Source organism: Zootoca vivipara, chromosome 4 (genome assembly GCF_965207765.1).
Source record: "Zootoca vivipara chromosome 4, rZooViv2.hap1.1, whole genome shotgun sequence".
Lineage (NCBI taxonomy): Eukaryota > Metazoa > Chordata > Lepidosauria > Squamata > Lacertidae > Zootoca > Zootoca vivipara.
In genome coordinates this window covers 70,159,463-70,418,059 of record NC_142587.1, presented here as the reverse complement: position 1 = coordinate 70,418,059, position 258,597 = coordinate 70,159,463, and the positions used below count along the sequence as shown (strand labels likewise).

Genomic DNA, 258,597 nt, shown 5'->3' with positions numbered 1-258,597 from the left:
TGGCAAGTTCACCCGACTGCCCCCCTGGCATGGGCCTGACAGACACACATACAGTGCACAAACAGGTAATAAAGATGCAAAAAAACAAAACAAAAATATCCAGGAAATTCATGTAAGGGTAGCTCAGTGCAGAAAAAAATGAAAATGAATTTACAGGAAGTAGGAAGGAACCTTTAGGGAGGGAGGGAGGGAGTATGGTTTGTGTGTGCATTTGTGGTGAGGGGCACTACAGCTGTGAACCGTGAGGTACAAATATACAAGCATAACTAGCTTTCTTCAAAGAAATACAGTATTGATGTGTATGCATTGTACTGGTTCTAACTGAACCATTTCAGTTTAGATACAATCTGCATACAATACTATTTACTCTGATGTGTGCTTTCACTGTTGATGTTGGAAGCAGAGTACACATGGTGCTAGCCACTGATAAAGGGCTCCCTGTTTCCTTCTACATCACCACAATCCATAGCCATCCCATAGTTTTTCAAGAAATACAACTTTTTGATATGTTTCCCCTCAAAGTGGCTTCAGTCCAATTTGAATACACAAGCTGTGGTTATGTATACATTTTAGAGAGCCTTTGCATGTGCACAGTTGACAGCGCATGTGCAGATCACAGCTTCATTTAATAGGAGTTCAGGCGGTGTGGGGATTGCAGGCATGGGGAAACAGATCAGGTAATGTGCAACTTGTAAAGCTATCCCCACCCTTTCTCTGGTGTGTACACAGGGCCGGCTCACCCATTGACTCCAGTGGTGCGGGGCGCCAGGGCGCCTGGGTGCTCAGGGGGGCGCTGAGGGGCGCTGGGGGCACTGAGGGGCACCCCAGCAAGTGGAGGAGCTGCGTGGCGGCCTCCCTTTTCCCTCCGCCAGCCGCTCCGCTCAGGATCTCCGCTCAGGGAGGTAAGCGAGCGGAGCAGGGGCACAAGGACCCTGTTCCGCTCTGCAGCGCCAGGGTCATCCCTCACCCCGCGCTGCATTTCATTGGCGTTCCTGTTGGTGGGAAGGCTCGGATGCCTTCCCACAGTCTAGGACTCTCCCCGCTGCCCGCTGGCTCCATGGTGCCCATCTGGCCTCCGCTGCCAGCGGGAGGGCTCCGGACTGCAGGAGTGGGCTCTCCCTGCTGGCTCTGCGGGGCCGGGACGCCAGGCCTCTCTGCAGGCCACACTCTCCCTTCCTGGCCCTGTGGCTCTCGGCTCAGCCGAGGCGTCGCCCCGAGGCCTTCCGGCTCGGGGGAGATGGCGCACTCCTCCAGGGAAGGTAAGAGCTTTCCTTTTTTAAAAAAATGGAGGGGAAGAGCTGGAGGTGCAGAGCTTTTTTTTTAAAAAAAGAGTGGGGGTTGGGGGCGCTCGAGGGATCCCTGCACCAGGGCGCCCGATGTGCTAAAGACGGCCCTGTGTGTACAGCCATGTGAAAATGTGACTCTAAACACTTCAAGGAAATAGTTACAGGTAGGTAGCCGTGTTGGTCTGTTGTAGTCGAAACAAAATAAAAAAATTCCTTCCAGTAGCACCTTAGAGACCAACAGTGTTTGTCCTTGTTAGGAGCTTTCATGTGCATGCTATCTGTGCATGGTATTTGAAGAAGTGTGCATGCACGTGAAAGCTCATACCAATGACTAATGCTACTGGAAGGATTTTTTTTATTTTGTTCCCACTTCAAGGAAAAACGACCTTGCTCTGTCCCAGGCTGCTAGTATGTACATAGCCACAGATTCTAGTTTAGATTTCAACTGGGATGCTACAACAGCAAAGATATTTTGAAAGCAGAATGATAATTTTTACTTTGGATTTGGAGTGGGTCACTCACATTGTAAAAATGTTGAAATACACCATCTTGCTAAACCCTAGGAACACCAGTTGAAATGGGGATTTGAGGTCTGGTGGTAAGCCCATAAACTGGACGTCACAAAATGACAAAGACTGACATTTGAGATAAAGACTTTGACATAAAGAAGCAGGTGTGATTGGGACAGGCCAGAATGAACATACCTTTGAATGTCAGAAAATGCTTTATCGGGTATGGACATCAGCTATCTCATGGGAACCTATGCAAGCAAGTATTTGTCCACAGGGCTAGCGAAATACGTGGCATAGCATGTTATCAGAAAAACAATAAAAGGCTACAGTTGTGAGACAATGCTGTTTAGGCATGCCTAGAGCACATCCCAAGCTTTCTGTGCAGTGAGCTGCTCTTGGCATTGTGAATCAAGGTGGCCGCAGCCAACTTGGCAGTGCTAATGAACAGGACAAGACATGATTTGGAATCTGGCATTTCTCTTGGCGATGTTAGATGGTTAGAATTTACCCTTGAAAGAGATGTTGCGTCAATTTAATGAAATTTGGGCAAGTTGTCCTGTTTGTTTATTGACACAACTTGCCTGTTGCATTTTTGGTTGTTGCAGTGAACAAATTAAAACTAGCACCACTACCAATAAACAGAAATAATACTATACTATACTATACTATACTATACTATACTATACTATACTATACTATACTATACTATACTATACTATACTATACTATACTATATAGGGACCCAGGTGGCGCTGTGGTTAAACCACTGAGCCTAGGGCTTGCTGATCAGAAGGTCGGCGGTTCGAATCCCTGTGACGGGGTGAGCTCCCATTGCTTGGTCCCAGCTCCTGCCAACCTAGCAGTTCGAAAGCACATCAAAATGCAAGTAGATAAATAGGTACCGCTCCGGCGGGAAGGTAAACGGCGTTTCCATGTGCTGCTCTGGTTTGCCAGAAGCGGCTTTGTCATGCTGGCCACATGACCTGGAAGCTATACGCCGGCTCCCTCGGCCAATAATGCGAGATGAACGCGCAACCCCAGAGTTGGTCACGACTGGACCTAATGGTCAGGGGTCCCTTTACCTTTATACTATACTATACTATACTATACTATACTATACTATACTATACTATAATAGCAATCTAGTAACCAGCCCTTTCTCTATGCAGAGCATTCTTGGAGTTGCAATATATACACTTACTGTGGAGTAAATCCCAGTGAACTCAGTAGGACTTAGTAGACCAGGATTGTGCTTTAAATGATGTGTCTACTTGAACATCTGCTATTTTAAATCTACCCTCTAACACTGAATATGGATGGTCTCTCGCGGACTGCTCTATAATTAGGGGACCATTCCCCAAGCATCACCCCCTGGATCTTTGCTGTTACTGGTACCCACCTTGTGGGTGATTTTATTGCAGAAAGGTGGATTGTATAAATAAATGAAACATTGGAGTATCTCAACAATCTATCTGCTATTCTTGACAAGTAGGCTGGTAGGCACAGCCCCAATCAGAGAGTGACTGAGGCTGCTGCTGCTGCTGCTGGTTAATGGCTTGCCAAAGGCAACTTAGTGAGTTCATGGTTGAGCTTATGGACTTCTGGTTTGCAGTTGTTCATAGAGTTTAAATTGCCTTTGTGCCTCGCTTTCACTAGGCAATCACTGTTAAAGCAGAGGATGAAATGGAACAGGGTACGTGTGCATAGCAGTGGCATACCATTGGGGGGCACAGGGGTGGTTGCCCTGGGCACAAAACTGTTAAGGGTGCAAAATTTCAACACCCAGTGCTTCCTCAATGTAGCTGCGTGCTTCCATTGGTGGGCTCTGTTGATAATGCCTTCTCCATGCAAACCCGGAAGTGACCTCTCCAGACAACGGAATGACTCTTCTTTTCTAATCTCTGCAGCTGCGAACTCCTGGGTGATGTGGATGCCATTAGGCAGTTGAATGCACATGTGTACTCTGTCCATTTCCCCTCCCTCCCACCCACCTACCCATCCGCACGGCCCCGGTGCTGACAAACCAAGCTATGCCACCGGTGCATAGGCTTGTAGACTAAAGGTTGGAATCTATGATACAGTCCTGATTATTCCCCTCCCCTCCCCATAGTGGGGAATGGTAATGACGATTGTGCCGTACCTTTCCATCCAACCGATGCACCTGTCCTACCTCTGATAACACTGGCCATTCATATAGGGGTGTATAGCAATGGAAATTTGTAGCACTGTAACTTTCAGGACTACCTGTGGAGGGTCCTCAGACCCACTGCAAAAGAGCTAAACTGTCCACAGGTGTATTGATTTTTTAAAAAACTGAAATGTAGCCCAAGGGGGTCGCTAATTTGTCTAGAGCAGCTGGAGGTGGGGAAACATTTGCACTATTTGCCCCTTGGGGAGAAAGTACAGTTAACTATTTTAACACATTCCCCTGTGCTGTTCCCCTGCAGTCAGAATTGGCCCCCAAGCTGTTATTTTATACTGATTACAGGTATCTTTTTTCATGTTTTGTTTCCACCCCTACTTCAGATCAGGGTGGGGGTGGGAACATATTTCCACAACAAACGAAACTTCTCCTTGCTTCTGACTTTTCTTGGAAGAGATTAGTGTTGTTCATACCTTCCAACACATGCTTTCAGTGTAGTGGTCATCACAGACAGTTCCTGGTAGACTGTTTACATATAGCTGATTTAAATCCTCTTAAGCCTAGCTAGATAACATTAATGACATGGCAGTGGTGATTCAGCAACCTTGATCAAGCTGTTTTTTAAAAAATGTATGAACTTAAGAACTGCTTTGCTGGAACAAGCCGAAAAGTACATCTAGTGCAGCACTCGGTCTTCAACAGGAACAGTTCAGGCATACCAGGAAAACAGGAAGAACAAAGGTGGTCTGGTTATTCACAGTAATTTTCTCTTCATGCTTAAGGTGGCCACTTATTCATTTCACATCTATGCTTTCTATATCCTGTGAAATACAGTGGTTTTTATGCATCCCCCCCAAACCGACTTCACTGTGAATTGAGAACAAGAATGACTTGTCTACATTTTGAACCCGGGATGTGTATGCAGCTATAGTAAAGTCAGCATGTAAGCTTTGAGAAATCAAACAAATGCTGAATAAACAGGTTGTTGGAAAGAGCCCTGAGATTCAAAGGCCCACTCAGCCATGAAGTTCAGACCCGCACTCGGCAATATGCAGTAAAATGAAGCCTGAGCCTCAATCAATCATTTTATTTACCATACTTTTCCATGCCTAAGTCTAGTTTTTTAGAACTAAAAAAAATAATGTTAAAAGGTGGGGTAGTCTTATACACGGGGGCAATCTCCCCCTCCCCCGTTTTCTTAATTTTGAGTCCCCCAAAATAGGGGGCGTCTTATACAAGGAGGCATGTTATACATGGAAAAATACAGTATATGCCACCTGTCCAAAGTGAAAACTATGCTCAAGGCAGCTTACAACATATAAAAAATTACATAACTACAAATATAGCAAAAGTGGTAATAAACAATAAACAAAACACCAAAAAGTATACAACCAAATGGAACAAATTTCACCTAAGCACATAAGCAGAAGGATGGATCAATTTTATTTCCCCATTCAGAATGAAGAGAGGGATTCTCTTTATTGGGTTCTTCTGTGCTCTGTTGGTTGCTGAACTGGGTCAACTTTCGCGTTTCCTTGAGAAGAATGTGACTTCGACATTACACGTAAAGATATGTCGAAATATTGACTCTAAAGCTGGCTATGACTCTTGCAAAGTTATGCTGAAAACGCAGCAGACACAAGGGCGTTCTGCAGGGCTAGATCAAAATTGCAGATAAAGAGCGAGAGAGATGGCGGTTTGCCTTTTGCAAAAACAAGAAGTGGGAACCTTTAACCTTGAGAGCATCAGTGTAAGATCAGCTTCTGTCAGCTTTTTTGTCTGTTCCGTGTTACGCTGCAATAGTCAAGCCCAGTGCTTTTTTTTGGGGGGGGGGAAACGCAGATTTTGTGAATCTAAGTTTGGCCTCATTGAGGGGCAGTATTTCAATATGTGTAGGAAAATGAGAGTACCCCTTTTTTAAAAGAAAAAAAGCACTGGTCAAGCCATATCGGCTTATTTTCTCCAGGGCTATTCTAATGACCATTGTGATTCTTTCTCATTCCTTTTGAAAATGTGTGATTCTGTGTGATCCTCTTTCTTGCCTGATTGAGGAGTGGTGTGTGTGTGTTGAAATAAGCCTACTGTAGAACGGTAAAATAAAATAAAATAATGAAGAAATGAAAGCCCACCAGATCTCCCCAAGAGAGGCGTCTCGCAGCTGTGACATTACTACCAAAATAACCCTGTCTCCACCACATCTCCACTGTATATCTAGCGGAAAGTCGTATCTCTTGAGACCAGTGTTTATTGACTAAAAGTCCAACGCCGAATAGTCCAGCGCCAGTCTATTCCTGTGCTGGAGTGGTAGAACAGGGGAGCACGCCAACCTCTAAAGGTGTTAAACCTAAAAATAAGTGTGAGCTCAGTGGGCAGGAGTTATGTTGCTCATATTTAGTCACCACGACACTTGCAATGTCACATTCCATGCAGCGCCAATGGAAGTGTGTGCTGGAAGAAAATAAGCATGTTCCCCCACTGGAAAAGATTGTGATTTGCATGCTGGGGAAACGCTGTATCTCTGCAACAGAAGTTCTACCTAGAGAGAGCGAGAGAGCATGCCGGGGTCTTGTGCAACAGAAATGAGTCATGGTACATTTATTGTATGAAGAAAACGCTTTGTGGAAAAGCCCTTAAAAACACTGGAGGAAGAAAAAAAATACTGAAGAGAAGTTCAGATGAAGATGCTCATTTCACATGAGGAAATGGTCACCAGATTTGTAGTAACATTTATTCTAAAGCTAGTGTAATTGTGGTGTTCTGCCTGGCTGATTAACATGTCTCAGTGAGCTATTATTACAGTTGGGGAAGACCATCTTTTTTTTCACCCTGCTTGGGATAGATTAGCTGCTGGGTGTTGGAAGTTCCTGATCTTTAGGCAGTGGTAGGGTTGGTTGCGAGAGAAATCTCTTGAGTTTAGCCTGAGTCATTACATAGATTTCCCTGACAGCACAAGAGAGAGTCCCTTACACATCATTTGTGGGGTTTCAGCGAGTTGCTCACTATGTTAACTGTGTGGCAGTGGCATATTAAGATGGGGGCGGTGGGGGCGTGTCGCCCCAGGCGGCAGGCTGGGTGGGGGGCAGCAGGCTGGATGGGGCTGGAAAGGGCTGACCACCGCCGCGCGACACAGTCTGCGTCAGGACCAGAGGCAAGATGGTGGTGTAGAAGCAGGAACAGGTGCAGGGCTGAGGGTCCAGCAGCAGGCAGTCGCAGGGTCAAGGAGCAAGGCAGAGGCAAAGGTCTGGGAGTCAAGGAGCAAAGCGTCGGCAAGGCAAAGGTCCAAGAGTCGAGGAGCAAAGCGTCGGCAAGGCAAAGGTCCAAGAGTCGAGGATCAAGGCGTCGGCAAGGTGAGGGTCCAAGGAACAAGGCGTCGGCAAGGCAAGGGTCCAAGGGTTGAGGATCAAGGCATCAACAAGGCGAGGGTACAAGGAACAAGGCGCCGGCAAGGCAAGGGTCCAAGGAGCAAGAGGCCAGAGGCAACCAGGCAGGGATAGTGTTGCTGTGGCAAAGAGCTGAAGGGAAATGCTGACCTTTTATCCCTCCCAGCTCCTGCCACCAGGTGCAGTGAGGTATCAAGTGGCCTCACCTGAGTAACCACTCCTTGCCTCTCCAGCACAAGCTGAGGTCTTCACCTGTGTGGCCACTCCTTGCTTCTCCAGCACAAGCTGAGGCAGGCCCCAGTCCTGCAAAGCACTACAGGCCCCAGAGCCTGACTCCTGCCCACACTCCTGACACAGTCGCCGCCATCGAGGTCAAGCCCCGATGTGAGCGAGACTGCCTCATCCCGCGGCTTGCATGTGCATGTGCTGTACTTTGCGATGTGTGCGTTGCGCATCATGTGTCATGACACACAACGCATGCACACAATGGACACCCCACTTCGGGTTTGCCGCCCCAGGCAGCCAGAAGCCCAGCGACGCTGCTGCTGTGTGGGCCTCAGGTACACCACACCCTCCAAGTGCCCCTATTTTCCAGGGACATCCCTGATTTAGAGAAGCCATCCCAGTTTCTGGTTTGATCCCAGAATGTCCCACTTTCCCTTAGGATGTCCCTATTTTCATTGGAGAAATGTTGGAGGGTATGGAGTTATCCAACTCCCGAGTCATCTGAAGGCAATCCTGTACTGTATAGGGAAGTGTTTTTTTTAAAAAAAATGTTTAATGTCTTATTATATTTTTATATATGTTGGAAGCTGTCCAGAGTGGCAGGGGCAACCCAGTAAGATGTGTGGGGCATAAATAGAAAAATTATCATTATGGAATGGGAAATCCATATTTTCATTGGAGAAATGTTGAATGGTATGAGGTACACTACTGCCAGAGTTACAAAAGTATGAGAAGCATTGACTTGAGTATGTCCATGAATGCTAAACAACTCCATTTTAGCGGTGGCATTATTAATTTAATTCTGATATTTGCACACTGCCCAACAGTAAAACAGTTCAGTAACTGTCAATCAACAATCGTTAAAACAATAAAAGCAAAATTACTGCTGAAATTGCCTGGGCTACTGAGAGGAATGATATCACGCTTCAGAGTCTAGTCATACAGGAAAGAAACATGGTACAGTCCTGACAAATCTGTACCACTTGGGAATGTTAGTGGGAGGTTGCAACTTGGAACACTCCCCCCCACCACGTGAAAAAGCTTCTGCATGTGGAGAGCTATCATTATTTCATTTATCACGTACATTTTTATCTCACTGTCCTTCCATGTAGGAGCTCCATCACAGAACTCTGTGGAGCTTTCAAGTAGTCTCTCGCCCAGGCAGCAGCAGCAGCAGCAGCAGCAGCAGCAGCAGCAGCAGCAGCAGCAGCAGCAGCAGCAGCAGCAGCAGCAGCACTGCATGAAGGATTGGGGGGGGCAGAATGGCAGTGTTGGGCTCATCAGGATAAGTTGTGGGAGAGCATCAACACACACTGAGTGGATTTGTATCCAGTTTTAGTACAGTACTTGTACCCAAGTAAAAAAATGTCAAGTGGGAAGTTACCCTCAGATGAACAAAGGATTGTGGAGCAGCCATTAATGCAGCCTCATTAGGAATTCAATCAGGATTAATTGTTGTTGTTGTTTGGTCATTTAGTCGTGTCCGACTCTTCATGACCCCATGGACCAGAGCACACCAGGCACTCCTGTCTTCCACTGCCTCCCACAGTTTAGTCAAACTCATGTTCGTAGCTTCGAGAACACTGTCCGACCATCTCGTCCTCTGTCATCCCCTTCTCCTAGTGCCCTCCATCTTTCCCAGCATCAGGGTCTTTTCCAGGGAGTCTTCTCTTCTCATGATGTGGCCAAAGTATTGGAGCCTCAGCTTCACGATCTGTCCTTCCAGTGAGCACTCAGGGCTGACTTCCTTCAGAATGGATAGGTTTGATCTTCTTGCAGTCCATGGGGCTCTCAAGAGTCTCCTCCAGCACCATAATTCAAAAGAATTACATTAAGCAATTACTTCCATCCCCAGAAGTTTTGTTGTGCCAGACCACCATCCTGTTAAAACACACAGGTCTCGCACACTCCATACATTTACACCCCCCTTCCAATATTCTTGGGATGTGTTTGTGCTTCAAATGAGTCTGCTCAGATTAGACAGTGGAGCAATTTACAAATGGCAGATGCCATGTCACTGGCAGTTTTAAATTGTTAAGCTTTTGTGTATTGCTTTAGGTGATTTCACATTGGTGTAAGACTGGAGCCTTGATAAGCTCTGTTCTTGGAAGGTTTTCATGCATATAAATGCATGGGGCTCACAACCACCGGATCTGACCCACAAACATGCATTAATTCATCTCCACACATTATATGCACATAGGCTTTCTCCAGGTTTACATGCGGAGGCTGGGGGCAAAACCAGTGGCCCAATCCTGTTCTCTCTTTCACATATTTGTACCCATGGCTTTTCCCCCCACCTGGAACTCACCAGAACTCAGGTGGGCCCCTCTCAGGTGGGCGTCACTGCCATTATAAGGGAACAAGGGAAGCATCCATGGTGAATTCTGGCACCTCTTTTTCTAGAAACAAGCAATCTTTGTATTCATGATTCAAACAAAACTGTACTGCCCTGTATTCTTTTCCAGTCGCAACATTATTTGGAATTTTTGTGGACTTGTAGATTCTTAAGGAGGTCTATGACTCATGAAGTTAATGCTGGTGGCTTGCACAAGCTTGTCTTAATACCAACCCTCTTCTACAGGTAAAGTTTGGCTTGGAGTTACTGTATATCTTACATGCCAGAAGGTCTTGTGGCAGAACTGTAGCTTTTAGCTAAAAAGCCTCTTTCATAGCAGAAAGTAAATTTACTCTTTGTAGATGGGTCCATTCTATTTTTCTTTTTTTAAATATAGGCACTGTCTAAACAAAAACAAAGGCTGCAGAAGAAACTCTACTGAGGAAGTGAAAGGGGCTAAGAAGAAGCTTGTAAAAAACAGAATAAATAGGTCAGCATTTATGGGCATCTAAAGTTACTTTCCAAACTGCTGACAACACTTAATGTAATATTAGAAAGGGGATACATTCTGTTAGCATCATAATACAAAATGGAAAGGCGTGTTCAAAGGAGGCTATTTTTACTGTAAACCACCAACAGAGGAATTTCTTAGGAGAAGTGGTATATTTAAAATAGAGAAATGTTTAATCTTGCTTCTATGACTAAATGCCTTCTTAACAAAATTTCAGAAACATGTCACTGAGGCTTATTCCACATGAATATATTGCAAAAACCACACCAATGACTGTGATGAATTTTGAGGGCATTCCGCATACTGTGGACACAATTTCTATTTCCTGTTTCCCCTGGGTTAGATGCCATCTATCTCCTCTTTGGGACCCAGGTGGCGCTGTGGGTTAAACCACAGAGCCTAGGGCTTGCTGATCAGAAGGTCGGCGGTTCGAATCCCTGTGACGGGGTGAGCTCCTGTTGCTCGGTCCCAGCTCCTGCCAACCTAGCAGTTCGAAAGCACGTCAAAATGCAAGTAGATAAATAGGAACCGCTACAGCGGGAAGGTAAACGGCGTTTCCATGTGCTGCTCTGGTTTGCCAGAAGTGGCTTTGTCATGCTGGCCACATGACCTGGAAGCTGTATGCTGGCTCCCTCGGCCAATAACGCGAGACGAGCGCCACAACCCCAGAGTCGGTCACGACTGGACCTAATGGTCAGGGGTCCCTTTACCTTTTATCTCCTCTTTAAACTAGAAGTCCAGTCTGCACTTAATTGCACTGGATTCCTGTTTCGAAAACACAAGAATTGCCATAATGGATTATACAAAAGTCCATCTTTCTTAGCATTCCTTTCTGACAGAGTCCAGCAAGATACCTTTGGAAAGTTCACAATGATGTTAGTTTTTTTGCCCAGCATCTGATAAATATACAAGCTTCCCCTGAACACAGAGTTCCTATTTAACTAAAATTCCTAAGTTCAGAAGTGAGTGTAGATCCTTATGTAGCCAAAATTGCAGCATCCATGCACAAGAGGGAGGTATCAGGTGTGTGTGTGGGGTGTAACCAAAAGCTTTCCAGAAGTACACACAACACATATAGCTTTAGGAAGAAAACTCCTGAGAGTGGACCTCAAAAAAGCCAAGTGAGGCCTGAATGTGCTCAGTGGCTGATTCCTTGTTGGGTTGGGAGGGGGTTGAAAACCAAGTCGGAGGAAGAATGGAATGGAGTATCCTAACAGGGGGCATGGCTGACGGAATGGAAATGTGAACTCTGCACTGCAATGGTTTGCTGCAGAGCCCACTTGTCATAGGAAATCTTCATTAATCATGTTTACCTCCAATGAATTATTTCTAGCAACTGACTGACTGATATTCTAGAATACATTCTGTATTTTACTGAATGTTATTTCACTGTTGATTGATGATGTTCACAGACATTGTATTTTTCTGGATGTTGGCAAAATATATATTTTGCAGATTAAAAAAAATGTGGACGAAGAAGATGAGGAAGATATTTTGAAGTGCCCTTCCCTTTCAGAGTATTTGAAAAAAAAGTGGTTTGTCCTACCAAATGTTGAAACAGGAACTGAAATGAAAAGCTCTGAGCTTAAAAGTATGCAGAGAACACCTGGAATCTACTTTTCACTCAAGATGTCAGAAATGCCCTGGGCAATTTTATGTTTTGAATGGTTAAAATGATATAACATGGGGCATAAAGTGGAAAACACCAGGCATCAAATAGTAAAAAAAATAAACAAATACAATACATGGTAGTAATGTGGAGCATGAGACAGGCAAAAATGTGTACTGGGTGTGCCATTTCAGATTCCTTGTGTGTGCATGTGTGCTTGTGTGGGATGATTTTTAGTAAGGCCCAACAGCTTACTCTTGAATATGTTTGATACTGGTAGAGCAAAGTATTTTATTTCAAGAGCAATATATACATTCATCCTCCATCCTACCTTTACAAAGTTACTAATGTAGGTCAATGTTAGCCTTACTTTTTAAGTAAAGAGAGTTATACTGTTGTCATTCATGCATGAGGATTAGATGAGGAGAAAGCAGCACTAGTTGTAGCTCAAATTATGCATTCAATGCAGCCTGAGGCATGTTGGGATTGGGCAGAAAAGGGGCAATCAAGTTAACCCCTCCCATTATTGTTCAGCTCAAAAGCACCTTCCTTAAGCTGCTTTTTCACCTGAAAGAGTGGGGGAGAATGATATATTGGGTCCTCCCTTAAAGAGGGCACGTATTGCGGTGAGACCTCGAATCCGACACCCTGTGTTGTGGGTGGGTTCTATTGGATAGCCACAACACCCGATTGGAGGTCCCTCATAGCTGGGTGTAATCTGGTCAATGGGATGCAGTCTAAACAGCTTGAGGGACCTATTTATTCCCACGCATGTGATCTAGAGCTTCCTCTATTGGCGCGTGCATTCGGAACACCCGCCCACCTCTCCTTACTTTTAGGGCTTTGTTGTGCTTGACCTTGCTATGCCGTCGTCTGTCGTCTGTCGTTGGGACAGGGGCATGGCAGGAATTTTCCCCACTTGGCTGATTGGCTGTTGCTATTTGGGTTTTGCCTGCCGCTTAGCAAATCGTCACAACTTGTAAAGTTGCGGATAGGTGATAGGGATGGGAGATCGCTCTTGCCTTCCGTATGTGAAGGGTATTCCATTAAAGGAATCCAGGGACTCGATGGTTTGGTCAACCCCTGGGAGGGGGTTGTGCCTGTGCCTGAGCCCAGGGGGACATTTGGGTGGCAGACATAGTCCATCCCCAACTTTCCGCTTATCCAGGTGTTCATCCTTGGCTGTCCTATGGTGGAGCCCAGGGTCAGCTCTACCTGCAGAGCAGGGAGGTAGTCTAACCAGAGCCTATGCAACCATTCACCTTCTGTAATCAATAAAGTTGTAGCCTAAATTCTGGCAAAAACCAAACCAAAATTTGAGTCAAGGGTGAATTTATTTAGGGGGGAGGTTTCTGGGTCTGCACACGCAACTTGGCATCTTTCCCCTCTTCCGCAAGTCAAGAAGCAGTTCTGAGCTGAACAGAGCCAGTGTGCTATTGCGCAAGGGAAATCAAACCCACGCAAGTGCTGCTTCTGGAACATCTCATTGGTTTGGAAATGAAGAGCATGCAAAACGACACATCGCGTTTTAAAAGATGTAAGCTCAGTAAGATGATGCATGAGCATAAAGTGTCAATACGACAAACACAATTGCATACTTGTTTAATCTCACAGAACACTTGTTAGAGAGCCATAGCTGCCAAGTTTTCCCTTTTCTCGCGAGGAAGCCTATTCAGCATAAGGGAAAATCCCTTAAAAAAAGGGATAACTTGGCAGCTATGTAGAGAGCTGGGATTGGCTGAAGCTCCAGGAATTTAGAGGCCTCAGGAGGATGCAGGCCCACAACACAAAATTGCATAAAAATACAGAGAGCCCCTGGGCAAATCGGGATGGTGGGTGGCTTGAGTCTCATTGGCACTGCACTTTGCAGCATGCCCACCCTTTGTGCAAGCAAAGTCTTTATTGTTTGTTTCAGTTTAGTAAAGAGGAGGAAGGGCAAAAGATCTGGAACCAGGCACAACAGCTCCAGGGCCTAATAACCCTTGATGTAGACTGTATAGTTGTTGTTGTTTTTTGCTGTGGCAGCAGTTTGTTTGGCTGCATATACACACCTTGGCTCAATGTCATGCCCTCCCCTCGGCTGTTCTTGAAGTCGATACAGGAAGATTGCTTACTTGGAGAGACAATGCCCCTGTGGCTCTGGACAAATAGAAACAACAGAGCCATAGCTGTCAAGTTCTCCCCCTTTTTAAGGAATAGGCTGAATAGGCTTCCTCGTGAGGAAAGGGAAAACTTGACAGCTATGAACAGAGCATGTGCTTCTCCAGTATCTTTATTATAGAGACATTCGTACTAGGCTCATCTTACCATGGCTGCATAAGTACCCAGGGTGCACAGGATAATTCTATACCCACCTGCTGCTTTCAGATACCAATTCTGCTACAACATACATACAACATACATACAGCACTCAAAATTCCTCGGATGATGACCTGTGCCACAAACTAAATATAATGAGCACTCGCATTAGAGTGTTCTGTAGACTGGTAGCTATAGTCTTATATATACTAACCTTTTATGTGTTTTTTTTACTCTTGTCTAATGTTCCTAACCCCTTTTTAAGACTCTCTTAGCTTCTTTGGGATTCTTATAGACTTATATATATACTTTCTCTTAGAATCATAGAATCATAGAGTTGGAAGAGACCACAAGGGCCATCCAGTCCAACCCCCTGCTGAGCAGGAAACACCATCAAAGCATTCTTGAAATATGCCTGTCAAGCCTCTGCTTAAAGACCTCCAAAGAAGGAGACTCACCACACTCCTTGGTAGCAAATTCCACTGCCGAACAGCTCTTACTGTCAGGAAGTTCTTCCTAATGTTTAGGTGGAATCTTCTTTCTTGTAGTTTGAATCCATTGCTCCGTGTCCACTTCTCTGGAGCAGCAGAAAACAACCTTTCTCCCTCCTCTATATGACATCCTTTTATATATTTGAACATGGCTATCATATCACCCCTTAACCTTCTCTTCTCCAGGCTAAACATACCCAGCTCCCTAAGGCGTTCCTCATAAGGCATCGTTTCCAGGCCTTTGACCATTTTGGTTGCCCTCCTCTGGACATGTTCCAGCTTGTCAGTATCCTTCTTGAACTGTGGTGCCCAGAACTGGACACAGTACTCCAGGTGAGGTCTGACCAGAGCAGAACACAGTGGTACTATTACTTCCCAATATTGAAGAAGGGTTGGCATATGCTGTATGGCTTGTCACACCAGAAATGCTGATTTTGGACAGAATTTTCCTGTTTGTACTGCTCATTTACAACAGTATAGTGCAGGGGTCAGCAAACTTTTTCAGCAGGGGGCCAGTCCACTGTCCCTCAGACCTTGTGGGGGGGCCGGACTATATTTTGGAAAAAAAATGAACGAATTCGTATGCCCCACAAATAACCCAGAGATGCATTTTAAATAAAAGGACACATTCTACTCATGTAAAAACACCAGGCAGGCCCCACAAATAACCCAGAGATGCATTTTAAATAAAAGGACACATTCTACTCATGTAAAAACATGCTGATTCCCGGACCGTCTGCGGGCCGGATTTAGAAGGTGATTGGGCTGCATCCGGCCCCCGGTCCTTAGTTTGGGGACCCCTGGTATAGTGGTTCTGCAGAATGCCATGATTGCTTGGGAGTTTGTCAAGGGTCCTTGGGTAAGATTAAGTAACAGTAGATAAGTCACTCGTCCATCATGATGGATCTTTCCTTGCAATGAGCAATCACAAGATGTGATGTCAGAGTCCACCTTCTCCCAAAATCAACTGCAGAATCCAGAGGTTTCCAGAGGCATACAGGAATTCCAGAGCAGACTAGCTGAAGTGGAAATGTGGAAAAGGTTACCTGAAGGTGGACAGAAGGCAAACCAGCACTGCCATAATATATGAAGTCATCAGATAATTCATTTATATTCTATTTTTGTTCTTATGTGTTTGCCACCCTTTCCCCTCCCCACAGAGACTTAAATTTGCACACAGTCGACAAATAATCAGTCTTTGCAATTTGCACAAGGATGGCTGCGTCATTCTGCGTTAGCGAAAAAGAAACACAAAAGGCTAACAAAGTGGCATAGGCTTTCGCGGGACAAGTCCAATCCAACAGCTGATGAAATGATCTCTGGCACATGAAGCTTGTGCCACAATATATCTATTAGTCTTTAAGGTGCCACAAGAGTCTTGTTTTTTTATTTAAAAATGCTATGATTTCTAATAGCAAAAATGTAAAAATCGCATTCTTTTGGACCCTTTGAAAGATTTAAATTTCAAATCTCTTCCTTGCCGTACACTCGAAACAATTAATTGCACTTATCCACTTGCAATTCAGTGCTCTGCTTGTGCTAATGTCACTCACCACCGGGGCAAAGCCTCTTGTGGCACTTTAGTATTTAATATATTTCTTGTGGGCATAAGCCACAACCAATCTGTTAGTTTTTAAGATGCCACAAGATGCCTTTCTGTTCTTTTTTCACTGGCAAAAAGTTTGTCTATCATTAAAAAGGTCACACCGGAAGTGTAGCAGAGAGCCCTGTGGCGCCAGTTCCTTCACCCTGGCCGCAAGTTCCTTGTTCCTCTTTCTCTCAGCTTCCTGAGGTGTGATTTCATTTCCTAATAGGGGTTGAAAGGTTGTGAGTGATGGCTGCAATGAGAACATATTGTTCTATGGGTTTCCCCCCCTTTCAACAATGGCGATCTCATGGTTTGAAGTTGTGAAAGTCTCTTTGAAGGCAATGTGAAAGATTCAGAAAGAGACCCAGATGGTTGCGTATAGAAAACCTGTGTGAGATGGTCATTTCACTACCACCTTCGAACATAGCTGCCAAGTTCTCCCTTTTTTAAAGGGAAATTCCCTTATGCTGAATAGGCTTCCTCGCGAGAAAAGGGAAAACTTGGCAGCTATGCCTTCGAATACTTCCAGAATAGAGAACTTTCATGGTGTTGTAAGTTGTCAATTCATGCTCTACTCCCTGGATCTGGACCACACAAACTTCTTATAAAGGAAAGAGATCAAAAGTTCAAAACAGGAGTTAACTCTCGATTGACCTGGCAAGGAATTATTAACACAACATAGGGTGAGTTCAGAATGTGCACACATACAGTACCTTTTATTTAAACATTTTTATACTCCTTTTCTGCCATTATTATTATTATTTATGTAATGTAGCTTAGAAGCATAAAATCAATTACAGTATACAAGCATTAAAATATATTCTTCCATAATTACAATTCATAATTAAAGTGCACAAAAATTCAATTCCATTAAAAATTCCAAAAATATATAAACATCTGCAATTAAAATGTGCCTTAAAACATTCCCATTAAAAACAGCAGATTAATTAAAAGGTCAATGCATCAAAATAATGCCTGAGTTAACAGATGCATCTGCCAATATAGTGGAATGCCAAATTTATTCAGTGGCTCCAGTGAAAAGGCCCACCTTTACATCCCCACAAGCCAATAACCATTAGAACGTGACAAGATTAGCCAGGTTCCATTTGTTGATCTTAATTCTTTTCCCAGGCAATAGAAAGGAACTCATTCTCACAGCTGAAAACAAATGAATGCGGTACTACCATAATGCAGAAATTATGAGTTGTCACCATTGTGATAGACTGCTTCTGTTCTTTCACAGTGTTTGTCAGTTCAGAAACTGTTGAACCAATTCAATCAGTCCAATCAGAGTTTAATTACTCCAATTTATCCTCTCTCCCAGCAGTGCTGTAAGTGCTGTACAGGCTGGGCCATGCATAAGGCAAGGTTAGGTGACTGCCTCAGGTGGCAAGATCATACCCTCCAACATTTCTCCAATGAAAATAGAGATGCGTCCCATTCCATAACAATCTTTTTTTACTATTTATACCCCACACATCTGACTGGGTTGCCCCAGTCACTCTGGGCAGCTTCCAACATATATAAAAACATAATAAGACATTAAACAAACTTTGCTATACAGGATTGCCTTCAGACAGCTCAGGAGTCAAATAACTCCATACCCTCCAACATTTCTCCAATGTAAATAGGGATGTCCTAAGGAAAAGCGGAACAAATCAGAAACCAGGACAGCTTCTCTAAATCAGGGATGTCCCTGGTAAATAGGGACACTTGGAGAGTCTGCAAGATCCACAGGGGCAGTAAATTCCGAGGTAGATCTTTATTCCTTCTTTGTTCCTGATATAGATCTTTTCTGACCCTTTCTTTTGTGGTGAGGAGAGGGGCACCGTTTTCTGGTTCACCTCAGGTGCCAAAATGTCTTGGGCTGGCACTGTTATTAGGCCAGAGTCGCACAGCAATTAGAGGCTGCACGAGTGTCACTCTTCCTGGCCTACTTCCAATGCTGAATCTCTGAACAAGCTGAAACTTGGCTTTACATCTAACACCATGAGAACTTGTCCAAGTACTTCTGAACTTCTAAAGAAAAACATTGCGTCATTTAATATTAGTTTGTTATGTTGATACATTGCACAATGTTTTGTCCTTTTTTGCACCCCTGCCCAGGTTGCACATGGAATTCTGTATTGCCCTACTCTAATTACGCTATTGAACTCTCATTACCCTAGGGCCCATCCGCACTATACTTTCAAAAGCAGGATCAACACCACTTTTTTTAAACACTTATGACTTCCTCCAAAGAATCCTGAGAACTGTAGTTGTTGCAGGTGCCGAGAGTTCTTAGGAGACCCCTATGCCCCTCGCAGAGCTACATTGTGAGATTTCGGCAAGATCTCACCAGAAGAAGCTGCTGCGGCGGCGGCTGCAGCTGCTTCTCCAATGGTGTCAGAGACAGCTAGGCAGGCTGGGAACCCACAGTGGAAGGGCCAAGTAGGAACCTGGCATTACTGTAAATTGCTGTGTATCCCATGCCACTTATTTGTCAAATAAACCATAGAGCCACTTAACCTGGCTAGAATTACCACTTTCTATTATGTTGTTGCTGATGAGCACTTCATTGTAAAGGAATTCAAGAAGAAATGCTGAATGGAGATATTGGGATGGACTCCAAATCTGAGAACTTTGCAGAAATAATGCTAAAATTTTCATTCGTCTCCCTTTTTAATTCTTCTATCTTCCCCCCATTATATTAGGCAATGCTGCTATTGGGGTTTCCTGAAGCTGAACTCAGGCTGAGCTTGATAGCTACTCGCAATTTTAAAAAATGAGACTGCAGTTAGCACATTATCGGCAGAATCATGTTGAAGTTAAAACACCCACAACTGCGATGTGTTTTGACCAGAATATGAGATATGGAATCGTTGTTGATTGCATGCAATCATATCTTCAAAAAAGGAAGATTTGAAAAGTCCGACAAATGTGGTTACGAGCCTGTAATTTCCACTGGTCTGGCATCGTCAAAGTTTGAGTACTTTAAATTTAAACACAATTTAACCAACCACATTTTCATCAGCAATGTTATCTTTTTTTTTATTTAAATATTTTTATTAATTTTCCAATTAAAACCAATTATATCACATTCAATATTTCAAATTATACACATATATATATCAATCAAACCGAATGTTATGCCAAATCATCTAAAGAATTTTTTATTTGGGTTCCCATGCTTCGAGAAATTGGGAATTCCTCGCAACTGTCCACTGCCGTCTTTTTTCTAAAGTTCAAATCGTCCTCCAAGTTCATAATAATCCAGATCTTCCCCTTACAGTCACATAGATGTTTTCCACTTTCATCCGATTGTTTCCCAGCTGCTGAGATAAATATCAAACAAAGTTTCACAGATGTTCTTTCTCCTGTGTGAGTTAATCAGTCCAGCCTCCCCATAAATCTTCTTAATGGAGCTGTTGCGTCGAAGCAGCTCGAAGTAGCGCCATCTTAAAAAGCTCAAATCGCTTTCGTTTTCTCTCATAGCCATGAAGATTTACGATCATTATAGAATTTACAGCTTTTTCAGGCAGGAGACCCAAACATCAAACCATAAACTCTTGGTAAATTAATGGATCTCCTTGCCCTATAGCTGAACTTAGCTTCAGGTCGCTGCTCCAATTTAAAGTGCGTCACAGCTCATAAATCCTCCGAACGCGTCCAGAACTCCTTCCGTCCGACTAGGGGGGGGGCTTTTCTCATCGGCAACTCCACATCTTTAAAAAATATGCTCAGTAACAACAGTTATAAAGTTCAACTCACACAGTCTTTTGCTTCTCTTTCACTCCAAACAAGCCAGGACATCGCGTCCGGGAAGGTACGAGGCAACAATATGAAGAAAAAAAAATAAAAACTCACTTCCCTTATCGCTCCGTCCCCATCAATCCTTCTTCCAGATGCAGTACAATCTTTGACTCCTCTTCATCAGCAGCATAAATTTCTCAGCAGTAAACAGCGCTTCTTCCCCTCCTTCTGAAGTATGTCCATAGATTTAAGCCTAATTATCTTCTTTAACCATGGAAATCCCCGCCATGCAGATTAGCGTCCGGGAGTCCTGGCCCTCGTAAGTGCTCAGCCCAAGCTCCCCCCACTCCAAAAACAGTCGGAGTGGGTCTGGGGGCATCGCGGGCCAGCGGCCCCTCTCCGTAACCCCCGGAGAGGGTAGGGGGTTGCCATTTACTCCCCTAGCAACCGCCAAATTCCTTACGAAGGTCAGAGAGATGGAAAACAGGTCCGCCATTCCTGCAGGCGGAAACCGGAACCTCCATCAGCAATGTTATCTAATGACTCTACTGGCAAACGCTACAGGACTTCCTCTTGAAAATTCTAATACGAAGGTACGAAGGTTATATTTTTCTGAAGAATGGATGTGTGAAGAGACTGCATATTTTTCTTTTTTGCCTTGATTCTCGAAGAGGAATAGAGATTACAGAAATTCTACACAAATAAAATCATTTGTGGATATTTTATAGAGGGGAGCTCTTGCAATAGTGAGAAATAACAGTCTAATGAAGAAAAACATGTGTACCTGACGGACTGGAAATAGGCGGAGGCACCTGTTCTTCATTCTACAATGGTTGCTTCCAATGCACACAGTTGATGTTGTGATTGTTGAGTGATGAGCAGACATATTAGAATGACACATATTTGCTCAGCCACCTTGGGCACTTAGAGTTCTCAAGTGAATCAAAGGAATCAAAACAAACAAACAATTTTCATAAGCTGACTTATGAAGTCTGAGCGAGTTTCAATCAGCAGTCATGTCTTTATAAGAAAGAAACTTATATCCTCTCCAAATGGCATCATTACTAAATAAAAGTGTGATGAAATGCTATGACAAGGCAAAACCTCAGCTATGCAATCATACTTGTCCCCATGCTATGCTTCCCGTTTTACTTGAAGTTTAGCATGTAACTTCCTTTTAATTTCCTTGGATTGTTTTTCATATCTCAGTGGAAGTTAACCACACAGGCAAAGACCTTAACTATTGTAATGAGTTGTAGGGTAGGGGAAGGGGGAGGCGGCATGTCTGGGTTCCTTCTAGAGGTACCAGGTTGCCCCTAAGATTGAGGGGGCCTAGGGCATGTTGCATCGTCTGGAGGAGGCCGAGCACACTGAAGGAGTCGGTCGCTGAAGCTGTGGTGTGTGCATGTGACGTCACTCATGTTTGATGCGTGCCTGCTCCCCTCAACATTGAGGGGGCTGGCCCCTTTCCAAAAAATATTGATGGGGCCTGGATCCAACAAGGATTCAAGTGCTGGAATAGCCAGGCAAGTTTATTGGTAATGGACTAAGTATGGGTTGTTAAAGTAACATAACAAAACAAAGGAAGTGACTCTGTGCCAGAGAGCAAATGAAAACGAGTGGGTCCTCCTTGTTCAACTGTCTGGGAGTCAGAAAGACAAAATGCAGAATTGAAGAGCATGAGCTAAAAGAAGAAGAAGAAGCAGGCAGCAGGCTGGGCAGCTGAGAGACAGAGCCATGCCTGATTTCTGCTCGAATTCAAGGTTGTGGCTATGGGAGAAGCAAGACATCCCTGGGATGTTAATAGTGTGAGCCCCTCCATCGTAGACTCAAGTTGCAGATACAGTCATACCTCGGGTTGCGAACGTGATCCGTGTGGGAGGCACGTTTGCAACCTGTAGTGTTCAGAACCCGCAGTGCCGCATCTGCGCACGTGCATGACGTCATTTTGCACTTCTGCACATGTGTGAGTGCCGAAACGCGGAAGTAACCCATTCGGGTACTTCCGGGTTTGGCGCGGCCCACAACCCAAAAATGTGCAGCCCGCAGCGTTCGTAACCCGAGGTATGACTGTATGTGTAAATAAACCTTATATCATAAAGACACCACAGTCTCTACTGTCCCTCATTCTGAGGACATCACACAATCCATTCTAGAGGTGGGAATAAGCCGACACAACCCTTAAACACACAGTGAGAGGCACAGGGAGACTTATTTTTTGAGAAAGGGCTTGCAGCTGCACTTGGCAGAGATTGCTGCTCCAGGAAACTTTTCACTTGTCCTCCTAGAGGCATTGGCAAGAGCTCTACCCAACCTGCTGCTTTTCATCATCATCATCATTAAAAACACACAACACAGGGAAAATGTTATATTAATCTGAGTGCAATATCTATAGTGGCCATGGACTATTCTCAAATGTGTTCATATCTGAGGCCTTTCTTAGTGTGTCCTCTCCACAGGGGTTTGGAGGATGGCAACATGAGACAGGGCCTTTTCAGCCCCCCTCCTTGTAGAATGTTCTCCCCATGGAGGGATTCCGGGTGCCATATTTGGCAATTTTAGGGACCAGGCAAAGACCTTTCTCTTTGCTCAGGCTTTTGTCCCTTAATCTGAAGGGTGGCATTGTGGCCTCTCTTTGTGGGGTGGGATTAGGGAGCCCTGGTCTGTTTAGCTGTGTTTATAGTTTTTTATTTTTATTGGATGTTCTTAACCAGTTTTAATGTAAGTTGCTTTGGGTCCCTGTGTGCAAAAAACGGCTAGCAAATATATTAAGTAAATAAATGAAGAATAAAATTGAGGATTAAGGCTTCTTTGCACATTGCATTTTTAAAGCTCAAGTGCACAGTTATAAAATGTAAAAATAAATAAAGAATTGACTGTGAGACACAGGTTTTTGGAAATGATCACAATACAGCTGCATTAACCAAGGAGCTGGGATTAGCTGCCTGGCGTACACTCATTGGCAAACATGAATTGAGAGCGGTCCTTTCTTACTACTTCCAACATGACTCTTTTATGCATGCGTGCAAAAAAACAGACTCAATATTTCCGCAAAGATGCACGGCTGCATGTGGCTTTGTAGTAAGGCAAACTGATATGCAGCCCTTCTTAAGAGGCACATAGATTTCAGTTTTAGATGTGGTTGAAACAGCATGGGAATGAAGGCCTCTTAAGACCCGCATCGCCTTTTGATGTAGGGCACTTGTGATAGTGGCTGCTGACTGGGTGACTTTTCAGGTAGCTGTGATGATTAATGTGGCTTGAAACCACAAACTTAGGAAATGAGAAAAGAGTAGCATCAGGAAGCTGCCGAGAGATTGCTTGTGTCTGATGGTTTCAAAAAGTCACAGTACCCATCAGCCAAGCCAGATTTTCCGTGAGATCACTACTTTGTGTCCTAAATCTTGTAAAAGATACAGACCAGAACAGGGATATAAGAAGGCATTGTTTTCCACTCCACTCTGTATTCATCACATGCAGCGCTATTTCCATTCCGGAGCTGTTCGTCTTGCTCCAAAACCCAGGTCATACGTCTCACTGTCTGGTGCAGTGAAATTACATAACTTACATAATTTATGTATTGAAATGTAAATTACGGCGCCATTCCATTATCCCACTCCATTCATTTCAGTGCAAAGGAAACAAAATACAAATGAAGAAAAAAAATGTAATCAATTACATATTGTGTGTGAATTGAAAGATATAACAGCATAGAATCATAGAACAGAACCATAGAATTGTAGAGCTGGATGGGACCGCTAGGGTCATTTACTCCAACCCAATGCAATGCAGGAATCTTTCTGCCCAACGTGGGACTTGAACCCACAACTCTAAGACTAAGCGTCTCATGCTCTACTGACTGAACTATGATGTCACATTGTTCCCCAAACCATGGGGAACAGGGGAGAGATGCTTGCATTGGTGTGAGTGCTATTTAAAAAAATAGCAAAAAGGAACATTCTTAGCCACCTCATAGGAGTAAAATAAGTATAGTATACTATTATTTGCTACAAATAGTCGTACCGGTATTTGCAGGATTGATTTCTGTTGTGGACATGGGACATATAAGAACACACAGACAATTTCCATTCCTGTTTCCGTTTCTGTTAGAATTCTCTGAGATCCAAAGCTAGTCAGAGGTGAAATACTTTTGAAAAAGCTATGCTTTTTCATGTAATCCAGGTCTAGTTTCACGGACATGGACGGCTGTCATGCAATGATTCAAGTACGTTTAATTGAAGCCATAATGGTTCTGCCATAGTTCATCTGATGATTTCTTCTCCTCCCCCCCTACATCTTCTTTTTCCTGACTGACAGCATAACCAGGAAACTTTTCACATATTGCTCAATTGCAACCTCATTAAACTCCTCCAAGCTATGATTTTAGCTCAAAACCCTTTGAAGAAACTCTGGGTTCCCTAGTATGCAAATTGGAAAATGCATGAATTTCTATCACAGAATTATTTTGGCTTGCAATTGTTGTGTTCGGCCAGATCAGTGAATCCAAACAAATCTCGAGTGGTACAATAAAACCAAAGTGAAGCTCTTTAAAATTCCATCGATTCCAATAGGAGAGATTTTAAGCACTGGACTCTCCCATTGAAATTTATTGACTGGATTGGGCTCAAAGGGTTTTAAGTGATTAAATAACACTCATTTGAACTGGTGAGAACCGAAAGTCAGGGACTTCTCATGCACAACTTTAAAACAAGCTTGTATTTATTTAAAAGCAATGTAAGTAGTGACATCTGTTTTATAAGAAAGGACGCTGGCATTGATAAACTGTTAGCTTTATGAAATAAAAAAACAAAAAACAAAAAACTGTCCAGTAGTACCTTAGAGACCAACTAACACGAAAGCTTATACCCAGAAGAAACTTAGTTGGTCTCTAAGGTGCTACTGGACAATTTTTATTATTTAATTTGTCTGCGCCAGACCAACACGGCTATCTATGTTAGCTTTATATTGTTGTTGCTACTGTTGTTGCTATTTGTTCAAGCTGCCCTTTGTATTTTAATTGAATGGCTCAAGATACCTTTTCCATGTTGCAATTCTCAAAGCAAAATGAAAATAGTCCAACAGAGCAACTGTATATATGTGTGCTCAGAAGTGAATTACATTAGGTTCGATGGGGCTCACTTCCAGTTAAGTGCATCTAAAATTGCAGCCTTAATGGTTTGGCCTGGAAAAGACCCTGATGTTGGGAAAGATGGAGGGCACAAGGAGAAGGGGACGACAGAGGACGAGATGGTTGGACAGTATTCTCGAAGCTACCAACAGTGTTCTCGAAGCTGACCAAACTGCGGGAGGCAGTGGAAGACAGGAGTGCCTGGCGTGCTCTGGTCTATGGGGTCACAAAGAGTCGGATACGACTAAACAACAACAACAATGGTTTGGCACATTTCTTTCCCCTTTACACTCAACAGGATTCAGAATTAGAGTGTGATTCATTTAGCCTAAGTTAAGTACTTTCAAGGGCCATTGATTTTAGTGGCAATGTTAAGTATACACTTCAACCTCTTATACTGGAATGAATGGAATGTCTTAGTTTCAATCTCATGTACATTTATTTAAGAATAAACCCCATTGAACGGGGGGGGGGGAGGGGGAGGGGTTGCCTTCAAGTCAAGATTCATAGCCTTGGGGTGTAAAACTGCTAAACATTTCCTAATTCATGCTCTTACAATTTCCCCACTCTGTTTTTCCACTGTCTTTGTCATGCACCCACCCACGTTGTTAGAGGTGATGGAAATGAATATTGGTTGAAAAGAAAAACAAAAAAAGCCAGACTATATACAACTAAGTTGAGATTTCTATCTTGCTTTCTTTCAAGTAGGGACTTTTCAGAACCTTTTAGAAATGCCCCTGCTGTCTCAACAAGAAAAACACACACAGATAAGCTACATTTCAAAACAAATGGAACACCTACAAGGGTCTTGTTGTGTAACACATTCTTTCCCGTTTGTTCCTGCAGCTTCCATGCTGAGTCAGGTGGGACCGCAGCATGCCATTCTATGCCACAGCATTTTGCCTAGAAAGAGCAACGAGCAGAAACTGATATGCACCTTCAACCTTTCAAAGGGCATTTCCCTGGGGAAATCAATTTGGGAAGAGGTTATAAAATGACTTCAGTGCCAAGTGCCTATCGACACCAGAACAATAAACCAAAACATTCGGGATAAGAGAGGGACATTCAGTGGCCCAGCAATCCTGGCTGGGTGGATTGTGTGGGGAAGATAGGTAAGATGTCCTGGTAAGTGAAGGAGGAAGAGGAGAGGGTTATTAGAAATGGAAGGAAAGAAGGAACGCTGGGAGGGTTGTGGGAGGGAGGGAAGCACTGAAGCCAAGGTGGAGTCAGCTCGAATGCTTGTACTGCTTTTCTTTGAAATACTAATGAGAATGTCTTGCTGCTGTTGTAAAATTAAATGTTCAAATGGGGAGCAGAGAGATCCTGGACTCATTGTCTTTTGCAACAGCGATCTTAGTTGTAGTTTTTAGAAGGTTAGGTTGCATGATTTGGCCAAAGTTGGGGTGGGTCAGGGAATGGGGCTAAATGATTTCTTCAAGAGTCCTTGTATCTTTCCTCTTATAAATCAAGTAGTGATAAAATTTGTCAGTCAGTGAAGATCAGTCGGGTAAGCTGAAGTCATAAGTATGTTCACACAATGATCCCAATTTTAGAAACATATTTTAAGTTCACAAGATCCTCCATTGCTCACATGAAGACTCAGATTGGCTGTTGGAGACATGGTTGCCACCAAAAAGTGACTCCCTCTGGAGTCAGAGTCCATTTTTTAAATGGTCATCTAGAATCATAGAATCATAGAGTTGGAAGAGACCACAAGGGCCATCCAGTCCAACCCCCTGCCAAGCAGGAAACACCATCGAAGCATTCTTGACATATGGCTGTCAAGCCTCTAGAAAAACGTTGATCATCTGTGTCACCCAGATGGCATAGGAATGCATTCTATGTGAGGCTGCCTCTGAAGGTAGTTCAGAAACTTCAGCTGGTGCAGAATTCAGTGGTCAGGCTGCTCACTGGGGCAAGATGGTCTGAGTATATTACACAGATCCTGGCCCAACTGCACTGGCTGCCCATTAGTTTCCGTATGCAATTCAAAGTGCTGGTTTGGAGTTGGAGCTTCAAAAGTGTTTATGAAGTCATGGAGAGAAAGGATAAGCCTCACCAACTACCTGAGTGATTGAACAGAAGCAGCTAACTGTAGGTGGTTTAGCTTGCTGTACAGGCAATTTCATTCTTTTGTTTAGGAGAGGGCATATTCCTTGCTGGAGTAATGGAGCAGCCCCTTTTAAGATAGACCACTCTGGCTCAGTTGATAGAACAAATGCAATCTGCTCTTTTATGGGTGGATTATGAAGTATATGTTGAACCAACTGTGTTGTGTACAGCTGATTAAACAACCCTGGAAAGTTGACGCTCGTAGCCAAGGAAAAGGACCTTGATGGTTGGACAGTCAGCTGAGTAGAACCACCTTTAACTGAAATTGAATGTTGTTTTTCCAGAATGACCTTGGAGTGAAGAGGACCAGGTGAACCAGTTACACAGGCATGGTGCAATGCTTGCAGCCTGTGCTATAAAGGTATCATGTGCTGTTTATTATCCACCTGACAGAATAAAAATACTTGGGCACTTGTGCCACTGCAGCTGAAGTGGCACATACATTTTCAGGACCCACCCTATTTTTTATGGCATATTTTAATAGTCAGTTTAAAAACACCTGAGTAAAACTCACTAAGGCTCATCACTGAGACCTTTCTAAGAACAGTAAAGTGTGCTGTGTTGTGTTTTCAATTTCTCTTGCATAAAGATCCAATTTTGAAATGTTCGTTCACTGTGAGCAATGAACTCTTGGTACCAACAGATTTCACACAAGAATGCATGCATGCTTTTCAGCTGGCGTCTCATTTATAAAGGTTGGCATGCAAGGTTATTACTTTAGGGCATACTTCCTTGCAATGCTTATGCTTGGGTAACCAGCAATTATGCAATGGTATACTTCATAAAGGTCATATTGAAGCACTATCATAAGTGCATCTTTTCTTCCATACTGCTGCTGGGATAAAGCATTTCAGATAGACTGTATATTTTCTGAAATATTTAGAACTTTTTATATATGTCCTCTCTGTAATAGTCACATGAACTTTTGGAAAGCCAAAGCAATACTCATGCAAATGGCCTACTAGTTAACCCCCAGTCAATGGGACTATACCCCTGAGGCAATGGCACACTGCAAAAACTAGTGTCAGACAAGGTAAATGAATGAGAGGGGAATTGTGAATGAGTGAGAGGCCATTCTTCTGCTCCTTTCATTGAGCAAGATCTTAATATTTTAGATCACAGGGAAGCTGCCTCCTGCCAAATCAGACCATTGGTCCAACTAGCTCAGTGTTGCCTACACAGCACTGTCAGCAACTCTCCAGGGTTCCAGGCAGGGGGCATTCTCAGCCCTACACAAGACAGAAGTACTGTTTGTGGGAGACAGGAGGCAGGCTGGTGTGGAGGACTCCCTGGTCCTGAATGGGGTAATTGTGCCCCTGAAGGACCAGGTGCGCAGCCTGGGAGTCATTCTGGACTCACAGCTGTCCATTGAGGCACAGGTCAATTCTGTGTTCAGGGCAGCTGTTTATCAGCTCCATTTGGTACGCAGGCTGAGACCCTACCTGCCCACGGACTGTCTCACCAGAGTGGTGCATGCTCTAGTTATTTCTTGCTTGGACTACTGCAATGCGCTATATGTGGGGCTACCTTTGAAGGTGACCCGAAAACTACAACTAATCCAGAATGCGGCAGCTAGACTGGTGACTGGGAGTGGCTGCCGAGACCATATAACACCGGTCCTGAAAGACCTATATTGGCTCCCAGTAAGTTTCCGAGCACAATTCAAAGTGTTGGTGCTGATCTTTAAAGCCCTAAATGGCCTCGGTCCAGTATACCTGAAGGAGCGTCTCCACCCCCATCGTTCTGCCCGGACACTGAGGTCCAGCGCCGAGGGCCTTCTAGCCGTTCCCTCGCTACGAGAAGCCAAGTTACAGGGAACCAGGAAGAGGGCCTTCTCGGTAGTGGCACCCACCCTGTGGAATGCCCTCCCACCAGAGGTCAAAGAGAACAACAATTGCCAGACCTTTAGAAGGCATCTCAAGGCAGCCCTGTTTAGGGAAGCTTTTAATGTTTGATGGATTTCTGTATTTTAATATTTTGTTGGAAGCCGCCCAGAGTGGCTGGGGAAACCCAGCCAGATGGGCAGGGTATAAATAATAAAGTATTATTATTATTATTATTATTATTATTATTATTATTATTCCTGGAGATGCCAGGGATTGGACCTGCCAACTTGCAAAAGCGTGTGTCCTGCCCTTCGCTAAATTTCTTAGCCACCCTTTTACTATATTATTTTATTTATTGCATTATGGTGCCAACCTTCTCCCACAGAACTTAAGGAGGGGTAGGAGATATATGGCCCAAAGCCTCATGATAGCTGTGTGATGGTGGCTGTCCCAAGAGACTCAGTTAACTTCATGGCTAGGTAAAATTTGAACTTGGGTCTTCACAGTCTTAAGCAGGGCTTCTGTCCCCCTTTTCACTTGGTAACTCTAATGGTGAGCAGCAAGACTAAGACTGGGTTGGGAACCAAAGATGTAATCCTACTTCTAGCCAGGAAAGGCTTCAGTTTTTTGCCTTGTTACCACTAAAATCAGATCACAGGCACTAGGGACACAAAGTGGTATGTTTTTATTTATCCCTTTAGTTATAGTAGGTCACAATTGCCTGCATAATTACCTGGCAGGAAGTTCCACTGAACTTAAGTAGGACTTCTGCATAGATGTGCTTTGGATTGTGTTACAGGTTTAATATTTTGGGCTGTATCCATTGTTAGTTTTACCCAGAGCAGACCCACTGAAATTAATAGACATGACTTAGTGTAGACCCACTGAAATTAATAAAACTAAGTAAAACTTATTTAAATACAACCTTTTGTGACCAACATTTTGAGGCACATGGTTTTATATCTGTGGCCTTTTCTCATTTTTCAATTTTTATTTTAACCAACATCCAAATAAATAATAATAATAATTTATTATTTATACCCCGCCCATCTGGCTGGGTTTCCCCAGCCACTCTGGGCGGCTTACAACAGAAAAATGAAATAAAATAATCTATTAAACATTAAAAGCCTCCCTAAACAGGGCTGCCTTCAGATGTCTTCTAAAAATCTGGTAGCTGTTTTTTTCTTTGACATCTGATGGGAGGGCGTTCCACAGGGCGGGCGCCACCACCGAGAAGGCCCTCTGCCTGGTTCCCTGCAACTTGGCTTCTCGCAACGAGGGAACCACCAGAAGGCCCTCGGTACTGGACCTCAGTGTCCGGGCAGAACGATGGGGGTGGAGACGCTCCTTCAGTTATACTGGACCGAGGCCATTTAGGGCTTTAAAGGTCAGCACCAACACTTTGAACTGTGCTCAGAAACGTACTGGGAGCCAATGTAGATCTTTCAAGACCAGTGTTATGTGGTCTCGGCGGCCGCTCCCAGTCACCAGTCTAGCTGCTGCTTCCTTACTAGTATGAAAGCTGCTGCTATTTTAGCAGCTTTGAGCTGTGGCTCAACAAAGACAGAGCAGGCAACACCAACTATCAATTAAAGTAAAATACACTCTTAGATAAAAACCAAGCCATTTGTTTCACTGAATGGCGGTTCTGCTAGCTCTGGTTAAAACTTGTTCAGACTAAGTGGCTATGAGAGACTTGAAACAGTTTAAAAATGTGTGTTTCACAATTACTATTTTGAAAGTGAAGCAAGCTGAACTCCTCACTCAGGTAAATAATGGTCAGATAGGTCAAGCATAAATCAAAGCCTTTCCCATAGCCCTCATATCTTTAAAACATCTATGCCACCAGTTTTATTATCTCCTGACAGCAATGTTTATATGAATACATGCTATGGGAGACAGCATAATCAGACATGGTTATGGGGATGGAAGATACAAATTGTGACGAGCAGTTGTTCATGTACCCCTCTCTGTCTCTGTCTTTCACTTGTTACATGCTACTTAAAGTGAAGCATTACACTTAAAAGCTGAGCTGAAACTAGTGTGCTAGTTTATAGCCTTGTCCGCAAGGTCTGAAGTTGCACTGGGAGGGTGGAACTGGGAACAAAGACCATTACCCCATTACCATGCTGTCTGTGTTGGGGAGCTCAGTGTGAGAAGCAGTAGCGTAGGAAGATAGCGGTGGTGGGGGTGCGGTGCCCCAGGCAGCACGATCCCAGGGGCGCCATCGCGGCTGCCCCGCCCCCAAAATGCATGCCCCACCCCTGCACATGGTGCGCCCCACCCCCAAAATGCACGCCGCGCCCTGCCCCCAGAACCTGTGCCACGTCTCTGGGGGCAGTGCGCCTGCTCTCCGCCCCCAATGGCGGAGCATGAAGCTCCGCCATTGGTGAGAAGACAAGAAAGTGTTCCCACAAGTGTTTCTTGCACTGTAGAAATGTGGGCAGACAGCTGTACAACTCTCCTAATCTTCCAGGGATGAGCTGCAAAATGCCGATGACAGTCACAGCTGCAAACCACCACAGAATAAATAAATCTGAGGGCAAATAGGAGAGAGGGGACTTTGCACGCAACAACCATGCATTTTCTGCTAGGATTGCCATATGTCCTATTTCTCCAGGATACATCTTCTTTTTCAAGTCTGGTTGCCATATATGTCCTCTTTTCCCTGGACATGTCCTCAATTTCAGGATTAAAATTTCTGTTCGGGAGGATTTTTAAAATTTGGCAATATGTCTGGGGTTTTCTGTTTGGTATTTTTGTTTGTTGTTGTTGTTGTTGTTGTTTAGTCGTTTAGTCGTGTCCGACTCTTCGTGACCCCATGGACCATAGCACACCAGGCACTCCTGTCTTCCACTGCCTCCCGCAGTTTGGTCAAACTCATATTCGTAGCTTCAAGAACACTGTCCAACCATCTCGTCCTCTGTCGTCCCCTTCTCCTATTGCCCTCAATCTTTCCCAACATCAGGGTCTTTTCCAAGGATTCTTCTCTTCTCATGAGGTGGCCAAAGTATTGGAGCCTCAGCTACTGTATTTTTGTTTACAGTAACCCAATAATTTTTTTCTAGTGCATTAGACTCAGATCTTAGGCACCTGGCTAAGTTGGTCTGCAGCAGAGAATCACAACAGAGCAGCATCTCAAACTAGCTACATACTGTATAAATACCTTCTCTTGTGGCTGAACTAAAAGGACGCTGGCTCAGCTACAAGGAGTCTGGGAAGGCAAGAGTAAACATCCCCCTGCTCTTAAGGAGAGTCCATATGTACATGTTAAACAGTTTAATAAATTGTTCTGTGCACACTTACGTTCACAAAGATGTGAACATGAGCCCAAGTTTCATGTGGAAAGTGATGTGTTATTATGTGTTATTATTTTGTTGTTGAAAGTTAAGGACATTGCTCCTAGCAATATATCACAGCCTCTATAGCCTACATATAGTGGGGTTACTTTAAATGAGAATCACTATAGCGACCTGTAGTTAAAAGTTGTTGTTGTTTAGTCGTTTAGTCGTGTCCGACTCTTTGTGACCCCATGGACCAGAGCACGCCAGGCACTCCTGTCTTGCACTGCCTCCCGCAGTTTGGTCAAACTCATGTTCGTAGCTTCGAGAACACTGTCCAACCATCTCATCCTCTGTTGTCCCCTTCTCCTAGTGCCCTCAATCTTTCCCAGCATCAGTGTCTTTTCCAGGGAGTCTTCTCTTCTCATGAGGTGGCCAAAGTATTGGAGCCTCAGCTTCACGATCTGTCCTTCCAGTGAGTTAAAAGTAGAAGTGGGCAAATGTGTCCTCTTTTTTCTTTTCAAAATACAGCAATCCTATTTATTTATTTATTTGCTGAATTGTATCTTGTCTTAGTCTAGCAAAGACATCGCTTCCCCTTCATGTTCTTCCCAATTTCAGCAGTGGCCTACCTTAATTCCCTCACTTCCCATGCTTGTTTGCCTCCCACCCATTCCTTACCTTAATGAAACCTCCACAGCCCCACCTAATCTGCATAGCTGCCAAGTTTTCGCTTTTCTCGCGAGGAAGCCTATTCAGCATAAGGGAAAATCCCTGTAAAAAAGGGATAACTTGGCAGCTATGCTAATCTGGGGTTAAACTGGATGTTGACTTCTTAAGAAATGTTTTGAAAAAGAAAGGGAAGTGCATGCCTCAGATAATCAGCCCAGTCCTTTATAGGACACTGTCAACATGATCCATTTCTGTATTGTATTTCCTCAACCAAACATTGGCTCCATTGTTCAGGTATGCTGGGCCTTAGACACCTTGCCCTAGTTACCTTTATTTGAACAGCTCATAGGCTTGCGTGTTTTTCTATCATGGCTACGAGTTTGAGACGGGAAGGTTTTCCTTCCATTTTTAATGAGCTGTAGTTTATTTGTTTATGATTTTTATACCACTTAATATAATTTTAAAAATCTCCAAGCAGTTTACACGAAAACAAGAAAAATACAAGCTTCATTAACATTTCCTAAAAACTAGAGGAAAAACAAAACAGAAACTATATACTGCAAATTAAAGTGAACGGGGTTGAAAATATAGATTCATAGTTGCACCTGAAATTCTCCAGCTTGCTCACAGGTGGAAAAGCTGGGTGGTGGTGGGGAGAGGAGCATTTTGCCAAATATTGTCCAAAGTCCCCCGGAACTCTCCATTTAGAGGAAGCTTGAGAAAATAAAATTCTTATAACAATTCTCAGAAAAATTATCAGCGTCACCTTCTACCCACACCTTCTGAGAGTGGGTCTTTTGATCAAAACCCATTAAAAATATAACATTATAGAGCGATGATCCAAAGTCTGGTGACTCTTAATGTTTACTTCTAAACATTGATAATCCCAGAAGGTGTGAATGCCACAAAACTCAGAGATCCTTCACTGAATTGTTTACCTAAATTTTACATTTACCTAAAATTTACATTTATCTAAATGCAATTGTCAGCATCCGATATGAATGTTGACATCCATCACATTTTGGACATTCAGTGTAACTCTTGGAAATAGCTCTTGGCTTCATACTACACAATTATGTTCTGGATTTGTTATTCTGGAGTGAGCTATCACTCCCAATTCTGCATATTTATTTATTCACATAGATTAGAATTCACTATCCACATATAACCACACATGGAAAGTTTGCAAAATGCCACCCTTTTACTTTCCCTCCTCCGTTCTTATTAGCATAGAAATGTACAATGGGTGAACTGGTTGATGTTAATTTATATTGAATAGGATCAACACAGACCGGGTAATATGATACCCGGATCTTACTGAAATACAAAACTAAGTGTGCTGGAAATTTCCAAAGGCTTGTTGGCCGCTCCTGCTGTTCTGAAATCCAAGCACACTTTTACATTTAGCTATAAACAAATTAAACGGATCTCTTTATTACAGGTGAGGGCAGCTGAGTCATTCATTGCGTAAAACTGTGGGTGGGTGAGAACAGCTTCTCCTTTGGACCCTTGAGGCAGGGAAGGGAGAACATTTCGAAGTAATCCATGTAGCTTTGATACTGTAGCTACATGTTGCAAACAAGGAGCTATAAATCTATTCCTTGATGACTCTCATTATTAATGCGATTCTTATAAACTATCCAGGTGTTGTCGAGTCTGGCATGAAAATTAATGGCTTGGAAGCTAATATTGCTCCTGCGGTTTTGTATGTCAGTTCTGGACTGGAGAAATTAGCCGTTATCAAAGCCAGCATCCTTTCTTATAAAACTGATGTCACTAATTAGCCGTTATTCAGATAGGCTGATGTTAATAATCCCCCCAAATGGTTTTCCATTTGCATATGCCATGGCTTTCTGGACATGCCCTATGGACATGACCAAGTTACACTGATGGACCATTAGGGCCCATGAGCTCCCCTTGGTGTGCAAAAGTGGCCCTGCCTGGTTTGTCCAGGTTTCAGAGCTCATTTTCTGCTGCAGTCAGGACAGAGATATTGGTGCCTCCTCTCTCTTTTTGTAGTCCCACAACTTCTCTGTTGTTCCCTGGAGACACTTGAGAAGATTGGTGAGGTGCGAACTCGGAAGCCATTCTTAAGTGCAATTGGTAAAGGGTGGGAGGCCCTTTTTCAGTGCAAAACAAGCAAACAATCCCAGTGGTCAGGCTAAAGAGAAAGCAAGAGCCTAGCAGCGTTTAGATATTGCATGGAAGGGGAAAGTCCACAGGTGCCTCCATCTTTCCTAGAAGTGAGACTACTTTTATAGTTGAAATACTGCTATCGTTCTAGTAAATGGCAAGGGATATTTATATAACGAAGGTAAGAGGGTTTTTTAAACTGCAATTTCACAAATATTAGTCTAGACAGGTTTCTTTTCTTTTATGTCTGCTTGCGCAGTTGAAATGAGGCCAAAGCATGTGGTGAGAGGCCTTAGATAGGCTGCCTCCCCACAAATCATGCCTAATTCTGTTCATATGATAACTTGGAAATTGCAGCCTTTGCCTGCTCTCAGTTTAGTTACAGCCAGGAACCCCAACCTTCGCGAGACTTCACCTTCTCTGGCTGTCACAACCTTCGCCTCCTTTTCCGCAGGCTTCCATGGGGGCGTATAACTACCTTACTGGATCTGTGACAGTTTAGGCTGAACTCTTACTTCTGAAAGCAGTAATTATTGAACTCATGAATTGTTTGAATGCACACCGCCCTTCTTGTGCATTTCCTGCCACTGGCAAATTAAAACATGCTTTGTTAAAAGCTGAGCTCTGATATGCTATATTGAATATCCATGACCCTCCAGATGTTTTGAGATGCCAACTCCCAGTTGGCATGGCCAATGATCAGGGATAATGAGAGCTGCAGCCCACCTTCCTCTGGGTGGGAGACACAAATTCTCTATTCCTGCTTTACCGGCAGGGCAGGGGAATGGAAGGAGCAGCTCAGTGCTTTTTTTCTAGAAAAATAGGTGCCGGTACTCACCACGAAGTTGTTACTTTTTAACCACAAAAAAGAGGTGCCAGTACTGCGTACCCTTGAGTGTCCCCCTGGGGGGGGGGAAGCACTGGTGTCCAGGTAATCGCTGTTTGGCCATGTAAGCTGTTGTATTGTTCTGTCCTCTCTTATTCCAATTGGCTGGTAGCAGTGGAGATATAGATTGCAGCTTCCCAATGATGTAGCAACAAATGGATGAGATAAGCCATGTGACATACTTGCATGTCTGTCCACCTGCAGCATTGGGAAGACCAGCAATGGGCAGTTAGCAGCACTTGTCCAGGCATTTATTTAGGGCAGCTTTCTGAGCAAGCAGCAGTCAGGGTGGTGGTGGTGGTGGAGGCATGTGTGTGTGTGTGTGTGTGTGTGTGTGTGTGTGTGTGTGCTGTGTAGCATTACTGTGACCGGCTACAGTAAGGCTAAAAGAAGTAGCTTGCCTAGTGTGGACCCTCTGTAAAGTAGAGGTGACAGTGGAAACAGTGCCACTACTACTGTTGCATTTCTTATAATTTATATGAGCAATAAATTGAGGATGTGTCTATACTGTCCTCGGCTGATAGAAATGGACAAAGGCAAAGATGAATGCATCAAGAGACTTGACAACTGTGAGAGTCAGCATCCAGAAATGCTGTGGCCCGCAAAGATTGAATGCTAACCCACTTAAAAATAAAATATTAAAAAAATCACAGAAAAAGAGAGATTGTGCGAACCTGGAAGGTGCCATACAAAGCAACGATGTTGTGTTGCTTCATCATACACCCAGCTCTGAATATGGCAACTACAGTACATCAAGTGATAAGGGCTACTTCAGAAGGTAGTGACCTCTCCTTCACTGGAGGTTTTTAAATAGAGATTGGATTGCCATCCATCAGGGATTCTTTAGTGATGATTCCAGCATTGTAGGGGAGTGGACCAGATGACACTTTGGACCCCTTCCAACTGTAACAAAATGTTGGCATGCAGATATTTCCTGTTCAGAGTTCCCACTGGTCTTCTGTCACCCCACCCCCTTTTTTGGTGTCTTCTGCCCCAACCAACACTTAGCGTTCTGTGTCAATCCTCATTGGGTTGTTTTATGGCTCCCTTTCTTAAACCATTTTTGGGCGGAATCCCACCAAGCTTGGAGTCCCCATTCCCCAAGCCTGTTGGTTCCTCTCTCTTGTGCATGGCTATTGCCATTTCAGCTGTATAAACAACATGACTCAAACCCTCAACCCTGGAAACAGGGGGAATGATGTGGATGACAGACTGTGTGAAGCAGAAAGTGCTCACGGAATTGACAGGCAAGAGTATGGCCTGCAGCCAAGAAAATCCCCAAATTGCACAATGTGTGTTTGTTTTTTCTGCATGGCAGTCTTAACTCCAGCCAGCATTTATCCAGCACTGGTTCCAAGGCTTACCGCTATTTCCCGACTCATACTGGCAGGGATGCCTTCAGAATATGTTTTCTCCTCCATGGATAAATTAAGAACCTGGGGAAAAAACTGCAGCAGCACAGCAGCATTTTGTCACTTCAGCACAACTTGTTAACCAATCTTCTCATTTTGTAAATCATGCATGGAAACCACGGTGAAGGTCAGAAATAAGGATGTTGAGTCTACATTTTGCAGTGTAGAGCAGAGTTGAGAGAACTTTCTCAGCCTGAGGGTCACATTTCCTTCTACGCGACCTTCTCAGAGTGGGCAGGGCCTGGGGCAAAAGTGCCCAGAGCCATTAATACGAATTTTACCTTTGCACGGTAGGCTAGTTTCTCTCTCTCTATTCAAGTAAGCAAGCAGCATTATAAGAGTTCAAGGACACATTCTACCCAGGGAAAACACTTGTGAGCGGATTGGTTCTGGGGAAAGTCCTTTTGGTTTTTAAATGTTGATTTTTATTGATACTTATTTTTTAAAAAAGTTATACAAAAGTTCATGCTCGATGCAAAGTATCTTTTTATAATGCCCCAGAATAAAAGAAATACTTTTTAATATTGAAGCAAAAAAGGAACAGGAGAAAAAAGGAAAGAAAGGCTGGCAGTAGCAGCCATGGAGATGCAACAGGCTGCTTCTCTGCAGCCATTGCCACTGTCCTTGGAAAATCGGAACACTTGGAGGGTTTGTATCTCACTCTCACAATGACCGTTCCCCACATAAAAGGGGAGGTGCATTTTGCGCGGTCGTGCGCAGCCCCCTGAGATTCCTGGGGCAGCCCTGGAAGTTCGGAGCCTGGCGCTGCCTTCCCGGGCTGGATACTGGTGGTCTCTGCCCACGCAGTTACCTGTCCAATCCAGCTCGGGGAGGCGTTGCCGGGGGGATTGCCCAGGTAGGAGGAGGTAACCTTATCTTGCACACTGCTGAAGCAGAGTCATTCCTGGGAAGCAGTCGACGGCTCCAGAGCTTTCCCACCCTCCACTTCCCCCCCCCCCAAAATTACAGGTTATTTTGCATTACAGGTTATTTTGTTCCACAGGCGTACACGCACGCAGGTGCTGCTACGACAAGGCTGCTGTTGGCAGGTTTCGCCTTTCCCATAGCAATTCATCACAACTTTGGCAGATGCAGGCCTTGGGCAGAATCCTTTAGTCATCTACATAAATGGGGGGGCCTTGGGGAGGTGACCCCCCGCCCACATTGCAGCGGCGATAACAGGGTTCCTGTAAATGGGGCTAAGGGGGAGGCATTGACCATACGCAATAGGCTGCCATTGCCCTCCCCCTCCAGCGGCTGCGATCAAGGGGGGGGCGCGGGCTATCTGCTTGAACATATATATTCTCCAGAGCTAGCCCAACCCCCACACATGCTGGATAACCCTGAAATTACCCAGATCCCCGGCTGGGGGCTGGGAACGATATACGCCCAATGCCTGAGCCAAGGTCTCCCTACATCTGAATTCTTAATAAAGCTGTGGCCAATTTTAATCCCATAGAACGTGGTCTTGTGTCATCATTCTGCTCGGGGGCTGCCTGGGGCTTTGGGGGACTCCACCTGACCACGCAAAGGATGTTAAGGAATGTGGGATCCTTCCTCAAATCGAGCCAATTTGCTACGGTTAAACTTTAAGCAGAGTTTTCCACAGCAAAATGACAGCAGCACAGCTCCTCTACAGGGCCACCTTGTTACCGATGCCTTTGCTCTGAAGATGTGACCCAGAAGCACACTGGAGATCCCTGTAAGGGTCTGCTGACAGACCTGCTGCAGCGGCAAGATGGCAGCAGTGCTTGCAGAACAGGATATGGCGGTGGGCAGGCGGCCAGACCAAGGCACCCTTTTCTGGCCCACAACCTGCAACAAAGGCCTCAGTGTGGCAAACCAGGAGGCCAGCCCCAAGAGCGTGGGAATCAGCTTGCTCTGCTTGAAAATAATACAGATGGCACAGAATTCCTCAGCATCCCTTCCGATATGGCAATGCTGATTTATCAGCAGCGAGCAATTCAGTAGAAGCCAGGTGGAACGAGCTGGAAAGCATGCCTTCAGTTCTTATCAGCTAATAGTAGTATGTGGATGGAGACTTCCTTTGTTTCATCATGCTTAAACAAATGAATAAACTACAATAGTCCTAGCAAGGCTGATTCTGTTGAACAAATATTTGGCCACTGGGAAGTACAGGTACTAGATTTTCTAGCCAACCTGCTGTTTGTGCTGCTAGAAAGTAGAGTTGAAAAAAACACACAATGCAAAGATGCAAAGGAGAACAAAATCTGACCCAGGGCGGTCACTCTGAGGCTGCAAATGGTGGCTTGTTTGCCAGAAGTAATGTATTTAGTGTCAACTGTGGAAGTGTATACAGTCGTACCTTGGATCCCAAACGCCGAACGCCTTGCGACTCGAAAGTTTTGGCTCCCGAACGCCACAAACCCGGAAGTGACTGTTCTGGTTTGCGAACATTCTTTGGAACCTGAACGTCCAACAGGAGCTTCCTGCAGCCAATCAGAAGCCACACTTTGGTTTCCAAATGTTTTGGAAGTTGAATGGACTTCCATTTGACTTCGAAGGTATGACTATACTCGATTCTGACCAAACTAAGCCTTCTAGAGCAGAATATACATCAGGAGGCTTAGTTTGGTGAGAATTGAGTATACACTTCCAGAGTGGAGATATCCACTGACCTTGAAGCCTGGAGGCGTCTGCATGAAGAGAGAGATGACTAAACAACCGCACAGCACTGCTGATAATAGGAGAGGAATTGGGAAACGTACCAGAGATACCAGAGATATAGAGGACATAGAGGAACTGGGGTGCCTGCCTCTTGCCAAGCAAACGAAAATTAGTGAACTTTCCTTTGAAAGGACAAAGGATACTTTTAATATTCCGGTTTCGAACACTTTCGCACTGCTAGCAGAGATGACTGATGAGGAAGTCACCCTGAAAGAACCTTTGATAACCTGGATGCTAATCCCTCAAGCAATAATAACATCAAATTAAGAAGATCTACAATCACTGATATCCACTCGAAAGACTGTATTAGAGATCAAGAAAGCTGCCTCGCTGATGCATTATCTGAACATTCGACCACTTTAGACCTTGTTGCAAAAACGGTGGACTGTATCTTTAAATATATAAGAGACATCCAAGGATCCTTAGAGAAGATTATTTCACTTGTATCGCTAAAAGGTAAAGACAGTCCTCAGGAGGCATTACCAGAGACTAGAACTATACAAATGCCCAGAGCACCTGTTTTACCTTACACACCTCGCATAACGCCCCAGGCTGCTTGCAACCATGAAAATGAACAAAATAAGGAAGAACAACATTCCATACCTTCCCACAAATTGTTGCTGCAAGCTACCAAAATCTGCCTAACAGTTTGCCCCTTCAGAGGCCAGGTGATTAACTGGTATTACAAGAGTGAGATAAGGAGGCATCTAGCTGGACTTTTGGGGGTAAATCCTTACTTTATTGATTTGATCCATATCGATCACATTAGCAGCAGGCCTCAGATGCAGAGAATGCTGCTCTCATTTGAATCCAAAAAGTTCCCTGCACTTATTATGTCCCTAAGAAGATCTTTAATCAATTTTGGAATTTTTGCTACAAGAGTTTTCGCTAATACCAAGATTTGCCCTCTTTTACCTAACTGCTTGCTCAAAAAGAAAGCAGTTAAGCCCGAGGGCCTACCAGTTACCACGACTCCAACTCCCTTGGTTGCAGACCTAATCAGCTAGATCGATGTACCCCTTCCACCACTGACGAAGGCTACTCATTTGGAGAATTCCATAGAGCATGAATTACTTCTATCCTTTTCCCACCTGCCAAAATCTGAACGAACAGAGATAACAGACAGATTGGACGAGTTGTTGCTTTGGCTCCGTAACTCAGAAGACCATGCCCATATAAATAAGATGAATCCCCTCCCCCCCACATTTTAGACCAACCTACTCAAGCCCAAGTGGAGCCTGCTTTAATAACCCCCAATCTTCAATCTGGCGGTACATTCCATGGGGATGCTAAGCCTGTGCAGGATACAGTGGGAGATTCGGCAGCCCTTTGGTCAAACTCGGAAGCTGTGGCACGGCTGAACGCCCTTTTGGAGGCAAACCGAAAAGGATGCCTTCCACCTGCCTTACATTGCATGTTTCCTGTTTGTATTGAGAGATGTTTTTTTCTTTCTGACTATCGGTCGAATAAAGTATATTGAATTGAACTTCCAGAGTTAACGCTAAATACATTACTTCTGGTAAACGAGCCACCATAGCTGCTAGAGGGCTGTTAACATTGTGTCCTGGGCTCAGTGGCGAAGCTGCATGCTCCAGCACCAGGGGTGGAGAGCAGGCAGGGGCGTGACTGGCGCACGTCCTGGGGGCAAGGCAAGCCAGCCACGGGGGCGTGGTGCGCGTCCCAGGGGCGTGGCACTCTGCCCGTGGGGGCATGGCGCCCGGAGTGGTGGTGGGGTGCGTGGCGCATGTCCAGGGGGTAGCCACGATGGTATCACCTCCCCGATGGTGCCTGGGATTTTTAGACTTGTTTACCCTTGTACTATCTAAAACCAAAGGGGTGCATTGGATGCCAGATGTGAAATGTATTGACATTATTTTCAGTTCCCTTACTCCAGGCATCCCCAAACTACGGCCCTCCAGATGTTTTGGCCTACAACTCCCATGATCCCTAGCTAACAGGACCAGTGGTCGGGGAAGATGGGAATTGTAGTCCAAAACATCTGGAGGGCCGAAGTTTGGGGATGCCTGCCTTACTCCATGCGACACCATTTGGATTTAATGTTTCAGACACCAAAATGCCTTGGGCCATCTCCGATCTGGCCAACCTAATGCCTCTTTTATTACCAAATGCATGGCTTTTTCTTTGCATTCCTCAGTACCATTTTAAATCAACCCTGTAGTAAGGGATTCCTTAAAAATTAAGATGTATTCAATAGCATGTAAGGGCCAGATAAAATGTGGTGTTAAATGCACACTTTCATTCAACATGAAAGTTTTTAAAAATAAAAAGGGAAAACAATAGCATCAGCTGGGGCGGGGGCTGATAGGAAGCAATGTAGACACTTGCCTTATTCCAAGTCCTACCATTGTTCCAGCCAGTTTATTAATACAGTGGTACCTCGGGGTTACAGATGCTTCAGGTTACAGATGCTTCAGGTTACAAACTCCGCTAACCCAGAAATAGTACCTTGGGTTAAGAACTTTGCTTCAGGATGAGAACAGAAATCGTGTTCCAGCGGCGCGGCGGCCCCATTAGCTAAAGTGGTGCTTCAGGTTAAGAACAGTTTCAGGTTAAGAACGGACCTCCGGAACGAATTAAGTTCTTAACCCAAGGTACCACTGTATAGTGACTGACAGGGTTTCTGGCAGGAGTCTCTCCCAGTCCTATCTGGAGATGCCAGGAATAATGGTGATGATTATTTATTAATTATATGGACCACTTACATGTCAAAATGGCTTCTAAGTGGTTAACTTATAAAATCTGTACATAATTAAAATAATAAATCAATTCCACCAAAGAATTATACCTAGAACATTCTGCATGCAAAACATATGCTCTGCCATTGAACAGGATTTGTGGCAGTTTGTGAAAATGTTACCCTTCCCACATTGCTGTGATCTGAAGGAGAGCCCTTCCCTTGAAGGCAGGTTCCCCTGGAGCACTTATGCCAATGGGTTTTCCCTCTGCATGCAAATTCCAATTACAGATCTTCTTCAGGGCTGAAGCAGGGGAGAAAAGGGTAAAATCCCACCTCTGCTACTGCTTCCATCACAATAATTATCACTATCCCTCAGCTGAAGCTATTTTCCCTTTAAAAATATACAAGCCGTACCTTAAATTCAAAAACCACATTTAACACCACGTCTAGTCTGACCCTCTAAAAGCCTTGGTCACGTAGCAAGTATGGTTGTTGGGTATGTTGCTGGTATGAAATTCCCCAGCAAACACTAACTTAGCATAACCTTCCCCAAGATGGGGCCTTGCAAATGCTTTGGACTTCAGCTCCCATCGCTTCAGGCCAGCAGGGGAGTTGTAGTCCAAAACATCTTGAGGCACCGAGCTGAGAAGGCAGGCTTGCCCAGTCACATTTGTGGCTCGAAGAAATTGGCTGTAGTTAAAGGAGAAATAAGAGCAGCTTCTTGTTCTACCACACAGAAACTGTTAGCTTGTAAACCGTAATGTTGGATTTCTCTCCTTCCGCAGCTCAGCAGTATTTATCCCATTCCAAGGAAAAGCTTTGTAATGAACACTACCCCAGATGAGAGATTCTATCAATAAATTTGGCTCAAGGCTGATAACAGTACGTACTAACTTTTATATCATACTTTCACAGAAGCTGCTCAGTTTGTTTAGCAGCCCATCAACCAGCTGGAAATAGGCCTGGCATTCTATATTATGTTCATTTGCGTTCCGGTGTCTGGGTTGTATTGCCAACTCTGCCTTGATTCTGGTTTTCCTATTTGCCATGTCTGAGGCAAACAATACATGATGGACAGTTCCACAATTCTTCCTATTGACTTTTTAAAAGCAGCAGCCAAGAGAGGATGAAATTTTGAGCCAAAGGTCAGCTGGGGGTGAGGGGAGGGCTTGCTTAAAGCCTTTACTGTATTTTCTGCATTTGCTCAAATTCTTCTCTTCTGCCTGAAACGCCACAACTTTTCTCTTGCAGGGAGGAATGCAGCTGGTGGTTGGCAGCTGTGGTGATTTGGAGAGGAGAAATCATGGGCCACAGCTTTGCTGGTCACCCCCTCAGCCTCCTGCAGCTAGTGTGTGTGTGTGTGCGCGCATATATATATATATATATATATATATATATATATATATATATATGCTAGGAGCAGGGTTGGCCCTATCATCAGGCAATCACTTCAAGGAGCAGCTACATAGGAGCAGCAGGCCCTGACTATTCATCCTAAACCTCGACCCATTTCCAGGCTGTCTCTATTTTGCAGGTCAAATTTAGGTTGCCCCACTAAAGTGGATCCTGTCCTCTTGCAAAACAGGCCCCCTTCCAAAGGAAAGGGGAGAGGGACTTTTTGTGGTAAGAAAAGTGATGGCAAAATGCAGTGAAAAGAGTGGGATGACAGTGACATTGGACAATATCATATAACCCCCGCACAAACAAATCAGCATGTGTGCTCATTGAACAACACTGCATAACCTCCGTGCAAACTCTGTGCAAATAAATCAGTGAGCACTCTGCTCAATGAACACCCAATAAACAGCAACACTGTATATCCTCCAGGACAACTATGCACAAACTAATCAAGATGAGGGCTCAATAAATGGGCCTTGAGAATCTTGGTATGTCCACTCTGGAGGGGGAAAATAGATGGCTTGGACACTGGCTACAGTTAAAGAGTTTTTAATTTGTGATTGCTCACTTACAATATCTTAGGGCAGGGGTGGGGAACTTGTTGTCCTCCACATGTAACCAGACTATAACTCCCACCATGGCGCATGCTGGCAGAGGACTGATGGGAGATGGAATCCCAAACATCTGGAGGTTCCCCATTTCTGTCTTATTATGGCATGTTCCTCCAGCCTTCAACTGCAATGGTAGCACTGAAGGCAAAAAGCACAACAGGAAAAGGATGTACTTCCTATTCTGGGAGCCCAGAAAGGATGATTCTATTTTGGCACGATAGTAGCTTATCATTGCCCATTCTGCTAGTCCTTCTGGCCTGCTGTAGAAATTGGAATTTTTGGTGAAGTAAAACAGTAAGTGAAATAAACAGTAAATTGCAAGAACTCGGGCCAGGAGCAAGATGAATTTCAAGTAAGTCTTCAAAAGGTTTTATTTATGTAATGATAAGATGAATTCAAATAGGAATCAATTCCAGTATGATAGTGAGGCAAATAAAAATAAATTCCAGTGAAAAAATCTCAGGACAAGGCCCTGTTTCGCCAATTCTTCATCAGCTGGAATGTTGAAAAATTGAACATTAGAAATAAATCTTACGTAGAGTAATTATCCTTATAACAAAAATACGTTCTGATTTCTAAACACAAAGTTTTATCACTTGTAAAAGACAGAGATAACTATGTTTTAAATGAACATTGAAGGTATATCTAAGAATAACTATCCTTACACCAAAATTACATTCTGTTTTCTAAATACAAAGTTAAATCGCTTATAATAGACAGAAGTAGCTTGTCTATGTTTTAAATGATAAAACATCTTAAAGTAATTGTCCTTACACCAAAAATACATGTTGTTTTCTAAATACAAAGTTATATCGCTTATAATAGACAGAGGTAGCTTACCAATGTTTTAATGGTCAGTGTACCAAGTATGTTTGCCTTGCTAGCTGAGACTGTTTGCAGCATTTAAATAAAACATAAGGTGTGGTTTGCTTCTGGACTGGCAACAACTGACATAGGAAACAGCACTCTGAACCTGAGGACGGTGGGGAGCAGTACAGGGGGAGCAGTTCTCTGGTCCCATAGTGCTTGCAGAGATTTGCCTTCAGTACTTTTTGTCCCTCATGGTTACACTGAAAATCTGTATTTACACAAGGTCTCTGTGGTATCCAAAACACTTATTTACAGAGGCTTGAAGGACAGGCTGAACAGGTACCACTGCAATGCCACAAATATCCTGCTCACTCTGGTTCCTAGCTCACTGCCAAGCTGGATTTGCTCAGCTGAAGTTCAGTACTGTTTGGCTGAAGCTTGCCTGAAGTGTTGCAACCAAGTGCTATAAATAAAGCATGTGGAATTTCCAACAGAATGTAGGGAGAGACGGCTCTGCAGTTTCAAGATATGCATATTAACAGACCATTTGGAGGATGGTAGACGTGATTGGCGCTGTGGGTTAAACCACAGAGCCTAGGGCTTGCCGATCAGAAGGTCGGCGGTTCAAATCCCCGCGACGGGGTGAGCTCCCATTGCTTGGTCCCAGCTCCTGCCAATCTAGCAGTTCGAAAGCACGTCAAAGTGCAAGTAGATAAATAGGTAGCGCTCCGGCAGGAAGGTAAGCAGCATTTCCGTGCGCTGCTCTGGTTCGCCAGAAGCGGCTTAGTCATGCTGGCCACATGACCCGGAAGCTGTACGCCAGCTCCCTCGGCCAGTAAAGCGAGATGAACGCCACAACCCCAGAGTCATCTGTGACTGGACCTAATGGTCAGGGGTCCCTTTACCTTTACCTAGATCCTTTCCTACCATCTTAGCAAGAAAACAAGAGCAACCTAAAAAAGAAAAAGGAAAAAGAGACGGAATAATTTTTGAGAACGATAGTCTATTGCAACTTACAATTTTCTGATTCAAGTCCTCTTCTGCTTGCAGTATAACTCTAAAGTAGCACAGGAATCTTTAACAGGGGCAATGTGTGTTCTGAAGTGTGGATTTATTGACCAGGCATGTTCCAAAATATATGAAAACAAAGATGGAAAGCATAAAACTGATAAGAACAAAGTTCGTGAAACTTGTAACCTGCAGCGTTATTCATTTACCATGAGGAGCAGAACCTGGTGCACATATGTTTTCAGCCAACACAAACATGTCTGCTGGAAATCGGTTGCAAAATGTTAGCTAGCCAGAGAAATTGTGAATAAGACACCAAAACACAGCTAAGTTTATTCTCAGCGGCTTTCCTCGTATATCATCTGTAGTGTCTGCAGTGATGCTGCCCATCTGTTGTCTCTCAATGTTTGTTTCCTTTCTATAGACCCGCTGACTGGATGAAAGCTATGGTCACACAATAATCTTATATATAACAGCCAGTTCCTCAGTTTTGCAGTCATGTTTTCACACTGTGCTATCAGTCATAACTCTGAAAAGGGGGAGTCCAGCATGAGCTACAGCCATGTTGGGGGGGGGGGAAGAGCAGTTTGATCCTTGGGGGGCTCACCTTAAGTACTATGGGGTGAATACATTATCTCTATTGACATTAGGTAGGCACCCTATACTGTTTTAGAGGCCTGTTGGAAACGTCTTTGTTTCATCAGATACATAATTTAGTTACCATATCTGTTAAAAGTTTTACTAACTTTATCGTTGTTTTTAATAACGACAGTTCTATGCGCATTGGCCTTTATTTATATTTGTTTTCAGTGGTGATAGTTTCATGCATAGTTGGTTGTTTTTTAATTGGACTGGGGCTCATACACTGCTTGGAGAGCTTTTTGTTGCTTGAGTGTTTTATATGACTTCCAAATAAATAAATAAATAAGACAGGCTGGCTAGGAGCAAAACCTCCCCACCCTTGCGAAAAACACCAGGCTACCAGGAGCAGATTCAGCCACCGCCCACTTGGTATCTCAAAGCACATCCCATAACATCCTCATAAGAAGAGAAGAGCAGCTCCCAGGCGGGTGTGTTTTCCAGCACTACCTGGAAATGCCGCAGATTGAACTTCGAAGTGCTCTGCCTTCGAGCTCCAGCCCTACGGAGTGTAGATTTGTACTAGCAAACTCCATCATTGTGTCAGGCAGACACTGGGTGGAGAGAGACTCCCCGAGGACAATGCCCGTCGACCGGAGAACTACCTCTTGCAATTCACTTATATGGGTGAAGTCGTGGTGGCTGTTTAATCTCCTCCCTTCCCCCTAGGATTAAAGGCACTGTGCTTCTACATACCAGCTGCTGGGGATCATGACTAAGAGACAGCTCTGGCGTTCATGCCACACTTGTGGCTTTCCCACAGGTGTCTGGCTTGCCAGTGGGGTGGGGAAATAATAGTAGCAGTAGTGATAATATATTTATTTATATCCTGCCTTTCTCCTGGAGCAGGAATCAAGGCTGCTTACAAAAATTAAAACCAGAAAAGCTAAAAGCAATATAAAAACAATATAAAAAACAAATCTATTAAAAAACAAATCTATTAAAATACAGATTACAGAATCATAGAACTGTAGAGTTGCAATGCAGGACTCCCAGCTAAAGCATCCATGACATATGGCCATCCAACCTCTGCTTTAAAATCCCCAAGGAAGGAGAGTCTACAACCTCCGTTTTTGTGACTGGGATCCCAAACACTCTCTTCAAATGTAAGATGTGTTGATAACAACGCTGACTCAGATCACAAAGAATTTATAATCCACCTATTGTCAGCAACCAGAAACATCATAGCCAGACACTGGAGGGACCTGTCAGGAGTAAGCATGGACCAATGGTACCAAGTTGTATGGGAAACAGCCCTACTAGAAAAACTAACCAGTAAGCTGAAACTGACATGGGGACAAACAGAAGAAGACACCTTCACCCCAGTATGGTTCCCCTTCATCACTTATACAGCCCAACAAGACAATGACAAAAACCGTCAGCATACAAATCAATATGGCTAACCTAATCAAAACACCCTCCCTCCCCACTCCCACAAGAAACTAAGGATCATCACAGACAACCACAAATGAACAATCACATCCTAAGACAAATCCCGACCTCTCTCACCAACAAAGAAGCACGAACAAACAACAGAGAACCTGCATAAACGACGCTGACGCCGAACCCCTACACATATCAAGAAAAACAGAAACATCGGCAATCCACCACACCCAACTCCCCATCCCCCCACCTCTTCCCCCCCTACCTCATAATGTCTCAACAAGTAAAATTGATGTGTAAAAATGATACATGGGAGAAAAAATATATATGAGACATTGCACTACCTTTGTAACCCAAGAAAATCCTTAATAAAAATAATTATAAGATGTGTCTCCTGGTGCAAAAAAGGTTGACAATTCCTGCTCTGTAAACCTATCTTTGGGTGGAGTCAACTGAAAAAAGATTGTGGGAATGAATGAAATGAATACTACCAATCCCGGGGACCTGTGACACCACATTGCCAAAGTAAAAAACAAACAAACAAAAAACATTCCCCTCTTGCATAATGGAAAACCAAAGTTGAAGGTGGTTTAGCAAATGACTTAGTCATAATGAATAGGCTGTTTCACTGAGTCACATAAATCTACACCCTATCTAGCCCAATCCCCTGCCCGTAAGATAGAATCACTGGCACCCAACTCCATCTTCTCAGTCTAGACCTCAGTGTGGCACATCCACAGAATGGGCACATCAGAAAAAGAGGCATTCACAGATAATAGCTCTAGAAATCTATCACCTGGTAGGTGTACTGAATACATGTTTAATATATTTCTCAGCAGGGGCGTATCCAGGATCAAAACTAGGGGGGGGGGCAAGGCAAGCCATGGTCATTCAGGGGCGGGGCCAAGGCACGGGAGGGGAGGGGCCATGGCGTGGGAATGTGGCTGGGGCTACAGGGCCAGCGGGCCCGCAGCGGCCACCTTGTGCTTCTTGAGGAGCCTGGCAGCTGCAGACATCAAAGTCAGGGGCCCCACGGCCCCCCACCATTAAACCCTGGCTGCTCCGCCCAAGCCCCGACCTCTCCCCTCCCCAAATTGCCCCCTCCATAAGGAAACACCCCACAACTTAAACCCTTCCTTCCTAGTGCACGGTGCCCCCCTCCAAAGTCCAAGCACCCCTGCTGCCCCCTGGGGGGAACCCTCCCCAATTAACCCCTTCCTCCCCACTCCCAAGTCCTGACCCCCTCAAGGAGACCCTCAACCAACTGACCCCCTCTAGACACTCGCGCCCCTTACCGAGCCGGGGATGGGGTGGGGTGTCTGCCACCCGGCAAATGCAGTCCCTCCTGTGACTGCCTTCGCCCGCCCGTCCCCTTCAGCGAGCCCGGCCGGGAGGAGGAGGAGGAGCTGCCTGCGTTTTACCTTCACGGTGCAGGGGCTCTGGCTTGCCTTCAGCCACCGCACGACAGCGCTGGCTGCCACCTCATCCTGCAGCAACAGCTCCAAAACAGCCGCCATGCCCACCTCTCTCCTCCTCTAGAACTACCATGCCTGTAGAGGGCGTGCGTGCAAGGAGTGTGGGTCCACCCCTCGCCACTGTCCGAAAAGCCGCCAAAAAGCCCTTTAAAAAAGAATAGAAGCAAACAAACAAACAAACAAAAAACAAACAAAACAAAACCCACCCACGGGGGACGTGTTCTATTTCCCTTCTTACTCCAGGTTAGAGCGCAGCACGTGGAGGATGGGTGGGGAAAGAGAGAGGAGGCAGGTGGGTGGGCAGTGGCACTGATAGAACGCCAGGCGTGGGGGCCGTGAGTGAGAGCCAGTGCGCGCCCCTCCCAGGGAAGGCGGGATTAGTGCAACCACCCAGGCAGCAAGAAGCGCGCGTGCGCACCCGCCCTGCCCTGGGTCCCTCAGAACCGCCAGTCTCTGGGAAAGTGGGCGTGGCTTTAGAACTCTTAGGCAGTATAGGTTGCCGCCCGGCAGGGCTTCCCATTGGGAGGCGCCAAGGCTTTAGTGGGTGGGGTTTGGCACAAATGTAGGCAGGGCGGGCTGAGAGGAGAAGCCGCCGCCGAGGAGCCGAGGCACCAGCAGCGTTTCCTCCCCCCTTCCGTGTCAACAAGCAGGGCACCTGCGCCGGGGGTTTGCACGTCTTTTCCTGCGCGATATTTGCTTCCTGAGTCGGGCCTGTGGTTTGGCCTTCTAGGGGGGGGCAGCTGCCCCCTTCTGCCCCCCTGACTACGCCCATGTTTCTCAGTGTTGTTTAGATTTGCTTTGATCTGCTAGCCATCATCCAATACAGGTCTGATGAACTCCCCAGAAGCATCGGTCTCTCCCTTTGATGGCATACCTGCACATATTGGCAGTCTACCTCCTACATGGCAGTTCGTCAACCTACATGGAAGTATCACACAAACAGACTTTCCTGTAACAACCCACACCAGCACATGAAAATGCTGTTTTGCAAATCCACCCAGAATTGTTGTTCTGCATACTTGGTCGGCTAATGACTGCATTGTTATGGTTAACTGGCGAAGCTTTGTATAGTTTTAGACCTTTTAATACTCCAGATTAATTGAGGTGCTTAATTAAAACCAAGCAAAGGAGTATGTCTCTTCAATCCCTTGCTTAGCTGGAAGCAGAGCATATCTTGGAACAAGCCCAACAGGTGAAGCAAGTGGCATAGATTATATAATTGCTTTGTAGGTGGGTATTCCGGTAAGAGTTGCCCATACTTGCTGCCAGCACATTTACAAAAAGAACTAATCAGATTACATGCTCTGAATGCCAAGGTATGTGTACCAAGAAGGTATTTACCTATCACACATTGTACCTACGGAAGTGCTCCACTGTGTATGATTTACTAATCCAAAGCAATAATACTTGAAGGGTATGAATGGTCTAATTGAACATACTATAAAGGTCGATGGGGTGGGGCGTTTTGGAAAATGGCATAAACAAAGTCCTGCTCTGGAAGCAAACGTTTCTTTTGCTTTTGTAGAGAAGAGGGCAAAAGGCTCCTGACAGATAATAATATAACGGGAAGCAACCCTGTGTGTAATTAGCAAAGCAGATCAGGCAAAACTATGAGGAATGTTGAATGCTGTTTTGCTTTGGAAGTGAGTGACAAAGGTCAATGGACAAAAGGTCAATTTCAGGGGTGTAGCGGAAAAGGGATTCGGGGAAGTGGAGCTCTGGTACTTTCTTCAAAGCAGGAGCTACGTCGTCTGCAGGAGTGGTATTTGCCAGTGGTGTTGCAGGGCAGGTCTTGCCTAGGCTGGCATATGATCCTTTTGGAAGGAAGGCTAGGCTAGCCTTCAGCAGAGATTAGGGATAGGGGGCGGGGAATCAGCTCTGTTCACTTTTAAACCTATGCAATCCACACATCCAGAAACAGCAGGGGAACCAAAATACAGCTACCTGTCAAAGTTCACACTTATCTGGATTTTCTGATGCAGTTCTCCAGCTAAGTAATGTGTAAATTGCATGTGCTGCGGTGAAGCTTGCATAGACATTTGAGAAGGGCTGAGGCTCAGAGTCCCTCCAAGTAACATATTCATTGAGCATTTCTCGAGCCTTTGTTTTAGGGTGGTTTATATAACAATAACAATAATTGTAATATAATATAATAATAGTTGGCTCCTGCCAACCTAGCAGTTTGAAAGCACAACAAAGTGCAAGTAGATAAATAGGTACCACTCCGGCAGGAAGGTAAATGGCATTTCCATGCGCTGCTCTGGTTCGCCAGAAGCGGCTTAGTCATGCTGACCACATGACCCAGAAGCTGTACGCCGGCTCCCTCGGCCAGTAAAGCGAGATGAGCACTGCAACCCCAGAGTCATTTGCAACTGGACCTAACGGTCAGTGGTCCTTTTACCTTTATATTACAATAAACATTCATCCTGCATCTATCCCGATTTGCTTGCAGGGTGTTTAAATGTCTTCCTATTCACCCCACACTTTGCATTTCCCAATTACTTTACAAACTGCAAAAAGTCTTTATATATATATATATATATATATATATATATATATATATATATATGGATATTTGTGTGGGCTAGGGTGACAGAGCACTTTAATCCCACTTCAAATACACAAACCTAAAGTTCTGATGTGTGCTTGAATCCCTCCTGCAAAATACTGATATTATAGAGGCGGCTTCAGAGTAGAGCAGATATTTATTTGCTTGCAAAAAGTGCCACATTTAACCCCTGCCATCTCCACACATGGAGGGTCAGATCCTGTCTGAAACTCGAATGGTTGCCAATCAGTGTAGACAATACTGAGCTTGATGAACCAATGCTGAGCTTAAAGGCTGAATAATAAAATGTAATATTACTTACATACCCCCCACTTGGAGGCCTGAAACAACAAAACGCAAGTGAAGCTTTGGCAGTCAGAAAACCATTCCTTTCTAGAAACAGAAAAATGAACCCAGCAATAGTGCCTCCACATTAATGTAAGCTTAGAAATGCATGGTTGTTTTCCTATTATAATTACAAAGATGGAACTGTTGCAAGAGCTTTTGGAAATAGCGGGGGTAGCTAGTTTTTTTACTCTCCTCATTGATCTAATAAAGGCAGGTGGAGTTTGCACACCCTCTGGTGGATGGCTGAGAGCAAGGAAGACAGAGCAGTGCATATTAGGAGGAGGAGGAGAGGCTGGAGGCCTGGATATAGTACTTGAAATAGCATTAGCCACCCTGACTGATGAGCTTTATTGTGAAAAAGATGGAGGGAGTGTGACCGTATTGATTCGCCTTGATTTCTCAGCTGTGTTTGATGCCATTGAGTGCAGTATCCTCCTGGAGAGGCACTGTGGATTAGGAGCAGGAGACACTATACTGCAGTGGTTCTGCTCTGACCTACACAGCTGCTACCGGAGAGTTAGTGCCGCAGGGTCTTCAAGTTCCAGAAATCTAGCAGAATGTAGTGGAAGTTCAGCCCTCATTTCTGCGCTAATCCCTTCCAGGAAAAGACCCCCTGGCAATCCCATTCGCTCAGAAAATCATGGGGGTAAAGTGGCACAATTTGGGGTGGTATATGCGGTTCTTTCCTGCCGTTTGCAAGGGTAAATCATGGGGGAACAGAAGCACACCTGGGTGGAAAGGGTGAGAGTGTAGTGATGCGAAGCAAAGGCCTCCTGACACAAAACACTTTTGAGCAGGTGTCTGAAACACAGTCGGGATGGTGCCTGTCTTAACTTCTTGTGGAGGCAGTTCTCAGTGTTGGTCCCACAGCACTGATAGCATGACTCCTTGGTGGCATGAGCCATGCTTCCGGCACATAGCAAAACACTAATAATGTGCCCTCGATGAGTTTGGGTGTACAGGGCAAAAGTGTCCTTAAGGTATCCTGGGCCAAAGGCACTTAGGGCTTTGTACAATAACCTTGAACCTGCCCCAATAGCAGATAGGTAGCCAGTGCAGGTCTTTTAACACCGATGTCACAGATTGGTAGCAGTCCGTTTCCATCACCCGTCCGTCACCCGTCCCATCCTTCTGCATGAGCTGAAGCTTCCAGACCAGAGATAAGGACGGTCCCACACAGAGCACATTGGAACAACCAGTCTTGAGGTTACCAATGCATGAACTACCATCAGGGCTGGATTAAGACCTTTAGAGGCCCTGAGGACTTAAAGGTTTTGGTGCTCCAATATATATCTAACTCAAAATATAAATAATAATAAACTAAAATAAAATTTTATTTTTCCAAAATGAAACAAAACCTACAGTAAGAGGGGAAATAATGTTTATTTTTTCTATATTTGTATCAATACTGTTTACTTTTGCTCAGCTGCACCATATGGCCGATGGTAAACCAGGCAATGGAAAAATTCTGTGGTCCCCCCCCCCCCCCTTCCCTAGACGCCCTAAGCAAGCACATGCTTATTTTGCTTAATGGTTAATCCAGCCCTGACTACAGTGGTCAGGTTATCCCTATCTGGGAATCTGCCCAATCTGACATACCAGTTGAAGCTGATAAAAGGCACTCCTAGCCACAGATGCCACATGAGGCTCAAGTGACAACAGGAATAACCCCAAACTACCTATCTGCTCCCTCAGAGGGAGTGCAACTGCATCAGAAGTCAGGCAACTTATCTCTCAGATACAAAATGCGCCCACCCACAAGGCCTCTGTCTTTCTAGGTTTCCAATTTGGCCCTCATTCAATCCATTTTTGTATGTTATTTCACCAACATATGCCTATATTACCCTAGTACATGTATTTTTGCACACATTGCCTGGCTGGAGGACTACACTGCAGAATCTGGAGAAGAGTGAATTTGAGACATGATTGGGTTTCAGTTTGCATATTGTTTTGGAAAGTGTGATTTAGGCCGGTTCACCTTGAAATGAGAACTGAATTCCCCACTTGGTTCACCAGCCATGACAATTCCTGGACTGGGATGAGGGATTAGAGATGAGTTTGTTTATACTTGAATGAGAAAGTACCTAAGTCAAGGGAACAGTATCAGGAACTGAAAGAAATTATTCAGAATGGGATTGATAATGAAAAATCAATTCCTGATGACAAAATGCAAGAACACATAGAAGAGGAAGAAGGAAATGCCCAACAAGGAGAAAAGAATGACCAGGACTTTCATGATAGTTCTGATCTTTTTAAACTGGAAGAACAAGAACCGGAACTGATTTTATGGGAAATGTGGGAAAATGTGAATAGGCAAGGGAAAGAGTTTAGGGAGATTGGGGGGGGGGCGGAAATAGGGGAGGTCAAAAATATGGGTGGCGAAATGGGAGAGAATGGGAGTGGGATGAGGAAAAGCTGAATTTTATGCAAAAAAAAAATGGATATGGAATCTGGACTGGAATCTGGACTGTATTATGGAATTGCTGTATCAAATGGGGGAAGGAATCTAGGGGAGAGGAGGAGATATGGAGTAATTAAAGATAGAAGAAAATATATGGGAATAGAGAAAGGATTAATTATATGAAATTTTTCTTGGGGGAAAGATCAGGCTGGGGAAGAGAAAATATGATATTCATTAGGGAAAAATGTTTATATGAAGTTTGAAAAAATAGACAGAGGTGTAGCTAAATGGAAAATTTAGGTAGAAGATGAGTTGAAATTGGGTCATATGAAACTGCTAAGAAAATATAATTTGGTTAAAAATGAAAATCAGTTGGGAGGTTTCTGGGGAAGTCATCAAAACAATGTTAAGCAGATTTTGAATTTGAAAATGAGATATGTGTGTTTCTTGTTGTTGTGTTTTTTGCGTTTTATTCAATAAGCTTTGTTTAGATAGATAGTTGGGTGGACACTCGCCTGCATCTCTCCCTGCCATACTAGAGCCTCTTGGTGGCAGGGAGGGTTTCGGGGGGGAGGGTGAGGTGGGGACAAACCCAATTATAAAATGGACCACCTCTGACTGTCCACTTTTCATGGGACTCTCTCGTGACAGGAGGGGGCTTGTGGAGGGGGGGTTAAAAGAAGGGGGATAAGATGTTTTGTATGTTTTCTTTTTTCTCTATTATGTAAAATCAATAAAAGATTATATATACAGTGGAACCTCGGTTTATGAACACCTCGGTTTACGAATTTTCGGTTTACGAACGCCGCGGACCCATCTGGAACGGATTAATTCACTTTCCATTACTTTCAATGGGAAAGTCCGCTTCAGTTTATTAACACTTCAGTTTAAGTACTCCACGGACTGTCTGGAACAGATTAATCCACTTTCCATTACTTTCAATGGGAAAGTCTGCTTCAGTTTATGAACACTTCAGTTTAAGTACTCCGCGGACCATCTGGAACGGATTAATCCACTTTCCATTACTTTCAATGGGAAAGTTCGCTTCAGTTTATGAACGCTTCAGTTTATGAACAGACTTCCGGAACCAATTGTGTTCATAAACCGAAGTACCACTGTATATATGAAAGAGAAAGTACCTAAGTCACACTAAGTTAGTAGAGAGCCCTCCACCCAACACACCTCAAGGCGCTGGACATTATCTAAAGTGCTTACTCACACTCTTCTTCTTCTTTGGTGATCACTCGTAGCCGAGTAAGATTGTCTTCCATAAACACGATTTTAACAATGGGTCCGTAAGTGACTGTGGATGCCAATTCTGGATCCACACGTCCTTCCACAGTGGGGACATTGGTTTCCAGGCAGGAGTTGATCATGGTGTGTATTTGCCAAGCATGCCTTCCTCTTAGCACATTTCTCCCTTGCGTTCTGAGTTTGAGTGTCTTCAAAGTCCATGACACCTTTGGTAAAGGCTATTCTCCAACTGGAGCGTTCGCAGGCCAGTGTTTCCCTATTGTTGGTATTTATACTACTTTTTAAAGATTTGCCTTGAGACAGTCTTTAAACCTCTTAGCAGGGTGGAATCTACACACATATAAAAAAAGCTGTGAAAATGCTTTAAAAAACATTTTGAAAAATACATAGAATTTGCCATAGCAACAACCAGTTGTTGGTGTTCATACTACATTTTTTAAAGATTTGCCTCGATAAACCTTTTCTGTTGACCACCAGCATTATGCTTTCCATTTTTAAGTTCGGAATAGAGTAGTTGCTTTGGAAGACAATAATCATCCGCACAACATGACCAGTCCAATGAAGTTGATGCTGAATAATCATTGCTTCGACATTGGTGATCTTTGCTTCTTCCAGTACACTGGTATTAGTTCGTCTTTCTTCCCAGGTGATGTATAAAATTTTTCGAAGACACCGTTGATGGACTCTTTTGAGGAGTTGGAGATGGCGTTTATAAGTGCTCCACGTTTCACAAACATACAGTAAGGTTGGTAGTACAATAGCTTTGTAAACAAGCATTTTGGTTTTCCTTACTCACACTGCCAATTAAACCTAACAGCCAAATTAAGCCTTGCCCAATCAAATTCGGAGCAGAACATCAGAGTGCACTTAAACAATTCCTACTCAGTCCCATCTGGCAATTGGGTGGGAGGGTAAGGTGCCACCACAAAGCAGAAAAGAAAGTCTCAGGAGAAGAGCATTATGTGCAATATATTATTATTCTAGCTTCCTCCACTAAGGCTATTGACCCCAAACAGGCCACATATGAGAGGAGGAGATGACCCCTTCCCTCAGAAGAAAGCCAGTGAGACACTTATCCTCATAAGAGTGGGGCAAACCCAACCTCAGCTGAAGGTCGGAAGAGAACTGATGTGGATTTTATTCTTATCATTAGTTGTTAGGCAACCTGGGCACCTACAGGAGGAAGGGGGAGATACAAAACTAAACAAACAATATTCTAATTTACAATTCTATATAGCACCCTCCCGCCAGTTCTCACTTAAGGTAAACAATAATTAAGAAAAATAGCATTAAGATTCATATTTATAAGAGGAAATGGAATGGCAGGCATGAAATGCATGAAAAGGAAACAAACAGCAGATCCATAAAATATCCCTTTCAAGATAAGGAAGGATGCACAGATGCTAATATCTGGAGTGGGTGGCTTCCTCTTTTAATTACTTTAGGTGTGATGTCAGCATCTGCGATCAGGAGCTGATGCCCGAGTACAGGTAAGTGAAAACATAAGGAGGATGTCAGTTGTGCCAGTTTGTAATTCGGACCAAGGCAGAACGTGTAATTTCCAAACAATAATTCAACATAGAGACCAAAGGAATAAGGTTCTGGTCATCATTGTCAAGTCTGTTGAGAAATACAGTTGATGAGATGAAGCCCACGACTTCATAGCTGAGAAGAAGAAAAGCTGGGTCAAAAGATCACGTAGTGTGAAAATCGGAAATGTCTGCAGTGAAATATGAACCTGCTAACAGGCTGAAGAGAAACTGGCAGCAGTCCTGTCCTTCTGAGAGTTATATACCACAGTTGCACATGCTTTTAAGAGAGGTGCCGTTTCTTATAGTTGTGACAGCGCACATTTGTTAACTCAGCCATCTTACCTGGCAAATTCTGGGTTTGATTCATTGAATCATTGCTCCTGCTCATGGCCAAATGACCTCCTTATCTGCTCGGAGAGACAAGATCTGGTCCCTACTCAATATCTTCTGCCAGTAATTTCCCTCCTTCGTCAAGATAACAGTGAGCAGCAAATGCAAGACGACATCAAAACTGCTCAGAATCAGCTGTGTGTGTTCTTAGCTACAGACCACAGAAGCAATTCATGGGATTTACACTATGTAGCCCTTTGCTAGCAGTTTCAGAGGACACAGAGAAGGGAGTCTTTCACTATTGTGATTTTATCAGCTTGGTATCGTGGCAGACACCTGGGGCTTCAGACAAATACGTTGGTTGAGAGCAATGCAATTAAAAATGGGAGGGTGCATTCTTGTGTGAGTAATATACCAGCAGTTCTTCATATTAGCTTTAAGAACTCTGATTTTATAATGGCTTGGAAGCACAACAGCAACAATAGTTATTTTCCCAATGGCACCTATAACCAAGATCACATCAGTACCATAACTTTAGAGCACATGGCTTCCCCAAAGAAATCTTTGGAACTATGGTTTGCTAAGGATGCTGGGATGTGTAGTTCTGTGTGGGGCAAGCTACAGTTCCCAGGATTCTTTGTGGGAAGCCACGACCTCTAAAATGATATAAATGAGCTTTAAAAACGGGTGATGAGTAGTTTATCTACCTGCAATTGATGCAATTGAGACGTTGACCACTGGATGGCAGCAGAACAGCATCAAATAATGCTGGAATCCTGAACCACGCTGAAAAAACAAGATTCCAAGTTAGTACCGTAAGTATTTAGTGTTTTGGATGCAACATCTCTAGTTAGAGAGCTAATTACATCACGATTGGTTTTAGCATTTCACATTGCACAGAAGCAATTCCAGAAAGATGCTGCTTACTTTTTAAAAAAATAGATTCCTGCATGCAGGGGTTCAAGACCCCTTATATTGCTTCCATACATAACATGTGTTGTTGTATATCTGAGGTTGCATTTACCTAATTTTAAGACCTGCTAAGGAACAGATGATAGTTATTATGCCGAGATATGTAAAACCACAGAATTCAAAGAGGGTGTACTTTCTTTTCCCCATGAAACACTGTATATAAGAAACCTTTTAACTGCACCATCCCTCTGACTCCATTGTGGCAATGTTCTCCCCCCTCTCCACTGGTTTTAGTGGGTGACAATTTACTTAATTGTCTGCTCTGATTGGTTCAAAGTTGTGCTGTTGCCATGGGTAAGAACAGTGGCACTGATATGCCAGCATACACTTATATCCAGTCCTTATTTTCTGGGGAGACGTAGGGGGACATATACCCCAAAGTCTTTGTACTTTTGTCCATTTGTGTCTATTTCGTCCATTTGTGAATCTTTGTACTTTTGTCCATTTGCTGTATTTTATTTTCCCTGATTTGAACTATAAAATGGTGGTTTTTAAAGTCAAAATGAGAGCACCCTAAACATTTTTAAAGAAAAAAAAAGCACTGATTATATCTGTGCAGTGTTTCTTCTGTGGTGGAGGCAGAACTCAAGTTTTACAGTCATCGTGAACCTTCTATAGTGTCCTCCATAACAGGTGTAACTTGAGCAAAGGATTGCACTCTTAATCAACAAGTGAGTTTTGAAAGGCTTGCCTGGTACTGCTTTATATGAATCACACAATGCAGCTTGACCAGAGACTTGCTCCTACAATGAATTCAGATAGCAGCGATTCTACGAAGCTATAGGGAGAGGAGAAATTGCACACAATAAATGACTAGGGCACTTGCTGTATTTAGGGCAACCACTTAAGCATAATCAAAAAAGCAGAAATTGCTTCAAAAGAGCTGAAAAGTGGACATGGATTCACATAAAATTTCCATGCGGATTTAGAAATAATCTCTATAAATTAAATAGAAACATATTTCATCGCACATAGTGGGGAAGACTGTGATCAGATGGACCTGCTGCCATCCATCAATGAGCAACTTTGAGGCCCTTGTTATGGTTGTTTCTACTGAAAGGGATTTTGACCAGGAAACCTTCAGATAGAGGACTGTCCTCTGAATTGCCCTTCTCCTGAAAGCAGGGCACATGGCCATCCTGTCTAGATATTAGTAACTGTTTGTGTGTGGGTGATAGATTGAGCAATAGATTGAGAAAGCTCCTGTAGATCAAAATAAACCTACTTGTGTAAGAGAGATACCATCCTCGCAAAGCAACTGTTCTTCAGCAGGATTTAAAAAAATTAATCCTTTCTCATATACATGCAGGTGGGAGTCCGTAACCTCTTGAAGGATGGGCAATTGAACATAGCAAGTGGGCAGAATCTTAAGAAAAGGCTCCACTTCATTCTGTTTGGGGGTGAGACCAATGATTCTGCTTATACTTTCAGCAATTGCCGTGACAAGTAAGTGGAAAGGCAGCCTCCTGCTTTATTAGGCACACTGAAACAGATCTGAAGATTTGTGTGCAGCAAGGCATTCCCCTGAACTGGGGATCTGATTCTTTGCAATCAAGGCCATCTTGGCAATTTGGCCCCCTTTTGTGCCATTTAGTTCTGTTAGTTCTGTATTTTTGCTTTGCAAGAGAATTTGTTTTATTATGGTAATGCCTTCCTCTCATATGTTGTGTGCTAATTAAAGCCTTTTAATTAAGACACAGCAGTGAAGGTCCAGTATATTTCGCCGGATTCATATCCTGGCTCTTAAGCCTTCAAATTTAATCATGCAATAGAGATTTTTAGGTTGAATCCAATGTTGCTGATACTCAGAGTAGACTCATTGAAATTAATGGACTTTGCCAACTGACATCTGGAAATTTAATTGTGCTACTGTGGGAGCTGGATACAGTCCATTATCTTTGGGGATGGGGGAAATGTGTGATTTTGTTGTTAAACAAGAGTGCATCCCCCCTAAAATCTAAATTCATGTGCAAATAAGAAGGGAAAAGATGTTTAAGGAGACCTCCATACATTATGATTAACAGTGCTACAGCCATGTTTTCTGTAGTAAACACAGAATGCGTAGTTCCCATACTTTTACTTACACACATCTTTAAAACTCAGTACAACCTGAATGGGCCAAGGTGCCTACATGTTTATACAGAGGTATTTAAGGATGCATGCAGTGGCGTAGCTAGCTGCCTAGCCGCCCAGGGCAGCAAACCCGAAGGCACTCCACCGGGGGGCGGGGTGTCCATTGCGCACATGCATCGCACGTCACGACACATGACGCATGTGCGCACAGGAGGGATACGATGCAGCACTGCGGCAACACAGCAGGCAGCGGCGGGTGGCGTCTGGCAGGCCTCCCCCTCTCCCTCTGGCCCTCCCTCCGCCCGTCCTTACCGCGCTCGAGGCGGTTCTCCTCACCTGGCTTTCTTCAGGGCCACCGTGGAGGAGCCGGGCTCGAAAGCCACCAGAGCTCTTTCCGCAGTGCACCCTGGCCTCGCCTCCACGTGGGCAGCGAGGGGTGCTCACTGCGGCAGCACCGTTCGTCGGAGGTGGTCACCCCCATCCATACTGCTGCCCCCCGCCTAGCCTGCCGCCCGGGACGGCACACCCCCCAGCCCCCCATTACTATGCCACTGGATGCATGTACATGCAAGTATGGTGTCCACATATTCTATGTTTTCTGCAGCGATAATGTGGAGCTATACTTTGACAAAAGCGACATTGACCATAACTCCCTCTATTGCCCTGAGAGCAGCACTTATCCCAGAGGAAACTGCTTTACAGATTATTAGTCCATGTACCATATTATTTCCTACTGCAGTGGGCAGCAGCTGTTCAAGGGAATATACAGCAATGCTTGGTGCCGTACGGACAGTGCAGACAGGCTGTTTTTGTAGTTTGTGTTCATTTCCAACAGGTGGCAGTCCCTCCCCACAAAAGCAGAGGGCTGGCCCATCAACTTTTCTTTGCAAAATGCTGTCAAAACTCATTTGTGACTCATTCAAAGAAATGGCAAACTTTTCTAGATGTGTTCAGTAGATAAATAATGGTATTTTCACCACTTGATTTGACAGCGAATTGATGCCTGGACAGCTATGCTTCTGTGGGTAGTTTTAAACACACAGGATCTGCTGAAACATGGTTTAAAAGGGAAAAAGTTAGAGCATATGACATCTATCTAGAATTTGGGATTCTGCAGCATGACATGTCACATTTCCATGTTGTGCGGCATTTTGAAATGCAGCAGTCCAATACGTATGTTGCTATGGATCATGGTTTATTAATAATGGCTAACAATGCATTCCTATGCATGTCTACTCTGAGGTGAGAACCAGGGCTGTGCTTGCCCCCCTATGATTCAGAGTCCAATCTGGTGCTAGGGAACTGGTCCAGTCTGACCTGGGACGATTCCAGGCCAACCCAAGCAGTCAGAGTGGTGGCTGAGCCCAGCAAGTATGTATATGATTGCAGCCTGAAACCATTAGCCTTCTTTTTCATTATTATCACATTTACAGTCATACCTCGGTTTAAGTACGCCTCGGTTTGAGTATTTTCAGTTTAAGTACTCCGCGGACCCATCTGGAACGGATTAATCCACTTTCCATTACTTTCAATGGGAAAGTTTGCTTCAGGTTAAGTACGCTTCAGTTTAAGTACAGACTTCCGGAACCAATTGTGTTTGTAAACCGAGGTACCACTGTATTTAGCATCTATGTAGTAGTTGAGAACATAAAAAGAACCCTGACAGATTAGGCCATCTAGTCTTGAAAGCTGTTTCACCGAAGCTTCCTGGAAGCTCCCCCCCCCCAGAAGACATGAAGGCAACAGCTCCACCACACTGTTCTCATGCAGCATCTGCTATTCAGTGGTATATTGCTTCTGCATGTTGAAAGTGATTCGGATACACTCTCAGTAATCCCTACAACAACTACCCCCAAGTTATAGAGTGTACCTGAAATTCAGATTCAGAGAAAGAAACTTGGTTAAGGCCACTTAATGAGTTGATAACTAGCTGCATGAAGGGGACCAGCTCCAGGGGGCCGAGCCCTTTTGGCCACCCCTATATTTTAGGGGTTGGGACCACTCTCCCAATGTTCCAAAAGCACAGAGGTGAAGCAGGGAGCCGGTCGGAGGAGGTGGAGGAGGAGCCACTGGCCATTGAAGCCATGCAGCCACTCCGCCCTAGCTCCTCCAAATGTCCTGACATCATGCACATAATGTTGGGATGCTACATGTGTAGCGCAATATCATACACACAACATTGCCCCCCACCACAATCAGCCTTGTAAGCTGGCACCTCTGATCTGCAAGTGGGATAAACCACAAAATATTGGCGTATATCTTCCCTTTTTAACAGAGTGATCAAATATATAAAAGGATGTCATATAGAGGAGGGAGAAAGGTTGTTTTCTGCTGCTCCAGAGAAGCGGACATGGAGCAATGGATTCAAACTACAAGAAAGAAGAAAGAAGATTCCACCTAAACATTAGGAAGAACTTCCTGACAGTAAGAGCTGTTCGGCAGTGGAATTTGCTGCCAAGGAGTGTGGTGGAGTCTCCTTCTTTGGAGGTTTTTAAGCGAAGGCTTGACAGCCATATGTAGGAATGCTTTAATGGTGTTTCCTGCTTGGCAGGTGGTTGGACTGGATGGCCCTTGTGGTCTGTTCCAACTCTGTCATTCTTCAGAGTTCCACCCAGTTATTTGCCCCAAGCAGGGTGCTCAACTCCCATGCCCTGCCCCACTCAAATTCAATGGCTTTTAGCATGCCCAGTCCTCACTGGGCATTCACCTTTCCTTATTTTTTTGTAAGCATGCAAATCTCAGGGTTCTCTTGAACATGCTGACACCTCCATTGTGTTTCAATGGTCCCATTTTGTTTCTGTCAGTGCTCACTGCCTGAGTTTGCTTTTAGAGGGAGTGATCATGTGAAATGCTTTTAGAGCTTTTGTGCCGGTGATAATCACAATTTACTATAAATATAATCCTGGGTTGTCTAGCTGCTTGTGAGGAGGTGGGTTGGTTGGAGGGAATGCAGCTCAGGGGGAAAGGGTTTAAAAAACTCTTTCCCTCACATGCTGTGGTCTAGATTATACTCCTCCCTGTAGCTGTCATTTAAGGAATTAAAATTGTGCACATTAAACACTTACTTGCATTTAGCATCACATATAGAGTGTAGGGCTTTTAAATGATTTGTAACTTGCTCTGGTGCATCCAGATTCTACCCCCCCCCCAAAAAAAACACCAGGTAGTAGGAAGTTGTTTCCTTTTTGTTTTGTATGAAAAGCTCAGGCATAAATGACAATGCTATTACCCACAGTCAGATATTTTTGTCACCTCTGTCCCCTGGCATTCTGGAAATGGAGAGAAACGTTTTGCCATTAATGCATTTCCAACTACATTTAGCATGAATAATAATGATCTCATTAAGGTTTGACAAATCTCTTTTTTTACATGGGGTGCCTTGCATTTCCATAGATAAATTGAATGTTAGCCTTTGAGTAAGTACAAATTTGTAGATAATTAAAACCGCGATTAGCCAAAAAGGAGGTGAAAAATTAGGGTCAGAAGCAAACCATTCGGAGTCACACACCTTTGCCCTTGTGTTTCTGCTGGTCAAAATAAAGTCCTAGCTGGTTTAATGTGTTGGACTAACAGTTTGAGATGCACAGGGGATCTTTCAGAGCAGAAGCAAGGGAAGGAAAGCAGTGATAAGAGGAAGGTTAAGAAATTACTGCCAGCTGCAACCTCAAATTACAAAATGTGTTTGTGAAGGAGTATACCTCAGACCTCTGCTTATGCTACCCCTCTCCCTGTGCCAACACCTGACGGTCTCAAGTGCAGGAAGGAGAATATTTAACAAGAATACACAGACATTATAAGCAGTGCTATTTTTCTAGAAAAAGAGGTGCCAGAACTTACCTCCCTCGTTTTCTTAGAATGGCAACGGAGCCTGCCTGAGTGGTGCCGGAACTGAGTTCTGCCTGAAAAAAAAAGCCTTGGTGATAAGACTGCATAGCCTTAAATAAACCTACATACTGTTATGAGCATGGGTGGGTGTGTCAGTCTGAATGGGACTCTGGGTTCCTTCCAGTTTTTGGGATCCTGTATCTGTGGGGGCAGGACGTTGGAGAGCAAGCTTGTCATACCAGTTCCTTTGTCAAGTTAATGGTTTTGGCTGGCTAGCTAAGTACCATGCTTGTTGTTGTTTAGTCGTTTAGTTGTTAGTCATGTCTGACTCTTTGTGACCCCATGGACCAGAGCACGCCACGCACTCCTGTCTTCCACTGCCTCCCGCAGTTTGGTCAGACTCATGTTCGTAGCTTCGAGAACACTGTCCAAGCATCTCGTCCTCTGTTGTCCCCTTCTCCTTGTGCCCTTGAAGTACCATGCTTAAGCCTAAGCAAAGACGTTGTCGCAGAACAAATGAGTGGTGCTTCCCCTTACCTAGCTGCTATGTGGGAGAACAATAGCTAGAGGTGTGGAAGGTATGTGTGTGTTGAAAAGCTGAATGCTTGAAGCTGCAGACAGAGAGACATGTTTCTGATCTGCACTGGGTCCAAAGTTGTGACTTAGGAGAAACAAGATCTTTTGGGGTGTTCACGTTGTGTAAAGAAAACCATATAGCCTAACAACACCACAGTCGCTGCTGAACTTCATTCCAAGGACGCCAAACCCTGAGTAAATGCTGAACTCCTTGAGTCTCTCACTGCTCAGAAATTAGAGTGGATTGGAAACAATATTATGCTTTCAAACAACTACATCTCTACAGCTCTCCATGAAAGGAAAGACAAATGTTACAGAAGTAACTCAATTCATTCTTACAAATCAACAAAAAGAGAGGTCAACATCTTCCAGAAGATTCTTAAATTGCATCAAATACCTTAATTAGTTACTCTGAGTTCTAGACCTTCAAATTAAAAAACAAACAAACAACAACAAATGGACCCACTTCTCAATAAATATTTTCCCTAATATATGCAATTTTGTGCACATTGCTTGGTTGGAGAACTACATTGCAAAATTTGGATAAGGGTGTATTACGGAAGATGGCTGTGATGAGTTTCTCCTGTTTTGAAGAGAGCAAATTAGACAGATTCATCTTGAAATGTGAACTGAAATGTCGAACTTCTCCCCAGCCCTAGCTAGGACAGTAGCCTGAGTCACATAACCACACCGATCTCTTCACTCTCTGCATTAGCTGCCGCATATCTAAGCAGGCTGATCTGATCTATGTGATTTGCTAGAGGCTCTCTGCAGTTATCAGCAGTTTAGGTGTAGATGGAATTATGCTTTGACATAAAAACAGTAAGGCGAGACACTTACTTTTCATGACTTGTCTGGAGTTCTAAAACATTGTAGTGTTTACGACAATGCATGTTTATGACTTATGAGGAGGTGATAGTTAGGAACGAAAGACATTTCCTGGAGGTGATAAGAGTTTGCAATAATTCTACCACAGTCAGAGTTCCCTTCAGATAAAGTTCAGTTCTGTGAATTTACTTTTTTTATTATTTGAAAATTGCTGTTGCAATTGATATAAATGCTTGGAGAGCAAGAGGGGGATGTTATTAGAAACTTGTCCCTGGAGGCGTATCTTATAACACAGCGACAGGAAAAGGGAGGAACTCAGGATAGAACAATGGAAGAAAGCAATACTGTACAAACCATATATTGTAGGGCAGAAAAATGATTTTTGTTTTTAACCTGGAAAATCTAGCGTATGTTTAATGCTAGAAAATGAAATGAACTATCAGAGCTCAGCTGGTGCGCAGATTTTGGTCGCAATCCCAAAGAAAGCTAGGGCACAGCCATAGATTACTTGCCAAATGTAAGGTCCCCCAATCTGTTTACTGAGATATTGTGTGCATGAGGTCAAGGGGTTAGGGTAATCAGTATTTGGGAGGGTTTACCAGTCACATGCTGACGGCTCTTTTTGCAGCAAATGCCCCCAAGGGATTTCCAGCTGGAGGGCATTTGCAGGGTACCGTCAGGGTACGTATGAGCAAAACAAGCTATAGCTAAGGGTCCCACTCTCTTGCCTCCTCCCAAAAAATTAAAGGAAAACAAAAACTGGATGTACATTTCCAAACTATAAGATAAAAAACAAATAAAATAAAACCTACATACAGCAACAGTGTTTTGTGTTGTGTAGGCTCCTACAATGCTAGCCTGCTCCCTAAAATATCACTGGTTTGCTCATTTCTATATATAGGGTGCCTACATTCTGCATGGACCAGTTGCATAGCAACATGTGCAAATGGCTTTAGATACCTATTAGGTCCATAAATTACCATATACCATATATTCAACACAAAAAAACAGCGACAATTTGTTGTTGACAAGGGACAGCTGGACACATAAAGGGCCCCATTACCTTCAGTAGCTTAGGGCCTCATCCAACCTAAATCCGGCCCTGGGTACAGTCAGTCAGCTAGGCAGGAGTCAGCAACCATTCGGTGCAATTCTATACATTTCTACTCAAAAGCAAGTCTCAGTGTTTTAAATGGAGCTTACCCCTAGGTAATCATGTGTGTAGGATTGCAACTTGATTCTGTCCTGCAGATGCCACCTCCCAGTTATTCATAATATGTGCTACTGCTCTTAGGCCACATAAATTTTACAAGTCAGATTGATTTAGGCCACCAAGACTCAGTCTCAGTCTCTCTCTCTCTCCATAAAAATATGGATAAGAGTTTTGGTCTTAATTGTAAATTTGTTCACAAGGGACAAATTATGTCTTTCTACCAATTAAATAATTTATAATTGTTTACTCATTTTTGTTGTTGATCTTTTTGGTTTACTGGCTACAATCCAAACAGTCAACAGAACTGTAGAGTGGGAAGGGACCACAAGGGTCATCTAGTCCAACTCCCTACAATGCAGGGGTTTTTTTTTGCCCGACGTGGGGCTTGAATCCACAACACTGAGATTAAGAGTCTCATGCTTTTACCGACTGAGCTATCCTGCCTTACTTCTGAGTAGACGTGTATAGGATTGCATTGCAGATGTAAATAAATGTGCACACCCCAAAAAGCAAATGGGTGTCTTTCTGAGATACTGAAGGAAGAGTGAGAAAACATGCAATTTAATGAATAAAAGTTACTGCACATACCGGTAGTTAGGAAAGTTTAGTACTTTTTCATTCCCTATTGCAATAGCACAGGAAGACCAAAATAGTCTCAAAAATAAAAAGTGTGACCTCAATTTTCAGTTCCACTGATTAAATTTTTCCTTCACTAATCAAGTGTATGAGGCCGTTAACACCACTTAGCAGTTTTTGCAGGCCACCTGAAATCAGCCCAATTACATCAGTCACTTGATACAGAATTATTGGGACAGACAGATGTTTCTCTTTTATAAAAAGCAAAAGCTACTCTGAACTCGAACAATTTATTACTTGCTATGCACTCGCAACACACCTCAGGTTTGCAGTTTCTGGACATAACTAGATATATGGTGCCCTAGCTATATGGTGTCCTGGACAGAGTCTATCTTTAAGCTTCATCTGCAGCTCATTTACATTGCCAATTACCCCGGCATTATACCTCACTTATATGGCTATGCTTATATGGTCAAGAGGTGAGAGAGGGGTCAAAATGAGTTCATGGTTTTCATATTTCACACAACAATTTGGGGCTTTTTGAGACAGATATATAGCAGAATCTGTACCAAATTTCCCAGCAACCAGTGAATCTATTGAAAGTGGCTTGCTGCCATTACTTGCTTCAGCAGTCAGCAGCACACCCATTTTAGCAGACAATCCAAGTGTCCCAATTTCCAGGGATGTCCCTGATTTAGAGAAACCATCCCAGTTTCTGATTTGATCCCAGAATGCCCCACCACTTCCTATTTTCATTGGAGAAATGTTGGAGGGTGTGGAGAGTTATCCGACCCCCGAGTCGTCTGAAGGCAATCCTGTGTAGGGAAGTTTTTTAAATGTTTTATTATGTTTTCTATATATGTTGGAAGCTGCCCAGAGTGACTGGGGCAACCCAGTAAGATGTGTGGGGTATAAATAGTAAAATTATCATTATGGAATGGGATGTCCCTATTTTCATTGGAGAAATGTTTTAGGTTGCTCTCATCAGGGCCTAACCGCACATGACTTGCAAATGATGTGTAGTGGGGGTTTAGTGGCCACCTTTGAACCCAGAAAAGCAGCTTTACAAACAAATTTACTGTAAACTATATAACGATACTTACCTAATAACAGTATATGGTATGATAGCGTAGACCAGAGACAAAAACACAGCATAGTAATACTTTTAATACTTGGTCCTCATGGCTTACCCTAACAGATTCTGCCTGAGTCAGCTCTCAGGCATTGCGCTTTTTATTTCAGTTTTGCATCGCAAGCAATGGCTTGCTGTGTGTTCCCCCACCCCTCTATAAAGCACATAAGAGCATAAGATGAGCCTGCTGGATCAGGCCAATGGCCCATCCAGTCCAGCATCCAACATTTTTTATTTTTTTGTTATGCGTCTTCTGTGTGGCCTCTTTTTTATGTCGTCTTTCACAGAATATTTAAAAAGTCTAGAGCCCTTCAGACCGTGATCCTAAACACATCAACCCTAACCACAGCCAACATATGTTACCAGGGATGCCACCTTGTTAAACTCATCTGAATTCAATTTTCTTCCAAGCACAGATCTTACCTTCCAAGTCCCGGACTGCAGAATCCGGGACCGGCAGCCGTGTGACACCGGAAGTTGCGTCGACGTAACTTCCAGTGTCGCTTTGCCCTTCTATGGGCACCAAAAATGGCCGCCGCCGACTTCGATAGTCACTTGTACGCATGTCAGGAAGTGCGTCAATGCAACTTCCGGTGTCGCTCCGCCCATCTATGGGCACAAAAAATGGCCGCCGCTGACACCGGAAGTTGCGTCTATGCACTTCCAGACATGCATACAAGTGACTATCGAAGCCGGCGGCGGCCATTTTTGGTGCCCATAGAAGGGCAAATCAGAAAAAAATGGCCGCCGGCAGGAGAAAATAACGGAGAAAAACGGGAGACGAAGTGATACGGGGGACCACCGGGAAAAGGTAAGTAAAAACGGGGGTTTCCCGGGGAAAACGGGGTACTTGGCAGCTATGGCACCGATGCATTCTCAAATATCTTAGCAGGAAAGATGATGTGTCCAGCTCTCTGGAACTTGCTTCCAGGTAAGCATGCTTAAAGCTGGGATGTAAGTTTCATTTTGCTCACTGGTTACGTAATGTATCCATAGATGGGGGCCAGTGATTCATGCACTTGTTGCAAAGTGCACTTTTATAAATATTTCAGCAACTGTCTTTCCTGCTTTGATCAGATCTATAAATTCTACCTAAGCACAGCTGGATTATGAAAGAGGAGCTTGAAAGCTGCAGATATTCTTAGTACTGCAATATTTCTAGTCCCCTCACCTTCCGCACAGCTTCCCACGGATTGCTTTGCAACAGCAGCAGCTGCGCCATCTGCCACCAATATTATTTTGGTCCTCTTTATTTTGCGGATAAATTTTGTAAAGTGTATTGCTTATACACACACTTAATTGAACAAATGTGAAACCTATCCAGCAAAAAAGGGAAGGAAAAGCTTTTCAAAGTGACAAGCAGTGTTCAATTTCCATTCAAATGGGTACTCTGGGGCTTTAAAATATGTGTGAATTCATCAAACACAGGCAGATAGACTATCTGTAGCAGATGGTGTATTTCTGCAAAAGAAGAAAAAAGTTAAGTGGCTTTTACTATCAATCTCTCCCCCACCCCATTTTTTTGGCAAAGGGCTGAAATAACAAAGATGCGTGCATTACAGACATGCTCTTTAATAATTCTCCCCCCTTATGTTTTCCCTCAAGAATATGGTTAACCGAGTAGGAAAGTCTGTTCAGAAGGTTTGTTTTTAAAAAAATGTTTAACCATAACAAGCAGTTCTGAAAATCGGTGACAATCTGCTTCAAAAACCATCCTCACTTTGTAGGAAAGAATTTTTTTCCTGTTCATGAGATTCTACTATATGTTGCAACTAGTTAATAATAATGATAACAACAACAACAACAACAACAACACTCCCTTCACTGAATGGTCCCAGGAGGATTACAAAAATTAAAACCACAGAACCAGCAAGTAACAAAATGAGAAGTGGGATCCTGCAAAGGCATTAGAGATGGAGAGGAAAATTGATTTGACTCGCATTTAAAGGTCAACTCACCAAATCTGCATTTCACGAAACAATATGCGAACCGAAACCTAGCCATTGTTTGAAATTTGCCACTTCCAATTTTGCAACATAGTGTAGATTTGTCAAAACTCCACACAGAAACGTAATTACCTACTAGGAGAAATTCACACTAAAAGGCTAGCAGATTTTCTTCAGGATTATTATTAATTTTTGCTGCAGAAATGCAGAGAACTGAATTTACAATTGGAGAAGAGATGCCACATTTAGTGTGCTTTTCCCACTTACAGTTCTATTATCTGGTGGGAATCTAAAAGGCTTATCTTTATTTTTGAAAATGTGTCATTATAAAATGGTATCTGCCCCACTCCAAACCATTGCTTCTTTGAAGATTTAGAAAGCCCCCCCCCTTACACACACAGTAAAAACCGTAAAGTTAACATTAACAGAACTATAGCAGAATCCACAGGCTTTTCTCCATTAATCTAATTCATGCTCAGTACTTCTTACTCTAAAAGTAATAAGCAGATATTGACTGCCATTGAACTCAGCATCACGATTTATCGACTGGAGAGATTGGCTAAATAAATGTCAGGGTCAACACATGTCTCTAAGGTAAAAAGTAAAGGTAAAGGGAGCCCTGACCATTAGGTCCAGTCGTGAATGACTCTGGGGTTGCGGCGTTCATCTCACTTTACTGGCCGAGGGAGCTGGCCTACAGCTTCCGGGCCATGTGGCCAGCATGATTAAGCCGCTTCTTGCGAACCAGAGCAGCGCACGGAAACACCGTTTACCTTCCCGCCGGAGTGGTACCTATTTATCTACTTGCACTTTGACGTGCTTTCGAACTGCTAGGTTGGTAGGAGCTGGGACCGAGCAACGGGAGCTCACCCCATCGCAGGGATTCGAACCGCCAACCTTCTGATCGGCAAGCCCTAGGCTCTAAATAGCTCAATAGCATTACATATTTCTATTATTTTAAAAGGTTCTAGCTGTATGGCTTTGCAATGAGGCATCGTGTTCTTGAAGCCCATGGAACGTCTTCCTGTAAGTGTAGGTGCTGATTGGGTGAAATTAGGAAAATTAGGAAAAGTTCACATTGCTTGATTCACCAAGTTGCAATGTAGCACATTCAATATAATAATAATAATAATAATAATAATAATAATAATAATAATAATAAATTCACACCCTACCCATCTGGCTGGGTTCCCCAAGCCAATCTGGGAAGCTCCCAACAGAACATTAAAAACACGAAAAACCATCAAACATTAAAAACCTCCGTAAGCCTTCAGATGTCTTCTAAAAGTCAGACAGTTGTTTATTTCCTTGACATCTGGTGGGAGGGTATTCCACAGGGCAGGTACCACTACCGAGAAGGCCCTCTGCCTGGTTCCCTGTAACTTCGCTTCTTGCAGTGAGGGAACCGCCAGAAGGCCTTCAGAGCTGGACCTCAGTGTCCGGGCTGAACAATGGGGGAGGGGAAGCTCCTTCAGTTACACTGGGCCGAGGCCATTTAGGACTTTAAAGGTCAGCACCAACACTTTGAATTGTGCTCGGAAACATACTGGGAGCATGTAGGTCTTTCTGCCATTGTTCAGTGGGATTCAGAAATCCGGTGCATTTGATCCTGGATATAGTAGAGTCATCAAGACTGTTGCTGGTATCTGTCTGTGTCTGATTAATAGCCTTATCATATGTTAATTTGTCTAATTTCCATTTAAAGCCATCATCACATTTTGTGGTAGGAAGTTTCATAGGTTAATTGTTGTTGTGGAAGTTATACAATTAGTTTATTAATTGCCTTCTAAACCACTGTCTTAAGGCAATATACACATAAATTTATTTAAAACATTTAAAACCGCAAATACAACAAATACATTTAAAACAAGGCTAAAACCCTAACAAGTGGACACTCATGGTGAAGGCCCATTTATCCAGCTGGGAAAGCCCGTTGGGTCAAAAATATCTTCAACTGTTTCCAGAAAGTGCAGATAGCGGAAGCATGCTGTATCTCAATGGGAATACAATTCTATAGAACAAGGCAAGCATACAGACCTCAGCAATTTACTGAATGTTTCAGGGATAAGCTGATATGGAAATGTGCATGGATTATATGTTAGCACCAACACCTTGATAGTAAATTGGCACCCAATGTGAACCCTGAAAGCTAGGAGATATATTCTGGTGGTAGTTCAGCCCCACAAGCAACCTAGCTGCCATGTTCTGTACCAACTGCAGCCTCCAGACCAATCCCATGGCAATAATTGAAGAACATGTCATGTGAAAAGTCATTCTTTTTTGTTTGTCCTGAAGTGCCCACTATTCAGATTTGGTGGATGGCCCTGGTTTATCAAGACCATAGCGTGCCATAAAGAAAATGCTGATACACCTAGACAGCTTCCTGAACACTAAACTGTTCTGTGAGATTTGGGCAAACAAGTCAAGGCACATGTTACAAGGCAGGAGTTAAGCAGCCCCTGAAACCACTGAGTAGCTCTAAAGGGAAAAAGCTCATTGAGGGGCAAAATGCTATGTTTTCAGCTCCAGCTTTTAGACTACATTTTAAAAATTAATCTCCTAAACTGTCACAAAAAAATAATCACATTTTTATGGAATTCCACAGCATCCAATACATTCATGTACATTTACCTTTCCCTGTCAAAACATTATCACAAAGCTTATGATTCTTTTCCTTTTAGAGTACAATGATAACACAACGTATGTAGTCCACTGTGAGCAAGCCAAAGTGTTTCTAAGAGCTCAATATTTCAGCGTAAAGTGTCCATTTGTCTCTGGAGCTCCTTGTTAGAAATTTGTTTTTGCTCTTAGCACTAAATGAATGTTCAATTTCCAGGCACATAGTGATGGTGCTAAAAACATTACAACCAGGATGAGTGTAAATCTTCCTGCCATGTAGTGGACTAACAAATCTCCACAGTGCTCCACATAAATCGACTTCTAGCCTGTGGCACCTATGAATTTCATTTTAGAGATGTGCATTTCAGGCTGGAGTGGGGGCTCCTCTAGATGGGGATGGAACTATTTTGGGGAGGGGGCAACTTTGCAAATCGTAGTAGTAGTAGTAGTAGTAGTAGTAGTAGTAGTAGGTCTATAATGAGTCAAGGCACTTTCTGGATTTGGGTGTCTGCATGGCTTCACTCTGGTGAATGAATTAGAGAAGTAGGAAAGCCGGATAGAAAAGGTAGAGATGAACCTGCAACTCTGTGTCCATATACCAGAGAGTCTTCTTCTTCTTCTTTGGCAATCACTTGTAGCCGAGTAAGATTGTCTTCCATAAACACAATTTTAACAATGGGTCCGTAAGTGACTGTGGATGCCAATTCTGGATCCACACGTCCTTCCACAGTGGGGACATTGGTTTCCAGGCAGGAGTTGATCATGATGTGGATTTGCCAAGCATGCCTTCCTCTTAGCACGTTTCTCCCTTGCATCCTGAGATCGAGTTTCTTCAAAGCCCATGACACCTTTGGTAAAGGCTGTTCTCCAACTGGAGCGCTCGCAGGCCAGTGTTTCCCAGTTGTCAGTGTTTATACTACATTTTTTAAGATGTGCCTTGAGACAGTCTTTAAACCTCTTTTGTTGATCACCAGCATTACGCTTTACTGAACTCATTGGAATTCACTTTTGGGTAGACACGCCTAGAACTGCACTGGAAACGGCACAATGAGAATATATAAGTAGGAACCAAGGTCTTATCATGTGTCCTTCTCAATAGATGTACAGGTATGCACGTGTACCCAGGCAACACATTTATTGTCAGGCCTTGAGCTAGAAGAAAACCATGTAGAGAAAACTTAAGTGTGCATGCCATTAGGGTTCGAGTTTCCTGCCATGAATGAATGCAAACAGAGTACCACATGCAGATATCTGCTTAATCTTAAATTATACTACAGGGTGCTAACATGCCTAACCACGCTTGCACTGCTTTTAGGCATGCAGCTTCCTCCTTTGGGGCACTAAAAGGTCTGAATGAGGAAGCAGCTGGGATGACTTAATTAGTTTAGAGGTTAGGTGGATGGAGAAAGTTATTTGCATGTTCTGGAGCTTCCGTGCTGGGACACATACCTGTTGTGAGTAACTCACTGTGGTCAGCAAATGCAGACTAGAGGTTTCTTGCTCTTTGTGCTTAATACAGGAAATACTGTGTGGCATGGGGGCGGGGGAGAGGTTGTTGGACAAGCATGAATCAGCACAGGGGACCTATATTATGACTGTGTATATTCTGGGAAGAGTGTTTGTGACTGAAGCCTGATGTATGCCTATCAACCTTGTACAAGTTGTGACCTGCCAAGCCGATTAGAATCCTTCTTCCATGAATGGCAGCCCACCAAGAGAGTTGTCAACTTCTCAACTGACCATAAAATATAGATGGAAGATTGCATTTGGTTTGGTGGGTCACATCAGCATAGCCAGTGGTCAAGAATTATGGAAATTATGGGAATCCAAAACAGCAGGAGGGCTTCAGGTTGGGGAAGTCTCGTCTTCAGCTTGAATAAAAGGGTTAGTTTCTGTAGGAGGCTAAGATCATTTCTGAGTCGGGCACAAAAGGCTACTGAGCAACCCATGACAAAAGACCCCAAAGAAATATAGATGGAAGGCAGATGTTGGCCTCTGCTCCTATACAAACAAGGAAGTCTCATGACACAAGATACACTTGATGCTCCATTTGCACGAAAGCGAAAGCTTGCCTTTTCATTTTCATCTAGGAATTTCTTTATTATTCCAGCTTTCTCATAGACTTTGTTTTATTCCTTTGCCTTCCCTCCCATTTCCCCCCTCAATTGAACGCAAGTACAATACCGTATGCTTCAGTAACTGGGATGATACCAAACTCCAGCAAGACTGTCTGATCCATAAATAAAACTCACACATGTCTAAATACCAGCTTGCATCTTCTTTCAGGGACAATAATTGACACGACTAAGCAGTCTGTGACTGCGTTTGCTGGCTATGATTTTTTGACAGAGGAAGCCTTGTTTGCGTAAATCCTTTGGATACAGATGGGAGTGTGATTACAGCCCTGACAAAAGGAGAGGCTGAATACAAATTTGGGAGGGATAGAAAGTGTTTAATATATTTTTATTGTTTTCATCAGAATTCCAAATCTCTTTCAGACAGATGGCTCTGATCTTTATATCCATGTACAAAAGGAATAGAAGAAGGGATGCAAAAAGGACCCTTTGACTGAGGAACTGATTTTGTTATCACATTACAAGTGACGGTCCATTTGGAATTCTATTCAGTCATGATGACCAGACCTGGGTTTTTGTTAGAGGCCTTGCGTGGTTGGAATAGAACTGCTCTCTCTCTCTCTCTCTCTCTCTCTCTCTCTCTCTCTCTCTCTCTCTCTCTCTCTCTCTCTCTACATGAGCATCATCTAATGCTGCGGCAGGGATAGCATGTGAAAATGAAATCAAAAGTTAAGGCAAGGTGGGAATTTGCGAGAATAACCGTGCCTTTGAATGAATGTGAGCCTGATATTTTTGTAAGCTTAAAATACTTACAGCGCTATTTTTCAGTGTCGGGCTTTGCTCATGAAACAATCTGACAATCAGCCACCAGCCCAGTGACCAAATGGTGAATAAAAGGGTGTTTATTTTGCAGCAAAACCACTCATCAAGATGGGTCTTAGTATTGAGTTTCTCGTTGAGATCAAGAATAAATTGAAAGAACTGCTTATTACCATTCAAGTAAGTGAGTGAACAAAGCATGGCAAATCCACACTCAGGTGTGGAAGCACCCCTGGCCCAAGCTTTTCTCTCTGGCACATGTCTGTATGGTCTAGCAGGGGTTGCTGCCTTCTTAAATCTTCCATTTAATATCTTTTATTGTTTTAATCAGAATTTCAAAACTCTTAAATTGTTGGACCTTAGCACAAATTATTAGTGGGTTTGTTTAATTTTATTGTATGCTCAATAATAAATACAGTGGTAACTCGGTTTTCAAACGTAATCCATTCAGGAAGACTGTTTGAGTTCTGAAATGTTCGAAAACCAAAAATTCAATATGGAAGCCTCAATAGGGAAAACTCAATACGGAAAACTCAGCACAGAAGCCATGTGGCATGCTCGACTTCCAAGGCAAAACTTGGAAGTTTTGACTTCCAAGGCAAAACTGGAAGTATTTACTTCCAGGTTTACCGTGTTCAAAAACCGAAATATTCGTCAATGGAGATGTTCGAAAACTGAGGTACCACTGTATGTCAATTGCTATTAATTGAAACGTTTTGTGATTGCTAGTGAAAATGTCATCAGCCCAAAGAGACAAGGGTATCCACTGCCCCCTAAAAATGCCAAGGCATTCTGGATGTGAGGAATGCCTGTGCCACAGCCGCAGCTTGCCATGGCAGAGAAAGGCTTTCAAACACAGGGAATAAAGAAATAGATTTATTCCCTATGCCCAGAATACTTTGCTATGAGGAAGGCCCCCTTGGCTCTACCTTCCTCAGAGAGAAGCACTGAAGCAGCGAGGAGCAGGCAGAGAGGGCTGGTTGGTCAAGTGCCAGCATTACTGTCCCTGCGGTGGAGGCAGCAAAACCAGAATAGGAAGAAAGGAGGAACAGACAGACCTTCACACAGAAGGTGTCTTAAAGTGCAGGACTATCTTCTTTAAAGTAGGACACATGGCCACCCTATCTCATAAAAGTAAACAGCTTGAACTTTGCAGCTTAATAGCCTTCTTTGGGAACCTATCCCCATGGCTGAGTGCTCAAATTTGCAGTTCGTAGCTCTGAATAGTGTTTGGCTCCTATAACAGCATCTTGCCAAAAGTGGTATTGGGACAGTGTTGCCTCAAGCCACTTTGGCCCAGTTAAAAACTGAGCAATTCCTTCTAATTCTGAAATGGCTGACATTGTTTGAAGCAGGAGGATGGCAAATCAAGGTATGGATGCTGTGCTGACACAAAGGAAACCTACCCATCCTTACTCATTTGTTACAACTGGCAGAAAGGTAGCAAGGTGCCAACATCAGGGAAAATAAGCATTTGGGTATGCTCCAAATATGCAATTTGGAATGCACAGATTTTTGCCCACAGAACATTCTTCATGACCTTTCCCAAAAATTCAGATATCCATCTTTCTTAATACTAGCATAGGAAGGCGAATTGTCATTAAACTGCATTGTAAAGAAAATCCGCTCTAAATTGTATTGTCAGTTTATGTTTCTGTCAATATTTAATGCATCTGAAGTGGGTGCTTTAGTTTAGGTCATCAGTTTCAACGGTCTGAAAGAAATTGCTGTAAGTCTGCGTTTCCCATCAATAATATAGAGTTTGTAGGAAAATCTCTTACTGTCACATGGGGAACGAGTTTTCCATCCTGAAAGGAGACACGCTATCTCAGGCAAGTGACTCAGTAACTGAAATACTATGTATAAGACCCCTTCAAATGGGATCATTTTGCTGTGCTCAATCAATCTATATAGAGTAGCTTTCCCTTCTTTGTGTTTGCAGTAAATAGGGTTCGTGGTAATTTATTGTATATTTACTATTTTGTTGTTTTATACTATTACGGTAAGCCATTTTGAGGCTAGTTACAGTGTAAGGTAGTAAGTGTGTATGTGTAATCATTTGATTGTGGTAATGTTGAGTGGCTAATTTGTATAATAACCACAATGGCTGGTTTATCAATTGTGAACATTTCTGAGTCAATATAATAATCTTCATTGGGGAATGTTCATATCTTATTGCTTTTTGTTCATTCTCCAGGCATTCTCCACATTCTCCAGTATGTCTTGGGGAATGCACACAATGACATTTTGGACATTTTCCAGGAAGTATTCACATTTTCTAGTAAAGATGTCTACTGTCCAACAAACATGCCCTTTGTTTCTGACTCTTCTTAAGAGCTGGACAAGCCGTTGGCCACTGAATACATGCAGCCCACTGCCTAATTGTCTGTGGTTTAGGGTGTTCCCTCCTGATGATCCAGCAGCGAGGAAAAAAGGGTGTGGCTGCTCACCTGTTCCCTTTTGAAACAGCTGATCAGCATTGTTTCTTTGTAGTTGTGGCTTACTTGCCCAACACCTGATGTAATATGGAGAGGGGCAAGGATCCATGACTTGGGGAAAATGCCCTCACAGGCCTCCTATGAGTCAAAGGTTTCCCAAGCCTTACATATACCATTCATTCATTCATTCATTCATCCATTCACACACTACACACGCTTTGTGTATTCACAGTGTGTGTGGTTTTTGTGTGTTTGAATGGATTCTTCAGGTATCTGAAGAAGTGTGCATGCACACGAAAGCTCATACCAATGACAAACTTAGTTGGTCTCTAAGGTGCTGCTAGAAGGAATTTTTTTATTTTGTTTCGATTACGTCAGACCAACATGGCTACCTACCTGTAACTAGAACTGAATGGATACAATCACTCCATACTTTTTTTCAGCCCACATCCCTTTCCATCAACCACACACATGCTGTTTGGGTATGTATGTATGTATGTATGTATGTATGTATGTATGTATGTATGTATGTATGTATGCATGTATGCATGTATGCATGTATGTATGCATGGGTGGTATTTATGAATTGAGCTCCACTGTGAATGAAGACTTAACTTGATATGCAGCTCTTCCACTTTCAAGGTTCAACCTTCTCTCATGTTGTTGATCTTCTGGGAACAGCTGAACAATGCAGGAAAGGAGCCTGATGCCACATGCTCTTAACTGTGATGTGCAGTTGCTCAGCAGGAGGGGAAACAAAATGACATAAAATTAGACGATGGGTGACCTGCAGGCAATGGGCTGCCTACCACCTCTGAACTAGACACTAGATAGAAATAAAGGGCATAACAGTTCTAAATAAATAAATACATTGGTGTATAAAGATGACTGAGCTCTGGACTTTTTAAATAAAAAAAATGGCCTTGCTTTCCAAATCTTGTTTGGGAAACATGTTGCATATGGAGTCAAAGAAAAGCCCTATAAAACTATTAAGCTGTTTTATATTTGTTATGGCTGGGAGGAAGAGAAGAGAGGAGGGTCATTTGCTGCTTGGTGTATTGTGTTATATGGTAGAATTTATCTTGCCAGTCGTAACCTGCAAAGCATCCCAGTGGCAGAGTGAGTTGTTTTTCTACCTCAGCACTTTTTATTGCTCCAATTGCCAGTCTAGCTACCTAAGGAAGCAAGCAAAAGACTGGGGGAGAGGGAAGAGCTCTTTATACTACGAGCATAGCTCATTTGTATTGTTATGCATCCCAGATTTTAAAAACCTAGAGAAAAAGCTACGTCATTGCTGGTTGGCTGCCCGACTCACAACAAACCTGTCATCTCTCTGTTTGATAGTCTAAGCAATCTCATTTATCTCAGAAGCGCTGCCTTCTGTGTCCTGGCTGGAGGAAAGGTGCCATAACAATAACAATAAAAATGTGTGTTAGAGGAGGTTGGTGGAACTTCCCACTGTGAAGGCACTGGAAGCATACTGATGGATTGAAATGGAATTCAGCCCATTTGGAACTTTGTTTCCTTGTGATGCATTTTGGATCACAGTGTAGGGAGCATAATTTTTCTTGCGGTCTGGGCAATTGTTTCTTGTCTCATTTATAGCTGTGGCTGTAATTACTAAATAGGAGCGGAAGGTAAAAACGCACTTCTTATGAAACATGAAGAGGTCTGTTGTTGCAGAAACACTTATATTAAAAGGTCATAGGGAAAATCGAGACGTATCTATGGAGCCGTTGGGATGCTCAGGGAGGTTGCGATGACTTTGGCCACCAGCTTTTCCAGCCTCCCAAGGAAGTCTGTGCATTTGATGGACTGTCCATCCTTGTGGAGCAGATCTGGAAGTAAGGAGACAGGGGAAGCAAGAACCTCTGCACAGGTCAAGCCTTGGGGACTTGTTATTTTTCCATTCAGGAAGAGCTGCAGGCACCTCTCCAGCAACATTGCATGGTGCTTAAAGATAGGCATGATGGGAGATTTAAAAAAATACTTGACTTATTGCTCCTTTAAAGTATAAAGTTAAGCTGTTCCCTCATTCCAAAGCTAAAGGTCCATCTAGTCCACTATGCTGTTCTCACAGTAGCCAACCAGATTCCCATGAGATGTCCCAAAGCAACTGAGTGCAACAGCACTGTTCCCACTTGTGATTCCCAGCAACTGGCATTCAGAGGCACGACAGTGGAGATAGAGCATAACCCTTGTGGCCAGTGACCAGTGACCATCAATAGCTTAATCCTCCATTACTTTGTCTCATCTTCTCATAAAGCCATCCAAGTTGGTGGCTGTTATTAGATAGATAGATAAATCTTTATTCCGCTATAAGCCCACACTACAAAAATAAATCAGATGTAAAAAACAGAGATACAAATTTCCAACATATAAATAGAGTAGATCTGTGGGATTACACTACAGCATTCGGGGGGAAGAACCTTGGATGAACCTTGGGTGAATCTTTTTGTATTTACATAAGACATATAGGAAGCTATATTAGGGTATCAATAATCATGGAGCATTCCGGCTCGTTTTTTGTACACGAGGACTGAGACCAAAAACCTTGCAACCAATAGGGTCCTGTACGGATCATTGTCTTGTAACGCACATACTAGGTGAGACTCGGATGGTTTATCGGCGATCTCCAGGATTAACGGCTTCAGAATATTGGACCGGGCTGCAATGTACAGGGGGCAATTAAACATTATATGATAAAGAGATTCTGTTGATCTGTTGTCGCAAGCACATAGAACAGAAATTTGGCCTTTGGAAAATCTATGGTTCAGTACATTTGATGGAAAAACATTAAACCTTGCTTTGATGAACGCAAATCTATGAGACGCCGCGGAGAGGGCGGATAGATATGATGGAACCTGGTACATTGGGGTTATACCATGATTCAAGGGAGAACAAGCCCTACCACCAGTCATAAGATTGTGCTGTAACTCATTGTCATCTAGTCTTTGTTTAATGAGTCTTTTGGCTGAGGCGAGGTCTAGCTTTAATACGTCTGACGGAGAAATTCCATAAGACAGGAGTTTGGCATGGATTTTACTTGACCATGGACTGTCAAACTCATCTCGCCATAGGCACTGCACCAGATAATGACAAGATAGTCTATGCCAGAGGGTCAGCCAATAATTTAAGACTCGCCTCCATAAGGAAGATTCTAAGGAAGGGATCTTAAGTTCTAGGCGTATGGAGGAGTTACTAACACATGGAGGTAACTTTAAGAGCCACCTGAAAACTGATTTTGCAGCGTCACCAAGGGAATAAGGTTAACCAAGGCGGCCCATAACGGAGCAGCGTAAGCCATGGTAGCAACCACTTTTGCACTGAATACCTTCAAGGCCGAAGGTACATGCAGGGCCCTCTCAGAGAAAAAGAATTGCAACAGGGCATGTGAGAGGGCTTTTGCCTTATTTTGTATGTAATCAATTTCTGCTTTCCATCTCATATTGTATTGAAAGTAAATTCCTAAGTATTGGAATTTAAGGACTTGTTCAATTGCTATCCTGCCCAGTTTCCACTTATAAAGTTTACGACTTCTGGAAAAAATCAGCACCTTCGATTTAGAATGATTTATCGTAAGCAAATTAATTTGACAGTATAAAGCAAAAGCCTTGAGAGCCCTCCTTAAGCCAATTCTTGAATATGCTGTTATTACATCTTAAGGGAGCTAATTCCATAGGTTAATGAAGCACTGTGTGAAATAGTAGTTTCTTTTGTCTGTCCTCAATCTTCCTACAATCAGCGTCATTGGGTGACCTCAGGTGCTAGTATTATGAGAAGGGAACAGCATCTCTGTATTCACTTTTTCCACACTGGCACTGACTTCTAAAGAAAACAAAAAGTACAGAATAGAAAATGCCACTGAAACGAAATGAACAAACTATCTTTTATTGTGTGGACAAGCAGAGACACCCCCCCCCCAACCCCAGGCGACTCCTTAGTGGAATAATGACTCATGACAACGTGTTATGGGATTAAAATTGGCCACAACTTTATTAAAGATTCAGATGTAGGCAGACCTTGGCTTAGGCATTGGGCGTTTATCCCTCCCAGTCCCCAACCGGGGATCTGGGGAACATCAGGGCTATCCAAAATGTGTGGGAATTGGGCTGACTCTGGAAAATGTATGTTTAAGCAGAGAGCCTGCTGCAACGCAGGGAAGACCACTGACAACCTATCGGTGTATGGCCAATGACTCCCCTCAAAGCAACCCCTTTAATGGGGAACCCTGGGATCGCCGTCGCAGGGGGGGGGCGTGGGTCACTGCTTCACGCCCCCCCCCATTTAGGGAAGATAGACTAAAGGATTCTGCCCAAGGCCTGAAACCACCAAAGTTGTGACATTTTGCTACGGGGAAGGCAAAACCTGCTAATGCAGAGAAATTACTTCCCGGTCCTTTAACAGCAACCAATGACGTAGCAGTGCCTGGATACCTGTGGAGAAGAGGTTAACCTGCAAAAGAAGGCATAACTGAGGGAGGGCAGCCTGGGAGAAGCTCTGGAGCCGACTGAGGACTCCCAGGTAAGTTCCACCCCCTATGGTGTGGGCAGGGCGGTCCCACCCTACCTGGCCGACTCCCCTGGCAACGCCCCTCCCCAACGGGATTGGTTAACTGTCCGAGGTTAGGAAGGAAACTTCAGGTATCCAGTGTGGGAGGGGGCAAAGCTAGGTTGTATTTTAGGGAGTCATGTAGAATGGGGCTGGGGGCTGGGAATGACCATGCAAAAATTTGATTTGGGGAGCGGTCATTTAGCCTTTACTATGACTTCACCAAGGCCTGAGAAGAGCAGCTCTTTGGTAATGAAGTAGTGTCTTACGCTGAAAACAACAACAGGACTTGAGTACACAATGACACAGTTTATTAGACTGAGATTAACATCTTGCCTGCACACTTCCCTCTCCTCTCTTGTATCCTGTAATGCGAAACCTCTGGGGTTTGTAAAGCCACTGTTTCCCATTACATCTGAATTGGGAAATAGCTGCTTAATCTCTGTCTACAAACCAGGATCAAACTGTGGTTTGATATCCTAGTTCAGGCTTCCTGAAACTCAGCCCTCCAGATGTTTTTGGCCCACAACTCCCATGATCCCTAGCTAGCAGGACCAGTGGTCAGGGATGACGGTAATTGTAGCCTCAAAACATCTGGAGGGCCGAGTTTGAGGAAGCCTGTCCTAGTTTGTAGTAGGAGATCAAGATTTTTCTGTTGAGATGTAACACTAAATTGTGGTTTAACAAATCCCAGAGGTTTTCCAGCATGGCTCTCAAGAGAAGTGTGGCAAGAGTTTCACATCTCAACTGGGCCAATGAAGCACTAATGCAACTGCTTCAATATAGTAGCCATACTTCTCTCTCTTTTTCTCACCCCCACGTTGCCTTTACACTGGGATGGTGTGAATTGGCCTTGTAATTTCCTCAACTGCTTCATGGCTTTATGATTCTCCCCCACTTCCATGTATCCTTTTTCTTACTTATGCATCTGTTTTACTTACTGCCAGAAAAGTGACATCTCTTTTGGTGTACCTTATTCATCCTTGTTTTCCTCTCAAATCTCTCCAATGAAATTTCATGAAACAGAGTGCTGCCCATGCATGGAATAAATGTTCATGTGTTGAAATTGCCGCATGCAAATTTTCCCCTGACTGGGCTGCACTTACATAATTTGCATAATTATTTTAATAGTGTGAGTACACTTAATCACATATTTATAACTATTTTCTAATTAGAAGTCATTAAGAAAAATGCAAAATTGTTATCAGATACAATCATTTGCAATTGAAAAGACAGAACCCAAGCTAGCTTTACATTGCAGCAGCTGTTAAATGAGAATATAAGTAAAATGGTAGAAGCACAAAGCTTTCTAAACTTGGCTCAGCTTTTCAAATGTCCTTTTAAGCAAAATAACAGTGCACGCTACTGCTATGCCAGAAAATGAAGGCTGTCACCCAATTATATTTCTTTTAGTTGACTAATTGTATGACTTTTAATTCATTACTTGATTAAGGCTGCACTCCTAAACCCAGGACTCGGCTATACAGCTACAAATAAAACATTTTGTGTTGTAAAGTGCAATATACAAATGTGACACTAGATGGTGAAAGTGAGCTATGGCAAATTCATTTTTTTTTTAAAAAAAAGCATTTTCACAGCGTTTTTAAAATATGTGTGTAGATTCCACCCCACTCTCCTGAAAGTATATCCTAATAACTAAATTGTCTGGAAGCATATTATAAAACATAGCAGTACTACTACATGCTGCTTTCTTTGAGAAATTCTTGCCTAATGTGTTTCTAGGAGATTAAAAAATTGACCAGCTCTCTCCATATACCACAGTTACTTCAGTGCATTGGAGATCCTGAAGGAGAGTAGGAAACAGGACCTTGGGTCTGAGAGATAAGTAAAAGGAGAACCTAGGAAGAATCCCATTGTCTTGGACGTAGGAGACATTTAGCAGTGCACAGCATATCTTTCCTAAGAGTTGATACCCCTAGGAAGCACATAAACAGCCCATTACAACTGCTTATTCCCAGAATCTGGGGGCAAGGTGTGCTGCCTCTGAACACAGAGTTTCCAATTAGCTACTTAGGTTGGTTCCAGATCGTGGTGTTAAGAGACTTTGATTGTTTCCCATTGGATTTGTACTGTGGGGCTCCATGGTTCTCCATCTTGTCTCTTGGTCAGCTGAAAGTTTACAGTTTGTTGTCAGCAACTCACAAGTACTTTTTCCGTCTCCCTTGGCATCAGGTGCGGTTAGAATTCCGTGAATGGCTGCCTGAGATCAATAATGAGATGAATGAAGGTAGATAAAGTGAAATGTAATCCATACAATATGGAGAGACTTTTGGGTGACTGGCTCTAGATTATCACTGAGGGACAACCATGTCACACTGTCACTTAAGAGAGCAGGCTCACATTTGGGAATGCTCCTGGATCGGACTTTTTAGATCAGGGCAAATTCAAGACATGTTGCTGCCCCCACAGAAGCCAAAGGAATTGGCGGTTGAATCTTCTGTCAGCACTGGTGAGGGGACAACATCCTTCACCTGGGACAGGTCATGTGGCAAACACAGATCTAACCTCTTTCTTGTGCCACACGCCATCTGCAGTCTCGTGTGACTGCCTCACTGCCTAATGGTAGGAACCAGCCCTGCCTAGCTTGGCAAGGCCTACACATTCTTTCAACTTTGGATGATTCTCCAGCTGAGTTCCTTTCTAAAGTCTTGGCTACTGCTGATTTCCACCCCCTTTTTTTCTTTTGGATGGATAACTTTTTCAACTTGAGTATGTCAGTTTACATTTCTTGGTGCAGAAAGTGTTGATCTGATGTGTGGAGATATTTCCTATTCTGATTAATACTAGAGGATTCTAGAAGCTACTAGAAACTTCCCTGCGTGAGAGAAGCAGGCAGAAGGGTTAATGATTGTTTGGGTTATACCTTCTGGGAAGCTGGTTTGAACTGGTTCTCTTATCTTTCCCAATTAAGGTCATGCTGACTATAAATATAGGCCAGAAGGAGCCTACCGTAGGTTTTACTTTCTCTTTCTCTCTCTTCCTTCTGGTGTGGTGTTCTGTACATAGTGTTAAGCTAAGTGTTAAAGTTTAGTCTTATTATGAGTTAAGTTTATAAGTGCAACTGGATTTTTTTATGGACTGTGCCAATCCTGAATGTACTATATTATCGAACATTATGCTCATTTGCCTTCAGCACAAGTAAAAGCTCTGCTGGATGAAACATTGCCTCTGGTCTATTTTTGCAAACTCTGCTGCATCGTGTTTAAGTTTTTCCTCCACATGTATGGTAGAGTATTGTAATGTTCTATGCACCTACCAATATGATGGTAGATAACAAAATTCTTTGTGGAGATACTTATGAATGGGAAAGTAAGGTAAACACGGGCTCAGGGCTCAGCACCCCACACTTTCTTTTGTAAATATTAGACCTGTCACTCCTGCTTTATTTGTGAAAAAGCCAGACATACAAATAAACAAATATGGCTTTCTGGCCTTCGTTGAACAGAAGCTGTCTTTCCTGTGGCTCACTATCCACTTAATGACAACGGATTAAAGACATTGCTGGAACTCAATTGCAAAATAATGACAAATGAATGAACGCCTTAAAATTAAGCTACCCAGTCTTTCAAAATCAAAATACTGCTGTAATTAATTATTTCATTGTTGTTGTTGTTTCAAAATACTAATAACTAGAGAAATACAGCGTTATTTCCCATTGAACAAGAATCTGTCTTACGTATATTTCTCCAGAGAGGAGGAAGCAATTTTGTACTTGGGAGCCAGCCAGAGTCTGTTTTATTCTCAGTCAGCAGGGAGTTTTGCTCATAAATCTTTCACGCACCAGCAACAGATCACGAACTACAGGGCTATGTGGAGAACTCCCCTCAGTCCTTACACCCTTTTCATTGTTCTTAATGAGTCAGGACAGACTCTTGGCAGCTCCTTCCACGCCTCTGATAGGGAGTGAGGTCTGCGCATAACTTTCAGGTCCTTAAGAAATTGAATGCGCCTTTCCCACTTGGTGCAGGAGTCTTAAGGGACCTTTCTTTTCCCTCCTCACCCCTTTACCTCTTCTTTCCATGGAGCACCAGCTGTCGTGCCCATGGACCCTCTCTGTGTTTGGTTTTCACTGCCACATTTCAATACGGATGGTACCAAACTGGAAACTAACAGTCCAATAAAAGGTTTGGAAGACAAGCCATATAGAGGAACTGGATTTAAACCAAAGAAGGCTAGGTTGATCTCTGTCAACAGTTTTATTAATTTGAGATAAATGCACAGATTGCCATACCTTGAAGACCCAGAGGGCATATAAGCATAGATCAAAATGATATAAAATCAATCCCATTATGACACTATCTCTTCTTTGCTTATGTTGCTCTGTAAAGAACCCTGGACACTGATAAATTAAAATTTATTTATAAAGAAATATATTTCCTTTCCAGTGAACCACATCTGCTTGGATTTTCCTTGCTCGTGTAACCAGATGATGAGAAAGGTCAACTGAAAGAGAATAGAGATCTCTCACAAAATCTCCACAAATTGTTTGTCAGTTTTCACTGCAGAATATGTTGGGCAGATACCAGCACCTGAATTGGGAGAACCAAAGGGCTACCAGTGCAATCCTATTCCAGATTTATCCTGATCGGTGAGGTATAGATTTGGAGGAGTCCCATACGGTCAGAGAAGGTGCCATTGTGCCTTGGGTGAGGTAGAATCCACAGAACACATTCTACTGAGTTGTCCCTTTTATAATTATTTAAGGCAATATCTTATAGACCCGTATTTATCTCAGTTTAGTTCCCGACCAAGAGAACGGCAGGCAGCATATTTGCTCAACAAGCCCACTGGGAAAATAACCTTCCCAGTGGCTAAATTCCTCTTCCTGGCGCTCAAGTGTCGGAAACTGTTTTGTTTTTTGTTTCTGACTATCGGTCGAATAAAGTATTGAGATTGAGATACCAACTACTGTACATCCTCTTGGGCTAGTACAGACTGAAGATACAAGGAAGCATAAAATCATGGGCATCTACAGGAATCTTTCCAGTGCAAAGTAAACAAGCAAGAACAGTTTCTCACAAAAAATCAAGAAGAAGAATGTCTGTACATTTTGCTCCTTATCTTAGATTCTAAAAATTATATATATATATATATGTGTGTGTGTGTGTGTGTGTGTGTGTGTGTGTGCTGGGAATATGGGGATTATGGTTCATTGGGGGGGAGTACAACTGCTCTCCTTATTCCCCCATATACACTCACATATAACAAGTGTCAGGCTGTGGGAAGAAGAGGAAGAGGAGGAGGAGGAGGAGTCTGCATTTGATATCCCGCTTTATCACTACCCCAAGGAGTCTCAAAGTGGCTAACAATCTCCTTTCCCTTCCTCCCCCACAACAAATACTCTGTGAGGTGAGTGAGGCTGAGAGACTTCAGAGAAGTGTGACTAGCCCAAGGTCACCCAGCAGCTGCATGTGGAGGGGCAGGGAAGTGAACCCGGTTCACCAGATTAAAAGTCCACTGCTCTTAACCACTACACCATGCTGGCGTGAGTGGTGTGTTGGTTGTAAATAAGAGCAAAGAATACTTGGGGTTGTATCTGTCAATGTCATCCCAATAGCTCAGGGATTTCTGCCTGCACAACCTGTCTCCTTCTTCCTCCCCTCTGCTTGTGTTCCCCTGCTGCCCCAAATATGCTCTGGAGGGCTGGGGGAATCCCTAGAGCATATGTCCATGTCTCTTTGTTGGTGCATGGCATGGGGAGAGAAGAGGGAAAGGAGGTTGTGCAGAGAAAGGTCCTTGCCGCTAATGGGACAATTTTGGTGGCTACAGTCCTGTATCTCCATCACTGAATTTTTAAAGTAACCACATGCTCCAGAAAACAGAAAGTTATGTTGAAAAGATTGGATTATATTCTCCAGTTTATAGGAAATGATAAAACGTGTTGCTGCTTTTCCTTATTACATCTGCCACTTGAAGAGTGCATTTCTCGCTGCAGTTTTCATTCCTCTCCTGTCAACACAAATTTTAACAGCAATTATTAAATGCAATCATTTGCTTCTCTGAAATAGTTGTTTATCCTATAGGTACCAACTGCTTGTAAGGAGGGAAGGTGTGTATCTGTCTTTATTATCTGCACCCTGATCAACTTTAAAGCTCACATTGCAGTGTCTGTTCCGAACCTGAGCATAATTGCATAGAAATGTTGCATTGATGGGGAGAGTTCCCCAGAGCTGATTTCTGTCAGCTGATGAAATCAAACCATCTCAGAGGTAATGCTAAATCAGCGCCTGCCAGAAATGACTTTATCTCAAGGCTCATAACAATTCCCTTCGGCAATGCAAAATTTATTTACCTCTGGGGAAGATTAGATTGCTGCAGACAACTCAGTAGGTGTCAAAGAATCTACCAAGGTCAGAATGCCCTGGGACCCATTTTTAGTGAGGGTTTTTTCTTGCCCACTTCCCAACTTCCAGTGGCATATGCTGCACAATGTGCACGGCCTGTTGTGTCTTCTGTTTGGAATAAAAACGAGATGTAAGCAATCTGAGGAATCTGGATCCTGATTGAATCACAGACGGAGACATTCACAGGCAGACTTGAGTTTGCTGTAATGCTTCCTTAATTAGTAAAGCCTATTCTCTGCTGTTTTCAGCAAGATCCTTCCTGCTGAGATGTTGCTGCAGCAGGTCTCTGCTGAAGAATCAGGCTCTTATTTCAGTTATTGATCATTTACTAGAATTATATAGCCTTTAAAATGCCTTGTGCCAGAAAAAAAACATGCACCAAATTTTAGACTGGGCTTGTGCTGATTGAGGGGAAATACATGCAACTGCAATGACTGCATCAAGTCAGGGTGAGGAAATTTCTGGCAGGGAACAGCAGTAAGTTTAGTCTCTTCACTGTTTAGACCAGAGAACCAAGTTTGACTGAGAAGTTCCGACAAAAGATGGGGGACATCAATTCCTTTGTTTTACTGCCGGGAAGGCTCTGGCTGGTCTGGCTTGCAACAGTAACCCATGCAACTGCCAGAATATTTAAAGGCTTGTATTCATTGTACCTGCCTGCACATATGTAGCACATACATGCCAGCTATGAATGGCTTAAGTTGTGGTTGGGCCCAGAACAGCACACCCTTTCAAATGAAATGTCAGGTTCAAAAATGCTGTGTCACATTTTGAACTCCCTGTTGGAAGCGTAATCTTCTGTGGTCATCATTCTTGCAGGTGCTTGAGGACTCCGGTAGCTGTTCAGCCATGAACTGCTTATTTAACATCACTTTACTATGCTCCTTTGTGAGGGTAGAGCACCAAGCAGTGAGAGCGAGATCTTACTGAATTATGGATTGCTGCTCTTTTTATTGGTCACAGGCCATTGACTTCATTGCATGCCTAAGGCTAGGACACAGACATGGAAAAGCAATTTGTGTGTAAGGGGAGAAAACTGTGTTGTCGGTTTGTTTTTTTTACAGAACATAAGTAATTTTGTTTAAACCTTTCTGCTCTTGTTTACATGGGAACTTCTGGATGAACATATCCCTTCTTCAGCTTGGATGCTCAGACCAGGTAGAAACCAATTGCTGCTGGAGGGAGCAGGTGGGTGTTGGCAGCATTGAAAGATGGTTGGAGATGGACTTTCCACAGGTGGCTGTAGCAGCTGCTGAAACAGATAGATGCCACAATCACTTGGCAATTTTTCAGATAAGCCTTGTTCCTAGTGGAGCTCAGTCAGAAGTCTTTTATATGTCCATATAAAACTTCTATATTTCTTTACAGTGGTACCTCGGTTTAAGTCCACAATTAGTTCTGGAAGTCTGTACTTAGCCTGAAGCGTACTTCACCTGAAGTGAACTTTCCCATTGAAAGTAATGGAAAGTGGATTAATCCATTCCAGATGGTCCGTGGAGTACTTAAACTGAAGCATACTTAACCTGAAGTGAACTTTCCCATTGAAAGTAAGGGAAAGTGGATTAATCTGTTCCAGACAGGTCTGCAGAGTACTCAACCTGAAGCGTACTTAACCCAAGTATGAGTGTAACTGGTTCTGGAAGTCTGTACTTAACCTGAAGCATACTTAACCTAAAGCGAACTTTCCCATTGAAAATAATGGAAAGTGGATTGATCCATTCCAGATGGGTCCGCAGAGTACTTAAACTGAAAATACTCAAACCGAGGCGTACTTAAACCAAGGTATGACTGTATTTCCTTTCAAACCATTCAGAAAACATAAAGTTTCAGAATGGTAAGATATCAAAGAAACAAGAAAGCTTCCCCCTGGGCATATTTCCAGACAAATTAAAAGCAAACAAACTAGGAACATGGGAAGCTGTCTTATGTTGAGTCAGGTCATTGGTCCAACTAATTCACTAATAGCTATAGCAAATGGCAATGGTTCTCTCTGGTTTCAGGCAGTGTCCTCTTTCAGGCTGACTTGGACATGCCAGGATTAAACCTGGACCTTTTGGTATGCAAGTCAAATTCTCTCACACCGTGTAAGACTAATTTATGTTCCAGACAGCCTACCCTTCAACCAGCCAGATTTGAGAGCATAGAATTCTTTCCCCTTATCAGACCAATTTTTCTATGCAACAAGTTACTGAGAATGTCTATCTAGCAAACCAATCAGAAGTGCAATCTCACAATCCTCTAACTCAATATAAAAAATCCATTGCTTTTACCAGACCAGGGTTATGTAACTAAGTAATAACCAACTGCCAGCCAACACTGGACACACTGTATTTAAACTTAACCCTTTGCACACACACCCAATGAACTTGTGTACATTTTTTATGGCACCTCAGCAACATTTCTATGGACCACCTGAATGGTCCACCTTTCAGACCACCAGTGGTCTATGGGCCACCATTTAAGAACCTCTGATTTACACCACATTTACAGAAGTGGCTCACCAGGTGAGGTTAGAGATGAGAAGGCCTGGAAAAAACCCAGAAAAATTGGGAAAAACCCCAGAGTTTTCCCCCCTGTTTTTTTCCCAAAGCCATTTTTTTCCAAAGGGAAAAAACTGGGAAAAACATGCCCCCCCCCAATTTCCCACCCCCCCAGGCCTTCCCATCTCTAGATGAGGGCAGCAAAGCCACCATGGTAGCTTCCCAGCAGGTGGGTCACTGTTGCTTATCAGGAGGAAGAGGGGGAGGGGGATGTTGCAGAAAGGTTGGTGTCATGCAAACCCACTGGCATAGCCAGTCCAGTGCTCCTACTGGTCCATTTGCACCACGCTGACCTCCCTGCAACCCAATGCAAAAACCCATTGCTCATTTTGTCGCAGATAAGATGAGAGATTTAAAAATAGGGGAGCTCAGAAAGACAAGCATTTCACACAGGATTTGAATGACGTATCTTTGAAGTGAGCAACTGAGATTTTTGAAATTTTAAAAAGCATCCTTTTCAAACTGCACCCAAGCTACAAAGGAGAAAAGAAGACTAAGATCCAAGTTTAATTTGGAAGGATCACTTGAAGAACTAGAGGATTTCTGTTGTCAGATGTTTGGGCTTAAAACACACAGAAGATAACATGAAATGATTTGCAAATATGTAAGATGATCCAACAGCAAAATTCTACAGAAAAGAAGCTGGTACATTCAAAGCATAGGCATTTCCGATATAGAGGCATATATCTTCAATGGACCAGATATCCTGCCTTTGGGAAAGAGTCACAAGTATAAAGAATAATTTACTAAAAGAAGAGGACAGGGAAAGACTGATGGAGTCATCTCAGAGACTTCACTGAGAAGCAGAGAACCATATTTTCAATGAAGAACACATCAAATTAATGCTGGGGACGGTGACAATATTTGCCTCATTTCTACAACTTGTAGTTCCTTGTCAACTTCACATAACACCTCATATACAGTCGCCCCCCCCCCAAAAAAATCCATATTAATTTGGGGTGGGGGTGGGGACTGGCATTTTGATGACAATGACATCATATGGATGCTGTTAGAAAACAAAAGCAGAGCAAAACACAAGTGTGCATGAGGAGCACCAACCTTAAAATAAACACTGTCTGGAGGCATCCTCAGTCTTTGAGAAGCATCAGGCTTTGATAAGGTGCCCAAACAATGGTTTGTGTCATTGCCCACTTGTTTACAGCCCTGCGAAATTCATATCAACAGTGATGGGAATAGCTTAGCGCTGGAAGCTTAAGAATCGCAGTCTAAGTAATTATAAGACCATGTTTCACTTTGATATGAAAATCATTGTGATTTACTTCTGCAGCATCAGGCCTCGACTGTCGCAAATGAAATGCGACTTTTAAGGACCTTTTTTTAAATTAAAGCTGTTGAAGAAATAAATAATATAGTAAGCTTAAGAGCTATGGGGGTGCAGAGAGAGAAATTTGATTGTGAGGATGTTCAAACACAGATACTCTAATCACATTGGCTTATAATGATCTCATTCTGCATAACAGCATTTTGCCTATATCATTACACTTAGCAAGCTCTCATGCTATCTCCCCATAATCTGTTATATAAGACAATAAAAACAGTAGGCATTTCCCCCTTTTTCCTCCTCCATGCATCTCATTCGTAATCCATCCTACAAATATTTAAGAATTAATTGTGCTACTGTTGTCCTCTGTTCCACAAAAATACATTTAAAAAATAAAAAAAAACGGCTTTCATTGGGCCTTTGATAATTTCCATTGATTCAGTAATTATGGTAATTACAAGTTCATAGCTAAGATATGTCATCAACAAAATCATTACAGTATTGTTACATCTCAAGCTTTTTAAATTATGTAGAATATTGGGAGATTTAATAATACTTCTGTGAAATGATAATTCAATGCCTCTCAGAATAAGACTAAAGGATGAAGGCTATCTTCTCACTAGCATAGGATTTTATTTTTTGCTTATTTTAGACAATCAAAAGGAGCCAGGAAAAACAGGTAAAGCCAATTCTTTGGGCAACTTCAGGCATACTGCTCTGTAATGGCCTCAGCCCAGTATACCTGAAGGAGCGTCTCCTCCCCCATCATTCTGCGCGGACACTGAGGTACAGCGCCGAGGGCCTTCTGGCAGTTCCCTCATTGCAAGAAGCAAAGCTACAGGGAACCAGGCAGAGGGCCTTCTCAGTAGTGGCGCCCGCCGTGTGGAATGCCTTCCCATCAGATGTCACAATCAAAAACAACCAAGTGGGCGGGGTACAAATAATAAATTATTATTATTATTATTATTATTATTATTATTATTGGATACTCCATGGAACTCCACATTTGAATGCACCTTGAAGGAGCTATAGTGCAATGGAATTGAGACAAAAATTAACTGGAACATATGTGGTATAAAATGTGAAGAGGATGTTGGTGGGGCCCTTAGAACTGAAATGCACCAAGTGATTTATGATCCAACCAATGACATCTGATGAAAAAATCTATAGTCTTCTAGGATGCCCCTCTTTGCTTTTACTAGTGATAGAGGATTCTATCAATTCTATCATTTTTGGTTTCTTTCAGTTTCTCATTTCCCCCGCAATCTTAAGTTCAGTTTACCAGATTTCCACATCAGTCTGTGATTTTTTAAAAAAGAAATAATGACAATTTTGCATGCATTTCTCCCAATACACAGATTTTTATATGCAGTTTTGCCTATGACATTACTGCAAACCAATTCATATAATGAATTTTGGACATTATTTTCCCTAACCTATGCGGTTTTGCTTTACCGTAATATAAGCATTTTTTAAAAACATACTTTTGATTTGGGAGAACTGCATCACAAAATTTGGAGAAGTGTGAATTTTGAAATATAGAATTTGTAATTGACATATTGTTGTTGTTGTTGTTTCGTCGTTTAGTCATATCCGACTCTTCGTGACCCTATGGACCATAGCATGCCAGGCACTCCTGTCTTCCACTGCCTCCCGCAGTTTGGTCAAACTCATGTTCGTAGCTTCGAGAACACTGTCCAACCACCTCGTCCTCTGTCGTCCCCTTCTCCTGGTGCCCTCCATCTTTCCCAACATCAGGGTCTTTTCCAGGGAAGTTGACATATTAGGCTACTCAAATGTAACACGTCAGGTTGTGGATATTTGAAAGAATTGACATACTTTGGGAAAAACATGATTTGTGAAGTCATTATCTCTTTGTAGAACTCATTTTGCAGCCTTCTAATTAAACTTATGATAACAGAGAGTAGAAGGCAAATTAAAAACCCTTTCAATTTTCAGTCCAATGCTAAAAGAAATGCCGAGCGCTCAGGACAATTTATAGTATTCCTTTATCCTGATGACATATTGATCTAATTCCTTATGCCTCTCTAGCAAAATAATGTATTGATGCCAAAAACAAAGCTTACAAAAGAAAATAGAGTATTTGATTCAGCTCTCCCATCTTCCCCTCACTATACCTTTCGATACTTATTATTATTAATTCATTTCTTTTATGAATCATTTCCCAACAAGTATCTCAAAGCAATTTCACAATACTAGAATATATAGCAACAGTTTAAAACTAGTTAAAACAATTGTACAGCAGACCCACAACTTATGCACATTTATCTTGTGTGCATTCAGCTTTATGCATTTGGCAATTAAAAAATAACCCGGGGGCGGAAAGGGGGGTAGGCGCCTGGGAAAAACAACTTTTGCAACCCCACCCGCCATGGCATGCTTGACTCCAAGCCGACTTTGGCTTTATGTGCTATCCCCATAATGTAACCCCCCCCCCCACATAAGTCCTGCATCTGCTCTATATACAAAATGAAACATGAAAAATAAATAAAAAATAAATGTTGACTCCAATACAGATGCCAATTGGGATAGAAATATCCACTTACAAGATTTGTAGAAAGAAAGAGAACCTTCAATAGATACTACAGTGACAAAGAGGCAAGTGTTTTCATGGTGGCTGTAGAAGAAAGGGCTTCTCTCTTAAGTGGCTAGGATGAAAAGGCAGTCTGCTAGCCTCTTAGGTGGCTGGTAAGAATGTCCAGCAAGTTTGGAAAACTCAGCAATGGCCAGAGGATTGGAGAAGATCAGTCTACATCCCAATTCCAAAGAAGGGCAGTGCCAAAGAATGCTCCAACTACCGCACTATTGCGCTCATTTCACACGCTAGCAAGGTTATGCTTAAAATTCTACAAGGCAGGCTTAGGCAGTATGTGGACCGAGAACTCCCAGAAGTGCAAGCTGGATTTCGAAAGGGCAGAGGAACCAGAGACCAAATAGCAAACATGCGCTGGATTATGGAGAAAGCTAGAGAGTTCCAGAAAAACATCTACTTCTGCTTCATTGACTATGCAAAAGCCTTTGACTGTGTCGACCACAGCAAACTATGGCAAGTTCTTAAAGAAATGGGAGTGCCTGATCACCTCATCTGTCTCCTGAGAAATCTCTATGTGGGACAAGAAGCTACAGTTAGAACTGGATATGGAACAACTGAGTGGTTCAAAATTGGGAAAGGAGTACGACAAGGTTGTATATTGTCTCCCTGCTTATTTAACTTATATGCAGAATTCATCATGCGAAAGGCTGGACTAGATGAATCCCAAGCCGGAATTAAGATTGCCGGAAGAAATATCAACAACCTCAGATATGCAGATGACACAACCTTGATGGCAGAAAGCGAGGAGGAATTAAAGAACCTTTTAATGAGGGTGAAAGAGGAGAGCGCAAAATATGGTCTGAAGCTCAACATCAAAAAAACCAAGATCATGGCCACTGGTCCCATCACCTCCTGGCAAATAGAAGGGGAAGAAATGGAGGCAGTGAGAGATTTTACTTTCTTGGGCTCCTTGATTACTGCAGATGGTGACAGCAGTCACGAAATTAAAAGACGACTGCTTCTTGGGAGAAAAGCAATGACAAACCTAGACAGCATCTTAAAAAGCAGAGACATCACCTTGCCGACAAAGGTCCGTATAGTTAAAGCTATGGTTTTCCCAGTAGTGATGTATGGAAGTGAGAGCTGGACCATAAAGAAGGCTGATCGCCGAAGAATTGATGCTTTTGAATTATGGTGCTGGAGGAGACTCTTGAGAGTCCCATGGACTGCTAGAAGATCAAACCTATCCATTCTTAAGGAAATCAGCCCTGAGTGCTCCCTGGAAGGACAGATTGTGAAGCTGAGGCTCCAATACTTTGGCCACCTCATGAGAAGAGAAGAATCCTTGGAAAAGACCCTGATGTTGGGAAAGATGGAGGGCACTAGGAGAAGGGGACGTCAGAGGACAAGATGGTTGGACAGTGTTCTCGAAGCTACGAACATGAGTTTGACCAAACTGCGGGAGGCAGTGCAAGACAGGAGTGCCTGGCGTGCTATGGTCCATGGGGTCACGAAGAGTCGGACACGACTAAACGACTAAACAATACAATACAAACAAGAATGTCCACAGAGAAGCGTTGTTGAAAGAGGAAAGCTTTCAACAGGTGCTGAAAAAACAACAGAGGTGGCACATGTCTGATATGTAAGGGGACGGCGTTCCAAAGGGAAGGTGCCACCATATGAAATACCTGATTCCAACATCACCATCATAAATCAAGAGGTATAAAGAAAGGAATTTGTTTTGGATCACATTTTTGCCGTAGAATTGTAGAGTTGGAAGGGACCCTGCATTTTAACACAAGCCTACTTAATTCAAACTTCCTGAAATCGTTCGTGATCTGAAATGCAGCTATTTTCACTTCTCTAATTTTCGCACTGCAGTTCTCCAATCAACAGTGTGTACAGAAATGCATATATTTGAGGAAAGGGTGCATAAAATACATCTATTGGTTAGGCTAACGTACAAAATGCATTATATTAGGGGGAAAGGTCTGAAAATTGCATTTGGAGAAATATGCACTAAAATCCTGACAAATCTTCATGAGGATTTTTTTTAAAAAAAATATTGTAAACTGAACCGGAAGACAACTGAAGTTAAAACTGGAAAAACAAGAAACTGAGAGAATCTGTGAATGGACAGATTTGTCTATCCCTAGAGATGGCAGCATCTGAATATACTGTGGACTTGATTAACCTGGACTGCAAGGCTGCACAATGTGTGAACCCTCAAGCTGAGCTCAGCTTCCATCAAGCATCTCAAAAGTCTAAAATAATAATCATACTGTACTGTTTTTGCTGTCTACTTAAGGCCAGCACCACTGGCAGTCCACAAGACATGTCTCCTGGGTTGCGTTTACATGTGAGGACAGATTGTGCAGCCCTCCTCCCTAGGGCAACTAACACTTGCTTTTGAGCAAGTGGATTGCTGCAGTGCCTTAATTTTATTTTCTACTTAACCTGGCCTCATTTAACATGCTGCTTGGCCACCGCTGACATCATCCTTGGTGGTAGCTCCAGCTGTCGCTCAGACTTCTTTCTCAGTGTTCTTCAATACCTAAGTGAAAGCCCCTGCTGTTTCAAATGTATTTTTATTAGGACTGCAATGTCTAATAGATTAAACAGCTAGATTAATCAATTTGGGTGTTTTTTTATTATAAAAAAGGAACCATTAAAAAGGTGCCCTCAATTAACTGGGTAGCGGAGTTTAATTTCGTTTTACAATAAAAGTGCTTCTGAAATCTTCAGAAGACCAACACCATCTTCAGATGTTATCTTAAAAGTAAAATAAAAAATACGTTCTTCCTTCAAAATTTTTTATTTCATGTACATGCAGATTTATGCACATTTGGATGAATTTGCTGGCTGTCCTGAAAACAGAAAGACTGAGGAGCAGGGAATAATTTTTAGCAGCAACAAAATATATTTTAACACTCCCCCCTCCCCCAAATTACCTACCTACTCATCATATTTCTAGACTGCCTTTCAGGGCAGTGTACAGATTGTGTTAAAATGCAAAAGAAAACATTATTATTATTTTTTTTAAAACGCCTTAGTGTAATGTTGTAGTTGTGCATACAAAAAACAAATTTGCTTTGTGACTCACTTCAGTGCTTAAGGGTTTGCTTTGGTCCAAATTGGACAAGACCCACTTCATTTCAGTTCTGAGCCAGTGACTTGCTTCAGTTTGTTTTTCAAACCTTTGTAATAAGGAAACTATAATGGCTATAAAGTTGGGGTTCTTTTGGAGCAGAATCACATGCTTTTTTCAAGCATAGTATGGTGTCGTCAAAGTATGGTGAATGTCAAAGTTTCGGCAAATAGCTTCAGAGTTTTTTCTTTGTGTACCAGGTGGCTTTAAATTGTATTGAATTACCTCACCACCTCTGCCTTTCCTCCTAGATATTACCCTGTGGGCATCATAAATTTTGTTATGCTTCTCCAGCATCCTTGGCCCTATCTGAGCTATAGATTTAAAGCAGTATCCTACAACGTTCAGGGCTTCCTCCAAAGAATCCTGGGAACGGTACTTTGTAAAGGCTGCTGAGAGTTGTTCCCTACAATTCTCAAGTCAGAGGGGACTTGGGTTCTCTGAAGAACTCCCAGCTCCCTAATAAACTACAGTTCCCAGGATTCTTTGGAGGAAGCAATGGCAGTTTAAAGTGGTATAGAGCTGCTTTAAATGTCTAGGGCAGATGGGGCCCTTGATGGAGCAGAAAATAATTTGAAAGTAGACACTATTGTAGTGTTTATGCACAATCACATACAGAAAGACACAAAGAACACAGACACGGATATGATACGATTAGGCAGGCAGGAAGATACATATTGACACTGGACTTAAATAAATCAAAATACATTTTTATATAGCCACCTTATAATATATGTATATGTGGATGGCTGGGCTGGTAAATATAATTAAACTCATCTGCTAGAGTGGATTATACCATGAACACGAAACTCTACTTGGAATCAAGGACATTATTATTATTGTAAGGTCCAACATGCTCCAATCTTGAGGCTATTCAGGCTTAATTTTTCCTCTATATTTACTCAGCGTTAAAACCCTGCTAATATCCTTTGGAGATGGTTGAATTAGTGGGTAAAGAAAGAATGGAAGGCTAATGTCTATACAGTGGATGCTCGGGTTGCAAACGTGATCTGTGCGGGAGGCACGTTTGCAACCCACAGCGCTGTGTCTGCGCACGTGCGGGTTGCGATTTGGCATTTCTGTGCATGCGCGAGCACCATTCCAGAACGTCCGGGTTCAGCGTGGTGCGCAACCCAAAAACGCACAACCTGAAGCGCCTGTAACCCGAGGTATGACTGTACTCTAGAGCTCTCATTAGCAATGATGAAAATGTGAATGGCAAAGTCCCTTTGCTGCTCTCCTGCTCATTCCAGCACTTATACCGGTGCTCTTTATGGTAGCTTTTGAGACCACTCATGTATGCAACTGTTCAAGAATGAGAGAAAAGCTTATGACAAAGGCCCCTGGATGTGACCACAATATAACATAAAAATGTAGGCATCACTCTTTGAGGTAGAATCTAAACTGCTCATTATTTTCATCCCAATAATTATTGCTTCACTCATCCTACATTCGAATGCCGAACTGGTTCCCAATCATATGAATGAAGTAGTCTTTCAGCAACTTAACACTATACTCCAGAAAATGTGAAACCAGGAAACCACTTAGAGAATAATATCCTCTCTGTGCTGGCTTTTTCTCAGAAACACAAGAGATGCTGTTCAGCACCTGCAAGTGTGTTGGGAACCATCTGAATGGAGGAATCTGTCCACGCCTCTAAGTTTTTAATGGGCTGCTTGTTACCCCAGCCAAAAGAAGGGGCTGTGATGGTTGACTTTAAGTGAAAGAGGATGAAGGGCACAGCTGTTAGACAAGAGAGATTAGTTTAGTGTGACATTTCAAAATCAAAATGCTCTCTTTATCCTAAGGCTTGAAATGCTCCCCCCGCCAAACCTTATGTGAGGATGAAAATATCCACCCTTTAAAACGGTTTAAAGCATTTAGACACACAACCCTGCAAAGAACTGAAAATAGTGCTAAGTGATAGCGCCAATTTTTTAATAACTAGGGGCAACCAGATATAGGGCTGACCCAAGACATTTTGCTAGCTGAAGCAGAGCAGCAACTGGCGCTTCCTTCCTGAGTCAAAGTGTACCTAAGCCTGGCCAAGTTACTTTGGCACAGGATGTAACAAAACAAAACAAAACAAAAAACAAAACAAGAAATGCCTCAACATCCTACCTGGATATAGTTGTGGGGCTGTCCTAATTAAAAGTGCATAATGACACCCCTCAAAGCTTGAACAGACTATAGGAAGACCCTAACTTGCCAGTGTTCATAACCATGAAGCAGCTTTAAGTCCCATTAATTCCAGTGGATGAGATTTACAGTGGAATCTTATATATATCCAGAGTATATATATATGTGCTGAGGAATAAGCCTCAATGAGTTCAGTGGGACTCACTTTTATGCAAGTGTATAGGAATGCAGCTTGAAGCACACTAACCCTTCCTCTAAAGTCAACAGGACGTTTAAAGTATTGACATTTGACCAGGATCATTTAACAGTGCAATCCTATTTGTTTGTTTGTTTGTGTTTCATAAAACTTATATATTGCTTAATTGTAAAAAACAAACAAACAAACAAATGTCAAAGTGGAGTATGTCTACTCAGTGGTAAGATAAATTGTGTTCATTGGAACTGACTCCCAAATAAGTGGGCATATAATTGCAAGTTAAGAATGTTGAAACCACATACATACATACATACATACATACATACATACCAGTAATTTTATTTGTATGTCATCTTTTCACAGTCCAAACCATGCTTGAGGTTGCTTACAACATGAAAAAATACATAACTACAACATAACGAAAAAAGTCATAAACAATAGCTAAAACCAGTGCTTTTTTCCTTAAAAAAAATGTTTAGTGGTACTCTCATTTTCCTACTCATATTCCTACTCATATTGAAATACTGCCCCTCAATGAGGCCAAACTTAGATTCACAAAATGTTTACAGGTATGCGTACCCCCAGAAAAAAAGCAGTGACTAAAACATTCAAAATGCACATCCAAACTGAACAATTCACCCATAAACCACAAGATTGACAATAAAGGATATAAAGGCAATAAGAACAACAATGGCTCAAGAGTCTGTTCAGTGGCCTCAGCTTTTGTAGCTGGAGTCAGTCTGAGCCATGCCTTCCGAGGCCAGGAGGAAAAAGGCCTGCAAGGCAGGAAACAGGTCTTCCAGGACTCACTGCTAAGATGGTCTCATCTCTTTTGAGGAATGTATCCTGGTTTGGGGAAATGTATTTTATAAATCAGATGTTGTTGTTTTAATCAATAGATTAACATTTTATTTGCATATATAATTTTTATGAATACATTATTTCTTTCTAATTTCAGAAGCCTTTAATCAGTTAAATGGCAGTACCTTTTCAGCATTAGTAAACAAACCAGACATTATTAATATTTTTACTCTCATCAGTAATGTAGTTTTGCCTTCCTTTCTACCTACTCCAGCAAAATGTTCTGTTGGTCTGCTTTGAAAATTACACACAACACAGCAACCTATGCATTATATAGTAGGTGAAGCAGTGAATACTAACAAATGGCATTCTAAACTGCCAAAGAGGAACACTTTTTAAAAATAGTGTCTTAAATATTTGTTTTACTCATCTTCTGTAAAGTTTTCTGGAACAGTACTTTCCAACATCAGAATTTATGGTATCTATTTGATATAAAGTGCAGTCATAAGCATTCAAATAACAGGCTGGGTACGTGAAATGTTGAAAAATGCATATGTCTGTAAGAGTGAAGTGTCACTTGTGGACAATGAGGAATCGTGTCAAGTCTGGTTTTTCTTTTTGCTTTCCATTTCTGTGGTACATGAGGTATTTCACAGTTACATGTGTTCTGCCTTGAATAACTGGTTGCAATTGTCCTGAACAGGTCTAAAGACTCCCCATCAACCCTGTTGAATATTTTACATAGCAAAATCCTTCCTCTGCTAATAAATAGAGTTAGAAGGAAAAGGCAAGTGGCTAACAAGCTTACACAGTCGGGGGGCAGAAGATATGAGATTGTTTCACATGAATCGAAGAGAGCAAAGGGATACAGGCTCATTACCTTCGCAGAGATTCCCATACCTTTGAAAACCTAATCCCTCTGACTGCGCTCATGAATAAAGATAATTCTCTTCCATTAAATATACATAGCAAATACTCAGGGCATTGCAACAAATGGACCACTTTGCATTCACAAATTGAATTTGGGTATTTGTGTGCCTCAGCAAAGGCATAAATTCAAATGTGTGACCCTTGAGAGGGTGTCTGAATTTTAAAATCAACGGGACTCAAGTCCGATTGTTTTCAGTGGCTCTATTCTAATGAAGCATGACAAAAGCCTGGTTTGCACAGTACTTCAAACCACAGTTAAGCTTAACTGTAGTTCAAAAACTGCATTTAAAATGTTTGTTTACACTCCTCATGTATAATTTTTCCTGGAACAGCACTTTAATGGCGAACATGTCGTGTGCTTCTACTGATTTTACCATGAGTTTGTCTCTCTCCAGACCACAAGCTGTATCTAATGCTCGTTCTTGACTCACTCCTTAAGATTTGCTTGATGGGAATAAAACATGAGCCCAAGTTTAGATGTAATCCTAAATCAAACCATGGCTTACAACCTGACAGGGCTGCGCAACAGGAATGAGGGGGCGTGAAGCAACTGTGATTTTAACCCTGTGGTACATTGTATGCTCACCTTTAAACCATGGTTTCAGTTATTTTCTCTTATTTTATTTTTTATGTGGTTTTTATTGCATAGTTTTATGTGTGATTGTTGTAAACTGCTTTGACTTTTTAAAACTGAATAGTGATATGTGATAGATAGATAGATAGATAGATAGATAGATAGTAAGCACTGGGGCACACCAACCCATTGTTTGGATCCAACCCATTTTTATCATGAGTGATTGCCTATTATAGCAAGTTATCTGCCCCGTCCACTGTACAGCAGTCAGAAATTATTCTGTGCTGACTAGTTCCCATTAAGTTGTTATGGGTTTTCCCCTCCTTTTAGGGCCTACTTGTAAAATCTTCTCAGTTCCCCCAAGCTTCCCTCTTCTGTTTTGGCTGCATGAGAGAATTACACTCAGGGAGAAATTGTTGTTGTTTAGTTGCTTAGTCGTGTCCGACTCTTCGTGACCCCAGGGAGAAATAGGGATAGATGAATTGGTCAGTTTTGGTTTCTCTCTGTTTCTCATTTTACCTTTCTTAGGATCAGCTCTCTACATTTCCACATCTCTCTCTCTCTCTCTCAAGAAAATTCCTCATGGAAAATCTGTGGGGGTTTATCCTAATATACACATTTGTGTACGAAATGTCACCTAACATACAGCTTTTTGCCATGTTACCAATATAAAGCATTTATATTTTCATTAATATATACATTTTATGCATACTTTACACTAGTATAGCCATTTTTGTAAACATCATTTGGAGGAAAAACTGCATTGCAAAATTCAGAGAGGTGTGAATGTTGACGGATAGCTGTGCTTACATTCACATATTGTTTCAGAAAGTATTGATTAGGTAGATTCACCTTTTAATGAGAACTGTGTCCCTAGAGAAAAAGCTATTATATGTATACATCCTATGATATTAACTCCAAGGTACAAAATTCAAGGTTATTTGAAAGTTCAAATTTCACAGTTAAACAAATTTTCTTTTCTGACAACACACTGACCAGCATCCTACATTTTTGAAGGCATGGTGTGATAACTGCATGCATATGTTTTTAGTGCACCAGGAAGGGCTATGGAGATGCATAGATTGCAATGTAGATTTTGTGCTGGTGGTTTTATGGAAGACCGAAGTAATCTTGAAGAATGGACCCGGGGTTATGCTGTGCTCCTGCCGGAGGAAAAGCTTTCCAAATGCCATTGGGGATCTTCATGGGGTGGCACATTTCATGTCACTGTTAATGGAAAGATACAGTGACTGAGGTTGTAAAATGATTTTATGTTTTTAATAACCTCCGCTAAAGACCAAAAGGCGAGAAAAATTTTATACTAATGACACCATAAAATCAGAAGATTCACATACTGTAAATCTACCCAAGTATAAAAAGGTGCCCTAAGTACACTTGTTTATGATGCTTAAGCAGTATTCTATTGCTGATTCCTTTCAAGCAGAGAGTGATCCTGCCTTGGCTTTAATTGAGATCTTAAAAATGTGAATAATTCTTCAGCATCCCAGCTTCTACCACTTTCTATCGCTTGACAGTATCTCTGCTGAGTGAAATCACTGTAACCACTGATTGCGTGAGGTAGTACAGTGGAACCTCGGTTTATGAACACCTGGGTTTACGAATTTCTGGTTTACGCACGCCACAGACCCATCTGGAATGGATTAATTCACTTTCCATTACTTTCAATGGTAAAGTTTGCTTCAGTTTATGAACACTTCAGTTTATGAACAGACTTCCGGAACCAATTACACCCATGCTTTGGGTTAAGTATGCTTCAGGTTGAGTACTCCACGGACCCATCTGGAATGGATTAATCCACTTTCCATTACTTTCAATGGGAAAGTTCACTTCAGTTTAAGAACGCTTCAGTTTAAGTACCCCGTGGACCGTCTGGAACAGATTAATCAACTTTCCATTACTTTCAATGGGAAAGTTCACTTCAGTTTATGAACGCTTCAGTTTATGAACAGACTTCCGGAACCAATTGTGTACATAAACCGAGGTACCACTGTAGTTAGGTTTTACTCAGTCTTTTACTTATACAAACTTCAACAGATGCTAATGGGAATTTCTTCAGGTAAATTCAGTGTTTGGCACACCCATAATTTACCATGCTATGGCTCTCTTGTGGTGTCAAAATGGCACAGTGACATGAGAATTGTTCTTTTCTAGAAATGGGGGTGGGGGTGGGGAGCAATACCACTATGGTAGAGCACAGGCTTTGCATGCAAATGGTTCCAGTTCAATCCCTGGCAACTCCAGGTTGGCCTGGGAAAGATTCCTGCTTGAAACTCTGGGACCTTGAAGCCCTGACTCAGTATATACTAGCTTTCTAAGTGGAATACTTGGACTACTGCAATGCGTTCTATGTGGGGCTACATTTGAAAGTGACTCAGAAACTGCAATTAATCCAGAATGCAGCAGCTAGACTGGTGACTGGGAGTGGCCGCCGGGACCACATAACACTGGTCCTGAGAGATCTGCATTGGCTCCCAATATGTTTCCGAGAACAATCCAAAGTGTTGGTGCTGACCTTTAAAGCCCTAAACGGCCTCAGTCCTGTATACCTGAAGGAGTGTCTCCACTCCCATCATTCAGCCCAGACACTGAGGTCCAGCGCCGAGGGCCTTCTGGTGGTTCCCTCACTGTGAGAAGTAAGGTTACAGGGAACTGGGCAGAGGGCCTTCTCAGCATAATTGCCAAGTCCCAGTTAGAAAAATACGGGATCAGCAGCGCCAGCACCAGAATTCGCTTCTATGCATGTCCAGACATGCGTAGAAGCAACTTCCGGTGCCGGCGCTACCCTATTTCCGGTGCCAAGACATGGGCAGAGCGGCACCGGAAGAAATCCGGGGGAATTACGGGATATTTCGCCATTCGGGATGACAGCAGAAAACGGCTTTAAAAACGGGAGTTTCCCGGGGAAAACGGGAGAGTTGGCAGCTATGCTTCTCAGTAGTGGCGCCTGCCCTGTGGAACGGGCTCCCATCAGATGTCAAGGCAATAAGCAACTATCTTACTTTTAAAAGAGATCTGAAGGCAGCCCTGTTTAGGGAAGTTTTTTTAAAAAAATAATTTTTATTAAATTTTCCAAATAAACAAAACAAAGCAAATTACATTTCATTTTACATTCACCCTTCTCAGTCTTTCCGCTCTGCCGAGCTTATGACTTCCCTCCCTCCCGCCATTCGGCTTTGTTTCTCACTCTCATCTGGTAGTTCCTTTTTGTAAAGATAAACAAGTTCACATCGTAGGATTTATTTCAGTCCTGCAAGTGCCTTTAATTCTGTATTGTGTTTTTAATATTCGGTTGGGAGCCGCCCAGAGTGGCTGGGGAAACCCAGCCAGATGGGCGGGGTATAAATAATAAATTGTTGTTGTTGTTGTTGTTGTCTCCTCTGATCTAGTGTGGTGAGGTTCCTCCTGCCCACCATGAGTTGCTGCACCAGCATATAAATGTGTGGGGTGGTGCATACACCAACTGAGCCCAATGAATCATGGTGTTTTGCTATCTCTGCAGGGATTGCTGTGCTGCTATAGATTTCATTTTCAGAAGCTGCATCCTTAACTCCCATTACTGCAATGTATTATATGTGGGCTGCCTCTGAAAATTGTTCAGAAATTTCAGCTGGTGCAGAATTTGGTGGCCAGGTTGCTCATCAATCCTGGCCCAACTGCACTGGCTGCCAATTACTTTCAGGTTCCAATTCAATGTGCTGGTTTTGACCTATAAAGCCTTAAACAGCTCAGAACCGCATTACCTCAAGGACTGCCTCACCACATGTTAACCAACCCAGACTATGTGATCATCTGAGGCCCTTCTTCATATTCCCTCTTCCACAAGAGGTCCAGAGCATGGCAACATGAGAATGGGCTTTTTCTGCAGTGGTTCCTCATTTGTGGAATGCTCTCCCCAGGGTGGCTTCACTATATATTTTTAGACGCCAGGCAAACATTTTCCTCTAAATCCAGGCATTTGGCCTTTAACTACAGTATCTGTGGCCTTTTAGAAGTGGGTGGGATGTTTTTGAATGTAGCTATGTGAGGTTTTTTCTTTGTATGTTTGATTGGTTGCTTATTGGTTGTAAGTTGCTTTGGGCAAGATAAAGCAAGTAACAAATTTAATAAATAATGATGATAATAACAATTAACATTTAAAGAGCAAGGTATTTGTCAGTAGACCTCTTCAAAAGTAATTAGCCACTAGTAGATGTATATCATTTTGATTATACATTATTTTGATTATTATGTATTATAATTATTCAAAATTTGATATTTCTGGGTCATTTGCAAGCAAAAGCTAAAATCATAAACGACAAAAATGTATCATGAAAATAAAGTTTAAAACAGGAAAAAATGCTTAAAATGACATAATTACAACAGAATTAAAAGGGTTAAAACATTTTGTAAATGAAAAGGTCTCCTGGCACCATAATGATGGCCATGTTGGGGCCATCCATGGGGAGGCCATTTCATAACAGGGGCACCAACATTGAAAAAGACCTTGTAGTAGCTGCCCACTGGACCTCATTTGGCAGAGCTACTGCGAGAAGGGCTCAGAAGTCAATCTCTTGGTTCTGGTAGGTATAAACTGGTGGAGGCAACCCATAGCTGCCAAGTTCTCCCTTTTTTAAAGGGAAATTCCCTTATGCTGAATAGGCTTCCTCGCAAGAAAAGGGAAAACTTGGCAGCTATGGAGGCAACCCTTCAGGTAACTTGACCTCAATCTAAAGGTTAATACCAGAACTTTGAGTCGGACCCAGATATGGAATGGAAACTAGTGCACATAACAAAGCGCTGCCCTATAATAACCATATCGACCAATCCCTGCTTCATTATTTTGGACCTGCTATAGTTTCTGGATAAAGCAGCCTCATGTATAAACAGTTCCCCTGAAATCTCTTCTTTTACCAAGTATTTTAACTCAGAAATTTAAATAACAGTTGTTTTGTTTGTTTGTTCCATTTTTCTTTTCTTTTCAAAGAGCAGGCGGGGACAAATTCTTTTAAAAAGTATGTGCATGAAATATGTACACACGTCTTTTCAGATTGCGTCTCAAGACTGTAATCCCGCATAAGTACCGTTGACTTCAGTGAAGTGGATGTACTTCTTGGGTGCGATCAAAACCCACAGGAAATAACTAAACAAGAAAATGCTGTGATCATTATTTTGGACCTTCTTCCGTTAGTTAAATGTTGTTAAATAGTGATAATGCCTCTTGCTTGCCTGGTTGCTGGTTGGAGGTTGGAGAGATAGGTGGGGTGGGGAGAGAGCAGAAACCTTTGGAACATAGCCTACTGTTCAACAGTAAGAGGCTTATCTCTTGCTCCACCTGCTTTTGCCTCTGACCACTCCCATTTCTGCCTCTAGCTCCACCCACCAGTGACATGCATCCTCCAGGAAGTTGTGTATGAGCAATGTGGCCCTTGTGCTGATAAAGGTTCTACACCCCTTAAGTCTGGCATACACCCAACCCTTTGTTACTTAAATCTGTTTTGTTTCTTTCCTGCTGTTGGTATGAAAGGTGTTCCATTTGTCATCTGCTCACAATTGTTTCTTTGTAGTCATTTATATGGAATATTCCAAAATAAAATAAAAACCCAACAGAATGATTTTTTTTAAAGATACAGTAAAGCTGCAGGAGGATGACCCACATATTAATTCAGAAGATTTATTTTTAAAAAACCAAAATCAGTAAGTAAATCAACAAATCAATAAATACATTAATGATAAGTAAAAATCACCACAGCACTAAAATATTATTTGCAGCATAGTAAAATGAGCCATTGAAACCTTTCAAGTTTCAGTGCATTATGAAAACACTCCAGTTTCCTATAAGCTGTTGCCCTTCCTCATTCTAATGAAGTTTGTTAATTTGACTACATACATTATCCAATTTTTAATGACCATTCTGTTATTGATGCAGCCCCCCCCCCCAGATTTTACTGGTGGCCTCTTTGGCTGCAGTGAGAAGATTTATCATCATTTCCTTTTCTCATTCTAAAATTTATGATCAAACATGCCAAAGGAATAAGATCAAGAGACTTAGTGGGATAATATAACAAGCACACCCTGCATGTTGGTCAACACTAGCTTCTGGTATCCCAGTTTCTAGCTGCTTGGTCTATTCCATTATGCTCAGCTGGTTTTGTATGTATATAGATACCATGCTGTTGAATTGTATTCTGATGACAACTGCATTCACAGCAACATCACATATCACATTTTATCTCAACAAGAAATGTGTTGCCCCCTGTTTCTTGCTTTCTGGTTTTGAGTATGATCACAATTGAAAAAGGGTTAGAAATTTCTCACAAAGCACAACAGAACACTGATAACTGGCTGATGCTATCTCCAGGCTTTCTCTTCTCTTCTCTCTCTCTCTCTCTCTCTTGAGCAGACAAGATTTTCCCTCAATGAGCTGATGACAGAATAATATCTCCAGATTGATTGCTCACCCCCTACAGACCTCTTGAAATATTTCTACCCTGGAAAGTTGAAGATCAAAAGCATAGTTGTTGTTTTTTTGGTTTTTTTTTAAAGGGCAAAGAACTGAAAAAGCCATCATAAAGAAACTACTCCGATTTCAGTCTGGTGATGAACAGGCTTGTTAAGCATTTTGAGAATTGGCAGCCTTTCCCATCTAATATCCAGACATACTTTTAAAAAGAATTTCCATAATGAGTGTCTCTTTCCCCATCAGAGGAGTTGGAGTATTTTCTGAAAAAAGTTCTGCTAGGCAGTGATGTTAAACACCTGATTACATGCAGCAGCACAGGATACATGGAGTACAGCTGACTCAACAGCTACAGGGGATTGGGGTAAGTGCCCTTCATGTAAGCCACTTAAAAATGGTCCAAGATCTTTTCGGTTAATCTCAATGGATGTGTACATTTTCCCCAAGTTTCCTTTGTATCATTTGTCAGGCATTAAGGGTTCGTGGGTAACTCCTGTTGAGTTGTTGGATGTTGAATATGGGCATGGAGATGCAAAGTTCTGTCAAAGTCCCAGTGTGAGAGGAAGTGTTCAATTTTTTTAAAAAAATCCTGGTTTGTAGTTGTTGAAATCCAGCTGCACATTGTTCTTTTGATCTGAGAAGTGCACTAGGACAGGAAATTGTTTTAGGATGGTGAAGTAGATCTAACACAAAACTTTGCAATTGGTTCCATCAAGTGGAACAGACAATCTTACCCAGCTAACGGTGTCAGTCTAGCAAGTTCGCACAATCAACTCAGTAAGAGTTACAAATGGGGAAGTTAGATAAGGGAGATTTCTTATCAGGATTCCATTGCAATTGAAGGGATTAATTCAATGACTGGAAGAGTAATCTCAAATTGTTGACGTGAAGACGGGACATTATTTTTGTTTCTATAAAATGGCTATGCATTTCTGAGTGAGAAATAAGTTGGCTTTGAAATAAAATCCTTTTTTGGTTATCAACGTAGTTCAGAACAGCATGCGGACATTAATAGTTAAATGTATTCTGAGAAGGTTTTCATCATCCTCTGAAGATAACCAAAGTGGGCATACAATCCCATTTACTATTACTCTCAATCTAAGGATATATTATAGTGAATGGCACATATTTCCCCTTTTTCCTCTCAACTAGATGATTCCCAAAATTGTTTCCAGTATGACTTATTTGAGTGAGAGTCAAAGTACATAAAGGAATCAGTTTTCAATTTCATCATAAAATTTACCTCCCCGCACAGAGTTTTTAAATAAAAAAAAACTGTGGGAATTGTGAATTTAAAGGCTTAGGACTCTACTGGCATTTTGTGTGCTTACTTAATGAAATATCAGAAACCTTATATACCCAAAGGTTTATATATAACTTTTCAGGATTAGATAAGGTTGTATTATACTGCAACCAAATAGCACATTTCTTACAGACAATTTCTTTTTCTGAAGAAATGAAATCAGGAATGATTCTAACTGATAAAGGGATACCACCTTTATTTTAAAGTTGGAAGTGAGAAGCTGGCATATGATCTAATTGCTAATACCTTCAATCATATGTGAACAAATTATATGTTCACTTATTTGTTTTATCCCTCCGTCATGGGAGGTAAGTCTGGTGTCAACTCAACATACAACCATTTCTGTTCTGCCATCTGCCCCATGGAATGCATTGCAGAGTGAACCCCAGTAGGCCCCATCAATATACCTATTTTAGGTGGTTGGTGAAAACCTTGGTTAACTTCGTAATTTTTAACTGGATATTTGTATGCTGGAGGAATTTGCTAAATTGGTTGTTTATTGTTTTGTGTTTGATTTGTTGTGTTTTAATGTCATTATTACCTCTTGTTAGTCACCTTCAGTCTCTTTGGAGAATACAACAGGATAGAAAATTTTATAATTGAATAAAATATTTATTTATTATTTCCTATTGATGGTTTCCTCATAACAAAAGTTATCTAGTCCACCCTCCACAAGCGTATACAGGTTCATTAAACCCAAATGATATTTACTTTGATCTGCGTTCACATCCTGGATGACCCTGGAATATGGGAATATCCTATAACATGAAGCTGCCTTCTACTGAGACAGATCATTGATCTATCTAGTCCACAGACGGACTTCTCTGAAAGAAACTGAGCATCCCTTCTGACAGTGGGGAGAAGATCTTGCTCTGCAGAGATCATGAGCATTATACTGGGACCATCTGTATCATTAAGCAACATGCTCACCAACATGTTAAAGGTCCTTCTCTCAGAACTCACAAGTGACACAAGATTCAAAGGCAACTTTCTTTTCAGAATGGAGTTAGAAGACAAAATTGCAGTGCAACAACTCTGTTTTCTCACAGCTGGAAATAAGCTGCGCATTGCAAGATTGAATAAAATTTGTTTCATTAGCATGAGTCACAGATGCATAGCTTTAAAAAAATAAAAATAAAAATCACTGCTGTTATGAAAATTGTGTCATTTGCTCTTTGAAGAGTAGATGCGTGCAACCAAACAAGCCACTTATTAGCAGTTAATTTATAAAAATAAACATATCACATGCAGTGTTGGAAAAGGGTCAAAGTAGGCAATCAAGGCTGCAATCCTAACTACACTTAAGTGGGACTAAGTGTTATTGAACCCAGTGAAACTTATTCTGAATAAATATACCAAGCATCTTGCTATTATTTATTCTTTCAGAAACTCTGCTGAAAGCTCTTTGTCCTTGTAAAATTCTTAAATAATGTTTGTGTGTTGATCATTATTTAAAGAATAATGATTCTCTCTATTATTAAATATCCCAAAGGAGCATAACTCAGCAGGTTATAAAACGATGAACAGCTCGATAGTTTCTGGTTGTCTTGCATGCATTTGGTGTCTGTTAATACTTGAAGGAGTGTAGTGGACTTCTATCCTGGTTATTGAAATTTGTGGCAAGGCTTCTGTCTCATTCCACTAGGAAAGGATTTATATTCTCTCCTTCAAATAGATATTTCAAAGAATCTACTTGCATCTCTCATTCTTGAAATTGAAATGAACTGCACTAAAATTGAAATATTTTCATACTAGATAGTTACACTGAAACCTCACAATTAGATACCTCAGGTTATATGTATTTTTGAGCATTTATAAGCAGCCTTCTTTCTGAATGAGTCTTGATATGATTCCCAAACAGGCTATGTAGCCAACTGGTTATAATGCTATTATCACATTGTAATATATGCTTTTTGGAATAATCATTGAACACAACTGAATAAACTGTAGAGTCTTTAGTGAAGGGAAAGCAATAGGTGCTGGCATAAATGTCCCAAATGTCGTACTTCATATTTGATCAGTGGCTCAGCGCCACTTTCCAGATTGTTAAAAACTGTATGAACGATTGCTTTGACCACTAAGCCTCGCCGCAGATTTGTTCCAATATTATTTTGATACCCAAGTATACAGCATCACAGAACCGAAGAGCTTGCTGATAATGAACATGAGCATTTATCCCATTGGTACAGCAGACAAAAATATATAGGAAGACAAGTGATAGCCACAGTTTCACATCTTGTAGCTGGAGAAGCCTGAATTTTTGTGGAAAGAAAAACAAATGTAACAAAAGCAAGAGGTCCCTTTTGAATCTGAATGATTTTAATGTGAGCAAAAAGGAACTGCAGAATATAATCTGTAGCTATGATACTCAAATACTGGCAAGTAAAACATGCTTACATTTTGACATGTAAGTGGTATGTAAATTAAACAACAGCAGCAACCACCACCACTGCCTATAGGAGGAAGGGATGTAGCTCAGTAGTACAGCATCTCCAGGGAGAGACCCCTAACCCAAAAATCTGGAGAGCCACTTACAGTCACTGTAGATGGTACTGAGCTACATGGGCCAATGATCTGGTTCGGGCAGCTTCCAATGTTCCTATGCTTTGCACACAGAAGGTCCCAGCAGAGCAGAGGTTTTGCATGCATAAGCTCCCAGGTTCATTCCCTGGAATTTGCCTGGTCTGGGAAACAGTGCTGTCTGAAAACATGGTAACCTGCTGCCAGTTAGTGTAGGCAATTCTCATCTGAGCAGACCAGACTCAATTTAATGCATCTTCCTATGCTGTCTTACTAGAAGAAGCTATTAATGCCAATAATCTATTTTGGGTGGCACGAGGAGACCCCTGTCTGGATACTGTGCACACAATGTGACACAGAAGCAAGCACATTTACAGAGCAATCCTATACATGTGTAATAAGTCCTCTTACTGTGTTCAGTCAGGCTTGCTCCCTTGCCTAGGTTCACAGCCTGAAACCCAACTGGGAAAACAGTATGGGGCTCTGTGATGTATAGTTTAAGCACAAAAACCCAGCGGAGAACCTTGGAAGAAAAGGAGTTCAAAGCTGTGCCAGAGCACAAAGAACGCAATGAACTGAATACAAGAGGCACGAAAATAATGCCCTCTCATTTAGGTACAGGGATGTAAGTACCAGCAGAGACATTCTATGCTATGAGGTGGGTTTCCTCCTGGCGAGCCTTTGTTGATCAGCCATTCTTTTATCCATAGACCTGTTGCTTTAAAATCAGGCAAGATGGTTAACTTCACAGCGGATCCCTGTTATTTCAGACCTGATCCAATGATCACGAAACAATCACAATAAGTATCTCTGGTGCAGTAAATGGGGACACAGAATAATTGCCTCATGTTTCCCTTAGGTTTTACAATGGAACGAGTATGGTTGCCGCTTCTGCTGACTGCAAAGTTTCTCACAGTGACCGCGCAGTTCAATGGATACAACTGTGACGCCAACCTCCACAGCAGGTTTCCTGGTAAGTGTTAATTGAAACATATTAATTATAAGTCCTTTGTTAGCTTGTTTGTAGAGACTACAAAGCTTTAAAGTAAATGAAGCATTCGGAACAAACTCCTCATTAACCAACTAATGGTGAGTGAAATTCCTCTGAAATAGCACAGAGCTTGCTACCCATGGGCGCAGCTACACATAATAAAAACAGGGTTTCATCCTCTTTCGTGAAGACTGAGTTTTGTGCATTAATTGACTATGCAGAGAATACTTGCACAGATTGCTGTTGACAATATTTAAAATGGATTTTCTTTCTTTCTAGAAGTATAGGAAGCTATTTCCTTAGGCCCAAACAAGATATGGCACCATTCAAGCAAGGTTTATATTTTATAGAGTAAATACCTAATGTGCCACCTCTCTGATATGGACTGGGATTGTAGCAGAGGAATGTGTGTCCCAAAATGTAACCATGCCCTATCAGGATTTTAACCTGAATTTGAATCCCCATGGCTATTTAATCCTAAAACCCAAAAATCCTCAACCCACCTGTTCACGCTGACTATAGTTAGCAAACTACAGTTTCCATGGTTTTTGGGCTGGGGGTGGGTAGGCCAAACTGGTATGATACTGCTTTATATGCATAGTGCAGATGGAGGTCCTTGTCACTGTTCAAGGACACATTCTAACCAGACAAAAGCACTCAAGAAGGACACAGAGCAGGACAAGTGAAAATTGTGGTTTGGGGAGAGATTAGAGCATTGAACAGATTAGAACCTTGCTAGAGATTTCCTTCCTTTGCTTTAGTGCAAGTAATAGATCTTATCGAGGCTTTTTTCAGCCGTAACTGACTGGAACTCAGTTCCAGCACCTCTCAGGTGGGCATCATTGCCATTATAAGAGAACAAGGGAGGTGTTCATGGTGAGTTCTGGCACCTCTTTTTCTAGAAAAATAGGACTGGATCTTACCAAGAAGTACAACACAGGTAGTTGCCCTTAGTAAATTAGTATGTATGAAACAGATGTGTTTCCGATTCTTATATTACGTTATGTAAATAGGAATAGTTTCTTCTTCTTCTTCTTCTTCTTCTTCTTCTTCTTCTTCTTCTTCTTCTTCTTCTTCTTCTTCTTCTCCTCCTCCTCCTCCTCCTCCTCCTCCTCCTCCTCCTCCATCATAGCAGCCAGTCCCTAATGCTTTCCCCCCATATCCAACTAAGAATGAAAATGGAGTCCAGATTATGCAGATCCTGGTCTCTGTAGACAGGATCATGTTTGATTGTCATTGATGCCCACTGAGCTCTATGCACAATAGTAGGCAGAAGTGTACCAGTAGTATTCTTGTCTGGATGAGGCTGGATCAGGAAGATGCTCTTAGAGCAGTGTTTCCCAACCTTGTGCCTCAAGATGTTTTGAGACTACAATTCCCATCATCCCTAGCTAGCAAGACCAGTGGTCAGGAATGATGGGAATTGTAGTCCAAAAACAGCTGGAGGCACGAGGTTGGGAAACACTGTCTTAGAGTAATGCACTGCACATGGGGTTGACTCTGAAAAGTGTTCAGAAATGTAAACCACTCCAGAATACAGTGACAAGGTTGTTAACAGAAAATACTAAATTCAGCACATATTAAAAGACCTGCGTAGGTTACACTGGGGATCAATTCCCCCCCCCCAATTTTCTGTTGCATGAGATTTTTCAACTGTTCTTATATGTTTTTTCAATGCCGATTTCATATCTGAAGTCGGTTTTGTTCTGTAAGCTCTAGTTTTTTTTGCAATTCATGTTTTTCACTTTTCACCTGAATATTCGTTTTTCACAATGCAAGAATTAAATATTTTATTAAACACTTAGCCAAAGTAGTACAATATAATTATAAATGTAAGTGACTTATATAGCATTGAACATGACATGTATAAAATTGAAAATGACATGTATCTCTAAGTACAGTTGGAGGTATGCAAAAAAAAAAGTATTCCCTTGGGATACAGCATATACAAAAATGAAATTAGGTTAGAACAACTGCAGGTGTCAATGCATTCCCCAGTGAATTGTCAATATGTTTCTAAGTTTACCTTTGAAGGGATTAGGATATGAATATTTGAAGGACCATTCATCCAGGTCTTCACTGCAGGCCTTGCTTTGGGTGCCCCCTACATTGTGGTTATGTTGATAGGGCATTTTCAATGGAAGACCCTCCCTTGAAAGGTCTGATTAGCATCTGATTTTTTAAAAAAGAATTTTCTATAACTTTATAATTATTTGTGATAGAATTGGTTGAAATTTCCACCTACGTTTGCACCCTTTGAGACCATGAATCCTGCTACAGTTCAGAAAGAGTTCTTTTCTTGTAAGCGCATCAATTGCAGTTTTAGGGTGGGTTAAAAAGGAACCACTTAATATCCCGTGGTGTTTTGTGGGCAATTAGTCTGAAAATCATAGGCACAAGACAGGTGCCTCTGAGTATGAAAGCTGCCAAATTGCGGACATATAGGCCAAGGGACATTTCTGCTAGGCACCATTTTCACCTCTGGCAAGCCCAAAATCATCCAAAGTGCTCCCTTTACCTTGGGATTTAGGATTTGTTTGAATCTGATGCACATCTCTAACATTTGCAGCTTATTTTACTAACATTTAGGACTTGTACTGCACCTCTTCCTTTCCTTCAAAGGTTAACATGTTATGCACTAACTCCCTCTCGAGGGGTAATAAATATTGTGTGTTCAACATAAGGAGATTGTTCTGATGGTGCAAGTATTTCTGCTTTCCTGATGGAATGATCCCCCATCTTCTACCTCTGCATGCTGTTCTGAAGGCTCACCTGATCCTCTAGAGAAGATGGGGAGAAATGGGGTGTTTGTGGAGGGAGGAGAGGGTGAATTAAGCTTCATTGCATGGGCAGGAGTTCTTCCGCTAGCTTCCAACCAGGACTGGCTGATTGAATCTGGCCCATTATTGATTTGTTTTCGCCAGAAGTGGTACCGTAGCAACACAAGAGTATCCCTGTGAGTCACTCTTGAAGTATGATTGGAGATATGGCATTCTTCAACTGCTTTTTCACCCATATGATGAGACTTCTGCCTGAGTGGTAGCAGCTCCATATTTTGTTTGGTATGTAATGAGGATCTCACTAAAGATATAGAAAGGAGTTGGATAAAGTTTGTTTTTCAATACCAGATGTTCATGCTCTGTTCAAAAATATGCACATTTACTTAAATAAATAAAATGGGGTTACTTGTGAATGTTATGCTCAACTTTGCATTTCATAATTAAGCCCCTTAATAGATGCACTGGTGGACCTGGCACTGATTTATAACCAATGAGGTGCCCTGTAGATATTGTGAACTACAACTCCCATAATCTATCATCATTGGCTATTCTAGCTGGACTGATGATAGCTGTAGTCCAAAATACCTGGAGAGTACCACATTGGCTACCCTGGCCATAGACACTAGTTATCCTGGAACCAACTCTACGATTACAAATGGGAAACTGGAACAAACATTGTGCAATAACATTATGAAAATGAAAGGGCCCTTTTTCTACTTCAAAACACGACACTGTGAATTATTTCCTTATGTTTTCAGAAGTGCACACCTATTTCTTCATGCTTATTTTGTTAGTGGTAGCCAGCTTTTAGGAAGGTGTCTGCCAAAACAGGCATTTATTGCCTATAGATAATTCCAGATCTCTATTTTGAACAAGTGCTCACAGTTACTGCCAAGCCCACAAAGGGATCAGAAGCTAATTTGCCACCATGGGTTGCATTTGAAAAGTATGCCCTGAAGACTGTAAAAATAAAGCTGATTCTAGACTTCACCTAACGTTTCTGCTGGTGATTTAATGCATCACAAAAAATATAGTTCAATCATGCTTCCACAACTTTATTGATTCAATTAAAGGTACAATAATACTGGTGATTAATTTTTATCATCAAATTAGCAATAGTGATACATAGTGTATGCTTGGGGATTCCAAACACTTAAGGACTTTTCATCATGCTGTAACCTTTGAATTATCATGAACATAGGAAGCTACCTCATATCTAGTCGTCAATGCAGGGTATTGGTCAATGCAGCTCAGTAATATCTACACTGAATTGCAGCAGTTTTCTGGCCTGGCAGTAGCCGATGGACAGTCAGGGTGGGCATTGCGGCATTGCTTACCCGGCTTCAAAACACCATGTGTCTCTGCTGGTTACTGAGAGGGAGATAGGCAAGGCAGCAGAAAGCTCAGTGTAGTGCAGTAACAGTGGTGGACCCAATCTGTTGTTGCTGCTGCCGCTGCCGTACTTACACCACACTGAGCTCCCTGCTGTCTTTCTCCGCTCCCTCTCCCTCTCAGTAATGGACAGCAATATGTAGAATTGGAAAAACAGATGAGAAACCCCACACCACCCTGCTGGCCGCTACTGAGATGGAAACCCGGAGTGGGTGGCACATGAAAGCTGGCCTGTGAGCACAGTTCTGATACTTACTCATTCACTATCATATATACAGAGATCAAATATCTGATGCATTTCAATTTATCCTGCATTTCAATTTATTGTTGGTGATGTTTTAGTCCATTGCACTGTGTAGTGCAATATATTGTTGCATGCCACCCCAATCTCCATGAGCAGGGTGAGATTCCAGGAGTTTCAGGTGCTTAGCCATGGTTTGTGTTTCCTTCAGAAATTAGGCATAGCAGAGACTGTAGTGTCTTCATGATATATGGTTTTATTTGCACACATATACAACCTGCACCTAGATGGAGGAATTGCAGAGCACGCACATCCTATGAGGGTCTGGTTACCCCTTTAAGGGTAGAATTGGTTTCAAATGACAGTAAAAAGCCATTCTCTGTGACTCTTAGTTCCAGCTCACATAGAGTTGTGCCCATCCTTCTCCTTCTCGCTGCTAACTCCATGGACCTCCCCAAAGCCACAATATTCAAAGTTGAAACCCTAAACCAGGCATCCCCAAACTGAGGCCCTCCAGATGTTTTGGCCTACAGCTCCCATAATCCCTAGCTAACAGGACCAATGGTCGAGGAAGATGGGAATTGTAGTTCAAAACATCTGGAGGGCCAAAGTTTGGGTATGCCTGCCCTAAACCGTGCCTTTGCCTCTGCCCACTAGCACCCAGCAAAGAAAGAGCCCAACTCCCCTTTGCCTGGAAATCTTGCCCTCTGATGGCTTCCTTAATGGGTTATCACTGGCCTTTGTCTGCTGAACTGGCTTGACTCATTAGCCAGCGTATTTCCATCTTTGGCAAAGTTTAATGAAACCTTGATTATTTCTAACTATTTACTAAACCCAGGAATTAGGAGGAGGATATGACACCCAGGAATTGAGCACAATCTGCCCCCCAAACCCTATAACAGTGTGATGCTGAGCCAGACCAATCAGTAATGTCTACTCTGACTGGCAGCACTCTCCAGGGTCTTAGGCACAGGTCTCCTTAGCCTTATCTACAGTAATTCTTTTAACTGCAGGTGCCAGGGAATGAACCTGGCAGCTCTTGCATTAAAAATATGTGCTGTGCCACTGAGTTATTGCTCCTCCCTTTAGGGTATTGTAAGAATGGATTCTTGGATTGATGCTACCTCCCACAGAAACCCATTATGAAGCTGATCTAGAGACAATTGCCATTTCATGCGATATGTAGAAGGAGCAGTACATTTACTTTAGACATTCAAGTCTCCTTATGTTGTCAAAAATGTAGCACGGCAATTCATCCTGGCAGTCCTAGTGCTAATAACTAACAGTTTTCCGGCACTTTAAGAGTGCTAAATCATTAAGAAGATCTAATAACTTCCCCTTTATTTAAATTAATGATCCATGCAGTGGAGCACAAAGAATAATTACAAGGTGTAAAGAATTAACAAAGGCTCTGGTCTGTTCAACAATATTTACCCCATCTTATGGGCACTGAACATTGCTCTAACACTACAGTGGCTGGCTCTTGATTATGATGTATTATGTTTGCAACTGGAGTCATAAATATAACCAGGATTTCAATACATTTGAACATATTTTCAGTCATCTTACTCTTCAGCAGCACTTCTACTGTTTACTTAAGACAATACTTCACTGAAAATACACATTTAAGGTTCAAACTCTTAGTATCCTTTGAGCATGTGCAAACTGTATTGGCAACCCAGAAGACTTGCACAGCTTTGACTTTCCCCTGCTTAATAGAAGCCATCTGCATAACAAGCTGCTCTGACACGCAAGGGAGATCCAAACACAATCTGCAGTGCAACATTATAGCACTCATTCGGCCAATCAAAGTCAATAGCCTTGATATGCATGTGAAGCACAGTATATGTGAGAACTGGTTGAACATTTTATTTTGTGCACAACCAATAGAACATTTGGGCTGGATCTATACTGATCTGTAAGAACCCTATAGAAAAACCGTAATATAGCTCTCAATGCAATTTTGCATTGATGATGGATTGCTACTCTATAGCACCGTCTGCTGTAAATTTTTATAATGCATTTTTAACATAACTGACCAGTGTAGATTAGTTTCTGGAATGCTTTGGACAATCTCGGCATAATCCTTTGCTCTTAAACAAGTCAAAAGTATGAGAGTACGAGACTCCAGCCATCTTGTAAGGAGCAGTTCCTATGGATGAGCCCTCATGACATTTGCTCCCATACCTGGAATAAGAGACAGGACATATACAGTGTTCGAAACTCCCATTGTTCTAGGCGCATCTTGTGACAGGGAATTTCATTAGCGCAAGCAGTTTCTGAGCTCTGGGTGCAGAACTGTGCCTAAGATTTCAGTGGAAGGAGGACCTTTTTCTACTTCCAGCTACTCTCTGAAGACTGTACAAGAGACCCTCTTAGGAATATTAGGGGGGTGGGCAGGAGAAGGACTAATCCATGTGAAAAATGAACATAATATTTTAGCTGCAGTTCATTTTCAGCTTTGTTTTCTTGTTATAAAAAAGTGTGCCTAGACATTCCATTGTTGTGCCCATAACCTAGGTTTAAGGTGCCATTTAGCTCCTAGCTTTCATATCTCAGTTTCTAACACTGAAAATATACCATTTGACTGAACTGGAGCAACAAAACTGAACTGCAGAGCAGACAAGTCATTGGATGCTGGCAGGTGCCACCTAACACAGCTCAGCCCCAGCTATGGACAAGCTTAACCATGCTGCCTTGCTCCTCCTTCCAAGCTATGGGTAAGCAGAGTCTTGCTGCCTATCCCTGCTTCTCAGTATCTGTCACCTGAGGCAGCCACTTCACTCAGCCTAATGGTAGAGCTGGCATTGCTTGGAGAAGCATGACGTTCAGCTAAGGATGTATATTCAAATGCGCATCTGCATCAGGACCACAGGGGAGAAATAAAGGTGTTTATATGAATGTTTTCTCTCCGAATAAGGCTGCAATGCTGAGTGCTATTCTGAGAATTACAGCTGTAATGACTAGTGGGCACTGCTCTCAAGTGAAGCTGATAAGGATTAAGGCATTAATATAGAGGGACCATGGATTGCTATAATATTTTCATAGCATTTGCTGATTTATTTTCTTTTAGCTTTTCTAACAGTTCCTAATAATGTGCTTATTGTTTTGTTGTTTTACCAAGAGTTTTCTATCACCTACCTATTCCACTGTGCTGACTGGAATTCTAAATTGCTATTAATAGCTGCTGTGTACATTTCTGGAGCCAAATGAATTGGGTGCTCAGAATACTTGCTCATCTGCATCCTACATTAAATGAGAATATCAGCGAGCAAAATGTGAGAAGAAATATTGTTTCCAAGGGCTAATTTTTGCGTAAAGGCTGCATAATGGTTCCTCGCAAGATTTAAAAAGTGCATATACTACATCATTTCGGGTGGCTTGAAAGCTTTGAATGCCCCATTTAATGAGGCTGGCTTTTTCATTATGATTCTTCTATGCCTAACCTTTTGTTCATGTAATGCTGCATTAAATGTCTGCTGTTTTGCATGGACCTTGGAATGGAATATGATATGCAAAATATGAGTGGTATCAATTTATTGCCACATTAAAGTTTTTTGGGGTGCATTTGCATGTTCACCATGCTCATCCCCGAGGGAAAAGGGGCACTGAATGTTTCTGAGAAGGGAGAGTCTCTTGTTCCTTTCCACAAATGAAGGGTGTACAAAAATGGTAAAGCAAAGTCACAAGGCAGGCTAGGTATCGTGTGTGCGTGTGTGTATTCTAGTTGCTACCCTATCATGCATGCAGTACCATGTGATGCTCCTAAGGTATTAAGATAAACCAATGGGTCTTTGCTTTTACAGTGTTGTAGTTAGTTGGGGTATAAGAGAGCGGTGTACTGGACAGAGAACACAGGGAAGGGTAGCTTCAGGACTCCCCCCCCCCCAGAGAAGGTACAATGATGTAATCAGCTGGGGCAACAGGGTAATCGGTGGACCATCCTTGTGCTTGCCAGTGAATGTGATGATAAGGAGGCTTTCACGATGTCCAGCTCTTTGTGACAGATTAGCATAGAGGAAGCCAGAGAACAAGGAAAATTATCAGGCCTTTCCTTTGGTATGGTTCCTACATCAAAGCAGTGGCTTGAATGGTAATCCTTTCCTTGCAAGATTGTTTGCATTTATAAAATCCAGTTTCAGCAGGCTGAAGATTTTTTGTTAAAGCTCAGGGTGTTCTACCTGCTTATTCTCTAAATATCTATTGCATGACTGTCAGCTGATCCTAATAAATTGTCTGCTATGTATTGCTGGTTTTGGGTGTGATGTGCACCAGGGCTGGCCCAAGACATTTTGACACCAGAAGGGATGAAGGAAGATCTATATGAGGAACAAGGGAGAAAGAAAGATGGACATCGGGAGCTGCTATCCTGGTGAATCCTGACACCCAAGGCAGTCAAATTAACTTGCCTACATCACTGGTGCAGAGCATAAACTCTTTAGTAGTGGTACCCACCCTTAATGGGAACTCTTTGTCAAAGGAGGTCCATTTGTTTCCATGTGAATTGCTTTGTTTTTAAGATCACAAAATATAAATACATATAAATATATTTCAAGAACTTCAATGTGTTTCCCCCCTCTTCACTTTTCATTTCAGCGGAACGAGATATCAGTGTCTACTGTGGAGTACAGGCAATTACTATGAAGATTAATTTTTGCACTGTCCTTTTTTCTGGTTATTCTGAAACGGATCTGGCATTAAATGGGAAACACGGGGATTCCCACTGTAGGGGATTTATAAACAACAACACATTTCCAGCGGTGGTCATTTTCATAATCAATCTCAGCACTTTGGAGGCCTGTGGGAATGCTTTAATGGTAAGATGCAATTCTTTTGAGGCTACGCAGTGAGATGGAGAAGAATTTCAGTTCAGTTTGCATTTTAGTTTGAATGTAACTAACTCCCAGCTCCCCAAACAATATGCAAACATTGCTATTCTTTGAAAGTCACACTTCTCTGAATTTCGTGAATTAGTAAAAACACCAGACAAAAATGTATTCTGTTTGCAAAAATGTGTGTATTAGGCAAAATTGCATTAAAGGTGTGTATATTAGAAGAAGTTTGCAGTGAAATGCTGATAATTGTTAATGAGAAATTTTATTTTATTTTTAATTTCAAACTGATGCATTGAGATTGGAAAAATAAGAAACGGGAGGAAACAAAAACTGGCATGTGTGTGTGTGTGTGTGTGTGTGTGTGTGTGTGTATGTGTGTAAAATGCCTAAAAAGGGACGCAGGTGGCACTGTGGGTTAGACCACAGAGCCTAGGGCTTGCTGATCAGAAGGTCGGCGGTTCGAATCCCTGTGACGGGGTGAGCTCCCGTTGCTCGGTCCCAGCTCCTGCCCACCTAGCAGTTCGAAAGCACGTCAAAGTGCAAGTAGATAAATAGGTACCGCTCCAGCGGGAAGGTAAATGGCATTTCCGTGTGCTGCTCTGGTTCGCCAGAAGCGGCTTTGTCATGCTGGCCACATGACCTGGAAGCTGTACGCCGACTCCCTCGGCCAATAACGCGGGATGAGCGCCGCAACCCCAGAGTCGGTCACAACTGACCTAATGGTCAGGGGTCCCTTTACCCTTTATGTAAAATGCCTAGTATTCTGGAAATATTCTGGGAGCATGGGAGATTAGAAGAGGGATTATGTGCATGTCTGAGCTATGTGAACCTGGTCATTGTGCTGAAATCTTGCCTGCATCTAATGATGGTTATCACGGTTTGACACCGTGCTTTTCTATCTGCTATGTCTCTCCTCTGAGATGAGCTCACAAACTGACAGCTGGATAGATAGGATCCAAGTCAATGAGTTCTTCATTCCTTAGCTGGCCATTCAAATAATTCTAGCAATCCCAGTGTTTTTCTTGCAATAATGATAATGATACAGCATCAAGTGAAACAGTACAAGGTCAAATGCTTTGTGAGCTGGAGTTCACTGCGGAAGATGTATAACTGAGAGGGGACAATTAAATGGTTTATAAGAAAGCTAATTGAAATGAAAATTCTATTATTTGCATATGCAAATATTCTGACACTTGGGTGTCATGGCAAAGGGCTGGTGTTAGTGTGCAAGACTAAGGGCTGGGTCATGCCATCCATTTTCTTCCATTTACAGGTAGGTAGCCGTGCTGGTCTGCCCTAGTCAAAACAAAATAAAAAAATTCCTTCCCGTAGCACCTTTGAGATCAACTAAGTTTGTCGTTGGTATGAGCTTTCGTGTGCATGCACACTTCTTCAGATACACTGAAACAGAAGTCACCAGACCCTTATATATAGTGAGAGGGTGGGGAGGGGTATTACTCAGAAGGGTGGTGGGAATGGGTGAAAGGTGTGGTAAACCTGCACAACTTTGAGCGCATCCAAAGGGGAAATTTGCAGACCATCATACCTAACTCCTCATAATACAATGGTCTTCCAGATATGTTCCAATACACCTTGCTACCAGTACATTATTAATGAAAGTTCTAGATGGGTACGGTTATTCAATAGATGGTAGCCCTATTTATGTGTTCATAGAATGTTTAGGGGGAGTGACCATGCATGTACTGGTTCTGACCCAAATATCCCTGCCTCTATTGGTACCCGATGGGAATGACAGGGCAGGAAGCAGAAGGACCAACAGTAGGGGGAGCCAGAGTCATTGGCAGGCAGAACCAACTAATTCTAATTTGGTTGCCATCCACCTTCTTGCTGAATTCAATGCAGGCAACACTGAGGTGAAAGAGGAGGGGAGGAAGCTGAATTTTGGAGTGTTGGTGGTCTTATCTTTCACTGTGAGTTGGATGAGGGCTCCATTATTTATTATTATATTATTATTTCATTAGCTCTAAGAGGGTTTTCTCCCTCTCCTTCTTATCCTCAGCACAATCCTCTGAGGTAAGTTGGGGTGAGAGTTGGTGACTGGTCTAAGGCTTCCCAGTGAGCTTTATGGATGAGTAGGGATTTGAACTCCCAGTTCCTAGTCTACCATACTGACACTGGTTTTCTCTCTCTTTCTCTGTATTTTTACCAAAAGAATTGAAAGTCTGGCACTGCCTCAAGTAGCAGTTTGATTGCTTGGAGCAGTTTAGTCACGCTCCTGTGACAGAATACCTCTGGCATCATGATGCCGTGTCATTTTTAGGAGCATTTATTCTTAGGAAGGGGGAGATCTCTGCCCCCATTGTTGCTATTGATAAAAAGGAAGAAAATATCTCAGTTGTTATCACATTTAAAGGTAACACCATTTCCTTCAAATGCCTGCCCCTGAAAGTTGCTGAATATTGCCCCCACTTTTCTGGGGGATAGATACATGGTTCTGTGAAAGTATTGTGGGGGATTATTTCAGAGCAGACTAATAGATTGGACTAAGGTTGCGCAACAAATCACTTTTATATATTATAGAAATGGTAGATAGCTATTGCTCCCATTTGTATATGTCATCGCATCAGTGGGATAGCAGAATGGGAGGGTGGTTATACCTTTACTGTATGCCTCTGAACACCAGGTGCTGGGAGTCACAAGTGTTGAGAGCAACATTGCCCTCAGGTACTGCTTGTGGTCTTCCTGTGGTTCTTCACTGTGAGAATAGGATGCTGGACTATGTGGGCCTTTTGCAAGATCAAGCATGGCGCTTCTTATGTCCTGGTGTAGAGGTTGTGGTGCATCAAATAATTTACAAGGATGGTTTCTTAACCTTTAACAGTCATATCGTCACTATTTTAAAAATTCTATTTTCTTATAAGATTGCCTTCCCATAATTCTGTTTTCTGACCTTATCCAACTAGGTAACCTCAGTTCCAGGAATCAATGCCTATGGCAATGTATCAACAGTCCAGATAGGCAATGTTTCGGGATACATAGACACCCCAGATCCACCCACAATCATCAGCTATTTACCAGGACTTCTGTATAAATTTAGTTGCAGCTATCCCTTGGAATATCTGGTCAATAATACACAACTTGCTTCGTAAGTATGAGTATGATATTGCAAGAAGTGATGGTTCTGTGTGTCAGGAAGCCATTGCACTGTATTTATTATCATTTAGGAGTTGGCTGGAGCTTTGCATGGTGGATATGCCCTGTGAACATATCAGATTTCTGATGAAATGCATGGATTCTGGTCATTTCCCCCTCCATAACTAGAAGCGACATCCAATTTGAGAAGGAAGAGGATATAGAGAAGGAAAATAATGGCAAGAAGGAAAGTATTCCAGGGATTTGGTTTGCTATAGAATTAGCACAGCACTGAAGTCTCTGTGTTTCAGTGTTAGCTTTCATGATGAAAGTTCTTCTGCAATTCCTCTTAAAGATAGAGTGGTACTTGTACATAAGCAAAGAAATATTTACTTTCCATTCTTTTTGCACAGCAATATATTAGTATATGTATCACAAGCAAATGTTATTTCTATGTACCGTATATCACAAGAAGTTATTTTCCCCTATCAATTTGCTTCTTAGCTAATTATTTGCCTGATCCATTGTTTCAGCAATGCCCATTGTTTCAAAGCTCTGACAGAGCTTCCACTATAAATTCCGATTTGTAGCAATTTATAAACACAAGAGGGGGGGGGGAGGGAAATACTCTTGGTGGTGAATTCCAAAACCTGATTTTATAGTGAAATATGGAATTGCAAAAATAAAAAAATAGATGATTCCATCAACAATTTTTTGCTTTCTAAATCTGTTCTAGATCATCAGCTGCTATATCTGTAAGAGAGAATAATGGCACATTTATTAGCACTTTGAATTTGCTCCTCTACAATGTAAGTATTAAAAAGTAGACGTTTCTTAAATAAAGCAATGGCTGCTCACCTGCCAGCTGGAGGGGAGTGGTGGCTGTGGCAGTGGAGCAATCTTCTAGGGGTGGACATCACTTCCTCCTCTGCTGGTGGCGCTGACTGCTGGGACTTGCCCACAGTTGCAGCCAATTGTGGGCAAGCTTGGGAGTGCTGTTTAGCGAGTGGACCAGAGGGAAAACTTCTTCCGTTTGGTCTGCTCTCTGGCTGTAAAAGCCAGCTACACCCTCTGCTAATGCACCTCCAGTTACTGGCTTATAGAATGCTATAAGTGGGACCAGCCCCCTCTATTTCATTCTCTCTCCCTCTGCATTTCCAGCCCATCCAAAAGAGTTGGCCAGAATGCCCACTAAGCATGTTCAATTCTCCTGTGGCTCTTTGGAGTTTTTCTCAGCTTAGAATCCTCCCCCTGCACTTCTCGAAATCTTGGGGTTCTCCCACAACTGCCCAGCCTTCCACTTGGGTATGGGTGGTACCATTTTGGCTATTTATACAATGGCGCTCACAGCCTTAGATTGGAAATATCGGAAATCGTGCGTTAGATCCAGCCTAAGATAATTGCATTTGGGTCCCTTTGAAATGGAGGCTTAATTACCATGGATCTTTGTGGGAACTAAATTCAGCTCATCTAGTTTGACTGCATCCCTGGCTTGCAAGAGCAAATCTAGCAGTGAAAATTGTAACTTTAAAAGTTAATTATAATTTTTAATTATGATTTTATTAGTTACATAGCATCATCAGTGTACGTGGCACCTTATATCATAATCCTGTGCATGTTTACTCCCACTGAGTGCTCCCACTGAGTGCAAAGAGGCTTGATGCCTGAAAAGTCTGCAAGGGACTGCAGCCTCAGAGAGTTACACAGCAAAATTGGCAAGTCCCTGCTCTGAACGAGCCTACAATTCTAAATAGACAATGGGAAACAACAGGGGGAGGGAGGACCCTTTGTTAGACAATTGCCTTTAACAAATATTCACACGTGCTCTAACAGGAATAGTTCAACTGGTACCTTGTGCCAGGAGTGGAACCAAACTGGTCCACACACACACCTGTACTGGTACCTTCCACTTCACAAGGAAGGACTTATTCTGGTCACCCTAACCATGTCTAGGTCATTGGTATGGTGTAAAATATAACCAGCAACTACTGTTGTGGAAGATGTAAGCATATTCAATAGACTGATGCCAATGCTCTTTCTTTGTGGTTTTTTTGGACAGTGGGCTAAAATTTTAAGTACCTCCTCATGACTGCTGATTTTCTCTCTCTTCCTATTAGCATGGTAATCAGATTTGAATATATGTAATTGTGTAAACTTGTATTGCATAAACAGGGACATTGGAAAGGAAATTTAAAAGACTTTTACTGGCTTTTATTTATAACAGCAACACTAATCTTCCAACTGTTATTTTTGTGTTGATTAAAAATTTTATTCATCCATTCAAATGTCTGATTTAAAAATCAGCTTTCCGTTTCTCAGGCAGCATTTTAGTAAATTACAAATACATTTTTTTGGATTATTATTAATGTCATCATGGACCTGGGTTATAATTCATGCAGATGATTTAAAAGTCTGTGCTTTCAACTTGGGGTGTAATGAATGTGCTATAAATATCATAGCAGAATTTTTCCAATTGCGTTTAAATGAATTTCCTGTTTGCAAGTAAGTTTTGCTGTCTGACAGTTCAGAGATATGTTAGACTGGAGATGATATTACTTCCACTTTTAAAAATACTGTGGGTTTTTTGTAAGAAAGTAGAAAGTTTCTTAAAACTTTAGGAACAAAAAACCTTGTATTTATGGTATAGGGGATTTTGCTTCAGAAAAGTTGTTAAAATGTTCTTCTTAGAACACATGAGAATACGTCATATGGGGCCAATCAACATTCCAATCTTGCCCAATAAACACTCCAGTTTACAATTTTGCTTTCGTAAGTCATCCTGTAAATAATATCTTGGAGTGATTTCTAAAAGCAGTTTAAGAATAGTCATAGGAGCATCTTCATCTATGGCAGGCATCCCCAAACCGCGGCCCTCCAGATATTTTGGCAGGCGTCGGCAACCTTTTCTTCCCGTGGGCCGGAGGATTCCCACGGACTATTGTCCGTGGGCCGCACATGGGCCGCACAGGCGCAGAACCCATTTCCGGTGGCGCTGCGGACATGGGCAGCGCAGCATCGAAATCGCTTCTGCGCATGTCCGCGGCTGCACAACAGCGATTTCCGGTGCTGGCTGCCCATTTCCAAAATGTCTGCAGCACCAGAAATAGCTTCTGCGGCTGTGCAGAAGCGATTTCCGGCGCTGCTCAGTGAGTCCCCGCACTGCGCCGGTTTACCGCAGCGTGTGTGGGACTTGCCGAGCGGGTGGCTCGGTTCACAGGTGGCCCGTGGGCCGGATAAACAGGCGGCCCATGGGCCGGAGGTTGCCGATGCCTGGTTTAAGACAACAGTAGCCCTGTGCAGTTGTTCTAATCTCCCACATGATTAGAATCACATTTGGTGGGATAACTTCTATAACAAGCAGCTTTCTTTACTCATGTTGGTTCCTGCTAGGGTTGCCAGACTCAATAGTGGACAGGACTTCTGTGCCTTTAATTGCCCTGCTCTCTTTTGAGTCTGGAAACCTTAAAGAGAAACCAGCAGACCCTTTGCTTGGAAATTAAACAAAGGGTCTGCTGGTTTCTCTTTAAGGTTTCCAGACTCAAAAGAGAGCAGGGTAATTAAAGGCACATAAGTCCTGTCCACTATTGAGTCTGGCAACCCTAGTTCCTGCACGATTTTGAATCTTGAAGGAGCCAGCAATGGGAAATGGAGCTTACGAATAACTCTACTTACGAATGTTTCTACTTACGAATGGAGCTCCGTCCGCCATCTTGGATGCGGTTTAGATAGGATTTTTTCTACTTACGAATTTTTAGATAGGGTTGCTTTGACTTACAATTTTTTTCTCCCAATGCATTCCTATGGGATTCAAGTTACATTTTTTTTTTTGACTTACGAATGTGCGTTCGGAACGCATTAAATTCGTAAGTAGAGGTACCACTGTATTGAAATAAGATTCAACTTCCAGTTTAGTTGGCTTTTGCATGTGGAAAAGAGAGGGAACCATCTTGTTGTTTGCATCAGGTAGCAGAAGGTCTTGAACTGGTCCTGCATTATGAATTAGGATGCACGAAATGGGGTGTGTGTGTGTGTGTGTGTGTGTGTGTGTGTGTGTGTGTGTGTGTTGTCCAAGCTTAAAGGTCCAGCTCTGGATGAGTGGATGAATTGATTTCCTTCCTGCTGGGATTTCCACTGAATTCATACATCTGCATTAAGTCTGCCATTGGCTTTATTGAGATTTCTTGGTGAGCAAGATATGCTCATGAGTAAGGCTTTTGTTGGGGTCAAGACCTTGCTCTGTGAGGACAGCGGTTAATTAAGCATGAATATGAAGCATATTCATTTCCATACATTTAAAATTTAATATACTCAAGTCAAACTGTGCTGTGTGTGCATAATGAATTGAGGTACAATTCTTCACCATTACCAGAGGGTGACTTAAATACTTCTAGAGAAGAGCGCAGTCTGAGGAAGAAATGCTAAAACTGTTGTTTAATTCACTTCATTATCCACAACTTTCTTTTTGCTAACAAATCATTAGTGGTGTAAATTAATAATGCAAGCGTCATTATTATATATGTACTTTAATTAACATTTGACCATTTTTATACAACAGAATGTGATCAAAATCTGAATCAAACATACAGAAAATAAAGCCGAGGCAGAAAAACTCTACTAGGAGGAAATAATAAGGTGATATTTTGGCCCATGGAGGCAGAAGGAAACTGTAGGCAGTGAAATTAAGGTTCACATCAAAGGTTTGACTAAAGGGCTATATTCAGTTTTTAGTAGAGTACAAAGGATGCCATGCAAAACCAAGACCTCATTGTTGCCTCAGCTTAGGCCATGACTGAGGAACTTGTGTCTGACCCTATAGATGCTGTTGGACTCCAACTCCCTTCAGCCTGAGTCAGATGGCTTATGACAAGGGATGATGGGAACAGGATCCCAAAGCATCTGAAGAACCACAGGTTCCCCACCATTGGTGTCTAGGATTGCAATCTTGAGTTGCAATTTCTAGGCACATTAACATACAGACTCAGTGAGACTGGTTCTCAGGTACTTGTGATAGGACTGCATTGATAGTTCCATTGGATTCTGGTAGGTAGCCGTGTTGGTCTGACGCAGTTGAAATGAATCAAAAAACTAAAAAATGGTCCAGTAGCACCTTAGAGACCAACTAAGTTTGTTCTGGGTATAAGCTTTCGTGTGCATGCACATTGGAGTCGTTTGTGAGTGAGCTTGTTTTCCAACCAACTTCATTTCTTAAGGTACACAAACCATGAGCATTAGTGATGTTGGGTGGGGATTGATGGGAGTTGATTTCCAACAACATCTGGAGGGTTACAGGCTGCCCACCATCGCTATGCTCCTTTACTTGGTAATATATATCTTTGGACTTAGCGGGTATTACTTCTGTGTTTAGGGTGTCACTATAAGTTTAATAACTGTGTGCTTCTCAATGGGATTGTAGTATCTAATTATTTTAGGCTTCCTCTTGAATCCTAACTAATGGCAATGGCAGTGGGTTCTGGGGAAATTATTTTGGATAGCTGCAAAAGAGGGAATAATAGGATTAAATTTACTACTACCAGCCAAAAGACTGTAGGGTCATCTTTCTAATATTAACTAGAACTCTTTGGCAGATTTTATTTTTTACAAAATGCTGCTAAATTGGATAGAGGGATTATTTCCATGTTAATGTGTTCCACCACTTGGTTTATAGATTCTATATGACACATTTAATGATTTTGTTTTTCTATTCACATATCATGGCTAGTATTTGATTTAGTTTCTTTGCAAATTGTCTGGCACGGCTTGCTGTTGCCACATATCTTTCCACTATATATGATCTCGATATATACTGACATCCTTTGCCTCCCGTAATCTACAGCATTATTAAACACAGTTCACTCTAAGTGCATTTGGTCATGTTGAATTATGTCTGAGTGCTGATCCACTTTTATGTGGTTCCCGATACATAAAGTGAAGCAGTGAAAAGTGAAGCCATTCTCATGCACAAGTCCCACTCATTATTTAAATGATCCCAAGGAAGGAGATCGTTTCTGATGTATCAGGTCTAAACTAAGCAATCAGTGGCAAGCTTAGCAAATCTAGGTTAGCACTTCTCTACTGCAAAGGGGGCAGAAGAGATGTGGAAAGGCAGGGTTGTTCAGCTCCCCCCTGCCTACTGTTCCACTCTGTCACCCAGTACACCTCCTTGAGACACATTGTTTCCAGATCTGTGTTTGCTTTCTTAAGTGGGGAAAAGAAAGGAAAAGTAGAGAAAAGAGTTTTGGGGAGGAAAGTCATAGAAGGGAAGGATAGATCAAGTACTCCCCTCCCCCCTATTCCTGTGACTGTAACCTGCTTTAACTGATCTAAATTCCAAATCTTAAACTGTTGTAACCTGCCCTAGGGCCTGCTGGTAAAGGGCAGGAAGTAAATTCACTACTAGTACCTCTATTACTACTGTCTTCTTGTTAATTGGTCCCATTCTCATGACTATGGAAGTGAAAAGTGGTAGCTTGGGTCACCAGACCTGCGTTTGCTACCAATATCCAATAAATAATGCAATGAGGATTTAAGGATATCTGCCTTGAAGCAATGCTTTCCAAGATTGCAAACTGTTTCACTGTTACCTGATCCTTTCAGTGAGAAATGTTCTACACACATACCCGAGACTAAATATTGAGTCTGGTAGCCTCACCAGCTGACTGCAAGCACTTCTATGTTATATAGGATCATACTGTTGGTGTGTGATAAGAACTGTTTGCTTTTCCAGGACTCCACCTACAGAGAGCAGCTGATTATCCCCAGTACAGGGTTACCGTTGAAAACAAAAGTTTTTGCAGCTGTTAGAGCAACAAACCTTGATGGCAGGTATGGTAAATGACATGTCTCTCCCACTCCCACCCCCCACAACAAAATCTGTGGTCCTAGAAACACAAGCTCCTTGGCAGAAGTGACTCTTCATGTGGGGTGAAGCCAATACATCAGCTTCCTGGCAGGTGAGTCACTGTTGCTTAGGAGAGGTAAAAGGTTAAAAAAAGAGAGAAAAGGTAAAGGACCCCTGGACCGTTAAGTCCAGTCAAAGGTGACTATGGGGTATGGCGCTCATCTCGCTGTTCAGGCTGAGGGAGCTGACATTTGTCCACAAACAGCTTTCCAGGTCATGTGGCCAGCATGACTAAACCGCTTTTGGCACACGGAAGACCGTGATGGAAGCCAGAGCGCATGGAAACACCATTTATCTTCTGGCCGCAGTGGTACCTATTTATTTACTTGCACTGATGTGCGTTTGAACTGCTAGGTTGCCAGAAGCTGGGACAGAACAACGGGAGCTCACCCTGCCATGGGGATTCGAACCACCGACCTTCTGATCAGCAAGCCCAAGAGGCTCAGTGGTTTAGACCACAGTGCCACCCGCCCCCTTACACCTTTATCTTAGGAGAGGGAAAGCAGTGGAGAGGGTGGTGCAGTGCAAAAGCACTGGTGGAGCCAATCTGGCATGCCTGGCAGTGTGCTTGTACCGAGCCAGCCTCCTTGCCACCTCGCCCTCCTCCTCCTCTCCCACAAAACAAGCAACAGCAAGCTACTTCTGGGAAGCTAGCCTAGCAGCTCTGCCCTAGCTTGCAAGCTGCTTCTGCTCCCTGGGATACAAGGAGGCATGGATATATGGAGCTGTCTTACAGTAGGCTAGACCATCTCTCTTGGTGTTGTCTATTCTATCTGGCAGCAGCACCCCAGGGTTTCAGATAAAGATGGACTTATCTGTCCATTTTGGTTCCTCTCGTTTTCTCATTTTTCCAAACTTAAATCCACCTCTCCTCATTTCCACAGAAATTTGTTGTTTTTCAAAAAATCACCATGAAAATTCACCAACATTTAGATACACATTTCTCCTAAAAATACGGTACAATTTTGTTTACAGTTTTAACAAATATATACATTCTGCAAACAATTTCTCCAAATATAATTCCTAGAGACAACAACAACAACAACTTATTTATACCCTGCCCATCTGGCTGGGTTCCCCCAGTGACTCTGGGAGGCTCCCAACAGAATATTAAAAACACGATAAAACATCAAACATCTAAAACTTCCCTAAACAGGGCTGCCTTCAGATGTCTTCTAAAAGTCAGATAGTTTGTTTATTTCTTTGACATCTGATGAGAGGGCATTCTACAGGGCAGGTGCCACTACCGAGAAGGCCCTCTGCCTGGTTCCCTGCAGGTAGGGATTGCTGAATACTCCAGCTAAATTGCAGAATGTCAATGGTAGTTACACCTCAGTGAAACAAGTTCTTTTCTCTTTCGTTGAGCACAAGATGTAGCAGCCTCAATGTATAAAAGAGGCAAATGTGGTTTCTGGCTAAATGATCTCATGAAGTCTGAAGTAGCCAATGAAATGATAGCAAATCAGTAGCACTTCATAACTTCATGACTATAATAGCTGTACCATTTCCTAGGTGAGCCTATAGCTTCACATTAGCTATGTTGTACTCATTGTTCAGTGATTTGTTGCAGTTAAGGCACCAGGATATTGCTCATCTTTTGAATCATAGTGGAAGATGGTGGCACATTATCAGCCAGCACTTTAAATGCATGTATGTATCTGCTGAATCTCAATAAATGCTTAGCGGTTAATTATCTTTCATTGCACAGGTGGAATGTTTTGATGGACTACTGCTATACTACTCCATCTGGAAATCCAAATGATGATCTGCGATATGATCTCTTCTTTAGGTAGATTTTCTTCTTCTTCTTCTTCTTCTTCTTCTTCTTCTTCTTCTTCTTCTTCTTCTTCTTCTTCATATAGTGTTTGTCAACCACACTGTTAAAACGGATTAATATAAAATATATTAATTATTTTCTTTTAATAATTAATTAAGTGTGTATATATATATATATATATATATATATATATATATGATCATGCGTAACGTTACTAAAGTGGTGAAATAAATATTGGCTCACGTCATAAGAAACCCTATAAGAAGAACTGAACCCTAAGAAATAACTGCATAAATATTCATGTAAATAATGGCTATCATTAGCAGGCATCAACTGTGCCTATTCTACCCAACATTCTTGTTTCAATATATACACACTAAATATATAGCCCTAAGTGTGTTTACAGGAGCCTACACAAATGACCAAAATGCCCTGGAGTAGCCTGGTGATCAGTAGGGTGATACTGTTCACCAAGCTACAGCAGGGTGCCTCACATGTCATCAGCAATGTGATAGTTTCAAAAAGAGCATTTACCGTGATGCTGATCTGCTTGGCAGGGAATGATATATAACTCGCATTCCTATGTTGGGCTGTTTCATCCAACTCTGTGAAACTATAGAGGAATATAGCACAAGTTTGGCCCTCATTTCCACACTACAGTATTTGCAAACAGTTATATCCTGGAAGCAAATAACAAGGAAATGAGCAGTAAGCTTGCACTATATTCCACTAATGTGAAAGCTCAAAAATAATATGGAACTTAACATTAGGGACAAGACATGAAAATGGAATAAACTGCCATGGGAATGCAGCCTGGCACTCCAACTTTACACCATGCTTTGCATGTAAACATGGCTAGCAGGAGCTAATGAAAAGATGAGGATGACTAGTTGAACAGATCTTCTTTTGAGCTAAGTATGAGCTGCAGTGCCAAAGCAAATGGTCTAATATGACAAGGATAAAGCATGTGTCAACTGTACATTACAATCAAGAAATGGGCTGCAAATGTAATTTAAAAAAATACGGTTTTCAAAAGTTGAGCCAATGTATTTAATTTATGTTTAGTTCATTAATGTTTTTCTTCCATCACAAAGCTCAAGGAGTTGTACATGGGTTCCAGGTGATCTATGCAAGGACTGGCCAGAAACAGACTTTTTCTGGTGGATGCACATCATGGGCCCTTAGACCAGGCACCTCCAAACGTTGGCCCTCCAGATGTTTTGGACTACAATTCCCATCTTCCCCGACCACTGGTCCTGTTAGCTAGAGATCATGGGATTTGTAGGCCAAAACATCGGGAGGGCCGCAGTTTGGGGATGCCTGCCTTAGACCATAGCTATCAAGTTGTCCCCCTTTTAAAGGGAAATTCCCTTATGCTGAATAGGCTTCCTTGTGAGAAAAGGGAAAACTTGACAGCTATGCCTTAGACCATGTCATGGGTTGGAGCTCCAAAGGTTTCTAGCACCATCCCCCCCCCCATTTAGTAGTAGTCAGGATGCTTGAGTGTTTTTCTTTGAGACTCCAACCTCCTGGGAACCAGAAAACATCACTCCCGTTTCAATTTTTTCCTCCAGCTGCGACAAGGACCCTCAGACAACTATCATTGAAAATGGCAGGAGTCAAATGGGCCGGTTTTCTTTCGAGGTGTTCCGCTTCGTGAAGCACAAGAACCAGAAAATGTCCACAGTTTTTCTCCATTGTGTGACAAAGCTGTGCAGAGCGGATGATTGCCCCTTTCTTGCTCCTGTAGGTTTTGGAGTCTTTTGGTAATGCTGCAATTGGAACAAAACTCGGAATGTTTTGCACAGTGTAAAGACAAGTGATTAAAACAAAACAAGCCATTGACTGTCATCCGTAACATATTAAAGCAATTGTCTCTTAGAGGTGTGTTTTAAATATGGAGGCTGGGATATAATCAGCTCAAGCAGTAGTTAACTTACCATGCTAAGGCAATCCCCCCACCCCACTGCCAATGTATGGCAGAAAGGGCAGATTTGTTATGAATGATCAGGTTCACATTGTCAAGCAATCATGTAACAGCTGAAATTATAATGCAGGGAATATGTAGAGGGAATCGTAGTAAAGGACAAGTTCACTTTCCCACCAAGCTTGTAATGAGCAGAGCTTTTATCTAGAACAAGATCTACTGATGAGGGGGATGCAGAAATTACATACAAGAACCTGATGAATCACATCAAATGTCATACCCATTTATTTTACTTATGTCCTTGTATTTATTTCCCACCTCCGCCCACCCCCCAAGCAGCTCAAGGTGATATACTGTACAAGAGTTCCCTGCTCTACATTTAATCCCCACAGCAACCCCGTGAGCTAAGCTAGACTGAGAGGCAGTGACTGGCTCTACGACCACCCAGTGAGCTTCATGGCTGAGTGGGGATTTGAATCCCCGCCTCCCAGATCTTAGTCTGACATTCTAACCATTACAACACACTGAGTTTATCCAGAGATCAGTAAGTGGAACTGATTGATTGATTCCCATTTGTCCCCTGTGCCATTCTGACACCCTCTGAAAACCTCCTGTGGTTTGGGGAACACAAAAGCATTGAAGCTGGCACAGGAGTCTTCAGGGAGAACGGGTTCAAAGCACCTGTGTTTGCAGAAGGGCACTGCTGGAGCCAAGCCATAGTATTCTAGATATTATATTTCCACCGTTGGAGATGGTAACTTTTTGCATACCAGTTGCTGGAAACCACAGGAAAGGTGAGTGCTACTGTGCTTAAGTTCTGCTTCTGGGCTTCATGTAAGCCACTGTAAGAGCAGGACACCCATCTAGATGGGCCACTGGCCTGATCTAGCAGATTCTTCTTATGTTCTCATATCAAATAAATCCAGTCCTGAATATATAAGGAAACAAAGAGGCATGGACAAGACTGCACTCTCTTTCAGAAGTTGTAACAAAAGATTGCACGCAACAAAGTTAAGAAGTTCATAGTTTCTTTTCCAATACAGTCGTAACATGGCTCCCGAATGCCCTGGAAGTCGAACATTTTGGCTCCCAAATGCCGCAAACCCGGAAGTGAGTGTTCCGGTTTGCAAATGTTCTTTGGAACCCAAATGTCCAACGGGGCTTCTGCAGCTTCCGATTGGCTGCAGGAGCTTCCTGCAGCCAATCAGAAGCTGTGCTTTGGTTTCTGAACATTTTGGAAGTCAAAAGGACTTCTGGAACAGATTCTGTTCAACTTGCAAGTATGACTGTAGAACCAAAAAGAGCTTTTTTAAAAAATATTCGATACAGGAGGAATGTAGTTCTTTGTCCACTGAAATCATGATTGTTTTCATTGCCCCTCCAGATCTGCAGTAACAGGAAAAAAAGAGATGCAGCAAAGCGAACCACTTGGAGCCCTCAGAGTACTTCTGGAAGCGCTGTAATCTCTGCTGGCCCCATCATTACTAGAACTGGTAGGAGTGATCATATCATTGCATGATTTCAAAAACACAACCATTTTCCTGTTTAAGGATAATTTTCAGTGAGTGACATCTAATTAAGTCCTACTCATGATTTTGGTCTTGCTACTGAATCTTGACAGTTTTCCTAGTTCTGCTCAAAATGCAAAGAATTCTCGTTTATTTATATGCATCATTATACATATAATATTGCACACTTGAAGTAACTAGCATGCATGCAGATGCTTGCAACAATGCATATACTGTAACTGCATAAAAATATGTGGGTATTCCATTCAGTGCCTCTGATTCAGAGCCCCCCAATAAGGTCAGCTTGCTCTGGATCAACTTGGAATCCACCTGCCCTATCCTGGATCCAGTGCCAAATTAGTTTTGGGAAGGGGCTAATGTTTAATTAGTTTTTAAAAACCCAACTAATTAAACCGACCAAGAGGGTCTGTTTTGCAGGACGCTCCTTCCTAAGTGGCTTCTCTATGGGGAAGGCATATTTGTGAGCACCCTGCGCCATGCATGGAGGCACCAATCCTATACGGTGCTACTTCACAAGCAGCTTTCCTGCAGGGCTTTCTTGCATCCCGCAACATCATTGTCTCTGCTCAGCACTGATCCTGTGGGGTGAGGTGTTAAGCAGGAAGGAGAATCAGTTGGCATTGGGCTTCTACCTTTGATTGGGAATATACAGCCAGCAGTCACATAGACTTCTACCTTTCTTGTGGGTTTTCCTGCCCGATGTCTGAACCTCCTTCCTGCCTGATCCCCAACAGCCCCAGATTCCTCGGAGCCATCCAACCCAACCTGTGGCTATTTCATCCCCACTTGACTGATCTTGCCCTGGATCCCTTCATATGGCCTCAATTTGGCTTGGGCCTCAGCCAAATCTGATGCGCAGCCCAAGTGTTCATGCCCTTATGCAATTATGCTGCAGAAATAAAGTACAACATGAGCCTGACTCTTTTACATGTATTATGGGTATGATATCTATAATTTTGCAATATTAATTTACATATAATTAGGCCTTTAAAAACAACAACTGTGCATGAATGGCTCAGACATAGCAAGCACTCAGTGCAAGAGGCTGTCTGGTGTAAGCAAAGTTTGTTTGAGTTATAACTGTCCAATTCTGTTTATATGTTTGGAACACATGTACTCTCTACCCCAAATGTGAATAACTGTTTATAATCTCTTAGCAATCCTTAAAGTATGCAGCACAGCACTGATAATATGTCCTAGTGAATTCAATGGGACTTACTTCCAGGTAAATGTATGAGCAGAAAGATGTTGTTCACATAATATATTTAAATTTACAACTTATCTATTTTCATATTTTTGTACAGATGAGACCCCAACTAACAATTCACAGCTTGGTAAGTTGTACCAATAAGAGTAAACAACCTTTATTGTTATTGTTATTATTTTAAAGGAGCATTTGAATGTTACACTAACGACTAGTGTCTGATATGTTGTGGTATTTTCATTGTTTAAAGACAGGACTGAATGGTAATTGTTAATTTCTTAGGACCAGTTTCTAAAAGCTTAACAAATTCTACCCTTAAAAAAAAGTTTGGCATTTAAAAAAAACTAGCTGTAATTCTTCTTACACTACTGCAGTGAGATATAGGTCCATATACTGTATATCACTGCCTGTCTTCCATAGGAGATTTTGAGACAAATAATTACTTGAGAGTGTGGTTATACTACAGTGCTTAGATAGAAGGTGTTTAATAATCTGTCCAAAATTATGCATTTTATTTCCTGCTGATTACACTTCTGTGTATACACTATACCAGAAAGCACATTCAAATGATGTTCTTTCACTTAAATAATCCTGGGCAATGTAGTTTAGCCCTTCATACTTAAATTCCCAGAAACGCTCAAGAAACTACAGTGTCCAGAATTCTTTGAGGGGTGAATGTGTTTTGAATGTGCTTTAAAGTTATAGTATGTATGCAAGCTGCATCCCCATTCACACTTTCCTAGGTGTTGTAAGCACCATTGAAATCAGTGGAGCTTACTTTTGAGTGGGTATGTGGACTCACACTTATCTCTCACACTGGAATCAATGGGACTTAAGTGTGAATAAATGGGAATTTAAGTCTCTTTGGTTGGATCAATTTCAGTGCTTGTAAAGTGATTCCCTAACACCTCCCTTTTCATTTCTTACTCCTTTGTAGGTAGTCCAAATGGATCTGCTTTCCAGCTGAATTCAGTCACCAGTGCTTTGATTTCAGGAGTAGTAATTTTAGGAATTATGAGCACAATTTTTTTCATATTCTCCCTCACCCTCCTCCACAGAAAGTGGTCCAGCAGTAGCCTAGTTCTGAATGGTGCACGAAACCCAGTTTTCAACTAGAAGGAACAAATCATTTGGATTTTCTCTGTGGGCTTGCCATGAAATGTGTTCCCTTTTAAGTGTCACCAAGGCAGCATTCTGCTGCTTTCAAGTTCCAGCTATTCTTACTTATAGCCTTATAAATGCTATTGTATAGATAATAAGCAGTAAAGATAATGATTGTTCTTTTTTTCCATTCGTGTATGTGCGTGACAAAGCTATTTGACATTTTGCCAATGGGATTATTGATAACCCAAACGTTTTTAAACCTCCAAGTGGGATCGTAAAGTTTAAAAATTGCTCAAGGCAGAAACCTTTCCCAAATGCATTCAAATTATACAAACACGAGTGCTATGAAACATGCATAGTTAATGAGCTCCTTTGAAAAGGACAACCTTTATTTTTCCTCTCTCTTCAGTTTTTCTACAACATTATACATTTTATGCCAAACTTTTCTGTACAAAATCTGGCACTTGAAATATAGTTTTCATTACTGACTGGGCTACAAAAAGGAGTTGCAAACCATTTAAAATTGTAAGTAGTTAAATTGCTTTGAAAATGCGATCAAATACCGCAGTGAGGTGAATTCTGCTCTGTTTCAGGGTACCTCCCCATTGAACAAAGAAACGGCCACAATGGGCACATGGTTGACTTGTGTCTAATTATATTTTGCCTAAGCCAAAATGTGTTATATTGCAAATATACAACTGAATTGAAACTGCTAATTGTTTTGTGGGATGTTTTTGGCAGTGTTGAAAAGCACCCTACTGTTTTGGTGTTTTGTTCCCTGGGGTTGGGGGTTTTCAATTGCTTTGAAAACGTTCATCTATTTATTTCCATTACACTCTGTTGCTCTCTCTTCAATGCATTGAATTTGTTTGCCTTTAATGATGTCACCTCATAGCCAAGTCCATCTCATAGTGGCTACATCACATCATGATGTCATCATGTTCATTACATGATTCCTGACTGGCTAATATCACCTTTGCGAATTATCCAGGATGCATTGGCCTCACTCTGAATCGATACTGTTGTCCCTCAGTGACATCAGCAACAAGCCAGAACTGATTGGACTCTATAGAGTCATAGCACCATCATGTTCATCACATGACAACTGATTGTTGGAACCACCTGATCCAAGAGGGAGAAAGTAGCAGTAACAAGAGGAAAAGAATGATACTGAAGCAGCAGCAGTGATTTAGAGAAACAACGACACTGTGCTGAAAATATACTTGCAATGAAAGCATTGCTCAATAAATATTTCTGTCCCCTGCATATTTTTCACATGGAAATCTAAATCGCAGAACAATAATTGCATTTCTATGCAAACGCAAATTCTTGTTTCAAAATGTTTTTGATTTTTCATTGTTAACTAATCCAGTCCTAGTGTGAATTACTGTATCAGAATTCAATTCTGGTCCACAAAAGATGTAAACATCTTTACAAAAGGTGTTTCTAACTCTTAAAATAATTTTAAAAATCAGGCTTAGGAACCCTAAGGAAATAAAGAACTACCTGCCTTAAAAAATTATGATGATGACGACGACAACAACAACAACAACAATTAAAAGAATGCTTTAGACAGGAAGGTACCCAATTATTGAATGCTTAATGGACCTTACCTAGATTCAATAAATAGCCCCCCCCTTAATTCTAATTCTCTGTCTGGGATGAAGAGGACCTTCTATCTAGGACTTCAGTAACCTCTTTTAGGAATGGAATATATAGGAAGGGTTGTCCTGAACTTACCACCACTAAAGGAAAAGAAAGCAGATAATACCAAGTGCCTTCAAAAGTTTTTGAGACTTCAGGGACAGTTCCATTCTGATCCTAACTATGATTATATAAAAGTGATTTTACATTTTGTATGCATGGAAAACATAAGAGGCTGCAATCCTAACCGTACTTAGGAAAAAGTACATTTTGGATTGCCGTCTCTGCATGGTTTTTACTCCACAATTTCTTTGTATACAAGATCATTTTTTACAGTCTGTAGAGGATTTGTTCCTTAGGAAAAGTGGAACAAATCCATAGAGTCTAGAAAACTGTGAACTTTGAAGTCTGTTTATTGCCTTGGGAAAATTACCGATTTAGCTAGCCCGAATGACTCTTATTAATGTATGGCCTCTTTCTTGAAGATCCCAGAACTCCACAGTGATGGCAGACATTCAAATGGTCTTTCACAGAAGGACTACTATCTTTATGATAGTGGTGACAGTTTAGGGTAGCCTTCCCCAATGGGGGACACACACTCTCTCTATTTTCCTCTTACAGCTTTCATCACCCCTGCCTTGACCATTGACCATGCTGGCATAAAGCATCTGGAGAACCCAGGCTTGGTCTAGGGCTACTTCTGTCTTCATTAAGTGGCACCCTACTGTCTCCTTAAAATTACCACTGAAAAAGTATTCCTGGCGGCGATTGGGCTTCTGCTAGCTCCCCAGTTAGGTCATCTGTTTCCTTCTACACCTGCTGCAGAAATCAGAACTGTGGATATGATGCACGTCAGTTGAGAAGGGAACTAGAAATAAAGACAAAGCTCATTTGTCTCATCTCTTGAGTCAGAGGCAGCTGTCAGCAGGGCCAGATCCAGGTATGATGGGTCGTTTGGCAATTGGCAACCTGTGGGCCACCTCTGATATTGGTGCCCTTCCCAGCTGTGGTAGGTGACTATGAGCTGCCATTTTACATTTTCCACAATGCTCTGGGCGGTTTGGGAAATTTAAGGTAATAGTTCATAGTGCTGAGGGCCAAGAGCAGGTGCCAGTACTAATAGGCCTTGCTATTACCAACAGCTGTGTGAGGTGTCAGGTCCTGACACCAGGCCTGGATATCAAGCTACTGGAGAATCTCTGGGTTGTGAACTAACATGTCTAGCTGCAACTGCAAACACGTGTGAATGTTAGTGCAGTGGGCCACTTGTATGAAGTGGATTCTGCCTCAGGTCAACCATTTGAAGGATTCCTTTCTCTTTTCATTTCCTCTCAGCAACATTATATAATTGTCCTTGAGATAACTACTGCTTGGAAAAGAAAGCCTTTTTAAGAAGAGGCGGCTATGCCATCTTATCAACATACATTGCCTCCTCACACCTCTAGCTCATCTAGTAAACTTCGGATGAGCGGAACCCAAGTGACTTTGTTTCTATAACCAGGTATTTAGGAGTAGCACCGTAGAGATTTCTGTGCAGCTCACCAAAATATGTAAGGGGTAGGCTACTGATCATAAGTGAGGCTACATAATGGCAGACTGTATAGTGGGATGTAGTTCGAATGCTAATTTTATCTTTCAAAAGCTAGCAGTCTGAGCAAGTCCAATGGTTGCGTATTGTACCTTTTGGGTATTGTCAAGTTTCCTGTGTTAATTTTGTCTGTCTTTTTGTGTGTGAACTTAACACAAGTGGTTAATTATCAGGGCTATTTGAATATCATGACTAAATACAGTAAACAACAACAACCTGTCATATCAGTTCATTCTGGACCTCCAAAATGGCCTATAAAGTTCATAAGATATCCAACCTGCCAAAGAGTTGGGTCTTCTTCCATAACAGCGTTGTGCATGGTTTCCTCCAGTCTTAATACCTCAGAAACATGTTTTTGCACTTCAGGGTTTAGATCTAATGACATGTAAAACATGATTGTTTAATAAAATAATTTGGGGAAAAAGTCAGAACAATGCTTGTACGAGTCCTTTGTTGAGCATAATAATAATAATAATAATAATAATAATAATAATAATAATAATAATAATGCGCTGCCACTCTGGATCCAATAAAAGTTGGATTTTGCTACAGATCATGTTTCATCAGCAGGTCTTCACAGAGCATAAGGTAAATGCATTTGTGTAGGGCTAAATTTTAGTGACAGAGCACCTGCTTTTTATGCAGAATGTCCTGGCTTCACACCTCAGCATCCCCAGATATGGCTGGGAGAGACACGCTGCCTGAAACCCTACAGCACCACTGCCAGACAGTACTGGCAATGTTGAGCTAGATAGAGCAATGATGTGGCTTTGTATAAGGCAGATGGTGGATAAATTCATTCAGTTCCCATTTAAAAACAAATTTACTGAATTTGTACTTTTAGAATCAATATGCAAACTGAAGCGCAGCCATCCTTCTAAATTTGCACTTTTCTGAATTTTGCAATGCAGTCCCCCAGTCAAGTGATGTGCAGAAAGTTGCGCGTGCTAAAGTGTCAACAGAACTCTATATATTCGTGGCACTAACCTACAAAACCACATTATTTCAGGTGAAATTGCTTTGCAAAAAATGTGAATATTAGGGAAAGTCGCATATAACAATGTGCATATTAAGAAAAATGTGCAGTAAAATGCTGACAAAATTTCACGAGGGCTTTCCTCTGCCCCCCCAAGGCCAACTGCTGTGGAAACATGGAGAGCTGAATTTGAGGTTGGGAAAAAATGAGAGACTGAGAAAAGATGAGAGTGACAGATTTGCCCATTTCTGCCATGGCTTTTAAAAAATGCTGTTGTGGTTTGTGAGGCATGGGGCCTAAGGAAGTACTCAACCCACAAACGCTGTGGAGCACCTCCTCCTTCCCTGAATGAGATGTGAGGTGGCAGGTAAGGAAGGGGCGTGGCTCTGTCACTGTCGTGCAGGGATATAGTTGCCACCATCCTTGGGTGCAGCTGTGAGAGTGGGCCTTGCAGGGCATAGCTGGCCAGTCACCATCTGCCACCCCTGTGTGGTGCTAACAGAGCTGCCCCCTGGCTCAGTCACCACCCCACTTCTTCCTCAGGTGCTGCCCCTTCCCCTCCTACTATCATTTGGCACCCGAGTATTTATTGCTTCAGGCCTCACACATCACAAGTTATGTTAGCAGCTTTGAGCTTCGTAGGTGTCCTTATAGGGGGAGAAAAAAACCCATCTCTGGGCTACCAATCTGGCACCCCTGCTTGCCGTTCAGTTCTATACAGATTCTTTGTTAAAGTTTCCTGATTTTGTTCTTGTTTTTAATTGTCCTATTTGTTCAGCTGCTCAGAATCCCTCTTGTTCCGATTGCTTTATGTGCGCAGAGCTCGGCAAGGACTCATTAGTGAGATATTCAGCGCCTAGCGTGTTGTTCTTGTGGCTTTGATTGACTTTGTTAATTCTGCTTACAGGTGTATCTCAGACAGGCAATAATCTCTCTTTACGATGGTATGCAAATTGTTTGCTTTTTACTGCCTTCCACTAGGAACACAACTGCGCTGCCTCCTCCCCCTGGCTGTTTGTAATAGATGCCCTTCCCTATTTCTCCATGTGAGGGGGGAATATGCCTTTTCACGATGGTATGCATGCAATCAACTTAAGCATCTACACATTTGTTGATCTGATGTCATAGGGGGAAAAAACCATGCAGTGTGAGTGGCTCATAAATGTGTGAATTGTAAGTGGGAGGCAAAACATTACAATGCATATATATATCTTGAGGTTTTAAGCCATATTGGATTAACCATTATGAACCAAGCCACACTGGGTTAACTTTACTTTGCAAGGTGTCATCCCCTTGTATACCTGCTCTGCTCCACCATTACGTGACAGGAAAGCAATGATCAGGTTTACTGCAACAGACCTACTTCTGGACTGGGACAGTAACTTCAGTGGTCATACAACACATTACATTGAGCGTGCATCTTTAAATGTTTGCTGGTCTCTCCCTCACCCCCCAAAAAAATTTGGCCTGTGAGCCCCTCACTTGGATTGGAACCATGGTGTACATTGAGGAGGAGTTTACCTCTTTCGTCCCCATACCACCCCCCTTCTTTGATTTCTCCCAGAGCTGGGAGCACTTTCAGATTAAAAAAGCAGCCAGCAATGGACTCTCTCTCTCTCTCTCTCCCTCTCCCCTGCTTCCTACCTTCCCTCCTCTCTCTGCACCCTATCAAATCCTGAGAACCAGACACACTGGCTGGCCCCTGCAATTGAGGTGGCGGTGCAATGTGCTCAGGTTACCTGTGCACACTGTGCAAATGTCACTGCAGGAAATTGAGGGGGCCCGACACCCTCCTTGAAATTTTTTTGGGGGGCCCAAGGCCCCTTGCCCCACCCTCAGCTGGTTCCCTTGATAAGAACTAAAATTAACATTTTGCCCCAATGGCAAAAGCTTAAGCTGTATGATTTCCCCTATGGGCAAACAACTACTTCATGGTGGGGTGAGGGGAAATAGGAATTTCAACTGAGAAAATGTGTGTGAAGGTCCCAGGTTCAACCCCTGCCATATCCACAAAGGGCAGGGAAAGATTTATGCTGGAAACCCCAGAGAGCTGCAGCCAGTCTGTGTAGACCAGGCATCCCCAAACTGCGGCCCTCCAGATGTTTTGGCCTACAACTCCCATGATCCCTAGCTAACAGGACCAGTGGTCGGGAAAGATGGGAATTGTAGTCCAAAACATTTGGAGGACCGAAGTTTGGGGATGCCTGGTGTAGACAATACTGAGCTTAGAAGGGTTGAAGACCCCAGATTACGTATGGTACCTTCCTATGTTCCTATGACAGCCATTTTGTTTATTTATATTTACCGTATTGGCCTGAATATAACCTGCATCCGCAAATAAGTCGCAGCTTTAAAATTCGGTGGCTTAGGGGAGACTTGGGAGCCGTGGATGGGATGGGCGCCACTGCCCTGCACTCCTGGGCTGCTTCTGGGGAGATAGGGAGCTGTGCTGCTTTGCTGGCTGTGTAAGGTCACGAATATAAGCCACACTTTAACTTTTCACAATTTGGTGGTGGTGGTGGGGGGAGAAGTGCAGCTTATATTCAGGCCAATACGGTACTTAAGTTTGTGGGGACAGACTAGCTCAGTGGTTGAGCATTTACTTTGCACACAAAAGGTCCCAGTTTCTATCGCTGGCAACTTCAGGTAGCACTGGCAATACTGAAGTAGAAGAAACCAATGGTATAATGAACCTTATACTTGTTATAAGGCAACTTTCTGTGTTCCTGTGTTCTATTTTCCTGTTGAAGGGGAGGATTAAAATCCACGCCCCCCAGTGCCACAGTCTCAATCCTCTTTAGGAAGCATGCTACCACAGAAAACCAGAAAATATGTTTAAATAAATATTTGGAAGAAGAATTGTGTTTTAGCTAATGCTTTAAACTAGGCAAAGGCTTCTCACTTCATTTCTCACATATCCAGCAGTGACGTTGATGGCATTTATCACCTGATTCTCCCTGGTTGGTCTCATGGGCTTGCTAGAATTAGGGCCATAGATAACAAGACTCTTGCATTTTATTTGGTAGCAAACAGAGAATAAAATAGAGCATCACTAAACTATCAAATCTTTGTGACTGATACAGAGCCACAATCGGTTTGTTAACAGTCAAGCTATTTTGTTCCCGAAGCAGTATGCTTTCAAATCAATATAAGTCTGCGTGAGGGAATGCTTTTTGCCACTATTGTAAGTCTAATGCCAGCAAATTTACTGAGGCATCATATAACTGGAGTCATTAAGGTTAGTCTACATAATATCGTCGTGTCAGCGGTGCGGATGTAAGCTCACAAGCTGCTCCAAATTAGCATTGCTTATAGTGTTGTTTATGGCAGACTATGGCTCATAATTGTGGTGTTTGAGAAAATACTTCCTTGGCAGTTGTCACACTTCACATCCAGCTGTCAGGAAAAGAAATATAATAGCATTAAAGATCAGCATTAAAAATACAATGAAAGTGTCAGGAATTCATGTACCTATAGGTAAATAAATAGTCTGAAAATTCTTGCCTTTATTCTCATAGCTGTTTGAAGGCATGAGTTTAGTGGGTTTGGGATTTCTAAAGAGTAGTCAAACTGCATTCTTTTAGGGTGAAGGAGTCATTGCAACTTCTAGATTCTAAAACTTGTTGTTTTTCCATTTACCAAAAACTCCAGCACTTGAGTGGAAAAAGAACAATGAGACCTCTTCAATTTTCATCCTCTTTGGATGCACAGACATACATGGATCACGGCTTGCTGGCCATTATATGTGCACATCTCCTGACATCCCCATGACCTCAAACAATTACTGTGTATGGAATAGAACTCAATGGAGAACCGGAATGCTGAGAACTCCTGACTGTTACAGGGCATGATCATAATGCTGGCTTTCCTATGCAATGACCAGATTCAGAAGCAGTTTGCTGGGTTGGGTAGCAGCTGGCTCATTGTTGCTTATGGGGAGGGAAATGGGGAGGGGCAAGGTGAGGGAGCAGGGAGGTTAGTGCAGTGCAAAAGCACTGGCAGGAACATCAGATTGCCTCCAACCACATGTTTGCACTTTGCCAACCTCCTTCCTGCCTCACACCTCCTCTCCTCCTGGTAAGCAACAGTGACACAACTGCCTAGAACTTAGTGTAGTGGCTCTGCATCATCCAGTGAATCCCTTCTGACAGGAATGCTGCAATATAGTTTAGGTATATAGGCATATAATATATACCCACTACTGCTACTACAATTATTGCACCACCCCCACCCACCCATCCCTATAGAAGAGGTATCCAAACTAGTGCCTCCTTTTCAGAAAAATAAATACCCAGTGTCCCCCTGGAAATCTACCTTCTTTAAGCGAACAAACAGAAAGATGCAGTGACAAATGTGCATTCTCTTATGTGCCATCTTGTGTGTTTATTTGGAAAATAAAGTAATCACTACAACTTTAACTCTAAGTTACATCAGCAAGCATCATTATACAACAGATGGAACATGTACAAATGATTTTCCAAATCTTTCTTCTTTTCTTGCTTTATGCTTCCATTGCCCCATATTTTTATTTGACACCCCCAATTGCACCTGGGACTTCTACCGCCCCTGTGGATTGTTTCAGCAACCCCCCCCCAGGGGGCAGTATCGTCCACTTTGGGAAGCACTGCTCTATAGTTTTAGGTGGTTTGTTAAGATACATATTTTTCTGTTTAGAGGAGAAGCAAGATTACTGTTATTAGTAATTGTTATTCGGTTGTTTGTTTCTTTTAATAAAAAAAAGCATTGCGTTATTTTTACAGATGCTATGTGTTTATATCTGTTTGCTTTGCTGCAAACTGTCTTGTGGATTATGCAAAGAGTGGCATATAAAATCGTGTAAATGAATACATTATGCCCCATGGCAATTGTTTCCACAGGTACGGTAGCGCCCTTAGGATGACTGGATATTGTTTTGCATTATTAGGTTATTTACTTAAAATATTTCTAGTTCATGGGGGGGGGATGGAGGCCTACCACTAATAACAAAATGTAGCTTGATTACTTGAAAAACAAACTAAGAAATGATATCAATCAATAGCCTGTACTACAATTCTTAAATCAAAGGTACACTGTATTTGTTGGAATATGCATACATTGGAAGGTATATCATATGCCTTGTCTTCCTTCTCCATACCTTTCCATTCTGTATGGATATCATTCTATGTTTCAAATGTCTTGAGCCTCAAAGTAATGTTTGACTGTTCTGTAAGGTCAGAAAAAGGCTTGGCAACAAATTGGTTTGGAATTATTGAGCTAGTTTTTACCCTTTAGGCTGGGATCTTTATGAATGAAACCACAGTGAATGAAAGGGTGGAAAACCCTCAAAACAATCTATATCTCTGTAGAATACCATAAAAGCAAATGTTGCTGTAGGGAGGAAAACCCATAAAAATCACATCAGGAGTTTCTCAGTTGTGAAATTCAATTACAGAAGGGTTTGGCTCCTGTCTACAGTGCCAATCATTTCCATAGCCTCTTCTCATAAAAAAGGCTGGAAAGTGGAATCATTAGTAGCTTTTTCATTGCATTATGGTGTGTTAGCAAACTGTAGCAGAGACTAACCATACAATTCAAGGCCATCTATAGAACTGGTTTGCAGAATTTCTAAGCAGCCCCCTAAAATAAGTGAGAGCATCACATACAGACTACTTCGGTTGTCTAATAGAAGGCATATATATTTTTGTGTCAAGGACAGGGAGTTGAGGTAAAGCAAATGATCAGTAGTAGTAGTAGTAGTAGTAATAATAATAATAATAATAATAATAATAATAATTTATTTATACCCCGCCCATCTGGCTGGGTTTCCCCAGCCACTCTGGGCGGCTTCCAACAGAAAAATGAAATAAAATAATCTATTAAACATTAAAAGCCTCCCTAAACAGGGCTGCCTTCAGATGTCTTCTAAAAATATACTGTTATGGGCCACCCAATCTCTGCTGAGTGGTAGCAAGATTCCAGGGGTCTTGGCAAATAGAAGAAGAAGAAGAAGAAGAAGAAGAAGAAGAAGAAGAAGAGAGTTTGGATTTGATATCCCGCTTTATCACTACCCTAAGGAGTCTCAAAGCAGCTAACAATATCCTTTCCCTTCCTCCCCCACAACAGACATCCTGTGAGGTGGGTGGGGCTGAGAGACTTCAGAGAAGTGTGACTAGCCCAAGGTCACCCAGCAGCTGCATGTGGAGGAGCGGAGACGCGAACCCGGTTCCCCAGATTAGGAGTCTTCCGCTCCTAACCACTACACCACACTGGAAGTAGCACACTGTTTGTACAAATCTGAGGGTTTTATATACAGTGGTCCCTCGGCTTACAAATTTAATCCGTTCCGAATGCACATTCGTAGGTCAAAAAATTTGTAAGTCGAAAAAAGTGGTTTCCCATAGGAATGCATTGGAAACGGAAAAAATCGTAAGTCGAGTAAACTGCATCTAAAATTCGTAAGTCAAGAAAACCCCATCTAAACCACAATGGTTTTCTTTTCAGATGTCGAAAAAAATGTAAGCGTGCGGCCATTTTTTTCATTCGTAACTCGAAATTTCGTAAGTCGAGTACTTCGTAAGTCGAGGGACCACTGTATATTAAAAGGAATTGTGTACTTTGTTTCTTCAAAATTGAGCTTGTGCCATGTGCTACCTTCCTGAGAGGCCGCCAGTTGGCCCATGCAACTAAACTTTAGGCAAGATCTGTAGCGATTGCTCTTTGACTGAAACCAGTGGCAATGTTTAATAGCATGAGCTGTGTTTGTGTGCTTAATGACAATCTCTCACCCAGCTCAAGGTACTATGTGAGTGTCAAGAAATAGTTCTGCTATTTAAAATAAAAATTCCCAAACCTGAGAGAAGCTTCTATTTCACTGTTGTTGACACATTGTGAGACTTTTGAATGACTGTAATGGGAAGTGTCCCCGAGGGTGGTTAAGATGTCTGGGGACTGATTCCACCTGAGAGAAACTTAGGGCTGGCCACAATGATCAGATGTGAAAAGCTAGAGCTGGGCTCATCCTGCGGTGGAACACCAACACCACACAGTGGAGTTGGTGCATTTTGTTTTGAGTGCAAATTTGGATTAAGGGGAAGTGGTGGCTGCGGTGTCATAGTTTGTTTTTGGACTGTTCAGGACAAAGAGGTTTATACCTGGAGAGGTGTTTTGTTCTGTGCATTTCACATACCCTTAAACATTCCTCAGATGAAAATATGGACTGTGCCTCCCACACTGTGCCTCCTCCTCCTCAGAGGCTGGGGCAGGGACGCAGATGCAAAACAAAGCAAACCGGAGCCAGGCAACCATAATGGCTTCTCTTCAGCATCCACAAATGTTCAGTGCCCTAGCAGCCATGGCAACAGCCTCACGGACAGGCCATGCCCCAACCACTCTGCCACCCCCCCACACACTTTCTTTATGGGAGACTTTATGAGAGTGCAATCCTAAACATGTCAGCCCACTGAGCTCAATATTTCTAGGTTAGAGTAACAAAAAATAAACAAAATTCCTTCCAGTAGCACCTTAGAGACCAACTAAGTTTGGTTTGCAGCAACACTTTTCAAATGTTCACGGCCTAAAAAGCATGGAAATGCAAACATATAAACAAACTGAGTGGGGAAGGGGATTTCCTCAGCCTAAAAGCTGTGGTGTGGGAACTTCTGTGCCCCATATGCATTTTGTTAGAGAGGAAACATGGATTGCCATTTTTTTCCTCCATGAAAAAGAACTGCAAAGTGTTTCATAGCACAAATGTTTCCCCTATAGTTTTGGTTATTTTTTTTTAGAAATCCACTCTGTATGTTATTTTGATGTTTAGGTTAAGTAAATCCAGGTCAAAATATCAGGTATCGTGTAAGTAAATCAAAAGTTTTATTTGAAGAGAGATACCTTCGAGGTGACACTCCTGTTGTTTCTTATAACAATAAACTATTGCTAGATAATTGAGAGTCAATATTGTTTTCATGAAAAGCCATTGATGTTTTCTGGAAATAGCTTCTCTTCATTCTCTCCCCTCCTCCCCGCTGGGTCTGGAGAGTTGCCTTTTATTATCAGAGACCTGTTGATGATTGATTCTTGGAACTCAAAAGTGACATTTGAATAGTCTCAGCTTCTCTGACCTATTTCCCATAATTGCCTGATAAGGTATACCGCAATGGTTTCTGCTTCGGAACAACTATATCTGAAAAAGGTGGGTGTTTTTTTTGTTTTTGTCAAGGGGACTTTAATCTCGCCTCTGCCGGTTGGCAGCTGTGTTTTACTTAAAAGCTGAAAGGGAAAAGTTACTTCATTGCAAGCCAATCCTGACATTATTCAGGAGTAAGTACTACTGATTTGAATGAGACTTGCTTCAAAGTAAATACCTTTTGTCTCCATTAATCAAAATATATCACGGTTGCAAGGGTAGCCATTCTTTGCTTGGGCATTATTATAATAATATGTTCACATATTATATGTGTGTGTGTGTGTGTGTGTGTGTGTGTGGTGTAGGTTATGGCAGTTAGGCCTTGGGTTGAATAGCAGTGGATCTACACACATGAAAAAATGCTATAAATAAGTCGCAAATTAATTAATTATAACCAAAGGGGAAAAAACCCTATGTAAAATCTCATAGAAAAGTTTTGTGCTCTACAGCACCATCTGGTGTTGCATGTTTATAACACGTTTGAAATGCTGTTTTTTGACTAATGCAGCTGAGTCCTAGGAATTGTTTGGGTGAACTCTGGTTGGGCTTTGGGTGCTTCTCATCTGGTTGTCGTTTTTCACCTGCTCTTAATTGGATTGGCTTTTGGCAACTTTAGGCTTTTCAATTTGGCTTCCTGTTCTTGTCATTTATGACTGACAGAATTTCTTCTTCACCCTATTAAGAAATACAACCTTTCCATCAATTCCAATTTTCTCTTCAGTCCATGTATGGGGCAGTTCATTTCAGAATTCACAAAAATTAAATTCTTCAAGCACCCTTACATGAAGCATGTGATATCATGTTGCATGGTCTGATTTTCTAACATGACTACTTCATGTAGTCATGAAGTCATGGCAGGGGGTTGGACTAGATGGCCCTGGTGGTCTCTTCCAACTCTATGATTCTATGATTCTAGGATAATTAGAACAATAATGTGAGACTAATGAGTAATCTTTGCCAGACACAAACTTTGTACAATGTTCCAACTTGCCATAGCTGATGAACATGGGCTCTTTCCATTGCCCAACCTCGTGTTTTGGTATGTGTTCTTTCTTAAAAGTGTGCAGATCCATCCAATATGGGACTTACTTGACTCTTTTTGTATCAGATGCTGGTTACGTATTCTCTGAAAAATGCCATTTTGCAGAAGTTTTGCACTATAAGTCTATATCTATTCAACAACATCTCATCAATTACGGGTAGCTGTGCTTTAAATTGAAAATATGGGACAGGCATCCAGTGCACTAGCCTTTGGTAATATATTTGATTGCTTGCTGTAGAATGATGTCATTTGTTTTGACTTCTGACACATTTTCTCCAAATACTGGGCAGCTTTTCTTTATCAAAGTTGACATGGGTAATATCAAATTCCTCATCATTTTCTCTGACAGTACTGTCAAGTGCCCTGGATAATGCGTCTCTCAGATCTTTTCCTGGCCTGTACTCAACAGTTAAGCCATATAACCGAAGTTGGAAAATGAATTTGTGGATCCTAGGGGACGACATCTGCCAGCCCTATCATTGCAAGAGATAACAGAAGCTTATCAGTTTCTGCAACATCTGCCCTTGCATAGATGAGCACATGACAATTTTTGCACAGATATGCCAAGGCCAAAGCTTCCTTTTCTATCACTTGTGTTGTCAGCATTTTGTGAGAGCTCTAGAAGCCCATGCAACCAGTCTCCAAAAATTGTTGTTATTTTTGCAACAGTTTTGTTAAAATTCCCTCTTTTGAGGAAGAGGTGGCAATTTGGTTTATCTTTTACTATCAAAATAAATTTAGTATAGTGATTGTTTTGATTGGTTGATCTATTTGTGGCCCATTTTCAGGAAGCCTTTTCCCTAGGTAGAGAAGTGACAGTTGTGGCCTGGCATGGTCACAGGCAAACTGGGGGGCGGGGTGGTGGGGGCGGTCTGTGTGATTTTACACTGGCCCATCATGGCCATGCTTGGGAGTGGTGTGTTGGTGGCGGACCTGAGACCTGGCTTCACTCAGGTGCATCTCCTGGGCATCAAAACTGGCTGTGCTGTCCCTTAAGGAGAACGGGTTGTAACACCCCATACCATGGCGTTGCACTTGGCAGCCATCACTGTCATTAGGAAATGCCTACAATCACTTTCACATGTGCAAGCTCTCCCAGACAGTAGAAAACCAATGAATCATAGAGTTGGAAGAGACCACAAGGGCCATCCAGTCCAACCCCCTGCCGAGCAATGTGTCTGATACATCTGATATCCCCAGGGACAAGAGGCTGTTAGGCACCATTTTTAGAGGCTGTTAGGCACCATTTTTTTGGTCTGAGACAAGGCTATTCTGAGTGGCATATCCACCCGCAATTTTCGGTGTTCTGCAGGTAAGGGAGCACACAGCTGGACAACCTGAAGCACCAGCAACCCAGGGGCTTGTGCTTGGAGACATGTGTCTCTCCTGTTCTTCCTTGAGGGGGCATACCTCACAGACCCACCAGTTAGGAAGAGGCACCATGCGGCTTCAGTGGCTTCCTCCTCCTCCTCCTCCTCCTCCTCCTCCTCTCTCTCTCTCTCTCTCTCTCGCAATTTTTCTTTTATTAAATGTATCTCACTCATTTACACATATTATCCTTCAATTACACTTATTCAGTTATTTACAATATATTCTGAATTTTCATTAAAACAGTCTTCTGTATATAAGTAAATACCTCTATGTATAATGTGTATTTTCTTTATCACTATCCTTATGACTCCCCCCCCCACAACTCATCATCTTTTTATTATTATTCTTGTTGTATTATGTTAAATAATTTGATTACTTAATCCATCTTTACTTATATTAACATTTGCTTTACAAAATTCAGTCAATGCACATCAATAAATTTATTTTGGAACAATGTTTTTGTCATATATTCTTCCACATGTTCCCATTCTTTCTGTAATTTCTGATTTGAGTGAAGTCTAATAGCTGCTGTCATTTTTGCCAGTTCTATGAAATCACAAAGTTTGCTTTGCCACTCCACTTTGCTCCTCCTCATCCTGCCATGAAAGAAGGCTGAGCGACAGAGAGGAGCTGCCGCCAGCCACTGTGTTTGGCTCTGCCCCGGCTCTTCCCCAAGTGTGACACAACATTGCGTGTCATGCATGTGACATCATAAGCATTATGTCAGCTCCCTCAATCTCCTGCACAAGTTGGCACCCCTGTTGGGACATGTGGCCCCAATAGAAACTCTAATCTTCAGACTATTAGGTCCCATCTGCACCGTACATTAAAAGCAGTATCAGACCACTTCAAAACAGCTGTGGTTTTCCCCAAAGAATCCTGAGAAGTGTAGTTTGTTAAGGGCTTTGAGAGTTTTCAGGAGACCCCTATTCCCCCTTACAGAATTGCAATTCCCAGAGTTTGCTGGGAAGAGGGATTGATTGTTAAACCACTCTTTCTACCATTATATGAATTTTGGGGCACATTTTGTAGTTGGAGAACTTCACTGCAAATATCAGAGAAGTACACATTTTTAATGCAAGCTGTGTTTCAGTTCACATATTCTTTCAGAAAGTATGAACTGGGTAGACTCCATACTGAATCTCCCCCAACTCAAATACATAGTCATAGTTTGTGCAACATTTTGCATTGTTTGATCCTCCTGGCTTGCTTTCATCACTTCCTTTTTGCTATAACTGTTGTGGGATTGTGTGCCAGAGTAATTCCTCCTCTCAGTTTCAAAACCAGTGGCATGGAGCACTATTGTTTTGAAACACACACAAATGTACAGTCATACCTCGGTTTAAGTACGCTTCAGTTTGAGTATTTTCAGTTTAAGTACTCTGTGGACCCATCTGGAACAGATTAATCCACTTTCCATTACTTTCAATGGGAAAGTTCGCTTCAGGTTAAGTACGCTTCAGGTTAAGTATGGACTTCCGGAACCAATTACACTCATACCTCGGGTTTAGTACGCTTCAGGTTGAGTACTCCACGGACCCGTCTGGAACAGATTAATCCACTCTCCATTACTTTCAATGGGAAAGTTCGCTTCAGGTTAAGTACAGTATGCTTCAGGTTAAGTACAGACTTCCAGAACCAATTGTGTTTGTAAACCGAGGTACCACTGTACTCACAAAACACATTTAAATCTCCATTGGGTTCACCTGTTTATTCTCACCATGATTTGAATCCAGCTGCCAGCTCTTATTCTTCTGTTCTCAATAGAAAAATGATTCTGCTTTACCTTTTGGGAATCACTTTGATGATGATGATGGTGATGATAAACAATCTGTATTTATATCCCACCCTCCCTGGCCGACAGTTGTCAATGAAGCTTCCCTTTTGAGCCAAATATTGCTAAGTAGCTCTGATAAAAGTTTGGGCAAAGTTTTCCTAAGTTTTCTTCCAGCAAAATGTTCATTTGCCTGTTATCAAGGAGGAATAAATGAGGCATTACCATAATAATTTTTTCTCATTGGAATAAAGGTTGATCTCATTAAGGTATGTTTCCATAGAAATAAGTTAGGCACTAGCAATGATCTATTTCCCCCTCAAAACAAAACAAAACAGCCTCTTTAAAATATACATTCACATTTGCACTCAAATATTTTAAGAAGCAAAAATCAATGTAGTTTAAAGCGTTTTTGTTTGCAAATTAAACTCCCATAGAATCAGGTTAATTGAAAAATGTTTATTTACCAAGAGGTTGTAAAATTAAAGTAGAAAAGTGATCAATGTTCAGAAATGGCACCTCATTTTTACTGAGTCTGCCAGTAAAATCAAATAAGGAGTTTGCACCCAAGACACACCCAAAGTGACTTTAGTCTAGAAGTGTCTGCCTAAAGCCAATATAATGACTTGTGAATCCATTAAAGGTTTAACTCCTGTTCATTCATTCAAAAGGATGCTGTGGTGTCAAGTGTGTTCTGGGAAAATAGGGGCACACATACGAGTTTCACTCCCAACATTCTCCTCTGCCACATGCTTCTCTGGGTATTGAAAGCGTGGGTCAGTTTAGCATACTGGTTAGAGTGTCAGACTAGGACCTGGGAGAGCAGGGTTCAAATCCCCACCGGGCCACAGAACTCACTGGGTGAGATGTTGTTTGCAGATTACATAGCCTTGAAGCACGCTTTAGGGAAGCTCTACAAAGAGTCATCAACCATTTTGCCTAAACCAGCATGGAGTTTGGCTTGACCACCAGCCCAACAGAGGCCAACATCCTGGGTCAGGATATCATCAGCACTCCACATATCAGCATTGGTGACCACAAGTTTGAGGTGGTAGACGATTTTGTCTGCTTGGCTCCACCATAACCAGCAACCTTTCTATTGATGCTGAGCTGGATAAACACATAGGTAAGGCAGCTACAGTAAAGGATGGCCTCTCCAAAAGGGTGTGGGAGAATAGTGCTAACTACCAATAGCAATATGAAGGTCTACCCGGCTGCTTTATGTGAGTCATGGGCAACTTACACCTGCCGGGAGCAACACCTCAGTGTCTTCCATATGCACTGTGTCAGGAAGTTTTGGGCATCGCATGGCAGGACAGAGTCTCAAACAAAGATGTGCTCTTCCAAGCCCACATTCCCAGCATGTTTGCACTTCTGTGTCAGCTACATCTCTACTGGCTTGGTCATGTAAACAAGAATGGAAGATAGTAGGATCGGGGAATTTTTAATGTCTAATGTTTTACAATTTTTATGTGCTGTAAGCCACCCAGAGTGGTTGGGGAAACCCACCCAGATGGGCGGGGTATAAATAATAAAACTATTAATAATTATTACTATTTAGGATCCTTAAGGGTGTGCTCTAGTGGAAGCTAGCTTCAGGCACCAAGCCCATTAGCAGACCAACCCTGGCTCTGTAGGGAAACATGATATGAAGGCTGGCAACATTAACTCCACTCAATGGGAATCCCTTGCAAACGACCACTGTGCCTGGAGACAGGTAGTCAGGTCATGTATCCACAGCAGTGACCAGAGGAGAAATGATTGCTGGGAGGAGTGCAGAGAGAAGAAACGCCATGGTGCCTCTGAAGCAGTGAATCTGGACACCTTCATCTGCCCCAGCTGCCACAAAACATGTCTCTCCTGTATTAGTCTCTACAGCCACAGCAGGCACTGTAACTCTCCAATGGTTCGACTTTAACCCCAAAGGCACATTCATTGTTTTTTGATACAGACAGATGCCAACAACTAGATGGTAGGAAGGGAGCTGCCTTATACCATGTCAGATCTTTGATCCATCTAGCTTAGTATTGTCTACACAGACTGGCAGCAGCTCTCTGGGATTTCAGACAGAAGCCTCTCCCAACCCTACCTTGAGATGATGAGGATTGAAGCTGGGACCTTCTGCTTGCAAGGCAGATGCTCTACTATATAATTATTATTATTATTATTATTATTATTATTATTATTATTATTATTTATACCCCGCCCATCTGGCTGGGTTTCCCCAGCCACTCTGGGCAGCTTCCAACCAAATATTAAAAACAATACAGCATCAAACATTAAAAACTTCCCTAAAGAGGGCCTCCGTCAGTTGTCTTTAAAAGTAAAATAATTGCTTATTGCCTTGACATCTGCTGGGAGGGCGTTCCACAGGGCAGGCGCCACTACCGTGAAGGCCTTTCCATGTTACTGCAGCAGTATATGTAATCTTTTTCATATGCATTCTTCCACAAAATGTTTTTAGCATTTAGAAGCTGACTTCTGTATGGGCAGAACTGATTTTATGAGTCCTTATCATGCATTTGTCAGCCTTCCAGTATTTGGGGTGAGTATCAGGTAATAATGTGCACAATTTGCCCAATCCACATGGCATAGAGCATTTTAACTTGGCAGCAGTGCTATGTGATGCACCTGAAAATAAGCAGCTGCCGTTTCAATTTCTGTAATGCCAAAAGGGCACCTTCTGCCACCTGGAACAATTTGGAATCAAGTTTGGAATCAAATATACCTTCTATTCAATGCCACTTTTCATTTAATTTACAGATGCAGATGCAGGAAATGCAGAAACAGTTGTAAACATCTCTCGTGAAAATAGTGTCAAACAACACAAAATCATACTAAATGCTGAACTGCCGTGAACCTATTAAATGCATTGCTTCAGAGTGTTTTGATAGCTGCTTGGATGAATAGCTTTCCAAAGTGATTTCATCTGTCAGTGGAACGCAAGCAGCTAGCTGATAACAAGGAAGGCAGCTTACCTGTTTAAAAAATAGTATGCTGTTCAATAAAATACCCTTGGGATACAGAACGAAGGAGAGACCTAATCATTCTCTGAGGTTTGTGGAGGTATCTGCTGGTCTCCATGAATGCTGAACTATAATAATAAAAATAATAATAATTTATTATTTATACCCCGCCCATCTGGCTGAGTCTCCCCAGCCACTCTGGGCGGCTCCCAATTGAATATTAAAACAATACAGCATTAAATATTAAAAGCTTCCCTAAACAGGGCTGCCTTCAGATGTCTTTTAAAATTAGGATAGCTGCTTATTTCTTTGACATCTGATGGAAGGGCATTCCACTACAGTGAAGTGCAGCGATTTTTTATTTTAAAAGCTCCCACCTCAGATTTTGCTTGAATTAGGAATTGTGGTTTTGTTTCAGCTTTACATGAATCCAGGGCCACAATCTGAACACAAATATTTGTGTTCATTCATTTGTTTAAGCTTTATTAATAACCCCATTAAAATAATGCTGGACATGAGGAGCAGGCAGGAGCCACAATTTCCCATTTCTGCCTTGACAAGCATCATGGGCCAGCCACCAGTGTAAGCTCCCTGCAGCTTGGCCAGCTGTGGAAATCGGCAGACTGGAAGACGTGCACTGTCTATCCATTGTAGGGGGGTGTTCTGCAAACATCACACCAGCTTAACGTCAGGTGGGAGGAACAGGGCCTGGACCTCAAAGCAGGACCGATGAAAGAGATGAGCACAAGTATGGGTGTGTAAGAGAGGCAAAATTGGACAAAACGGATAGGGGAGAGAGACGTCCTGAGGCCGGCAAGAAGCCTCGATGCAAGAGGGAAGGCATGCAGGAATCCCTCTCAAACCCTGGGAATTGCAATTTTCACCTCACAGAGCACTCATTCTCAGCACTCTTGTCAAACTACAGTTCCCAGGGTTCTTTGGGGAAGTCACATGCTGTAAATGTAGGTTGGGTATGTTTTTAAAGGTATGGTGTGGATGTGCCCATAATAAGCAAACCAGCACAATATTTGATCACTTTAGATGGTACAAGGTAATGAGGAAAGGAAAGCTAACAAAGGAGAAAAAGACTGAAATGTTTATCCTTGGAATTTTTTTTAAAAAAAATAAAGTTAGTCAGTCAACGCACAAAGAAGCAAATGGTGATACAGAGTTGCATATACAATAAAACCAAAATATTAGCCCTTTTGCAATTTTGTAAGACTCTATTGTGGGATACAGCTGCCAGGAATGGGTTCATAAGAGCCATCAGCAATGTGTACTCTTCAGGGCCGTCTCAAGCAAGTCAGGCGCCCTGGCGCCGTGGCATGGAAATTGCTCTGGCGCCCCCGCCATGGTGGGCGGGCGCAGCGCGTAGCGCCCCCTGCCGGCCCAGCGCCCCGGCACCCCACGCCACCGAGACTACCCCTAGAGTACCCCTGGTACTCTTATCCTTCTATGTCAGGCATCCCCAAACTTTGGCCCTACAGATGTTTTGGACTACAATTCCCATCATCCCTGACCACTGGTCCTGTTAGCTAGGGATCATGGGAATTGTAGGCCAAAACATCTGGAGGGCTGCAGTTTAGGGGTGCCTGTTCTATGTGGGTTTTTTTTAATGGTTTGGGATGCGAGTGGATGACATCTGAATGGTGCTTCGGACACTCCTGTAATGCGATTGTTACTTCAGTCTGGGCTGATGTGAATGTCAGTGCAGGGCTGTAGGCCATGATATTGCATTGGCACAAGACTACCAAATTTTCCCACCTTGCAATTTGGGGCTGGGCGCACAGCAAGTTGTTGGAATAAACTGTAAAACAAACAATAAATACCAGAACTTGGCAGCTAGATATTAAAGTATCTCACAGAGTCTATAAGGACGTCCACTTTTTTAACACAGACAACAATGTCTGGATGATAATCAAGCCCTAAAATGTGAATGTTAGGATAAAGTCAAGGTTACGGAATATTGCATTTTAGCAGTGCTCTTTTTCTAGAAAAAGAGGAGGGGGAACTCACCATGAAGGCCTCCCTGGTTCTTTTATAATGGCAATGGCGCCCACCTGAGAGGTGCCAGAACTGAGTTCTGGAGAGTACGAGTTGAAAAAAAGACCTGAATTTTAGAATGTACAAGAAAATAAACAGCAGGAGTGAAGAGAAGTGCAAGGAATGAATACAGAAACATAAAGAAAAGTTCATTTCTAAGGATATACTGCCACCTTGCAACTTTTATATTAAGTACAACAACTCAAGATCATTTTTGTAGGTGAGCTACCCATCAAAGAAAACATGAAGACAAGAAGAACAATGGTGTATGTATATATAATATTAAACAGCTTCCTTGGCTACCCAGACTTTCCTTTTATCAGAAACTTGATTCTCCTTTGCTCTGCACTATACTGATAAATGTCTTAAATTAACTGTAAACTACTGCTCATACATTATGTTTTGGGTGTGAATATCTCTTTCTGGCAATCAAATTAACTTTCTGGAGAATATCTGCGTTCTTCTAGTATCATACTTTGGAAAATCCCGAAGGCAATGCAATTCAAAGCAGCCTCATCATACAAAGGTTCGTAGCTGGACTCTTTATAAGTACTATGCACTTACAAGTTTGATGGATGAATCGTGGATGAAGGTTTGCTTAACACGGCCATCCTGTCTTCTTTCTCCTTATTGCTATGATATGTGCCCAGTTCTTTCATTTCACAAGACACAGTAGTGCCCATTTCACATAAAATTAAAATCTAACCCTAGACTTCAGGTTGCAATAGCCAATATTATAAGTACTTAATCTTTCTTCAGAATTTTTTTCTATTTCATATTAGGCAGGCTTGGAAGTTTCAAAGTTTTTAGCTTTGTTTACAAAATTCAAGTAAAGAAGCTAAATTAAAGCACCCCAATTATTTTTTTTAATGCAAATTACCCAAATTTGCATAAATATAATTTTTTTCCCTAGAAAACCCACATCACTGGGTGGAGCACATATGTAGCATGCAGGAATCCTGGATTCCGTCTCTAGTATCTCCTGGTAGGCCTGGAAAAGACTACTCTCTGAAACTCTGCCAATCAATGAAGACAATACTGAGCTAGATGGTCCAATCGTCTGACTCAATATAAAACACAGTAGTGCCTAATCTCAGGGGCATGGGTTTAGTCCCACATTGGGCAAAAAGATTGCTGCATTGCATGGTGTTGGACTAGATGATCCTTGCGGTCCCTTCCACCTCTACAATTCTTGAAGCAGTGTTCGGTTTGCAAACTTTAAGAGAGTTCTCTGATCCTGTAGAACCGTATATCCCCCGTCAGAAACACATAGGTTCACTTTTCATTAATCTGTTCCATGCTGTGACCTTCCAAGTATGGATGTCCATCATAATATATATAATATGGCTTTTTAAAGTTTGGCCTTTGGTTTCTCCCACCTTCCAACCCTGCAAAAAAAAAAAAGTTGGCTTCTTGAATGTGCTCTTGTACTGAACACTGCACTAAGAAAGGGAGACTTCCATACTGATGGCATGCATTATTCTGGGCCAGTGAAGTTGAGTCTCAATAACCCTGATTTCCATGCCAGCAAGTTAAGACCTTTTCAAAACATCTGTCCTAGAAATTCTGTCTTGCCATTTCATGTTACAAATGGACTGTAGGCAGCAGCGACTGTCATCACACAAAGTAAGGGAAAATAAACTGTGAGTTTATGGTACCATCCTTTTAAATCCCTTTCAAAAGTTAAAAAGGTTAAAGGCTTTACTCCCTTTTAAAGGTTAGGTAAACTTGTACGATCGTATTTCCTTCCAAGCCAGACAAGTGGTTATGAAAAGTTTATGAGCTTTATGTTGGGTAATCATCCTCATTGTTTGCTTCAGCTGCATCCCATGTAAAATGAATTCAGCGGAATGGGCTTTTATGAGAGTCTTTTGTAGATATGTTTTCCTTTGGAATCCTCCCACCAGCTTCCTAGTGGTTTTTAAATTACAAAAGTCTCAAAATGATCATTCGGTACCCTTCCTGCTTTCCTAAACATAAAGATGAAAAGGAAACCTCGTTCTCATGTAAATGCCCTCTGAGACTAATTACACTGATTTCACTTGACTAGCACTCAGATCTGAATTATAGTCATGAATAAGTTAGATCTTAATTAAAGTCATGTATGGGGTGCAAAAGGCAATGTTAGACATGCAAAGAAGCTGCTTTGTAATAAGTAGAAATTAGTATTATTAATAATAATGTGTATATGAGATTTGGCTTCCAATTTGTCTTGTGTGTTGTATTATCAATTCACTCCTCTCTCTTTTTGCCCCGTATGCCTGGAGATTTTGTGCACCATAGCAAACCACCGTCACTATCAGACCACAGATAAAGTACTGTATTATTTATTGAAAAGAAAAGAAAAAGCAGTAAACAAAGCAAATCCATTTCTGGAACACTGGTGCTTAAAAGAAGAATGGAAAAATATGTGGCCTTCCAGATATTGCCGAGCTGCAACTCCCATCATATTTAACCACTGGACATGTTGGCTTTGGCTGATGGGGGATATAATCCAACAACATCTGAAGAGCCATAGCTTCCTCTTCCCTGGTTTAAAGCATTACTTCAAGTATTCCTGGCTATCCTCTGCGGCTGTCCTTTCTGGAATCTCAGCATGGCCACATTCTCATTGTCTAGGATGGTTTTTCTGATTTTGTCTAGGATGGTTTTTCCAATTCACCGCAGCTCCCTGGATTAGGTAAAGGTAAAGGTAAAGGGACCCCTGACGATTAGGTCCAGTTGTGACCGACTCTGGGGTTGCAGCGCTCATCTCACATTATTGGCCGAAGGAGCCGGCGTACAGCTTCCAGGTCATGTGGCCAGCATTAAAAAGCCACTTCTGGCAAAACCAGAGCAGCACATGGAAACACTGTTTACCTTCCCGCTTGGAGCGGTACCTATTTATCTACTTGTACTTTGAGGTGTTTTCGAACTGCTAGGTAGGCAGGAGCTGGGACCGAGCAACGGGAGCTCACCCTGTCACGGGGATTCGAACCGCTGACCTTCTGATCATCAAGCCCTAGGAGCACACATATAGCTAAGGATATAGATCCCCTGCTTCAATTACAGGATCCATTTATACAATAGAATTCCTGCATTGTAAATCTTTTTATAGTGTCTTTGTTAAGAAAATTCTTCACATTTTTCACGAGTGTTTAATAGACACACAGAGAGACTCTGTAAGGCTTGGTTAGTTTCAATCAAAGTGATTTATTGCAGAGGAAAAAGCAACAACTGAATAATTTTCCATATTTTTGCATCACATTATATGTTATATACTTGCCAGCTTAAATTACATACATGAGATCAGAGGAAGCAATCAATCCACTCCAAGAACAATGATAATCAATATTTTTGCTTAACATGTTTCTGGGTGAAAACTGTACACATCCAAACCAACTTTAAATTAAAACATGGTTCAAAAGTTAAGAAGAATATTTCCTAATGATTCTGATTAATCTGGCAGCAGGAATCTTTAAAGTTCAGTGTACTTCAAGTGAATATCAAAAAGCTTTGACTGAAAAGGCAGTAAGTTCTTATCTACTTGATGCAGCCCCAACAACTAGCATCCCATAAACCTTTCTAAAAAGTCTGCTAACTATTAGGTCAGATTCAAGACATGCAAATGAGGAGATCACAGAACTCAATATGAACACTATATGAACATATAGCAAAAGAATACAAATATTGATTCAGGAATGTCTCCGACAGCAGAATCCTATACAACTTTTTTTAAAAGTCCTGTTAAGTTCAACAGGGCTTAACCCAAGAAAGTACCGTAGATAAAAGACTAAAATGTGAGTTTTCCTGCACTTTAGGGGAAATATCCTGCTAGTTTCCTTTAAAAAACAACAAACAAACCATAGTATGTACCATTAATATTTTGACAGTTGCCATGAATCAATAATTTTTTTTACGAATATGTTTAGTTCTAATGAATGCACGGAGCTCCTGCTGGCAGCAATAGCTTCCTTCAGCATTCTGCCCAATAGAGTTATCGCAAATTGCATGCAAATTAATATATACATATGGATTTACTCCAGGTATTGGACTGAATGTAGCACCCTTTGTGTTAGGAGATACATGTGCAGATTTGAGAGCCCACGGATACTTGGATTTGAAAAGTTTTTATCTCACTGTTTCCCCAAGAGAGAGTCGAAAGCTGCTTACAATCATAAAATGTGTGTGTGTCCCCATGTGAAGTTGGGTTATTACTTTTTGTGGCATGCCTCTTGTGTGGGCTGAAATGTTTGAGGACACTTCTTGATGAGAGGAAGCCGTACCAGGGGCTGGTGGGTCTATAGTCTTGGATGCGGGCTATCAACCTGGTTGAGAGCCAGATTGCTATCTTGGACACTAGCATATATGTGCGAATGATAAGTGGGAATTATATATGAGTGGTTTAATTGCATCCTGATGTTTTTGCCGTACATTTTACAAACAGTGGAAGGAGAAGCTGGTGATCAAGGGGATGATGTTGGAGTGAGTAGGAGATAATGGAGTGCCTAGATACTTATAGACGCTTGTAATGTGTGCAAGTGGAATGGAATGAATAGGGGATATTGTAGGATATGTGTAGATGACAGAATTTGAGAGTGAAGTGTTAGTGAGGTTATAGTTGTGTACCAAAAGCCAGGCTGTTGCTCGGTAAGTGGGAACGTGAAAGAGGGCAGGAATCATTGACTCCTAAGATGTTTTCTAAATACGCTGTTGTGTTTTTGCTTTTTATTATTTTAAATTGCATTGTTGTTATAGCTTTACATTACATTGCACTGCAGTTGTTTTTACATATATAGTACAAGCATGATCTGAGATAATGTTAATCACTTAGTTTTTAGTCGTAAGCTGCATATAAGTGTACAAAACAGATAATACAAGATCCTGATTTGGCAGTTTGGGAAGCACCCTTCTGTCGATCTGAAGTGCTTCTTAGGCTTCCACACTTAGCTTGGCATCTGTCTTTGCTTAATTTCCTTCCACTCCCATTTCACTATTGGGAAATCAACACATTTTGCTGCTAAGGGTGGTTGTAATGGAATGGTCAAGGGATGGCATGCCCGTGAGAGAGTGGCTGAATATATTGCTCTCTTTTGTCAAAAAGGACTCCAAAACCTAATACTGTTGTTGTGAACTGTCTGTCTTGGGAGACTATGGGTGAGTGTGCCTTCAGAGGTAAAGTCAAATCATTAGAGAGTTAAACAACTGCTGTGGCTGTAGAGATTGATATGGGAGAAACATGTTTTATTGCAGCTGAGGCAGATGAAAGTGTCCAATTTTGCTGCTACAGGTGCACCATGGCATTTCTTTTCTCTGTGCTCCTCCCAGCAGTCATTCCTCCTCTGGTCACTGCTATGGATACACGGCCAGACTTATTGTCTCCAGGCACTGCGGTCATTCTGCAAGGGAGTCCCACACAGTGGGCTTAATGTTGCCAGCCTTCATGTGTCACATTTGCAGAACAGGTCTGTGAAGGTGATGTACGAGTGGCATCTCTGCCCTCGGCATTTCTCCTGCAGCTGGCACAGTGACGGAAATCATGTCAACCTCTGAGCTCTAAAGCCTCATATACCAAGGACCAAACTAGGTATTTATAGGTATTGGCATCCGTCTGTCTCAAGACTCAATGGAGTGCACCTCCAGGGGTGAAATCAAACTACTGCATTAGCAGCACCAAAGCGATCTTCTACCACCATGCTGCAATTAGCTTTCAAAAAGAAAAGCTGCCATTGGCACTGATGGGAGCTCTTTTCCAAGTAATTATAGTGTCTGAGAGAGAGATTTTTGTCAGGATCGTGGCTGGGAGGGAAAGGTTAAACCTCCCCTCCCTTTGTGTTGTAGTCCCAATGAAATCACCCCCATGATCTTTAAATTGCTAAGTGCACCATTGGCGTAACAGCTAGTTTGACCAAGGAGCAGCTGCCTACATATATCTCTATGACATGTGAAGTTGTCCACAGGGTTTAGTGCTCCCAATAGTTATTTTCACATCCAGCCTGAGATTATTACCCCCCTTTTAGTTTTGATGTTCTTGCTTCACAGTTTGAAGCATCCTTATGAATGAGGTGGAGGGGGAACCTGCATAGCGTTAGATAAGATGCATTCAGGCATAGTGGCAGCTGGAATTCCATAAATGACTGCCTGTCATATTGATGGATAGACTATGATAGGTTGTAGTCAGTAAAGCCCCATGATCTGCCTATAGCCACTCACAATGAATTATTGTTCCTAAATCCAAAGCCACTTAAAGGATTAGGAATATTATATGCAACAAACAGGTGCTGCTGCGTGTTTAAAAAAACAATGTGAAAAGATTTTGAATTCATCAGGAGGGAGAATATGTTAAGTATATCTAGTAATCCTTTGTGTACGGTGGAAGTGGAGCCAAACAAAACAAAGGTCTTGCTTAAGAAAGCAGTGCTATCATATAAAACCTGAAACATGGGTTACTGTGGGGGTTTCTAACTGAGACTGTGTGCCCCCCTCATTGCATTGCAAATGACATTTGCATGTCGCTTTACATATCGGTGGGTTTGGATGGGTTTCCAAGTTGTCTGCTGTCTGTCCACGCTAGTGCGCATGGCTGTATTCATGTGACTTATTTTTTTTCAAATCAGTTCAAAGCACGTTTTCTGTGAAAGTGCATCAAAGAAACTACAGGACAGGTGTGGGTTGTGGCTGATGCCAAGGTGCACAGCTTCACAAACCAGTGCTGGGAATTCAGAGTGGGTGCAGAGTAAATGAGATGTGTGTACCAGCCAGAGTTTAATTAAACATACTAAGCATATGACAGAGCAGGGCTGCAGACAAATTGGTGCCCTTGATGTAAAGGTAAAGGGATCCCTGACCATTAGGTCCAGTTGCGGATGACTCTGGGGTTGCGGTGCTCATAATACTGCAGGATTGTTTTGAAGTTTGAGGTTTTTGGTCACAATGGACAGCACATGATTATGCTTGCGCTGTTCTCTGCTGAGCTGCTTGAAAATTGCCTAGACCTGGGAACATGCAAATAGTTCTTCTCTTAACACACAAGCAGGAGACATTTGCTTGTCTTCCATAAATGGGATTTTAAAAACATTAGCAGCCCTCTAAGCAGGCAATGGAAAAAGATAATGCTCTCTGCAGACAGCAAGTTTGGATTAACAGTTCCTGCCTGCTGATAACTTTTTCCATTCTTCTCAGCCTATACCCCACCCCATTTCCTCATATAAAGTGTGTTGCATGAACAGAGATAATCTACCTGGTTTTTTTTTTAATGAACACAATTGGAAATGATAGGAGATTAAGGCATATATAATAGAGAGCTTTGAAGTTCTGATACATTTTAGCAGATATGAGTAGCAAGGAAAAAGACTGTGCGTTTAGACGTTTAACTGGATGAGGCTTGTGTGAGCTACATCATGGGGCTTTATCTAGACATTGAATCTGATAAAGGCAGGCTTTATCTAGACATTGAATCTGGTGTTACTAACCTGCAACCAGGCCAGTCTAGACTAACCTTTTCTCTTAATGACTAGGCAGGAAGTATATCAAGCTGCTTTCCCACCCACAGAGGCTACTCAAGCTGAGGTCCAATGCAAGCTGTGCTAGGCAACCATTTGCACATGCCAGTCAGCTAATTGTAATGCACAATTAGCACCAGTTTTGCATCCGGCAAGCATGACACGCTCTGCATTGTGTGTCACACTTTGGCCCATTCAGCTAAAGCACCAGCTCTTGCCACTGGACTCAGCGAGCTCAACCGCTGGAGGGAGATCACAAACTGTGCCAGTTCACACTGAATTGCTGCCAGCACATATTAAAAGGCTCCGAGAGAAACAGTTTATTCCATAGCCACAGGGGCATTTCACACACCACAGAGGCAAAACTAGGTTTGCCATCAAAGCTGCCTTCACAATGGACACTTATTGTGGAATAGCAAGGTTTGGTTCACTCACTTTCAACAGGGCATATGCATGACATGATCAAAACTAGGGATGTCAGAGATTGGCAACAAAAATGGAAAAGGAAGCAGAAATTGCTGCATTTTGCATGTTTGTCATAGAATCATAGAATCATAGAATCATAGAGTTGGAAGAGACCACAAGGGCCATCCAGTCCAACCCCCTGCCAAGCAGGAAACACCATCAAAGCATTCCTGACAGATGGCTGTCAAGCCTCTGCTTAAAGACCTCCAAAGAAGGAGACTCCACCACACTCCTTGGCAGCAAATTCCACTGCCGAACAGCTCTTACTGTCAGGAAGTTCTTCCTAATGTTTAGGTGGAATTTTCTTTCTTGTAGTTTGAATCCGTTGCTCCGTGTCCGCTTCTCTGGAGCAGCAGAAAACAACCTTTCTCCCTCCTCTATATGACATCCTTTTATATATTTGAACATGGTTATCATATCACCCCTTAACCTTCTCTTCTCCAGGCTAAACATACCCAGCTCCCTAAGCCGTTCCTCATAAGGCATCGTTTCCAGGCCTTTGACCATTTTGGTTGCCCTCTTCTGGACACGTTCCAGCTCATCAGTATCCTTCTTGAACTGTGGTGCCCAGAACTGGACACAATACTCCAGGTGAGGTCTGACCAGAGCAGAATACAGTGGTACTATTACTTCCCTTGATCTAGATGCTATACTCCTATTGATGCAGCCCAGAATTGCATTGGCTTTTTTAGCTGCTGCATCACACTGCTGACTCATGTCAAGTTTGTGGTCAACCAAAACTCCTAGATCCTTTTCACATGTACTGCTCTCAAGCCAGGTGTCTCCCATCCTGTATTTGTGCCTTTCATTTTTTTTGCCCAAGTGTAGTACTTTACATTTCTCCTTGTTAAAATTCATCTTGTTTGCTTTGGCCCAGTTGTCTAATCTGTTAAGGTCATTCTGAAGTGTGATCCTGTCCTCTGGGGTGTTAGCCACCCCTCCCAATTTGGTGTCATCTGCAAACTTGCTCAGGATTCCCTCAAGCCCATCATCCAAGTCATTGATAAAGATGTTGAACAAGACTGGGCCCAAGACAGAACCCTGTGGCACCCCACTAGTCACTACTCTCCAGGATGAGGAGGAGCCATTGATGAGCACCCTTTGGGTTCGGTCAGTAAGCCAGCTACAAATCCACTGAATGGTAGCATTGTCTAGCCCACATTTTAACAGCTTCTTTACAAGAATATCATGGGGCACCTTGTCAAAGGCCTTGCTGAAATCAAGATAGGCTACATCCACAGCGTTCCCTTCATCTACCAGGCTTGTAATTCTGTCAAAAAATGAGATCAGATTAGTCTGACATGACTTATTTTTCAGGAACCCATGCTGACTTTTAGTGATCACAGAGTTTCTTTCTAGGTGCTCACAGACTGTTTGCTTAATGATCTGCTCTAGAATCTTTCCTGGTATTGATGTCAGGCTGACTGGGCGGTAATTGTTTGGGTCCTCTCTTTTCCCCTTTTTGAAAATAGGGACAACATTTGCCCTCCTCCAGTCTGCTGGAACTTCGCCTGTTCTCCAGGAATTTTCAAAGATTATTGCCAGTGGTTCTGAAATCACCTCTGCCAGTTCTTTTAATACTCTTGGATGTAGTTCATCTGGCCCTGGAGACTTGAATACATCTAAACTAGCCAAGTATTCTTGTACTACCTCCTTACTTATCCTGGGCTGTGTTTCCCCTGCTGAATCATCTGCTCCATATTCTTCAGGTCGGGCGTTTTTTTCTTTCTTGGAGAAGACTGAGGCAAAGAAGGCATTGAGGAGTTCTGCCCTTTCTCTGTCCCCTGTTTGCATTTCACCATCTTCTCCTCTGAGTGACCCCACTGTTTCCTTGTTTTTCCTTTTGCTACGGACATACCCATAAAAGCCCTTTTTGTTGCTTTTAACCTCTCTGGCGAGCCTGAGTTCATTCTGTGCTTTAGCTTTTCTGACTTTGTCTCTACACGTGCTGGCTATATGTTTGAATTCCTCTCTGGAGATTTCCCCCCTTTTCCATTTTTTGTACATATCCCTTTTAAATCTTAACTCAGTCAAAAGTTCTTTAGATAGCCAGCCTGGCTTCTTTTGTCTGTGATGAGGAACAGAAATGCACCAAGTGAATGTGATTAGAATGTGATCATTGTCATTGTTGTTTTTAAGTCCATAAGAGTATCAATAATTACTTTTAAAAGAGTAATTTTCATGTAAAGGAAATGTCAAAACCATGTGAGTTACGTGAATAGTTACATAATGTATGTAACTTACATTAATTAGCAGACAGAGAGATGAAGAACATAGTATTTGGTGGAAACCAAACTGTAGTGGAACAGAAACAGCACCGATTGTAATCCCTATGGTCTTCCTAGGTTTCCCCCATTCACTTCCCCCTAAACTGTTGTAGGGGTAGGCGCTTGTGGTTAAGAGTGCAGTGATGGGGAGGGAACATTTTACATTTTCCCCACAGACAACGTTTCAAATGAAAATCACAGCACCAAGATTTGGGACTGGAGAAAGGATGTATAGTCCTTTAATTTACAGAGTGTTATTTGGATTCCAGAAGTCTGGAAATAGACTTGCTGTTCCACTTTTCCAACTTAAAACAAAACATCAATGTTTGGGTGCTGCTAAATTGTCAAGTGTATACTTAACAGGGAATTGCTGCTAATAATGGATTAGTATACCCATATGATGCAAACTTGCCTGCATTCATACTTAACGTTTTCAAGTAGGGAATTTTCACACATCTGAATTTCAAGGCAGTAGGAACCTGACTATACTCCTCCTCCTCAACTCTGTTCAGTCTACAGATTTCACAAGGCCATACCCATAGCTGCCAAGATTTTCCTTTTCTCGCGAGGAAGCCTATTCAGCATAAGGGAATTTCCCTTTAAAAAAGGGAGAACTTGGCAGCTATGGGCCATATCAGACTTGAGTACAATACATCTTCAGTTCTACAGATTAGAATTTCTTGCAACATTACATAGGCCACTAACTCCTTAGAAAACTCATGCTATCATAAAGTTATATAGGTTCACATTTCCTGCTATGCAGCCCTCAAGGTATCCTATATGTTAGCTGAATATAAGATGTAATGATAGCCCCCTGCATTTTCTAGTATATTAAATAAGTGATTCCTGCCAAAACCACACTTTAAAATTCAGTACCAAGCACAATAAATTCATTGTGGAACATGCATTAGATCTGGTGATCATATTCTGTGTCATTCATTCAGTACAGTTCATTGCTGTGTGTTTCTTGGGGCATGGTTTGTCTGCTATTATTTTTTAACTGGATGGGTTGGGGTTCCTCGAGTAATTCTATCATAGCCACAGCCGTGTGCCCCATGGCCTGTGGGCTATACTGAGCCCTTAGCCTTCCTCCTTGTGGGTCTCCAGTACCTCCATGCTACTGCCAAATGACAAAGAAGAGCCAACAGGAAGGGATGAACCAGCCACAAACTGTGGCACCTACAGCATATTTCCTATGCAACTTTAGGTGCCTACATTCTGTGGTTGGGTCACAAACAGCTAGGCATACCCATTCGACCCAACTTCAGAGCATGACACATAGAGCAGTGTTTTGGGAGGGCACTTTTATGCTCAGCATCAAACAATGACCAGTTAAATAGGAAAGTCTATTTGACAGAAGGTATCAGTTTGACATCTCTGCCAGTGTGGTTTGTAGTTGCCAGTGTGTCCTCTCAACTCTCAGTTGCTTTCACTGAAAAATAGTAGTTGAGGAAATCTCAAAGCTGTCTTCAAGAGAGGGCCATGTCCCTTTTAGTCATCACAATTGTAAAGGGTGGGCACACACACACACAAACCTTTTCAGAATCTACGCTTTTGCAGATGTCTTAAACTGAATGTTTGCATAGGCTTCCTTGTTATTAAAAGGTTGCAGGGATAATCATGTTAAATAAGGCACAGCTTGGGCTTAAGTTGGTCCATCTGTCAGGGATTCTTCAGCTATGATTCTTGAATGATAGGGGGTCACCCTAGATGACCCTTGAATCCTATCCTATACTATGATTCTGTTAGTGTAAAACAACACAAAAACAACATTTCCAATTTAACTAAATAGCTAGGTAAAGACAAATGCAAAACATTGAAACCAGGGCTGTCTTAAGCATATCCGGTGCCCTGGCGCCGTGGTGCGAAGATCCCTCCGGTGCCCCCCCCGCCCCGTTTCCCAGCCTTGCCGTAGGGCCAGCCCTGATTGAAACAAATCAAACCGCCAATGGTTTTAGCAACATTTCCCAGGCATTTTTTCACTTATGTTACCTCACTCATTCCTTTGCTGTCTCTTACACAAAGAGCTCCCCACTTTGTGCCAAAAGACTCTCAGGGCTTGTCCACACTCCCACTTGTGCCATGCCTAGGAAGCACAGGAAAATCCAAATTGCTGTTTGCTCCAATTGATCACTCTCCGATTAAAGAGTGGTTTTCCCCGGGGTAAAGCAGTGGGACAAGAGGAAGTGTGGATAAGCCTCACTCATTGGCTTTTGAGTAACATAATTCCTTTTAGCCTCACTCTCTAGCACATCCAGGCTCAGCTATATTTTCAATAAGCTATAGCTGGTGTTTCTTTCCCCTTTCCAGTCCTGAGGAAACTCCAGGTTTCAAAATCAGTAAGGCTACTGGGTATAGACATGCAGATGGATCTGCTAATTAGAAGTATGCAGGGCCAATAAATCAATATGGCCCGTGTCATTTCAAGGGTTTGGCCCCCAATTATTTTTTTTATTACTATTACAATTCTATCCCACCTTTCCTTCAAGTAACTCAAGGTGGTGTACAAGGTTCTTCCTCTCCCCATTCTATCTTCATATTTTCCTCATACATTCTTTGAACTTGTATTTTGCAGTGTGTATATTCAATAATGATAGTCATATCCTTGAACATTCCATGACATCACACCAGCTCAGCCAATGGGTGAGGTGGGGTAAGAAGCAAGGAAAGTAGTTAGCATATAATGTGTTTAGGAAAAACAACAGAAACAAAACCTGCACCATTATAGCATTTTATTTCATGAGTCATCTTTAGGCATATAGCAGAAATGGCATGCAGCTAATCTGTTCCTGCTCTTGATTTTTTTTTTTAAAAAACCTTAATGTTATTAGTTTCATTTCCTGTGGAGCTTAGTGCCAACAAAATGCCTATTAATAAATAAGCTGTCTATTAATGCTGGATTATCTCTGGCTTTTGGCTTGTAGTAATTAACTAGTCTCAATCCTGCGAAATTGTTTGACTTCAGTAGGAGCTACACATGTACAGAGATTGCAGACTGGGGTTTACATTAACTCTGTTTCCTTGGACAGAAGATTCCAATTTGCAGTAGACTTCTTGAAAACAATGCCAGAGGAAATGAAACGCTCTTCCAAGTTCACTGGGGGAAGGGACTTAGTTGCAGCAGTCTAATTAAGATGGTTATCTCTTAGTAAACAAAGAATGCAGCACAGAAGGTAAAGGGTTTTACAAAAGAAGAAATTGCTGTCAGCTGGAAGAGGTGTTCAGTGATCCTAGATACACAAACACATGCAGTGCCGCCAAGCATAGCTGGAAAAGTCTGGCTTTTGGAGAATATGAAGTTTTACAGGCATATTATTGATGGCATTTCAGAAAATTCATCAATGGCAACACCATAGACTATACATATTTAGATTGGATAGTGTTGGCTCCATGTTGAATATATACACCCTGGCATGGAGCCATTTGTTGCAGCCCTTGCATTTAAAGGGATGATCCAGCTGATAATTTATGTATCCAAAGAATCTAGACTTCTTAGTTCTGTTTTAACAGCACACTCTTGCCCAAAACATGCATTGCGATTTATAAGTGGACCTTGTGCCACCCCCAACCTCACCCCAGACCTTTTCATAATTCAGGAATGATACTGTCCCAACACAGTGATGGGTGCTATACTTTTAGCTGCTCCGCATCAACTGGATTGCTCTACTGTTGTTTGGCAAAATCCTATGCATGCTTATGCAGAAGTAAATCTCATGACGTTCTATATATGTCTATTCAAAAGTAAATTCCATTGATTTCAATGGGGCTGATTCCCACATTTGATTGAGGCATGGTTAGTCAGTTTTCTCGCTCTCCCCAGCCCTTTCTCACCTTCTTTTTCAGCAGTGTGCCTTTGCATTATCACACAGCAACTAGCAACATCCATTAGTTTGCAGTAGCGAAATAAACTTTGGGTTTCCTTTCCTTGACTAATGATTGAAAATTGCTCCCTGCTGGGCTAAGCTACCAGATGAGTTCACCTGGTATATTCTGGAGCTTCAGCATTTGCTAGGACCTCAGTCTTTCCTAGCCAGAAAGAAATTTAGAGCTGGTTCATACCTTACTTAAATGCAAGAAAAGCAGAAGGGTAAGAGAAACTTACACCTCTTTCTCTGTTTCTGCTGTGATGTGCAAAAGGAGACTTGTGCATCTCATCAATAGTCTGATCCATGAATTTAGGCTATCTCTGGGTGAGATATGCGAGTCCCAAGTCACACATTTCTGAGTTTAAGGCTTGAGAGGCATGCTGACAGGGCTGTAAGGAAATACTGAGAAGCCCTTTGCTTTTAACAGAGCATTCCTGATGTTCTGTGTCAAGATTTACAAGTGGCTGTTCCTCCCCTGAGGTTGAATCACGACTTTCCTCACTGGTACTGGAAGCATCACACTCTGTCCTTGATTGATTGAGCATCTCATTAAATGTCTCAAAGGTTACCCTTGGATTATGGAAGACGCGTTTTAACAGCCTAACTCCATTCTGCGCCGTTCCAGAGCTTGTTAGACATCAAGGACACGAGGAGATGGCTCTGTGATTGAATATGTCTGTTTCTGTGTGTGTTTGCAGATAGGAAATGCTGAAAAGAAATAACTAATTATTTAAATAAATATGAGCCGGTGCAATGAGGGTTGAACAAAAATGCTTCTTCTGATTCCCTGTTCACTTTGCAGGTGATGGAATTTCAGCCATTATTTGGGGAAGGTAAAAAAATAAATAAATGTCTGCAGGCACAGATTATGGTGTACCGAGGAGAACCTTCTTTCCATTTTGTGTTTTGCTGCTGCCACAAATTTCCCTTATTTCCTCTGGGATTATGCTACCATTCCATGAGGGCACTATGGGGGGGGGGGAGCATGAGGTGTGTGTGAGAGGGGAGATGGGTATCTTGGGTCCTGGCAGTCAGTTGCTGAAATGAGCTCTGCTGCTGATAAACTGCAAACATGCAAATAATTCCAGACCCCTAAATCTCCCTCTTCCCTGAGTTTTCAGATCCTTGAATTTCATCTTTCCCCAGCCCCACAATTATGACCTGAAAGCTCTCAATAGAAAGTTAGCTTTCTCTTACTGAAAATCCTACCCTTAGGCAAGAACAAAAATCCCATTCCGTGTCACATTCATAGTTGTGCTCCCAGAATTCTCCTCTATTGAAATGATATATTTTTTAAAAAAGAAAGAGCAGATTTATAAAATGAAATAAAGAAATGTGTGAGTTGGTGACAAAAAGAGCAACTCACACATTTCTTTATTTCCTTTTTGGAGGTCCACTCAGCATACATGGTATTATGAGGTTGGGATGTTAAATTAGGTGCCAAACCCCTCTAATCTCTGGATCTAGGTAAGGTAGTGTTAGAATTTAATCAAGGCTTCTAATTCTTGAGATAGCCTGGTTGATGAGCTGTTAAGAGGGATTAAGCGGCTCAGTGTGAGACAGCAAATGGGTGGGGGCTCCTCCCTCAATAGAAGTTTGGAGTTGAATGTAGTAGTCATGTGACCTAGAAGCAAAGCAGCAACCTGGAGAGAGAGCCAGGGCTATGTTGGAGAGCAATGTTTGATTTCTGTTTTGAATCAAAGTCTGTATGAGAGAAACAAGACCTTTTGGGGGTCTTAATACTGTGAACCCCTTCATCATAGGCTCAGATTGTATATTTGTGTAAATAAATGAAAAATCATAAAGACACCACAGTCTCCGTTGTGTCTCAATCCCAAAGGAAACATAAACCCGGGGTAAGTGCCTGGAATCACTGGAATCTTGCACGGCTCAGAGATTGGGGTGGCATGCAACAACATTTCCCTATAGATTGCTGCAAGTTAGGGCTATCAGCTACCCTGAGGCAATGCCTGACCAGCATCTTAGAAATGATAAAAGTGTGTTGATATCTTGTGATGTTCTAAGTCAGGGGTCCCCAGACTTACTGCGCGGCGGGCCGGTGCCCGCCGCGCCGACCGCGCGGTGGGCCGGAGGGCGGGGGAGTGCGCGCCCGTGCGCATGCGCACACGCACACGGCCGGGAAAAAAATCACCAAAAATCGCTTGTGCGCATGCGTATGGGCCTCCCCCGACCCGGAAGTGCACCAGAAATGACCTCTTCCGGGTCGGGAGAGGCCCATACGCATGCGCACAAAGGATTTTCGGCGATTTTTTGCCGATTTTTTAGATCGTCGCTGCGCCGCGCGCCGTGAGAGCGGGCGGCGGCAGCGGGCGGCGGGAGTCGTCGCGGGCCGGATTGGAAGGCCGATTGGGCCGCATCCGGCCCGGGGGCCGTAGTTTGGGGACCCCTGTTCTAAGTGATGCATCTTGACAGGGAGCTAAGAAGGCTAGGTAATGATTAGAAGAGATGGCCTCTGCTTCCCCACCAGGGGGAAGGAACAATCCATGAGAGTATGTGAAAATGAACAATAGACTGCAATCTGAGCCGAAGGCAGACAGAGACAGGCATTTGTCTTTCATTTGTGTCCTTCACAGGCACAAATTTAACTATTCCTACTCAGTACGTCAACTTGCAGTGCAGAAGGCAATTCTCATTAGCACCTGGATCCCTCCTGGATTCTTCTTCATAGACAAAGGTTATGGCTTTCTCTCTATTCTGAGGCACACATTTTGATCCTTTTCAAACCTCCTATTCCTACCACAGTGTTTAGCCATATATTGTGCATGCTGAGGAGGACCACACCGTTAATGCCCAGTGCTGGAGGGCCCAGAAGAAGCTAGAGAGAGCACCTGGTCCCAGTTTGCCTGATGGAACTTTCAGTGGAGATGAAAATGTTGCCTTTGCAAGGCAAGTACCACCTTATGGGTATCTGGAATATTAGCAGATGAAAAGAGGAGGCAAGCAGGATTGCACCTAGAAATACCCCTCTGCAGAGCAACAGTCTAACCACATAGCCACAGAAACAGACAGGTAAGGAACCCATTATGGGATATGTCAAGAACCTTCCCCTTCTCATGTCATCGCAACATGATGACTCCAGCCATATAGCTATAAGTTTCCCTATGTGTAGATGTAGCTCATGCTCAATATGCCAGAGGCTCTAGGTTCAATCTTCTCCTGGGAGGAAGGGAAAGCTGTGTTGGGGTTTCTGTTGATATCAGTGGCTACATAGTTACTTGCAACAGATCCATTTTTTCTTAACATTGTACAGCTGGGAAGAGAAAGAACAGGATCTGATCTAAGCTAGCCACTCTACCAATTCCTAGCACACCGCATCAGCAAAGTCACCCATTCCCTCTGCTTTATGCCGGTTTTTAGCTCTGGTGGCATAGGCCTTACACTGACTTAAGTTATAGCATAAGTAATGTCATTGTAATTACATTACAACATTCCTACATTGTCATAGAGTGGGAGGTGTGTAGGTGTAAGGTATTTAGGAGCAATCATATCCATCTGGCATAAATTGAAGACAGAATTGGGCTGTTAATCTAGCAGTTTAGCTCATAATGGAAGTTTGGACAAATGCCAATTAATGATGATTGAACAATGACCAATTGCCTGAAATTACAACAACTAATCTATATTGGAAATGATTTTAAGAAGCTTGGAACTATCAATTTATACAATATAGCCTGTTCAACTACAGAATAGAATGTAAATGAAAAATAAAGAGCAGATCTGTACTACATATCCATTAAAAAGTCAGAACGAGAAACATCTCTCCAACAAAAGCATGGTAAATTTAATAAAATGCTGGATTAAAAAAAAATACTTACAAAATGAAGTTGCCTAGCAATGCTTGCCTTAAGCTATGTCTCTGTTACATCCTTCTGAAAGTGATGTCATGACTCAAATGTACCGTACTTGTGGAAGCACAAACGATGGTGGTAGCACAAGGAACTATACATGCACAAGGTCTCAAGGTCACAGTCATTAGCACCTCCAAATAAAATGATGGAAGAATGACTGGAAGACCCATTGCCCAAGGGCACATATAATACTTGGTCAGAAGGACCAATGGCTTGGCAGCCTAAGGCAGCTTTATGTGTTTACAAATCTGCATTCATAACACAAGTGAGCTTGTATTCTTGTATAAACAGCATGCTTGAAGGCTGTTCCTCCCCTTCCCCCAAACTAGGATGTTAGGAGAAAATGTTTGGTAGGAGTTTTGTTAACTTTTCACAACATGGAGAAGCAAATTGCAGTCATGCAGATTTGAATCTGAATGCTGAAGTGCCACAATCCCAGGGTAGCTGTATTGCATCCTTCTTTTGAATTTGTAGACCAGCCCTCAATAAATGTATTTGGTCATAGCCAACATTTTCTTATACATTGAACAAGGAACACCTATGACAGAGCAGACACTCTGTCTTGACTAAATGCTTACCATTTCAAGGGTCTCTAGAAATGCATAAAGCATCTTGGAAGACCTGGTGTGCCTCAGCATCTGTCCCTGTGTTTTTAACAGAAAATTGGTATGGAGATAAAAAAAAAAACTTTGCCTGGTTAATTTATTTGTGTCAGAACACTATTAAAGACACAGAAACAGGGCTATGCAACATGCCAGTTCTACATAGAAATGATACCTGGTCTGAACATTTCTACTACTACTACTACTACTACTACTACTACTACTACTACTACAACTAAATTTATTCCCTGCATTTAGCCTTCTCCATTCATTAGTTTTAACATCGGACCCAAACAATTTCATATGCTTCTGCTCAAAATCCATTTAAATTCCCTTATAAAAAAATCAATACAAATCAGTTGCGGATATAATTGTGTTTTTCAAAGTTTCCCAAAGTTATCATGGTCGCAAGAATTCATTAGCAGTGGGTTACTTCTAAACTCCCAAATGCATATGATGTGAAAAGCATAAATAAAGTGATGGATGAGCAAGCCTAAAGTTTGTTTTGTAAGGTAATGTGAAGGCTATTTTCAGAGATTGCAAATGAGAATATAAAAACAGCCTTGCTGGAGAATACCAAAGGTCCATCTAGTTCACCATCTTCTTTTGCTATAATGACCAGCCACATGTCTCTTGGAAAGCCCATAACTAAGGCTTGATGGCAAGAGCTCTTTCTCTGTAGCTCTCAGCAGCTGGTATTCAATGGCACATGATGGCTCTTCTATGTAGCGCTAATGGAATGTTATCAAGTGCAGTGCTATACTACTGTAGAGACACTTCTTCCATTATTGCCATAATAACAACAACACTCTATTTCCTTCCCAGTTTCATCCCATATGTAAAATACTATAAAGGTCAAATGCATGACTTTTCCTGGAGCGAGCAAACCTGTGACCCTGTAGATGTTGAAATCCAACATCTACTAGCTCATGCCCGCCTGGGCTATGGTCAGGGGAGATGGGCTGACCATCTAGAGGCCCACAGGTTCCCCAATCCCTGCTTTAGCCAAATAACTTGTCTGGGAATAGACTTCAAGTTATTATGTGAGTGGTGTGTGCGCGTGCGTGCATACACACACACACACACACACACACACACACACACACACACACACATCACAGGATAATGCAGAAATGGCACAGAATTATGGGTACAGAAATCCATGCCAAAATGAGATGGATTGGAAAAACAGAGAGAATCCCCCATCACTTCTTTATCCACACAAGTGGATGCAACTGTTAGAAACCAATATAGAGTGGTACTTCGGTTTGCGCCCACGATCCGTTCTGCGGAGCCGGTCGCTCCCCGAATTGGTCGCTCCCTGATGCATGCTTCTGTGCATGTGCGAAGTGCCAATAGAGCGCTTCTGCGCACGCGCACACTGCGCAGATCGCTTCTGCGCATCCGAGCGCCGTGGAACCCGGATGTAAACACTTCCGGCTCCACGGTGGTCGGAAACCAAAGCGGTCGCAAACGAAGGTTTGACCGTAAATGCAATGATGTTGTGAAACAATGACAACAAAAAGACAGCACAGTCCCATTTGGATCTACCCAGAGCAGGTCTAAGTCCTATTGAATTCAGTTGGGGCTTTCTCCTAGGTGAGTGGGCTAGGACTGCAGCCCTAGTTATCCCCACCCTCCTTTGGCCATGACATCTCCTTAAGAAATTAGCTCTCTCATAGCACTCCTGGCTCTTCTGTTCTCCTGCTGCTCTTTCTGGCAGTGCCGGCCACGCTCCACAAAGTGTCAGGAACGGTTCCTAATCAGCTTGAAGCTCTGGCAGCTGCGCTTTCTTCCAGAGGGCCAGATCAGATCAGCCTGACACCACACATGGTTGGCACCTCTACACTCTCACATGAGAGCTGTTTAATAGCGATTGGCAAATGGCTTCCAGTGCCTAAGTACCATTTCTTATATTACTTAAATACCAGAATGAGCAACCTACTTTCTCTTGAGGGCCTCATTCCCTCAGGAGAGTCTTGCATAGGAGGAAAGTGCCAGCTGGGGGTGGAACCAGGGCCAGTGAAGGGCTGAGCCAGAGGCTAGTTCTGAATTAACTAATCTGGACTGAATAGAACCCTGTTCCATTTTTCACTATGGCTGCCTCAGACTGGAATTTCAAATCCTGTGTAGGTTTACTAAAAAGTACACCCTGCTGGGTTTGACGGAGTTACTCTCAAGTAAGTAAGTGGAGGAAGGGACCCGGATAGCGCTGTGGGTTAAACCACAGAGCCTAGGGCTTGCCAATCAGAAGGTCGGTGGTTCGAATCCCCACGGTGGGGTGAGCTCCCGTTGCTCGGTCTCAGCTCCTGAGTTTGAAAGCACGTCAAAGTGCAAGTAGATAAATAGGGACCGCTCCAAGCAGTAAGGTAAACGGCGTTTCTGTGCACTGCTCTGGTTCGCCAGAATTGCCTTTGTCATGTTGGTCACATGACCTGGAAGATGTACGCCAGCTCCCTCGGCCAATAGAGCGAGATGAGCACCGCAACCCCAGAGTCGGCCACGGTTGGACCTAATGGCCAGGGGTTCCTTTACCTTTTTAAGTAAGTGGAGGATATTGTTTTAGTACAATAGATAAATACAGCTACTGTTCTGGAAAACATGAAATTAATATTTTTTCTGATTTTCAACTACACACAGAGCAGAAACCTACCAGTTTGTTATCAGAAGGCTGGGGGAGGGGCACATGTCTTTGCTCCAAGTTATTTTTTTTTTTATAAAAAAAATCAGTTAATTTTTCTCAAATAAAATGCTGACGCTTCCAGGTGCTCTGGAACTACCTTGAAAGAGGGAGAAATCACTCCTTCAAAAGAGGGAAAGAAGTCAAATGAAATGGAAGAATGGGGTAGCTTCAGGAGCTGCATAGAATGAGATATGGAGATGCACATAGCTGCTCCAAAGAATTCTGGGAGTTGTAGTTTACCCCACACAGAGCTACAGTGCCTCAAACCCTTAACCAACAACCCTTACCAGCAGTGCTTTTTTTCAGGGGGCGCTCAAAGGAACGCAGTACCAGCAGTTATTTTGTTATTGTTGTTAAAAAGTGTGGCATTACTGTAACAACTTCATGGTGAGTACCGACACCTATTTTTCTAGAAGAAAAGCACTGCTTTCCAGGATTCTTGTGGGGAGGGGAAAGCCATGTACTTTTACTGTATCACACAGATGTGTGAAACAGCCTCCTGCCAATGGCACCAGACTTCTCGGGTAGCATAAAAACCATACCTGAGACTGGCCCTGGGTGTCAAGTCCTATGCAGTGAGGAGGAAATGGAACTTAAATGAAAGTTGTTCCACCTCCCTGAAATTATAGATAGCAGCTTTACTAAAGCTTTACTTTGTTAACCACATTAAAGAGCACACAATATAGAATCATAGAATTGTAGCATTGGAAGGGACATCTAGTCCGTGTTTTGTGTGTGTGTTTGTGTGTGTGTGTGTGTGTGTGTTTTAATCCTCATTCTTGGAATGGAAGGTCAGAAACCAGGCTCAAAATACAGACCTTTGATAAGCAAAGCTCTCAAAAACAAAGGATCTTCATTTTCCCCCTGTAGCTGAAATAAACAAACAGCTGCTGCAGATGGAAGTGTGGTGATAACACCCCCACCCATAAAACTGTGAAAGAAAACACACCTGTGCTCTGGAGACCAAAGAGAATAAACTATATAGTTTACCATGATTTCTCTTCTTTTTGAAAAGTCATATAACTCCAAACCACCTAAAACATACTGAAAGTAAAGGCCTGTACCCTTTTTGATTGCTTGCATTCTGAAAATAACGCTGCAATAATTCCTTCAGGGCTGTGCTTTATTTTATCCTACATTGCTTTTACCACACAACCTTGTATCTATTCCATTGGGAGGGACAGTGTGTCACAATGTCTTCCTATATGGCATCTCTGTTTAGCAGACGATTCTGCCTCCCCTTCGTCCTAAGCAACCAGATAGACTTATGAACACATGAAAACTATCCTGGGCAAGATGGATGGGTAGGATAGCTTTCATGTGTTCATAAGTCTATCTCACCTTTCTGAGCAGCTTTTCAATTTCTTAAGACCCAAATCTTTCCCAGTCTTGCTACATGAGATCTTTTAACTGTCTGGAAAAGCTCCCAGGTCCAAACCCTGGCATCTCCAGTTAGAGCTAGGAATGTCTCCTGCCTGGAGAACAGCCGAGAGCCTCCAGATGTTCTTGGACTTCAACTCCCGTCAGTTTTGTGATGGGAGCATGCCCAATAGTCAGGGATCATGGGTGATGTAGCCTAATTTTCTTCTATTTCTGAAGTGGAGGGAAGCTTTTCTGGAGCTAGCAGTAAGTGAGAGGCTCAGCTATGTGTTTATGTGTAAAAAGGTAAAAGAAAAAAGGGAAAAAAGTAAAGAACCCCTGGATGGTTAAGTCCAGTCAAAGGTGACTCTGGGGTTGCAGCACTCATCTCGCTTTCAGGCTGACGGAGCCGGCGTTTGTCCACAGACAAATTTACAGGTTATGTGATGGAAACCAGAGCGCACAGAAATGCCATTTACCTTCCCACCACAGTGGTACCTATTTATCTACTTGCACTGGCAAGCTTTCAAACTGCTAGGTTGGCAGGAGCTGGGACAGAGCAACGGACGCTCACCCCGTCAAGGGGATTCGAACCATCGTCATTCTGATCGGCAAGCCCAAGAGGCTCAGTGGTTTAGACCACAGCGCCACCTGCGTGTGCAGAAAAAGACCAGTTCTGTGATAAGGCAGAGTGAAGCAGTCGTTTCAGGCAGGAGATGCCATGCCCACTAAATTAGCTTGTTTTCCCCAGCCGCAGTGTTGAAGGGAGATTCATCTGCCAATTTTGTTGGTTTCTGTACATGGAAATGGGAAGGATAGCCTGTTCTTTGCCTCAGGCAGCAAAATGTCTCCAGCAAGTTTGTTTGTGTAAGACTTCATTGTGCTAAGATTTCATTAATAATCAAAGACTGAGGTATGCATAAAGATTAAGACACTAGATGGAAATGAAATGTTAAAAGCAGCTGACATGACATCATCTTATGGCCTGTAACTTTATTATGCGGCTAACATCAATGATTGAGTTCACTGGGCTATTGGACACCGTAGCTCAGATCTGGCTTTGCAATTTAAGATTAGACAGTTGTCAGTATGCCACTTAAATTTTCTGCTAGCAGCTGTCTAAACCCCCAGACTGTTTTCTTCTTCTATCTTACCTATTCTGGTTTCATCTCATTGCGGTCCCTACTTTCTTCTTCTTCTTCTTCTTCTTCTTCTTCTTCTTCTTCTTCTTCTTCTTCTTCTTCTTCTTCTTCTTCTTCTTCTTCTTCTTCTTCTTCTTCCATCTCTTACAGTGCTCTTTGTTTTCTTTCTCTTAATCAGTAGCAATGACTTAACTATCCCCTCGCTCACCCAGAATACCGGATCTAAACAATCTGCTAGCAGATCTGTGACTTTTACCTTGACATAATATGAAAAACAGAGTTCAGTCAGCCAGCTATTGGAGATTCCTACCAAACCCCCAACACAGTCCTGAAGTGTTTTGTGGGTGAAGGTGGCCAGCTGCTGTAACACGGCAGACAACATGACTTCTGTGCATTGGCGTAGCAAGGGGGGTGATGGGGGCGGTCCACCCTGGGTGCTATCCTGGAGGGACACTTGGCGCGCCCCTGCACCCCCCAAGCTGAGTGGTGCCGCTTCAGTGCCATGCGGATGGTGCTGGGATCTTCTGCTTGTGGGTGGAGGGCCATGGCGCCATCCCTGCGTGGCGCTGGAGCGGTTTGCCAGCGCCGCTGCTGCGTAGTGTGCATGTGTCATGCTTGGTGACGCCCTGCCCCCTGGGAGCACGCCCCTGGGTGCCGCTCTGGGTGCCGGAGCGACTTCTTCCGCCCCTGCTTCTGTGCCTTTATTTATTTATTTGAACTGTTTATATGCTCCCTTTGAGAGAAACCTCTCTCAAGTGGCTTCCATAAAAGCAGTATTTACAATGCAATGCCATAACAAATATTTAAAAATTTGTAACAAAAGTTACAATTTAAATTACTATTAAATTAAATTAATAGTGGAGCATGGGAAATATGGAGGGCACAAGGAGCATGGGAAAGAGCATGTGAAAGATAGAGGGCACAAGGAGAAGGGGACGACAGAGGACGAGATGGTTGGACAGTGTTCTTGAAGCCACCAACATGAGTCTGACCAAACTGCGGGAGGCAGTGGAAGACAGGAGTGCTTGGCGTGCTCTGGTCCATGGGGTCACGAAGAGTCAGACACGACTAAACGACTAAACAACAACAATAGTGGAGAAGGCTATGTTCTGCCTCCTTGGAGCCAGTCTACTTCTGAATACCAGTTGCTGAGGATCACAAGTCAGGTAAGTGCTGTTGCGCTCAGATGCAGCTTGATGGGCTTCCCATAGGCATCTGAGAAGAGGATGCTGGGCTGGATGAGGCTTTGATGTGATCCAGAAGGGCTATTCTTATTATGAATAAAGCCAAAATCAGCAATAGGGGTGCCATTCAAGGAATAGCCAATGGGAACATGCAGGTTTTCATATCTTTCCCAAAGGCCTGAGGTGCTGTGTCTGATGTAGTCAAATTGAGCTGTAGGCCTGCTGCTACAGAAGAAAGACAATTTATTAGATGTATTATTTTTTTCCTAATCCAGGAAGAGCCAACATTATACCCTTCGGCTCCAGCCATCACTGCAAATTGTCAGGGATGGTAAGAGATGTAGATCAACATTATCTGGAAGCTACCACATTGCCCACCCCTGCTTTTTCTGAGCCTTATAGCACAGTAACCAGAAAAGCTGCTCCTAGTCTTCAGCATAGCTGCCAAGTTTTCCCTTTTCTCGCGAGGAAGCCTATTCAGCATAAGGGAAAATCCCTTAAAAAAAGGGATAACTTGGCAGCTATGGTCTTCAGTGCAGTTATTAAAGACACAGGAAGCCTTTGACTTACCTGGTCGCTATTGATACTGAGCCCATTGGACTGAACCAGGATTGGGCAAGATCTGTGTAGGAACAGAATGTTATTTATTTATCTGAGCTCCATTCTTCATTCAAAAGCCCCAGGGTAGCAAACAAAAGCATTACAGTATCAATTAACAATAAAAAAATACAAAAATTAAAATCTGCTGCTTCTGTTCAGCAGAAGCAAACATAAAATATTTGTAGTATCTCTATGACTTGCTGATGATCACATTTTTTTTTTACTTCTGCACAACAGTTAACACTGTGGTCCCATCTGCACTATACATTTAAAACAATAGCATGGTGCTTTTAACTGTCGCGGCTTCTCCCAAAGAATCGTGGGAAGTGTAGTTTCTTTCTTTCTTTCTTTCTTTCTTTCTTTCTTTCTTTCTTTCTTTCTTTCTTTCTTTCTTTCTTTCTTGGCTTCATAGGTTTCGATTAATAAAACATAACTTTTCAAGAGTTCTCATCTGCACTTTGGCTCAGCAACCTTGGCATGCAGCAATTTCATCAGAATGGGTATGGCTAATTGGTTAATTAAAATTGCTTAATCAACTTCCTAGCTAAAGGGACACTGGATGCACTCAATCACACTGTGTCAGATTGGAGAGAGCAATTATCACCAGAACCTGGTCTTTGGCAGTGACCCATTTTATAAATAGCTTGTTGTTCATTTTGAGTTCACAGGCAAACACCCTCAGAGAGTGCACATGCCAATATCTAGTCCATTATATGCTGGCAGCTTGAGCAGTGATGGGTTTCACACCTCAAAACCAGAGGGAAATGCACCTCTCCAGTTTTGGAAATGGAAATTTCAGGTAGCATCCTAAAGCCTGTCATCATTTGCTATATAGCTGATTAAGCTGGGGAACAAGGGCTTCTGGTGTTTCCTATAGGTGGCACTAACTTATTAATTCACGTAGAGGCCATTTCGCAAAGGTGCCTCACAGCTACGTCCTCTCCATCTGACCACCATAATTTCACCTAGAGCGAGATTGAAAACAGTTTTAAGATTATGAAATATCTGAATTATTCTGAGTGAACTCTCAATAAATTTTGCAAACGCAAATGGTGTGTGAAGGTATTGTTGCCTAGATGCTGCCTCAATGTAATTACTTTGTAGCTTACTGTTTTTTTCCTGGTAATGAACCACACTTTTGAGTACTTCTTGGTGTGAAGTTCTTTATTGGGAAGAAGGGTAAAAAGTATTCATGCATTTAAACATGCATGCTTTTCTCTCTGTGTCATTTGTCTCAAAGTAGGCACCTGTTGAGGCCATATGTGAACTGGGTATGCATGTGGTTTCAGACATGCACATGTAACATAATCAAATCTCTAGCAGGGGTAGACAGAGGGTTGGAGGGGCTCCATGTTCCACAGGATTGCACATAAACAGTACTGTATTTCCCACCCTACCTTGCTAGGAAGGCACTGGATTTCAATTACATTATGCCAATAAACCAGCATTAGTGATGCAGCAGGACCATCTAGATGTCTAGGTGGGTCAAACTAAACCTATGCTAGGCCATGATTGCTTAGCTTCATTGCGTGTTGTGGCCCTTGCTTCTTTTCTTTGCTTGTTTCTTATCTTTTCCTCTTATATATTAGCAGCACTTTCCTGAGCATTATATGATTCACCAAAATGTGTCAAGTTTTGTCTTCACTAGTCATTTTGTAATTGTCTTTAAAAACAAAAATAGAGATGCTAACCTTATCAACTGATTTAGCGCACGACTGCCTTAGTGCTGCAAATTCTGGGGCTGTTTTCTTCTCTCTTACCCACTTCCTTTTTTAAACAAAAGTGCTTCATCTATGCAGTACTTCATCTATGCCTATGTGAAAAGTATTTCCAATTAGACTGACTAAATGGAAAAAAATGAGTTATGTTTTCAAAGGCTGTGCATACAGCAACAAGACTGTTAGCTAGGATTAGCAGGGTGATTTTCCTGATGCTTTGCAGCAAACTGCCACTGATGATGCCCCATCATTGGACGGCTGCAGAGGCCCACCACACCTTAGTAAGGCCCACCACTGCCTGCCTGTTTCTGTGCTCTCCCTCCCCAAGATGATTGGGCCTTCACAGGTGGAACTCACATACACACCCAACCCTTTGGATCACGTGGCAGCAACCCCTGTCTCTCCCCACCCTCTCTCATGAGCTGGCTGTGTGAGTGAATACATGGCAGCAGAAACAGCTGCCACCAATCATGTTCCCTCCCCAGAGAGGCAGTGGTGGCTCTTTCTCTTGCCACCAAACACTCCTGAATCCAGCAGAGTTAGGAAAAGAGAAGCTAGGGTATCCAGAAGTAGCATTGCCTGAACAAAGAAGAGCAAGTGGCTGGCGCTGGAGCACTGAGAAGCAATTAGAAGGAGCTGCTGATTCGGGGAGGAAGAGTCAACTCATTGCTGGTCTCTTCTTTTTGTCACCTAGGAGAGAGCAAAGTGGAAAACCTACCTTGCTAAGGGACCTACCAAACATGGAGCCACCCCTGACTGTCAGTACTGTAGGCGCTATCCATATACTGGCAAATTAAAGTTGTGCAATTAAAGTTAATTTCAAACTCTTGAGCAACAACACACACACACACCAATTTGGGCATTTTGGAAAGTGTGGGACAACATTTGTTTGATGCAACATTCTGCATTCTCCCTTCAAACACATCCGAGTAAATACTCAGTAAGTAGCCGGCATTGTCCTACCTCTCTGCAAACTTTGTGCAAACAAATCAGGATGAATGCTCAATAAACAGGTCACCTGGAAGTAACCTCTCTCTTTAAGACTTGTGGCACTTATGGTGCTGATGACATATGCTGATGGAAACTTTTATAACATCTAGCAAAGGAGGAGATGCCTGCTTTAGAGAGAACACTCTGCAGAGCCATAAATGTTATCTTTACTAATAAATCATGTTGGGATTTTTTCCCCTTCAAAATCAGAAGTCTGGTTTATGCATAGAGAAAGCATAACACTCAATATTTCGGCTCACACACCAGCACAAAAAGTTAAATTACAAAGTTGGGAGCAGAACAAAGGGTAGTAAACAGAAAGGAATATTAATGTGCCAAATAGAATCATAGACTTGTAGACTTGGAAGGGACCATGAGGGTCATCTAGTCCATAATGTGTATAATCAAAATAATTCCCAACTAGCATGGGCCAATGATCAGGGATGATAGGAATTGTAGTCCAGCAATATCTATAGTGTCACAGGTTCCCTGCCTCTGCTTCGTGGGTATGCTTCAATTACCAGTTACCCATTTTCAAAGGGTGTTTAGGATTACTTGTAATGTGTGTGTATGTGTGTGTTGGGGGGGGGGGAGTTATGGTTATAAGTACAGCACATTAAAACACTATTTAATAATAATACAATGCCTAACATAGGAAACAATTTTAAAATATTTGCTAAACATACTGATAAACTAACCCACAAATGCAAAAATGTCTGTGATACAATAATGGTAAGGACATATTTACCTAACCTAATCTAGCAAAGAAAAGAGCAGACTAATATGAAAGCATAAAGTGCTACTCATTGTATTTGATTGATTTAATGATTGCACAATCATTTCTTCTACAGCAGCAAGGCTACTTATTTCATTGATATGTATGCATCATCTACAATAATGCGATTGCAATGTTTCATAAAATGTGTAATGTGACTGGCTTTAATTTATGACAATTATTGTCTGATGAGTTCTTCTGTTCAAGAGGGCAAAGAGCAAGGTTGTAATAATGGATTAAACACGAGAAATATGCAAGAATTTTCTCTGCCTAGCCTTTTAAAAGTGCTGCATGAAAAGGCAGAGTTTAATATTTCAGGGGCACAAATTGTATGGTTGATATGCCTCTGCTTGCACTGGTTGATGTCAGCTCATTCAAATTTGTGTAAGGACTCATGATTAACTTCTCCAAAAGCTCTCCGAAAAGTGTGTCCCCCCTTTTTCTTTTGTGCAGATCACATTGACTAGGTAGCTATAAAAGGCCTTCAGCGAATAAGTTGTATTCATGGTCAAAAATGTGTTCAGTAGTTCACAGCATATGCTTCAGCAGCAAAAACAGGTTTGTAAGCACTAGTTGTTGAAGAAATATCAACAACCTCAGATATGCAGATGACACAACCTTGATGGCAGAAAGCGAAGAGGAATTAAAGAACCTTTTAATGAGGGTGAAAGAGGAGAGCGCAAAATATGGTCTGAAGCTCAACATCAAAAAAACCAAGATCATGGCCATTGGTCCCATCACCTCCTGGCAAGTAGAAGGGGAAGAAATGGAGGCAGTGAGTGATTTTACTTTCTTGGGCTCCTTGATCACTGCAGATGGTGACAGCAGTCACGAAATTAAAAGACGCCTGCTTCTTGGGAGAAAAGCAATGACAAACCTAGACAGCATCTTAAAAAGCAGAGACATCACCTTGCCGACAAAGGTTCGTATAGTTAAAGCTATGGTTTTCCCAGTAGTGATGTATGGAAGTGAGAGCTGGACCATAAAGAAGGCTGATCGCCAAAGAATTGATGCTTTTGAATTATGGTGCTGGAGGAGACTCTTGAGAGTCCCATGGACTGCTAGAAGATCAAACCTATCCATTCTTAAGGAAATCAGCCCTGAGTGCTCCCTGGAAGGACAGATCGTGAAGCTGAGGCTCCAATACTTTGGCCACCTCATGAGAAGAGAAGAATCCTTGGAAAAGACCCTGATGTTGGGAAAGATTGAGGGCACTAGGAGAAGGGGACGACAGAGGACAAGATGGTTGGACAGTGTTCTCGAAACTATGAACATGAGTTTGACCAAACTGCGGGAGGCAGTGCAAGACAGGAGTGCCTGGCGTGCTATGGTCCGTGGGGTCACAAAGAGTCGGACACGACTAAACGACTAAACAACAACAGTTCACAGCATATGCTTCAGCAGCAAAAACAGGTTTGTAAGCACTAGGCGAGATTTTGGATGTACCCATAATGCTCTTCTGATCCTCACAGCCAAAATGCATCAAAAACTTTGCTGTTTTCTCACTATTTTTCTCTGAGGTTCACATCTGCTGTATATACTCTCTTGCCTGCCAGTTAGGGTTGAGTGGAAACCCCCCCCCCAGTTCAGTTTCTGTAGGGTCTGCATTCTCAATGGCAGTTTATTTTATTTCCCCAGATTATCGCTGCTACCTGTTAATTTGCACATTTAATTTGATCTTTCACATGGCATAAAAAATCACTTCTGCATGTCTAGCACAATATAGTGGTAGTTTAGAGCTCATTTCTGCACTATTTGCTTCAAAACAAACCTTAACCAGGAAAACCGCAGGAGTTTTGTGCTGTAATTCCTCCACCGTCAGCTTGGTTCACATCATATGATGAATTTTTGGGTGGTATTCCACCATACAGTTCTTTCCTGCCACTTTCATGGGTGAATCTTGGAGGAGCAGAAGCACTCATGTACATACAGGGTGGCAACGTGTCTAGTGATGTTCTGTCTCCCAGTCAATGGTGAATAGTTTCTGTTTTGACTCTTCTGAGCTATCCCCTTCACCTCCAGGTATGCCAGGTTCTACATTTATGGATTCCTGCTCTCTAGCAACTCTTTGCATGAGCCATAACTGCCCTCCCTCTTCACACTGTTCCTATGAGGTTGAATCCTGACAAGACAGAAGTACTGTTTGTGGGGGACAGGAGGCGGGCAGGTGTGTGGGACTCCGTGGTCTTGAATGGGGTAACTGTGCCCCTGAAGGACCAGGTGCGCAGCCTGGGAGTCATTCTGGACTCACAGCGTCCATGGAGGCGCAGGTTAATTCTGTATCCAGGGCAGCTGTTTATCAGCTCCATCTGGTATGCAGGCTGAGACCCTACCTGCCTGCGGACTGTCTCACCAGAGTGGTGCATGCTCTAGTTATCTCTCACTTGGACTACTGCAATGAGCTCTATGTGGGGCTACCTTTGAAGGTGACCCGGAAACTACAACTAATCCAGAATGCGGCAGCTAGACTGGTGACTGGGAGCAGCCGCCGAGACCACATAACACCGGTCTTGAAAGACCTGCATTGGCTCCCAGTACATTTCCGAGCACAATTCAAAGTGTTGGTGCTGACGGCCTCGGTCCAGTATACCTGAAGGAGCGTCTCCACCTCCATCGTTCTGCCCGGGCACTGAGGTCCAGTGCCGAGGGCCTTCTGGTGGTTCCCTTGCTGCGAGAAGCCAAGTTACAGGGAACTAGGCAGAGGACCTTTCTGGTAGTGGCACCCACCCTGTGGAACGCCCTTCCACCAGATGTCAAAAAGAAAAATAACTACTAGACTTTTAGAGGACATCTGAAGGCAGCCCTGTTTAGGGAGGCTTTTAATGTTTAATCAAGTATTTTATTTTTCTGTTCAAAGCCGCCCAGAGTGGCTGGGGAAACCCAGCCAGATGGGTGGGGTATAAATAATATATTATTATTATTATTATTATTATTATTATTATTACTATTATTATTATTATGTACAGGTGAGAATGGCACGCTGGGCAGGGAGGAATATATTCACACTCATTCCCTTTCATTTGTTGGACAGTATCAAGGGTATAAATATTATCTGATCCTGCCCAGTGTAGCAATCTAATCAGGAAACCACATATGACAGACAAATCAGCTGAGCTCAAGCTCTTGAGCATGCTTCTTTTATTTCAATGCTGGGGAAGAACATGAGGGGCTCATTGCACCTTTCGTTGACAGCATTGTACAGCATGCCTTGAAGTCTTGTTGTGAAGGACTCAGTCATATATATTGTTTTTAAAAGCAGCTAGGAAATCTGGAAATGATAGGCAAGTCCTTGGCTTTGATAGGCATTTTAATATTCTAACAATTTGATTAGTCATACCCACAGATTTATTTGATGCCCTAAATAACACACAAAAATGAATAAAGGCAAATCATCAGTTAAAAAACCATCCCACATATGGGCAACATTTCATTTACCTACTCTTGTGGCAAATAACATGAAGAAGTAGAAGGGGGGAAATGAATTTTCTCTGCACATTTGATAGCATTCTGTGAGTGAACCCTTTAATCTTTTCCTTTATAGAGTCAGTTTTGTTTGATGTTCGTATAGGTTTTCCACAAAGCTAGGAAGATTAATTTAAAAATAAAACAAACTTGAAGAGTAAATTTGATTTTAAAACCACAAATATTGTCAGGGAGGCTCAAAGATTTGTATTTTCTGGTATGGCAGTTTTAACTCATGCTTTGAGACTGATTACATTTCAAGTAGATGGTCTTTCAGCCAGAAAAGATGGGTCTGTGGTAGTTGTGTTTTTAAAAATGACATTCTTACCTGAATAATCCAATTCTGTTTGTTCACAACAAAGTAGGGGAGTCTGTACTTTGTTTTCGCTAGTACCATGCAGAACTGCATTGAGATTAATTATTGAGAATGTTAGAAGTCCCACGTTCAATCCCTGGAATCTTTAAGCAGGGTTAGGAAAGAAGAGCCCTATTTGAATCTCTGGAGAGCCACTACCACTACCAATTAGGGGTGGGACTCTCAGGTCCAGGGGCCAAGTGTGTGTCGGGTATAACGAGCGGGGGAAGGAGGAACGATCCCCCAGGTATAACACAGGAACGTCTCCAGCCTTTCTCCCTGACGTATTCATGACCCGTGCCTTGTTGTTGACACCGGGCACATCTTCCATAAATCTTGCAGAGTAAACACAAGCGGAATGAGGCAGGGTTGTGAGCTACAAACTACTTTATTGCTACGGAAAAGGCAGAACAAAAGAAAGCATGTCTCCTCTCGCTGAGAGAAGTCTAAAGAAGAAGAAGGAAAGGGAAAAAAAAACCGGAAACAGAATACAGTGGTACCTCAGGTTACAAACGCTTCAGGTAACAAACGCTTCAGGTTACAGACTCCACTAACCCAGAAATATTACCTCGGGTTAAGAACTTTGCTTCAGGATGAGAACAGAAATCATGCTTCGGCAGCGCGGCAGCAGCAGGAAGCCCCATTAGCTAAAGTGGTGCTTCAGGTTAAGAACAGTTTCAGGTTAAGAACGGACCTCCGGAACAAATTAAGTTCTTAATCAGAGGTACCACTGTACAGCAAACATCCGCTCCCATGATTCCAACGATCTCTTCTGGAATGTATAAACACAGTCTTGTGACTGCTGTGACCGCACAGTGAGAGGAATAGAAACCCAACAGTGTGTAGGTGCTGGCTGAGAAGATATGCTTTGTGGTGTGGTGAAGAAAGAGTGCAGTTGTGGGACTTTTTCAAAGTAGCAGCAATGGTATCATCTGCTGGAGTGCCTGAGCTTAGGGTGGCATCAATCAATGTGGGACATCTCAATTTAGAATGGCCCTGAGAGGTAGGCTAGGCTTAGACACTGCCCAGCCCAAGGTCACCCAGTGATCTTTATTGCTGATCAGGAATATAAATCTAGGTCTCCACAGGAAAAGTTGGATATGCCAACCACGATACCACCTTTTTCCAGCTTATTGTTCTTCTAGGACTGTCAGTTGATCTGGATAAACTGGGTGTTGTGCTCTGTACCGTAAGGCTGTACATAGCCTCCCATCTAGCACTTCAGAATGGCCCTGACCTGAGATGATATGGGGCCAACTTAATCCAGATCCAGGCCCCAAACTGAATTGGGCGGTCTTACATTGACTTGTACTGCTGCTCTTTGGATATATAATATACACACATACACATCAGGACTCCCTTTCATGCCATTATGTACTTTTCCTAAGGGTGTGACAATGGGGCATGTCAAGTGAAGCTCCTGCACTACCACTACATCACCAAATACATTCTCTACAGAATAGAAAAACACCCAATTTGAGAGGGGAAAAGAGGCATCTGCATTGAATGAGTGCAGCCCCCAACACAGAGAGACAAAAATCATACCTGTTGAAAGATCCAGAGAAATACTGTGTTATTTTCAAATGATACATACTATATATTAAAAAAAAAACTACTGGAGTTTGTAGTGAAAAAGCTCCTAGTATACATCTCAAATTCTTTTGGGGGGAAAAGTGGAATCATATAAATGTCTTCATTATTATTCTTTCTATCCACAGAATGTAAAAATTACTTTTAAATAAGCCTACTTCAAGTTTCCCGGTCTTCAGCAAGCTCTCTCTTTTGGAAGAACTGAGTCATTTTAATATGCTAACTTATTTCCCACTTTTTTTAGTATTAGGATAACAGAAACTGTGACATGTGGGAGATTAACATTTTGTCTCATTATAATTGTTTTCTTTTGTGATGGGAAAGCCTCACTGATGGCATTTGAAACAGAAGACAGTTTCACAAAGGTTCTTCCACAGCTTCCACACTGTAGACGCCTAGGAAGAGATATCTTTCAAAGTTTATTGGATCTGGCTTTCATATGTCATGGGAATTGATTTTCTTTTTGTATGGTTTACTCCGGGCAATAAAATCCCTATTTCAGTGCTCATATGAAATACTAATTCAACTTGATTTTCTCCCTGCCTCACATGCTTTATGAAAAGAGATATGACCTTTAGCAACTATAATCATATTCTGAGCTTCTGTAATTGGAACCAGCTCATTAAAGTAACAGTATGGTAGGTATCCTATTGCATGCATAGTCCTAGCGCATGTAGGATAGGAAAGAATGCTACTGGGATATATTGTTTAACAGGTTTGTCTCAGGCACCCTTGTGGGTAAAGACAAATGTAAAGACCAAGTGAGAGGGACATCTTCACACTATGGAAGACCACCTCCTTCAATATTCTAACTTTCCATTCATTTGCTGAATTGAACAATAGTTTGTACACGGAGGAGCCTGGTTTCCCGAGTATCAACCAACAGTATATTTTTGAACTGAAACATTCATATTTGCATTCCCTAACCCACTGGTAGATCAAATAAGATGTCCTCTTGAATACCGTATAGATTAGGATTATTGCAAATGCATCAATCGCAATTGTAGTACATAGAGTTTAAGGCCTATTCTGAATGTTTCCAGTTTTACAAGCTAGAAGACTGACATATATGATCAATTCAGCCCAACTATTTAATAGCAATAACAAATGCTTTGAACTGTCCTGGAGCAGACATTAAGCAACCCTCCTTCACTGCAAAGAAGTTAGTCTTAATGGCCTGTAGTCTGCCCTAAGCTTATTGGACTAAACAGGTCACGTGCCTCAAAATCAGACCTCCCCTGGGAGAAACCACTTAAGGGTTGTTGTTTTTTTTTGGGGGGGGGGATGTGGAGAGGGATGTGGCAAAATCCACCACCATCACGTGCCTCACAATAAGACCTCCCCTGGGAGAAACTACTTAAGGGGTCTTTTTTGGGGGTGTGTGGCAAAATCCACCACCATCACCCACTGGAGAGTGGGAGAGGCAGTCTCCAGCTGCAAATGTTGGAGGTGGGCACCAGCTTCAATTCAAATGGTGTCAAGCACAAAATACATGTGCTCGCCTTGAATTTGGACAGCCCAAATAATTTGAGCAAGGCTGTACACATTTTGCACACAACCCTGCTTGAAATGATTGCCCCAGTCACTGGGTTTAAATAGAAACCCTTTGCTTTTCTAAACATCAGTGTTGCTTGCCTGTTTCCATTGCATAAGAAATTGCCTGCCTTGGGCGAGTGAGCAGTGGAAGTTAAAGAGCAACTATATCTTTGAATCGCTTGAGTGCTATAGTTGGGTCGGGGCCAGGTGCTCCTTCTGTGGAGCTGTACTCAGATAACATAAAGAACCTTTTCCCTGATGCCTGGAGGCAGACTAAGTTCACAACAGTGCAAAATTCCAGACATTAAGTCTTAAAAGACTCCGATACCATACTGGGCTCAAAGAGAATTAAAACTGTTTGTGGCAAATATTCATTGCCACGAGCTTTATTTTGTTTCTGCCAGTCAAGTGGATATTGCTGTAAAGGGAGCAAATTAGCTTAGGAGAAGCAAAAAAGACTTCTTCACTGATCTCATCATTGATCATTCTTGCTGTTTGGCCTCATAGATGATGTCATCAGTGTGTGACTATATTCATTTTCACAGTTCTTATACAAAGCAGCACATTTATAGATGCCCCACACAGAGGAAGATGCCTTATTCTGAGTCAGACCACCTGTCTATCTAGCTCAATAATGACTGGCAGAAGCTTTCAAGTCTCTCCCAACACTCCCTGAAAATGCTGGGGGTTAGATCTAAGACATTTAACATGGGAATCATCTGTTGTACTACTGAGCCATGACCCTTCTCCATACTTTATATTGTTTTGGTGGATACACAGAAACATGTTTCTCATCTGAAGATCACAGTATGTTATTTGTAGGATGATCACATTGCCATAGCCTTTAACCCGATCAGTTGCTGGCTATCAGTATAGCAGGTATATGTCATACTTTACAGGGTCCTCTAACTGAAGGGCTATCTTGCCCAAGACCAGTTGAAATATACAAGAAGACTATATAAAAAGGAAGAGCTACCCTGGAAAGCTGCTGCCAGTCAGTGTAGACCAGGGGCTGTCAACCTGGTCCCTAGAGCCCACTAGTGGGTGTTTCAGGATTCTTGGTGGGTGGTAGGAGGTTCTATGGCACAAGCTGAATCCTCCTTCCATCGAGCACTGGTGGGCAGTAAGCAGATTTTACCATCAAGAAAGTTGCATTAGTGGGCGGTAGGCATAGCTGTCATCTTCCGCATTGAAAAATAAGGGATCAGCAGACTCACCCAGCGGCGCGGCACCAGAAGTCGTTTCTGCACATGTCTGGACATGCGCAGAAGCGACGTCCGGTGCCGGCTCTGCCCATGTCTGGGCACCGAAAGAAAATCACTTCTGTGCATGTCTAGCCATGCGCAGAAACGACTTCCCGTGCCAGCTGCCCGTGTCTGCATGTTTGGGCACTGAAAATCGCTTCTGCGCATGTCTAGACATGTGCAGAAGTGATTTTCTTTCAGTGCCCAGACATGGGCAGAGCCGCGTGACACCACAAATCGGCCTGCGCATGCCCAGGCCATGCGCAGAGGCGATTTTTGGCAGCATTCGGCAAGTGAGTGAGCAGCCAGCCGCCAAGAGAGCGAGGCATTTCACCGGGGTTGACGGCTATGGCGGTAGGTATAAAAAGGGTGACTTCCCCTGGTGTAGACAATACTGTGCAACCTGGACCAATTGTCTGACTGAGTACAAAGTAGCTTCCATTATTTCATACTGTAAATGGAACTTGTGGGTTAATAAGTGCTTCATTTCAGGTGGAGCCTGATGTTGAGATGTAGATACTGGCACAAGTCCCTGGGTGAGGGAGCTCCCTACTTGTGGGAGACGAGGAGCAGCATCTTGCTTTGAGGAAGATCTATAGCTGAAAGGTCATTAGTTCAAACCATGGGTCTGTCATCTCCAGGTAGGGCTGAGGAAGTCACCTGCCTGAAATACTGGAGACCTGCTGCCAATAATTGTAGATAATCCTGAGGCATATGGACCAGTGGTGGCCTGATTCAGTATAAGGCAGCATCTCAGAATGCTTGGCCCCTGCTACCATGAGAGGGTAAGAGGGTGAAGTTCATGGTGTCCATTACTGGGCAAGAAATGAGGGTTTCAAAGTCAGAGAAACACACAAAAGTACTTGCAAATAAATTGGATAACAATTTCTTCAGGTGAATCTGTAACAAAACTGCTCACTCATTCTATTTTGCCCTTCCCGTTGCAGTTGAAAGTCACTATTCATCATGTCACTGTAACTCAAATCCACCACAGTGTAACATGTTGACAGTTTCCATCTTAAAGATTAATATGTAATTCAGTCAATAATATGCCTTAAATTCAAACAGCAACCAACCTTCAGGCTCTCGGGTGCAAACAACTCCCCCTCTTCTTTTGTGTATTGTTATAGCTTTTTGAACATGTCAGAGTTTGCAGTTGAAATTCTAGGTTTAATACAGCTGACCTAAATTTACTGTTGGTATTAATCTTACAATACACAATCCATTGCCTCTTCTCAACAGAAAGGTGGGCTGTATAACTATTGATTGCAGCCTTTGGCTGCTTAATGATTTCTGCTGCTGAACTATCAGCATTTTCTGTTAGATATAGAAGAAAAAAAAAGGATAGTCCAGACTCTGTCCAACCATTGCATCAAGACCATTAAATGCCAGTGCAGATGTCATACACAAACTCCTGTGTATAACTTGACCTTCTTGAACTGATCCTCCATTGAATGCTCATAAATCTATTCAGACATGGATTGCTAATTTGTTAAAGGAATATAATAGCTTATATTATTTAGCATCCCATTTTATAGCTATGAATCTGTCATTTCTCTGAAAATAATGCCAGGCTAGAATCTTCCTTTTTTAATGTTTGGAGTTTTTAATCACACACACAAAAAATCTTTCCTATTTAGCCATCATCGAATTGTAATGGGTTGAAGCTTTTAAAATGCTTTAATGGTAATGATAATAGTGGTGAGCACAGTCTATCTTCATCTACATTTTTAATGTTCATAGAGTAGATATTTTGAGATAATAGAAATTATTGTAATGTTGGCAGTGTATGAATGTATTTTCTCTATATTATATGTTCTAATAGGCCTGTAAAATTAAACTGCCAGCCTTTCAAATGTCCTCATAGCTCGAAATCCAGTTGATAATTCTATATCAATTTGGCACTCTAAAACTTTCTGAAATTCTCATCCATTTTTATTGCTCCATAGGCAAAATTATACATACCTTAAATGAATAAAAAAACCATAGTTCTTAAGATAAAAAGAAAATATATTCTTCTTGTGGATTCTCTTCAATTAGGTTATAAATTGGGCATATATAATAAGGCTGAGGGAATATGGCCTGCTAAGATTCTTCATTGTTTGCAGGTGGAAGGGGAGTGTGCCTTTTGCTGAATATTCTCCAAGGGAGGACCAAACTTCTCCAATACTTTAGGAGAGGCATGAAAAACACAATTTCAAGAAATTGTCAGAAACTTTTTTTTCTGACAAATTTCAGCTGTAAATGGACTGAAAGAAACTCTATGGTTAGCTCACGGTCTAAGCATGGAGGACTGGAGGGTGTAGTGAATAAGTCATTGCTGCTGCTTCTTTCTTTAAAAAAAAATCAAAGCACAGTTAAATATTAAATATTAAAACTATATATTTGCATCCAAAATTCACAGATGGCACAATTAGTACAGCTGTTTGGCTGACTGTTTTCCAGGAGAGAGCTGAAATTCTCCAATGGTTCAGAAGCAGCTAAAAAAAGAAAAGAAGACAAAGGTTTGTTACAAAACTATTTTCTGAGCAATTTCAGATAGGATCAGCCTTGGAATGCACCACCATCTGGGGGTCTGTAGTAAATATCTAAAAATCCATGTGTTTTCTCTAGCTCTCAAATGAGTATGTGTTGGCTGCTTGTTTATAGAGTTGCCGTATGTGTTTGTAGGTGCCAGTCTCCTCTAAATTCCTGAGACCAGTAGGTGCTAGATTTAATTAAGGCTAAGAGTGTTAAAACTGTGCTGGACTTGTGTATATTTAAGTTTTGCATTAGGTGCTTCTAATCCTCTCAAATCAGCATGTGCCAACAGCCATGGCTGATGTCTATTTGAATTCAGTGCTACGTCTCTGGAGGAAGCAAGACCAAATGGGAGCGTAATGCTGGGAACCCCTCCATCATAGGCTCGGCTTGTATATATTTGTAAATAAACCATATATCACAAAGACACTACAGTCTCCTCATTACCAAAAGGAAACAGAAACCCTGGGTAAGCACTCCTGGAAACCCCTGAAATCTTGCATTGCTTGGTGATTGGGGTGGCGTGTAACAATATATTAGATCTAAATACTTGTGAGATTGGATGGTTGTTTTACTATTACTGCCTTCCTATTAATTGTTTGAATTCCTTGTGTCATGTTGCATTGCATTGTATTCTGGAATCCATCACCTCCTCCTCCTTCCAAATTAGAGACAAATAATTTCTCATGGAACCCAGACACCTTATTAGACTGATGAAGGGTGGTTCCATAACACCCTTACGATTCTTTACTAGCTTCAGGTCTCTGTGTTCTATAGGTGTCAGATGTTCTATAAGAAAGGATGCATTTTAAAAACATGGATCCTACCTTGAAATAATGAGCATGTGACATATTACTCCATATTACTAATTAGTCCAGCCCATAGCTGCCAAGTTATCCCTTTTTTTAAGGGATTTTCCCTTATGCTGAATAGGCTTCCTCACGAGAAAAGGGAAAACTTGGCAGCTATGGAGTCCAGCCAGCTCCATGATCATTAAGTGGTACACGATTGCTTTAAATATATGTTGTGGATGTGTCCTTCATATTTATTTCTCCAAATCTGTGGAACTTCCATTCAAAAGTACTGTTGGGATGGCTGGCTGAAGATATTTCTGGGAGCAAGAGGGGCTCTTGGCAAAGTTTGGTCCTGGGTTTCCTGTTTGGTGGTGGTGGGGATCTTGGAAGAGCTTGCCTTTTTAGTCTGCTGGTGGCTGCAGGGCAGGCATGGCATTACTAGAAACCCTTAGTGTGGAGGACAACTTCTGATGACCAGGGCCAAATTTAGTCCTGATGCAGTAGCCTGTATGGCGTTTGCAATGTAGTCCATGTGGCTATACAGGGAATTTACAATAGGACTCTGCACCAAGTATGTAAAATGCTCTTGCAGCAGACAGGCAGCTATCACGCTGGAAAAAAAAGCAGATTTACAAACAAATTTGGGATTCTAAGCTGTTTTATATGGTGCTTTGCAATTGCCAAGGAGCTTAAAGTAATTTTTAGGCAGGCCCCTTCTCCTCCCAATAGGAGCTGTGTCTAAAATCCTGCAGTAGCTTTGTGTTAGTTAAGATTTCTGTGCCATTTGAAGAATCAGTATCCAATGCAATGGCAAGCAAGATACTTTTCAGACTGTGTGCTGCAAGGAAGAAGCTGGCATCTGGCAGCAGTTTTCCATTCCAGGGACCTGCAAATTGTAGAGTTCAATTAGTATGAGGCATTTAACTGTTTCCCCCTTTTCTTAAATTATAACAAATCAGCTACTCCATCATTTCTTGCAAGGATTATAAATTATAGTGGTGAAGCCAGTTTCTGTAAAGCTTTCAAGTCAGAGCTCTTAAACGTTAGTAAAAATGATTTTCAGCCTTTCTTTACAAAATCAAAGCATCTGATGGACTGCCAGCAAAAAATGTGTACATTTTAAGTTGCTGTCAATACAATTAGCAAATCTGTCGAAACCAGTCCCCAGGAAAAATCTGTTTCATCCCAGTGTTAGAATGTATTTTTGTAAAGAGAGATACAGTGTATAGAGAAGGATTTTGATTGTGTATAGAATACAAACACAAATGCTAACATTTTGGGCAAGCTTGCCATACAAATTGTATTACGTTGTGCTTCCCAAAAGTCATTGTTAGAAAACTCATGTCTTACTGGCTTCCCAATGCCCAATCCCCACTATACTTAGCACAAATTTACAAATGTTTAAGTTGGCACACCCTGTCTCAAACACAGCTAGATTAAATGTGGAGATGGGTAAAATTCTGGTTGCCCAACTCTCTCTCAAAGGGGTTCCCAGACTGTGAGGAGGATGCAGGTGGTTGCAGCAGGAGGATGAAATTGGAAACCTTTGTTTTGTGAATTTCCTTAAGTTATCTTTGGATCCAAGGCACAGGGTCTATTTGAAGATTGTATGCATTTTCCACTGCACACTGAATTTTGTATGTAACCCTACCTGTCAGCTGGGCATATTTACCTGATACAGTGGTACCTCTACTTACGAATGACTCTACTTACGGATGTTTACTTACGGATGTTTCTACTTACGAATGGCGCTCCGATCGCCATCTTGGATGCTGTTAAATAGGATTTTTTCTACTTACGAATTTTTAGACAGGGTTGCTTCGACTTAAGAATTTTTTCTCCCAATGCATTCCTATGGAATTCGACTTACAATTTTTTTTGACATACAAATGTGCGGTTGGAACACATTAAATTCGTAAGTAGAGGTACCACTGTACATTTATCCTTGCATGTTCTGGATATTCTGTACAAATTTCAGCTTCTTCTGCACTTTGAAATTTGAACAAGGAAACAGTGGGGTCACTTAGAGGAGAAGATGGTGAAATGCGAACAGGGGACAGAGAAAGGGCAGAGCTCCTCAATGCCTTCTTTGCCTCAGTCTTCTCCAAAAAAGAAAACAATGCCTAACCTGAAGAATATGGAGCAGATGATTCAGCAGCGGAAACACAGCCCAGAATAAGTAAGGAGGTAGTACAAGAATACTTGGCTAGTTTAGATGTATTCAAGTCTCCAGGGCCAGATGAACTACATCCAGGAGTATTAAAAGAACTGGCAGAGGTGATTTCAGAACCACTGGCAATAATCTTTGAAAATTCCTGGAGAACAGGCAAAGTTCCAGCAGACTGGAGGAGGGCAAATGTTGTCCCTATTTTCAAAAATGGGAAAAGAGAGGACCCAAACAATTACCGCCCAGTCAGCCTGACATCAATACCAGGAAAGATTCTAGAGCAGATCATTAAGCAAACGGTCTGTGAGCACCTAGAAAGAAACGCTGTGATCACTAAAAGTCAGCATGGGTTTCTGAAAAATAACTCATGTCAGACGAATCTGGTCTCATTTTTTGACAGAATTGCAAGCCTGGTAGATGAAGGGAATGCTGTGGATGTAGCCTATCTTGATTTTAGCAAGGCCTTTGACAAGGTGCCCCATGATATTCTTGAAAAGAATATCCTGAGAGATCTACACTGAGAGATCTACACTGGCTCCCAGTATGTTTCTGAGCACAATTCAAAGTGTTGTTACTGACCTTTAAAGCCCTAAACGGCCTCGGTCCTGTATACCTGAAGGAGCATCTCCACCCCCACCATTCAGCCAGGACACTGAAATCCAGCACCGAAGGCCTTCTGGCGGTTCCCTCATTGCGAGAAGTGAGGTTACAGCGAACTGGACAGAGAGCCTTCTCGGTAGTGGCACCCGTCCTGTGGAACGCCCTCCCAGCAGATGTCAAGGCAATAAGTAACTATTCTACTTTTAGAAGACAGCTGAAGGCGGCTCTGTTTAGGGAAGTTTTTAATGTTTGATGCTGTACTGTTTTTAATATTCGGTTGGAAGCTGCCCAGAGTGGCAGTGGAAGTGTTTTGTGTTTCTTTTGCTTCCTTGCTACTAGTCCTTTGTCACAAGACAAGTGCAGAAGTGTGGATGAGCCTATAAGACTACAAATGAGTTAGCCCCCCCCTCTGCCAGTTGTGGAGCCTCTGTTGAGGATTGTATGACTATTAAAGGGCAACTGTTAAGTGGCAGAATTGGGCATACTGGTAACTCGTACCTTACACTTATGTGATCACAGCTTTGTGTGGGTGGAGTGTGGGTAATAAATAAATAAATGGAGAGCAGAGGAAAACTGCTCTCCATTTATTTATCACCCACACCCACACCTGTGCAAAGCTGCGATCGTGGTCTTACCTGACTTTGGGAAGGCAGTACGAGGTCTGTGATCATGGTTTTCCTCCATGCTTTGGGGAGGAGGCGCAAGGGCTCTGGTGGGGTCCTAGAGTCCTCCTTTCTCCTTCCCAAAGCAGGGCAAGTGCTTATTATGCTTTGGGAAAGAGGTTGAAGGACTCTAGGACCCTGTCAGAATCTTTGTGCCACCTTCCTAAAATTGGGCAAGCAGCCCTCCATCTTGGAGTCCCTGGCTTTACAATACTTGCTTTTGCATATTCACATGGAGTCCCAGAACCTAACCCTCATGTAAGATGAAAGTTGCCTGTATAAGGGATGTTATCTGATCTAGAAAGAATTTTCTAAAACTAAAATAAAATAAAATATAGAAACTACCTTTGGTAAGTTCTGACCTAATTGATCAATATAGTGAGTCACTATTTTTTTATTTTCATTTTTTTTATTTTCATTTTATTTCCTACTTTTTATATTTAACTCAGTGCTGTATGGGATACTTCATGCTCCAAATGCACCCTCAGTTCTTGAACGTTCCCATCAAATGAAATACTTTGTTCTGTTTATATAACTTATCCTGGCAAAAATTATGCATAGTGAAAAACCTTTGGAAAAGGCCTTTATAAACACTGGATTTGTCAAATTATTTTTGACAAAGCCAGCATAGAGTCTTCTCTCCTCTTCCCTTTTCTAGAAGCCAGCATAAAACATTTTCTGGATACTTGTGCATTTTAACTCTCGATAAATTAATCAGACAATCTAGGTTTCTGTACTCCTTTTTTCCCTTCCAATTTTAGCTTTGGGAGCAATCACTTTCAATACACTTTAATGCGTCTTATGGTTGTAATTACTGCATTTTTTTTTTAAAAAAATACTTCTTTAACCTTCCTAATTGTACTCAAATAATCCCAAAACTTAACTTTTCATGTACGGCTAAAAGCCTTGCCAAGATGATGATCCTCTTGCTTTGACTGGGACAAACTCTGCCTCTTTTCTTTTCCTTCCTACCCAGTTGTCTCTCTCCTGCTCCACCATTTGAAAAGCCTTTCCCAAAATCCCTCCTCCCTGCCCTATTGCCTCTATCCCCTTGCCACTTCTCTTTCTCTGATTTCACACACACACACATGCATGCATCTCAGCTGCTTTACACTTGATGAGTGTTCTGTTGGCAGGCAGGGTGAGCCGACACCACTAAAAGACATTGCCCTGGAGGTGATGCAATGTGCTCAGTGATAAAAGAATGAGCCACATCTTGTGAAACAATGTGTGGGCTCTCTTCAATGAAAAGATGTGGAGTGATAAAGAATGCAATTGCTTTTTGGTTTACATATGATTTAGGGGGAAAACCATACACAGAGATTTCATTTTGCTAAATTTCTCTTAGCCTGCTGATGAGACTCCACAGTGGCTTTCATCATCTGATTCAGTCATGGGGAAAGAAGAAGTCTTTCGCTTCAAGCCTATTTCTAAGCCTGCCTAATCTTAACCAGTGGTGAGTACTTAAAAAGAGCTTCCAGTTCTAGAAGCAATCAATCATGAAAAGTAATTTGCCAAGGGATCTTCCAGTGGCATATAAATGCCCCAAAGACCTGGGATGTGTCCATTTGGCTTAGGGTGCATTGGGCGTGGGGTGGAGCTCTTGAGGGCTTTCTGTCAACTATTCACAACAGCATAGATCAGGTGTGTAACGTGTATACCCAGCTTATGAATTTAACTCTTGTGACCAGTTCTGATAGCCTTATTCTATAATAATAATAATAATAATAATAATAATAATAATAATAATAATAATAATATATCCTTATCTGGACATGGATAGCCTAACTTCTGTTGTCTATGGTCTGGTAACTGCTAGGTTAGGTTACTGCAACATGTTATTATGTAGGACTACCTCTGAAGATGGTTTGGAAACTTCAGCTTGTGCAGAATTCGGCAGTCAGTTTGATTCACCAGTCCTGGTCTGACTGCAATGACTGCCCAATTCAAAGTGCTGGATTTGACCAATAAAGCCTTAAATGACTCAGGACTGCAATACTTCAAGGACTGCCTCTCCCCATATGAACCAAACTGAACCCTGCAATCATAATCTGAGACGCTTCTTTGTGTGCCTCCTCCACGAGAGATCCAGAGAGTGGCAATACAAGAATGGGCTTTTTTTTTTTTTGCAGTGGCTCCCTGTTTGTGGAATGCTCTTCACAGGGAGGCTCACCTGGGTACCTTTGCTACATCCACCCCACAATGAAGGCTCCATGGGGCCGAAGAAAACTTCCCAAGCATCACCCTCTGGAAATGGCCATCCAAGTATAACTGGAACTACTGCAAAGTGATGCCACCCCCCCTAACTTAGACAACCTCTCCAGAAGGATCATAGCTGCCAAGTACCCCGTTTCCCCCGGGAAACCCTCGTTTTTTGTACCGTTTCCTGGTGGTCCCCCGTATTGGTTCCTCTCCCGTTATTCTCCCTTATTCCGCTCCTGCCGGCGGCCTTTTTTTTGGAGGGGGGGCTTTGCCCATCTATGGGCACTGAAAATGGCTGGCGCCAGCGCCGAAATTCGCATCTACGCATAGACGCGACTTCCGGGACCGGCCATTTTCGGTGCCCATAGATGGGCAACGCGACATCGGAAGTTGCGTCTACGCACTTCTGGAAATGCGTAGACGCAACTTCCGTTGCCGGCGCCGGCCATTTTTGGTGCCCATAGATGGGCAAAGCGACACCAGAAGTTGCGTAGACGCAACTTCTGGTGTCACGCGGCTGCCGATCCCTGATTTTGCAGTCCAGGACTTGGCAGGTATGTGATGCCAAGGTATCGAAAGCCATGGAGAACTCAAGGAGAATTTACAGGGCACATTTCTCCCATCTCTCTCCCAACAGAAGGCATCTGCAAGGCAACTAAAGCAGTTTCTGTGCCAAAACCCCAATTGAAATGAATCTGGAAAATCAGTTTTCTAGATGTGGTCCTCAACCACCCACTCAGGAACCTTGCCCAAGAAGGGGAGATTGGCAATTGGTTGGTAGTTACTTAGAGTCTTCAAATCCAGGGATGGTTTATTGAGGAGTGGTTTCCCCACTGCCTCCTTCAAGCAGGCAGAGGCCATCCCCTCTTGCAGGGAGGCATTAATCACCTTCCTGGCCGAGTCAGCTGTTCCTTTTCTGCTGATTTTAACAGCCAAGAGAAGCAAGAGTCCAGAGCACAAGTGGTCAGCCTGACCAGTCCAAGCATCTTGTCCACATTCTCGAGCCTTACCAGTTGAAACTCACCCAACTCAACAGGACTAAACAGTGCTGTGGACACCCCTGGTGATTCATCGGATTCATAATAGCAAAGTGGATGCAAGCTATTTAATCCTCAAAATGATTCACAAACAAATACAGAATGGACATCATACAGCATTTGTAAAAGAGCAAGTTTTGGAGAATAAATGGTTGGATAAATGACTGAATGAAAAAAGAGGGTATATAAACTTCACTTTGTTGGGAGAACCACCTCATCTAGGGTCAGCCCTTAGCCCACTGAATTATTACTTCCTCATTTTTTTCTTTATTTTGCCTCTCTGTGAGAATTCCCACCCAGCTGTTGCATTTCACCAAACCTCTGGATGTAAGCCTTCAGCATCCTCTGACCTTCAGAGAATTCTTAATTCAAATACATTGAAGATACCTGTTATTGCAACTTCCACCGGCTCTTCAGCAACTACAGATCGGTGACAACAAGTGCTGTTAGACATTTTTGAGGTTGTTTTGAGAAAAGAAAAACACCACCCATCTACAGATCATGTCTTCAGTGTCCACATGCTGATAGTCAAAGCCTTGATTAATTCCGTTATATTCTTGGGAGTCAAGAAGCATCGCCATGCCTCTGCTCCAGGCACTTCATCTGCCACCGCAGTCACGGGAATTGCCCTTTGCTGCACTTGGTGAAAATTAGACTTAGCACAGCAAGTCTCCTTTAATGCGGATGCCTCATTGAATGAATAGCTTTTGGGATGCATGGATGAGTTAAGGGACTCTGAGCCCTTGCCTAGCAGCATGGAGGAGAATTCCATTTGTTTTCATTATGCTAAAAGCTGCCTTGATATGAAGAACACAAATATTGGGAGAAAATAAGGAAAGGCATACGTTTTCCCTTCAGTTCAACAAAATGAGGGGGTTCTTATAAAGTATAAAGGGCTTAGGCTTTCTGTGGATCACATATGTTTTCAGTTATTACCCATCATTCTCTGATGCCTCTACCTCTGGTGTCACACTTTTATTTTATTTTATTGAAAGACTGTAATTTTGGTTGCCACCCAGTGACTGTGATGTGGACACAGAACTCCATTGCATGAGCTAATGGAGCACACTATGCAGAAATGGGAAGGAGAAACACACGGGGACACACTGCTATAGAAAAAGAGGTGCTGGAACTCACCACAAACACCTCCCTTCTTCTCTTACAATGGCAATGGCGCCCACCTGAGAGGTGAGAGGTGCCGGAACTGAGTTCCAGTGAGTTCTGGCTGATAAAAAGCCAATATATATATAATTTCTTTGCAGAGAAGAGACCAGGGAGCTCCCGCACATGTGGAGCTTTGGTTTATGCTCAGTGTCTGCATTATGTTAATGGAGAGGAGAAATAGTTTCTCTTTAATAGTCTCTGGACAGCTAATCGGATGCAGAAATACACAGCTTGGATTGGTAGCATTCAGTGCACACTGGAGGGCTGCCTTCCCCCCTTCCCTTTCTAATTAGCTCCACTTTTTCTCACACCAATAAACATGAGCTACGCATCCCAATATGGCTGGAAGAAAACCAAAAGTGCCTTGCTTTTTATTTGTTAAACCTGGATTTCTTCCAGGCTTCTGATTAATCCTGATGATTCAGGATCTTTGGCAACAGACCATCAGAAATGAGAGTAAAAGTAGAAGAAAATATATTGAAAGCAACTTGAAAAATCAGGTAAGATACATTGGAAATAATGTAAGCCTCGAGAGAGATTAATGGCACAGCCATTAGCTTTTCTTTTTTCTTTTTTAAAAAAGATTCCTGAAGCATCAGTTATTCACAGCAAACAAACAAGCAACTATTGGATTACTTAAGGTGGAAGTATAAGGAAGGATACTTACAAGGTGATTCTCAGCCTGGTGCTCTAATCCAAGAGTGTTCCTCAGGAAGGCAAGGACTCTTTGACGAGGGAGGCAAGTAGCCACTCCGAAAGCATATAAACATATAATGTTTAATGGCTTTTTAAATGATAGTTTCCCCTATGTTTTTAGCGGTTCTTATTTTTATATGTAAGCTGCTTGAGTCCCATCAGGGGAAAAGGCAGAGTCAGTGGCAGACGGGTACTGAGGTCAAAATCTGATGCTCCACCCCAGCCCTTGTGTATAAGACTAGGGTTTTTTTAACCAAAATATTAGGTTTAAAATTGGGGCCGTCTTATTACGGGTAGTGCTGAGGGGGTGTTTTTTTTTAAAAAAAATTGCAGTCCCCCCAAATAGGGAGTGTCTTATACACAGAAAAATACGATACTTAGGCTTGGGAAGGAAGTGCAAGGCTCTGGCAGGGTCCCAGAGCCCTCCCTCCTCCTTACCAAAGCTGGGAAAGTACTAACTAGGCTTTGGGAAGGAGAGCTAATCTGCAAAGCATATGCTGAGAGCACAAGATCACAGCATCACCTGGTCACTTAACACATTCTCGTGCCCCAAGTTCTGACTTCTGGTTGATTGATTTTCATGTATTAGTGGGGTGTCTTTCCTACTGAGAGAGCTTTTGGAGGGTTCCAGCTTTACCCTCTTCTTCATCTGGTGTTATCCACATTTTGTTGGCGCTCTTTCGCAGTTCATGAGCTGCCACCCACTCCCCAATTGCTTCTCAGTGTGTGCATTGCAGGAATATCATCATATGCACATTATATTTTGTCTGCAGGAAAAATGGTTATGAAGCTCCAGCACTCTGAAATATGAATAATAGATCTGTTTTAAAGGAAGTGCTCCTGGATTGTCCAAAAAACTGAATTCTTGATGCTGTTTTTCAATCTCGCGAAACATGGAGTGGATACGTAAAGGGTGGTGTGAGCTATGAGATCCACAACCAGATTCCCATTATTATGTTCCTCAAGGATGGTGGATTCTCTACCATTATACACCAAGAAGTCTTTTGACCAGTAGGATGCATTCCTTTCACCCTTAAATATTTCTTTTGTTAACTGGCCTATGGGCAATGAGGTGTGAAAAGTAGGCCAAAAATCAATAACAGTTTTGTGCATCTCAGTGTGGGGAAAATTGAGATGTCATTTGCCCTTACTCCTAGCTTCCATCACTCTTGGAGTTGTTTGCCTTCCTTTTGTTCTCCAAAGATGCAAACAGCTGTCTTATGATTCATCACCAGCATGTTCTCCTTGCTCTGCGTGTAGATTCTTCTAGCTCATCTGTCAAAGGAAGCCAGAAGAATCATGCCAGGAAATCAATTTAGAGTCTTGGGACACCTATAGATTTGCTTACAGGTTGGTGCAGAGAAATGATGTCAGCTGGAGGTATGAGAGATCGCTGTAGTGAGGCAAACAGTATTGGAGGCAGCCAAGTGACAGAGCAAGGACACACTCTCTGGTCATTTTTCAAGGAGTCTCAAAGGGTTTGCAATCCTATACATACTCAGTCTGGGCAGGAGCTTGTAGGAACCTCCAGAACAGATTTAGAGGGTGCACAGAGAGAGGAAAGGGGGAGAGTGTTCTGTTGCCATGTGGCCCACAGAGCCCAGGCTGTGTACACATTAGACTTTTACAGTATATTCAAAGTATATTTCCCCCTCAAAGTATTCTGGGTACTGTTGGATGTTAAGCGTTGCTAGGAATTGTAACTTAGAGCGGGGAACTGCAATGCTCTGAATTATTTGAGGGAAACAATGTGCTTCAAATATGCTTTAAAGGTGTATTGTGTACACAGCCTTAATCCTAAGAAAAGTACACATAGTGCCTAACTTGCGAGTATGTTTTCTCCCTTTTGAAGATGTGCTGTTCTTTGAGTAAAAGGTGCCTGCTGCTTCTTTCTATGTAAGCAATACAAAAACATTCTTTCACATTGTAGTTTGACTTTGTAAAACAAGTGCTATAAAACAGGCAAAGTGTACCTCCTTGGCAATAGTTTGCTTTTATTTTCAGAAAGGTAACCAATTTATACCAACTGCTATTCAAATTTTTCAAGCTGAAGTGTAGTCGCAGCTACTTTTTAGGATCCCAGTATGGATACGACCATATAATAGTGATTTAGATAAGACACACACAAGTTTCTTGAGAATGATCCTGGGGTTCCCAAGTTCAATCAAGTATGAGACAATGTGTACAGAACTAGGTATACACACAATGGAATATTGGGTGTGAGCTAGCACTATAAAATACTGGTTGTGTTGCCATTTCCATTGCCAACCTGTGAGTCTGCTCTCGTGACTTTCTTAAGGACTCTTATAAATCCAGATGGTTCCAACTCTTACATAGCAAAATCAGATCTATCGGTATTGACCTGGTACTCTTGTATAGTTCAAGTGAGCAATATATTTATCGTAATATTCAAATCAGATTAAGGGACACTGGGGGGGGGAATCGAGTCAGCTGTAAATAAAATTTGCTCCCCCAAAATTTATAGTTTAAATTCAACAGATAACAGGGTTGCTTATATTTCAAAAATGTTTTCCCCTCGGTTTTTGTCAAAGGCAGATATTTAAACATCCCCAGAAACAATAGACATTGCAGATGTTATTTGAATGTGCCAGACACACTAGAACATATTCTTTTCTACTGTCCAAACCGGCTACACAAATGCATGCTCCCTTTTTTTTTGGTAGTGGAACATCATGGCACAATGAAAATATCAGATTCTATCTGTTTGGCATTAACTGGAAGTAACTGCAAGGGTGGATGAGTTTTTATCAATAGTATCTCTTAGAGCAGAGGTCCCCAAACTAAGGCCCAGGGGCCGGATGCGCCCCAATTGCCTTCTAAATCCAGCCCGCAGACTGTCCGGGAATCAGCATGTTTTTACATGAGCAGAATGTGACCTTTTATTTAAAATGCATCTCTGGGTTATTTGTGGGGCATAGGAATTCATTCATATTTTTTTTCAAAATATAGTCCAGCCCCCAACAAGGTCTGATGGACAGTGGACTAGCCCCCTGCTGAAAAAGTTTGCTGACCCCTGTCTTAGAGTGCTGAATGGCACTATTTAGCGGGAAGAAAATCCAATGAAAATCCTCATCATTTTTACATGGTTGTTTATTTGTATATATTTTAATTTTTTATATATGGATGTTTTATGATTGCCTTTATTTGTAATGCCTAATAAAGGTTTGGCGAAGTAAGTCTTGTGAAAGGCTCAGACCTGCACTTGAACTCTCTGTTGAGCCAGAACTTGGACTTCAAGGGTGGTGCCTTGGACCCAGCTGCTCTCATTTCACTTACGAGGGCTCCTGCTTACCAAATAAATTTCCCAGCCATACATAAAAAGAGCAGAAAATTAGGGGTGATAGACTATGCAAAGCTTTTATTACCTGAGAACACTTTTAAAAGCCACATCCGTTTCCATCACTCCAACAGGAGAGTTATTACAAGTCATTTGGCAGGCAAGAGCTGGCAATTAGATGAACAATTCCCCCCTGCTCAATCATTGCACTATGCTGTAACAGTATTGATGATAGGGTGAGTTATGACTCTGGCAGCCTTGATGATTGCAATGATTTTATGAATTTGTGGTTCCAGGGTTTTTCTTAAAGGCTGAAAAGTCAAAATACCCAATATTTAAAATCATTTCTGCCTCATCTCTCCATTCAGGTTGAGGTGACAAACGCAATTTTAACCAAGTAAATGTGCAAGAAAAGCCGCACAACAGAACAATTTAAATACTGTATAAAAACAGAAACAGCTTGACACAAATCATAAAAATATTTATTATCGCGGCAATGCCATCCGCTTCCCAAATGCTGGCCCGTTTTGCATTTTGGAACACTCTGCTGCTTGTTAAGGTACTGAACCTAGTAGAGAGGATGAATATTCCTGTCACTCAGCATGCAGCCATGGCAGTGAGAGGTCCTGAGGGTGAAACAACTATTTTAAATGGAGAGCGTCAAAAGGATTCTACAAAGCTTTTCACAAACACTTCATAAAAGGAGAAGAAATAAATAAAACACTGTCTTTAAAGCTTAGCTTTCCTTGTAATGAGGAGGTGCTGTGTTCACATATATATGTCTGTGATGGTTTGCATCAACTGCACCTCATCACATCCTTGGGTCGGGTATGAGTGATTCTTATGAGTTCCTTAGGAAAAAACCCCACCTGTTCCTATTTCAAGGCTCTTCAAATAACTTTCCACTTTACTTTTGGGTAAGTGGTTGGTGGGGTTGGCCTAAGCAGGGTGGCCTTACTCAACTGTCACTGAGTATCCTTTCCCATTCCTGGGAAGAAAGCAGGAGGGATGAGGTGCAGGGAGCGAGGTGTTATGCAAGTGTGGCAGAAGAAGCATCCGATTGGCTCCATCACAGCTCTTGAACTGCATCTCACTGCCTGCGCACCTTCCTCCCCTTCTCAGGAGCCAGCAGTAACGCTCAGTGTTTGGAAGGCAGATGAGCAATGGCACCTTGCCTCCACTGAATGCTCCAATCAGAAGTTATTACTAGCCCTACTAGTTCATTTCACCAAACTTCATTGGCCACTTGGTTCCCAGGCCTATCAGCAACTGGGACAACCATGGCCCATTAGAAGTTACCATGATCAACGCAAACAGTTCTGAGACACAAATCATCATGGCGTATGTGTCATAGAGTGTAATGTCCCCTGTGATTTCAGCATCCTAGAATATAATTGAATGCACCTTCCTAATGGCATTCCTGGATCTCAGTTGTATGAAGCTGTCCTTTTATAATATCATTTTTCTTGTTACCCAAAATGGGCCTTTCCCATGATGACTCCCTGTTTTTGGAATGTTTATTCCCTAGGGAAACATGCCTAGTGCCTCCATTGCTAGACTTTAGGTGTCAGGTCAATACATTTATATTTACAGAGGCCTTTGGTCAGAGCTGACCCAACCATTAGGCAGGATGAGGCTGCTGCCTCAGATGGCAGAAGCCACCTAGATGCCATGCCCAGGGGTGTCCTGCCACATCCGGCAGCAGCAAAGAAATGCCTCCAGTATCAGCACCAATTTGGGGCAAGATCATGTCCATTTGGGGTCACCCCAAATCTCTCAATATCTTGCCTGAATTTTTTTTCTGGCACAGGAGGGTGTGGCAGGGCATGTAGTGGCACAGCAGGTGGGGGGAGGGTGGCAGCAGCAGAGCAAGGCAGTAATTCTCATTTCATTTGAAGCAGCAAAATGGGACATTCCATCCCTGCCTTTGGTAGTAGCTAAGTTAGTACCGACTGTGACACTCATCTTTTAGTTGGGTGGGGTACGACTTCAGCTTCTTATTGGGCTGTTGGATGAACACTTCAGGAATCAGTAGTCAGGATGAGAGGTTTGGAATTACAAAGAAGCAAGTTTCCCTCTCCTTGATGAGGATTTTGTCAGGGTATTTAGAGACTAATTTTTGACTGACAACTCTCGGTGCTTTCCCACAAATATTCCCTGCCTCCAGTGGCAATGCTGGGGTTTTAGCTGCAGCACCACAGACTTTTCTCATGGTCTTCACATATATCTGACTTTTCCTTCAGGGGTTTAAAAAGAGAGAGAGAGAGAGAGGCCTATTCTGCTTCATTGCTCCATGTTACATTTCAGTGAGGAAAAGCTGTGTCTACCCATCAATGTACCGTGCTGAAATTAATGCAGACACTTACCACTCATAGATCAAGTTAATGCTGAAATATTGCCACATAAGCATTAACTTCCTTGTTACCACAATTACACATAAGCAGAGAGAGAGGAACTTCTGAGACTGCTCCAGACATAAAACACACAGACTTATTTCTATAGCATCCCCCGAAATTTACAACAACTCAGTTATTAGGGAATTAGAGGAAGGGGACGCAGTGCTCAGGCTCCAGCTGTGGTTACCCACTCCCTCCAGCTACTAACTGCTTGGAGAATGTGGCAGCGCTGAAAGCCAACCTCCTGGTGGTGCCATTATTGGCACTTCCAGGAACAGGTCAGGGTGGTAGTGAGGCCAGAGTGGCATGAGCACATATGCAGAATTGCCCCACACCTGAACTGTCCCCATAGGTGGAAGCGACACCACTGCTGGGAAGCTGGCTCTGCAACACTGCACTCATGTAACAGCCATCACTGGGACCAAGAGAAGGGAAGCAGAAGACCTTCCCTTTTGCTTAGATCCAGCTCCAGGACTGAGAATCATAGAGTTGGAAGGGACCCAAGAATCATCTAGTCCAATCTCAGCTAAAGCACCCAAGACAGATGGCCATCCAACTCCGCTTAAAAACCTCCAAGGGAGGATAGTCCACAACCTCCTGACTAAAAACATATGCCAGTGTTTTATTTTCCCCTCCTCCATCTCAATCCCTTTTCCATTTGTGCTTAATCTTTCTCAGATTGTAAACTGGAGGGTTGGCGCCATTTTATTTCTGATCTTCGTAAACTGCTCTTTTCTTTTTTGAAGAGCAAGGTACAAACGCTTTAATTGCTTAATTAAATCTAAGAGTGCAGAGAAGGAAGTTAGTCTAAGGAAAAGACTTGTGGCTTACACCTTGCACCGCTGATGTTATACAGTATTGCCCTTCAACTACAGCAAACAGATGATTTGGAGCTAGAACTTGGATGTGCTTAAGGACTGAGGATTTGCATGCCTCCCTATCGGCCTCTGCAAAGTGTGAAATGGCCTCTGGGAAAGGAGACTTCTCTTTGACACCCATTCGATACATACAAGCACCTGTATCGGATAGGTTGCACTCTTCGTTTTCTCAGGGTGAACATTTCTGCTGTCACTACCCCTTCCTCTCTGACATCTTGACGCTTGCCTTAAAAGGTAACCGGTACCGCAGACTTTCAAAGGTATGCCTGCATTGAAAATTAATAGCCTCATTGCGGCAATCTGCTGAATACTGATGATCAGTTATGCCATAAATTCTTTTGCTGTAAAAGCAGCCTTTAGTATGTCACCCAACTGCCACCCCCTTTCTAGTTCCAGTCGATGCATCAATTGTTTGGGGATCAGGCCCCTGAACTAAGACATATGCATTAGTAAATCACCATTGCTGCATATATCAGAAAGAAAATAAACTGCCTTTCTATTAAGTTAAATGAACTGACATAGCTTGAAGGTTTGCATATTCTTAATCCAAGATGATCCAAAAATGCTTCTTTGCCCATGTTTAAAAATCTCACACATTCTGAAGAACACATCAAAAGCTGCTACCACATTAAATAAATGATTGACTGTCATATTAGAAAATTCAGTTTCAGAAGTTCCAAAAGAAGTTGGGGAAAGCCTGCTACCTGTCTCTCCCTACACCAGCACACTTAAGTATCTTAACATCTCTGTTTCCCACTGTTGAACAGACTGAAGATAGGGCTGCCTGACCCATGACAATGCTTGCAGAGAGGTGAACAATTGTGGGCCTGAAGGAAGGGCTGCTGCTTTCTAGGGATGGGGGAAGAGATTCTATTCAGTTTGCATTTAAAGGTGGACCTATCCAATTTGCACTTTCTGAAACAATATACAAGCCGAAACTCAGCCATCCTTCACATTCACAATTTGCACTTCTGCAAATCTTGCAATGCAGTTCCCAACCAAGTAATGTGCAGATACATGTGTATGCTGTGGTAAAGTCTGCATAAAACTGCATATGCATTCAAAATGCATTACATTAAGAAATGTTGCTTTGCAAAAATGTGTCCATTAGGTAAAGTTGCATGCTACCAAACATATATTTGGAGAAATTAGCACAAAAATCCTGGTGAAATTTCACAAGGTCTTGTTTCTTAAAAAATAAATTAAAAAATCTCAAATTGATGTGGAAATTTGGAAAACTGGAATAAGAGCAAGAAAATGAGGAATGGAGAGAAGCCCTAATTCACCTATCCCCATCACTTTCGACCTAGGTTCGTGTGTACTCAGAATGCAGGTCCTGAGCATCATCTTGCCTCAACAGTGCTCTTTCAATAATCCTTAGTGGGACTGGAGACTATGCTAGCAAATTGATACCAGCCACACATTTCAGGGGGGGGGGGGAGAGTGTTCTATAGCTGGGGTGCCACCACTGAAAAGGCTCTGTCCAGATGTCAAGCAGTTCAGGATTTGCTCAAGAGCCTCCACAGCAGATATGAATCCTGGACGGTACAAAGCTGGGGAAGTCACTCATTTATACCCAGTTTATTCAGTTTCTCATACAGGTTTATCACAGTCTCAGTTATAAGAAAGGTTTGCTTACTAATCATCTCCATAATACTTGTCTTTTGTAGTTCTGTTGGTGACCATGGGTGTTGCTCCATTGTTGTAGGCTAAGATTTTTGTTGTTCTTGCTTCGTCATGCTGTTCTTGTTCTAGCACAGCATACCTATTGATGGTAGAAAAAGTATTTCTGATGATTTGAGGAACTGGTCCAATTTCAGTCATTTCCCAGCCTTAGAATCTATCTGCTCTGGAGTAGAGAGCTGCCGTTTCTTAGCTCCCATCTCAGCAGTTTCTGGTCTAATCTCTCTCTCCTCCTCTCCCTCGCCGAGTTGTAAATCCTCCCTGAGTTAGCAGTTGTATTCCTGGTAGTTTCAAATTATTTTTCGTAGCTCTGATTATTCACCTCAGGTAGAGAAAGGGGGAGAGAAGCACCAATTACAGAGAAGCCTCTGACTTGGAGATGTTACATACTCCATTACCACCTTGGGCTGCTCCCCCACTCATTTATATGATGCCATTATATTCCCACCCTCCTCCAATTTATTCTCAGAATAACCAGATAAAGGAGGGAAGGCCAAGGATTAGTGATTGACCCAAGATTATACAGCAACTTTCATGTCTGAGTGGGGATATGAACCCGGACCTCTAGTTCAACACTTTAACCACTGTACTTCACTGCCTCTCTGTGTCCACAGTTTGTGAGCCAGAAGATCATTTGTGCAAAGACCTCCACCCCCTTTGGAGATCTCATGCTGTCTTTGGAGCAGGTTGCAGAAGCTTTCCGCTTATCCATCAATCGATTGTACTGGCACCTGAGATTATTCAACACGCAGCATCTGTTACTGGTGCCATTGCTGATGATATATCACCTGTACCCTCTCTTTCAAATCTCTTTGAAATGTAAAATGATCTCACTTTAAATTTTTTTCACAAAGATACAAATTTATTTTGGAAACGGCCAAGCAAACTGAAAATATTTAGGGTTGTAAGTGAGCTGCTGAGTTGCATCTGCAACAAAGCATAGATTTCCAGTTTGGATGAAAAACAAACAACCTCCCCAAACAAGCAAACAGTATGAGAGAGAGGATGTCTCTGCTAGTCAACCCTGTGTTGTGACTATATTTTCCCGAGACAATGATGCATGAATCTTCGTTTAATCAACATGAGTTCCACTATGTGTTTTACTGTCACTAGGTGGCAGTATAATATCAGGTATATATGCTACTGGTCCAGTTCATGTAGTTTATCCTTCGCATCTTTATTCTTAAATTTTTCCTATTCCTTCCCTTACTTTTGTACTTTTCTCCTTATTTAAATTGCCTGCACAATTTCTTTTTCCTTTGCAGAGCTTTGGAGGAGGAGGGCAGGAGAGCAGCTTCTGTTGTTCCACGTGTGACATAGGCTGCAAACAGAGCATGTGGAGAGAGCAGCGTGTGACTTGAAGAGAGACGGCAGGGCTTAATGGTGAAGAGATGGAGTTTGATCCTCCTCTGCTAAATGTCACAATGCTCAGCAGCTGGAATGCAGAATGTAGGAGGGAATGAAAGGCAAGAGGTGAAGGAGAGGCATCAACCGGAAATTTGATATGCCGTGTTGCTTTCCCTGCAACGTGAAAACAACAGAGGTGACAGATCTGGGAAAGGGAAAGAGAGAAAGAATCAGCGATCCCCTCCGCCATGCCTTTTATTTTTAAAACTGCCTTGCTGGATCATTAGACGTAAGGTCCATCTAGGCCGCAAATGTGACTCCAGCGCCAATGCCATTGAGAAACATATAATCAAGACACGGTATTGAAAATCATCTTGCCTCCCAACATACAGATAGGGTGGATATGTGTCCTATTTTATGCAGGTCAGACCTCCATTTGAAGGATTTAAATTTCAAGGGCTGTCTGATCAAAGTTATGGGGTGAGGACCTGTACATCAATGGCCAGCAGCAAAGAGATCTTCCTGACCACAGCGTTCTAACCACTATGATGAGATATATTGTGTTTCTCCAAATGTATCAGCCAAAATTGGCTTCCCTGCGATTGCCTCCCATTAGTGCTGCCCCCTGAAGCAATGGAGAGCAAGTCCGTTCCGTCTTCTGTGAGGCAGCCGTTCAGGTATTTGATAGCAGCTGTCTCCTTACTCTTCTCTTCCCCGGCCTAAACATGTCCAACTCTTCCCACCACTATAAACCGAACTTTTAATGCTCTTTCTAATTATGTTTTACAGCTGTTTATTGACTGGTTTCAATGTATTTTCTATGTTGTAGATCGCCACGCTGTATTTTATGAAATAGTCTGTTTGGCATTTTCAAATAAATAAATAAACAATTCCTCACAGGACCTGGAATCAGACAATCCTTTTCCTCCAGCAACTGAAGTGGCACAAAAACACTATTGTCACCTTCTGTGTACAGACATACCCCACTACCATATCTGCCAGGTTCTGCAGGTTTCAGGAGTGTTTCAAACATCTCTAATTCCAGAAGCAGTAATGGGGCAGAAGAAGATGACTGAAATGCATTATACCTGGGCCTACCTCTGAAGATGGTTCAGAAAATTCAGCGGGTGCTGAATTCAGCAGCCAGGTTGCTCACCGGGGCAAGAAGGTTTGAGAATATAACACCAATACTGCCCTGATTGCATAGGCTGCCAATTCATTTTCTGGGCCCAATTCAAAGCATTGTTTCTTTCCTTTTTAAAACCTGTAAAGCCTTAAACAGCTCAGGGCCACAATACTTCAAGGATGCAGCCTAGTGTTGCTGCAAAAAGAAGTCCTGGGAAATTACCCCCTTCCCCTCCCCCTCCACCGGTTGAAAACCAAGCAAAACTCAAATGTTTTGAGATCTCTTGAAGGGAAGGCTTATATTATAAGAGCGTTCCTTTTTAAGAAAACCTTTCTGCCAATATAATCAGTTGAGTTCAAACCTGGAAGCCTTTCCCTAGTCGTGTTTATGCAGTTTGTAATAACTGTAATGAGTAACAGGTGGGCACTGGAAAAGGACAGAGGAGGCCCTTAAAAGACTTTGGCAGGGCTATTGCCTTTGCTGTAACTGTCAGGCCCAATATTTCTTCCAAATCGTTCCAGTTCAAAGAGGTAAAAATACCCAGTCATTATTTTTTATCTGCTTTACCACCAATATGATTTGATCTGCTGGCCCTTGTGCTTTCTGGAATGCGCTTCAAAAGGCACAGTGACGGGATTGATATATATGAACATGTAAAAAAGGGAAGCTGAAGCTCAGCCAGAGCTGAGAAATGTGATAAAGCAGCTTAAATGAAATTAAAGGGGCAAGGGGGCTTGCACTGCAATACTTGGAAGTCAATTTCACCCCTCCTCCTCCTGGCTCAGACTCAGGGAGGGGCCATCAAAGATCCTATATTTTGTTTCATGAGGAAACAGAGAGAAATCCTCAAACTAACTATTTTGAACTTCACTGATGCCCCAATTGAAATGTGTATAATTTGATCCCGATTTCATAGGGTTTGTTGCTCATTTTAATCTTTCAGCCCTGAAGGAAGAGGCTAGGGGTCAGAATTGACTTGTAAATAACACACTGAATTGTCTAATCCAGTGTTTCCCAACCTTGTGCCTTCAGCTGTTTTCAGACTACAATTCCCATCATTCCTGACCACTGGTCTTGCTAGCTAGGGATGATGGGAATTGTAGTCTCAAAACATCTGGAGGCACAAGGTTGGGAAACACTGGTCTAATCTCCCCCAATCACATAAACGTAGAAATGAGATGATCTGATTTTACAACAGAAAGGGCACCTATCAAAAGGGTTGGTGGTCAGGCAACTAGGAGAGCGAGGTGGGATGGGGAAGAAGAAGAAGAAGAAGAAGAAGAAGAAGAAGAAGAAGAAGAAGAAGAAGAAGAAGAAGAAGAAGGAGGAGGAGGAGGAGGAGGAGGAGGAGGAGGAGGAGGAGGAGGAGGAGGAGGAGGAGGAGGAGGAGGCAGGCAACCTGGGACTCCTTCCCCCCCTGCTTGACCATATGTTTGTTTTAAACCCCAATTAAGCACTGCACAAAGCCCCCAATTTGGTTTGGGGACCAGAACTGTGTCAAATTGGGGTCACAATAAAGCATCTGATCAGGCCCCAAATGAGATCAGGGCAGGGTCACGCCCTTGGAAGACCTGAGGTTAAACAAATTGAGATAAGTAAAATTAGATCTGCTGCAGTTGTGTGTGGTTTGGCCCACAGAGCTGGCCCAGGACAGTGTGTGTGTGTGTGTGTGTGTGTGTGTGTGTGTGTGTGTGTGTGTGTATGTATATGTATGTGTGTACGTACGTACGCGTGCGCGCACACACACACACTTTTTAAGCAAAAATGTTCATGGGATAACCATGCTCTCTTTTTCTAGCTCTCTCTCTTTTTTAGATAACTTCATCCATCCTTGACCATGATAAAGACATTTTGTGTGTGCATGTGTGTGAAAAGAGCGTTCCCCCCTTGTTCTTTATCAATCTGATCCTTTCAATGATGCCGCAATCTATGGTTTGTGACATCACAATTCATCATCAAAGAAAGGATTATAGATGTTACGCTGCCTGTGAAAGAGACAGCAGGTGGAGGCTGATAAAGAAGGAGAAAGCTGTTGTTTCAGCATAAACAACTTGGTAACTGCTAAGCAGCAGTAATGGGAAGATAAATGCAGGAATTCTTTTTTAAATTCAAAATTTTATGGCACAAACATTATACATATATCTATATCATCTATCTACACACATACATATATGTATATATGCACACACACACACACACACACACACACACACACTACAGTAAAGGTAAACCTTAGAATGAATTGCATCCATTAATTGTGTAAACAAACTAAAATAATGCAATATGGATGCAATATACTGAGTGCAAAAATGAATATAAATATGTATAACTCTGTATAGCTCAGATGTTAAAAGAAATGCAGGCGCGCCTAATAAACTTGCTAAAACATACTGTATTGGAATTTATTCCAAAGCCAGCTGGTGAAAAATGAGTGAAATCGGGCAGGGTGGGATTATTGTTTTTTGCTAACTAGAGAAAAAACTCCAACTTGGACAAAACTGAACTGTGTTGGACAAAACTCCCTCATCATCGTGTTTAGGATTGTAGCCTAAGGCTGTGATCCTAGGCACATTTACTTGGAATTCAGTCCAACTGACTACATTCTGATCTGTGTTTCAGCCCAAGAGGAGCAAATAAAGTTGACTTACTGAGAAATGTGGACCAAACCAAATTCTCTTCTGCCTCTATTTCTGTAGGGAGCTCTGCTTGATCTTCATCAAGGATGCCCAAAGGGTAAAAAAAGTACCTGGAAGAAATGGAACGGCATCTTCACATTTTCCTCTCTCAGTATCTCTCAAGTATAAAATTAAACACTGAGAAGAGTCAGGCCAACCATCCGATAATCTAAATGCTTTTATTTGCTTAATTAAAAGCTGCAAGTGCCTGAATATTTCAAGGCTTTTTGTTTTGTTTTTTTGAAGTTGTGTCATTGCTCATCTCATTTCTCAAGCCACTTTTCACATAAGATGCTTTAATAAATAGGATGAGATGAAATTGTGTTTTAAGGAGAGATGAAGAACCAAGGAGGAGAAATATTTGAATCACTCATCATTCAGACATGAAAGTCACCAGATAAGGCCACACACACACACACACACTTTGGGCAGGGGAAACAAGAGGGCATGTGAACATTACTGAAAAGCAGGGGAACATCAAGCTGTGTTGATCCAAGTGACAAGTGAATTCATTAGCAAATGAAGAAATTCCCCATGAGTTAGAAGCCCTTCTTCGGGGAATGATGTCGATAAAAAACAATGGTTGTTGCCAAGAGTTTAAGCCATGAATCAGAAGGTCAAGTGATGCCATGGACCCACTGCATGGTCTTAGGTAAATCACTGTGTTTCTCTCCAAGCCTGCTGACCACCCTTACAAGGTTGGTGTGCTGATTACAGAGATAAGAGGAATTTTGAACACTTGAAAATGCTACACAAATAGTAGGGCTGTATACAACCTCTTAATCTGATTTAGGGACCAAACTAGAACTTGAGAGTGGCCCCAATTTGATCAGGGCCCACCTGGGCCCACCTGCCCTGGATCCAGGTAGCCTGCAGGCATAATCTTCTGTCCTTTCTCCTTGTCGCTGGCTGCATCCCTTTTCGACAGCTCTAGATGACTGCAGGTGGACCTGATCCGACCCAAGGAGATCTGGGGCTGCCTCTACATGCTCTGGCTGAATCTTGGGTTGACCCGAATCACACCAATTTACTCCAGGATCCAGGATTTGGCTGAAACCGATGCACACAATACTAAATAATGATCACCTGGAATAAGATTTGGAATTATGATTTGCCAGTTGTGCCTTGCTAATTTGAGACTCGGCTGTGCTACAGTTGCCAGCTTTTGTTTGCATAGATTGTGGCACAGAAGGCTTAGTTTATCTCAGCTTCTCATTTTTCCAGATTTTGTCACATTTCTACATCACTTTGCTTTTTTATTTTTTAAAGTCCACATCAAAAAATATCTTTTTTTTATTTTTTTTTTAAAATATATTTTTATTAATTTTCCAATTAAAACCAATTATATCACATTCATTATTTCAAATTATACACATATATATATCAATCAAACTGAATGTTATGCCAAATCGTCTAGAAAGTTTTTTATTTGGGTTCCCATGCTTCAAGAAATTGGGGATTCCTCGCAACCGTCCACTGCCGTCTTTTTTCTAAAGTTCAAATCGTCCTCCAAATTCATAATAATCCAGATCTTCCCCTTACAGTCACATAGATGTTTTCCACTTTCAACCGATTGTTTCCCAGCTGCTGAGATAAATATCAAACAAGGTTTCACAGATGTTCTTTCTCCTGTGTGGGTTAATCAGTCCAGCCTCCCCATAAATCTTCTTGGTCTGGAGCTCCCTGTTGCGTCGACTCTCAACACGAAGCAGCGCCATCTTAAAAAAACTCAAATCACTTTCGTTTTCTCTCATAGCCATGAAGATTAATGATCTTTATAGAATTTACAGCTTTTCCAGGCAGAAGACCCAAACATCAAACCATAAACTCTTGGTAAATTAATGGATCTCCTTGCCCTATAGCTGAACTTCAGGTCGCTGCTCCAATTCAAAGTGCGTCACAGCTCATAAATCCTCCGAACGCGTCCAGGACTCCTTCCGTCCGACTAGGGGGGGGGGGCTTTTCTCATCGGCAACTCCACATCTTTAAAAAATATGCTCAGTAACAACAGTTTATAAAGTTCAACTCACACAGTCTTTTGCTTCTCTTTCACTCCAAACAAGCCAGGACATCGCGTCTGGGAAGGTACGAAGTATGAAGAAAAATAAAAAAAAAACTCAATTCCCTTATCGCTCCGTCCCCATCAATCCTTCTTCCAGATGATATACAGCCTTTGACTCCTCTCCCTCAGCAGCATAAATTTCTCAGCAGTAAACAGCGCTTCTTCCCCTCCTTCTGAAGTATGTCCATAGTTTTAAGCCTAATTATCTTCTTTAACCATGGAAATCCCCGCCATGCAGATTAGCGTCCGGGAGTCCTGGCCCTCGTAAGTGCTTTTCAGCCCAAGCTCCCCCCACTCCATAAACAGTCGGAGTGGGTCTGGGGGCATCGCGGGCCAGCGGCCCCTCTCCGTAACCCCCGGAGAGGGTAGGGGGTTGCCATTTACTCCCCTAGCAACCGCCAAATTCCTTACGAAGGTCAGAGGGATGGAAAACAGGTCCGCCATTCCTGCCGGCGGAAACCGGAACCCACATCAAAAATTATCAACAATTAGGCTAATATACGCATTGTTTATGCAATTTCCTTGATACGGTGCATTTCTCTATTTGTTTTTTCACTAATATATGCATTTCAATTCACATTCCCCATTAATATAAACAGTTTTTTGGCTGGAGAATAGCCACCACAAAATTTAGAGAGGTACAAATTTCAAAAGATAGCTGAGCTTTGGAAATTGATATTATATAGGTTTTCGGGAGGCAGTGGAAGACAGGAGTGCCTGGCATGCTATGGTCCATGGGGTCACGAAGAGTCGGACACGACTAAACGACTAAACAACAACAAGGTTTGTATAGCAAGGCAAACTGAGCCAATTCTCCCCCACCCCATCTATAAAATAGTGTACCTAAAGGATATGGTTCTGTTTTGTTTACTCTGAATAAATCTAAAGGCAAAATGCCTCTAAGGTTTTCTTTCTCCTCTGATAAGAGACCTCTAGAAAACAGAACCACTTCAATATTGTTCCATGCTGTTTAGAGGACTGCCCTTAATATTGCCTCTAGGCTGGTTATCTGTTTGAATAACAGAACCCCTTTCAGGTTAGCTGTCTGTAGATTAAAACCAGATCTACAAAACTGCAAATAGCATTTACATATAAAACATATTCTTGTGAAATATTACACCAGTCTCATGCTGGTTTCCTAAAACTGCAAGGAAGAGACCCAGATGACAGGCATTCTCTAGAGTTCATTCACTAAAAAGGCAGTAAAAATACACCCAACTCCATTATAAAATACCCTAGTGTAGACATGTAAGAGAAGACAGATGTGAAACACTAGTGGAAACTGCTCAGCTGGATTTTCCCTGCCCCCCCGGTTCAACATCCTGTATGATTTTGGCAACTGATGAAGAAAGTGAAATTCTGTCTCCATCAGTTAACATTGTGGCTACTCCTAAACACTCATTCATTGGTGAGGGAAGATGGAGGGAAGGCAAGCTTGCCTATTTTGCTAAGTCGTGGGGTGTTTGGCTTGTCTCTGATTTGCAAGAAAGAAGCCATGTGACTCCATGTTGACACCCGCCCTACTCTCATCCCACTCATTCCCACTGCATTGGGTGAATTTATTCTCAGAACCCAGGATTTATTCGATATAAGACAACAAAAATTTCAAAGTTTTTAAAGTGGCAATTTCTCAACAACTCTTGATCTCTTCAAAAGGTGGAAAACACCTTTGAGGAGGGAGCGACAGGAACCAGCAGAATTTCAGATTACCCACAAGGAGAAGGACAAGAACAACCTAAGAAGGGGAGAAACTCAGGGGGGCCTTATGGATGCCTGGAGGGCAAAACATTGGAAAAAGGGGGTGGGATGAAGGGAGAACGGGTGTGTGATCAATAGGATGGATTATTAGGATTAAAACTGGACTGCTGACCACGGAACTTGCTGGATTGGAGGGAGGTAGCCAGGGGCGTACCCAGGATCAAAACTAGGGGGGGGCAAGGGGCGGGGCCAAGGCATGGGAGGGGAGGGGACACAAAGTGGGAATGTGGGCGGGGCTACAGAGCCCAGGTGAAATCAAAATAAACAGTAAAAACTACAGCAAACTGATCACATATTTTAGGAAGGGGTCCCCAGAGTTGTTGACCTTTGGGAACTGACACCACACTTGCGTATTATACCCCAGAGGACAGGATCACACTTCAAAATGACCTTAACAGATTAGACAACTGGGCCAAAGCAAACAAGATGAATTTTAAAAAGGAGAAAAGTAAAGTACTAGACTTGGGCAAAAAAAAAATGAAAGGCGCAAATACAGGATGGGGGACACCTGGCTTGAGAGTAGTTCATGTGAAAAGGATCTAGGAGTCCTGGTGGACCACAAACTTGACATGAGTCAACAGTGTGATGCAGCAGCTAATAAAGCCAATGCAATTCTGGGCTGTATCAATAGGAGTATAGCGTCTAGATCAAGGGAAGTAATAGTACCACTGTATTCTGCTCTGGTCAGACCTCACCTGGAGTACTGTGTCCAGTTTTGGGCACCACAGTTCAAGAAGGATACTGACAAGCTGGAACGTGTCCAGAAGAGGGCAACCAAAATGGTCAAAGGCTTGGAAACAATGCCTTATGAGGAACGGCTTAGGGAGCTGGGTATGTTTAGCCTGGAGAAGAGAAGGTTAAGGGGTGATATGATAGCCATGTTCAAATATATAAAAGGATATCATATAGAGGAGGGTGAAAGGTTGTTTTCTGTTGCTCCAGAGAAGCGGACACGGAGCAATGGATTAAAACTACAAGAAAGAGGATTCCACCTAAACATTAGGAAGAACTTCCTGACAGTAAGAGCTGTTCGGCAGTGGAATTTGCTGCCAAGGAGTGTGGTGGAGTCTCCTTCTTTGGATGTTTTTAAGCAGAGGCTTGACAGCCATATGTCAAGAATGCTTTGATGGTGTGTGTGTGGGGGGGGAGGCGGACGTGAACCTGAAGCGACGGCGGCGAAGGGGAGAAAACCAGCGGCCGCCTAGAGGAGAAGAGGGAAGTCTGGGGGTGGGCGGGGGGGGGAAGAGAAGGGAACCAGGCTTGGATCGGGGCCTCCGCGGAGGTCTGGAGCAAAGCCCCGGCCTCCGCGAAGCCTTCCGAGGCTCCGTTGCTGCAGCGGTCTGGCAGGCGCTGAACGACTCCCGACGTTCGGGAGACCTTTGAGCACAGCCGCGCTGTGCGCATGCGCCCTGCACGGCGGCCGCCGGAGTCCACAGCCGCGCTGTGCGCATGCGCAAAGGTCTCCCGAATGTCGGGAGCATCAGCCCTTGCCCCCTCCCACACAGCGCGGCTGTGTGGACTCCGCACGGCTCGGGCGCAAGAGACTGCTGCGGGCGCCGAACTCGCGCTCCGCTGGGCTGTCCTCCGCCTCTGCCCACCAGCCCCGCCGGCAGCGCCACTCTTGCCCGCAGCTGCCCGACCGGCCCTGCCTCTAGAGTAGGGCAGCGGCCCCTCCCTGCCCCGCGGTGGGTACGCCCTTGGAGGTAGCCGGAGATTGGGGAGGAAAGGTTATTTTGGGAATTGCTAGAGTGTAAAAGAGATTTGATTATGGAAAAAGTTTAAGCTAAGGAAGTTTATTGAGGGGGGAAACTAGGCAAGGGAAGAAAAATTGGATTTGGAATTATAGGGATTAAGAGATTTGGCGAAAATGATAATAGTTAAGTTTAAAAGTTTTATGAGGAATAAAAGTAATAACTTTATAGATAAGGAAACTGTTAAAGAGGATAATAAAGGGATGAAAACTGGGGAAGGGGGGAGGTAGGGGAAGCCCACAAAACATGGTTTAGTAATGTTGATTTGAAAAAGATTATTTTTGTTTTTATTTTTATTTTCTTTATATTTTCTTTTTTGCAGTTTTTTTCCTATTTTTCCCTTTGTATTCTTTTTCTTTTTCCTTTTTTAGTATAGATTTTTTCTTTTTGGTATGAGAATGGATGGTCGGGTGGTTGTCTTCCTGCTTTCTGCCCTGACCCCCTAGAGCAGGGGTCCCCAGACTTACCGAGCGGCGGGCCGGTGCCCGCCGCGCCGACCGCGCGGTGGGCCGGACGGCAGGGGAGTGCGCGCGCAGCGGGCCGGAGGGCGGGGGAGTGCGCGCCCGTGCGCATGCGCACACGCACACGGGCGGAAAAAAACCGGCGAAAATCGCTTGTGCGCATGCGTATGGGCCTCCCCCGACCCGGAAGTGCACCAGAAATGATCTCTTCCGGGTCGGGAGAGGCCCGTACGCATGCGCACAAAGGATTTTCGGCGATTTTTTGCCGATTTTTTAGATCGCCGCTGCGCCGCGCGCCGTGAGAGCGGGCGGCGGCAGCGGGCGGCGGGGGTCGTCGCGGGCCGGATTGGAAGGCCGATTGGGCCGCATCCGGCCCGGGGGCCGTAGTTTGGGGACCCCTGCCCTAGAGCTCTCTGGTGGCAGGAGGGGGCTTTGGGGTGGGGGAGGGGGAGGGGAATATAAACCCAACCATAAAATGGACCACCTTCAACTGTTCGCCTGCATGGGATTCTCCTGTGGCAGGGGAGGGCCCATGGAAGGGGGGTGGAAAGAAGGTGGAAAATATGTTTATGTACCGGTAAGTACCGTTTTTGTAATCTGTAAAACTAATAAAAATTATTTTTTAAAAAAGGTGGAAAACAGTACTTTTACAAAGTACATTGTACTTCGCACACACACACACACACACACACACACACACACACACACACACTGGTTGTTCCCCCGTGAAGAGCGTGGGAAGCAGTAACGTCATTACTTAGAATCCATCTACGTGTTGGGGTGGGAGGGGAAGAGATGTAGTATACACAATCTAAATCTCATACTGAGCATAAGAAAATTCATTTCTCCCCTTCCAATAGAGATGTGACGATATTTAATAGCATTGGTGGATATGAAGCAACATTATCTACTAATGCCTCTTAAAGCTAGCCAATTTTATTTATATACTTTATGGGATAGATGCCTAGTCCTTGGATTTATGGCAAACATTTGATCTAAAAGTAGTTGTACGCCTGACAACAAAAGTGATAAAGAAAGTGATAAAGAAGCAGTGGAGGGAAATGAAAATTGATAGGGAGGGAGAGTGATGAGCAGCAAAAGAGTCATTATAGTCAAGCCATGGTCTAGGAGGTGGGAAAGATGGAGAGATGAGATGGTTGCAGCAATCTGGGTAACACTTGCTCAACCGGCTGTGAACATCCTGCCGGCTTTATTGACTGCCACATTTGTCGCAAATGTCACTGTAGTTTTAGTAAAGCATCCTGCACTTCTGTCTTTTTATTAGGAATGTTTGATCTTTTCATGGCATCCCCAGTTGGGGGGGGGGAACAGAACATTCAATGCAAACGAAGCAACGTAACATCCTAATTGATAATCTAAAATAAGGCTGATGCCAAGTTTTAATTGAAGCAGCATCTGCTGATTTATATTAAACAGAGAAAAGCTACAACAGGGACCATGTTTATCTAAACAGATTTGGACTGAGGGCATGGTATTCATTTCAGATAAATGGGGTCAACCCTATTGAATGAAATCCAGGGGAGAAGCAGTATTGTTCATTATTTGATTCCAAAATAAGCGCATAAGAGGTACTTGAGTTAGGGAGATGGATTTTAAAATTCATTATAAAATAGGCAAAAATCAATCATTAAACCAACAGTCAACTGATATTATTTATCAATTTGTAATATATATATATAGCAGAGTCAGATATGATTAAGCTTTCCAGGACAGACAGGTATATAACCAACAGCCAGTTCTTTGAAGATAAAAAAGTATGAGCAGGCAGATTTCCTACAGCCTGCAGCAGCAGGGCACTCTTGTATTCTAGATAACTCCAAAGATGGATCTAGGGAAGTATGACTGGTTCAGTATGACTGGGAGAGGAGCTTCTGGGGCACTGCAACTATGACATCCAATGGAAGGCAGGTGGCAAGCTTTCTGCCCTGATATTTTTAGCTCATTGGGTCCAATTTATAAAATGGCCACATGGCTGTTCAAACCATTAAGATGAATGATGCTTACCAGGTGTGTTCCAGACAAACAATTTGACCCAGAGCTTAAGTGCACATGGCCTGCAATCCTATGCGCACTTACCTGCAAGTCAGTCCCACATAGATGGATCATGGACCAAAGGAATCGCTGAGAGTTCTCTGTGGCCTTGCTGGCATAAGATTTTGCAGAGGATATCTTAACTCTCACAGAAGGCACATATCTCTGATCCCTGACTCCACTTCCTCCAATATTCCTCCACTTCCTCCCTTATGTTTTATTTCTGTAGTGTGAGTACTGTGAGTTCTGTGATACTCTGCTTCACTCACTTACTCTAGGCTTTGGATAGTGTGATTATATTGAATGGGGCTGCCTACATAAATGTAACATTGCTGCCTAAAAGCAACACACATGTACTTTTCACCATTCTTTCCATGTAATAAACCAATAATAATAATAATAATAATAATAATAATAATTTATTATTTATATCCTGCCCATCTGCCTGGGTTTCCCCAGCCACTCTGGGCGGCTTCCAACAGAAAAATAAAATACAGTAATCTATTTCTATTTGCTGGCATGGAAATTTCTTTATTAGGCATAAGGGTTGAAGGTATACATGCATATTTAATATCCTATTCCTCTCAGTAGTGGGCAGTGGGTCCTGACATGTAGTGGACAGGGATGCGGGTTTAGATATACACATCGTAACAACTCCTACAAAGGCTGTTTTGAACTTACCTGAGAGAAAATATGATGTGCAAAAGAAAAGCAAACAGCAGAAAACGAACCCCCAATTCTTTTGCCAAAATCTCCAGTCAGCCTCAGCATCTTTTGCTTTCTTTTCCTTTCCAAAAAGAAAAAGAAAAAGCATTTAGTCCATGCCTGCTTACTTTTGAATCACTCTGGAGGGCTACTGGAAGATTGCCTTATTTAAGTCTAAAATGAAGCAGGACTTTCCAATTGACAGGAAAGCCAAGGGATGCTGCAGGCATAGCTAGGAGTTGGAATAGTGCACAAGGGCTGATGACTAGGCCATGTCTACTGACAATTTGCCTGTGGTCAAAGCGGTCATAATAGCTGTTGGCCAGAAGTCACAAACCCAGAGCATCCCATTCCCTCAGAGCTCAGTGCTCTAGGCTGACTAGAAGTGATTGCTATGACTCTGATCAGTTGCTACAGTCTTAAAGCAAGGTACACAGTCACTTGGGCTCTGCAGCATCACCAGCTTAGTTTCCTGAGTTGGTCACAGGAAAATAGTTTCAGCCATCTGTAGGACATGCCATAATGAAGCCAATGTCATGATGTGGTGGGCAAGTATGGCTTAATCGTGCCATTTGACTGGAAGCAAGGAGTGCTTTACCTTTTGGTTTTGGAAGATGACCAGGAGAATGAGGCATCCAGCTTTTCAAAAATGCATTTATCTTCGACGAGAATTCCAATGAAATGTTGAGAACTGATTTTGGTGCATTATATCCCTGTGTCATAAATCCTCATCCCTGCAATTTATGCTCTTGGTTTTAAACTGACAAAATGATTCATATTAGCTGTGATTATAAGTGAATGGTTTATAGATTTTCATACATTTTTCCGGGGATTTGGTTACTAAAAACAACAAAATGTCAAAGCGTGGCATTTAATATTTTGGGTCAGAGGTGCCATCTGAGCACTTGGGAACATGTTTATGAACAACCGGCTCTCAAACTCTTAGTATAAATAGTTCTAATAGCTGCATTAGTAGTGTGTGTCAATTCAGCTACCAGAAATACAGATTAATGGAAGGTGTTTAATGCTAAGTAACAAAACTTGCATCCATAACAAAAAGCCATAACTAAAACCTAATTCTTGAGTGACAAGTGTACTAAATGGGACACTGTGTACCTTTTGTTGGTAGTGGAGGGTTCTAATACCACTGTACGCCAACCCCCAACACCCCCCCCCCCACAGATTTTTGTATTGATGAGTTATTCAGGCAGTGAGACTTTGAAATGAGAGGAGGAAGGCAGTTTATAAATAATCCAATATTTATTTTACTCTGTATTTCCATTTCCATTTTGGAGAACCACAAATTGCAGCTGTTCCTTGAGGCAGTTCATCTAGCCACTCAAGATGCCAATTTCGTTCTTAATGTTGTCTGATAAAATACAAAGTGAATCTCTCTCTCTCTCTCTCTCTCTCTCTCTCTCTCTCTCTCTCTCTCTCTCTCTCTCTCTCTCTCTCTCTCCTGCTCCCTCCTGCTAACACTGTTTCTCTTTCTGAAATATTTTCCTTGGAAAAATCCAAATACTGTAGCATATTGAGAAGTAAATGTTGTATAGCCAGGTTCATTGTAGACCTTGACTATGGCTAGGAAGAGAGCTTTAACCATTCTGAAAATAAGAGTCATCAAGGGAGGGAAGCGGATTAAAGCTAAATATACAGAGAAAAAGTCTATACATTAACATATGCACACACACACACACACACACACACACCCTGCACCAGAGACTCTTACTTACATTAACTGTGCAGCATGCAGCAGCCATCAATAGACAGAGAAGCTGTTTCAAATTCACAGAGTATGGCATGCTAATAAAGCTATTTTATCAAAATATTAATAAAAGGAGAAGTTTGCAAAATGCTGCAAGAAAATCCTTTCTGTATAAATGGGATTATGTGGCAATACAGCAAGTAATTTAGGCTCCCCCCAACTCTTCCTTTTCGTCTTTAGGTTGCTATGGGAGTTAAACCAAGGTTGTATACAGAAAAAGCAAATACTTGGAACAAGGTATTTTAGAGCACAATGACAATCAATTATTTAACAGAAACCACCTTGTCCATGCTAAGAACAAAGAATTCAGATTATGCCACTCACCACAAAGTGAATGGGCAAAATAACCTATTTCCCTTCCTCCCTGCACATTTATGTACTTTCTTTGGAATAATTCCTAGTGTTTAACAACATAGCTACATTTTAAAAATGCAAAGTTTATATTCCCATACAATAAATTGATATTAATGACAGAAAGCAGGGGCATGTTTACTGACATTAATTTTTTTTTTTTGGAAAATAGAAAATCCTAATGAAGGAAAAGCTCCCCAAATAGCTCAATGAAGACTGTGTATGCTCAGGAGACACAGCATGCTGTCTGACTACTGGGGTGGGGTGGGGTCAGCAGGAAAATGGAAGCTGGAATGGAGTTTCCGATTCCATGCTGTAACATTTTGATGCAGATCTGACAGGATTGCATCCTAAATGCCCTGGGAATGGAATTGCACAAAGACTCATCCAAGGAAAAACTCTGCTGGTAGCTCTGTCTTCTGATGGGGTAAATTGTCTAGGAGCTTACCAGAATCTTGTGAGGAAGCATTCTGTCCTGCAGTGTCAAGTATCCCTCACTGGCAGTGGATTTGCTCATGATTAAGGGTTCGTGTTTTGACACATCAGGCCAGGGCACCAGCTCCAGGTCATTCCTACTGCCTTTGCAAGTTGGAGGGGGAAAGGACAGTTGCAAAGGGGCAGAAGGGGAAGGAAATGAGGAAACCCATTATGGGCAAAGCTTTGAGGTCTAACTAGATGACACATTAAATAGCTTTGAAATGTAAATAGCGGCTATGCTGGTGTGTGTCTCTGCGTGTGTTGCTGATTAGGATTTGAATTATATTATATTGCACAGAAAAGTGGGCCGACTCATTCTGACAGCCCTGATGAAAATGGCCTCTGCCTCCCACGAAGTGCTATTAGCTCTGGGAGCATTCAACTATTGGTGCCAAAAGAAGCTCCCCTCCCAGGGCTAATTAAAGCTGGGGGGCATCATTGGGACTCACATAACTAACCAAAGATTCACTTTGGCTCCTTTTAGTGCTTCAGATAACAGCCCACCACAACCCAAAGCGCTCTACCCAACTTGGCTTGGAGTCGGAGTCATTTGTTTGCTTGCTCTTGTAGGTTTGTTCTTTCCCACCATCACATCCAATATTATAGGGAAATCAAAATGCCTATAACTTGATTCCCTTTTGCCATGGATGAAATTTGGAGGCATAGAAGACCCTCCAGAATGCACAACTCCAACCAAATATAGGCCATGATGTTGTGTGTGTTTTGGACACTTTTAACTTTTGTTTACCCACCCCTGCAATAGGAACTATGTATTCCCCCACCACACTATACCTAGAGGGCCCTCAGGTCTTGAGTGCCCTTTACAAGAAGTGTTTTAAACCCCATCTAAAGCCTAGATCAACGCTCTCTTTTTTGGCAGGAAAATGCAGTCTACTTTCTTTTGTGCATCTAGAAATCACAACTCTACACTTTTGTGAGCCTTTTGTTGTTCAGACCTCCATCCTTCCAGCTGAATTTGTTCTTTAATTACTGAATGTGATTGCAAAGTCAGGCATTCTGCCTAACTAGCTTCTAGAGTTTCCCAATGGGTGCCTGGAATCCTAGCTTTGAGTCTTCCTTCTCTGCTCTCCCAGTTCCAGTTACCTTGTCCAGTAGAAGCTTGCTGTAGAAAATTCCACTTTCCCCTTTTTTTTTGCATTTCCTCTAATCCTGACCTATTCCCTGTGTCTTGGATAAAGCATATGGGTACAGTTCTCTCTTCTCCCTCTTTCTCTCTGCTCAGTTCTTCCATTCCCACTGCAATTCCCAACTCCTTTCTGCCTATAAACAGAAGCAACCTCCGCCCAGCCTCCTCTGCAGAATCCCTTATCCCCTGCCCCAATAACTAGGGCAGGCTTCACAGCAAACAATTGAACTGCCATTTCTTACTTTCTCATTAAAACTCAATTTCAGATCCCATTAATGTCGTTCCCCAGGGTATCTTACAAGGGTGCTCCACCACCAGACCTCCGCACAAAATTTTCCAGTGCATTTCAGGTAATGTGCTAGTTTCTGGACTAGCTCTACCAGACAGGCAGCAACCTGTCCTCTGGCAGCATAGAACCAGGGTCACAGTGCAAAATGGTTCCCTTAGCACATTTGAATTAGATTCCCTCTGCCCTTGGCTGCTCTGAGTCACAGGAAGCTATATTATACTGAGTCAAACCATTGGTCCATCTATTTCAGGGGTCAGCAGGGGGCTGGTCCACTGTCCCTCAGACCTTTTGGGGGGGATGGATACTATATTTTGAAGGAAAAAAAGATGCAAGAGCACCACGAGCCCTGGGGGCTGCTTACCTGTGTCTTGCAAGCGGCGGGGACTGGCAGCGGCGGCAGAGGGACGATGAGCGGCGCTTGAAAGGGCTCCGGAGAGGGGCTGCTTAAAATGGTGGCCGCTTGAGCACTGCTGCTGGCACCAACAAAGCCCAGCCTGCTTCCTCCTTTAGGCGGGGGGGGGGGGAGAAGCCAGGAGAGAGGAGGCAGCGGTGCTACCGCTGTGTGAGGGAGAGGGAAAAAACACGTGTGCTGGCGATCCACACAGCGATTCTTGGACCACCCACGGGCAGGATCCTGAAGGCAATTGGGCCTGATCCGGCCTGCGGGCCTTAGTTTGCTGACCCGTGATCTATCTACACTAAATAGCAACAACTCTTAATGGTTTCAGACAGAAGTCTTTCTTAGCTGTAACTGCGGATTCCAGGGATTGCATGTGACCCACCTGTTCTGCTGCTTTGCAGGTAGGCACACAGATTTTGCTGAAGCTCCTTCCATTTCACCCTTACATGTTTATCCTTTGATGACAACATCCTGGGATGACTTTCATCAAGGAAAATATAATCACAAATCCAACACTACAGACAGAACTTTCATTTCACCTAATGCGGGAAAAGTTAATATGTTCAATTTTCGAACGTAAGCCTTTTTTCTGTTGACATATAGGGAGAATAAATACAGGTGGGAAGGTCAGATTGTGGTGAGGCTTTACTGTGACCTATGCATTTTCCTTTTAAGATATGAAAAGGTTGTAGAAATGTGCACCATGTGATTTGAAACTCTGTAAAAGCCATGTTTGCGATGGTTTATATACACATCCTATGTGCAGAATAAGATGAAGAAGAGTTTGGACTTGATACCCCGCCTTTCACTCTCCTTAAGGAGTCTCAAAGTGACTAACCATCTCCTTTTCCTTCCTCCCCCACAACAAACACTCTGTGAGGTGAGTGAGGCTGAGAGACTTCAGAGAAGTGTGACTAGCTCAAGGTCACCCAGCAGCTGCATGTGGAGGAGCGGGGAAGCGAACCCAGTTCACCAGATTACGAGTCTACCACTCTTAATCACTACATCACACTGGTTCTCATTCCATTCCCTAGGATCCTTTTACAGCTTTAAATTAATGCCTGTAGGTTGGAGTGGGTGAACCCTATCACTGCACTATGTGCTTTCCCAGCAGTGTGTTCACTATCCTCATGTTTACTCTGAAAACTGGTACTGGGTGTTGAGTAATCTAGTGATATACAGTGGTGCCTCGCTTAACAAATGCCCTGCTTAACGAAATTTCCGCTTAACGAAAGGATTTTTCAAGCGGAGCTTGCCTCGCTAGACGAATGCATTTTACGAAAAATTCGTCTAGCGAATCACGGTTTCCCATAGGAATGCATTGAAATTCAATTAATGCATTCCTACGGGCAAAAAAAAAGTCGAAAAAAATTCAGTGCATTCCTATGGGATTCGCTAGCCGAATTTTTCGCTATAAGAAAAGACCCGTGGAACGAATTAATTTCGTCTAGCGAGGCACCACTGACCCTGACCATTAGGTCCAGTCGTGACCGACTCTGGGGTTGCGCGCTCATCTCGCATTATTGGCCGATGGAGCCGGCGTACAGCTTCCAGGGCATGTGGCCAGCATGACAAAGCCACTTCTGGCGAACCAGAGCAGCACATGGAAACGCCGTTTACCTTCCCGCTGTAGCGGTCCCTATTTATCTACTTGCACTTTGATGTGCTTTCGAACTGCTAGGTTGGCAGGAGCTGGGACCGAGCAACGGGAGCTCACCCCTTCACAGGGATTCAAACCGCCGACCTTCTGATCAGCAAGCCCTAGGCTCAGTGGTTTAGCCCACAGCACCACCTGGGTCCCTTCTAGTGATATATATATGTATGTGTAAATCAGCATTCAGAACTAAAGAGGTATTGTGGGAGCTCTAATAAAAAGTTGAGCCTCTTATTAGTAGATCAGCACCTGAGAAATGTGGAGACCTCTCATAGAGTATTAGGCAAATGTTAATAGAGTGGCTTCCTCACTTAGCAAGAAACTCACATATTATTATTTTTGCTGCTTTCTGCCCTTAATAATCCAACACCAGGCTGCTTTGCATGTGCTTTTCTTTTAGCGCTTACTGGTCATTTGGGCAATACAACTAGAGCTTTGCCACTCACTAGTGGATGCAGTGATGCATGCAGCAAATCCCTGACTTTGGTATAATGTTTTAAAGAGTGATTTGATGTTGCAGCTGCAGCAAAGGACCAAAATAGATGTAAGAGCAGCAGGAGGGCCATATACTTAAACCTAGATCTGCCCCACTCACGGAGACAGAGAGTGGGGATCCAGATTTAACAGCCAAAGGGCAAAGAAGGCAGAATCTTCTCCCTGCCTGCAGCTTGCCTCCAATTAGTTCCTCTCTCCAAAACAGGTTTTTCTTCCAGTAAAGAACACTTCTGGTGTTGCAGTTAGGCTTGGGAGAAAAACTTGGGGTTGGAGGCAGACAGATGGAGGGAAGGTAATCTTCCCACAGGGTTAGGAACCTTTATGCAGTTGTAGAGCATATGATTTACATGCAAAAATAATCCCATGCCCAATACTTAGCAGTTCTAGTTAAAAGGACGCTAGCTAGAGGGTGATGGGAAAGACTCTCTTTACCCAAGAGTCACTACAAGTAGATAATACTGAGCTAGATGTTGCAAACAATCTGACCTTGTATAAATCAGATCCCTAGATTCCTAATCTCCAAGTAATAGTAATAGGGAAGATTCTGCATTTTTCACTCACATGGCTCTTTTTCACTCTCTCTCTCTCTCTCAGTAGACGTGTATATATACACACATATATACATATGTTTCTACATGAATTGGGACAGACCTATAAATAAACACATGGAACTGCCACCCTCAGAGTATATATGGAGACAAAGAGAAAAAAGCAGAAGAAAGGGAACCTGGAATTGGGGGAATACCATAAACTACAAGCCATGCAATGCAATAATCCACTACTAAGGTGAGTTGACATCATGGATGGCATCTGCCAACTTGCTCTCCAAGCAGTTCTTTGAGCAGATCCATGTTTGGTTGATTTGTCTACCTGGTAACTTGGTTGTCTTATTCCTTGAGGTCATACTGTCTTGATGACCTGCAAAGAAGCAGCTTCATACCTACTTCATTATTTGAGCAAGTACTGCCTACATTGGTTATCTCAATTACTGTTGGCATGCTCCCTGAAAACCTGTGCACATTCCTTGACTCCTTTTTCATCCCCACTCTTGGCAGCTTCAGTCAAAGCTCGAAATTCAGCATTTGTTTTTGAGGGGGAAGACAAAATACAGTCCATTAAAATTGACTTTCTTCCTAATAATTTGGTCTGTTACACAATTTTAGGAGAGGGAGTCTTTGCGCTTCGCATTTCTCATATAATCTGAAAGCAGAATCCAGCAAAGCCTTCTCTGACCGCATTTCAGATTGACCCGTCTGTGGACTCACTAAAATAAATGAATAAATATTAGTTCTCTCACAGGCATAACTACAAATGCCAAGCAGCCTGTAGCAGTACAACTTGCCAAAACATTATATTTGATTGCATAGGGAACTGAGATGCTTAAAAAGATGCATTTGTGTTTGTTGCTGGTTCAGAGAACCATTTGAGGCTCATTATTTCCAAAATTGCTCATTTGGGTACCTGAGCTGTACATTTGAAGATATTTCTTAAAAAACTGGGAGCTGTTTAATACATTGGGGGATCATGTGCATTACAGTTTATGATAATATAATCTGCAGTTCTGGAATGGTGGCAATGTTCAAAATAATCAGCTGTATTGCCTAATGCATGGTCCCCACTCACCTTGTTAACATACCCTCCAACGCTTCTCTGATGAAAATAGGGATGTCCCATTCCATAATGATAATTTTACTATTTATACCCCACACATCTTACTGGGCTGCCCCAGCCACTCTGGGCAGCTTCCAACATATATAAAAACATAATAAATAATTCAACATTTTAAAAAACCTTCCATATACAGGATTGCCTTCAGACGGCTAGGGGTTTGGATAACTCCATACCCTCCAACATTTCTCCAATGAAAACAGGGACATCCTAAGGAAAAGTGGGATATTCCAGGATCAAATCAGAAACTGGGAAGGCTTCTCTAAATCAGGGACGTCCCTGGAAAATAGGGACACTTGAAGGGTCTGTGCTAATTGTGAAAAGGGAGAGAAGAACAGCATGTGGTGTGGCTTGAAATTCTATATTAACCAGATGGTTGTGGGAGAGATGCTATGGAGATAACGGCCAACTGCAAGTCCAGGTGGAAGAAGTTGACAGAGTCCAAAGCCGTCAACTGGCAAACTGGTGGACGCTGCAGACATGAAAATGATGGCCACAGTTTAGCATAGAGTTTAGTGCTCTTAGCCTATGGTCAGATATGTGGGTGCAATCATGGTGGAACAGAAACAGGGGAAGCACAGGTGTGATCATCTGCCAAAAGTCAAGTGGGATAATTGATCATCAAGCATTTTAGCTTGCCAGAAAGAACCTCCCGTCTCCCTCGCATACTGTTCTATGGGTTCTCCTGACCCTCCATGTCCAAATTTGGGAGACCTGCAGGGGGAAGTGGGGGAGCCCTGTTGTGCAAATGGAGGTCCTTCTGTGGGCTTCTGCGTAATGGGACTCATTAGTTGAATTTTGCCTTCAATTTTGCCTTGATAAAGCACAACATTATATGCACTGCATACAATTGCGGAGGTGTTTTTTTTTTTACAACCAAGTCACAAAGCACCTACAGCAAGGCACTCTGTGTGGCCCTTGATCCACTCAGTCATGCCTCCCAGCAGCTCCACTTTCTTCTGTGATGGGCTATATTGCCCCATAGATCACATCTACTTGTGATTCATAGTTTGTTCACCCCTAGAACCAAAAGCTTTAAGGTAGCACAAGAAACAATAATTGCTTGGGAATTTTAGGCTCTCCTTTGAACATCAGCTATTCAGTCCATCTGGCTACTGATGTGAGATATTAGGAAGTTAATACAGGCCTTGGAGCAAATGTACCACTTTAAGGCCATTCATGGCTGAGATCAAAGTGCATTCACAATTTTCCCCCGTAGCAGCAACAGTGAGATAACTGTAGCACAGCATTCAGTAAGAACGGAAGGAAAAGGCAAACTTTCTTTATAGGGTCTGATTAGCAGAATAATTGAGTGTGGTCTTCAGACGTGAGCAGAAGTGGAATGTGTGAGAAGATGGAGCTATTGTAGCAGAACATCTTGTAAAACACATAACAGGTGACAGCATAGCCTCCACTTTCTATACTTCTTTAATTTCCAGCCTCTCCACTGAGACTGACATTAGTGCCAGCTCTGGATGGTGGCTTTTGACAAGTGTACTCAACAGCAAGTGGACCAAATCAAGCATCTCATTGCACATACAATTTCTAAACAACCTGAGACAGAATTGGCTTTCCTGTACTGTGTGCTTGAATTGCCTTCTACTAGCCAGCTACTCAAGTGAAACAGAGGAGAATCCTTCATACATTATTTTACTGTTTTCTAAAATTCACACACACACACACACCCTTTATTAAAAATATATGTTGTGCACCCTCAGTGAGGAGAGATGATTTCCACCCTACCAAAAATTGTATCCTAAATTTCTCTCCCACTGTGATCTCAAAGCAGCAACATGTCACTAAAACATAACCTTAGAATATGCATGTGTCTTATTAATTTTCCATTTCTTCTTCTTTTTAAATTGTTAAACCATGTCCTCCTGTAGTGAAGATGTTGCAATAGAACATGAAATGAACAGAGGTCTCCAGAGTGATGGACTTTCCCTCAAACTTTTTTGGTAACGGCTTATAGAATTCAATCCAGGCTGGTGTGTGGCACCTGGAGACAGATGTTGAGGGCCTTCTGGTGTTACCTGAACATTACTTCATTAGATTATATCCCATTCTTTCTCCTAAAGTTGCAAAGGGTGGCAAAAACAAAACAAAATGAAACAAAACAAAACAAAACAGAAGGCCAGATTCACCCAATGAGCCCTTTCAGCAGAAATCCTGCCCAAGGGCTTCCACTTGCACACAATGGAACATATCCTCCTCTCCTCCACTGTTCCCCCCATCCCTCTTGATATTGGCTCAAGGGAGGCCTTCTGAACAGTGCATGGATGGAGCAGTGGGGATTGTTCTATCTGGCAAGCTGGAATACTTGCATGGACAGAATATTAATCAAAGTGCAGGGTTTAATTCCATCCAGTAAAAACAAGACAAAGATTTTTTATATATATTAAAAAAAATAAAAAATGAGCAGCTACCCTCAAAGCTAAATAATTTCAAGATTGGCAAGAATGATCTTGTTCAACCATCAAGTGCCTGGGTCAGCAGGAATGTTTTAACATTTCATCTCCTGGGATGGGTGCCTGGCAGCTGCCTTTGTAACTGCCCACAATGCTGTGGGCCCTGGAGGCAATTATACTGATGGCCACCTGGTGCTCATTGGTTGAGTATTGTTATCTCCATTGGTTTTCCTCCTCTTTGGGTGGAAGAGGAGCAAAAGGGGCAAAAAAGGAGGAGGGGAAAGAGCACAAGAGAAACCCATAGGAAACAGCAACAGTGAGGCCATTAGATAGTTGCTTGCTGGTGGCAGTTTCACATTGGGGGTCCAGCGTGTTTAAACTGGAGATCCCTGCTCTGTCACTGTGTTAGTCCTATACAAAGCTGTGGTAGAGCTGTGGTAGGGGGAGCAAAAACAAGACCTGGAGCTGACTGTAACTCAGATCATCAGCTTCTTATAGCAAAATTCCAGCTTAAACTGAAGAAAGTAGGAAAAACCACTGGGCCAGTAAGATACAATCTGAATCAAATCCCTTATGAATACACAGTGGAAGTGAGGAACAGGTTTAAGGATTTAGATTTGGTGGACAGAGTGCCTGAAGAACTATGGATGGAGGCTCGTAACATTATACAGGAGGCAGCAACGAAAACCATCCCAAGGAAAAGGAAATGCAAGAAAGCAAAATGGCTATCCAACGAGGCCTTACAAATAGCGGAGGAGAGGAGGCAAGCAAAATGCAAGGGAGATAGGGAAAGATACAGGAAACTGAATGCAGATTTCCAAAAAACAGCAAGGAGAGACAAGAGGGTCTTCTTAAATGAGCAATGCAAAGAAATAGAGGAAAACAATAGAATGGGGAAAACCAGAGATCTGTTCAAGAAAATTGGAGATATGAAAGGAACATTTCGTACAAAGATTACCATAATCAAGGACAAAAGTGGTAAGGACCTAACAGAAGCAGAAGACATCAAGAAGAGGTGGCAAGAATACACAGAGGAATTATACCAGAAAGATATGGAGGTCTCATACACCCCAGGTAGTGTGGTTGCTGACCTTGAGCCAGACATCTTGGAGAGTGAAGTCAAATGGGCCTTAGAAAGCATTGCTAATAACAAGGCCAGTGGAAGTGATGATATTCCAGCTGAACTATTTAAAATTTTAAAAGATGATGCTGTTAAGGTGCTACACCCAATATGCCAGCAAGTTTGGAAAACTCAGCAATGGCCAGAGGATTGGAAAAGATCAGTCTACATCCCAATTCCAAAGAAGGGCAGTGCCAAAGAATGCTCTAACTACCGCACAATTGCGCTCATTTCACACGCTAGCAAGGTTATGCTTAAAATTCTACAAGGCAGGCTTAGGCAGTATGTGGACCGAGAACTCCCAGAAGTGCAAGCTGGATTTCGAAAGGGCAGAGGAACCAGAGACCAAATAGCAAACATGCGCTGGATTATGGAGAAAGCTAGAGAGTTCCAGAAAAACGTCTACTTCTGCTTCATTGACTATGCAAAAGCCTTTGACTGTGTCGACCACAGCAAACTATGGCAAGTTCTTAAAGAAATGGGAGTGCCTGATCACCTCATCTGTCTCCTGAGAAATCTCTATGTGGGACAAGAAGCTACAGTTAGAACTGGATATGGAACAACTGATTGGTTCAAAATTGGGAAAGGAGTACGACAAGGTTGTATATTGTCTCCCTGCTTATTTAACTTATATGCAGAATTCATCATGCGAAAGGCTGGACTAGATGAATCCCAAGCAGGAATTAAGATTGCCGGAAGAAATATCAACAACCTCAGATATGCAGATGACACAACCTTGATGGCAGAAAGCGAGGAGGAATTAAAGAACCTTTTAATGAGGGTGAAAGAGGAGAGCGCAAAATATGGTCTGAAGCTCAACATCAAAAAAACCAAGATCATGGCCACTGGTCCCATCACCTCCTGGCAAATAGAAGGGGAAGAAATGGAGGCAGTGAGAGATTTTACTTTCTTGGGCTCCTTGATCACTGCAGATGGTGACAGCAGTCACGAAATTAAAAGACGCCTGCTTCTTGGGAGAAAAGCAATGACAAACCTAGACAGCATCTTAAAAAGCAGAGACATCACTTTGCCGACAAAGGTCCGTATAGTTAAAGCTATGGTTTTCCCAGTAGTGATGTATGGAAGTGAGAGCTGGACCATAAAGAAGGCTGATCGTCGAAGAATTGATGCTTTTGAATTATGGTGCTGGAGGAGACTCTTGAGAGTCCCATGGACTGCTAGAAGATCAAACCTATCCATTCTTAAGGAAATCAGCCCTGAGTGCTCCCTGGAAGGACAGATCGTGAAGCTGAGGCTCCAATACTTTGGCCACCTCATGAGAAGAGAAGAATCCTTGGAAAAGACCCTGATGTTTGGGAAAGATTGAGGGCACTAGGAGAAGGGGACGACAGAGGACAAGATGGTTGGACAGTGTTCTCGAAGCTACGAACATGAGTTTGACCAAACTGCGGGAGGCAGTGCAAGACAGGAGTGCCTGGCGTGCTATGGTCCATGGGGTCACGAAGAGTCGGACACGACTAAACGACTAAACAACAACAGGGGGAGTTGGATATGTTTAGCTTGGTAAAGATAAGACTGAGAGGAGATATGACAGTGTCAGGGACTGGGTAGAGGAGGAACGGTGGAGACTGCCTCCCCATCCTGACCCTTCCAGGGATGAGGAAGAAGAGGACAGTATAGATTTACAACAGGAGGTTGCAGCTCAGAGGCAGATGAGGGGGAAACCTGGGAAATCATGGAAGAGCCAGAACAACACCTAGGTGACACATTGTCATTAGAATCATAGAGTTGGAAGGTTCATTAGGTCATTAGAAAGCATTCCAGAAAGCATCTCCCAGAACCTGACAAGCCTTAAAAGTAGGAGAGTGAAGAGCTCAAAGACATAGGACACATACCGACCGGTAGCAACACATTTAGAGGAGATTATGAGAATGATGAATGAGGAAGTGGGAGAGACAGGTGGTGGTGGTGGAGATTCATTGGGGACAATGCCATTATCCAAGAGGCTGGGTTCTATAGCCTCTCTCTGTAAAGACAGAAATAAAAAAGGAAGGTAAGAAACTTTTCCTTGTCTTTATACTTTCCTGGGCAACCAACCGGGAGCTGCTGATAGCATCCTAATAGCCTCCTGCTCTGAAGGGGAGGACCTGCAGCAATGGATTCAAGTTACAAGAAAGTAGATTCTGACTAAACATCAGGAAGAACTTTCTGACAGTAAGAGCTGTTTGACAGTGGAACGGTCTCCCTTGGGAGATGGTGGACTTTCCTTCCTTGGAGATTTTGAAGCAGAGGTGGGTGGCCATCTGTCAAGGATGCATTAGCTGAGATTCCTGCAATGCAGGGGTATGGACTAGATGACCCTTGGAGGAACCTTCCAATTCTATGATTCAGTTAAATTCATCTCATTGGTAACCCAGCACCAGTTTGATAAAGCTCCTGCTTTTGGGGTAGGTATCAAACAAATGTCAGTTCATAACGTATGGTTGGTAAAGTGGTCACAACTTGTGCAGTCCCAGAAGAGATTTATGTGCCAAATACTGGTGATGCTAAATCTTAATCTCCATTTAAGTGAACAGAGAACTGAGTTTAGTGGGATTGCAGCATGGAGGCTGCAATTTCCATTTTTGGTGTGTGCCTACCTCTTTGCATTTTTGTCTCTCCTGCACATTGAGAAACTGCTGTTTTTCTCTCACTTTGTTGACTGAGGATGATCGTGTTAGTCATACCTTTATATCAGTCTTTTGCAAACTTTTCATTTCAAGCAGGCTTAATGAGGCAAGTAAAGCATATCAATTGTGCTGCTGGGGAGGGAAGACCGAATGCAACAGTATGTGATGAAGAACAGCAGGATACTTTGGTCATTGCGCATAAAATTGCTATTTGTTCAGCGTATGAGCAAACACAATTTAAATTTAATTTTAGATTTTCCTCTGTTTTGTGAAGACACATGTCCAACAGATGGCTTAAAATGGCTACCTGGGAACTATACTGGATAGTTTAGCTAAATGTTGTAAGTTGAGCCTCTTCATGTCAAGATGGCTAACCTGTGGCCTTTAGATGTTCCTGGACTCCAGTTCCCACCATCCCTTACCAATCGGTCATGCTGCCAGAGGCTGATGGGATCTGGAGCGCAACAACATCTGGAGGGCTGCCGCATGGAGATCAGCTTGATGACAACAGCTGCAATCCTAAACATACTTGAATTCGGTGGAACTTTCATCTTAGTAAACATGCTTAGGAGCATGCTGAAAGAGTATTAGCAACCTGCCAGTTTCTTTGTTAGCAGCAGATAGTCCCATCTGTGACCTAAAAGAAGAAAACAGTTAAGACATCCTGAATAATTTTGCTTACAGAGAACATTGGTAATGGAGCCAGTAATGTCTGAAGATATAACAAGAACATCTAAGAAACCTTTTCAACAAACTGCTTCTATATAAAATACTTTGATGGCTCTCTGAAATTTTTAATCACTAGCAGCGAGGTAGTTTATGCTGAACATAAACACACAGAGAGATATGGGACCAATTGATCCAGGAGATAACATTTGTGGCCACAAACTCTTCAGCTCTATCAGAAATGCAGCTTCCAAAAAGTCACATAGGTATTTCAGCACCGATGGCGTCTTTTGTATTTAGCCAATAATGAACCATTACTAATATTGCTCCTGCCATGTTAATTAATTGTAGTCTTATTACACACCCATCTCCTTCTGCTTTAATGGATTTCCAAGCTCCAGACTGCAAAGTGGTCATGATTATATGAGATATTTTACCTTAGTTGTGCCTCTGGCCATGAAATCTCTTCTCTCCCTTCACCTTTGCTTCTTTATGCTCAAGAGAGGCATTGATTAGAGATACTTGGTGTGACAGGTCATGAAAACTTTGATTTCCCCATATATTTCCCACCCCTACCCCCTGCCACTCAAACACAGTTAAGCTCTGATGCTAAAGAAATAACCTTTGCCCCTTTCCTGCAAGTGACCCTGTACATTTCGCCACTCTAGATTTCTTCTTAAGTATGTGGCACATTAGTATAAATAGAAGAAAGGGAAATGGATAAAAGTCTACATGCTTTTATCTTCGGATGACATCTCTCATTCCTTGAAGGGAGATTTCCAAGCCCAGCATAAAGGGGTACATTCCCCCAAAGCTCTATCATAGTGCATTCTCTATACATTTCAGACATGGAACTCCTTTTCTTTTTTGCTTTCTAAATAAACTTCATTAAAATAGACCATCGTGATGCAACAGCAGCTCTTGGTGAATGCAAAGCTATGAACAAAGAAAAACACAACACATTACATCTATCTTTCAAAGGACTAGGGGACTGGGACATGGGGGCTCCTAGGAACCCTCAAAACATAAAATAATCCATGAAAGGGTTTTTAAACACTCTGTCTCCAGCCACACCCACTGCTGCTGTGGCCTAGCCCTGTCCACTGCTGTCACCACACTCCCCTGATGCCAGAAGGTGTCAGAAGGTCTCAGTTGGAGAGATGAGAAGCATGGGCCACTCCATCAGCTTTGCAGACTTAGAGCTCTGTGCAGGGGAATACTACGGTTTCCAGGATTCTCTGGCGGAAGCCATGTGCTTCAAATGTGTGCTGGATGTGCTTTAAATATACGGCATGGATCTGCCTCGTTCACATTTGGACCTAATTCCATGAAACTGGACAAATTATTAGCTAGATTTAACCTTTGAACGGCTCTATTTAGCAGTTTGTTATCTTCAGTTACTCCACTGTGAGGAGGACCAAGCCACTCTTCAGTTATTTTCGACATCTTGAAAGTTGGCAAAAGTTTTTTAAAAAAAACTTTTAAAATTTCCTTTTAATTTTTCGATGTTAGTATAGAAGTAGCATATTAAATGCAACCGTTCGGATTGAAAAACTGCATTAGCCCTACTCACATTATGTAAGTGGGCATACTTACTCCAGAGAGTTTTTTCTATAAAAAAAACCCTGTGCATCAGAAATCCTAAAGGCTATGTGAAATCAATTGCAAACACACAGAAAATTGACTTTTAATAGTATAAAAGCAAAAGTCCTATATCTACCCACCAAAGTCCCTTGACATGCCTTTGATGAATCCATCTGAGTAAAGAGCTGAAAATTGATTTCCAGAAGCATAATGTATTCCCCCCCCCCATTCTTGCTTCAATAAATGATACATTAGAAATATTTCCTTTGGGTTTCATAGTAAATTGACAAAGTAATAATTTTGCATTCTCTTGTAAAACGTCAGGTTTATCTGCATCGTGTTAGAAAGTTTAGCACATGTAAACTACAAAACGTGGAAAACACTAACTGGGTCACAGAGAAACATCTATGTCATGAATGCACAAAAAGAAAGCTTCGGTGTTATCATGTAGTCACCAAGACTGGCTCAATGATCTGCATTGTATGATCTCTTGAATAAACTCACAGCCCAATTCTAAAACGCGTGACTCCAGCAAATACAACTCTGGTCCACTAATGCCACAATACTGATACAACATGCCCCCTGTACCCGTGGTGGTAGCAATCTCTTTTGCCACCTGTGGGGTAGGAAGTAGGCCAGGCTGCATCCTGTCCTTTTGCCATGAATATAACTCATATAGATACACATATATGTTCCCTCATGCCTTGCTGGACTCTGAGAACAGGAACAAAGCCCCTACTCCCATCCAGGCATCGCATTGTGATGCTAGACTACAGTAACAGACCTGTAGCCATTACACCTATTGAATCAGTACAATCAAAGTGAATGTACTGCAAGGGCTGCTGATAATAAATCCTTCTTCCATTTTTCAAAACCCTGGATTGCTTTTTCATTAGTCCCTTCAGACCATATCAAGAATAGCCCTTGCCAAATTACAACTCCAAATGTGTGCGGACATGTCTTAATGCCTTTGAATTGTCCCAAGGTATTTTTGAATTCCATTTTTATGTTCTCTTTAAGCATTAGATTGCATCTTTCAGGCCTTTTTTTTGCTGTCCCAACTATAGAGACATATTTTATGATCATGGTTGGATCTACTTCTTTCTAGCTAATGCATGAAACAGCCTTGAGCATTCCCAAACAAAAGGATGTCTTAGCCTTTTTTACAGAAGCTCTAAATATCCATCATCTTGTTTTAAGGTCCTAGGAAACAATCTGAAGGTTTTGGTGGGCCTTTTTAAAAAAAATAAAATAAAAAAGAAGCTCTGACATATTTCCTAGTTCATGTACAGAATGTGTACCTGTATGTATACACATTCTGAAAGGCTACTTTCTCACCTTCGCCCCCTTTTCTTTTACAGGTCCATCCACTTTGAATGGTTAGAAAGGGCAGCAATAGCTGCACACCTGGAAAATGGGGCTGCATTAGGGAAAGTGGGTTGCTGCCCCACCAACTTAGAACGAGTCAAGGGGTGGCACTGCGTGGAATTCCTCCTCCTTAGTCTGAGTGTTGCCCTTTTAGAACACAGCAAGGAGGAGGATATAGAGAGCACTAGAATTTTTGTTGTTGTTGTTGTTGTTGTTGTTGTTGTTGTTGTTGTTGTTGTTGTTTATTGCTTATACCCTGCCCATCTGGTCAGGCCTACACAGCCACTCTGGGCGGCGTCTAACAGGATATTAAAAATAAAATATCAAAAATTAAAAACTTCCCTAAACCCTTCAGATGCCTTCCAAAAGTCAGATAGTTGTTTATTTCTTTGACATCTGATGGGAGGGCATTCCACAGGGCGGGCGCCACTACTGAGAAGGCCTTCTGCCTGGTTCCCTGTAACTTCACTTCAAACAGTGAGGGAACCACCAGAAGGCGCTGGACTCTGTGTCCGGGTAGAACGATGGGGGTGAGACGCTCCTTCAGGCATATTAGTTGGCTTTGCCTGCCATTGGCTTTGGCTTCATCTACTGTTGGGCTGCCTGCCTTCTGCCACCAGTTCCAATGGGTACCAGCCAACACTGGATAGGATGTAAGCAGTCTAGGGAGCCCAATTCCATAAGCAACTCTTTCATTGCTGAGACAGTTAGCTAGAAACCAATGATCAATTTCATTTTTTAAAGTTCAACACAACTTAGGCTTTTTATCTTAGGAACTGATTCAAATGCCAAATTTGTACACTTGTTCATTTGTACACTAAGCATGATTGGGCTTAGAAAAAAGTTACTCTCTGTACATCTGATCATTGACCACAAGTCTTTTGAGGGTCACTGTGCATTCATCAGTTTTACTGCAAAATCAAGTTTTAGCTTCTGTTCTGGATATTTATTCTGCTCATGTTTCAGAAGACTCCACTCATGGCCTTCTGCCTTCTCTGAAAGATCTGATTTGTGTGCTAAAATTAGGCAAATTTGTCAATCAGTATTTGATAGTCGAAGCAGAGTTATTGCCTCAGCTTCTACAAAACTTGAAACATATGGTGACCGGTGTTTGCAATGTCTGGTGAAGTCTGAAATTGATGGTTCTTCACATTATTGGGAAAACTTTCTTTGATGCTACTTAGGGCATTGAACTGGATCTATTGCATTCTGTGATAAATCACAGACTTTACACAAGAAACCAAATATAAAAGCACTTGGGCATGAAACAAATTGTATTTGCTCAATTGGGAGGTGATTGTTCATTGACAAACAGGTCTTCAGTTTGGCTTTTTCAGTGCTGTAAGTACACAGTCAACTTATTTGCTATCTATTTCTCTGTGTGCCACACTTCTTCCTTTGTGCAACACTTCTTCCTTTGTCATAAATCATAATTCTATTGTGATTCACAAATTATATGTGGACAGAATAATAAATAGGTGTAGTTTTACTCTTCATGCCTACAATACTTTCAATCCCTCTAATTTGATTGTGGTGGGAAAACTGAGTTCTCTTCAATTTGTTCTTTAGTCATTTAGTCATGTCCGACTCTTCGTGACCCCATGGAGCAGAGCACGCCAGGCACTCCTGTCTTGCACTGCCTCCCGCAGTTTGGTCAAACTCATGTTTGTAGCTTCGAGAACACTGTCCAACACTGTCTCTTCAATAGATTAGTGCAAATTGTTTCTCTTTGGTATCAAACAATGAAATTATGAAGCTGGAATTGATTCTGTAAAAATTTTAAGTTTCATTTGAATGTTATAGGGTGATCCCTTGCCTGGTTATTCAGTACTATTACATTCACCCTAGACATTGACCTTAGTACTTGCATAAGCTCCCAAATACCTCTACTAAAACAGCTTTTCCGACCCCAGACAAAATTTGGCATGCTATCGGGTTTATGGGTTTTGTTGGGAGTGGGGAACCAGGTGTCTTCCAAATGTTGTTGGACTTCAACTTCCACTAGTCCTAGCAAGCATGATCAATATTAGGGATAATGTGAATTGTAGTCCAGCAACATCCATAGGGCCACAAATCCCCCATCTTGACTTTGTGCAATCTTTTGAAAGTCAACTCAGATATCAGTCCCAATGCACTCAATGAGTCAGCCCAGTGAATATCTGTGTCTGATGGGTTGGGAAGCAACTCAATCGGCTTCAGTTCCGCTATGTCTTTCCAGTTTAACTTGTCATTCAGATCCAAATCAGGTCTGTTAAATCAGAAGCTCTGCCTCCTCCCCAGATTATAATGGGGAATCAAAAAATGGCTATATATGTATTTCCCTTTGCACACGAGTTCAGGGGCATTTAAAGCTTCTCCTTCTCCGTTTTAATAAACAGTCTCTAGGCTTTATTTCCTGCCACAATTAAATGCAATTTTGGGTTTAGTAAAACAGAAATCTCTTCATCTCCCCTAGTGTTTTGCAGGTCATCAGTCTGAAAACTAGTGGCATAAGGGAGGTGCCCCTGGGCAAATGGGTAAAAATAGGCTGGGAGTGACCCACATTATAGGGAGTTCACTTAAAAAATAAGCATCATGAGCTGAGAGAGAGAGCGTGCACAGATCTAGAATGGGCAGGGAAGAAACTCTTAATAAAAATATGAATAATACTGGACAGCAAGACTTTATGGCAATGAAATCACAGGTACCCTAAAACTGAGGAGAGGAGGATGGGAAGTGGAGGAGTTAGATCAAGAAATGTGTAAAAAGCTACAAGTAAATAGGGTAGGTGAAGGGATGGTGGGATATAAATTCAATTAATAATCATAATCATAGGTGGAATAGAAGTCTACCCCAAGCTGCATAAAAATAAGAGAAAACAACAGAACGATGAACACATAACTAAAGTAGTAGTTGGGGTATTTTTTTTTTAATGAAATAAATTCGAATGAAAAGGAATAAATAAATCACACAAAGAACCTTTATAACTCCCTACAAAGAAAAGTGGAATGCCCTTACACTGAGTTCTCCTAAAAGTTTGCAAAACAAAGAACCAAACTTAACTCAAACTGGAAAAGGAGAAAGAAAAAACATTGAAATGAAAACGAATTGATTTGAGTATTGATTTGTAATCATTTGTTAAGAAACAGAAAGCGATTGGAAAGGGAGCCAATAACTCACTGCTCTACTGAGTGGAGTGCCTGTTTTCCTAGCCAGAACTCAGAGGAGAACAGAGATCACATGAAAATCAAAGCCCTTTTCTTTTCCTTCAGAAAATGCAACACATTTGGGGCACCTGAGTCTACAGAACAACTCAGAACTTTGGGGAGTCTTTAATGTAACTTGAGGGGCACTGTGGTCTAAACCATACCAGCGTGAGTAGATAAATAGGTCAACAATGTTTCTGTGTGCTCTGGCTTCCGTCACGGTGTCCCATTGCACCAGAAGTGGTTCAGTCATGATGGCCACATGACCTGGAAAAGCTGTCTGTGGACAAACACTAGCTCCCTTGACCTAAACGTGGAGTTGAGCACTGAACCCCATAGCTGGATTTGACTGGACTTAGGGGTCCATTTCCTTTACCTTATATCCCCAAACCAGGGCCAGTCCTGCTTTGAGACAGTATGAGGGGATTGCCTCAGGTGGCAGATACTGGGAAACAACAGTAGTAACCCCCTCTCTGGGGCTATTCCTTTTGTGTGTGTGTAGACCTTTTAACCATGCCCCCCCCCAAAATAAATTCAGACAAGACTCAAATTTTAGGTTTGGTTTTTGGCAGAATTTAGGCCACAACTTTATTGATTACAATCAAATGAGTGGTTCAGCCTAGGGTGAACACCTGGGACAGTGGGAAGCAGGAACCCTGCTGGACGTCCACCCAGATGTCCCCTAGACTCAAGCTCTGGGCACAACCCCTCACAGGGAAGACCAACCATGAGTCCGTGGATTCCTTTAGCAGAATACCCACCATATAGGGATGGCTAGGCATCCTGCCACCCCTATCACTTGAACCAGAGCCTATCCGCAACCTTACAAGTTGTGACGATTTGCTATGTGGCAGGCGAAGCCCATATGGCACCAGCCAATCAGCCAAGTGGGGAAAATTCCTCCCGTGCCCCTGTCCCAATGACAGGCGACACACGACGGCATAGCAAGGTCAGGCGCAAGCCCTAAATATAGGGAGAGGTGAGCGGGTGTTCCGATGCACTGAGCCCAAAAGAGGAAGCTCAGGGACATGTGCATGTGCTTAAATAAAGGTCCCTCGATTGATTTGACTGGCATCTCATTGGCTCAATTGCACCCAGGATCGAGGGATCTCCAATAGGGTTTTTGGCCATCCAAACGTTCCCTCCCACAACACAGGGTCTGGTTGTCAGGTCACACCGCAACAAGTGCCCTCTTGTTAGGGAGGACCCGATTTGTTATGTTTACACCACCAAGAATGACATAGCAACATTTGGAGAAGGGCAAATTATGGCAGCTAGGTAAATTTTGATCCACATGGTACTGACTATTGATCAGTCTGAGAGGTGAGAAGCATTTTGTATCAGAACGTACAAAGATCTAGTTAATTAAGCATCCCTAGCCAACACACCCCATTCCTTTGGAAGTATTCATTATAATGCATTGACATGTGGCAAACTCTAAGAAACATTGTTATATTTTATTGGATCACACATGGAGAAAGCTAGGCAAAGCTCATTTTAGGCAAACTTCAAAAATATCCTGCCAGTGCTTTATTTTTATTTTTTTCAAGATCTACCATTTAGTTTCAGAAGCACTTTTGACAACAAGTGCTTTTCACCTGTATTCTGGCTCCCTTGGGCAACATCCGCAGCTCTATTCCCCTCCCTCCACTGAAAATCCCTTCTCAGCAATAGGCATCAGAGGATAAATCAAA

At 42.5% G+C, this 258,597-nt stretch overlaps 1 protein-coding gene and 1 long non-coding RNA gene across 3 annotated transcripts; both read left to right on the top strand.

Annotated features, from left to right (window-relative positions):
* The first annotated feature begins 25,224 nt into the window (after positions 1 to 25,224).
* Positions 25,225 to 49,186, top strand: LOC118085351 (uncharacterized). Of its 2 annotated transcripts, none has more exons than XR_009557492.2 (5): positions 25,225 to 25,504; positions 26,088 to 26,353; positions 27,638 to 27,714; positions 43,735 to 43,831; positions 44,201 to 49,186. It is a non-coding gene; the product is annotated as an uncharacterized LOC118085351 (long non-coding RNA). The 2 variants fall into 2 exon arrangements; XR_004692627.3 differs by having other exon boundaries at positions 25,365 to 25,504; positions 26,088 to 26,366.
* Positions 49,187 to 53,304: 4,118 nt separating this feature from the next.
* On the top strand, positions 53,305 to 144,075 carry ZPLD1 (zona pellucida like domain containing 1). The gene is made up of 11 exons (XM_088668997.1): positions 53,305 to 53,815; positions 115,998 to 116,111; positions 125,139 to 125,359; positions 128,302 to 128,483; positions 129,207 to 129,279; positions 135,195 to 135,292; positions 137,077 to 137,157; positions 138,720 to 138,891; positions 140,457 to 140,565; positions 141,906 to 141,939; positions 142,747 to 144,075. Exons 1-11 carry the CDS (start codon positions 53,305 to 53,307, stop codon positions 142,919 to 142,921), a joined length of 1,770 nt encoding a protein of 589 aa, XP_088525123.1. The 3' UTR covers positions 142,922 to 144,075.
* The last annotated feature ends 114,522 nt before the right edge of the window (positions 144,076 to 258,597 follow it).

Excerpts from the sequence above, each read along its gene's own strand:
- ZPLD1 (XM_088668997.1), top strand. The coding sequence starts at position 53,305 with ATGGAACTGTTGCAAGAGCTTTTGGAAATAGCGGGGGTAGCTAGTTTT. Across the intron at positions 116,112-125,138 it reads CCTCCACAGCAGGTTTCCTG|CGGAACGAGATATCAGTGTC; the intron begins GTAAGTGTTAAT and ends TTTTCATTTCAG. Across the intron at positions 129,280-135,194 it reads TGAATTTGCTCCTCTACAAT|GACTCCACCTACAGAGAGCA; the intron begins GTAAGTATTAAA and ends TTGCTTTTCCAG.